Consider the following 288,358-nt stretch of genomic DNA (forward strand, 5'->3'; position numbering starts at 1 on the left):
GGTAAGATTGAATAAACTACTGTGTAATTAAAATGTACTATGGAAAACGAGAGCTAGAATAATTTCAAAATCCTGCACAATTCCACACATTTTTAAAGGCCTTGCATTTCTGTACCTCAAGTGGCAGCTTGCCTGATACTTTCATAAAATTTCAAGTGGTGATTTCCAGTGATCTACTCATTCACACCTTGCTATGTTATTTATACATAATGTATTTCTGGCCTCTGGCCCTAATTCAGAAGATATTTTATTCTTTTCAAGTACTATAGTTCTTAATCTGTACATGTTTTAGACTTTAATGGATCTCAAGTTGTGATGTCATTCATGCAGATATTGATATGCTTATGTGAAGAACCATAAGCACATGAAGTGACATTCTAGAAACCAGTGTTGCTGTGAGACACAGAATCAGACCTACTGATGTGGGAGGCAAATACTGATGTCAGTGGCAGACGCTCAGTTATACCAGTTTAAGGTGAGAGCTAATGACAGTCTGTCAATCAGTTCAAGAGCTGTAGCCCACGACTTCCTCTGCTTCCTTGCACTCTAACTAATGTCCAGTGTTAAACAGTTATTCCCAACTTTCACTGAATTTGGTGTAGCCAGTTTGCTGTCTAAAAAAATCCTGCTGCTACACAGTCCCAAACTGATTGCAAACTAGTTTCCTTCCAAAAGTCATACCACACTGTCCAGGATGTTGCCCTCTATCAAAATCATTTTTCTCCTTTAAAGCAAGGTAAATGAAAGCTGATGAAAGGCCATATATTCATGCTGGTAAAAATAACTGCTCTGTAAAAGTAATGAAATACTTCTGATGTGAACAGTGACTCCTGATTGCTGAAGATTTTCTTAACAACAGGGTGTGGGCACCATATTAGCGGAAGGAGTTTGCAGCTGCTCCTGCACTCATGACTGGATGCATTTGCTACTGAGTGCTAACAGGAAAGAGGAAGGAGAGGAAGAGTGGAATACAATTTTATTTTAGTTTTTAGTTCTTTGGAAATTCAATCTGCTTACTACTGCAATACTCAACAAGCAAGTCCCGGTGTGTGTGCAAGGCTCTAGTGGCACGTGAAGGACCTCTTCTCTTTTTCCTCAAGCAAACTGAGACTAATTCAACTGAGATTCATGTTGCTAAAGTAAGGAGGAGAGTCAGACATGAGGTTTTGTTTTCTTTTTTCAATTGAGCTTTTTCCAGGAAGTTTTCACTTACATGCAATGCAAGATGTCCCCTTGCATTTAACTTTAAGTGCTGTTGGCAGAAATATTCCAGTTTAATTAAGATGGTAAAAGAGACTGCTACTTTTAATGTAGGAGGAGGGCTACTTTCAAGGATAGCTACAGAAGAAATAGCTTGCTCCAGAAGAAATGAAATAGCTGGGGTAAAAGGACACAGTGCAAATGAGGATTAAATAGCAACACAAAGGAAGAATAAGGAACAGATCAGTGAGGAGGGAGATGAAGACCAATAAACCAGAGTGTGAGTAACAGGTTTAAAGAAAATGGCTTCTCATGCAAGAATCATTAAATACTAGGCTATCTCTCTGACAATACCGTGTAAGGAAGTAGTGATCACTGTGTGAAATTACAATTTGGAAACTGGAAGGTGAAAAGTTCTAATTTAAAATGTAGCCCACTTCATTAAAAAGCCTGAGAGCTCAAAAAGAAGCTATTTTTTAAAGATCAGATTGTAGATGAACAGGATGATGGAACTGTGTACGGAGAAAAGTTCAGAAGAAATAAGAAAAATAAAGTTAGAAGTTAACATCCAAAGCATTTGTTTACGAATTGGAAAACAGTTCTTCCGACTGAATACATCAAAACCCTTAGAGAAATTGGTGAGAAACTTCCAGTGCTAACATTAGATCTCTGCAATTTGCAGTGAATGACCATGTGTGCATAATAACAGCCATCTTGAATAAGAGAAAGAAGGTCAAACTGAAGAAGTAAAGAAGGAAAAAAATATTTAAAGGACAAAGGGGAAAAAAGAACCTCTGCAAATAAATGTAAGAAAGGACGCATGAAAAAGCAGCTTGTTGGAGGGGAAAGGGACTGGAGAGCATGATGGAAAAACCTGGCAAATCAGATATATAGCTGATAATGTGGCAATTCCTTGGTGTCCTTACCCTGCTCCAGGGATGTGGGGAGGTCAGAACCCCCCTCAGATTAGACAAGGATCAAAGACTTACAAAAGCTGCATAAAGCAAATTTTTCTTTCTAACATGGTTTGGGATGCCCCCAGCTAGTCCCAGGTATACAAATGGAGTTTAAGGAAGAGAAATGGAATAGAAAGACTGAGGAGGAGGAACATAAACAGGGGAAATGGAGCTATTTTCCCCCCATTATAATGCCAAAGTGATGAAATGTAATTAATATTGATCCTCTGTGATTCAGAAACTGCCTGTAGCAGCTTCTTTGAATCCATATGCCACTTGCACATCTGCTGTTGGTTTTCTGAGGGCACAGAAATGCACCGAGCACCACAAACCATGCAGAAGAGAAAAGGTACCACTGGTCATTGCTATGACGGCGGAGCTGAATAGAGGCAATGGTTTTGGTGAGTGCGTTTAAATAGGTGTCTATCACAGCAATGCTTTAAATTGTTAGGAACTGGGGAAGGAATTCATGAAGTTGCTAACACATACAGCCATGTTTGGGAGCACTCTGGTAGACAGAATATATCATAACTACTCCAAGTTCTGACAGTTCATCATGAAGTTCATCATCTGTGTCACCTGCATGCATCCTCCTAGAAAACCTCCTAGAAAACCTGCATCCTGGAAAGCTGGAGGCAAAAGCAGATCCTGCAGGCTGTCAGAGAGCTGTTGCTGATATATCTCTGCTCATCAATTTTCATGACAAAGTTGACACTCCTCTTTCCAGCCAAGGTAAGGCACTGCATGTCACCATCTCCCACCCCATCTGTCTATCAAATTGGCTTTTCTCCCTCTGTCTGTTTTGCTGGCATATGCAGGTTTTAATCCCTCCACCTGATTAGTTAGGAGAAAAAACAGCCTTAATCTGATAACAGCGGGATAATGTAGCACTGCAAAGATAGGATGATTTAATTCTTGAATAATTTTCATTTATTTACTTATTTATGTGCTCTTCAGCAGAATGCAATGGTTTTTGTTTCCAAGAAACTAAAAAGTTGTCCTAAAAGCACACTGGATTTAAGACCACTTTATGAAATCCTGATATTCACCAGTAAGAAAAGATTTCTCTGAGTGTATTGTGGTAACATGTTTTTATGCTGGTGTTTTTAATGGAGTTGGCCTATCCTTGGATTGTCTCTTCTTGGCTCAATTTGACCAGCATGGGAAATCTTGTACATTCAGAAAAACAAAACACAGGAAAGCGTTCCCTTATTAGAAAAAGTAGCTGCCTCCAAAGAAATTTCCTTGTAATTATTTCTACAATGACTTGGATGGAATAACTTGCAGATTTAAAGCCTAAATTGACAATATATCAAATATTTGTGTTAAACCAAAGTGATTTATGCAGGCCTCAACATGTTAGTTGTTGATCCTTGCCTCAGACAGAGCAGCTGTGAATTTGAAAACCCATTCCTTTAAGTTGTCTAAGTAAGCTTATTAGACATCTTGTGAAACAGGTGTTTAATAGACCGTCTGTTTGCACTGAGGTGTGAAACCCTGCTTGTTCACATCAGGAGGCACACACCTGGCACAGTCAGAATTAAGAAAGGCACATCTGGGTTACATGACAGAAGTGAGCCTCCAGCCTGCTTCCCAAGCACAAAGTCCAGCTGGGACCTTCTCTCCTGATATCCTTCCTGGTTGGTGACTCCAGGTGACCACCCACAGATGTCTGTCTCCTCTAATTGCAGAGGGTCCCGTGGGTTGGGGAGGCTGAAGGGGGCACAGGCATGGAGTGGCAGCTTATCCAGAGCATGACATGCTGGTGGCAGAACTCAAAGCACACAGTCAGCAGCTGGAGTAACTCAGGCGCAGATCAAGGCCACAGCCACTGACCTCAGTCAGACTGGAAACTGAAGCCTTTTTGAGTGTCTTTAGCTGCTTTTGTTGGCAATATTTAGGCCTTCTATTTTAAGTTGAACATATTACATATAATATAAAAAAATTATGTATTTCTGCTTATCTTTTTTGAGTTCAGTTTGGAGGCTTATGCCAAGGAAAAATTAAAATCAAGGTGGGAATCTTCACAAAGAGGTAAAGTTGTATTGTATGTAAAAACAGACAGACAGACACACAGAGACACAGAATTTTAAAACAACAGCATCTACAGACACCAGGAAGAGTAAAATTGACCTTTCCCCATAGTAGTGCATCAAAGCATCGTAGAATGGTTTGGGCTGGGACCTTCGAAGATCATGCAGTCCAACCCCCCCTGCCATGGGCAGGGACACCTTCCTCTAGGTAAGCTTGCTCAAAACCAAACCCAACCTGGCCTTGAACACCTTCAAGAATTTAAGCTGCATTATCTTGTAGGTGGATGTACACTTCACATGGGGGCTGAGGGCTGACTTCTGGTCAATCCAGCCCATGGCATCTGCAGGCTTGTGCCCTCTGTGCTAAGATGTTTTGGTTTTGAGACACAAGATCCAGCTGAAAATCACCCAGTCTATTATCATCTGGTTCCCATGCATCTGTGCCAGGCAGTCCATTCTGTGTGGTGAGAGCCTCCTGCCTAATGATTTGATAGCACTGAGCAAGCTTGACTCAAAGCAGTAAATATAATATATGAAAGTCTTTGCTGAAGTTGGATAAATAGATAAATAGATTGATTTTAGAAAAGTCCACCACTGCCTGACATAATTATTTTACCATTGGTATGTGCATCCTGTGAATGCTGGAAGGGGAATTAATCCAGTCTGTTTTCTGAGGAAGAAGAGTTTCCTAAGAAAACAATTAACATAATAATTATAATGAGAAATGAGCTCAGGACATTTTTTGTTTAACTCAGAAAAATCAAATGGGAAGTATGATTCAGGTCTGTTACTAATGGACACTTCTGGCAGAATAAAATATGGAAGAACATTTTTTATCACAGGCACTGGTATTTTAGCTACAGAGAATTATTATCAATATCTAAAAGACAAGAAGATCTTAAAAGTTGAATTTTCAAAAATAACTGAGGTAAAAGACTACATCTATCACAGATTGAAACTACAGGGCAGGAGAGGTGAAGAGCCATTGAATTTACACAGGAGGACTGCAAATGCAGTGGTCTTTTCTTTAAGCTTCTAATACTTGATTCCACTGTAACCTTTTGTTAACAATAATTTAAGTTGTTACCCACCCCCGTGCATAAATCAGATTATTTTATGTAGAATATACAAGCAGTACAGCCTATTATTAATATAGTCTCATACACTTCATCATATTTATAGTGTCAACAAATGATTTTGTTGAGGCTTCCTTGTTGAATATCTGCTCTGCACTGAAATCTTAATTTGAAAATTTTATACAACACAACTGACCTGTTTCTTACAGTTGTGCCTTGCTCCGCTGTGAAGGTTTCTCAGGCAGGTGCTGCAGTGGTTTCCCAGGTGGGTACTGTCCTGTGGCTGTGAGCTCTGCTGACACTTGTTCAGCTCTGGGTGAATCTATGTAATACCAAGAACTACTCACAGTGTCACCGGAGGGTTTTAAGAACCCTCTATGATTTCTGAACTAGGAGAGATAGAATCATAGAATAGTTAGGGTTGGAAAAGAACCTAAGATAAACTTGTTCCAAGTTAGAATCATAGAATAGTTAGGGTTGGAAAGGACCTTAAGATCATCTATGATTATCATTATTATTATTATCTATTATTATCATTATTATTTTTATCATCTATATATTTAAGCAGCTTTTAATGTCTCTTACACCTGGCAGAAGGGTCCTTCAGAAGTCTTCTGCCCTCCTGGTCTTTTCTCTCCAGATTTTTGTCTTTGCACTCTGGTTCCAATGCTTCCTGTGATGGTCATTCAGGCATGGGCAGACAGTGTTAATACATATGTCCACCGCTGCTGTTACAGATATTCTCCACCTCATTTCAGGCTCGCAACAGCAACACCTGTCAAGCATAACACCACCCCATGTTCAAAGCAACCCTCTTCCCCATTGCCTGCTAGATGTTCACAGGACATCTTCTCTTTGTCTGAGTAACATGGATGGGACTTCACCTTAGGCTTACACTGGGAAGGCTGGTCAGAGAGCGGCTCCTGGACCAGGTAAGTCATGCAGGCAACTGAAGTGTGGTTCCTGCAGAAGGGTCATGTGATGTGTCTGGCATTAGGCTTGTGCTGTCTGGGAGGCTGGATCCCTGTGATGGAAGGATGTCAAAAGGGGCTGCTGAGGCTGTCTGTTAGAAGACCCAAAACCCTGCCTGGTCCTGTGGCAGAGCAAAGGGACCTTTACATCTAAGAGTTTTGTTGTTTCCTGCTATCAGCTCCCTTATGGTGTGTCAACCATGGGATGATCCATAATTGCTTCTACACAGCCTACTGATGTGTTGGTAGGCAGCAGGAGGCAGTTACTACTGAATCATGAGCTTTTCTTGCTGCATCTGGGCAAGCTGGCAGTTTCAAAGTTTGGACAAGCTGCAGTAATGTCTTTCAGCAGGTCTCAGAATGTCTCTTTCCAAGCACTAATGTGCAAAGCTCAGACCTGCCCCAGATAGACTGAGAATGATGGCAAAACCACCTGCAACCTGAGTAGATTGTTCCAGCAGTTAATTATGCTTACTGTGAAAAATGTGGTCCTTATTTCTGTCCTGGTTTTATTTGACTTAGCTTTCAGCTAAATAATCTTCCTTTTCCTTCAAATTTGACTATTAGAAATCTTCTCCTAAACAGATACTTTGATGAAATCAACTCTGAGATTTCTCTTCAACAAACTAAGTAGTTTGGGGTTCTTCTGTTATTAGGTTCTCTGAATTTCAAATCATTCTTCTAAATCCTTTTGGAAGTCTTTTCACATTTTTCAGAGTTCTCCAAAGAAAGTAGCAGTTTATGCTGGGCAGTATTCCAGATATGGTCACAGAGTCTTCATCTCAGCTGTGATGCAGGAGGGATGTATTGTGCATTCTTGGTCTTCTAACCATGCGTTAAATTAAAGCCATTCTGGCTGTGAGTTTGCCGTTGCATAAACCACGGAGTAACAGAAATTGTATCATCACTGCTTTTTCAGACTTCAGTGCTCTACAGGCCTCCCCATATCTCTCTGAAAGGCCACATGCATGATTTATATTTTAATTTAAAAGCCTAAAGATTCAGCTCATCTCTCAGAAAAAAACCCCAAACATTTAAAAATCTACTTTTTATAATTTATTTCCAAGCCCAGATGTCTATATTAGCTAGAATGATAATTCTGGTTTGCATTCACTAAAGCAATTTCACCTTGTTTGGGGACTGGTTTCATTGGTCTCTGTCCATGTCACTCTATTTTAACACACAGCATATTCTGCAAGGTTGGTGCATTAATTGGGTTAAGAAACCAGAACAGGTATTTCTGGCCTGAGAGGTTTCACTCATCGAACCCCCAAGGGCATTTTACTCTGTTATTGTGGTTTTTTGTCAGTTTTTATTTCAATTGAATCAGAATTGTTATGCTGGGGATAAATTTGTCCCAGCTTGTTTTCTGGCTTATTTGAATGATTACAGAATTGTCACACTCTAGGAAATAATTCTACTATTCAAAGCATAAGGCTAATCAGAATTTTCTCCTTGGAAATAAAAGATTATGGGTAAATAGCATAGAGTAGAACAAGGCTATATTACCTCATGAAAGCAAACAACAATCACTAATCCCTTTAAGTGCTCAGTTTTGAAATGGAATTGCACAGTGCATGGTATAGAATTAGCAATCAAATATACAGAATACAAAGGGATCAGTCTGTACAACTAGAGAGATGGACAAAGTAATTAGACAAATAATTCTCTAATTTGCATGTTTCTGTAAGAAATGCTCTTTCTTCCTGTTATTCACATGCTGGATTGCTGTTTGCATAGCTCTGTGAGAGACAGAGTAATTATATTTGTTTTAGAGGTACTGTTATTATGTCAACACTAGTATTTCTGTTACCTGATTATCACTTTGAATCACCATAAGCATTTTCATCACTTGAAAAATGCCCAGGAAAGCACATCAGGCTGCACTTGGCCACATTAGATTGCATTCAAGAACATGAAGGAGACCTGGCTAGAGATCTTTGGTACCTCATAATTCATACAAAGTTTGCTGACCTTTCTCATAGACCTTTCCCCATAGATGTCCAGAAACAAAGCATCCAAGCCAGTCTGTTCTAATTAATCACTTGGGAACCAATGGGTTAATAAATAAAGCAAAGATGTGGGAGCGCAAAAGTAAGGTCTTGACAGCTCACATCTTCAATACATCAAGCTGAATTTTAACCCAGGAAAATTCTCTCTCTCCAAATACTTAAAGCAATGTCTTGTAAGTCTATTGAAATTTAAACTGTGAATTAAATTCCTCTACACGGAGTAACTTTAAGATCCTAATCAAACTCTAGATGACTTATGTTCTACCTGAATAAGTTGAAGAAAAAATGGTTTTGCCAGACACGTGTTCTCATCTCAAAAATGATATGGACAAAATAATCTTTCACACATGGGTTGCTGTATAAGGTGGGATTGCCAGGACATTAACACCATCCTCACTTTTTCACTCCTTCACTTGCTGGGTTTATGCATCCTAATTGCTCCCCAGCCCTAAAGTGCTACATATGCAGTTTCAGTAAAGTGTTCACAGCTACTCAGGTCTGTTATTCAGGGTATAGCTCTTAAGAGAGTTGTAAAATAGGTTCTAGGGAAGCCTTGCCTTCTGAAAATAGGCCATGACAATGAGGCTGTAACTGTGTTTGAAAAATTTTGCCAGAAATGTTTATAAGCCCTGGTGCAGCCCCGGGTGAGGACAGTTTTATCAGCACTTGACACACAACAGCCGTATCATTTAGGTGAAGGCAAAAGCGAGCAGAAACATTTCATCATGTTTCCAAGAAAGAAGCCTCCTTGTGAAATTTATTGCCCATGAAAGTAATGGATTGTAGAATTAACCTGTCACACACAGAAACAGATAATGTGGCCCCGCGGTCTCGGCTCAATGGCAGTGGTCAGACTGGAGGTTACTGGCAGCAGGATGAGGGTGAGGTATTCACAGTTGTGTGAGATTTCTGAGGTGGAAATCTTCCAGTTAATTTTTTTCCCACACAGTGCAAAACTGCATGAATTAATGTCTTCAGGGTCTTTTTTATAATCCCAGGGCTGGCACTCCTCCCTGAGCAGTGTTCGGGCCCTGAGGGTCGCAGAGCTGTGTGGGGAGCCTGTTTGACCATTTCTAATGGGAGGTCCTGGGCAAGTGCCACCAGAGGAGTGTTACCAATGCCAGGGCCTCGTTTATGGCACCTGAGTGTTTCCTGACGGCCTCTCCAGGGGTTTCTGAAGGCTGGCCGACTGGCATGCTGATAGAATAATAGAGTCACAGAACAGTTTGTGTGGAAAAGGACCTTAAGATCATATAGTTCTAACCCCTCTGCCATGAGCAGGGGTGCATCACATTAAACTATGTTGCCCGAGACTCCGTCCAGCCTGGTTTTGAACACTGCCAGGGATGGAGCATTTGCCTGTTCTTTGCGCAACCCATTCCAGTGCCTCACCATTCTCACAGTAAAGAACTTCTTCCTTATATCTGACCTGCACTTCCCCTGTTCAAGTCTGAATCCCTTATCCCTCATCCTATCACTGCAGTTCCCTCTCCGGCATCCCTGAGGGACACAGAGATGCATTGTAGACACTTTCTCTGGAAGTGCTGGAGAAATGGGGAGCATGAAAGTTCAGAGCAACCTTTTCCAAGAGGCCCGAACTAATCAGATGCACTGTGGGAGTTGGGAAACCCCGGCGAGCACGGGGAAATCTCCTTGTCTGTCCTGTTCCGAGACCTCTGGCAGGGAGGAGAGAGGGCCCTGCCTCCGGGTCCCCACGGCTTCCGCAGCCCCCAGGAGCACGGCGGCGGCGAGAAGCAGCCGGGGCGAGGCTCCCGCCGGCCGCGAGATGGCGCCCGCCGCCAGGCGAAGCAGCCGCCCGGGGGGCTCCCTTGGCTCTGGGCGGGAGTCGGGCAGGGGCGCGCATTGGCCGCCGCTATAAACATGGCCCGGGGGACTCGTGCTTGTTTTTAAACAAGTATTTACGATCTCGACAAGTGCTCGCAGGTTTCCAGGTAGACAGCGTCTGCCGCCGGCCCGTGTTCCCGCTCCTCCCTCAGCCCCTCGGGGCCAACTCCGGCCCCGCTGCGGGAAGGGCCTTCCCCGGGCGGCCCCACTGCGGCTGCTGCCGCGGCCCCTTTGCCCGGGAGGCCTACTGCACCGGGTGAAGGACCGGCACATCTGGGAGCTGCCGCCAGATGCGTTGAAGTAATTACGAGCTGACCGAGCAAACGGTTTGTGAATGATTGAAGTCCTGACCATCTAATTGCGTTTTCTAGTACAGTTACAATACAAAAGCTGGTAAATCACAGTAATATGGAAACATTTTTAACCTACTTTAAACGAATTTTAGGCGTGCCTGACGTTTTACGCTACATCAGTTTTTTAATAATTGGGGATTTTTCCCCTCTTCAGCCATACAGCCTTACTTCTGTCCATTGTTCACTTTACCAGGAGAGAAAGAAGAATTTCCTAGGAATGCAATAAGCTATTTGGTCTGCCAGTTTATGGGGATGTCCACTGGTAATATTTATCAACTTGCAGTGTTTTGGCTGCCTCGTCCAAAGGGGAATTCTAGCCAGGGAGTTTGAGAAGTGTGCTAGGTTTATTTTACTGTGTGTAATATTTTTGCACGAGCTGTGTGCTGCTCATTAGAGAAAACAGCAAAACCAGAATGAACCCTAAAGCAGTTGGAATGAATGCAATAGGAGAGGAAACAGCACCAGCTTGCCGTTGTGATCAAGGTCAAAAAGGAGAAATTGAAAGAAAATAACAGTGTAGGAATGTTCCAGAACATAGTAGTTTTAATTTTCTTAGCATTAAGCTAAGGCTTTGGGGAACTGATGCAGTCTTTCTCATAGAAGTGATTGAGTGTCAGAAATTTAAGATAAAACTGAGTTTGTGTGGGAGGGATATAGATGGAGGTTTAACTGAAGAGCGTTTCTTATAAATTAGGACAACTGAGCAGAACAGCAGCCAGGACCTGCTTCTGGTGGTTATGGTTCTGCTGAAATGCTGAGGTTTATTCTGTAAAGGCAAAGGAAAAACATTCTAATTAATTAGATTTATTTACAGCCACCGGGTTTGGGATCAAGATAATTGCCTTGAGACTGAAGTGCAGCTGCAGCACACATTCCAGATGTGAACTGTAACACTGCACTGCGGCTAGCCTTATTTTCTGATTTTAAACTCAGGATTAGTCAGGACTGGTAAGTGAACAAATTCATACTGTCCTCTGAATTAATCCAGCTCAGAGGTGCTGTCACATTCCCCAAATAATCCCTTGTGTTTTGGGGACAGAAGGGGAAATAGCATCCTGGCAGATGAAAGGCCATCCTGAGAAAATTCATCCACTTGGGTCTGGGAGGTAGGAAACTGCTACCCCCAGGGGCACGTACTCTCACCAAATCTTAATTTGCATTGCAGCTTGGAGCTCTACTTAGCAATGTTACCACCTCACTCCTCTCACGTGCATGGATCGTGCTGTGATCTTCAGGTCTGGGAGTCCACTAGGAATCCCTCCTGCCCCACTCCAGGTGTGTGCTACCTCCTGCCACACTTCCTCTGCAAAGAACATGTGCTTCCTGTTTGTCCTTTTATGTATTCTCCTGTAGTTCAGACCATTTTTATATTAGGCTACTGTGAGACATCACATGAGCAGCTTAGTTAAAACAGAAGAACTTGTAGAAAAGCTAAACTTTGCCACTTTCCTCAGGCGCCTAATGAGACCTAATGTTTGCAAGAGCATTGAACAAGCTTTCCCATGACTCTCTCAGCTGCTTTGCCAGCAGACCATGATGACAAATGAGTAACTGTTTTTCTCGGTAGTTTTTGAAGGAAATGGGATATGTTGTCCCATGCTTAGTGCTTGTTTTAAACCAAGACAATTGGTCAATATAAATTGATACGTGCAATTTTTTTCATTCCTTTCTTTCCTCAGCATAGCTGGACAGAAGTATAATAAGCATGTGCATCTCCAGCCTACTATGATTTTTTTTACCTATTGGAAATGGTTTTCCTTAAAACTCCAGCTGGCTTAATTCTTCTGAAGTATCTTTTTGCATCTGTTTTAGGTGTCTGATTGAGCCATGCTGAATAGGGCAGATTTTTAGAGGTCCAGGTATCTGATTCCTCAGGATTCCTCTCTTTGAGAAGACTTTGTTTGGAAGCAAAATTCAGTGCCTTTTGCATAGGAGGCAGCCTGAGCTTAATGTAGGCAGAGCACAAAACCTCCCACAGCTCATTAAGTTAGGGAGAAACACACAAGAAACTTCAGAATTAACTGAAATGTACTTTATTTCCTCCCAACTTATGCTATCAGATGTCAAACTTCCTTATAACAGGAAAGGCTTTGTTTTGGCATAGCTCACTGTACTGGGTCTCCCTTCTGTAAAAATTCCAGTGCTTCTTCAGCATTACTGAAGGTTTGGAGGAGCAGGGATTGCTACATTCAGTCATGGGCATTCCGCAATGAGTTCAGTAGTAGAGGGCCTGAGATGGTATAACGTCCTGGAGGGTAAAGTGACCCATTCTGAGCACTAATGGACAAATGGTCCTTCATGAAGAGGAAGAATAATTTCTGCAACAACTAGTCCAGGTCCCTGCATTACCTACCCTACTGTTTTATTTCTCCATTAGTAGAAATGTCAAAGAATTTTGAGATTTTTCCTTAGGTGGTTTTAAATACTAGCTTTCTGGCGGAAGCCCAGGCTGGGTAGTAAGGTATTACATAGTGCTAGGCGATGGACCAGATTTCATCCCAAGATAGACAAGGATGTTATGGAAAGGAATATCAGTGTTTATCCTGGAATAAACAAGCTTTTTAATTTGCTCCTTAATGTGTCAGAAACATCTGTTTTACCTTTCTGTGAGTCTGAACTCTCAAGGACATATCATAGGAAATGGTATAGGAAAAGTAGAAATAGTACAATAGTAGAAAGTTAAATATAGCCTTGTAGAAGAAGGCATGGAGTATTATTGTTCTGTTTGAGATATGGTAATTGTCTCGTTGTATTCATTTTTCAGCTATAAATACTTATATTGTGGTAACTTAAGAGATAGAAATTAATTCATGCTTTTCATGCAATGCTTTTGCATCTATAGGTATAGTGTTTTTAGGGCATGTTGGAAAAGTAGGGCATCTACAGAACATCAGAATTTGAGAGTTTACCCAGCAATGACATCAGAGAGTTTGGATGGTTCCTGTTTCCTCTGTGCCTCTCTCTCTCCTGTCTGTGCTGCAAATTGTGTGAATACTTGAGTTTCTCATCCAAAACAATAAACCAGAATTAACATCAGACTAAGAACCTCCACATCACTGTACAGAGAATTTAGCCCAGTAGCCTGTCTGTCACGGTGCCTCAGACAGCACAGGAGAGAGCAGACACACAGTGATGTGTCCTGTCCTACTTTCCTCAATCAGAGGTGGATTTTTTTTTTTTTTAATTTAGTTTAAATTTAAGTTTTTAGATTTTTTTTTCCAGTGGACCAGCCCTCCCTGTATTTCTCTAATGACTTTTTGACTTTACCTACACTTTTGGCCTGCACAGCAGCCTGTGACAATATAATTATGCACTGTGCAAAGAAATACCTGCTCTCCTAATTTGACACCTGATAATTTCAGTGAGTGCCCTGTAGTTTTTGTGTGGTGTGACACAGTGAATAATCATTACCTCGTCACCTCTTCAGCACCATTCATTGTTTGTAGCCTTTTTCATTTGTCATTTTCCAACCTGAAGACTCCTTATCTGTTTGGTGTTCTCTTATACAGAAACTGTTCACTGCTTTGGACAATCCTCACTGCCTTCAACTCTGCTTTTTGGCTTCCAGCCCCGTGAGGTGAAAGGACCTGACTACATGCAAAGGCTTATTAATCATGGACATGTTTTTGTCAAAATAAACCAGAATGAATTATAATCTTGTTTTGATTTTTTTCTGAACCGGTCTGATGAAATCACTTTTGGTCACAAGGTGGGAGAAGTGGTAGTGATGTCCTTTGTATATACATCTCAGTTGTTGGGGTATGTCATGAAAGGAATGAATGTGAGTTCAAATCCTTTCTGCCTACCTTTGGACGGGAGCTGAGCTGGTGCGTGAGCTGCAGGCCGATCTGGACAAAGTCTCTCTTGTTTTAGCTGCTCTGGTTTTGCTCAGAGCAATTTGAAAGTCACTGGAGTAGGAACTGAACCCCAATCATTTCACTTCCCAAGCATGTGCCTTTAATACTCGGGGAAATAGTTCCTTGTTTGTGTTCTTTTCTGCATGCCTTTGCTATGAACAGCAAGCTATCAAATGCCTTTACTAGCTCTCAGTTTATTTCCATGAATAAGCTTGGGCTGATGTCCTCCAGGCTGCAGGAGTTCAGAATCCTAGTGACTCAGGGCTCTTTTATCAAACAACTGCAGTTGCCAAGGGTGTAGTTGCTAATTACTGAGCTGGTGCTATGCACACCTAAGCAGTGCTAGAAGCAGCTGTTCAAGAACACCTGAACACCACATCTTTGTGGTAAAACAATCATAGCGCTAGCCTTGCTTTGACTACTCACAAACATTTCTTTGGAAGTTGAGACAGAGGCATTGCCAGAGCTCAGCCAAGCTGCCCACACACACTTACCAGCAAAGGTGCTGTCACTGATCAAAAACAGGGCAGATAGATATTTCTTAGACATCACTTAGGCAGCAGAGCCTGTCAGCTTGGAGCTGTGTCTTCAGCCTGAAAACTAAAGATGTAATTTCTGTTGGGTGCGGAGTCCAGCAGCTTCTGGTTCAAGCCACATGTGTTTATGTGATATATCTGGCTTCAGTGCTGAGCTCTCCCTATTCTTCTGCCTGCTGTTGGCCCCCTCCCTTCAGGCTTTTGGAAGCACAACCACAGAGGTCCTTTACAACAAAGAAGAAACACCTTTTAACCTATTGCCAAGAGCCAGTGTTGATGGCTTCCGTTAGTCTTAATTAAATGGGGATTGGTAGGCATCTCTGACTTTGGCCAGTGCCTCTTCCACATGGTTCTTCCTGCCCTGGAAGTATTCAGCAGCAATGCTCAGTGCTGCTTCCTATACTCCTCTAGGCCTGGAGGATTTCACATGATGCACATACTTGATGGCAGTTCACCTCATTAACAAGGAGCTGTTTCTGTAATGGCATGCCTGGATGATCTCAGGTGACCCTAGACAACATGGGATACACCAGATCTCCCAGTTATAGTTCTACTTGTTCTCACAATGGTCTTAAGAAACAAACAATGACAAATCAGTGTTCGCAGCATGAAAAATGGGAGAAAAAAATAACTTGTTGGCGGTTGCCTTTCTGCTTCAGGAAAGGTTTGCAGTTGCATTTAAAAGCAGAACCTTCTCTGGAAGCCCAGCCACCAACGCAGTGTCACAGGTTGTTTGGGGACACAGCATTTGACCTGTGTGTGACTCAGGGTTCATCTGCAGGGCAAGAGGAGCTAGCTGAGGTTTGCACATCACGCTGACATGTGCCTTCTGGACATAGCGATTCATATCTGTGCATCTGCTCTGTCATCCCTAACTTGGCAGGTGAATCTAAACAATGTTGCGAGGTGCATGTTACTCTTTTCCTCTCCTAAGAAAATCCTTGGGGAAATAGAAGATCTAGATGGTGTATAGGTGAGCAGTGTGAGCTTGTCTGAAGTCAGTGCTCCATTCAAACACATGACAGGCAGTATGTTGAGCTTATGACAATTGCTTCCAGTCCTTTCCCATTATTAATAAAAGCCCAATAAAAGGTCTGCTGATCCAGACTTTTAAAACGTATTGCTTCCCATCCAATCTATTTCGAAAAGTTGTTGAGAAAATGAAATGAGTGCTTCAGGGATAAGACTGATAGCTCAGGCATAGCTGTGGCAAAATCAGGTTGCCAGCTACCATGTACTATTGCTTCTGCCTTCAAAATTATTTCCTCTCGTTGCAGGTACATGCTGAGATTCATCCTGGTGAACTTGGGAGCTTGATGTAGATGTCTCACAGGAGTACAGCTGGTGCGGGTTCCCACTGTGACAAAAGGGGAAGAGCCATTTGCAGCGCAAGTCAGATAGTACATAGGCTGAATCACTGTTTGAACCTGCCTGGTTTTCCCCCTGTTGATTGTATTTTTAGCAAAGGAAGCCATGTTCCCAGTTTAGTTGCCCTGGTTAAATGGTCATGGTCCTGCTGTTGCAGTGAGCTCAGAACCGAAGCAAGCTCTGACGTATACACTGAAAGCATCCAGAGAAACAGAAACATTTAAACAGAAAGAAGAGGGAATAAAGCACTAACCATTTTAAGATGACAGATTGATTTGCCTACCTAGCATGCCAGTGTTGAGAGCTGTGTAACAGATATTGTAAGTGATGTAGTATTGCCCAATATGGAATAAAATTATTCTTGTGATAACAGCTTATCTCCCAGTTGATACCATGGCATGAAAATGAGCTATGAAAACCTGGCACTCAGATGAACCCCATAGCTGGAGCAAGGGAGGGAGGCAGAGAAGAAAGGAAGGAACGAAGCTGAAGGGAGCAAACAGACAAGTAGAGGAGAAAAAAAGCTTCTTACCTTTCAGCAGTGATGAACCTTTGATTCATGTTGTTCATATGATGAAACCATCCCCATAAGCACCCTACCTGAGATGTCTTTACTTTTTGTCTGAGCTCATGATAAACACTTAAGATTTTTTTTTCTCCCCAGAGAAACTGAAAAGAGAGCAAAATGATTTTTATTGATCCAGAAAGTCAAACTACAGATGACATTAAAAGGCATAGTAGAAAATGCTTAAAGTCTCTACTCAGTATCTTGTTCTGCATTTTATTTTATCTGGGCAGATATGATAGCTCTTTTCCAACATTTTTGTGAATTTTGCCATTCAGAAATAGGGCAGTTTGAAGAAATTTGGGAGATTACAATTGTCGTGGTTTAAATCCAGTCAGTAACTCATAACCATGCAGCCGCTCGCTCACTCCCCCCTCTTCCTCTGGCCTGCTCCCAGAGGGCTGGGGAGGAGAATCGAAAGAATGTAATTCCCATGGGTTGAGATAAGAACAGTCCAGTAACTAAGGTATAACACAAATCACTGCTGCTGCCACCAATAATAATAATGATAAGGGAAATAACAAGGGAAGAGAATACAACCCACCAACCAGTACACAGCCTGACCTGAGCAGTGATCTAGCCCTTCAGGGTAACCGCCCCCAGTTTATATACTGGGCATGATGTGCTGTTGTATGGAATACCCCTTTGGCTAGTTTGGGTCAGGTGTCCTGTCTCTGCTTCCTCCCAGCTTCCCCTCCTTCCTGGCAGAGCAGGAGACTCAGAAAGTACTTGATCAGAGTAAACATTACTGAGCAACAACTAAAAACATCAGTGTTATCAGCGCTGTTCCCAGGCTGAAAGTCAAAAACACAGCACTGCACCAGCTACTAAGAAGGAGAAAAATGACTGCTACTGCTGAACCCAGGACACTGATACATGGACAAAAACTTACCAGATGGAGAAAGACAGATACCATAGCCCTCTTTTCCCCTAATAATTCTGTTATTTTGTTTTTTACAGCAGGTATTTTCCCATAGTTCTCTATAGCTACCTGAAAGGCAGGTGGAGTGAGGAGGTGGCTGGTCTCTTCTCCCAAGTAACAAGTGGTAAGACAAGAAGTAATGGCCTCAAGCTGCACCAGCAAAGTTTTGGACGGGATATTAGGAAAAACTTTATTGAAAGCGTAGTCAGGCATTGGAACAGGCTGCCCAGGGAAGTGGTGGAATCACTATCCCTGGAAAGTGTTTAAAACCTGTGTAGATGAGGCCCTCAGTGACATGTTTTAGTGATGGACTTGGCAGTCCTGGGGTAGGTGTTGGACTTGGTGGTCTTGAAAGTCCTTTCCAACCTAGGCGATTCTATGATTCTCTAATCCTAAAAAATCTATGTATGGTAAGTAGTAGAAGAGAGAATTATCAGCTACTACAAATACATTACATAAGAAAATAGGTGATGCTTGTTTACCTGACAGCAGTGCATTCAAAACTAGAAATGAGAGAGAAGGCAGGAACATTACTCCCATGAAACTTTCAGTTTGTGCATTAAAGCAAGTGATGCTTAAGGTTGAAAAGATCTCACAATATCGATTTGACTGCCAATTTTAAATAAAATTTAGCTGTGGGAAGGGGAGAAGTGTTCTGCTTCACAGGATACTCTGGAAAGCCTCTTTCTCCATCCCTTCACCTGGGGAATTGTATTTAGTTTTGCAGGTGATTCATTTCTGCAGTGACTAAAAATCCTGATGTAAGTAAGTCAGTGAAAACAGGAACACAAGGAGTGTATTTATATTAAAGGAGAATACAGTAAGCCTGGGAAGCAATAGCATCTGCATCACATACAACCTGATAATAACATTACCGTTGGGATAGTTACAAGTACTCCTTTGCACCAGTAATTCAACTACTGCCTTGTAGCAGTGTAATTACCATGCTTTCTCTTTGAAGGCTGGCTGTGGTTTCAGTTCATTTACATTCTAAAGAAATCTAATTTTTTTTTAATAATAAAAAAATTCCTCCTCCAGGTCTTAGCAGGTCTGGAGATCTGTGCTAGGCCAGTGCTGGTGGAGAACTGTGGACAAATGTAAGCCAAACAGGTGACTTAAGTCCTCTGTCTAATACCCACAGAATCAGAGCAACCTGTCACAGGTGGCTGTGCAGGCATTCACCCAGCCAGTTATGGGCTTGTGGGAGGACAAAACATTCCCAACTGCTGGCCTGTAGTCAGCCTCCTCTCCAGGGGTGTTTGTTACAGTGCTGCTTTTCACTGGACACTTGGATGTTTGTGGTAGGGAACAGCATCCTGCCATCAGCTGGTAACAAACTGTGACGGCTGCTGCAGGTTGAAGACAAGAGCTCTGCCTTCCATTAGCAGGTTGCTGGACATCTGACATGAGTTATTGGCTTCTCCCCTCAAAAGTGCCAACAGTCCCTGTAATGGGAATGGAACTGTGGGTTCAGGTGATGTGCAGCCAAGCAAGCCTGGGCAGGAAATGCGTTTTCTGAATGCATTAGGGAAATACGTTGATCAGGTGCCTGTTCAGCAAAGGCTGTACATTCTGGAAGAGGGAGGGTCTGTGGAAAAAATGCAAATGTGAAATATGTGGAACGTGAATGTCAAGAGTGCAAAATGCCTGTACACATAACCTGCAAATGATTTACCTAACTGGAGCTGCACAGAAACTGGTGTCTAGTGTAATAAATTACACTTTTCATCCTTATCTTCCCACTGTGGATCTCTGTCACCCCTTCTGGACACGCCCATCTTTCCTCCCCCATTTCTGTAGGGACTGTAAGAGAGTAGATAGGCTGGAGAGAAACTTTTAGATAGCTCAAGTTAGGCGATATGAATTAGGGCTAAATCCCAGGGGTCAAATTAATGCTGTTACGGATAGCTTGAATTCTGATATTTCCCAAGGTTGCTGTAGCTCTTTCAAGAGGTTTCTTGGATGCGTATGAAGGGGTCTGTCAATTCCCAGGTTGCCTCAAAATAATTTACACACAAGTTGCACAGAAAGCGGAACTCTCTAGAGATCAGAGAAGTGCTAAAATGCTCAGTTTCTTCTAATGTAACTTTTCCAGGTGAAAAAATAAGGGATGTCCACTGAGACTTGACAGCCTTGATGACCCAGCAGTTTGAGCTGTTCTCATTGCAATCTCTCTTCTTTCGACAAAGATTTTTCACATTTGTGAAGGTGTCGCAAGCATGATGTGCAATGAGCTTGTAACATATGATTCTGAATGGTGTCTTTCATTGCCTGGAGACCTTTAAAACAGGCTGTGTCTGCTTAGCGCAGTAGTATTGAAGTGGAGGCAATTTTACCTCAGCAAAATAAGAAGGTAAAATCTAGGCAAGAATGCAGTTCCTGAGTCTGAATTATATTTAGCGCCAACTCCTTGCAGGCTCTATTTTCACTGTCAATAACAGATGTGCTGTTTGCAGTGTATGGCTGAACAAATCTATTTTCAAACGTCTCCTTGATTCCTTCACAATCTGTTGCATTCCATCGGTGGTACAATAAGCTGCTCAGTTGGGAGAAGAAATATGGAATATGGGAGCAAACTTGACTTTATTAATTTTGAGGGGGGAAAAAGGAGATTAAATAAGAAAGAGGTTTGGGTTCTTTTCATTTATTCATTAATAAGTCAAATTAGGAAATCTAGTTTTGCAACTTCAGGCTCCAGGAATGGTGATAGAAACAATAATAAATATTAGCTTTTATTAGTACTCTCTTTTGATTACTTACAACTGCTTGTTTGCATATACTGTTTAAATTGTACCCATGCCAGAAGTGCCTTTTTAAACAACCATGTGTGATCTTTCTCAAGATCTCAATGCATTGCAGCATTTAAAATTTTATACCACAAATACATGCATTAATTCTCACTCAGCATAGTTATAATAAATCAAATTTTTACTCTGAAAATAAACAAATTTTAAGTTGACAGTTAAATGACTCATTGAGATTGACAAGAAACATTACTATTTTGCAAGAATATTAACATTTAAGAGCCAGGATTAGTTCCAAGGAATAGCTGTGTCTTCTCTGACTGGGTTTGAATGATTGTCCTTTCAATGCTACCTTATGTCAGGGTGAAAATCTTTTGAAAGAGCTTTTAGAGAGTGATGAAAACTTCTGAAGCCTAACACTGAAAGCGGCATTTCCAGGGTCTTCCAGGTGAGCACTTCAATAATTTGGTCAAGACAAAAAAAAAAAGGAATTAGGGAAGAGGCTAAAGTTATGATACTTATCAAAAAAATAAAACATGAGGGTTTTCTTTTTATTAAACTTCTGAATTTTAAGCCTAAAAATTAATGTTTCACCATTGGCACTGGTCTGTGAGGCTGGAGCTTAGAAAGGGGTACAGTATTTCCACAAGAGTCCAAAATAAGTGGGTAGAAATCAGTTTCATTCCATTGCCTTCAGTTAATGCCAGGTGAGGGTGTAGCTAACTACTAATCCTATAAATACAAATACATGTTTGTTCACCTGAACTAATTCCTGAGAACAACATGGGTATGTCATTGATGGCAAACCCAGTGTGTCCAGTATTGGTCTCTGACACTGAGGTCAACTGGCAGGAAACAGGCCATGCCTATGCCATTAAACTCTTGTCTGCCAAAACTGGATCAACTCATGCAGTTTGCCTCTTGAGAGTGGCAGGCTAATGCCTGAATAATGGCCAAGAATTACGTGGAGGAGTATTTCTTGGTCCTGGCCATAGCGTGCTGAGAATTTAGTTTGTGAGTGTTGATCCTAGCCTCCCTTCAGCTACATGCTGAGAAAGAGACCATACGCTGCACGTTCTGCTGCACCTCCAGGAAAGAACAAGGCGGAAAAGGATAATCTTGGTTTGGTTACCCCTAAACATGCAGAGCTGCTCCTCAGGCATCCTTCTCACACTGTTACTGTAATGGTCAAAATGTGTGTGGTGGGTTGGCCCTGGCTAGCAGTCAACAGTCAAACTCCACCCAGCTGCTCAGCCAGCATCCTCAGCGGGACAGACCATGGGGAAATTAGGAATAACAGGAGTGAGTGAGCTCATAGGTAAGGATCAGGATGAAGACATTTGTTGTCTCCTCAGCTATTTCTCATAATTTTGTTCCCTCCTACTCTGCCTGTCTGGTATTTCCTCCCCTTTCTTAAACAATGTTATAACGGGGGAAGGGGGGGCAGCAGGTTGGCTGGGGGGCTCAGCTGTGCCTATGGTGGGTCTGTTCAGGGTGGCTGGAACTTCCTCTGTCTGGCACAGGACAGGGACAGGCCCTGGCCTCATCTCACATAGGCCACCCCTTCAGCATTCCTCTCTGCCAAAACCTTGCCACGGATACCCAGCACCATGTCCTGGAAGGGTAACAGCAGAAAAGCGTGGTCTGGAGTCTGCTGTCCAATCTCTGAACATACCTGATGAGGTTGTGCTTAACAGTCCATGAGACAAAACTAAGAAAATAAAGGATCATTAGTAGAATTAAATTTGCATTTTCTATTGAAATAACTTTTTCTTTCTGCCATGTTAACACTGTGCAAATGGTGGTACTCTGTTGGCAATGCTTTCCATGAATACAGTTAACTTTCTATGTTATTGCAGTTATGTTATATAGTGCCAATTTTTAGATCAGTGTAATGTTGTATTAATTCAGCAGACCTATAAAAGTCAAAGATAATTGTGGATATATGACACACTTAAACAAAGTTGTAATATCAGTTTAGAAGTAATTCAGGTTCACTTGACAAGAGCTATTTCCCTAAACCCATGTTGACGAGGGTTTATTACATTCCTCTCCTCTAAATCTTTTTAATGTTGAACCAATGAAAAATAGTATTTACTGATTCCAGAAGGAAGGTAAAAGAAAGAAGGTAAGTGAAAGAAAGAGGTAAGTGAAGGCTCACAGTATAGGAATGAGGGCAAGCTGGCACTGATGATTTAGTTTAGGGAAACATAGCAGTACTTCTTTAGCAACCCCTCTTCTGTTTTATTTGCTATCTGCAAAAGAGCTGAAGTCTCCAGATCACTTAAAGAAAGTGAGAGCATAGTGATGAAAGGTTTCCGTTCCAAGTCACAACAACGACAACAATGTCAAGCCATTATCTAAAATAGTTCATACAAGCAAAGAAAGGGTTAAAGAGAAAAAGCTGAGATTATCAAAACCCAAGATTTTCATTGCTATCCCCCAAAGGCTATGTTTGATAAATAAGACAAATGTGAAATTGGGAATTAATGAGCAAAATTTTATGTGCTGCATGCTGGGTCTAATAATGAAAGCATGGGCGGCTGGGCCTATCCATATTTGTGGGGCTGTAAATATCAATGACAGGAGAGCAGATGGACTGGAAGGAACAAGCTTTACTCTAGTGACTGCCACATGCCCACCGTTAGGGTTGTGGGACCCATGGTGACAACCCTGCGCCTTCAGAAGCACAGAGGTGTCACCTGCTCAGACAGCCAGAACCTGATTAGATCACATCCACTGTGTATTTCCTGAATATAACTTATTTTTCCAACTTCCTTTTCTTGATTCTTATCTTATCTGGTTGTTTATGCCTTCTCTTTAATGGAAGTCTGGTTCAGCTGACTAAGCTTGAATCCTTTGCAATGTTATTCTAAGCCTGTGGCCAAAAAGGCAGCTAAAAGAGAAACTTTAAACAACCTGATGCTTGTATACATCTGTGAGTGATAATGTTATACATGCATCTGTCATTCTTCAGCAGAGAGTTGTACCAGAAACAGAGCCTGCATTTGTTATCTCTTGCTTTTATGTGGCTTTCTCCAATTGTGTTCAAAAAAGCCAGATCAGGGTCTAGTAGTGTTACAATCGAACTGTAATTTGGGATGTGCATTCTCCAGAACCCCACTGCACCCAAGAAAGCTTGCGTTTCTTTCTTATTAGTTGGTGGAGACATTGCTGTTATCTTGTTGATCACATCTGTGGGGATCTGTCTACGTCCATCTTGCCATTTTATTCCCAAAAATTGAATCTCCTGTGCAGGTCCCTTGACCTTACTCCGTTTTATGGCAAAACCGGCTTTCAGCAGGATTTGGATTATTTTCCTCCCTTTCTCAAAGACTTCTTCTGCTGTATCGCCCCACACAATAATGTCATCAATGTATTGCAAGTGTTCTGGAGCTTGCCCCTGTTCCAGTGCAGTCTGGATCAGTCCATGGCAAATGGTAGGGCTGTGTTTCCACCCCTGGGGCAGTCGGTTCCAAGTGAACTGAACACCCCTCCAAGTAAAAGCAAACTGTGGCCTGCACTCTGCTGCCAAAGGAATGGAGAAAAATGCATTGGCAATATCAATCGTGGCATACCACTTGGCTGCCTTTGACTCTAGTTCATACTGAAGTTCTAGCATGTCCGGTACGGCAGCACTCAATGGTGGTGTGACTTCATTCAGGCTACGATAGTCTACTGTTAGTCTCCATTCTCCATTAGACTTTCGCACTGGCCATATGGGGCTATTGAAGGGTGAGCGGGTCCTGCTGATCACCCCCTGACTCTCCAGTCTATGGATCAGCTGATGGATGGGAATCAGGGAGTCTCGGTTGGTGCGATATTGCCGCCGGTGCACTGTTGTGGTCGCAATTGGCACTTGTTGTTCTTCAACTTTCAGCAACCCCACAGCAGAGGGATCTTCTGAGAGACCAGGCAAGGTGGACAGCTGCTCGATTTCCTCAGTCTCCAAAGCAGCAATACCAAAAGCCCACCGGTACCCTTTTGGGTCTTTGAAGTACCCTCTCTTGAGGTAGTCTATGCCGAGGATGCATGGAGCCTCTGGACCAGTCACAATAGGGTGCTTTTGCCACTCCCTCCCAGTCAGGCTGATTTCAGCCTCCAGCACAGTCAACTCTTGGGATCCTCCTGTTACTCCAGAAATATAGATGGGTTCCACCCCTTGACAGCTTGATGGCATCAGGGTACACTGTGCACCGGTATCTACTAGAGCCTTATACTTCTGTGGGACTGATGTGCCAGGCCATCTGATCCACACAGTCCAGTAAATCCGATTGTCCCCTACCTCCACCTGGCTGGAGGCAGGGCCCCTCTAATGGTCGTCACAGCATTGGACACTTAAGTCGTGTTGAAAGGGATTATTCTTCGTTATCACAGGAGCTGGAGTAAAATCAGCTCTTCCACTCCATCTGGGAAACTGCTCACCAGAGACTGAAGCCGTAGCTCTCATGGGACGATCAGTCTTGGCCCTTGCTCCCCTCTTCAGTTCACTCACCCGTTCCTCCAAAGCTGAAGTAGGTTTTCCATCCCACTTTGTCATGTCTTCTCCGTGATCCAGCAGGTAAAACCATAGGGTACCCCGTGGCGTATACCTTCTGTATCTCCTCTCTTGAACAATAGGACGTCTTTTGTTAATAGCTGAGACGTGTGTTGGTACACGTGAGGAGCTGGATAAGTCAGATACATCATCCCTCAATTTGTCGAGGTCCTGGGACAGTTTTTTCACAGCTGAGATGATGGAAGGAGTGAGATTGTCTTCGAACTCTCGGAGTTTATGAACCATTTCATCCACTGTTAGTGGTACTATGTCATTCCAGGTCACTGTTGCCAATGAATGGGCATATGATGACGGTGCATTCCGTGTAAGTTTTCGCCACATGGGTCGTGTACATTCAACTTCATCTGGATCTATAGGTGTATCCCCGTTATTCGGCTTGATGTGATAGATCATCTCTACGATGGCCGATTCCCTCAGAGACTGGATGCCTTTGTCTATAGTAGTCCACTTGGCCGAACGACTCGTAACATCGTCCTTGTACGGAAACCTTTCTTTCACAGCTGCCAAGAGCCGCCTCCAACGGCTGAGGGACTTTTTCTCTCTTGCAATTGCTTTGTCAATTCCCCCTTCTCTAGCAAGTGATCCCAGCTGCTTGGCTTCTGTACCTTCTAGTTCGTGACCATCGGCCCCATTGTCCCAGCATCGGAGTAACCAGGTGATGATGTGCTCCCCTGGTTGACGGGTAAAATCTTTTCACATATTCCGCAGCTCGGTTGAGGTCCGAGGTCGAGAAGTTACCTCTTCTTCTTCTTCTTCGTCATGTGATGATGACTCCTGATCAGATTCTGGACCGGGTGGTGAATTCATTGGTTCTTCATCTCACTTCACCCTTTTTGCCTCCTTTTTGCTTGTTCTCTTGCGTACAGGGGCAACTGATATTGGTACAAATTGGTCCTCTGGTTTGGCTGCAGTGATTATCACTGTGGTTTGAGTAGCGACTGTACTTGTTGCTGGGGGTGGTGTAGCTACCGTGCTTGGAGCTGGGGTAACCGCGCTGTCTGTTGCAGTTGAAGTTTGAGCAGCTGCTGTACTTGCCACAGGGGTAGCTGCGCAGTTCATTGCAGCCAAAGTTTGAGTAGCGACTGTCGCTTTGCCCTCAAATCCGCCGACATTCTTTTCCTTTTGAAGGTGCTGGATAGTGTTGAACAAGGCCCTGTAAGCATAGGCCAAGCCCCAGCACGTTGCCGTGATTTGTCTATCTCTGGTATGGCCAGGATGACCACACACCTCATTTAAGTGTTTTACTAATTCTTCTGGATTTTGCAGTTGTTCGGTAGTGAAATTCCAAAGTACTGGAGGGGCCCACTGACCTAGATACTTGCCCATACTATCCCACACACCCTGCCACTCATGGCTGTCCAGCCTCTGGGAAAATCTCTCGGTCCTCCTACATCGTCGTTTGACCCCAGACAAGACCCAAACCTGAATCTGCTTAATTCTTGAAATCAGTAGTGGGCAAAACACACTCTGTATGTGTGTTAGCATGGTGATTCCCATCACCATCAGCAAACAAGTCTCAACAGCATTAAAAGGCCATTCAAAAAATTCAAAACTCTCAAATGTAAATGGTCTGGGGGGACGACTAGGAGGGTAAAAGGATGTCTCCTTCACAGGTTGAGCACCTGAGGAGGAGAAAAAAGATGTGTAATTGCTAAGCACCTCCATCATATACCTCCCAAAGTATAAAGGTGGTGACCACACTGGGAACATAAGCCAGATCAGTTTCATGATCAATGATTCTATTGTATTACAAGTCATTACCATAAAGTACAATGGGATAAAAACCTTAGCCCAAGCCCCACACTTGAAAAACACTAATACAGCAAATACCGGATGGACATAAGATACGATATACTGAAACTGTGAGATCAAGAGGAAAAACCTTGAGAGCCAATAAATCAGCATTGTGACGAGTGACTATCAATCCAGTCAGATCTGTTCTTATCTCAACCCCTCGTGCCCCACGTTGGGCGCCAAAAAGAACTGTCGTGGTTTAAACCCAGTCAGGTAACTTGTTCACTCACTCCCAGTGAGTGGTGCCGAGCTGACAACAATCGAGGTCCGTGTCCGTCTCCCCCCCCCTCCCTGCACCGGGGCTCTCCCCTTCCCCGCTCCCGGAGGAACGGGGAGGAGGATCGAGAGAGTGCAACTCCTACGGGTTGAGACAAGAACAGTCCAGCAACAAATCACCACCGCTACTATCAGCTAAAACAATGATAAGGGAAAATAACAAGGGAAGAGAATACGATACCACCGGCCAAGAAAGCGAGTTCCACCCGGAAGCCCCTGTCCTTCCGGGTAACTCCCAGTTACCCCCCACCCCGGGCATGACGTGCTGTGGTATGGAATACCTCCCTGGCTAGCCCGGGTCAGGTGCCCCGTCTCTGCTTCCTCACAGCTTCCCCTCCTCCCTGGCAGAGCATGAGCCTCACAAAGTCCTTGGTCAGGGTAAACATCACTTAGCAACAACCGAAAACATCGGCTTCACCCACACTGTTCTCAAACTAGAAGTCAAAACACAGCACTGCACCAGTTAACACAAAGGAAAAAACATGACTGCTACTGCTGAACCCAGGACAAGTAGAAAAAAAGCAAAAAGCCTCCCAGCTTGTCTCTAAGTTTTTCTCCTCTTTCCCTCTCCCTTTCCCTTTCCCCTTCTCCAGTCTCTCCTCCATCTCCTGACATGGGCTCATATCATGTGTTGGCAAATGGAGAAAAAGTTGGTCCTTTATGTAGTTTTTCTGAAGTTAAAAGAAAAGGTAAAAGGGATAGTTATCAAATGAACAGTCTCTGTTGATGCTTTTAAGAGCTCAACTGGGTAATTGTTTTTGGGTTTCTTTCTTTTTTTTAAACCTTAGTTTAAAAGTTTTAGTGGTGCTATTCTGCCATAGGAAAAGGTCTTTATGAAATCTCTGCAGTTTAAACTTCAAACATCATCTATTTTTTATCTCTCTACAAGAGATACAAGAGAGAGGTGCATGCAGTACATTTGTACTCTGGACCAGTTAATACTGAGGAAATGAACACAGCTTATGTTTATTGAAAGCCCTCTGGCTTGTTACCTGGGAGGCTGAAATACTGTTTCATAAATCACAGAATAATAGAATGGTTTGGGTTGAAAAGGACCACCTAGTGATCTAGAAAACATCACCTAGTCCACTCCCCCTTGCTATGAGCAGGGACACCTTCCACTAGATCAGGTTGCCCATAGCCCCATCTGATCTGACTTTGAACACTTTCAGGTATGGGGGATCCACAACCTCTCTGGGCAGCCTGTTCCGGTGTCTCACCACACTTACTACAAAAATTAGTTTTGTTCAGCAGTTATGTAGGACTTTTTGGCCTCCAAAATACCACACTTGACCTTTCAGCTAACTATTGCAGAGTGCAGCTCTCTCAGGGCCAAATCATCTTTCCCCTTTTGTGTTCTGGAAGCTGGAGTATCTGGGAGGAAAAAAAACGTCATCTGCACAAAACTAGGTAAAAAAACATGGAAATATGAGAAAGTTTCTTTCTGAGTGGGATATTTCTGAGGGGCCCTGGTTCTGTGTAAGGTCAAAGTCAGGGAAAAGGTGCCACTGTAAACACTTCATGCTTCTCCTCCAATCAATCAGCAGGGCTTAAAATGATCTCATAGAAAGGCCTCTCCTTCTCCAGTCTGGTTGCATCTCTCTTTGCAGGACAGCAGACACCACCACTGTAACAACCACCCATTGGAATTAATAGGGATCATCACACAGCTCCTTCATGGGTATCATTATGATTCACTGTTATCATTACATGAACAAAGAACACAAATCTGACTCTCAATCCAGCCCTCTTGTACTGTCAGGCATTTTTCTTTCTCTTTGACTGTTCTCTAGTGTAAAACATTCAAACCACAATTGCCTGCCAACCTCTAAGGTGTCACAGTCTGGAGGCAAACAATGAAAGTGCTTCTGGGTGTATGGGCTTTGTACAGTAGCACACTTGGCTTTGGCTAGACTGTGTTTCACAGTCTGTTGCCATAGCAAGCCCAACACTGAAAGTGGCATAACTAGCTCAGAGCGGTAATGAGAGAAAGTAGGCTGAGAAGTAGGGTAGGTTGGGCATGGTGCCATGCTATATGCAGGGTCAAACTAATGCTGCCTGATGATCCACCTCTGTAGGAGCATCTAGCTGTACTCAAGTAACCTGTCTTCAGAACCTAGACTGCACAGGTGCTCATCTTAGGGGTCCTTTGTAACAATTCAAAGTAGTAGATAATTGAAGAACTATTTTACCAGGCCTCAGGACCACTCCCTGTGAGTGTCATTCTGGATCCCTCTAACCTGTTTCTTCTGGCTTGCCGTGAGCTTGAAGCTTGCCTAGTGCTGGAGAGTAATTTCATGTTAGGCTAGGAGGTTCTCATGAATGCTCTCCTCTTGCCTCATGCTGGCTAGGGAAGAAGACCTTTTAGAACCTCATTTACATTGACTTTGGTATACAGAACATACAATGAAAGTGAAGCATTTCACTTTATGTATTCCTTATTATGTCCTTAAAATCTTGATTTTATTCTTCATTTGCTATATTCCTTTTTTTTTCTCTCATCCACTTGCAGGTGTGTGTGTGGATGACTGCCATTCAAAGCAGGCTTTTTGCTCTTTAAAGGACATCAGAAATCCACATGGGTCAAATAACCCTGCATCTGCTCAGTGCAGGGCATGAAAACAGGGAGTATGGAATCTAACTCTAAATTCAGGTTCTTGGTAAAGCTTGTCCTTTAGGTTTAATTGGTGCCCTCGGGGAACATGGAGGCTAGAGTTACCTCTGAGGGCTAAAGTAGCCAGCCTTTGGACTTAACCTCGTTAACCATGTGTGAAACCGCTATTGTGATTTCAAAGTCTCACAAAATATTAAATATAGAGCATGCCAGAAGTGATTTTGCAGTTAATAAAAATGTTCATCCATTTAAATAATCAGGCTGTAGTCTCATTACAGCTGTATTGCATGAAACATTATTTGTAGAGAAGAGTTCTTAATCATCCACTTCAGTAAATTTTATAGGGAAACCAGCTTTAGTGAGTGAGTTAATTTCAAAGAATAACATGTTTGGTCTTGGATTATTCTTTTGCAGCTGAAAAGAAAATCAAAGTGTTTTGAAAATTATTCTGAAAGAACAGAAAATTATAAACAATGTAAAATGAATGACTTGTAACTGCCCCTTTGCAAAAGAAGAAAATGAACTCACAAAACAGATCCTGCCTCCAGTAAGAGAAACTGATGTGCAGACAACACTTCTTCCAACACAGGAATCAGGCACCAGCTCAGACTTTAGGGGACATAAACTCAGAGAGACTTTCAAACCTTCCAGATGGAAGATTTTACCCTTTTACCCAAAGATCCTTTTAGCCAGTAGACAGTGTTGACATTGCTAATGAGAGATGGCAAATACCTTTTTAACTCTCTCTGTGGTCTTGTGTGCTGTTGTAAACAATACACCTAATAATAGCGGAAATAGTCTTTGATGCTGTTACTGGCTGGGAGGGGGGATTTTGGATGACTTATGTATCATGTTAGTAACAGCTATTTTAATGTTAATATGCATGGTTTTGTAGACTTGAAAGGAAAGTGCAGGCCAGGGAGTGCCACCTAAATGAAATCACGTGTGTTGTTCTGGCCACAGGCTCATCCGGGGAGTTCATGAAATGGGTGTTTTGCTCATGCATGCTGCCTGTTGTTCTCCTGCCATGCTGCGCTATGAAAAGCCTGCTTCTGTGTTCCTCCCATTGGGTAGTGGGGGGCTGCTGTTGGGTCTGCCTGAAACCAGGGTACTCAACTGCATCTCCCTCACCTTCCCTCCCAGGAAGGTGCTCCAGCACCCAACTGTTGCTATGGCCCTATACTGAACATGTTCCAGTTGATAGATATTTTTTTGTACTGATTGATACAGACAGACCAGGCACAGTACTCCAGGTGAGGTCCAACAACGTCTAAGTAGAGATGGATAATCCCTTCCTGAAGTAATTTCCAACCTGAATTATCTCAGAATGCTATGAAATGGGTGCTGGCTAGTAAGTCCAAAAGTCATAAGGAAATAAGGGTGGTTGAGGGGGGATACTTATAGGAGGGGTGTTATAGGAGAGAAGTTCTTGAGGGAACAAGGGAGAAGTCACAATTAATGCTAGAAAACTCACCTCCAAAAGTTCAGTAAAATAGTCCAAGGTTTTGCTAGAAATCGTGGTAATCTTCTGCAAATGGAGCTGATGAACTGATGAACTTCAGAAGAAAATTCCTGAAACACAACCTGACGATTTTAGAGTATAAGATAGCACAGGAAATTGTGCTCATTGGAAATGCCTTTTCTATTATTACTGCTTTCAAATGCAATTGAGAGGAAGAAATAGATACAAGAATACTTGCAAGCCTCTTAGTTTCTGGGCATGCTTTGGCATACTTTAGCATTGCAGTCCATGGCAAAACCCCTTCCTCTTCTCCTGGCTGAGAAGGGAATAAGAAAAAGAAAAGGGGAGGCCAACAAGTGATACCATTCTGTTTCTCTGATCTGGAGACCAGGTTTGTCACCGCCTCATCAGACTGCATCCTAAGCTTCGGGATATTTTGTGTTTTCTTAAAGCTCTGGTTGCTAGAACTGAGAAGTGAGCCCTTATGATTTTAGAGAACACCTATTAAAAATTGAAGACATTGCAAGGTTTAGAGCCTAGAGGGTAAATACTGCCAACTGTCTGTTTCACACTTTTCTCTTTTCTTTTTTTCCCCTACTCCCAGGAGTAAGTTGGTCAAACTGGCCACCATAATGGCATTTCTACCTCCTGGGACACTAATGGTTCAGACAAACCTGTGGTGAAAATGGAAGATGTCATTTCTGGGTTTTAAGCTACCTTTTTACGTGCTGATGGTGAGAAGCTATGGACACAAGTTTCTGCTAGGGCAGATGGTGAAGGAGGTGGATTCTGGGCTGTTGGGGAGCAGTGGCGGTCCAGACCTTAGATGCACATCTCCTGTCTGGTCTTAAGGGGCTCTGTGCTGAAGAAAGAGGAGGAGGAGATTTTTTGCTTTCACCATAGCCATGGCATAGGACTGGAGTAATACCTACTGGATTTAGAGCTGTTTCCTACCACAGGTGGTCTTTCTTCTCTCATGACAGTGGCTACATGCAAAGGCACAGATACTGCATTTGAGAAACAGGGCTGTGCTGACAAACAATGGATGGGGTACCTGAGGTGTTCCACAGAGCTGCTGCCTTGGTGGGTATGTGACTGGATAAAATTATCCTCTTGTAAATCACCCCTGAGGGGAGAAGAAGAGAAATGTGATGTGCCTCACCTCTGAAGGGTCATTAGTGCAGCAAGCTCCTTGTACCGATTCCAGTGATGAACGTGTTTGACTTGAATTGTACAAAATCTGCTTTAAAAATTCATGTTTTCTTTTTCCTCCTGCCCCTGTTAGCTCTGTGTGCTGTTTGAAAAATGACTCACCCCTCTTGAGACCGCTTTAAATTCAAACAGCTGAATCACTGCTTTTGACCGATGTTTTGTTGAAAGATTCCCCTGGCATTTGCCAGCTCTTTTGGGCAAACACCTTTTTTGCCTTGCCTTGCTGATACATTTGTGTGTCCCATCAGAGAGTGCAAGATAAAGGTTTTGAGCCAGTTTTTGTCAGAACAGTGGAGGCAAACTTCAGTTCAATGTGAAAGTCAGGCCAGGAAGTGACAGCTCAGGTGTGCGGAGTGTGACCCGTCCTGGGTGAGCCTACACATGGTGCGGCTTCATGCTGTGCGTGCAGCAAAAGGTGTGTGATACAGTACAGCTGCGGGTACCAGAGGGGCTGGGTATTTTGGCTGTTTTCGGGTGTATTGTTGTTACTTGTAAATAGACGTTTAGGACAGTTTTGTATTCTAAACAATGACACCTGGAGACAAAAAGACTATCTGAGAGTTAGCGTAAAAAAGCTATGATCACACAAAGGAAAAAATACACTTTTCTTACTCACCAGAACAGTCAGGAGTGGACAGGGTTTATGTTGATCACAAATACTCACAGATTTTACCGTTTTGTCTGCAATAACACTAAGGCAACATTTGCTTCAGGAAAATATTCTAGATGCATGGCATGGAGGCTAAATTTTAGCCAAGCTATTTCTTTCATGATGTAGCTGTTATCTTTCTCATTTATGTCTTGAATAGGTGTTGATAAATGTTCCCATTTGCAGTAAAATTCAGAGGCAAAGAGGGTTTCATCTTAGTTTTCCGTGACCATATGCAATCAGGAACTATTAATATTGATCATCACAATCTAATTCAAAGCAGAGAGCAAAACTTGGGATGTTAAAGCCTTGGGCAAAATTGTCATAATTTACTGTTACGGGGAAAACCTGATGGTTAGCTGCTTAGATTAAAAATCCCTGAGAGTTTTCCACAGGAAAGTTTTATTAAAGGCATGCCATGAAAATATAGTTATACAGCACTCCTTGCTCACATATATAGTTACATATATATTTATGTATCTGTAAAAACTAATTCCCTTGCCTATGTTAAATGACATTTTAGATCATTTAAGGGGGGGGGGGGGGGAAATCTTTATAATACCATAGAGTTATTTGTATCAGTTGTATTGCTTTTTTTCTAACTTCTTGTATTTTATTCAGCTCAACCAAATGCTTTTTTTTCCCCGAAAATCCCCAAAGCTAGAACCAGAAGGATCAGTCAGCTTCCTCAGGATAGCTCATTCCTGTCATTGTGTCTGCGTGGAAACATTTTATCTGAGCATAACTGGTTTTGCACCATGGAAATATTTAGCTCAGCTTGAGGAAACCAGTTTGGTGTTCTCAAATACCAGGTTGGTGCTGTGAGCTGGGGTAAGGCTGCCCTTGGTGCTTGGGTATGCATTGTTGGCCTATGGGACAGGGACAGTGCAGGAGAGGGAGCACAGGTCCCCCGCCGCCACCACATCCATGCATGGCAGTGCTCAGGCTTGACTGTGGTGTGTGGTGACGAGTTTTGTCAGGGCAGTGCAAGCTGGAGCTGACACCGGCCTGGAATGCCTGAACCCCGTAACCAGGACTTGGGAGAAGGGAGCAGGGCAGCCCTTTTCTCGCTTCCTGAGATGGCACCGTGTGTCCTGCAGGGCTTTGCCCACTCCTGGGACACAGGCAGGACCCAAGCCTGTAAGGATCATTTTCACACTGCTGTGCACTTGGTGAGGTGGGTACAGTGAGCTGTACTGCAAGAATTGGAGACGTGACTCCCATGGTTCAGGCACGGGTGCTCAGTTTCATTCAACATCATCTTACTGAGGAGCACATGGCAGCCATGGCCCTGGGGACTGCAATGGGACTGTGGATGCTGCCAGAGATTAGCTGCCGTCATCCTCAGGTGGCACCAAGCTCTGTGCCACAGGTAACCATGCCCAGCTGTCATCCCCTGGGAGTGCATGCATCACCTACATGTGTATGTTCATCTCTATGAGGCATTTTAGGCAATTGTAGGTGGTACCAAAGTTACACTCTCAAACTCGTTACAGGCTGGCAGAGTTATAGTCTGCCCACATTTATAGAATAGGCTATTAAACCGATACAGTGGGTCACACTACATGCTGAGAAACACTAAAAACCCAGCCTCATGTACCCCCTTCATAGATACTGAATGTCCACAGTTTGCAGACTGCAACCTGGGCAAAGTTCTTCTCAGCAAACAGCTGTATATATTTAAGTGCAGGTATTTTTCATTGAATGATAGTTTTTGAGCGCAGGGCACCCTTGCCAGGCACGTTTTTTTGTCCCAGCCTTGTGTCTGCATTTGTTTCTCTACAAATTTTTCCATGGAAAATTGTCAGCTTGGAGATAGCAGTTTAGCTGGATCAGTTTTCATTTTTCTCTGAACGTGGCATGCTGCCAGCAGGTTAGAGTTGAGGGCCAAGCATCTGGAATCTGAAGTTCTATTCCCAGCTGTTCCATTAACTTGTTCTCCAACCTTAGGCAAGTGGGTTTGGGGTTATTTTTAATTGCATCAACAGAAACAGTGTGCCACCTCAGAGGGTTTAATTAATGTCTGTAAAATATTTCAAGATTGTTGGATGAAGACAGGAATGATTCCACACGGTACCCATGGTGTCTGATGGCCAGGCCCAGGGCATGCCAGCCCTCTGTTTGCAGAGCAGGCACTAGGACATTGGTATCAACCTGACGTATGAGCCGCTTAGTTCCCTTCACTCCCTACCTTAGGCACCTGCATCAACTGCCAGTTTCTTTTCTCAGCTGATCATGTTAAAGCTCTAATTGTATTGATTTTAGAGCAAATAGAATTGATTTTAGAGTAAATCACCTGGAGATTGTAGGGGAGATCCAGAGCCCATTAAAATCACTAGGGACCTTCCATACACTTTGGTGGATCTGGGGTGAGCAAGGGCAGTATTTACCAGATCAATGCTCCAACTATGTTAATATGTAAGACCATGTTGAAAAGATAAGGAAATGAAGATGGAGCTGATCCAATCCATTCATCAGCTTCTTTATGACTTAGCTATCCTGTCCCATTCTTGTTATAGGCGTGGGTGATATGGCTGACAGGTAGACACAAGCCAGATCATTCTTGGTTATCATGAAGTCCACATTCACACAACAGAATCTGGCTTCTTCCCTGTTTTGAACAATAAACTGAGATGAAAAGGATTGTGTTGCTAGTTATGTGAAATGTTTTAAGTGAACTTGAAAAGAAAAAAAGGCCTGGTGTACGACCATATCAAATAGGTTTTTAGCCTAATGAGCAGTGTCTAAAGCTTCCCTGTGTCACATTCTTGGATCTTACATCCAAGCAAAACACCCACTAATTCTAACAAGAACAGAATTCAACCCCATTTGTAAAAATAAAATATGCAGGCTTATAAGGCTGAAATTTCCTCAGTGGAGGAATTTCCTGTAGTAAAAAAAAATCCTCATTAAAAGAAAAAGAATCAGGGAGAAGTGCCACAGAGAATTTAAAGTACCTGTTTTTTTTAATCAAGAACTGCATCTGTAATATTTTGTGCATATAGGTAGCCCAAGACTGAGCCCAGCTGTACACTGTTAGAGTAACAGATCTGTCTGCATTAGCCTCTGTGAAGAAGCTTGTAAACAGAGGAGGAGAGTCACTGTGAAGTCTGAAAAAAGCCCCTCTGAAACATAAGGCAGCTGTGAACATGACTTACCTCTGCGGTACAGCCATTCCTCAGTGAAGCAAAAAGGGTCTCATAGCTCTAAGGAAAAAGAAAAAGGGGGCAGGAAACTTTTATTTCCTTAAAATCTTAACATGTGCCTGTTCAATGTTACTGCAGGAGCACCACAATGGTCAGAGCTATGAAAGTGCAGATACTTCATGGATGATCTACAGACTTTCTAATACAGCTATCAACATACAGACCAGTTTTCTCAGAGCTGCTGGTAACTGCAAAAGGTAGGTCTGAACTGGGTTATGTCTCTAAGATACTTTTTAGATTAGCTTCTCCTTATAACTCCAGAATCCAGAGTTAGTTGTGACCTTTGAAATGTCTTTATTCTTCTCATCATTGGTTTGACTCTCTATACTCCAAACTAAGATATCATTAAATAAGCTACATTTAATTTAGGTGCTCCTAACAATTAGCCCTGTAAGCTACTCCTGTCTCTAGATCTACTGAGAGCACCACGAGGGGTGCCTGGGTATGAGAGTGTCTCTTTGTGCTAGCTTTACTACTGCAGCACTGGAGATTGATGACTGTACCATGCTTGACCAAGGTCTGATTATTGTGCCATGCACATGGCTACCTATACAGATGCAGTTATGCTGTTTCAGTGCTGGAGCAGACCTGACTAGCAATGCTGCCTGTATCCTGCCCTGGTGCAGTTCATGCCAGGCTCAGATCTTTGGCAATGGAAAGAGGAGGGAAAAAGGGGGGAGATTTTAGCAGCACATTCCCAGTTTGCCGTCTAACACTGTTCTGCCTGAGAGTTTTATCCTCTCCTTTGGCTTCCTGTGTATCAGTAAGGCAGGAAATGGTGTATTCACAGTGATTCCCAACTGAGGAGACCAGTCCTGGGGGGTTACTCTTGTAGCAGCCATTGCTCAGAACAGTTTCTTCTGGTCTTGAGGGCTACATGCCTATGAAGGCAGCCATCTCCTTCCTCAAAGCTTGGCAAGGCGCAATGATCTGATCCTCTCCCAAGGCCCCACTGCTGAGGCCTTGTAGTGATCTCATCTGTCCTTGGGTTTGTCACTTGCTGGGAGAGGCTAAAACTAGCATCTTTTCGCAGCAGACTGTTAACAGAAAGGTTTTGGCCACAGACATTCCAGTTGGTCATCGGTAGTGGAGCAAAACTACTGGTGAGTCTCTGAAATCATCTGTCAGAGAGCAGTTTTGGGTTAAATAGGACCTAACCAAAGGCCAGCTCATCACCCAGTAGCGCTAACACCCCACAAACCTCTGCTGGCCCAGCAAGCGGGGTGATGGCCATTGCTGGTGACCAGCACAATAGGACTGCTTGCAGGGCAGAGCCTTGCAGCCCAGCTGGCAGTCCTGCAGCTTACCCCACGCAGCACATGCGTGCAGGCCCCCAAAAAGAAATTGCTTAAAAGTTTAAAATTAATAATTCAGCACTCCTTTGATTTATGAGTTTTAACTAGTGCAGAATGTGTGTCCTGCCACATCACTTCAACCTTGAAATGGTTCACAAAGAGATATGATTCAGACTCTGAATGTTTAAAACCAGAATCTAATCTTAGATACCTTATGTATGCTGTCATCTCAAAAACCCGATAAAGACAGACAATGATGGACAGCACAGATTGAAATTAAATTCAAGCTCTGTATTAAAAAACCTGTCCTACTAATTCACATGAATGATTAACCACAAAGACACTAAAGTCTGTGAGTCACAGCAGTGCTGAAGTGGTCTGTGTCATCACTGTCTTGGTTAACTTTAGAATAAAATAGTCCAAACCCACCACACAGGGAAAGTTCATCACCTCCTCTTTCCCCTCTTTTCTCTCAGAGATGCAGCTAAACTATTAACGTTTTCCAGCAAACAGAACATTTCTAATCTTCCTTTCACTGGAAAGAAAGAGAAAATCACAACCATAACCTAAATCAAAAGCTATAATAGCACTTGGGCAGTTACAGGCTCTTACTATAGAGAGATGGGTCAAAGCAACCAGCATTTGAAACTTCACATGCAAAGAGCAAAAACATAAGTCAACACAGCTCTCCACTGAATATTATTGTAAGAGGAGTAAGCGCACCAGGGTATGACCCTATTAAATACCGAACCTGTAGCTCCAGAATAGCACAAAACCCAGATGGATGATCTCATCTCGAGCAGTAATGTGCCAGAATACAAATAGAGGATTGCAAATGCTTCAAGTGCACAAGAAAAACAAAATAAGACTGTTAAAATAAAAGGTGGAACATTATATAATGACAGCTGAGCAGAATGAGGGATTCTAGACCTGCTGCTGCTGCAGAAACTGATGGTGATCATTCTGTTCCCTTAGCTGGACTTTAAGGCCTCATTATGGGTCTTCTGGATGTTATAATCTTATAGCAGTTTCACAAAGTAAAAGCAGCAATAAGGCTAAACACCCCATCAAGTGAACGAGATGTGGATATTTAGCCTTTTCTAAAGGCTAAATAATGGTAATGTCTGTATTGGTTTTTAGTTTGGGCCTAGCATAGTGCACGCACCAGTCTCTGGCAGAGGGTGCTGCAGACTTCAGGTGGAGCAGAGGTCAACTCTGAAGGGTCAGTTGCGTTATCAGGTATGAATAGTATTGTACGTAACCAGTGGGTGTTTATTAACAAAACAAACACAATTTAGTTTGGACAGATGGAAGTGTTTTATATTTCAGTAAGTCTTTCTGCTCTGGCATAAAAAAAATCCACTGCTGTCATTTCCCAATGAGCTGAGACTGAGAGGGCCTGTGTGCCCATGGGGGCTTCAAGTATGAAAAGTAAGAGCATGACTAATCCATGCACTGATTGTTTCCTTCCCTGGGCTTTCAGAGGAATGTAACGTTGTGGTCCAGCAAGTGCCACCGAAACACAACACAAGGTGAAAACCCACACGAAGAAGGGGCACATGAAAGAGGGCAAGGAAATGAGCCAGACCCACAATAATGAAATTCCAAATAACATCCTGGAGGCAGCTTTACAATTATGAGTATTGCCATGGACCCAGATGCAGCTGCAAGATACATGGATTTTGGTTTGGTTTATATCCCATGGATTGGTGTCCAGGCTCTGCAGCTAGCAAGTATGATCTCTTACTGAATAGGAGCGTAGCCACAGGAGAGGGAAGATTAGGCGTATCAAAGGAATACATTTTTCATTTCACTCCTTTCTTATTACAGTAGATTAAAAGGGGGGGAAAAAAGAGTTTTGTTCAACATTCAATTTTGAGGAGAATTAAATAAGCCAAAAACATTGTTCAGAATTAGAGCAGTGAATAAAGGATTTCAAAAACACAGTGTGTGGTTCATGGTGGGATTTTTATTTCCTTTTAAGATGAGCCATATACAGCTATTGTCCCCTCTCCCACTGAGGAAATAGTTTCTTTCTGAAGTGTTCAATCTGTTAAGACACATAGGTGCTTTAAAAGCTTAAAAAAAAGAAGGCAAGCACTCAAACTCTCTTCTGGTTCAAATGGCAATTATCTGAAAAGGAGCAAAGAAACAGGAATATGTGGATAAATGAAATAGCTTTTGATTGCCTGGCTATGAATGATAGTAAGATTTGTCCTCTTTGGGAATGACACGCAGTAGCTCACAGTATACACTGGCAAGACAAAAGTCAGCCCTGAATGACTGGTACAACAGCAGTGATCTTACGTAACATGGATGGTTATTACAAGCCTGCACAGGAGCAGTCGCTTTCTTCTCTAATGGGTGGAGAAATGCTCCTCATCACCAAGCCATAAGTGGGCGTGGGCAAAACTTAAACACTTCCTGATAACTATGGGTCTGGGAAGTCTCTTTTCCTTCATTTCTGCAGGGATTGTTAAACACTAAGACTTCCACAGTCGTTGTCAGGCTCCATCAAAACAAAGGCTAACAAAAGAGGAAGGCTGAAAGACCAGCTCTGGTTTACAATTCCATCATTCATCAAACAAAGGTTTCTCAAAATGAAGACAGAAACACAGACTAGGCAAGCACAGAGCCTGAGAAAACAATTACTGATCATTTTAGCATGTGTGCTGCTGTCATTGATTCTCTAGGGAATCCCATGCTCCAGGCAGATCTGGCAAAGCAGACCTCTAAGAAGACAGGAGCTTGTGTAACAGAGAACCTGGAAGCTTCAGGTGCTGAGCTTGGTGGTGTTGAGCTGGGAATGAGGGATGAAAGCAAGTCACAAGGATCACCGTGCTGAGATTTACAGTGCAACAACTCTAGTGAGTCAAAGTGCCACATTTCAGTCCTTCAGAGCGTGAAGCAGAATAGCAGAGGACTTGAGCCAGCCATTGGGAGAAGAATGGCAGCCAGCCATCCTCCTTTAAACTTCTGAAGCAGACAGTCTCACTCCTCTGACTGCGAGAGGAAGAACCCCAAGCAGCTTCCCCTATAAGCTTTTTCTGAGAGAAGACAATAGACTTGGAAGAGGCCCAGAGAGAAGGCAACCTCTGCTCAAGATACAGAATTCTTTAGCAAGGGAGTTCTCAGAGAACTGTTACACCACATGCTTAGGTACAAATGGGAAACCTGACTGGACCCTTAGTTTATCAGGCTAAATGGAGTGTTGCAGCCATGGGCAGTATGTGAAAGTGGGGTTTCCTGATCATATTCAGAGACTTTATTTAAGGCCATACAGGTACATGCTACGAGGGCATACTGTGGTTGAAAACGGTTGTGTTGCTAACAGGACTTGAGAACCTGGAACAGTAAAGGACTGGCCACAAAATCTCATCAGTTGGCAAATGCAGGACAGCTGAATTTCAAGCTCAGAACCATTTCAAATCTTATGCAGCTGGCTAAAAATCCCATGACAGTTTGTGTATTTGTGAATTTATGAATTCCAGTCTGAGTTTCTGAATTCTCTGTATGGTTCTGTTTATAGTCATGGCTCTGCTGGCCTTCAAAGGTTGCACAGCTTAGGCTGAGCAGGCTGAGACACATATGTCCAACACAGCAGCCTGCAGAAGAGGGAGGTTCAAGTATGGCTGTAACAGACCGATCAGAGAAACCATCTTGAGGAAGCACTATGCCTCACGCATGCAAGCTAGCCAAGATCCCCTCCATCCATAACTGCTTGCTTGTAATCTATAGCATGCAGAGTGGCAAAAAGATCTAGTAAGGTGTCAGAGGGAAACCTGGCACTAGAGAATAAAGAGTAAATTCCTGGCCAGAGGCAAAAAGCCCCAAAATTCTCTTCAGCTGCATGAGTTGCTCCATATTAGGGAAGTGGGGGCATCATCTGAGATCTCTATGTGCTTGTTTGCTGGTGAGGAGACAAGGAAACCCTTTGGAGAGGCTACAGTGAGCACTGGTATTCAGACTTCCTGCTGGTGGTTGACAGCCTGCACCCATCTCTGAACTGTGGCTGGGAGATGTCCAGTCAGGGGAGTTTTGTTCATAGGTGCTGCTATGGAGTACAGTGGCTCCCATTATGCAGAGGGAAGGTTCTTGTGCTCAAAGAAATGCCCCGTAGAGGGGTTGCAGTAGGGATGAAAAGGAGGGAGACCCCCAGTGTGCTTTTTTCTTGCAGATGAACCAGATGGCAGGAGCAGCAGAAACCAAAGGAGGAGCAGGAAGCCTTTAAGAATGAGATTGCTAAAACACAGGGAAAATGGAAGTGAAAAACTCGGCCTGGACAAAACCGAGCACCAGAATGGAAAAGCAAGCCCTGGAGGAGCTTAGCCAAAAGGGGAAAGAATAAAGAAAAGCAGCTCAGTTCTTCAATTCAAATTCCAATTCTGTGCTTTCAGGAGAGGAGTCTTAGAGAAACTGAAGAACTGGCATTGTCTCCTTTGTAGTTGCAGCTGCTCACAGTCACTGCCTCCATGTTCCCAAACCTAGGCAGTGCCAAAAGCCTGCCGATTTCCCAGGATGTAGAAAAAGAGCACCTCAGAGTGACCATCACAAACTCACACATGCCAGGAGACACACAGGTAAGAACGGTTCTGCTGCAGTATGCCACAGCCCACGGCAGCTCATTATTGGCCGCAGCTGCTCTGCATCAAGTCATTGATGGTGGTGGACATGTAATGTTCCCACTGAAAGCCCTACTTGCTCAAGCAGGGCTTTCTGAGCTCTCTGGAGAGGTGCTGCTGAGCCTGCGTATTAACGGGCTTTCAGGTCCCAAGACAGATTTATCAGGCAAGAAGCTCTCGCTGCAGGATGTTGCACTACACGCTCTTCTCAAGAGTACTCTCATTTTTCAGAGCAAATGCCCATAGAAAGGGCATGATGTCAAGCGTACCATCTGCAGGATGCGCTGTGCTCCTCTATTACCAACCGCAGACCGACAGACGCTGCTGCTCTATCACCCCTGGAGGAAGCATTACAAATCTCTTTCGGCACCCACCCCCCAGTTTCAGTAAAGATCCATGACACTTGATGGAAAAAAACAACATTGTATTTGATTTACAATTAACAGGATTTACAAATAATGACAGAGAAACAGATTAGCCATGAAATTAGGATGCCTTTGCTGATGAAGGAGTAGCTGGCAAAGCACCTTTATGCAGAAGTCATGTACCTCAGTCCTAAACAGCGTAAAATAACTTACAGCCCAGGCAGGTTCAGGAATGATTATACACAAATAACAAGGAGTTGAGTACAAAATAAACCAAGAAACCCATCCTAGCCAACTGGGTCGGGAACCAGCTCTGGTGAGGCTTTTGCTTGCTGGAAACTGAAGGAAAGGCCCACTGACAAATACTAGGCAATTGTCAAAAAGAGTGGGGGGAGATATATCAACAAACAGTAAAAGCCACTGTGTGACAACCTACCGGGCAGGGAGAGCAGGCAGCAGACACTGCGTCAGCTTGCTGAGAATCAGCAGAGTCCGGGCGCTTGGCAGGACAGTGAACGAAGGAGTACAGATGGCAGCGCTTCATTAAAATGCTACGTTACTGCCAAAGACTTGCGAGACAAAGAGGAATAAAGTTCTCTGATGTGCAATACAGCAATTTAAGAAGACGTACCTAACCTTTTGATTTGTACGGAGCTTACCTCTATTGTAAACACACACTTCCTGACAAGTTATTTCAGTTTTCTTTGCTATGGGTCATGGTGTGTATTCAATCAAATGCAGCATTCCAAGGCTCAAAACTGACTGAGTGGTTTCCAATAGACTGGTATATGATTTTTCCAATATCATACTAGTATTTTACATCACAAATACAATAAGAACAAGTGATGGTATTTCTAGGACAGTTCCAAGATTCAAATAAAAAAATCATCAGAACCATTCTAAAATAAGATATTATACATAATCGAATCATGTTAAACAGCACACTCTCGGCAAGCAGCTAATTACAAGCATTCTGCTGGTCATGTTTTTCACACAAAAGTCATTCAATAGCACATAAATATTTCTTTTCTGATCTGCTTCTTTTTACAAAACCATTCATCAGATTCACAGAATTAGTACAAGTAAGGCACATTAGCATATATCATAAAACTCACAATAATAACAAAGAGTTGTAAAGTTTTAAGGACTAATTCCTTCTTTGCAGTGATTTCTGAACTGCACGAGGCTTTATCAGTAGAACCCTCCTACACTGACATTACTCTTATTTCCGTCACAGCCAGCCGTGGTGGGTGCAATACTGTGCATCACCACGGACATAAATAATTAATTTAAAGAACTGTGTGTGACAGCAAATCCCATTTTCAGATCTTGCAGAGAAATCTGACACGTTCAGGATGTTCATTATGAGCACAGACTAAGTTTTAGAGCTATATGGAAGTCAATTTCCAGTTATCAAAATAAAAGGGGATATTGCATGGGTCTCTGAAAATGTTACTGTTTTCCTAGTACAAATATTGCTTAACCTAGAAAGGATGCTATAGTATTGAATTTACTTGCATAATGAATCCTAAATGCTGATGTCTCAGATTCTACTAAATTAAATGAACTATAGGGTTTCCTTCTTCCACCCCCCACCCTGCCCCCAACCAAAGGACTCTCCGTCCCACAGAAGATTCATTTACACACGACACAGCTTTTAATTAGAAGCATAATTTACAGTAAAAATTCTTTACATTACACCTCTGCTATCAAAAAAACATGAAATCTTTCATTTAAAGTTGTAATTATACATTAAAAAATAGAACACTATTTCCTTAACAGGAAGAATGAATTTGAACATCTTCAGATCAGATTTCTTTATTGCGGCTTTTGAGTCAAAGGTCCGTCACTTTATTCTCTAACGCAGCTGCTATTTGCTGTAAACGGAAGGCAAGCTGCATTTTTTGTGCAGCTGGATCCTCTTCAAGTGCATTTATAATCTGGAAGAAATAAACACAGAATGTTTAGAATCATTTAACTTAAAATACATGACAGTTCCTGGACCCAGTGTTTGATACTACATGGGTTGCAGAGTCTTTTGCACTGACTCTATACCAAAGATAAAGTCCATCAAGGAGGTCCCATGTTCTATTTTTACACAAAGGCAATAAAAATGATTGTCTCCATTACTTTATCTAAGTCATTGTAATGTTTCCCCTTATGCTGAGATCCAAGCAAATGAATGTATGTGAAATATTACATTCCAAGATGGAATATTATAGCTATTTATCTTTATAAATAATCTTTATTTTTTATATCCTTATAATCCTTTATATATATATTTTATATTTTTATAATCTTTTATTATTTATAAATATCTTTATAGCAATTTAAGAAACAGTGCCTTTGCTTACAGCGCACCCTACAAGGCTTAAGGGTCATTTACCAGCAGCAATTAAGCCCCATCCCCATGAGCTTTGGTTATGAGATGCTCCTGGGTGGTCCATGCACAGGCATGAGGTAGGGCAACATGAAATCTCTTGTGTCTGTCGGCAATACGAGGAAGAAAACAGCCTGGCCACAACATTAGGGAGCTGCCCTTTGGCTCTCACTGAGAAATGCCAAGGCTCTGGCCCAGCACCACGTAACTTGGGAAGCAAAGAGCTCATTAGAGGAGCTCCCCAGCATCCCACACGCTGCCCCTGCTCTACAGAATATATATAGGAAGGTATGACTTGAAGACACCAGGGATTTGAAAACAAGAGCTAGAAAAGGTCAACTGTTATGAGAAGGCTTTTTTTCAAATAGAGTTTTTTAGGGCTTCTCAAGATCAAATTTCAAAGGTTTCGAAAGGTTTTCATTTCCACCATCCTTTAGGAAAACCCTTCCACCAACTATTAGATTTCTCCAGTAGAAGAATGTGTTACATGACAAAACTTCCTTTTCTAGGACTGGCTTTATGAATAGAAGTCAGACACTCTAATCAAGCAGAAACCTTTAGCTTCTGTTTAAATACTATATCAACTTGCAAGTACAAGAACTGGAGAAATAGAGTTTGCCTGTCACTACCTGCGGTTCTTACTACTTCGTGCACATCACTGACAATGGAGATTAATGCAGTCACTATCAATCTAGCCAATAATTTCATTTTGAAAGGCTGGTATAGCAGTTGAGTTTCAAACAGCGAAGCAGATTTGTTTGGAAATAATTATTTTAATGGATCTGGTTTTAAAGTGTGAAAACATTTTTACAAGACAGAGTTAATAAATACTTATTACTGTATTTAAATTGGGCCTAATTTAATTTGATATTGTTCCCTTAATTTAAACAATTACATCTAGCTATAACTCCTCAAATCTAGAATAAATAATTCATGATTATCTCTGCTGGTGAATATATCCTTCAAATAAATGTGGACAATTAGAATGTACCCACTTAGTCACTGTCAAGCCCTGCAGAGATACAGAAGGTACAGCGCATGCTGGGAACCACTGCGTCAGTAATAAAGACAAGGGCAGCTGCAAAATGTTCCAATTTATGCAAATTAAAACATTTTCATGGAAAATAAATAAGCTCCATTAATTTTACTGAATGGTTCTTGACAGATTATCTCCATAACTCTGAATTAGCAGCCTTTTCATCAGATGCACCTTGTTGTTACACAGTGATGTATGCAGAAGCAAGAGCTGTAGCCACACACAGGGACTTGCTGTCTGCCACTGTTGAAGTTCCACAGGCTGGTGACTCCACCTGACCCTGCCACCAAATGTGAAGACACGAGGGGAAGCAGGGACACAGGGGTGTGGAAGAATCGGGGCTTTATGGTTCAATCGTCATCTGGGGTCCCTGTGGGTCCTGGTAAGAGGTCAGGCCATGGATCCATTTAGGAAGGTGTTGAAAGCCAGCTTGGTTGGTGCTGGGGATGAGGAAACCAATGCCACCAGGTTGGCCTGCATCCCTCTGGCTGCTTCCCCTACCAACCCTTGTTGCAAAACTTCTCAGAGTAATTTGATTTTCCCTGCTTACATCTGCTTAAATGCTGCAGCAGGCTGGCTGCTCCTGTACAAAGCAGATGCAGTGAAGCTGAGGATGAGACTCACTGACTTCAGTGCTAAACGTAAGTGAAAACATGAACTGTGCTGAGGTGCAGGACAAACCAAAGAGAGCTCACATGTGCTGTACTCCTTTTTTGTTCAGCATCTGTTCTTGCTTTGATTTAATTCTGAGAGTTTTTTGGAGGCATTCATTTCCATGGAAACCTTTGAATAAAAGTTTCTTTCTCTCTTTTTGTTTTCAGATTAAGTTTGGAGAGCCATAGCCACAGCCCAGCTATACTGGGAATTTCTTTGTCCCCCTTTCTACAGGGTGTGAAAAACAGAGAAACATTTTGGACTGAATCCTTTTGAATCAGGCTATATTCCAGTTACTCTACTTTGGTTTACCTGGGGCAGGAACTTCATTGGGCACAGCAAAATGGGGACAGGAGCACGCATGGAAGTTTCAAGTGCATCTTAACTAATAAGAAAGGCATGGCTCCATTGCTACAAGCAAAACAAGTTTAATGGACTGTTCCTAATAAAAAAAAACCCACTGGCTTGAAACCTGATACAGCTCTTACGACTCCTTTTTGCTCAGTGACATTCTTATGTCCTAATTCTTAGGAATTAGAACTGTAGATCTGAGGAGAAATGATTTTTAAATCTATTTCTCTTTCAGATCTCATTAAACTCTCACTACCAAAACCAAATAGCCCATAATGAGATTCTTTGTTTATAAAAGTGCACCCTTGACCAGTGTAATTACGAAGCAAGGTGTGTAACTGCAAAGTTAGAGCTTTCTGCTCAGCACTGCTTCTGCCCAATTATCCAGGGAATTCCAGAAGTTGCAGTTGTTCTTTTAGACGGATGTTATAACTTTTACCATTGATATTAAAAAGTGAAAACAAGAGCTACAACTTACCTCATCATAGTATTTGTTAGTATACTGGTAGAGTTGGTGTAGAGCTACCAGCGTATTTAAGGAATCGGTATGTGCCTGTTAAACACAAGGAGGAAGCAAACGTGTCAAAATGTGATCACAGACAGCTGAAAGTTATGCACATCCACAACTGTTGGAATCACTTTACAAGATTTCCAAATGCAAGCTCTGCATCCTGTAACTTTTGTTCAGTGACAGCTGGGGCAGAAAAAAGGGGTGAGAAAACTTTTGTTCGGTGATTTTTAGATCAAGACTTTTCCGCTGGTCTTTTTCCACTGGAGGTGGAAAATATTTTGAGCTCAAAATGGTAAACCACAAACTACAGCCTAAACATCTGTTGGCAACACGGGTATGTATAACTAAAGCATTTACTCAGTACAGTCTACATACTGTTGAGATGTTAAGCATTGTTTCTGTCACTGTCATGGCTGTTTGAAATCCTTTCTCCAGCTCTTTTTACCTCTTTGAAACTACTCACACCTCACTACAGCAAAGGTGTAACTTATCAAGATCTTGAGCACATGTAAGTTTGGAAAAAGCCATCTGAATCATGAAGATGGGAAAGGATGGGGGGTAGAGAGAGATAGAGAGAAAAAGGACTCAGGAAATAACCCTTCCATTACCTCTTCCTCTCTCTCCCCTGGACATTTAATCAGTGAATGTGTTCTACCTAACAGATGTTTTTCATTCACAAGTATAGGACTTCAGTCTTTAGCTATGCCTTTAGTCTTTTAAGTTAGCTAAGAAAATGAAGAATTGCAAAATATTGCTACTGGCATAAATGATTATCCAAGGCATAAGGCAGCAGAGAAACATCCATCTTCCCTTGCTCTGTACAAGTCACTTCTAGAACTGGCCAAGATTTGCAATGTTTGATCACTCCTTCCATATTCATTTTATCATAATTTATAACGTAAGTGGAAAGGATCAGCATATTCTGCTGATGTTCAAACATTCTATTGAATTTACTTTTAATCACCAAACGTTTTAATTTTACATACTTCTCAATTTGCGTAATAAATAAAGTGAACTGGAAAATTAAATGCCACTGCAGATGAGTTTTATAGTGAATGACTGAAAATAGAAATGCTCTCATGAGGATGTTGATCTGCAAAATTGTTGGGTCGTAAGTGCACTGAAAAAAAACAAACCACAAAAAATTCCCCAAACATCCTCCTTATGCTAGAACTCTTCAACTAAATTAAGCAAATAAGCAACCCAGCCAGTAATACTCTGTTTCTTCACTCAGACTAAACATCTTTTCAGACTGGTGTAGCCCTGTCTTGGTTCTCCAAGTTAAACTGGGTGCTTCAAACTAAGCTGAACTATTGCACAGACAGGCTCTTTCAAGACTGAAGCAGGGTTTGTAGTCTCTTTGCTCCACCAGTCTCCAACCAGAGTCCCCAGTTAGCAACCACCCCCCTCTGCTCTTCTCCATGAGGGGTAACCCCCAATAACCTGTAAGGCAAAAAGAGGGTCACTGAGCGAGCACATGGTGAGCTTCTCACATGCAGCATGAAGCAGAAGTATTGCCCTTGTGTAGGCAATAGGCTTTACTTAATGTATGGGCCTCCTCTTTCATTTCTGGAACCTATTTTTTGCAGTGGTAGCACTGTGAACTCAGTCATTACTTGTTATCAGTATGATAATGCTAAAAATCTTCTGATGAGGGGGAGAGAAAAAACAATTCAAAAGTGCTGTAAGTTTTCCACAATGGATGTGAAAAAATCCAAACATTTTGCTCAGGCACCTACATCACCCAGACAGATTAGTGACAATAACTACCCTTGGTTCCAGTCAGCAATCAACATTCCAAATGGCTGAAAGGCATTAACTTAACAGGACAATTTCAGAGCATGAAATAACTCGTGTGATGTTTGCACATACAAGAAACCCACTTGTTCAGTTAGGAAGAGAAGACAAAGAAAAATAGTGCTACACTTGGCTCCGGTTTCAGGACAAGAAAATGGAATTGGCTCTTACCCTAGAAATCTCTGCTAGATGGGTATTCATGTCTTGGTCACTCACTGGCACCATCTGACGAATACCTTTGTAATAACTGCAACAGATGAAAACAGACTTTCAATAGGTGAAATACATTGTGGTTTCTTATAATTCTGTCTTTCAATTTTGCAGTTATGTTATACATGCTTCCTACTAATGCTGGAGATGCTTTGTCACAACAAACCAGTGATTCCTGTAGCAAACCTGCCTTCCACAGTCATTACTACCTTCACAGCAGAGGCAAATCGTACCTGACTGTACAGGGCCATACCACAGGAAAGAAATCTATTTATAGCTGCAGCCATAGATTATTTTAGGTCTTCAGAGTTTGGAAGTTATCAGCTAGCAAGAGTTTTGTCCTGCAGCAGATCTTCCATGGAATTCAAAGAATTCCCAATTAGGAAATGAATAAAGTCAGAGATGGAACAGAACAAATGTGTTTGTGAAAATGTGTTCAGGATTTGATCTTTACTGAGTTACAGAAGTGCAGCTTTGGGTAGACAGATCGTATGGGTAACAACCACCACTGCACAAAACAATATCATATTTTCACCTGAAAAAATCTACCTGTCTGTAGAGACATGAACACACACTGGGTCATAACGGCCCTCCATTTCATCCGCACCAACACCACCACCAATGGAAAGCTTTGACACTCGGGTGTAAAACTCTAAACATTAGACAGTTGACTTTGACTACCTCAGTGGTTTCTTTTGCTCTTACACAGGCCTAAAGCCCTATAAACTTCAAATAAGCATCAAAATAGTCTATACTCACTCTTCCACCATCTTCTTATAGTTTGAGATTTCTTTTGCGTAAAGTAATTTATTACTTGGAGAATCCTGAAAAATTTATAACAGAGAGAAACTTGATTGATTTAAGAACATCTATAGGAAGCAAAAGAAAGCCAAGAACTTAAGATCAAGCCTTTATATTCACATGCACTTCAGCTTTACAGATAGTAACACTTAGATGGTTATTAACATTGGTGGGACCATGTGTTCTGAAAGGATGAAGTTTACACACATCATTACTATTGAATTTTACAAATATTAAATGCAAGATGATACTAAAGATGGACATGAAATAATCAGCTCGTAAACTTGCTTTTTATAAAAGCAGTTGCTATTTTCTCCTTTCTATAAATACCAATTGGCAGACTACTCGGTAACACTGACACGTTCACCAATCTGCTAAGTGGTGAAATGCTAACTTCATTATAAAACTAAAACGAAATGATCAAGGTTGTATCTCCTCAGAGAATGGGTATTGTCTATGAGGATGCCCTTTCTCTTGTCAGGCATGAATGCAGTCGGGATGTAGAATGCAAATCACTTACTCTGCTTAATTTGTGCTCTGTTCTTGTGCAAGCATCCATGAAAGTCTGTGCAATGACTGACAAGGAAGCATCAACTACTTCGTGAACGTGAACATCAAAGATGAAATGGGGATTTTTCAGTATGTTTACCCAGAATCTAAGAGGCAGGCTGCAAAGCAAGGAAAAGATAAATAATCCTTTTTATACAACAAATGCTTTACAAAAATCAAATCACATGAAATTAAGTACAGGTTTTGCTTTTTGATCTCCTCACAACAGTGAAGCTTAATGGTGTATTTCAACATTTATATGAGCTATCTGTTGTCTGGCTTCCATGTCTGAAAACCAAGTCATTACATCTCTCAAGAACCTCAAATTCCCCCAAATAGCAAGAGAAGATGTCTGCATGGTTAGAGAAACTACCTGAGCATGGTTTTATTAGATTTTGTGCTTTGACAGGTAAATCTAGTGCCATTTGCCTCTTGCTTTCCTCTTCTCTGAGGAAAGACATAAAGTGAAGCGTTCAATCTGCACTGACAACCTCATAGGTTTCAGTTTTGCATCTTCTAGGTTTACAGGGAATCCTCAGGATCATATAAATGTATTATCTCAATTAAAATGATTTTGAGAATTATAAATGAAATTTACTTGTTTTGTGGTAAGAGTGCCAGTACATAGCTGGGAATTACACTCTCATTTCTCTTCAGTACAAATATTACTCTGTTCACACTGTACCTGTTTGTTTTCCAGATGTGAATGGTATCTTCATCCTTGATGTCATGTTTTTCTGCTTGCTCATCAAGAAAGTCAAAGAAGTATTTCACAGCTGGTGGCACCACGTGGTTTGAGTTGAGCACGCTATGAAAAAAGTTATCTACAAACTGCTGAAGTGTCCCCTAGAAGCAAATTTACAAAAATCTATTAGATTTGTGCTACAATTGCACTCGGTGCCATCCTCCACTCTTATTTCTATTGACACTAACATCCACTTGCAGTCACTGATGGCCTCCATCCTGAGTGCTAAGGGTACTGGGTGACAAAAACCAAGCAACTTCTTAGTGTAGTGACCTTCTAGAGAGCCATTTTATGTTCTAGCCTGAAAGGCTGCAACTTCACCAACTGTTCCACAGTTTGCAAAGGTGTGCTTTGTGCTTGACAGAAGAAGCAGAAACTGGTTGCTAAGCGTACAATACATTTACACTTCAGGGTTGCTGTGCACATAAAATAATTGCTAGCTGGTTATTAATGGCTTTGCAGCTTCTCACATCCAGTTTCTCTGACTCTGGAACACCATTCAGTTTTTAGAAAGAAACTGAGAGGAAAAAGTACCATTGTGCATTTGTCTTTTTGTCAGCAAAAAGCAAAGACACATTGACAGTCCTTGAGGCGTAGGGGTAGCTGTGGTCCCAGCCATAACACCTGTGTACAAGTTAGTAAAGCTCCAGACTGGTAATAATCCAGAAACTGGCTATTTGGAATAGAAAAGTGTCAGCTGCAAAGGAATTATTAACAGAAGAGAGATGTAAGCATCTTGCTGGCTCTTTGTCCTGAGTCTCTGTCATCTGTACGCTAACCTTCCTTCACATCCACTTTCAACCTGGACAAACGGCCTTACCTGGAGCTAGACCACCCTGATTTTCATAAGGAGCCTGGCTTTAGGATCATTAAACACATTATTCTAAATTCTTTCTTTAAGGAGGAATGCTTTGCACAATCATTTTGCTTGTGACCCATTCTGCAGTATAAGCACTAAAAATACTCTGAAAAGACTATTTGAAAACATTTTTAGTTTTCTAGGTTATCCTGTAGCATTAGTCACACACAAGCACAGAGAAATATAAGACTGGAGCAGTTTATAAAGCATTTGGTTCAAAAGAAAACCCTACAAAATATTATCTAATCAATGGCACAGAGGAGAATATTCATCTTTGTCTTGCAAGAGAAAGCCTTATTTAATGATCACAGTTCTCAACTTTGATCAGGAGTTAAACTTTATCTCTTTCCCAGGAGTGTTCTTCAGAGCATATTAGTCACTTGAAGCCCTGAACACCAGATTGTGTGCACACAACATTCAAAATTGCAGGCAAAAGCGTGACTAACAGTTGCATCATTTTCTTCAGCTGTACCTCAAAATCTATAGAGATAAGGTATAAGATGGCATGTCTGAGTCCTACCTTCACAGAAAGAAGTCGGGTCAGGTAGATTTCTGTAATAGCTTTGGTCCTTTCTTTTTCTTTCACGCTGCCCCGCTTTGATTTACCTTCATCTATTTCATCTACTGGCCGCACTAGATGCCAGACCTTATTTTCATCTTCCAGGAGTGCATGCCCTAGAAAGAGTAATTGCAGTAATTACAAAAAACACCTCAAAGCCAAAGCAGCAACATGAAAATAATCATATCCATAAGTACATGTAAGATCTGTTCTCCCGATCCTTAACATACCTGTCCTCTTGCCAAGAGCATCTAGATTACTCTGTTCCTGTTCAACCCATACAACTCAAGTGCTAAATGTTCAATAATACATAAGCTGAAAAGCTTGCTTTTGTCAAGAGCAAAGGGAGAGGAAGGAACCACACAGTAAGGAAACCCCTGTTCAGTCATGTAGCACACTGTGTGTGCGTTTTGAGGTCCACACACTGAAGTATTGTGGAGTATTCACACAAGTGAATTCTTGGGGATATGATCAAGTTACAGAAAACGCAGACAGGTCTGACCCAACAGTCACCACAGAAAGAGGAATTGCAGCTACTCCAGGTACAAGGCAAGATATTGTTGTAGCAGCTCTGGTGAATCTGGCAGTGGCAATTTTAAAAGTTGATATCAACCTTTTTTTTTCTGCTAGGTATCACTGTTACAGTTTGACTGCTGAGGTCAGTGTATGGTACCTCAGTTCAAACCTGTCTTTAGCAGCATCTCTTGATTTTTTTAGCTGAAAGGAGGGAAAATGCAGCTTTTTGCTGAGTGGGTGTGAATGCCAGCAGACAGAGGTAATGACTGAAGGAAATTCCTAACCATTCTAATAAGATTTAAAAGAATGTGTCTGTCAGTATTCATAGCTTAAAGCAGAGAAAGAGACTCACGTCAAGTCTGTTAACAGAAGCAGAAACAGGAGTAAGCAGGTGGGTGCTAACAACAGCTCATCTGGTTACAGTTTTGACTTGCAAAAGATATCCCTTGAAAAAGATTTTGTGTCACAAACTTAGATTCAGTTCCCCTGGTTTTGCTTTGTTCTTCCTTTGGTTTCTGAATTTTTATATCTACTTGGCATAGTGCCTGAAGTTGACGGTGCTTTTCCAGTGGAAGTTACTGAATCAGTGAGTTTAAAATCATTGACATCTTAAAAATGTGAAAGTTATTTTTTCCCATAAAAATTGTGATTCGGCCCAACCCTATTCCATGAATTATTTTGCATTACGGCTAAGTTTCATGCTTTAATATACATACCTAATGTAATTGAATCCCAGTTACAACACAGATAGCAGTTTCCAGCTGCATAAATTTTGTCCTTTCAAATGTTTGGCCATAGTAGTTTATTAACTGACTTCCTCAGCAGCTACATTAAATTTACGAGCTTGCATATATATTCAATATTTTACATCACAGAGGAAAATAACATTTCTGTGTCATCGGGCTGAGCCAACACTTCTGCTTGAATCTACTTTATATATACTCATGAAAGACATTAGCCATGCAGCCTTCCGGGGCCTTTACTTCTTTTTAACAAGGTGGGAAAGAAGAAAATCCGACATTAAATCATATTGCCCCCTGAGAGGCCTTAATTTGACCTGGAAGTTCATGTGAACGAAGCAGGAAAGAAATCAAAGCTATCACTTTATTCTGAAGCAGATGCGATTTTGCAATCGATACCATTAACAACAATCATCTGCCAGTACAGTAAGAAGCACTGCTGGGCCTGAAGTCTGGAATTTCTTTTGCAATGCCTATTATTTACTTTTGTAAACTAACAGATCAAATCATGCAGTTAAAGCAGAAACTATTTTCCAGCCTTATGTCAGTCGCTTGGGATACTTCTGCTTCCTCATTTGATTCAAAGGAATTTACTCTGTCTTTGCCCTCCTCATGGTATATGGCCCAGTTTAACTTTGGAGAGAAGAGAAACAACCAAAGGGGTTTCTGGTGAGATTACTGGCCCTGATGTGCAGCTTAATTTGGCCCATGTTTGTTTAGCAACAACAGAATTGGCTACTAGTGAACTAGTAGCTATTTCACAGGAAAGTAGGGATTATGTGACTACAGTTTGACCAGATGAACTTCTGCAACACAAAGATCCCACTTCATTGCTAAAAATAGCAGGAAGAATGAGGAAGATAAATTCAGGCCATGGGATAACAAACCATGTCAGCAGTATGGCTGCTAGGAGGAAATAACATTTCTGTGAGATGATATTTTCCCCAATGGAAAACTAGAAGGTAAAGAAAATAAAAGATAGGGGAAAACATCTCATTTTATTGCAGTAGCCACATCATGTGTCAGGCTGTAAGTGGGGAGAAGAGTCTGCCAGCTGAGTCAAAGCTTCACCCCAAACTCTTTGTCTTAGTTGTTGGGCATTCTTTGGCCAGTCTAAAATAAAGCTCTGTGTGTGCATTAATGCCAAATATTGACTGTGCTGATAAGTTACAGTGGCATGAACCACGATATGAACATGACGGAGGCAAGCGAGATGGTGACAGGAAACACAGCCCCTTTCCCCTTGTGTAGCCTGCAGGAAAATAGCTTCCTTCTAGCCTCCTCCCCCTCTGTGAATATCCTGCTCCATGGAGGTGAAAGAAGGGCTGCCCTACCTGGATCTGCTGATCAGTATTTCTGATCTGCAACCCTCTCTCTATTTTTATTCAAAATTTAGGAAGGAAAAACAACCCCACCAACAGAGGAAAAGCCCAGAATAACAGAGTGTGTTGTCTTGGCTTATAGTTCAGTACAGAAATACTAGCCTGAAATCGTTGAAATCATTCTCCATCTTGTTACAAATTAGTAATTGCATTTATTATCTCCACAGATAAAAGATGCCGCATATGATTTATCACAACCTCCAGCTTCTTCCTGTTAGAAGCTTGGAATCAAAAGCAGCATGGAAGCAATGCCAGGTTTTAGAGCAACATCTCTGAACATGGTTTTACATTTTCACTCCATGCAAAGCCTAGTACTTTGGCAGACAGTCAATGGCTTTAGCTGACACTTCTCAATGCAAAAGGTGCAAGTTAATAAAAGACTGAATTAAAAGGAAAACCACTTCATCACGAGCCTCATTCATAGAGCTAGGACAGGATTTCTGTTTATTCCAACCCTGTAAATCCCTGTGTCATATAAATGTGTGTGTGTGGGAGGGGAACCCACAGATCCTCTCCTCTCCCTTTTATACACATAGCATCTCACAATCACTGTCATAGCAAGCTCTTGCTTTGCATTAGCTTTGTAACATTTCATAGCTTTCAAAAGAACAACTTGGCACCAGATAGCTCTGAGGATCCTTTGGTGCTAAAGAAAATGGGCACAAACCACTGTATTCCCAAATTTGTACACTACCATGGTGCACGAGAATGGAGAAAAACATGGTGGAAGTTGTCTTCACTCCATACTTTGGGATCTCAATTCTCTGCAGATTTTTCTCTCATGTACAAGAGCCTCATGTGACAGCATTGTCACCAGAAACCTGCTTTTCCTTTACCATTTAGTATGGTACATATGTAACTAAGGAGTTCATCATGGAGTAGAGATCATATATGTTCAAAGAGCTTCCTCGTACTGAATCATAGCTAAAGATACAATCATAGATAAGAAGGAAAGAAAAAGAAAATCCAACAAAAATAAAGAAAACTACATGGTCTGGTCCTCTACTGCCTGCCACAAGGGTTGAGAGGTGGGGAAGATGAAGACTGGGTTCCAGAATGAGAGACTGAACACCACTGTGTGCTAACAAAGCAAAGCAAGCTAAGCACACCACCGGGCTCCATTTATGGTCCATTTGTTCAGGGTGGAGGCAACTACCACCTCAGAGCTGTCTCAGCAATAAGTGCAAGCAAATTGAACAAGGACTAGGAATCAGCTCCTTGCATGGCTGCACTTCACTGCCCTCTATATTAAGTTGGATGGCTTTGTAAATTAACATGCTGGGTTGGCAAGTGCTCTGACAGAGTAGTTACCACTTGGCCAACTGTGGCAGGCACTTGCAGTAAGGGGTGAGAGGATAGCAGCCGCCCAGCTCTCTCAGTTTGTCTTCACAGGAGAGGTGCTCCAGCCCTCTGATCATCTTCATGGCCCTCCTCTGAATTCACTCAAGCAGGTCCACATCCCTCTTGTGCTGGGGGTCCCAGAGCTGGATGCAGTACTCCAGGTGGGGTCTCATATCAGAGTAGAGGGGGAGAATCACCTCCCTTGACCTGCTGGTCATGAAATGGAAGTCTGCATATTTTTGTTAAACAATGATATAGGTCAGAGCTATCAGCTGAGCCCCATCTTCCTGAAAAATGTGAATTTCTGGCATATTATGTTCAACCTTTGAATGCCCAACCCTTGAAACCTATTTAATCTAAGATCAGTAAATCTGTTGAAAAAAATTAAACTATTAGGTGAAGCAATGGCTTTTGGAATCAGTGCTAGACAGAAGAGCATATTAAATGAGTTAACAGAAGGAAGAATGATCTCAACAATTATTGTTCCATAAATCTAACTTCCACCTCTTGTAAAATAACAGATTATAAGGATAAAAATACCTTTGAGAAACTTAACATTTGAAAAGTAAAGGAAACACATGTGACAAAGACTATAAATTTACAAGTAAATATTTCCATAAAAATCTGAGTGCATTTTAGGCTGTAATGGATATTATGTCTCAAGAGGTTCTGAGATACAGGATATTTGTCTAGGCAAAACACTAACATGTGGAAGTAAAAGCTTTGAAAGATGGGTTTCAAGCTAAGAAGTTGTCTTCTGTACTGGGAAGTCCAGCATACTGTAGCAGACAGCAATACAAGAATTATGCGAGAGCTGCATTAGTGATGTGAAAGAGAGGGAACATAAGGCAGTTCCTGATACTAACTTACAGTGGACTGCAAACCTCAAAAAGAACAAAGGAATTGTGGAAAACACTGCATCTAAAGAGGTAACATATATAATGAATCAAGTCAACCAACAAACCCTGGAAAAACCAAGCTAGCATAGCTGATGAAATACCACTCATAGAGAAGGAGACATAAAATACGAACGTACAGAGATGAGCTTGAAAGGCAGCAAAGCTGTGAGAAATACAATGAAAAATGATATCATATTCCTTATGTCACAAAGAGGGGAGCTGGTCTCTACCGTGGTTGACCTAGAACACTTCATTCAATTCTTAGTCTAGTAAGAAGTGGAAGAAATTTGGAGAGGAAGGTAGGTACAGAAAGAAGAAAGGACAAAAGAGATAAAGCTTTAGAAAGATGAAATATACGGTTTGACTATAGATTGTAGAGGGATTAAGAAACAAAATATGCAAGGAAATATTTGCTATGAACATTTGCTAGTAAGTTGGGGAATGGACTCACAGCAATTATGATTAAGGCCCCATTATTTAAAGCTGTTATAATGAGGACAAAGAAAACAATTGCAAGTGTACAGTGGGTAGCACACAACAAATAAGCTCCATATAGTCAGTCTGGTGGGGAATATCTACCTCCACAGATGTGCTCGATAAATGAGATCAGGACAGCAGTGTCACTCTCTCTGTGTGGGTTTTGACTTCTAGTCATTTTGGGAGGTAGGGAAGCCACAAGATACTTACTTTCCCCTGGAACATCTTGCTGATTATCCTCTGGCTGTTGGGAAATTCCCATTTTTGACAAAATGAGCGTGGCACCATCTCGGACCTTTGAAAATACAAACACAGGGATGTTATTCCATGTGTGCACTACTGAACCTCTTTCTTGAAATCTAACTATGGTTTCTGTAATCTTTTGCAGGGAATCTAGACCTATGATTAATGCTGCCTTTCAGAGGCTACTTGGGCAACCAGGTCTACAACTCAGAACAAACTCACTCCCCCTTCTTTAATAAGAGATCCCATCAACACCTGTGAGATTACTGAAAATGCTAGAAGCATCTCCAAGACTTAAGTGGTTCCCAATCCAGTGTGGGTGCCCTTTGTACAAAGATGGAGTTTATCATAGACAATCAGACCTGTCTGTTTTCTGAGGGAAAGCTAACTTACTTCAATGTGTCCTTATCCAGGTATCTGTTGTTAGAAAGCAATATATAGCATACAAAGGGAAGATAAGTGGATTGCAAATGCTTGGTAGGGTGCACAGTATGAAACCTAAACCAGACAGTACAAAACCATCAATATCTGCTCTCCTGACTGGGCTGTTGAGCAAATCAGACGAACTCAAAATCTATTTAGCAGCAGAGCAAGGACAAAAGACAATTCCCAGGGGTAGGAAGTGGTAGAGAAGAGATGAATACAAGACCTAGCAAAAGGAGCTTTTGACTGGTCAAAGGGGAATTTGGATTTGGGACTGCCATGATGAGGAAACCAAAGTGCTGGCATTTAGGTGATGCATTTTTGGTAAGATGTTTAGGCAATATGTGTAGACCTAGCCTTTCATGCTCCCAAGCTTTTACTGCCTAGACCTAGAGCTAGGGCATTTTTGTTGTTTTTGATTCTTTACGCAGCACAGAAGCTGCTCCAAAAACAAATAGAGGGTTTTTTTTTATTACTAGAGAACAGTTAACAGATGTGAACAATCGCTCTGAAACACCTCCTTACATTATAATGCATTAGTGTGTTGATACGTTTCCATCTGCCATCTCTTTGGGATGTTAAATCCAAGTCTGAGAGGATCTGTGCAGTAGAACCTGGACGCCACTCTAAGGGGTAATTAAAATGAGAAAAAAAAACAGTTTTAACCATATGCAAAAATAACTACACCAAGAATGTTTCAGTTTAGTGACCCACTGATGCATTGTAGAAGATTAAAATAAGTAATTTGGCACATACCGTGAGGTGTGGTTTTTATTGCTTACTAGTTTGGTCTTTATTACAGAAGTTTGCATAAAGTAATCCTAACTATGCAAGAATTGCATCTTCTACTTTTAGATTAAGGGAGTAATAAGGATAGTGCTAAACTTTTAATTGGAGCATTTCTTATGAGATTATTAAACCTTTTAAGTTATGTAATTTTTTTTTTTTTTCTCAAGAAAAGAGCAATTTTGAAAGCCTTCAAGGAGGATGATGTTCAGAGGCTGGGTGGCTCATCAGCCCCTGAAAGTGTAGCTCCTGTAAGTTATAATACCTTTGAATAACCATCATAAAGGCAAGTCAAAATCACTACCAGTTTCTGAAATGGCATCATTACTTTTCCATCAGTTAATTGTTCATGCTGTCATTATCACATTAATTAGTACCTGAGATACTCTGTCAGACATGAATACATTTGTGCTAACAGTCATTAACAGGCTCTTTGCACGCTAATGACAGTATACCAAAACTTTAAGAGTCAGGAAAAAGAACTCTGTTAGAAAGCATGAATTTTTAATGCCTATTAAGATTGATTCAAAATATTGCATTTTAGCATCCAGCTGAACATGCATTCAACTTTTTTTTTCTTTAAACAAAAAAATGCTTTTATATACATTTCTGTGAAAAATACAAAATCTCACAACATGTTTCACCTGCTCAACATAGTATTACCTACCAAGAACTACACTCTCAGCTTTTGGCCACTGAGAACATGGCAGATTTCGATAGACTTGGTCTATTATCTTTTCCTTTACTTGTGATATAGTATCACAGTTCAGCACTTTCACAGGTATGGAATCAGTTCCTCCATCTTGTACATATACATTTACTGTCTGAAAAACAAAAAGATGATGATAATGGCATGATGATAATGGCAAATCAGCACTGGATTACCTCTGAATCTATTTTTCTGGGTGATTTAAATATAAACAATATTTAAAATTCATTGTGCAATGATTATAGCACAGCAGCACATATTTGCAATGGGAATATGGATCCTTTGCTGTTATGCAGCCAACCAGCTATCATAAATTCCAGCTAATTCCGCCCACTATGACAAAATAGAAAAGATACAGAATAGATTTACTCATATAATAATAATATGCTATTATTATTGTGCTATTGAAATTTTTTAAAGAGGGACACACAAAAACAAAACAGCTGGATCACTAATTACATGCATCTCATACAACCTGATAACCTGAAGCACAGAAAAGCACAAATAATACAGTGCCCAAATATAACAAGTTCCAAATAATCATTTGAGCTGCACTTTGCTGAACGCCTAAATATTGTATGTTTTTGTGTTCCTTTACACCGTCTTCATGGAGCAGCTTTACTTCTCAAGTCAAGCAGACTAGGTCTATACATACGGTGATTTAACATGGCTCAATCGATGATCAGTGATTTGTTTACCTCCCATAACTTTACCTCCTGTGACCAGCTGTTCATGAGATATATATAAATAACGCATATATGCACACATATAAATATATATAAGCACATATAAATGCCATTTATACCATCTTTGGTGTCTTGGATGACTTTATTTCCTGCTTACTGTTGCCACAATAATAGCTCTAGGAAATATACCTAAGTAGTTTATATTAGTTCTAAAATATTGCTGATAGTATTGACATAGCTTTTTTTAATGTTAAAAAGAATTTCTTGAAAGGCTGTAATTTGCTAAATCTAAAGGGATTTTTAAAAAAGTTGCTTTGCTTTAAAGGTGTCAGGTTTAATACAGACAAAAGCAAGTGAGAAAACAATGGCCAAGAAACCTTATAGAAGGGGGGGGAAAAAGCCCCAGAAAACCCAACCCAAATAGATGTTATGAAAAGCCTCTTTTTTTTCACTAGCTGAATCAGTACAACATCTCAGAGTTCTCATGGATCTTTTGCCAGTCAGGTAGCTTTGGAGGCTAGGCACATCTGAAGCATTGCAGCTCTCAGATACGCATGGTCCTGCCAACCATAACGCCTTAGTTTATCTTTCCAAACCTCAGAAATACACTTGCATGGCTGGTATTTTTAAACAGCGAAGAAAGGCTACACCATACGGCAATCAAATTAAACATGATTGCACTGTCCCTTGACAGACCTCTCAAACTAATCATGAGATTTCACCTTCCTTTTCCTATTAGCGTTATGGTAATTAGACATGATTTTGTTGCTGGTTCAGTATGCAGCATGTCAGTGTAACCAGTGATGCAAAACAGATTCATCTTTTAAATAAGAACAATTAGAGAGCAGACAACTGCTCTCTATACCATACTTTCCCACCGTGTCTCACTTTCAGGCAGAAGTGAACTAATTAATTCATGCTTTAACCTATCTTGGTGTACAAATACTCCCTAACTGTTCACAGGTACCACAACGTCATCATCATGCAAAAGAGCCCAATAATTTATAGCAATAGTAACCCCTTTCATAATCTTTCATCATACTTATAAATAGACGTATATCCCATCCTCTTCCATGCACGCGCACATATCAAATCTCTGTTTGACAGGAGATCTGGACCAAATGCTGCTACTTTACAATGTTATAATGTTTAATATTTAGCTACTATGCTTGTTGTGCCCACATCTGACTGCATACACAAATTTTCTGCTTTCACACTGCATTCATTTAGCTTAATTGCAGGCGTTGGCTTTTTTTTGTGAAAAGAGGCAACTGAGTAAAGAATTATTGCCATTAAGTCTTATAAGATGTACAATGCAAGTAAATTTTGTTCTCCATACACAAGAGAAAATATAACCAGCATTGCCAGTCAGTGTGGTTTCTGTGTGTGGCACTTTCAGCTCAGATAAGAAGATGGCAACTCAACTAATCCCCAAAATATCAATTGAACCTAAAATATTTCTTCTTGCCCAGCACACCCGTTTCCTTCAGGCAGTTGAGGTCACAGTCTAGTGATTATGTGAGTCTCTTCACATCAGCCCTCCCACCAGCATCCCTTCAGAATACACAAACTGGTGGGGATTTTCAGTCAGGACTTAACAGAGCTTTTTATTAAGTTTCTCTTTCCACACCGCAGATAGGTCACTGCATCTTTCTCAGTTGGAGACAACCACAAATGGCTCCTAACATGTCAATAAAAGTGAAATCAGAGAGGGAAAAAAACCTCCTGTGTTGCTCTTTGAAGGACAGTCTGTGCATCTTTGACATTCACTACACTTTGTCCTGAAGAAAGCCAGCAAGACTGTCAGAAAGAGTAAAACTAGCATTTAAGCTCCTCAAAGAGTGCGCTGCTCCAGTTTTTTAAAGACAGTGAATTCAACTGCTGGCATCTGGTTGGAAAAGTGGTGGAAGTTTGTGGCAGTGAACAGAATGAAGTCAAAGCAGAATCTGTAATAAGAGAACTGAACCATGGCACTGCTGATCAGATTCAGGGGATTCCACTTCATCGCACTTGAAGCATCTAATACAGGTCTCTAGAAGTGCCTGTAGAGGCAGCTTCCCCTCATCACTGTAGGGATTATTTCCTTAGGTGGAAATACGCCCCTTTCAATGCCAGCTGGGCTGCCCATGTTCAGGAGAGTTTGACTCACACAGGAACAAGTGCAGAAATAGGTTCATAAAGGGTTTTGGAGATTGCAGAGCCATCTCACAGGACTGTAAAGGAGCTCCTCCTGGTATACCACTAAAATGACTCTAAAATGATATGCTGACAAGCAGCAATCACAAGGGAGAAAGACAACCTGAAGTTCAAGAGTAACATTAGCGCAAGAATTCTGCAAAAATCAATTGCCAGTTAATTTAGATGGGAAAAGGGAGGGAGCCAAACACCCCAACCACTGTTCAGACAGACTGAAAATTATGGAAGGGATTTACAGAAATGCATTCCATAGTGGCAGGACTTGGATTTAATACTTGGAAGATGCTTTAAAATTCTATTTTCCTGTTTGGAGTCTTGCTTTGGCCAAACTGTCAACAGTCCCGCCCATGACCAGAATTCCTATGCAGATCACAGCAGTATAGAAAAGTATGTACAGACTTAACACTACAGGACTTAAAAGAAAAAACAGAGCTTCTAATATATTAATCATGCTCAGCTTACCAACAGCGTGTACTCTACATCATCTCCCAGTAAGCCTGTGTCATTCAGTGTATACTTGGCTTTCTTTAGTACAGCATCCACTGGGCCTTTTTCTACCTGGTGTTTGATAGCCTTGAACAATTTATAAAGAGGCTCTCCGGCATTATCCTGTTTAAAGAAAAGGAAGTGAAATAAAGCAAACCCAAAAGATAAACCCAGTGCAGCATGTTGAAGTAGTATTAATGAAAAACCCCACAGGCAACAGACTTCAGCTCTTACCTTGAGGTACTGGTATAAACAAATAGACATCCAGTTAGACAACATTCTCTCAACAACCGTTTCAGATCTGAAAAACAAAACCAACCCCGCGCACAGTGAGGGTCATTAATGACACAGTATTAACGAAAAACATTGCTTGCTTGAGATACAATATTTTTTCATGCTTAACTGCATGCACTCTCCTAATGCGCTGATTTCCCTATAGAGTCTTGAGAGCTTTAGGATAAGTGCTTTGTATTGCTCATAATTCCTGGCTACCTTCAGCTCATTACTGAAATACATTCTTTATGCAAAATCTTAAATTTGGTCTATGCTTTAAGAGCTAAAAAATTAACCCAGTTGTGCAGTTACTGGGAAATTACCTTCAGATTACAAAGGTACAACATAGGCAGAACAAGGTCTTTTGTAATTTACTTGGGATAACAACAGGGTTAAGCAAGCCCTCACTGAATGCACAGTGAAAGCGGGTTATGTGTGCTCATTACGGAGATGATGTGTGGTATAAATGCTAGATCATTTGGAACCAAATTAGACTAAAAAGTAAATGAAATGTTTGGTATTGTGTTGTAAGGAAGGTACATCTTTCAGTAGTTTTGATGCAGATTCTACACTACAGTATTTGAATATGGAAATCTGTTGCCAGCAGTCCTGGGTGTGCTTTCCATGGCTATTCCTGGTGAGCTTGTCTTCCTAACATGCTTGGGCCAGGCTATTTCTGACTTTTATGGATAGTTGACATTTTAATACAGTCACATTGCAAAAGAAATACATTAACAGAAAACCAGAGAGCTACAGAAAATATGACAATCATTCAAACCTTCTTAGCATTAGCTTTGGGTTTTTGGCCACAACATACTGCTCCATCAGTTCTAAGAACAGCGTCCTCATGATGTCAGTATAGTATTCTAGTTTTCCATGTAAAGCAACTGTCAGTAAAGATGCAAAATACACTTTAGCTCGAGCAGAGAACTCCCTTTGGTTTTCCAGCGTGTGAATAAACTGGAACAGAAAACAAATGTACAGTTAAGTACAGATGACAGGTTTCTGAAGAACCTCAGCACTTCTCTGCACTTGAAAAAGTTTTCAGAAGTTTGATAAAAAATACTTATAAGGTAATATTGCCTATAATTTGTTTTTAGATACACACACAGTGTAGTGGACTAACCCAGGGTACATGCTTTAACTGAAGCCTTATCTAAAAAGGATGCTTTAATTAAATGAAAAAAGGTGTTCTGTGACAATTTTTAGAAGACAAAATCAGCTCCCCTTTCCCACTAAGTCCCAGTCCTTTCACATCAAATTACAAAGACAGTAATATAAGTACACCTGGGAACACGCTCTCATCTGCCATAAACTGTAATGCTACCATTAACTAGTTCAGCATTGGAGCCTCATTTAAAAAATGATAAAAACTTAGAAGCCTAAATCTATATTTAGGTGTCTGACAATCAAGCTCAGTTTTTGAAAGTGAGCAATTAGAAATCTCTTCAGAGCTGCTGTGAGCACTCATCAATCTGGATGAATAAGCCACTTGAGGAGACTCTGCCTCTTGGGGACAGAGACCCAGCAGATGGCTGCCCATACGTGACTCCCGTGATGAACCATGGTGAAATCAGCATTCTCTGATCACATTTTTTAAAAAGGCTAAAACAAACTTATAACAGCAGTTCTTATGCCAGATTGGGTAATATCTGTTTTCCTACAGCCACTGCAATGTTGACTAATTCCATACTACATGACCTGGCAGAGAAATATGATTTTGTCTCTCTGCCCCACCAGGAAGCTCTGTCTGTGATGACACAAATCTGCAGTGGTTACGAAGCAAATCTCCTTCAGTACTCACATTAATGAGAAATGATTTGCTATTGAGGAGGTTGGAGAACTGATTCAAAGCCTGCTCCACAGTCTGCCGCCTGGCCTCGGGAATATCCAGCTTCCCCGTAATCATCACGTCTTTCTCTCCATCTTTGGAGGGCAAGAAGAAGACTCTGTCTGTGTAGGTTTTGTAGTCCAGTACTGGAATTCCAGCTTCATTGATATCATTTGTCTGATCCTCCATCTCTATCATTAAGTCTGGAATATGCAATACATTTTAAAGGTTCATTTAAAAAAAGCCTGAAGCTTTTTTAGGCAACACAATCTCTTTGGGTACCTTTTATCGCTATTCAACACCAAAACCTCTATTTCATCTCACATTTTCTCTTGCTGTTTTTGCCAACTATCCCGTTAACTATGACCATAGCTAATCCTGTGGTGACATGAGGATAAATGCCTTTCGCACAGACGGTTTCCTTGTTGCTTCCTTAATGGATATCTGGGTGAGTTCATATATACGAATATGGGGTTGTAGGGCAGAGCCAAAAAACCCCATCACAATACTGCAATATGGGTTTGCTTGGCTTTTTTTTTCAATGCACATTCTATCCCCTCTGAGTCTAGGTAATAATGACAGTTCTTTTAAAAGACACATTGCAATCAAGGAAAGAAAGTTTTAAAGTGTAAAGCATGCTAATTTAATTGGAAGGAAGGGGATGGCAGGAAGGAAGAAGGTTAAATGATTCATTGAAACTGATGGAAACCTTTCTGTGGGACTCAAAAGCTCCAAAGTCCTTAAAAGGGACAAGAATTAGGCAATCATCCATTGGAGCAGCTATTCTAGCTGAAGGCTTTCCAAATACGCAATATTGCTGATTGACTAAAATACCATGTTAATTAATACAGTGACCTATTGTCTCTGCAATTTTGTTGCTTTTATTCATTCATTTACCTCTTTGTTTTACAGCATTCAGCAAAGCTGAGGGAGAAAGCATCCTGTGGTTTCCAGCTTTGTGGTATTTGTACTTCCTCTCTGATGCTCCTTTCCTTGGCTATCTTTGGTCCCCTGAGTTTTACACTGCACTTCTTGCTGTTGATATTACAGTTTCACAGTATGGATCTAGAACTTGTTTTGAATTCAGTGTTTATGAACTGGAATGCCCCTTGGATGTGCTTTCTACTTCTTCAGTGTCTGTGTTTGGTGGAGCAGAGAGGAAACTTTCAACTCAACATGCAGCAGGAGTCTAGCTCTGTACTAGGAGTGTCAGCAAGAGAAAGTCACCTTCCACTTTCAGAAACATGTGTGAAGTTCCATGGAGAGGTGGTGAGAGGGAGGGCTGTTAACCTTGATCAGCCCTCTCACAGTTCAAAATGCAGTTTGAAATGAAGGCTGTTTGGGAATAGTTCTCGATTCAAACATTTGCTTCTGTTTTGGGTCCAGAACCTGGAAGGAGCTGGTTTTCCAGAGAAAGCAAACTGATACAAGAAAAGAACATCCTGTCCCAGAAATGCCAGAAAAACAAGTCTGGGAGAGGCTTCCAGCATGGCTGAAATCTTTGAGATACCCTGAGCTTCTAAATCAGTTTCAAACTCTAACCTGAAATTGTTGTTTAATTCAGTCCTGCTTTTTAGCCACTGCCAATATGAAATAATCTATTTCTCTTTAGAAATAAAATGTGTGGGTTTTTTTTTTAGTAGAGATTTTTTCAACATGACCTAACGGCAAGTGTAATTCAGATAATGAAGTGACATTTCCTGCTAATATTTAGGCCAATATTTGCAATGTTTGCACTCAGATGCCCAATTTAAGCATTGCAATGAGTAGTTCAGTGTGTAGAAATGCTGAGTCTTCATACCTCCTGCTGCCTTCCCTGGGATGATGCCTCTACATTTACACAGAACAATTAGTTAGCTCCTGAAATCAAGCTTAAGGTTTTCCCACGATAAACAGAGTGAAATGCTATTTGTTTCCTGCAAGCTTCCCAAATTAGCCCTTTGTATACTGATTGCTGCAAATAAATTTTGCACCTCTGGAAACAGTTTTTAATCATAGAATCATAGAATAGTTAAGGTTGGAAGGGACTTTAAAGATCATCTAGCTCCAACACCTGCCACTAGACCAGGTTGCATACAGCAATTGTACTAACTACTAAGTACATGGTTAGTTACCATAAAACATCCTTACCTCCATATCAATCACCACTCACATTAATGGCTCTCAGTATCACCTATATGAACTAGTTTCTATTTCCCAGTTGCTAACTCTGTGCTTCCTATAGACCATTTCCTTTAATAACTTTAGCTCCCTATTTTATTTACAGCTTTCATATATAATTGCAAAATATCTCCTGTATGTCAATGTCAGTAATCAAGACTACTAAGATCTGCTAATTATTTGTTCCTGGAGGACAGCTTTTGCAAGGTAGCACCATTGCTCCAATCTTCTGATTGCTCAAGAGGACCACAGGAGAGCAAATATCTGTCATACCTGTGAATTCCTTCTTGCACCGATCTCTCACGCTCTCCTCCAGGCCTTCAAGTTGTGATTTGATCTTTTCATACTCTCGTTCTGCTTGTTGGCTCTTGCGTCTTTATGGAATAGAGGTAAGATTTTTAAAGTTATAAACTGCAAAAGTAAGTAATTTGCAACAGCTCTGAGTGGGGGACATTTTCCTGGTTTTGATTTCTTTTTAAACACTGGCCGCAGAAAGAGAATGGAGGAGGACAACAGGAACAGCGGACCAAGTCTTCATTCTGTGCAAACCAACCTGGCACCATCAAGGGCCTGCTGCTTCAAAGCACTTGGGCCAGCAATTTAATATCCAATAAGCTGTAGCTACAAATGCTTTCAATCACATATTAAGTACAGAAACTTAATTTGTATGTACTGAGCAAAGACTGCTTGCAACATATCCTGCACTGGCTCTGAGCCACCCAGGTACTCCTGGGTCTGGAGCTGAAGTGAGAAGTTTGCATGAGGTCCACAAGAACATCAATGCTGTACAGCACATACTTCAGCATTGCTTCAGCTATATTGATATGCACCGTAAGAGTGAAATCCACACCCTCCTGAGAGACAGTATGAGGCCCTCCTTACTAACTTTAAAATTGGGATAGGTAGGTATTAAGTGAAATACAGACATTGTTCTGGCCCTTAGTGAAGCATGAACTTCACCATTAATCATGAAATTTGTTTGTCGGTAACACTTATCTCCACTGGATAGGCCTAAATGACCCCTTAGCCAAATCCAAATCCATCCAGCTCAGACCTACTGTGCTGACTGAAGCAGCATAAACAGTGATGGATATGTATAAAGAATAAGTTATCTCCTTCACAAGAGGCACTTTAGCTGCCATGTATGTGCACAACTCATCCTGAAATTGTGCGCTTGGCAAGCCTGGGACCAATTGTTGTGCTTATGTACAAAGGATGGACTGAGCTGACTGACACCAAGGAATTTGGTGTGCGTGAGAGGAATAAATTGGTGTTCCAGCTGTACATACATATTTCCAGCTGTAACTGACTTTCTTAACCTTGCAGCTCATAAGAAGAAGATAATTTCTGCAGACTGAGCTGAAAACAGTTAGGTAATACCTTGAAAACTTTAGGACAGCAAACCCACCTAATTAAAGGAACTTACCTGTAACAGATGATAGAAATGATGATGATTGCTATCATTGGAATAAGTACCAGTGGCAAAATAAGATTCAGTGGGATGTCACTCACACGTGTATCGTATTCCACCCTTCCGAGGATCCATTCCCGGAGTCCAAATTTCACCTAAGTAGGTAAGCACAGACATTTGTCTCAAGAAGTGTATAGAGGCAGTGGTTCACTTTTCAGTTGCAGTCTAATTTCTTAGGAATTCTCACAAATGAATTTCTAGCACAAACTGCCAAACAAAGGGAACATTTCTGAATATTTTATGCTGAATTTAGGTCACTAGCACTTTATTCCATGAACTGATTTTGTTTTGCCTAGCAGAGGAAGAAAAATCCCCAGTCTGTCTTGCTACAATTCCTATGTAATGAAGGTTGAAGGCATTTGGCAGCTTGGGACTGCTCTTTACATGTGATGTCTTCTAGACAGCAGGCAGAAGCTGGAGGAAGAAAGAACTGCAAGGAGTTTCTTCACAGTACTACAACTACTTTAAAGAACAAATTGCTTCAGTTAAAAAGCACTGTACTGTATCGGTGTCACTTACACATGGTATTAAATTCTATTGAAAAGGTAACTTACAATGAATTCAGGAAGGTTATTGATTGTATCTCTCTTCTGTCGTTTCTTTGGTTGAGGCTGTACTTCTGGTGGCTCACAATATAAGTCCGTTTCAGTTAGTGTCTTTATGTTGCAAGGCTCATCTCCCACAAAAGCCTGTGCCTCATCTATTGTCATGGCTTTGTTCAGGTTACTGCCCTAGACAGAAAATACAAGACTAAGTCATCATTGCAAAGTCTTCAAGACAGGAAGCCCTGAGTTGCAGCTTTGCATTTGGATCATTTTTAGCAGCAGAGGTGATTAGCACTGCAGCGTGCAGAAGAGTAGAGTGGTTGGGAATTATGCAATTCCTCTCTTTTCCTTCCTGGAATGAGAAAAGATGTTCTCTCCAGTTCTTGGGAGCTCTATGGCAGAAGGCATTTCCAAATGCCAGGCTCAGCAGGAGGGAGCATCTTTGGGAAACCCAAAGTATTGCTAAAAGATAGGAACTCTCTGTGAGAAGGGCAGAGGGAAGGAAAGAGGAACTGACGATGTTCAACATCTAACAGAGGTAAGAGACTCTACCAAGCATTCTGGGTATGGTACCAAACAGCTGTTAAGAATTCGAGAAAGGAAGGAAAAATTCTATAAACACTTCAAGGACAAAATGAGCCGCCACCATCTCTTGACAAGTTTACCTTTGCATTAATAAGTTTGTTGACTTGTTTCTTGATGCCATCTGTGAAGTTTTCAAAGGTTGGGTCTGCAACATAGGCAAAGGAGTGACTCTCATTTTTTACAACTAAATGATAATGATCCATTAGAATAGTAGTGGTAATGTTATAGTTTTCTGGATCTTCCAGTATTGGTGGGGAAGAAAAAACCACTGTGGTTTCATTGAGTCTTTTAACAAGCTTTCCTTCAAACTGTAAGAAACAAGAAGAACATGCACATTTTAGAGTCTGACTCATTCGTGTACATAACTATTGATAACCTTAGACTGTAGAAATAAAACAACTACATTCATATCCTCACCATACAGCAGAAATGACACAGTATGAGGTATTTTCTGTAAATAAAATGAAACAAATTTGTTGATGGATATGAATTATTGATTCATTGTGTTCTATGCCTGCAGAAAAAGCTTAGGCTACGGATCAGTTTCCATTGCCTCCAAATTCTGTGGCTCTGTACCATATTGGGTTGGTATCATTAAATTGCTCTAAGATTGAGGGTTAACATGACAGCTTTAATCCAGATCATCTTTTGTACTATGAAGTATCTCAGGTAGATTCTTTTCTACTGACATTGTAAAATACCTTGCTGAAATTCAATACAATTACTAAGTGAATTTCAGAATAAAATTTACCAATTGTCAACCAACTGCTCAAGGTAACAACAACTCAGTTAACCTGTTCTGCACCCCCATTCACAGAATCATAGAATCATAGAATAGTTAGGGTTGGAAAGGACATTAAGATCATCTAGTTCCAACCCCCCTGCCATGGGCAGGGACACCTCCCACTAAACCATGTCACCCAAATTACAGAAATGTTTTTATCCTAGAAACTCCTTCAAGTCATTCAGTAACATCAACCACAGCCAACAACACTAATAGGAACCCTCAACATTTCTTCTATCTTGACATTGCCATGTAAGTGGAAGCAAAACCAAAAAATAGAGAAGTTTCTAGTCTTAACCATGAACATGTGCCGTATGTAATGCTAACTTAAGCTAATGTGCTGAGATGATACTGAGCATACATAAGAAGGGGGGTAAGAAATGTTGATAAACATTGACAAGAATGCTAAATAGCCTTTAAGATTGTCTTAGGAGTTAAGGTTATCAAGATAATAACATCTTGTAGTTTATGGCCTAAGAAACAGACAGTTTTCTTCTTAAAATTCTTTAAGGGTAGGGTTCTGAAGGACTCAAATCCAGCTGGCTTTGGTATACTCTTGAAGCTGAATCATGCATGTAATGCAATACATGCATTATATGGATCATAAGACAGTCTTAAATTGATAAGCAAGCCTTAGAAAAAGTATTTTTATTTTCTTACTGGAAGATCACTTTTAAGTCCTCAATCATCGCATTAAACAGTGCTCTTCATTAAAAGAGTGGGAAACTGGTAATGTCAATTCTTAACATGAGATGCAAGAAGGGTTCTTTCTTTTTACGTTATTTTTCACAACTCTTTGTGAGCATCCTATAGGTGGAATATACATGAAGTAAGAGAGAGAAGAAGACATGGCTCTTTGAGGAGTGACAAAATAAAAGCCAATGACTGTGTAAAGCTGAGTACTCAGCATTATCTGGATTTGGGTCCTGTTTCAGGTAAATCTCTAAAGTTTGCAGGGGAGAAGAAAGAGAAAGACATGAAAATTTAACCACTTTCTAATTCTGAAATACATGCACTTCACCACTCAAATCTTAATTCTTTTATGCTTATTCATATTGAATTAAAATAATTTTAAAGCAGAAGACTGCAAGGTGCAAGTGAATGTAAGTCAAGATGGTGTGAGTGGGCTCTTCTCCCACAGAAACCTTGAACAGACCCAGAAATCTGTTTAGACCTTATTCCACTCTGAGTCCAGTGAGTGAACTTAAATGCATTTTTCAACAGACTATGTGTTATGTATCTAATGCAATGCCATTGTGAGGAAAGAAAGAAAATTACCCTTTTGAGATTCATTTTCCCTGCTTCTGGACGCTCTGCATACACCACCAATGAGAAACTCTGGATGAGCTCAAAACCGGTTCCAGTTACTGTAATATTTCTTCCTCCACTGAAAGGCAGAATTAAAAGAGAAATCAAGTCATTGGTAAATTACCACAACAGTATTTTATCCTGCACTGCTACTACTTCCACTGGAAGCACCTATATAATGCCTGTATGACAATTAGATATCCTAAAAAAGGGATTTCTGTTAAAACTATAGATGACTGCAGCATTTATAAGCAGTGATGTCAACTTCAAACTCATTTTAAAACAGCAGAATAAAAAAAGGTACAAATTGCTTTGCCAGTATTTGTGGCTTTTGATTGTTGCCTATCTTTGTGTGTTTTACTTCTCCAACGTTTTTGTTAAAATCACTCCATCTACCACACACACACAGACAAAGGTGAGAGTTTATTTTCCACAGGTCTACAGGCACCAGGTTTCTCTACTTCCTTTCATTTGCAACACATTGTTTAAAAAATAATGCATTTGCATTAGAAGAAGAATGCATGCAAGTGGCCAGTGGGAGTTAAAGTCATCAAAGTAACATGAATTAAGAGGGATAGCAATCCTCAAAGCAATCCATTAAAGTAAGCTTCAGTTTATATAGAGGGGAAAAAAAGAAAATATTTTAAACTCTGTGAAGTAAATCATTATTGATCTACCAAAAAGCCCTTCAGGCCTCAAACCCACCCAAACAAAAAAATTAAAGGCAAATATTAAAACCAAATCCTATTTGACATAAGTGACAACTCAACATTCAAGGAGGCAGGTACCAATTTCTTCAAGGGCAGGCACAGCCAATTTTACTTTTAATGCCCTGTTTGTATGGTCATGATATTCTTTTTATTGAAAGAAAGTGGAAACATCATGATCTCTCTTTTCTAACTCTGCCCCATTAAGAGACCAGAATACTAGGGAACAGCAGAGATCAGTGTGAATCCAGGTCATCAGTTCGTCCCTGTATCTGTCACAGAATGACTTTCATAACCAGAGGTATGCTGCAAAGACTTTTACACAAATGATTTGCCATATTGCTACAAATATGAGTGGCGCACATTTCTTTGGTTTCACAATTAGTACTGGGTGAGCTTTTTTCCAGAAGGAACAGTTACCAGATGGGGTGTTAGTGAGCACCACCATAGAAGAGAGCATACCTTTTAAAAGCATTATTGAACTCTGATCTAGATTTCCTAAAAAGATACTTTTTTTTTCCTCATGGGACAAAGAGATGACAAGCCATAATTTTCCTCTGTTCCCAGCATACTTATTAAAAGCTGAATAGAAGAACTGTTAGAAACCTTTTCATTAGAAACCTTTTATATATGTTATCCTATGGGATAAGGATTTGTAAGTAACACAAAGATCATGTTGTCTGACATCAAGCTGAAATGCTTTGAATCTCTTTCTTTGAGGTATCTTCATTTAAAAGAAGCTCATTACTTTTTCTGGTTTCAGGATTTACCTTTGAAGTGGGGATTAAAGTTCAAAGGTAAACAGAATGCTTTTAACATTAGCTGCGGTTAAGATCACAAACTCTACATATCTAAATGTGTGTATGGCTAGAATACAGGAGTTTTTATTTCAAACAGTTCTACATGTAATAGGTTTATTACATGTTACACATTTTAACCCAATTGTAAATGAAGTTACGACAAACATTTTGTTACCTGCTGAAGCTATTTATTGGCAGGAACTTGGTGACAGTGGGATTCTCACGGTATGAAAACTGCTGTGGTACAGTACTTATTGTGCCCCCATAGTTCATTGTGACTGGAACAATTTCAACCTTGCTATTAGGTCCTGTAATGCAAACGATTTCATCTCCAAATTCGGTGCTAGATTGGAAAACAAAAAGAAGAAACATCTTCAGTTACTAACGTTACCATTTGTAACATGATTTGTAATCTTTACTGTACAAAAGCAACAAAACCTGGGCTCTACTTTTGCTAGGCACTGAGTAGCTACAAGAGGAGACAACACTTTCCTCAGATCAGTGAGGGTCTTTAAAAAAAAGATGTAGGATATGAAAAGGAATAGTATACAAACACAAGAGCAATGCAATGTCAACACATTTCATGTGATTCCTTTTCTTTTTTGAGGGGGAAAGGGGAGAAAGAAAGGCAGCAATCAATAAAAGGAAAAGGAAATGAGAGGAACAAACCAAAGGGCACTAGAAGATTAAGATTTTATAAGGAACCACTGAGGAGTTGCTCAGCGAAAGCATGGTTGGGTTTGGAGCAGCCATTCAAGCGGAGAAAGCCGAAACTGGAAAAACCTTTGGATATCCAAGTTCTCCCACTTTGGTTGTTTATTTGGTGCTTCTCCCAGCTGGAGCCTCTGAGCGAGTTTCTGACGGTTATGTGCAGAACCCCATTGCATGGGATGAGTCACAAAGAGATAGACAATGGATTTGTTTAATTTCTAAAGGCCAGAAAAGGTTGGTGCTTTGTTAGAATACACCTCTGTTTTGTTATTTACTCAGGGTACATACACATTGCAAGGCTGGCTACCAACTGAAACTTGAACATCCTTCTTGGAACCAGTGGCCAGGTTTGTACCAGTGATGGTAAGTGTTGTTCCACCTGCTTGCGGTCCACTTTGAGGTCTTATTTGAGAAGGATGAGGTTCCTGCAAAGAGAGGATGGTCATACCAATGAAGAAAATGAAAATAAAATTTACACCAGTATTAACTGGTATAATAGCTAAATTACTACCTGAAAAATCATGAAACTAAAATAATAATGGACAATTCTTCTAAAATAAAACAAAATTGTCCATTGTTCAAGCTTAAGGAAGATGTAACAGATTATGGGAATGTATATTTTCCTCATACTGTATTCTACATATATGAATTCATATAAAGGGTTTTATATGAATTTCAACTCCCTATTTACAAAATGTAGAGTTAGCTGCCATTAGGCTTGTGAGAGCTTTGTGTTGGATTTCCTGTTTTCAAATTTATTTCAAGATTTTTCTTTCTTTTGGCTGAGTCTACCTTCACCTTTCCTCACCCTTTCTTAAATTCTGCATCAGCTACAGGGGAGACAGAGCAAGGTTTTCAAAACTTGTACTGAACAGAAAGAATATTAAGATTCCCTTTATCTTGTAAGGCTCTTAACTGCAGTACAATTGTTATCCTATTCTTAAGCAATGAGCTTGCAAAGAAAGACAATCTGAAAATGCAAAACTTTTCTTTATGCACTTAGAACCTTAGAGCAGATTTCTGAAGACCAATTGAAACAAGCAGACACGCTTCAAAATTGTTATGAAATTTGTTTGATATTTAAATTTCTCAAATAAGTTCCCTCCTTTTGTTCTCAATTCAGTCTTTGTTTCTGTGATAGTATTCCGGGAGCCATGACAAATAACATGAATTAACAGTGAGGGCTTTTCTTTTAATTGCTTCATCACTATCCCTGTTTCCAGTTGAGAAAAGCATCCTTATTCAGGGCAACACTGAAGCCACTGAATCAAGAGGCTGACTGAAACCACGTGAGATGGGTTACCAGTTGGCTCTATGGCCTGGCCATGCCAGCAGACATGCCACAGCCCTCGCGCCAGGGTGGTGGCTGCTGTGCATGCAGGCACAAGGTGGTCCCACGCAGGTGGCTGCCACATGTGACACACACACAGGTAGAATGCCAAGTCCAAGCACGTGGCAGGGGCACTGCTATGAAGGACCCTGCGTTTGCTGTAGTATACCAGCTCAGCAGCTTAAGGAGGCTGTGAATAGGTAATGCTTTTTCTGATGTATAACTGTGCTTCTTCATCCATATTCAAACATAAGCTTTCCTTAAATGAGTCAAATAAGCAATACCAATCTCATGTATATTTGTAAATGACATCTGCTCTCCTCATTGTGCATAATCTTGCTAAAACGGTTGACTGATAATAAAGTCCAGGCTTGTGGCTATTCGGTACGAAGCATATGCAAATAAAGGAAGAGCAAACAAGTTTAAAAGCTTCCCTTGCTGATGGTTTCCCTGATCACCATCAGACTGCACTGATCTCCTGCTCTTAGGAGGAAAAACTGTGTTCAGAAACAGAGAGCAAAAAGCCCACACCTTCCTAGTTATGCAGCAAACCCCCTTCCCCCATGTTGTTTTGCTCAGGCACAGACTGCCATCTCTGTGACAGCTTACAGCTACATAACTGAGGGCCCGGGAATGGCAAGGAGGAGTGGGACTGATGTGCAGTTCAGTTCAAAGCTTAGTGAGCCATTGACAGGTTTTTAACAAACAGCAGGAATCCGTAAAAATGCATCCAATTGACCTCATGGTTACTTTACAAATTTGTTTTATTGAAGCACAGATTTCATGGAAACACAGAGAACTCGTACTTACTGTGCCTATTTTAGACTTTCACATCTGAGCAACTTCCCTCCGAAGGAATGCATCATGGTTCAGCACACTTCACAAATCCGCAATGACAACTGTAATTTGCTCTCAAGTCATTGAGCTTTAGGAATATGCTTTAACACTAATTGGGTGTCAATTGCTTTTCTTCCCTGAGAGAAATCTGTTTGTAAACCCTTCAATCCTCAAGATGTACGTTGCTGGAGCATATGACTGCTCTCGTGTGCTAACCTTTGATTTCATTTTATTTAATACATCACTCAAGTTACAAGATTTTATGTAAGGAAGAGACTCAAAGTCATTTTAAAGCATTCTTTTTTTAAGCAAAAAAGGAGCATTGATTCAATATAAAAGAGTTGACTAAAACTTGCTCACTTATGTCTATGTAACCCTCTCTGTGCATGCTCTTCTTTGGATTTGATTGCTTGGTCATTTAAGCAAAATTAAAATAAGTCACACCAGGGTAAGTAACAAGTTTGAGGGGGGCAGTTTTAAAACTCACACTTGAAGTTTAAATTAACACAAGTCTAGATATGCCCTTCAGAGAAAAACTCCTTTGTGCTTTTTTGTAACACATTTTGTTGCTAAAAAATTTACAGTCACATTTCATATAAAATACACAGCCAATGAATAGTTTATAAAAATGAATCAAATACATTCATACCACATGGACAGAAAACCATACCTTTTAACAACTTCAAATTAAATCTTAATTCTTAAAAACTGTTCAGGACCTCTGTCTCACCCACAGTAGAACCCCACAGTAACGATTAGCTGTATAACATGCCTGGGATAGCTTTCAGATGAAAATATCCCCCAAGAACCATGAAAGAATCAGAATGGACAAATTCAGTATTGCTGAACCTCAGAAAAACTACTAAAATTTGTAGCCTTTCCTCTAAATACTCCCTCCACTTAAAGCATAGCCTCTAAGGACAGACGTGGGAAGGAAAGGAACAAGAAAAGGTTCTGAAGCACCACACACCACTGTTTCTTTATGTGAAATATTCACCCTGTTAGAGCTCTACTGGGTTATCCGATGGGTAACTCTGGCAGGGCAATAGCTGGCTCTCTTGCTAACAACCAGTAAATATCAGGTGAGCCATGAACTTGAAGCTGAACTGTCCAGCACCATATTCCGTGAGAGACCTTTCAGTGATAGCCTCCTTTTGCCTTCCTAGGAACAGGGATGTATAGGTAACCAAACAGAGAAGTTATCTCTGACTAACATAGCTGCAAGGGGAAACAGAAACAAGTACCTGTTCTGTTTTCCTCAGAAACTGCTTTTTTTCCTAGCAAGACTCCAACTTGGCTGGAGTTTAAAGCCCAGCTACACCTAGTGGGAGAACACATCACCCACCCCTCACCCCATCCACAGCACAGGCACATCTTCAGGCTGAATGGAGAACTGAGGCCAATAGCCATTGTGGGAGCTAAGACCAGTAGCAGCCAAGGAGGAGGTGGAATAGTTACGTTTAACCCTTGTTTTCTGTTAAATTGCTGTCCTCGCAGCAGTTCCTCGAACCAGCTTAATACAAAGTATTCATATTTAACCTATTTAAAGTAATTTTGCAAATACCAAGAGCTCTCCAGACACAAATAATGTGGACACCTCATAAAGATGATCTAATAAGGAGAAGCTCAACTATATGTGCAGAGGAATTCTTCAGCATAACTGCTAAGACAAAGCATAGTAACACTCTGTTACTGTAAACTTGTCAGGAAAATGATTTGATTAATTTTAACTTGCTACTTTCCATTTCACATTTTCCACCTTTCCCTTCCACTCAAGGACCTACCAGAAAAAATAAGTAGTTAAAATAAATTACCAAGAATTTGAACAATTTTAATAACCATTTTATTGCAAAACCAATGTGCTATGAGCAAGTTTTAATGTTCTCCTAAAATATTCATGTGGGGCTCAAGGAACAAAGTTACCTCAGCCCACCTGGTGGTCTTCTTAAGAGTACCAATAAAGAAAAAGGAATTGGGTCATCCAAATGCTGCAGCAGAAAGCATTTTGCAGAAACGCAATTAGGTAGATAGGATCAGCAGGAGGATGATATTCTGCTGACTGCCAAGATAATTTGGAAAAGTACCATCACTGGTGGTACGAGCTTTCAACAAGAACCATGTTACCCAAGTTAAAGGTAGCCCCTTCCCATGGCTGACATGGCCATGGGTGGGACAGAGAGGTTCAGACCCCTGGAAGCTGCCTGGTCTAGTCTCACCTTACACACATGCAGTCTAGCAAAGCCACACCTAACCCATGGCTGTTTTGCTTACCACAGCCCTGCATGACATTCCTTTTCCTTGCAGAGGAAAATGAAGGGCAAAGGGTAAATCCTTCACTGCAAACCTTGTTTGAGGGATAATAAAAATGTTGCTTTATCCAAGAGGCAAATCCCTTTAGTCTGAACTCAACCCTGAGCAATACTGAATCTTCAACCACTACAAACAGCACTGATAAACCTAGGACCTCGAGTGCAAGATCAGTGATGCCACCTTTTGTAAATGCCCTCAAGGATTTTTTTATCTCCTTATTTCTGCCTTTTTCTCATTTCAGTCTCTGAATCAGAAGTATGCCTGCTTTCCTAATAAATACCCTGCTTTCATTTTCAGCCCTCTGCACCTTGGGATTTTTGCTGGCTCAGTCAGAAGGTGCCTGGGGAAGTATAACATCACAGCACAGTGAACTACTATAACATCACATCACAGTGCTCATTGCAATTATGATGGTAAGCAGAACATTTGATTATGTGTCCTATATGGAATTTGAAGCAGTCTTGTAATAATTCTTCTGGAAAACATCAGCCCTTATGAGGACTTGGCAATAATTCATTTCTCATGGACACAGTAAAACTTAAACAATCCTGCAAATTCTAATTTAACCCTTGTTTTATAATTCCTTAAAGTGTAGAAAATCATAATTCATACATATTTCAGTCTTTTTCTTATTCTGCTTGAAAGGGAGGAATGTTCTTTCAGGCCTATACTTCTCCTTTTGTCACCAGGAAAATACTGTTCCTATCTTCCAGGTAGTTAAATATTTTCTGCAGTAACAAATTACCTTGTTATGTGGGGTTTTTGATAGTCTAGTTTAAAAAAGCCTGTTTCAATGTCTGTCAAATGTTCTTAAGCTTGTTTCTTGCCCAGTCTGGTAAGCCATCTCCTTGCAGAGGGACTTCCCACAGCTGGGATCCCCCAGTGTCTTACGATCTCTCTCATGATCATGCCCTAGGAAGCAGATTTGCTCTTCTGGCAAAACATGCACATCCATAGCTATAATGTTCAGAATAAAATAGAATCAGAATCATTCAGGTTGGAAAAGACCCTTAAGATCATCAAGTCCAACCATAAACCCAATACTGCCAACTTGGAAGACACAATGACCAGCTTGCCAACAGATGCAACTTGTTCTCTACTGCATGGTTTATCCTGAAGAAATAATTTGATCTGACTGGATTTCTTGCTTGTAGATCCATGTAGACTGTAGCTTCCCAGTCATGGGAAATACATTTTACATACCTCACATACAAACCTTCCTTAAATCCTACTTAGGTGTAATAATGTTGAGCTAGAGATCTCAAAGTCTACCTGCAACCTAACTTTCCCATGTAGCACCAGATTGCTGAGTTAGTACTCCTGAACTGACAAAGCAGCTTTCCCACTGCTTTGATAACCATGGCAGCTTTGCTGGAAGGATAGTAACACTATGAATAAGTTAACTCTTCTGCTTTTGTGACTGTGAGTGGTGCCCATCCTGTTGATATGGTTTACCCAAAAGCCGTGTTTATCTGCTGCCATTTGAGGCAGTGAGATAATGACAATTTCCAAGTCCTTGTACATTGCCTATATTACATAATGCTCAAACAGTGCTAGTTTGTTTAGCAGGAAATTTGTTTATTCTCTCTGTAATACCAATGAATTCCGTTACGTGGCATTCGCATTCCTGTGTGTCACTGCCTTATCTTTTCATCAGGGACCAACCTGAGCTTCACCAACCTGAGCTTCACCAACTGTATTTTTTGCTTTTGCCTCACAGCAATGTTATTGTCTTTTACCAGCACGTCCCCTGAGGTGCTCTGTGCTTCGTCAGCACAGAGGTACTGGGATAAAAAAAGAAAAGCACTGGCAAGCCAGCTTACACTGGCCCAAGTATATATATGACTTCACACTCAGGCCTTTTTCCAGTGTCCTGTTTTCTTCATCACAGCCGGAAGTCTCTTCTTTGCTTGTATCCTTTGCCTCCTACCTACAAATCTGTTCACAGGAAGGCTTGCATTGTAGTTTCAGTCTTTCTGCATGCTAGAGAGTAAATTATCTCCATGTCTGTTCCACATATAATCACATTTTGACACGAACTTACTTATTAGCAGTGTACATGACTGCTGCTCTTGCACAGCTACTACAGATCCTCTGAGCATTTACATTTCAGCTCTTACATTTTTCAGCCTGTTTATTAATCTAGAATGAACTTTTTAATCTTTAATTTTTTTATGACTTGTGGTCTGCCTTTCTGCACAGTTAGGAGGGCGATCTCGTATTTCTTCAGGTTTCTGATTACAGTTTTAGTAAAAGATACCTTTTACAGGCTGAAAAAGCTTTCAGAGAGCTCCGAGCATTTTAGATCTCTGTGGTCTGCCTGTGTCAAATCAAAGCACAGCTTCTACCTGGCTAACAGTGGGGTTACTCCTATTCTTTTTTCGTTTTTATCCAGCTTCTTTGCAATTTTCTCATTAAAGATATGCAAGTGCAACAGAGAACCATTTCCTCAACCTCTTTTTCACTCAGCTGAATTACACTTGGGATCTGATCTGCCAGGCTGGTGTACGTTCCTTTTGACTTGGTTTGTTTGCTTTGCAGCTTTCCTAGTTTACACTGTCATGTCCAGCCAGCTCACTTCTGGTTCCTTGCACGGTATTCAAGAACAAGAGGAGTGCACTCCTGTGGAGCATCAGCTTGGTTCTGCATGTTTTCTTTTTCCATTTCTCTACTTTTCTGCTTGTCTGTCGCTGAGCATATCCTCAACTTCTCATATTCTTGGGCATGACTCTCTAAATAGGGTTACTATCTGCTGTATATTCGTCTGAGGTAGGCAGTTTCTAGTCCAAGAACCACAGCACTGAGATTACACTTTATCTTTCACTAATGCAGAAAATCAAAGAGAGAAACAACCAGCCACCAAAGAGCCTACTGGCGGATCACAAGAGGGGCCAGAAATTCAGGAACAGTTGGAAGGAAACAGAGGAGGGGAGACTAACAGAGATGCAAAGAAACCTTGGCATGAAGTCTACACTTCAAAGGGGGGTGCTGGAGAAAACGTAACTGTGCCAGACCACAAGCAGAGACAACTGGGGAGGGAAAAGAGGATGGCGGCAGAGTATACCCCCGTGACGCCATGAGAGATGCCAGCTGCAGCACAAGGGGAAGCCAGCAACGGATGGATGTGTTCAAATGGACATGATGGGCAGCAAATGGCAAAGCCACCTAAGCTCCTTTCTGCCAGCTCCTGTCGGCAGTGACCTCCAGCTGGGGGTTTGCCTTTGATGCAAGAGCACATCTTCCAAGCAGGAATGGGCTCCTGTGCTTCCACAGAAGCAGAGCACAGGGATGCTGTCAAGGACATGATGTCAGTGCACATGCATGTGGGTAAGATTTTCACGAGTGTACAGAGTACATTATTGCTCTGTATTTATCTCATCCATCCTTTCCTCCACAAGTAACCTTTCACCTTCCTCACCCTGGTCCCAGCAGCAGTAAGTTCTGGCTCTTGAAGCAGGTCCGTAAAACCACTGTTTGTTACCAAAATTATCTGCCAAATTATTCTGCCAGCCCTTGCATATAATGCACACAAATATTCAAGGCATTAAAGGCACAGACCATGAAGTGCTGTAGGCACCAGCTACCTTCTTGGAGGTCAAAATGTCATTTCATGGACTATAAAGGTAACCACAGGAGATAAATTAATCTTCTGAAAGGGGCACACAAATCATTAGGAACTGCTCTTTCCCCCTTCACTTCCCCTGTTCTCCGACTCAAAGGAGCCTGCTTCTTGTTTCTGCAGACAAGCCACCCACTCACAGGATATTCAACCAGAAGATTTCCATTGTGTGCTCTTGGCAGCCTGGTGCTCACCGCAGTGGCTGACCTGACCCACCAGCTCATCTCGTCACAGCACACACAAAACAAGGCAGGCTTCAGCTCCTGGGTTATTTCTGCAACAGCAGAGAAGTGAGATGAGTCCTGCCTTTCCGAGGCTGCTTTGTTCAACTCTCACACCATGTGAGCTGATCAAACGCTTCCAGGCAGTGCAGGTGCCCAGGCACAGAATTTGCCTGGCAGTGCATGTTGCGCGCTGTGTGCTGTGGATGGGATGCTTATGCAAAGGGCTGATATTTTAAACAAGTAATTTTTTGGACTGCAGGCAGCATCTTTTGATCGTGAGGCAAACACCACATGATTTTCTGAAAAGACCACAGAGCCTTGCTGACAGGTCTGATGGAGAACTGGAAGCATGCGTGACTGGAAAGTCTGCATTATCATAGGGCCAGGGTTCACTGGCAGCTTTCAAGCAGAACCACGAGCACTGGATGGTGGGATGTGTATTTAAGTGCATAGCTCAGATGACAGAGAATTAAGTCTAATAATAACCACATGAGGAAGGGCCAGCTTTGCTAAAACTCTCCACTACCCAGGAGTTCTGGCTCCTGTGCAGGCTGGCACACAAACAAGATGTGCTTCAGGACTCGGGAATAAAATAAGATCCTCTGGAAGCAATTCCAGACTGCTGCAGATGTGTGGCTTATCAGCATCAATTGTAATGGCATCCAGCATGTAATATCCTCCCCCTCTCCTTGCAAAAACCCACCCAAGCCCCACAACTACAGTGTAGAATCCATGTGCTGAGGTAAAAACTTGGAGAGAAAAATCAAGGAGTGAGCTAAACTCCACAAAAGCCTTGTGGTACTACTCAACTGCACCGGTGAGAGCTCCCAGAGCAATTGCTTCAAACATCAAGAAGGAAAGCAGAGGATGGATGCAAGTAAGAGGAAACTGCCAAGCCAGGAGTAGATTAAGCAGAAGATTGCACCTTGTTAAATGGAACTGTGCTGTTCAGTTTCACATTCAAACTACCAGTATGGTGAATAGTGATACGGAGATCTAAAGATTTCTATATTCCATTTTGTGATTTTGTGCCCCCCCCTTTGTCTCAATAGTCATGTTCATGTTTGTTTTTAGATCAGACTCTACTTTATCCACCCTTCTTCTCTTTTGATTCATCTCGTTTAGGTAAATAGACTTCCTGATTTACTAAAAGCCATTCTTTATACGCCAGTCCCTAAATTACCTTCAGCACCTCAGAAATGTATTACACTTTTGCAAAGTTCTACCTTTAATTTCACCATCTTACATTTATTAGAGCTAGAAACAATATAGTCTTTTTAATCTGCATACCCTAAAACTCACAGAATTACTCTTGCAAACAGATGCTAGAGATCCCAGAACCAGCTGCAAGCCCTCAGTGGCTCAAGTCTGAGAATAAGGTATTCTGAGAAAGGAATCATGCTTTGTATGGGATCAGCAAATGTGGGCTATATATCTAGGAGGAGCTTAACTCCTTCCTTTGATACTGTTTTTCACTGTTACAGTAACAAGCAAATCAGATAAAGTTCACAACGAACAAAAAAGCAGGACTGGCCTTCAGCCATGTTACTGCTCCACCTGTTCAGAGACCAGCCAAGCTGTCAGTGCTCCAGATGTGCTGCATAGCTGGATATTAAAATTTAGCATCACTTCATTTCTGTTTCACTAAGCGGGAAAATGGTTACTGCCTGATACTGATTATAGCAAAAGAACAGAAACGGCAGTAGAGGAGGACTGGGTTACCAGAATTTAATTTCACTGGAATGGCTGGACTTGAACAACGCTCAGCTTGGATACGGAAACTGTGATGGTTAGGGAGAAATAGAGCTTTCCTCCACTGTTATGCATCTGTATAGATGAAGTGTTTACTGCACAGCACAGACTCTTCTGCACCTAGGCATTTTAGTTCAGAAATCATTTTAAATTGAAACCATGGCTTCCCTTTCAACCCATTTTTGACCCATTTAATGGAGGCTCAGAAATGCACTGTGCTGCCAGACAGGGCAGAAACAGGAGTCTGAGCCCTGTGTTGGGCCAGCTATCGACCTCATCAATACAGCTTTAAAAATGCATCTCACTGTTGAGACTGGTTATCAACTAGAGCCGAATGTAGCAGTATTTCTAGGGTCATAGAATAGTTTGGGTTGGAAGGGACCTTTAAAACTCATCCAGTTCCAGCCCCCTGCCATGGGCAGGGACACCTCCCACTAGACCAGGTTGCTCCAAGCCATGTCCAACCTGGCCTTGAACACTGCCAGGGATGGGGCAGCCACAGCTTCTCTGGGCAACCTGTGCCAGTGCCTCAGCACCCTCACCATAAAAAACATTCTTCCTTATATCTAATCTACTTGATAACTGACTTTGTGGTTTTAGTGGTAGACATTAGTCATAAGTATGACACTGAGAGTGTGGGGAGTATGATGACACCTTTGGTGTACACACGAGGCTGAGCAGCTGCATTGTCTCCTTATGCACTATTTGTGCACTTCTGCCCTGTGCTACCACACACTGCATTTAGAGTGGTCACTGCTAAAGCTGAAGCTATTGTGCTTCAGATGATCAGAACATACAGTGAAAACAGTGGTAACTGGTCCCTCCCCATACAAGGAGTAAGGCTCCTGTTCCTCCCAAAAACTTGCAGTTGACAAACAGGTTTAGTTCCCTGCAAGCTGAGGAGCTGGGCATGACTTAAGTGAAGGAACTGAACTGCTGGATGCTGTGCCACACAGGATGACCTCAAGTGAAGGAACTGAACTGCTGGATGCTGTGCCACACAGGATGACCTCAAGTGAAGGAACTGAACTGCTGGATGCTGTGCCACACAGGATGACCTCAAGTGAAGGAACTGAACTGCTGGATGCTGTGCCACACAGGATGACCTCAAGTGAAGGAACTGAGATACTGATCCCTGTGCCAGTGTGGAATGTGCAGAATGACCTGGAAGAAATGGCAAGTGATCACTGTGGTGACTCTGCTGTGCAGGACAGAGGCACCCATCTGCCAGGTGCTTGTCTAGAGAGGTCTGTAGTCTGCTGGGCCTCGAATTAGATATGTCATGGAAAGACTACCGAGGCTTGTCCACACATCCCGCTATTACCCCCTGCTGCTCTTTCATGTGGGCACCAATGACACTGAGGATAACCCGGGAACTCTCAAACAGGATTTCAGCTCTGGGGATGGTGGTCAAGGCTCTGGGGGCCAAGGTAGCTTTCTCCTTGATCCTTCAGTTAAGGTACGTGACAAGAAGAAGAGTAGGCAGATTCACCAAGTAAAAAACCGGCTGTGTTGCTGGTGTTGGCAACAGGGTTTTGGTTTCTAGAACCATGGGACCTTGTTTAAAGATCAACAGCTGATTGGGAGGACAGGATCACCTCACCCAACAGGGCACATGCATCTTTGCCAACAGATTGGCCAGCCTGGTAAGAAGAGCTTTAAACTGAGAAAGGTGGGGAAGAGGAGAGTTATAGACACCACACATGCATGGCAACACAAGGCTTGAGTGCGGATACCTCCAGCAAGTGCATACAGCCAAGGAAGTGCCTACAGGACCTGTACATGGGGTATCCTCTTGCACCCCTCCTGGGAAACTGACACACCTGAATACCTCTCTGAAGTGCATGTATACCAGTGCACGGAGTATGGGAAACAGGAAGAATTAGAGATCTATGTGCAGTCACTAGGCTTCGATTTCATTGCAATTACAGAGACGTGGCAGGACAGTTCACATGACTGGAATGATGTCATGAACGGTTACACACTTGTTAGGAAAGACAGGACAGGAAGGCAAGGTGATAGAGTTGACCTTCATGTAAGAACATCTGGAACATCTGGAGCTCTGGGCTGCTGGGATGATTAAGGTTGTGGAGCATCTCTCATCAGGAAAGGCTGAGGGAGAGGGTCTGCTCAGCCTACAGAAGGATCGGGGGATCTGATCAATAGATATAAGTATCTGAAGGGAGGGTGTCAAGAGGATGGTGCCAGACTCTTCTCAGTGATCCCAGGTGCTAGGGCAAGAGGCAACAGGCATAAAGTAAAACACAGGAAGTTCCACCTGAACATGAGGAAGAACTTCTTCACTGTGAGGGTGACCAAGCATTGGAATAGGTTGCCCAGAGAGGTTGTGGAATCTCCTTCCCTGGAGATACTCAAGAGCCATCTGGACGCAATCCTGAGCAATGTGCTCTGGGTGACCCTGCTTGAGCAGGGAGGTTGGATTAGATGATCCCTGATGGTCCCTTCCAACCTCAGCCATTTTGTGATTCTGTGATAATTACCAGCAGGAAGGTAGCCAGACAATGTGCCAAAGAAAGGTGGAAATACATAATAGAAAATTTATTTTAGGAAGGCTCTTGGAAAGAAAAGTATTTTCTTTTCTTTGTATACACAAAATGGAAGAGGTTTTTAACAAAGCACAGTTTTCACATGTTTGCTGAAAGAAGTAGCCAAAGAAATGCCTGAAAACAGAAGTGAAACAAGATTGTAGCTTTTAAGACAATGTCAACTGAAATGATTGTTGCTTTGATTATCTGTTCGCATGTCAAAGTGCTCTTGTCACACTTGTAGAGGTGCGTGTCAGTGCGCTGCCCTGAACTGACTTTAATCCTAATACAGTTCACAGTTGTCTTAATTTTCTTGTGAAACTAAAAGAAATGAAACTAGAAATGAATTTCACCAGTTTTAAAGCATGAGCTGTATTACTTGCCATTGCTTTGCATTTTGTAAATAGAGTCCCCATGGAAAGATTTTTGCAGTAAATTAAAATGCACTTTATTGGCAGTTAGCTTAGATATCTGATATTTCAGTAACCTCAATGCAGGCAGACATGGGCACACAGGGGGTCCTGGACTTGCAAGAAAACATCCACAGGGGTGATGCCTGTGCACAGTGGCTTCTCCTAGCAGCACACTGATGAGCAATCAAGAATCCTTCCCTTAAACAGCCAAAATGGTAGCTGCTTATCTCATCTCCCAGGTGGGCTGAGCAAGGAATGACACCAGAACAAATTCACAGGCAGGCTTTGAAGCCTACATGGGGGCTTCAGCTTACATTTCAACACACTCCATAACATCTCCATGTGGTTTTCATGCAAACGATGGGAGAATCTTTACACACAGGATAAGCATAGGAAAAGTGCTGTAAAATGTACCCAACACAATTGGTTCATGTCAAAATCTCATCTTGTGCAGGGTTTACCATGATAGTCTCTGTCTTAGAGACCACAAACACATAAACGTGGGAGATTATGTTGCTCTCCACTTATGACAAATGAGATTGACAAAGAAAGAGTTAACTGTAAGCTACATTTCCACAATGGAACAGAGGACATTTTCAAGCAAAAAGGGTGTTTTTTTCTTCTTTTTGTAATGATATCACCAAGGAAAGGAATTATTTGCTTGGAAATTATGGAAAAACCCCACTTGATTTGCAAAAAACAAGAATATCCTCCTGTCAGGTGAATGTCATTCTTGACTTACTCCACCGCTTACTGCCGACTCCTTTCCTTCTCACAAGATGTCAAGAATTAATGAGACAGAAGTAGAAATACGGGAGAAGATAAAAGCCTAACCCACCCTCTATATTTTCAAATTTTACAGTTTACAGGTGCAATTTTAAATATCAGTATGAGGACAGAGATTATTTAAACCTCTCAACTATCACAATCACAGGCTTTCAAAAATTTTGAAGATCTGATAGATACAGATAAAGCTTCATGCTGCTAAACCACAGGGCAGACCAGCTGTAACCTAGGGCCATGGTTAGGGTAAAGCAATTAAGACACAAGTGAAATTCTCCTTCATAGTGACACTGAAAACAAAGCGTATGTGTGATATGAACACACATCACGCTGTCTGTGGCTCTGCATGACATATTTTTGAATGAAATAAATTATTAAAAAATTGATGTACCTTCATTACTTATTCTTCAGCTGCTCTGCATCCCTTCTTGTAATTAAGAGCATTGGCTAGGCTAAACACTGTGATTAAAACAGTGCACCAACTGTGCTTCTAAAGAATACGTAATTTCTTGCAGTGCTGATTCTTTTTTATTCAACAGTGACACTTAACTGAACAAACTTATTACAGCTCCTTTTCCACCACATCTTTTTAACTTGAATTACAAACAATGACATCCTATTTGAGACCCTGGATGTATTGATCAGAATAGATTTTTGGCACACCCTTTTTGTATAAAGAAATGCTGAAGTTAAGTGTTTTTTAACGTTCTTGAATGACAGTGCTATTGATGAAACAAAGCTTGTAAGGCAAACACACGTGACTCTGTGCCTCTGTGGTTAACAGGTTAACTTCCAATTTCAGTCATGCACAGCATATAAAACAGGTCTCTGGAAAAAAATGCACTTACCTGGTATGTAAACAGCACTTCACTTGGTGATTTACCCAGTTTTCCGTTGATGTTAACTTCAATTTGACCTTGTTTTGGTTCATTCATTGGTCCAACTTGACATACAATCCTAGCGAGAAAGAATGCAAGTTTATCTGCTAGAAGTAACAGCTGCAATACCAATGCAATGTATGTGACCTACCACACACGCTGCCAGAAAAGCACTAACTTTGCCTTATCCTACTCAAGGTACTTGAATGCTGCCTCACATTCCCAGCAAAAACACCCAAGAATAGTTTACTCTTCTATCTAAAGGTAGGTAAAATTGAAACCTGAGCACTTTACACAACAGCTACTTTAGCAATCCATTAGTAGAGGTCCCTTCTACAGAAGATTCCAGTTCAGCCCACAAGTCAGAGAACTGCTCCAACACTACACAAGGGTTTTACTGGACCTTGTGATATTGAAAAACACGGAGAACTCCCTTGCTGTAAGAATCAGATTGCCAGCTATCTTGTAACTTCATGTGTTTTAACTGCTGATACTTTTGTTGCACACCCTGCTATCTTTCAACTACTGTATTTTCACACCTAAGATCAAATTCCCGTTATAATTACTGTTCTCTGGGAATAAAATCTCAGATAACCCACACAAAATCAGAGGTCAAGGACCATTGGCCAAGAAAACCCTGCCTTAACTAACATTGCTGCAGAATGATAGGTAGGAGGTTTACATTTTTATTTCAAACAGGTAATCCAGAGAATACAAGTATGAAAATGCAATACAGATTCGGCATACTTGAAAACCGTGACAAATGCTTAATGGAGAGCTGATAATACAGTTAGATAAGGCAGTATATACTGTTTGCTGCCTGCACAGGCAGTTTCATATAGGACACACCCGGAGGATCACTGCTCATTTCCGTTGCTTTTTCCCTGCAGGATTATTGCTGTTTTCCCTTAAGTAGTGCGCAACTACTTAAAAAAGAAAAACTCAAATAGAAAAAAACAAATCAAACCAAACACACCAAAACCCCTAAATTACTGGTTATGATGTACTTAAATTGGGACTTATAATAAACGGATTGTAACGCCCCTCTGCAGATCACTCCAGACTTTTCTGCCTGGGTACTGGCAAATGGACAAAATTCTTTAAATTCTTGCATGTCCTGGCATGTGTACGGCTGCCTGATTCTGTTCCTCATCATCCTTCTACTGTGTTCTTGGAAGTTGTATCTTCTTGTCAGGCAGAAACAGGAAATGGTGCCTTTGGAGGAATTTTTACCATATGTCAAGCTAGGGAAAGCAGCCGGAGGCCAGGGCCGGGAGGTGTGGGGGAGAAATGCCATAGCGTGGCTAGCAGGAATTTTAGTTGAGAAAAGTTCCCTCCCCTCCCCAGCACTGGCATTGCCTCCCTTCCCCCACATTACAAATGGAAAACTACAAAGAATGAGAACATGACTTCTTGAAGGCCAACGATTAAATCATCTCAGAGCCAGAAAAGCAGCCTTAAGTGCCTTAAATCTTGCTGCTTTCCTGCCCCTGGGAGCAACTGTCTCCTAAAAATGACTAGCTTTTTACTGCAGAAGGATCGGGGAGTAAGACTAGGCACTTATTAATTTTGTTTAAAATTCAATTAAATAAAAGAAGGTAATAATAAAACAAAAGAATGTAGGAAGATAAAGAAAGAAAATTGTACATATCTATTTGGAGATTTTGAGTAAGTTCTTTTTCAAGGCTTCCCTAATGGAGAACATCCTTCAAATCCTCCTAATTTGTTGATAAATGACATTATGCAAGTTGCATTTGTTCGCGCGCATTACCAATCTGGCAGAGCTCAGGAAACCAGTAATGTTGCTATGATACAAGGAACCAGTCATTTCACTTCTGGCTCCTTTCCATGTATTTAAAAATATCAAAAAGCTTTAGAAAAAGCCAAGAGGCTGGGGAAATTCTTGTAAGGCTATGCTGCAATTCAGTGCAGCTTTTGCAAACACTGAAAATAGGGAATGGGAAAAGATGACTGTATAAAAGTTGGGAATTTTGTAGATGGTGATGTACATGTAAACACACAAGTGACAGCAATGGATTTGGGAAGCAGTAAGAGATAAACAGCTATATACACATTCTTAAGTTCTAGGAGCCTGGGAAGCTTCCAAATGGCCAATCCATAAACTGATTAAAGCTAAACATTTTTCAAGAACTAAAAAACCACTTAGGTATCTTCAAAATCCCTTTTGAAACATGCCACAGAAGTAGCAAAAAAGTTACTGGAGTACACTTTAACTGGAGAGAAAGAAAGACAAGGTTTCAATTGAAGCTGTAAATATCAAAAGCCAATGAAAGATCACACTGCTTAAAATATGCTATTACTCTTAATATTACTACTGAACCTTTGTGCTAGGTTTTTTATTACCTAATGTCAAAAGGGTATTTCCCTCTTGAAATTAGATGCTCAAGATAATCTGCAGGAAACACCTAAAAGAATTTAGGCACTTTGTTTTAATTTTTGGCACTGTGTAAGAGGGTGACAGGTTACCTGCAAAGCATCTACCAATCTGCTTAGGCCATCCAACATCCATGGGCTTGTTGGCTCTGGGATGAAACTCAGCCATCTAAAGCTAAAGCTATACCTATACCTAAAGCCAGGCTTCTTCCCTGACCCCAGGAAAGAAGCTTTGTGGCTAGACTAAACCATAAACATTTAATCTTGCTTTGCCTACTTTCCCATAAATCTTGCATGCTTGGTTGCACTGTGGTTCAGATTCACCAAAGATTTTAATGACTAGATGTATACCTACAATGCCTTTCATTTAAAAACAAATAGATAGTCTTGAGATCTCTGCAATTATAGTTTATGAAAGCTTTTCAAATAAGGAAAAAACTTAATCAATCAGAAGCAGGATTGCAGTACACTATTGTAAATTTGTTGCTGTATTTGCATATATAACAATTTTAAATAAAGATTCGAATGTCACTATGAAATATTGCAGGTACATCACACTAGTTCTTTCTTCTATTGATAATCTTTTATAATCACAGGAAGATCATCTTCTTCTGAAAATGCACAGAGATTCATTTTTTATTCTAAAATCTTATGAAAAGTATCCAGCAATTACCTTGTGGAGACGGAGTAGAACTCCTCTTTGAAAACACATTCCTCGTCTGCCACTGTTATATTTTTTACATCTTCTGCTGTTATTCCCAAATTAGATCCCATTATGGTCAAAAGAATTCCACCACTTAGTGGTCCAGTTTTTGGTTCAATCTGTGTTTGCATGAGAAAATGTTAAAAAAAAAAAAAGCAAAATTAAATACTTCACTGATCTTGTTGCCTTTCCATATTATGTAAAGCTACTTTAAGTTACACACATTTCAAAAGATGTTTCTTGTAGGACCCATACAAAAACACGCTATTTAACTTGTTAATATTAATTTACCATCTATTAGCTTAGAACCAGTATCATCAGCTGCAGATTTTGTCTCCTGTGCCACACACACTGTTACATACAAAACTCTTGCTTGGTGTTTACTCTAAGTTTGCATCCTCCAGTAATGTACTGTGATTTTGAAAAGCAAATGGATCAGGCTCCTCTTGTAATGATCCCGTGGAGCTTTTCCAGCGTTTTTTTGCCATGATTTTCTCCCCTTAGGTTCACATCAGAACAGTGTACCTTCCTAACACACAGTGCTGCTGCACATAGTGTCTTCAAAGGTTCCTCTAGTACCCTGATCTCCCTTAGTGCATCAAATGGTAGGATGCTGAGTACACGGGCTGATGCTAATTAATTAACTTGCAATTAAAATGAGAGCTGAGAAAATTCTGCAGTTGCAGTGGACTTCTCAGTTTGAAATATGACCCAAACAGGCACTTGAATTCTGAGTATTTGTTGGGAGACTAACTTGTTTCCTATGTAATATTTGCAGCACCTCCAGCAAGACCTTTTCAGGTCTTTAGCTTTGAAGCGCTGTAAGTTTACTGTCAAGGATGGTATCAAGAATGATTCAGAGTCCCATAGGCAGTAACTGGAAGCCAAACAAATGCAGCTGCTGAAAGTCTGAACTTAAATGTCTGCTCCATCAAAACCTGAGCTTCTTAGATCTAAGCAAGTCTGAGCACAGGGACATGGCTGCTGCTGCCCAGCCCAGCTCCAGAATCACTTGTTCTGTTTTCCCACTGGTTCAGCTTCCTGAAACTTCTGCCTGCTGGCCATCCCTTTGTACTCAACAATGAATAAACTAGCTGGAAAATGACTCAATGGCTTCTGTAAGTTTCCAAATATTTTGTGCAAATCTGAGGCTAACAAAAGCTTTGCAAAAAACAATATTTTAGTATTTAATCCACAATCATGTACAAACAGTACCCCACGTGAGAACACTTGTATTTTTTCTTTATTTTCCTTTTCCTTCCCACTCAAATATCTATATCTGAGCACAGGTATCGCACAAGTATTCTTCTCCACACTTCCTGTTGAGATTTTAGGGTGTTTGCCTGCCTTGGCAGACTTGAACTGTTTGCCTACCATTTCTTCTTAGACACATCATCACGGTCAACCTCCTCCAGCATGCTGCTGGTCTGCCTGTAGCCAGGCTGCACCCCTAACTGCACAGCCTCAGGAGATTCAGCATCTCCATCAGTTTGAGCCACAGGTTTCAGAACTAAACAGTTCCTTTTGAGTGAAACATCCCTGTTATGATTCTCAGCCTCTGCCACACTCAACGTCTGTGATAGCCTGGGGTATGTTCTCATCAAAGAGTGTGTCTGAAGTTCAAAGTACTGATAGCGCTGTTGCAGCAATTTAGACTTGTTCAGTGGAAGTACATGTCATGCTTTACTTGACAATTATGCCAAGGAAAACAACCTTTGCTTGTTGCTGGTAAGGACAAGGATTTATTACTTCTTCCTTAGGCTACTGGTTCACAAATGCGGACAACAGCCTTCCCTCACCCTGAGTGAATGCTCCAACCACACAGTAAGTCAGGGGTGCTCTTTTGGTCTCTCTGACTCCTTACATTCAACTTCTGCAGCCTTAGGTTTGATTCTGGTGTGGACTGGAAAATATCACTGACACCTGGAAAACACTTTGTGAGCCAGAAACAACCTGCTCCCTTATTAAACACTATTTAAAAGTCTAGTTTGAAGCCTGTTAATGAGCCTGCTAAGTCCTTGTAGTTCCAGGAGCAGTAAACATCTCTTATACACTTATTTCAGGTAGAAAGAACTCCAGGAGATAAAAAAAAATAATCCATGCTGATTCTCAAGAATCAAGTGCCACGTTTAAACTCACACTGCTAGCCTGGCTTCTGGCACACTGAGGACAAAGCCTGAAAAGCAAGGAGTCTCAAAGACTCCATTCAGTCTCTTATTTTGAGTCTTCACAAATCTCTCTGACACATCACTACTGGCATTATTCCCTTGCAGCTATTGCAGAAGCTTACTTAACACCCTAAGAAAAAAGACTTGCCTTTCAGTATGAGCTTGCTTGGAAGCTTTCTTCTGAAAAATAATACAGTGGTAGGGAGAGAAAAAAGCAATCTTACGCGAGTGATTTCTGGATGAGGACACGTGTTGGTGGGAGGAACGCGACAGAGTTTTTCATACACGCACTTGCTGGGCTTGCCATCTTCTTCACACCAGACACACTTATAGTCGTGATGGGCCGCGAGGCATAAGCTGCAGTCGCTTCGTCCATAAGAGCAGTTGTACAGAGTCACTGAAATATGAGCAATAAATGCACTTAAGACGGTTTCCTCTGGTTTAAGGATGTTGAGTGTGTTATACGAAGGAAAACTAATCTTATGTACAAAGTTCAGTGGAGCCGTGTGAAGAATATGCAAACTCTGTACTTAACCCATGAATGATGCTGAGCAAAAACTGTATTTTTCCCTGTATGGAAAATCCTGAAATCTATCTATGTGCAGAGATATGAATAAACTATCAAGAAAACCCAAATACATTTCTGTCACTCAGCCACTGTCAAAACATTTAAGTACAAAGTCTTTTATTTGACTATCCTCAATGAAACTTTTCAAAGACTGGTTCAAACAAACAGGCCCTCCTGGTATACCAGGAGTCAGATGTGGAAGGGTATAAACTCTGCACGGGTGTCAATAGGGACAGACATCAGCTGGCATGGGACCTCTGCCAGTCACTTATTTAAAGGAAAAGAGCTGCCTTTGTGGGCTGTTTCCAGGATATTTGGGCCTTTCCAAAATCATCACTAAAGCCTTAACTGAATAGAAAGTTAACACTTAATGAAGTGTTATCCTTTGTTCAAGTTAATACCTCTTGATTTCTCCATTCTACTCTATATTCTTCCTTTTGCTTTCTCTTTTGTCTTGAATTGCCATCCTGTTGTATGCCTTATTCCTTCCGTAGTGGGGTTTAATTCTAGATTTTTTGAGTTAAGAAATCAGGCCTGACAGCCTGATGAATCATGCACCAACTGTCCCAGACACCAAGCTTGTTTTGGCCCCCATCAATCTCTAGCATGATGCACAGTCACTGAACAAAATTAATCTGCCTAAATAGATGCAAAGCTGAGACATAGCTGGGTGGCCCAGCACCATACGGAAAGCCTGGGCTTGCAAGAAAACATTTGGAGATGCACTTGAGAGCTAGCCCAGAAGAAAACAGACTGAAAAGATGCTGCCCATTTCTCTAGGGGAAGCATGCAAGTTGCACAGATTACCCAGTGTGTGAGTGCTGTGCACCCCAGGGAAGGCGAGCTGATTATTGTAAAGAGGAAGACTTCTTACTCCCTCCTTTTCTCCTCTTCCCTTCATCCCTGCTTCTCTCCACTGTTTACTCTCTTTTTTTTTCCTGGCCATACAGCCTCTCCCTCTCTGCCACCAAGGCTCTGGCACCTGTTGAGTCTTCCTGTAAATCAACTTAACTTACCAGAACATCAGAAAACTATCCAGGTTTCCTCCTGTGCTCTTTCAAGAGTTAAATGTGTTCACAGATGGGAGTGGGGAGTGCAAGACAGAGACTCAACATCTCCCCTTTCCAGTAGTGATGAGCTGGTTTATGTGCTCATTAAGTCTCAGTAAATGGTACCCTTACTGACACTGGGGTTTTTTCAAACAAGAGTCATCCTTAAACATGCAGGAAGCAAAGCAAAGTAAACAGATGTGGGCAAAACAGACTAGGATAGATTCCTTTGAGATTACATATGGTAAAGGCCATCAAAAATTACTATTTAAAGAAAGCTTTTATTCTCAGAGGAGCAGGACTCTAGGGGTGATACTGGCGAATCCACTCTCCAGTCACTAACATTTCAATGCACTTGGTATCTTCCTAGATAACAGCAGCAGCAGCAGCTTTTAAATTCTAAGAGGCTACCATGTCAGATTTCTACTGAAATGAAGAAGTAAAATGAGAATGCTGCTTTTCCATTATTTTTTAACAGTGCTTATTTCCCTGCTAGGCTTGAACAATATTACAGATGTGCCAAACCTGGCTACAGTCTCTCTGAGAGTTGCATGGGAGTACATAACCTCATAAGAACAGTTTTTCTCTAAATTTTGCATATTCTAAAGCCTCAGCATTCAGTTTCACAGCAAGTCTTTAATAGAATAACATGTTTTTATTCTTCCCCTTACACTGAATGACATGATGAAGCCTGGTTTTAACTCCTCTTACATTTAGTCAGCACATTTGCTTGATTTCAGATAGCTTTACCAGCACAAACTCAGATGACACATCACTAGAGGTATATGCAAAACAGAGGGACTTTGGCATTTGTAACAATAAATCAATGAGAAAGAGCATCCATTTGATTCAACTCCTATCTTGAGTTCTCAAGGAATCAATGAGCACAAAGCAGGAGGAGCATCATTTGTCTCATATACAGAGCACATCGATACGGAAGTCACTAAGCAACAAGCATAACTCAAGCAATATTTTCAACAGTTTGTGTGTTAACTCTTCACTTTGTATGTTGGATGTGAACATAGTGCTGAGGAAAAGCCCTCACATCTATGCTCCAAATTGCTTTTGAAGGAACCAGATTGCTTTCTTAATCCAGCACTCTGAAAGGTTGCTATTGTACAGGAACTTGAGCAGGTAACATTATTAAGCAAATCTTCCCCTTGCCTTCCTAAACCCTCCTTTCCTACCCACACTGCCCCATGACCTCCTGGTATGGCACGGGAACATGATTACTGAATTACTCCGTTATCTCCCATCAGCTGGACAGGAATTTTCATCCCACCCCTCAGTAAACAATGTCAGCACTGCAACATCTTGATGTCCCTCACATCCAGTTGCATAAATGTAACAGAGAAAGCCTTGATGCATTAAACACCCCCCCGTTCACTGATCAGCTTATTAAACGTACCAGCAGCAAGCCACTCATTAGATTCAGACTCTTATCCATCACCTTGAGATACCAGCTGTGAAATCATTGATAAAAAGGACAAAGGATGAAAGGGATATATTGGATTTCTTACTGTTCAGAACCCCTGATGGTGTGAGATGTAAAAATGCTATCGCAACTTAGCATTCAGTAAGTGTAAAAAGAAAGAGTTCTTTCACCAGCAGGTTCAAAGGTGCTTCTCAGCAGCAATCACATACCCAAAGCCAATTCTTTTCAAGATGTATAAAACCACGCTCTGGATTTCATATGGCAAGGAAATTTAAAAGCAGGAGATAATTTGGATTAAAAAAATCCCTTTTATACCAAAAAGAGATATTTGCTGACAATTTTTCAATTTCCCTCTTGCAAGGGCTCTATATTTCAATTTGAAAGATAACACTTCTTTAATAACTCAGCTACTTTTTTTTTTTTTTCAGTATTTTTCCCAGTCTTGGAAAAAAAGACATTTAGAACATTTGGTCAAAAATTCTGCAGTTCTAAACACCACAGCCTTTGAAATGGAAATCAAGACAGTGTGAGATTGTAATATGACTTCCCTGTAACATTCATGCCAGGTCCTCTTTTAAGTGCTTTCAACACTGCACATAGAGCCATAGGGAAAATCTTCTAAAAACGTATTTCTATGCTGCCAATAAGAAAGGGAATAAATTTAAATAGTGTACAGATGGAAAAATATGGTCTACAGGGGAAACTACTTGGGGACAGTATTAGTTTTCCTGATGTTTATTCGTCACACAAGTAACAAGCGTGTTGCCTCACAGTTTTTGCAATATTATGCCTTAAACTCCAGTTCAACGAAGCGTAAGGTAGGTCCCAGCTTCTAGGTACTGCTCCAATGGTTTTGATGGGATTTTCCTCAGCTTAGCTCAGGACTAGGCTCACAGACATAGTTACTTCACTATTGTATGTTGAAATAAATAAATAAATGTGTATTTACAAAGGAATTTATATTGGAGACTAAGTCTTTGTAGTATATAAAACACTTCATATACTTCTTTTTGCCATAGAAATGAATGAATAAAGTCTTGAGCTGAAAGAACACAATGTTTCCACGTATTGCTGGTTGCCAACAGACATAGAGATTGCAGAACCTGTCTGAGATGAGACACAGCTGAAAGTTGAGATTTCCGGTGATGCCCCTATGAGCAGCAGTGAGAAGGATCCCTTTCTGCTGTTGGAGAGTGAAAGTTCATTGGGGAAGGGAAATGGCCATTGAAAAAAATTAAAAAAATCAAACTACTTAAGTTCATTGGAACTGTGACGCTTTGCTTTTACGATTGCTCTTCAGAGCACAGCAAACTTGCAAATTGTAGAATCATAGAACAATTTGGGTTGGAAGGAATCTTCAAAGGTCATCAGGCCCAACCCCCTGCAACAAGCAGGGACATCTTCAACTAGATCAGGTTGCTCAGAGCCCCATCCAACTAGACCTTGAATGTTTCCAGGAATGGGGCATCTACAACCTCTCTGGACAACCTTTTTCTGTGTTTCATCATGGCAAGTTTCTTCCTTATATCTAGTCTAAACTTCCCCTCTTCTACTTTAAAACCATTACCCCTTGCCCTATTGCAAAAGGACCTGCTAAAAAGTTTGTCCCACATCATTCTTATAAGCCCCTTTTAAGTACTGACAAGGTTTCCTTAGGTTTCCCCAGAGCCTTCTCTTCTCCAGGCTGAACATCCCCAACTCTCTCAGCCTGTCATCATAGAATAGGTGCTCCAGCCCTATGATCATCTTCATGGCCCTCCTTTGGACCTCCTCCAACAGGTCCACATCTTACTTAGGACTCTGTTGCCGAACACAGAACTCCAGGTGAGTTCTCACAAGAGCAGAGGAGAGTGGCAGAATCACTTCCGTCAACCTGCTGGTCACACTTCTTTTTATGCAGCCCAGCACACACTGGCTTTCTGGGCTGCAAATGCACACTGTTGGCTCGTGTTGAGCTTCTAGTCAACCAATATACCCAAGTCCTTCTCCTCAGAGCTGTTCTCAATACACTCTCCTCCAAGTCTGTATTTGTGCTTGGGATTGCCCTAAGCCATGTCCAGAGCCTTGCGCTTGGCCTTGTTGAACATCATGAGGTTGTCACTGGCCCACCTCTCAAGCCTTTCAAGGCCCCTCTGGATGGCACCCCTTCCCTCCATCTTGGTGTCATCAGCAAACTTGTTGGCAACACTGACATTTAATTAAGGAGTTTAGTCTTAATAACTTCTGAACTGCCAGACTTGTTTCACCCAAACCAGTAAAACCTACAAATTTAACATTCACATCAAGAAGATATAGATTACTTACTGTAATTAACCTCCCTGTAATTTCATATTCATACCTACCCATCAGTTTGCTGTCAATCTTGACCTTATCTGTTCTTATGGATAAGTTAAGTTGTAGAGTCTCATTTGCACTGTAGGAGAACTGGAAAAAATGACAAAATAGAGAGACATATATTTTTATTTGGCAAGGTTAACTTCATGTGATTTCTATGATTCTCAATAATCAGAACTGTGAAGGTTTTAGAAACTATCCCAAACATTATGGTCTTTTTTTTTCATCTAGTCCAAATACATTTATAGAAAAATGATTTAATGAACCTAATCCTTCACAGTCAATTGTCAAGTTCCAAGGGACAGCAATATCTCAATATTCACTTTTCATGAAGTTCATTTACATTTGGTTATGAGTATCGAGGCTGCAAAGGTACTGTTCAGATTCAGTAAGTATAGCTGCTGGTCCTGCTGAGTTCTCCCTTCCCACACCATCTGGTCCCATTACTTCTGTGGACATGGCAGTCTCGTGACACATGGAGGGAAAATCTCTTGCATCTTTTACAGTGCAACCCCCTCGTTATTGCCAAAGCACAAGGTTCACATGCTCCAAGACATGAGCTTCTGCTCATGTTGAAAGACAACACCAACAACAAGTGGTGGAAAGGGAAAAGAGCAAAGAAAAATACAATGGCTTTATAAAGCAAATGCTTTGTGCTATGCTCAAATGCTGCATAAATGCTATTAGTTTCCAAAACTACTCTGTTAGTAAGCTTGTAAGACATAAAGGTTAAAATCAGCATAACATTTGTGAGTCCAACTTTGAGCTTGGTAAATAGACTATTTACTTAAAAATACTATTTCCTTTCTCTGTAGAATAAACCAGAGTGAAAAAAAACATAGGTGTTAAGCAGCCAAACAACATACTGATATCATTCCCATTTTTACAGATGAAAAATAGGAAAGATAGAGTTTGAGTGCTGGAGGGAGAAAGCTCTAAGATCTCAACTTTTATGCTCAAAGGTTTCAACAGGTTGCATAAAAAAGTGAAGAACAAATGAGTAATGGTCCTGAATTTCTCCAGAGACAGTTCAATGAATCTGTGGATTGCATAGGTAGAGAAATCAAGAAGAAAAATTGGAGTCTTTAAGGGGAGACCCCAGGAGCTCTGAGCCAAAGCTGCTGCCTTTGACTGCTACTGCCAAAGGGGAATCTCCATCACAGGTGACTTTCTTCTCCGAGAGAAACTAATATTACCTGTATATTTCTGAACACATGTGGACACTGGAACAGGACTATAAGAACAGAATATATTTGGTAGATAAATCGTATTTGTGCATTTACCTCTTTACTCATGAACGAAAATATTCCTTCCGCTGGTATGTCAACAGGAGCTTCAAATTCAAACTGGCTGTTTCCAACCATAAATTTTTTATCCTATGGAAGAGAAAAGTTCAGTTTAGGCTTCTTGTATCATCACCAAACATAATAAAATATCACCAGGCAATATCCTGTTCAGCACTGGAAGCAATAAGACCAAAGGGAGAAGTCTAACCAGTTAAAGTCATCTTCTAAAACAGAGCTAGTGAAACACTGAGCCAGTGGAATCTGCTACCTTGCTGCACTCCTCCAAGTTTCAGTAAAGGTGGCAGCACCAAGCAGTACAAACAAAGCAGGACATATCTAGCATTCTATTTTAGGGAAAAAGCCAAGGGACGTGAATATTGGATGGCTACACACATCAGATGTGTTATTAACAGAGCTGTGTGAGTTCTGCCCTTTACAGTTTTCCCTGTAGGGATCCTGGGAAGAGCAGGAATGCAAGAATTGCCTGGAAAACTGGAATGAAGGTCTCTCAGATCCTGCTGGCTTTGTTTCCCTTGCCTCACCATGACTCCATCTGTGATTTCACAGGGCAGCCTTTGATGGCAGCATCAGCTCAAGAGTATTCCTGCCTCATAGATACCTTCCTCCCCTTCTCTTCTCCCTAGGCCCTGAATCCATTCATTCCTGCCTTTAGGCAGCATTCAGACCTGTGCCACACTGAAAAAACTCTCAGCTCAGCTGTTCTGTGATTCAATTGACAAAGACAAATCCAAACAGGAAAATCTTTGGAGGTCTAATAAGGTTATCTTGATACTGGTACATCTGTCTCTTCTACTGTGCCAGTCTTTCAAGGACTCAGCCAGAGAATGCCTCTCAGAAGTTGTATTCAATATGACTGATCAGTACTAACCTTTCCTCTCTTCTTTTGGATGAGGCTATGCCCAAGAGAATGACAACAGTTTGGACTTACTTTCAGAGGAAGGAGGGGTAGAAGAACAATGAACAGCTTCTCCTCTTTTAGACTATCTCCATCCAGTGGAAGTCCTCACAAGGAGATTTATGCATTGTACCATAAATGTTCACAAGTTAAGTGGGGCATAAAAACCGTGTGAGCTAATTCGTCTACCCTCAGTTCTGCATTAGCAGTTTTAGAAGCCATCTACCTCTTCTACTCACTGAGTAAGCCCAAACCTTCACTGGTAATCTCTACCTAGAAATAGAGATGCTTATATGCACAATACATACTAGTGTACTTAGTCACCCAGGATAAGGCAGGTTGTGCATTGCTTTTTTAAGCAAAACACAAATTCAACCAAGATTATAAAGCTAGCAGTTCAGACTGACAACATAACATTCATTTTTGCTTTTTCTAAGCAAGGATTTAGGAAGGGAAAACAGGAGGCAAAAGGATATATACCAATGTCCTAATCAATAAAGGCCTTAAATGTGCTCATAGTTGCATGACTGCTTGCTCCAAGCACACCGTAATGCCCAGCATATCCTGTGGCAAAATCATTCTACATGAGAAGCCAAATGCTATTTTGCATTTGGGTTGCAGGCAAAATCCTACAAAATGTCTATCCATGGCTTCTCCTGAGCCACCCTGCCCTCAATGAGTGTTTACCAAGTAGGTTATGCCCTTACTCAAATAAACTTCCAGTAACCAAAGTTACTGTTTCAGATAGCATGACCCCACAGGCATGAGTGCGTGTACGATTACAACTATTTCATGCCTTACTTGTCTGTTTTCACATATACTTAGAGGTCTGTGTATACAGCTGTAGTCCCTGTGTGTGCCTATTCAAGTCCTGGCACTGAAGGCATTATTATCTTGGCTTTAAAAGTGTCCCTCTGTACCAGGATGTATGGAACCGCTCCCATGACAGAGATGACATTTCCACATGGCTCTCGCCTAAAAGAAAAATGTTGTGACATCCTGGGACACCTATTGATTCACAACTTCTTTCCAGCCTAGGTCCTATGCATTCATCTGACTACTTACAGAGACCTGAATTCCACTTAAGCCTTCCCAGTTCCATGTTAAATAACTGCATACTAGGTTTGGTCTGTAGACAAACTGTTAAACATTGCTACCCATGACAAAGCATTCAATCCACAGGATGTGTCTCTGCCTTTGTTAAAGGTAATTGATAACTCACAGGAAAAAAGAAAGGAGAGAAGCTTTTTCATTCCCTGTTCTCTACAAGTAGTTCAGAAAGATTAAAATTCTTATTCACAAAATGATAAAACAGACAAAGGAGATTTTGGGTTCCTGCTGCTGTTTCTCCTCCTTGGAGGAAAAACGTCCTCTAGAAGTCAAATTCAGCACATCTAGATTATGCATCTGCCCTGAATTTGTTCTCAAGAGAGAACGGGCTCTTCCACTTATATCAAAGGAGCAGGGAAAGATTTTCATCGTGTGCAGAAAAACAGCTCTTCACGATGTTAAACAGAAGAAATGCGGTGTGAGTAAAGTTTTTTGAATACTTTTCTATTTTTACCAAATAGATCTGTGGCCTAAGACAAGCGCTGTGTGCCTCATCTTGCACACAGCCAGACATCCTACCAGGGACAGGTCCTGGCATCTTGGAGAACAGACTAAATTCACCAAATTGCTTTTCTTTGTTTATGCATATCTTAAGGTCTTCAAGAAGCAACGTTTGTTTTTGATCACATCTATGTATAGATATGCATGATCTTGATATATGTATAGTGTAGTGATATACAGCGTGATCTTCACATGACTGTAGGGCTTAAGGGCTGCTTTTACCTTTCTCTCCAGACCTGCTTACCCTTTTCCATCCCTTGGCGGGTGTAGAAGGGGTGATAAAAGGACTTTGTAAGCTATAAAGTACTTCAGTTTGGCAAAGGGAAAAAAAACAAACCAACCCTCAAAAAACAAGAGCCTTCTTTCCCTTGATAGATGGCTGCTAGCTAAAGCAATCGATGCAGTCTCCAGCATATCTGTCATCAATTCACGTTTATACAAAGACAACACAGAGACAAACAATAGAAACTAAGAACAATACTTGAGCTATCACCTAAAGAGTGGGGTTTAAGCTTCGTTTTTATCAAAGTAACAATACCATTTTATGCACTTCTAAATTATAAAACAATTTTAAGTTGGGGTCAAACTCTTGACTTCTTAGAAGCTTTATAATTTACTTTCTGGAAGCAAATAGTGAGAAAGAGAAGCCTTTGCTGCAGTTGAGAAAATACGTGATCTTCTGGTTTGATGGTTACACACACACAAAAGAAAAAAAAGGCAAAAAACTGTTTTCTGCAAACTAAGAAACATTTAATTTCTAAGTGCATTTTTGTTTGAAAAGTGAAAACTGAATTAAACACACTGAGGGATTTCATTCTAGAACAAAAATAAAGGTGAATATTTCATTAGAAAAAAGATAAGAATCAGTCACAATTCCTAAATCCTCCTTTCATTAGATAAAAAGTAATTGTCAAGTGTTTCAGTTGGTCCAACTTTCATTCTTTAAACACCCCCTGTCTTATGTCTAGTAGCATAAAATATTTTGTCCAGCTCTGATTCTGTCTTGGTGATGACTCTACCACAGTAATTAATATTATATCAAACTTGAAAGTGTAGCTCTTTCCCTTCTTTAAAAACAATTACAAGCAGAATCTCCAAGGAACACAAACTCACAAACTAACGCTTTAGGGGTGTGGCTGCAGTTTAAGTGGAATCCAAATGACAGCTGTTTTTGAATTAATCCACTTACCTGATAATAAGCTAGATGTCTTCCCTCAAAATACACTGTTGTTCTGTACTCCATTGGTATTATTGGAGGGTTTGGGTTTAGAAACTGAGGGCATTCTTCTTCCTGGGGAGAGAAACATTTTACGTTATTCCAAACAAGTCTTATCACAACAAGCTCCAATGGCCTTCGGACAATGGAATGATTGTTCTGAAGAACTTCATGCTTAAAATACAGTGACAGATTTGATTACACCCTTTCAAATTAGACATGCTAAAAATGACTGCAGCACATGTCAAAGCTGTGGGTGATTATCTTTCCCAGCCTTGAAATCTTGCTCCTTCCATTGAAGTAAAATAGTAAAAGGAACAAAAATATCCTTTCAGGAGTTATTCAGTCTCACTGCCTCAATCACACCCTTAAATTCCCACCTCCGCACTGTCACTAAAAAAAACCCCTCCTTACACTTCTGGAGTTAACTTTAGAATCATTTTAAAAACTCTAATTCAACCAACTGATGTGAGAGGAAAAGAACAATAAATATTTCACTAGTAAAAACCTAATAAACTTATTTTTAAACATTACCATATTTTGTTTAATCACATCCTGCACTGAAGAGGACTCTTCACAGATATGTCTCTTCCAGTCCCACTGGCAATTCCATCTATTGCTTGCACAGGAATAGCATCTACAAATATAACATGATAGTCAGGACAAACTGACGAGCTTCTTCCCCCCATTGACAAAAAAAGTAAATGAAATTCCATCTATATTCATGGAGGGCAGATAAATCTGTTACAGCAGCCTTACTATATTAAGTTGAAAACTTCATAGTAATAATGGCTCAAGAACCCCAGGAAGCTATTTTCTCCCTTCAGTGTTTAAGCAACGATCAGAAAACTTTGAGATCAAGCCCGAGAGGTCTAGATATTATCTTGATTGATCTTCACACAAGAGGATGAACAAAGTAGGGTTTGGGTTGGCTGCACCTGCCCTTGGGCAGCAACATCTCAAGCAGGGCAGATGACAGGGGCAGGGTAGGCTTTGACTGTCCTGTTTGAACACATGACAACCCAAGGCACCAATCTGCCATTTGTGGGAACAAGTAGCTAAGCAGATGTCCACCTGTGGATACATTAGCAGCTATAGAAATGGCAACCCAATGAACTGGCCCTTTAATTACGCGTGTCATGAACATTCATATTCCATGATGTACATTACCTGATCACCTAGGGCCCTTCAACCATTTTTAAACTCCATTAAAATGTAAGAAAATGGATTTGGACACTAGCAAACTGAGAGTGCCAAAAGCTTAATTATGAAATGATTGAGTAACTCAGCAGCCAGTTACCTGAAACACCATGCTACAGGCCCGTTAAACCTAAACCTAGGTTAAGAAGCTGAAATACTTACGGCTGATTTTCAAAAAGATTCATTGCTTCTTCACAGTCATAAAAAGGGTAAGTATGTGACGCAAAAAATATCTTGTTCTTTCCAAAGGTTAACTGAAGTGGAACTGAAACATGATCTATCACAAAAGGAAAATATCGAAGTGGTTACTGAATTCTTGAACTGAATGATACAATGATGATATTTTTATTATTTTACAGGACATAATCAAATATTTAACTATAGCATTGACACTCTGGATCTCATGACCTGTTACACTTTAGATATATAAGCTCTGTTTTGTCTTTTTAAGCTCTACAGATTTTTCAGCACATAGTTGTCAGAAGAAAAGCAGAGATGGGATAAAGGGAAGAAGCAAAATTACAGAATAGCTTTGTTTTATGGAAGTGTTTCTCAGTGATGCTGTCATCATGCTAGAATTCTAGAGTCTAGAAGAGCAAGGAAAACTGAGTAGGGAGATAACTGAACACAGATGAAAACTGGCAGAAGAACAGTCATTTTAAATAAAACAGTTTCTTAAATATGAATATGTCTGCATGTAAAATTACCTCTTTTATTTGTGGATTAAAACTGTCGTCATATGAATTAAAGCAAGTGATATTTGTGGTTAATGCCCTATAGTGCCTGCAATACTAAGTTACCACTATGATCTTCAGTTTGCCATACACGATTTCTCCACAAATGTACCTCTTGTCCAGATTATTACTGAACCAGGAGTGGAAAATTTATCTTCAGAAACTGGTGCTTTCTTCAGTGAAGCTGTTTGAAATACCTTTTGCAGAAGTCATTAAACCCATGTGACGAACTATTTCACAAACTATTGAGCAATTTCAAACTCTGCTTTCCCTGAACAGGTTCTTGGAAGGCCATCAGCTGCTTGGCTGGAAGTCACCTTTGCCTGCACTGGATCCCCTGAATATTTCAGACTGGTAGGAATGCCAGGGTACTTCCTGGCAATGGGACTGTGAAAAAACATCCTTGCTCTCTAGCAATGCCTCATTCCTTTTGAAAGCAAACACTATTAAAGTAACCCAGACTTTTTCAAACTCGGCAGGGTTTCTCAACTGTAAGTGGATCGCTCAGGACTTTTTGTCACATGCTGCCAGGAGCCACTGTCTGTGTTTATAACTGTCTGCCTTCTGCTGAAGTGTCTGCCAAGCTTCTGAGTATCTTTATATTACTTTTGAACATCCTTTAAAAGGGACCCCTGTGCAACCAACCCAGATAGGCGTATTATTTCTGTTTGGCTCGGTTACTCTAATGCCATCCCTGATAGACTTCTAGTCTCACATTTGATGCTGGACGATGTGAAGATGTCATGTTTACCAACCTGGTTGCTTTATGTCCTGCTTTACAAAATATTTAGGGAACGTGAACTTGCCCTAAATAGCATAGTGCTGCTTGAACAGTTAGCATAATCTAGTGCTGTGACACACCCCAGCTAGTTTAAAACTCAGGAGGGAGATTTTAACATCATTACTCTTGCTGCAACTAAACCTGGATTTCAGACCTGTTTCAGACTTAAGAGAATTATAACTTATGATACATACAAAAGGGTACCCTTGTGATACATAGTAAGGGTATCTCTGGGAGCTGCAAGAGCACCTGTTTGTTGGTTTGCTTTTTTTTTTTTATCTTTTTGTTTGTTTTAAATAAACAGTGCTGTGTAACCAGTTTTATCCCATGTGTTTATGCATCAAGACGTAAGAACTCAAAGCATGATTAAAGCACTATCTAGGAAACAGCACAAGAATTGTGGTTGCCATAGACCTTAAGCATATAATCAGTGGTTCAGAACAATGATACAGCCTTTAATTACATAATCACATATTTTTCCACTGGTCTTACTAATGCAGAAGCTGGAGGGCACACATTAGAAGGGGCAGAAAGCTTTATGAGAGAAAGGACAACCTTGTGACTTGGACCAGAAAATAAGCCACTGACTGCAGTCTGCTGACTAGAGCAAAACTAAGGCATCAGACATGAAAAACTTCACATCTGAAGCACATATGCAGCTCTTCTGGCCCCACAACTCCAGAGTGATTAGGTTAAGATTAGAGTAGCTGGGGTTTGTTTATTTGGAACAGAGAACAGCATCTCTCTGTCTCTGCACCTAAGCCTCTGCCAAGCTCCTGCTTCAGGCTCCTGGTAGAAACACAGGGAATGCTACAGCTTGCAAATACAGTAATGGGAAAAGTTTCAGCAAACCTTTTGAAAAAAAAGGAAAAGTTTGAACAGAGAGTTCAGCAATTGACTATTTGGGGAAAGGGACGAGAAGAAGAAAAATACTTGTATGCAGCTCATATAAGAACATCGCATTAGAAGCAGCAGGAAACATTCTTTCCTCTTATTATACGTGGAGGGTAGCAATATTTCTTTACCTTGGTGTTTCGGTGTCGGAGGAATTATATCAGGTGGATCACAGATAATAATCCCTTCTTTTAACTGAGCATAATGCGTTGTTTCACCAAACGTACACAAGACCTGGTCACTCTCAGTCAAAGTTGGCAATGGACTTACAGTCAGTTCCACCTGGAAACAAAACGTAAAAAGGGTAAAATGTCTGCAGGAAATGAACCAAGGCCCAGTGAGATTTATGGCCAGAGGATTTCGACTGCTCTGTTCTTTTTGGCAAGCAGCAACATTTTAGCCAGTATCTCATAAGATGGTTCTCATCTTCAATTTTTATTTATTCCCATCTGCTAATCTTTTCTTCTTACACCTTTACTAATTGCTCCAAACTGGCTCTAGGCTGAATTAGAAAGGTAAAAAACCCTCTTGTCCTGTTAATGCATTAGATTGGAACAAAAGAGTCTGTACAGACACACCTAAAGCCTTTTACTGTTGTCCTCAGTATGCAGTTTAGCAACAGTAAACAGAGTGGTTAACACTTAAATGCTGACAAACTTAATTAAAATTGTATTAACTTAGGTGTTACTGGTGAATAATGAAATGAAGGGTGGATGGGCTGGAAAAACTGGAGTTTGAAAGGGCTGAACAGAAAAGAGGCTTCCTCAAGACTTCTTGCCTGCATGCAAGAAACCCATTGAGTTCTATCATGAAGAAAGATTTCTAAATGACTGTGAGACCTTAACCTCCTCAAGGAAACTGTTGATAATGAGTGCATGTGAGAAACTAAAAGCAAAAAAAAAAAAAAGGGAAACTTAGCAAGGAAAGAAGAAAAAAATTGAAATGAAATTTTGTATGTTGTCCTTGATATAATGCTTCAGGTATACTAATTATACACTACAACTTCTTCCATTTTGTACTGCAACTAGAAATGACAATCATCCCTTTCTCTCTGAAACTGGCCAACTTTATGAGTTGCAGTGAACTTTGGTGAGTAAAGGCATCACGAGGGGACAGTGGCATCAGTGCTGTTACAGGCAGCATGTAAAAGCTCATTTGAAGTTGGATTTGGTTTTGGGTTTTATGTATTTTGGCCTCAGATGCTGATATGAGACATGGGAGACTTGTCAACATAAACTGACAAGATCAGGACTAAGAGAAGGTATGGAATTTAAGTAGATTAGTTACACTCTACCAACACTTTTGTTCAACATATAAATGAGCCTTAACACAACGCTGTTTACACCAGTTAAGAATGGAATTAAAGTGACTTGAGCAAAAGTCTCTTGCTTTATGATTCAGAGGGATTAAAAGCCATTTTACTTATTTTACTTGCTGAGCAGTCCAGGAAGCCCTCAGTTTGCACTGGCATGCTTCATTTGCAGTTACAGCAAGCTATGACACCCTGGTCACACTCTGAACACCCAGTTTTGTTGCCACAGAGTCGTTTTGCATGCTGAATTTACCTTCTCCATGTACCCAGACTGACTTTTCTGTGTAGGCAAATCCACTGGCTCCACTGCTTACTTAAGTTTATGCTCAAGTAAGCTGAAAGGGCAGCGTGAAATCTCCTCTATCAATTACTTTTTATGGGTTATACAACATTGTGCAACACTTTCATAATATTCAGATTAAGTGTAAGTGCTTTATGATCCATACTAGTGCATCATTTTCGGTTTACAGAGAAGGTAAAAAAAAACATTTCTCAGAAGAAAACATGAACTGCAACCTGCAAAAACAGTGGGCAAGAAAGAGCACTGTGAGAAACAGCAGAGATTCAGATACCCTAAACAGTTCCTTATTCCTATTTTCCACTGTGCATGAAGAAATGCAGATATTCACCATCCTGTCAGTCACATCAATGCGCTTTAAGAACATGTAGGGAAAGCAATTTCTTGTCATACCTTAGTAGGGGCTCTGCGACTCATGTTTAGAGGGTTTGCACTAATGATAGTCATGCATGTGCCACTTGGGCTCCACAGCCAGTGGTTTTCCTTGTCGGCTGTTTCACAGTCTGCCTTCTTCGTGCACCTGACAAAACAGGAACAGAAACCAAAGCAAAGCAATATTGTAGCTGGACTCTGCTTTCTCTGAACCATGCAACAATTTCAGGACTAGAGCCTGAAATTACAATACGACTGGGAATTTGCTTTAATATTGACTATTCAGGTTGCTATTAGACAATTTTTAATAGAATAAGGGGTAGAATAAGTATTGATGATCTCAAATGTCAAAAGCAAGTGGGGAAACATGCTTATACTATTTTGGACACCACCCTGGATTAGACAAGCCAAATACATACAGAGGCAATAATATTCAGCACATAAGCCATCAGCAACAGAGCCATTGACTGATCATCTGAAACCAGGTTGATTAATCTTCATTGCAGCATACAACAAAGTCCTGAATGAGTGGGAACAGCCTGTTTTTCCTGCAGGTCAAGTGGCAGACACCTATGTGTTGCCAGTGCTAGGACACCCCACTCATGAGAGCAAACGCTGCTGCAGGTACACAGGCCTGAGGAGGGCTCCTGCGAAACAGTAGCATTATAGATGTTACTTTCATAGTCAGTTTTCCTTAGCTGCTGCCACTATTGGAGACGGCTGCCTGCCAGGGCACTGTTACCATTATGGGAAGACAAAAGCAATTGTGCAGCCCCACCAAAAATAGGGGGAGATTTTCTCAGCTCAATCACAGGCACTGCAGAATAAAGTGATGCTGCACTGCAGAAGCTGCATGTGTGGTTGAAAAAGCTTGTTGAAGTGTGTGTGGGGACAGCCTCATGCACATTCTTTCCATTCTGTGCAAAGTTTAGGAGAAAATGCTGAAGGATCTCTGGCTGTTGCAGCAGGAGTCTATTAACTCACCAGGGACTTCAACACAGGCCAGTTGATGCACAGTTCTGGTAATGCTACCCTTAAATATACCATTTTCAAAGAGTCTACATTCATGTAGCATATCCCTAAACACACTATTAAGTGCTGTGTGCGATCACAAGACAGACTGTGCTGCAGATGAGAAAAATAGAAATCCAACATTTTTTTCTCCCCATTGGAATTAAATACTAGCAAATGCAAAAATTCATGTTTGCCTGTTCTCAAGACCATTAATACTTCGAGATATTGAGGTCAGTGATCATATCAGAAATCTGAAGGGAAATCTAGGGAAAATTGCTTTTTGTATGATATATGACACGGCCTTCAACTCCCAGCAGCGCAGGAGGAGTTTGAGGTGCATATTCTAAATCCCCAGGTTTCATTCACAGCAACTGAAACCCAGGCTGAAGGTACAGTATATCACATAAACCTGCATGCATCACAGAAGTTTCTCGGCAGAGCTCCATATTATGCTACCCATCAGGCTGATAGGTAACTTAATGTGATAGTTCACATTTTCAGACAGGAAACTAGAAGCCTGAAATTCATCTGCATACTATAATTAAATAGCCCCTTTGTTCCAACAGAAAGTACTTAGAAACATGGATTTCCAACCACTTGTGCCAAGGGGTTAATTAACTCAGTAGCCAAAAAGAGCTGCAGGACTGCTTTTCCCTCTCACCACTCTGATCAGTGCAGAGTGCAAAAAAGAGACATTCCAGAGCTGCTCAGTGCTGTCCTAGTTTACATGTGTTTGAATATTAATTCAGTTACCCTCTGCAGATAGTCAGCCAAATGCCACTTTCTGCTCTTCTGCTTTAGATGAGGGTTCAAGGTAGCTACAGGTCTTGATAGATGGATGTTTATATGTAGAAAACTAGCATTTGAGCTATGTACTTTATTTCAGATATGAACAGATTTTTCTTTTATGTTCTTTTCTACACTTTCTTGCTCTACTTTAAAATATATGCTCTAGTTTTTGATTTTAAATAGGCAGCACTCTTGTAATTTCTGGGAGGACATTTGACCATACAGTTCAGAGAGTGATAACACATCAGTTAGACGATGTTCACTGATTTTCAGTACCAGCAGCAAAGTATGTATTTTCCCAAACTAAACAAATCTGCAGAAGTCAAGAATTTGTGTGCACAGAAGAGTGATACCAATGTCTGTGTGATAATATTATATCACTATCAGGAGCATAAGGCTGCGTACAAAGAGCTGGGATCACTACGCTGAGCAGTAGCCCACAGCATGTGTCAGAATTTGAGTTATTCCACTGCCTGTACCCAGGAAATCCCCAGCAGCACTCACCTGCCCTCTCTGACGCACCAGCCGCAGTATGGGTCCCTCGCTTGAGTGCACTTCTCACAGTCTGAATATTTGTGGCAGTCCTGCACAGGCAGCCGATGCACCTGGAGAACCCAAAGGAAGGCAAACTGTAACAGATCTGAAGAGGGCACAAGGAGACTGAATGTTTGTGGACAGGGTTGTACAGTGCCATGGCAGCAGAAGACTTGGCCCTGTATTATTATGATCAGAGCTCAGCCTGAGTTTAAGAAAATACATACAGAAACAGATTCTAGTTATTTTCCCCTTAAAAGAGTCCATATTTACACATTTAACCTGCTTCTTTCCAATATTATCTCATCTCTCTTCAAAGTAACACTGTTAAGAATCACAAGCAAGTCTTGCAAAAATTGAGCTTTTCAGTTCCTCCAGTTACTTCTGAAAATCCACATTACAGCAGTCACTGCAGGACAGACACTGCATCAAGAACGCTCTGAATTCAAGAAACAGCTACCGCAGGACAGATACTTTCAAAAGGCAGACTTGGCACTGGCTAGACCATTTTTTAACAGAGTATCTTCCCCTCTGTATCACTAGCATGGACATAAATTGTTTGGAAATGTGACCGTCAGTGGCACTTTTAGCCAGAGGGCATTTCAGGAAGTCTGCAAGCGTGAGAGCGCCAGGGTACTTTGGGTTACTGTACTGCTCGGTGCCTAACCCTCCACCATGCAATACATTCATGAGAGAAAATGGAAATAATTACGACAGGAAGCAGCGGGGAAAAGAGCATCAACAGTCCTCATGTCTCAGTCCCCCAGCAACTATATGGCTTCTGGTTTTGATTTCCTTTGGTGCTGAGAATAAACAAGTTTGTCCCTCTTTGATGCACAGAAAAAGGAGCCAGCACACAACCACCCCTTCTAGTTATACTGCTGAAATGATGCAAAAGGAGAATGGGACAGACATCTTCCTGTTGTTGAGTATGGTTTAAAGAGTGTGAAAAGTCTAGAAACAGTAACTCTGAAATGTAGCTTTTCTTTTTTCTACCTTATATCCTCTCATTTAAGACAACTGGCAATTATGAAACTACTTTGGAAGTCTGAGTTTAGCATTTTCTTTCACATTCTAAGAGTTCAATCTGACTCAGTTAAGGAAAAATGTCAATATTGGGAAGTTTTCTGGCATTTATTAATGCAGAGGTTTACTTTATCTGCATTCTCCCACAGATTCTTACCTAAGTGGAGCTGAGTTACTGGCACTCTGCTTCACTAACTGGTACCCACGAGTAATTTAACATCCAGTGAATGGCTTTTTTATGACAAAGTATTTATTTCATAATTCTGGCAGGCAGAAACAAGCCCCGGAGAGTGCCATCTCTGCAAGTTTTATGTAAACTTAATGGATTAAAAAAAAATAAAAGGAAAAGCAGCTCCGTTTACAGCCAGCTACAAACTGCACAGAATCTAATTTTAGAGATTTTCTAATTGGCACTCTTAATCAAAATGAGTGTTAAAAGCCAAAACAAGCCAACAAGCTAGTGATCGTGGTAAGTGACTGCCACAGGCTTCTGCTTTCCTCCCAGTATGGTAGGTACCGTAGGAATCTGGGATCCTCCCAGTGATGTTCACTTGTAATGAATCAGCATGAGCACGGCAGGGGTGGTACGCTCCTTTCCAAGTCCCCCAAGAAGCTGCCAGAGCTTTCTCCTGCTCTCTGCCCAAGCTCTGGGAACAGAGCAGGGAGGTGAAGGCTGAGTTTTGAAAGCATTTGCTCCAAGCCACCTACTGCTACTGACACAGAAGCAGAAGCTGGGAGGAGAAGTGAAACAGGAAAGCAAGAGCTTATTTCTCACTATGGCTCTTAACCTCCCTATCATTTTCCCCTGTATTTCTCTCAATTTGATTTCTTTTTAAAGGCTGTTTCAAGTTATCACCCACCACATCATCACTTTCACTTTGCTCAAGTGCTTACAGAGCCCAAGCAGTTCATTTCCAAATGCTGAGGCAGGCTGCATCTGCCAGGTAGCTTAGCAGTAAGCATGCCTATCAGCAATGCTAGCCTGCCCTTATTGTTTACCTTATTTTAAATACCTCTAAACCATTTTAACTCCAGTGGGGTTCTGATATCTCTATTCCCACAACTTCCAGCCATGCTTAACCCAGAAGAGCACATTTCAGCATTTACTCTTTTCCCCTTGCTTACGTCTCCCAGCTCTGAAGGCCTCCATTCCCCTCCTTGTCTATATGCTTCTAAAAGGGGGAGGGACTGCTCATTGTAACTAACTCCTGGAGATGACAGTAATGTAATGTCTTTACAGAGCTCCCAACTCCAGTTATTCATATTTAAGCTGAACAGGTTTTGTAGAAGAAAACTATTATTTGCATTATTGAGAAATTGCAGTGTTTGTGAGAGCTTCTGGGAAAAGCTTGAACTGAAATCCTTTCCTTGGCAGACATTTACCACTTTCTAAATTTAAACTTTTCAAGAGATGGAATTATTGTTTTGCAAATTTTCTCTGAAAAATTTGTGTGTGGCCTTCCTAAATTCTACCAGTTCAAGCAGTCTGTCACCAGAACACCTGTCCTCCTTCAAGGTTGCTACCATCTCTTGCGCTGCTCAGTGGCTCTGGCGGGGACCGCAGGACCTTTTAAGCAACACGCTAGCTTGTCAAGTGGGGTGCCAGGGTACCCAGGCTTTTGTGGACAACACTTATGTTTGGGATTATGTTCCAAATCTGAGCAAAAGCCCAAAGAGAAGCATCAACTACTCCAAAAAAAAACCCAACAAAAAACCCACAAAACCAAACAGTAATCTCTCCCCATAAACTGTCATGTTTTTAAATGCTTTATCAGTTGCTTATCTGGCATTTTTTCCAATGTGGCTTCTAGTCTGAAAATCTTCAGCTAGAATATAACATTCTTGCAGTAGGAATTCATATTAATGCTTTTATAAAACAGACAGAGAGCATTCTTATTGCACTGTTTTCCCAAAAAATCTCTCCTTTCACAGCCCCTCCTCATTTCCCCATGTTAGTGCTGTGGAGCATTTCCCACGTCCCATTCCATGTCACTGTCAATGCTGCAGATGGTTGCAGGCTGTTACCACTCCTGTCCCGGAGAGCTGTTGAACCACAAGTCTGAGGTTGGCAGCTCCAGCCACCACAGAGAAGTGTCGAAGAGGATTACATCTGGAGGTGAAGGAGAAATCCAGCATCCCTTTCATCTCCTACTTTCTTTTTTTTTCTTCCTTTCTTTACAAACCTCCATTGTCTCTCACCTGCCAGCACAGAGAAGGAGAACCTAGAAGAGACTGCCTGTGCCTCTTGTAGCGAAGTCTGACCTTTCCTTCTGCACTCACTAGCAGCAACTTGAACAAAAGCGTATCCAAAAATTGTAATTCTCTCTATTGCTTCTTTGTCTTTGACAGCAAAACCCACGAAAACTCCTGGCGGCTTTGCAGATGTAAATGCTGCCAGCATCCAAAATCCTGAAGTACTCCTGATAAGGACTGATGGCAGCTAGAGCATTCACCAGTGCCCCATGGACACCAGAGTGAACGCTGGGGCTGCTTGACCCTGTGTGACATGCTGGTGCCAAACATCTCAACTGCAAGCTTCTCACAGACAGCATAAGAGAGCTTCAGATGTGAACTCACTTTCCATTTCGAATTGCTAAATACCACAGTTCTCCAAGTCACAACAGCCAAGTCCATCAGCTTAGACTTGAGAAAGATCTTCATACACACAGAGCCAGGGGAGTCCCACCAAATGGGGTGACTTCCAGGAACAACTGAGAAATGTACAAATCTCAGGTAAAGATGCAGAGAAAGTGAAAATAGACCTGGTCCTTATTGCAAGCAGGACATACCTTGTCTGTGGTCATCACGTACAGATTTTCTTGGGTTTGGTCAAGGACCAGGTCATTCTTTATGGGTTTGTTCAGTTCAATAGTAAGAGAGCTATACTCAGTTGCAGTGGATGACAGGAACACCTATTTCATGGAAGAAAGAAAGTTAATTTTGCTTATTCCCCCCCTGCCCCCCCTTATCATTATATCCGGCTATTGTGGTAAAAGACAACAAAAGGTGCTTCTACAAATACATTAATAACAACAGGAGAGCTAAGAAGAACCTCCATCCTTTATGGCATGTGGGAGGAAACACAGTGATCAAAGGATGAAGAAAAGGTTGAGGTACTTAGTGCCTTCTTTGCCTCAGTCTTTAATGGTAAAAACAGCTGTCCCCTGGGTACCCAGTGCCCTGAGAAGGAAGACAGGGATGGGGAGGAGAATGAAGCACCCATAATCCAAGGGGAAATGGTCAGTGACCTGCTACACCATTTAGACACACAAAGGGCTATGGAGCTGGGTGGTATACACTTGGGGAGCTACTGGAAGTGCTCACCAAGCCACTTCCAATCATTCACCAGCTGTCCTGGCTAACTGGGGAGGTCCCCGTTGATGGGAGGTTAGTGAATGGGATGCCCATCTACAAGAAGGGTCAGGAGGATCTGAGGAACTACAGGCCTGTCAGTCTGACCTCAGTGCTGGGGAGTGTTATGGAGCTGATCAGCTTGAGTGTCACCATGTTGCACATACAGGACAACCAAACAAATGGGCCCTGTCAGCATGAGTTTATGAAAGGCAGGTCCCACATGACTAACTTGTTCTCCTATGACAAGGTGACCTGCCTAGTTGATGAGGGAAATGCTGTGGATGTTGTCTACCTAGACTTTAGTAAAGCCTTTGACACTGTTTCCGACAGCATTCTGGATAATCTACCTGCTCATGGCTTGGACAGGTGTACTCTTCATTGGGTAAAAATTCTGTCTGGATGGCCAGGCCTAAAGAGTGGTAGTGAATGGAGTTAAATCCATTCTGGCGTCTGGTCACAAGTGGTGTTCCCTGGGGCTCAGTAGTTGGGCCAGTTCTGTATCAATGCTCTGGATGAGGGGATCGAGTGCACCCTCACTAAGTTTTGCAGATGACATCAAGTTGGGCAGTAATGTTGATCTGCTGGAAGGTAGGAAGGCTCTGCAGAAGGATCTGGACAGGCTGGATCCATGGACCAAGGCCAATTGTATAAGGTTCAACAAGGCTCAGTGCTGAGTCCTGCACTTGGGGCACAACAACCCCATGCAATGCTACAGGCTTGGCGAAGAGTGGTTGGAAATCTGCTTGGTGGAAAAGGATCTGGGGATGTTGGTCAACAGCGGCTGAGCATAAGCCAGCTTGTGCCCAGGCAGCCAAGAAGGCCAACGGCATCCTGGCTTGTAACAGAGATAGTGTGGCCAGCAGGGCCAGGGCAGTGATCATGCCCCTGTACTCGGCACTGGTGAAGTCACACCTTGAACACTGTGTTCAGTTCTGGCCCCTCACTACAATAAAGGCATTGAGGTGCATGTTCAAAGAGCAGCAATGAAGCTGCTGAAATTTTTTCACAAGGAGGGATGTCAAGCTTTGGAACAGGCTGCCAGGGAAGTGGTGAAGTCACCATCCCTGGAGGTATTTAAAATACATGTAGATGTGGCACCTATGTTTTGATGGGACTTGGCAGTGCCAGGATTATAGTTGGACTTGGTGATCTTAAAGGTTTTTTCCAACCTAAATGGTTCTATGATTAATGAAAATCCTGTGTTTACTCAAGTTCAAAAATTCACATTAGGGAAATCATTTTCATTTGAAGTAAATGGCATCAAAAGCAAAAAGCAAAGCATCAAGCTCATGAAAAGAAAATGCTTGCTGCTGGCAAGAGCTGTTATTTTTAATTTTTTTTGTAAATACTGATTTATTTTAGTGCTGTAAAATTAAAATTCTCAACTCAGAGGTTTTGCACTTGAAGCTGTTCAAATTTGTTGTCTTCTCTTATGGTAACCAACAGTTTCAGCTTCAAGTTTCAAACTGCATAATGGCACATGGCCATAACTCCTCTTCAAACAAAGTAAGGTTTTTGCTGTTGCATTCTGGACATTTTGACATCCAAACATGTGAACCTTTGAGCCTCACACCATGCAGTCAGAATTTAGCAGGGCTCCAGCTTGGGCTTTGTACTGCCATATCTATTCACTGAATGGCCAGAATGATTACAAAATGAAAACTGTTCTTAAACTAGTATGGGCTTGAATAGAGATAAGGCTAGAGCAGCTGTTAGATTACCTAAGGCTGTTTATTTAGGGCTCTCAGTAGGTACGTAATCCTTCGGGAAAAGTGCCATTCAGGCAATGCTAATTCAATCTGTGTATCGGATAGCTGAGGTACATCAGAAATAATGTGGTTTTTCACTGAAATTAAAAATACCTCTAAGCTCTAAGAGAATTTGCTCCTTGTATGTGATCTTATAAATGCCATTTACTTTCAGAGTAAAGTATGCTATCTCTACAGTTCATGATCTTTTAAACACCTTCCAGGCTTTTAAGTCCAGTTTGTTACCTTAAGGATTTTACCATCCGACGTTCCCAGGAATGCCACAGTATGCCCATTCTCCACAGCCACAGTGACGGCTGTGAGATTCATCCCTTCTTTTTGCAGTACCGGCTTCTCTACAACACCATTCTTACTTCCCAAAAGGTATGGCAAGTGTTCGGAGCCACAGGGGAAATTTTTGCTTGCATTCTAATAAGGAATAGCAATAGAGAGAGATGTTAAACATTCAGATCACTAATTCCTAGCTAAGAATGGAGTGCAAGCCTATTACCAGTCAGTATAATACCCCTCAGACATAGAAGAGTGGAAAGAGAGAAATGGATTGTCTGGCCGTTTTCCCCCAGCCAACAGGCAGCACTCAGAAAGCAGCCTGCTAATTGCAAACTTCAATGCTTTCACTTTCCAGAAGACAAGGGGGAAAGAATTTTTTTGTTTCTATTTCATTACAGCAGCACAGTTTAAAAAGTAACCAGTCTGTTTAATTAAAATGAACTTGTCCTACAAATTGGGTTGACTAGTTTTGTGTTGAAGATGGTTTTTTAGTGCTGTTTTGTTTCTTAATTTGCTGCTCTCCATAGAAATGCAACCCACTGGCAACTGTCTCGTGAGCTTCAACACATTCCCCCTTTACTATACTTTAAGGCTGAGCTGCAGGGAGTGCCACCAGAAGGAAGTTCATTCACACCTTGACTTTCCTGCTATATTTGGTAACACGACTGTCTTTCTGATCTGAAATCTGCACCTCCTTTTTGCTGGAAGCCACCGCCATTCCACTTGTCACACTCAGGACTCCTGTGTTTGATGCTTAGCTCAGATGCAGAGTACTGAAGTAACACTGGTGTTTGGAAGCAAAAAGTGTTCTTTAGGCTTTTTATCAGTGCTAGTGACCTACTGTGTGGGTGATGGTTGTGGTTTCATGAGAAGAAGGATTATGGGTCAATATCAACATAAGGTATTCCCAGAACACCATCTTCAGCTGTTTTCAGCTGCTTACGCAAGTGTGTACCTTGCTCAGATTGGGGAATTAAGACATCCCCCTAAAGCTGGCTGAGTTATTTTTAAGATGATTCAGTTCCTCAACCTGGTTTAGGGTTAGCTGCAGTAACAATGGCATGAACAAACAGTGCTTGAGTGTAGGGTGGTGTGGACAAAACCATCATAAAGTCAACAGAGATGCTGAAGGCTGCCTCCCAGAGACAGTAAACTGAAAATAGCTGTAAACTGAAAAACCGTATCTGGAGGGTTATAACAGTGCTCTCCAAAAACCTTACAGCCAAGGTAGTGACAAGCATAAAAAGATGGCCATCATGCTATGGAACTATTTTGAGAGAGAGCAAAATATTAACAGTACTTGAATATAAGAAACATGTATTTCCATATATTTCCGTATATTTCCGTATACCTGAAAATTCAAATTCAAGTGAGAAACAAGACTGAACTCCAGGTATCACCTACGAGATTCTTAATACCATTTAAAACATTTAAAATATATTGGCTGAAACCAGAATTGTCTGTAGTGATCATCTGGAAGCTGATCATGGGCATAACAAATCACTGCATTTGATTCAGTAATTTCCATACCAGAAGGAACTTTTTAACAGAAATGCATTTATGAAACCAACATTCATCTTTCAGAAGACATAAAATGTTTTTTAAAAGACTCAAAATTATTACTATCTTGCCACTTCTTGCTTGACCTGTTCTGCCACCCCCCAACCACATTCCACTACTACAGTGAATTCAGCTATTGATTTTTCAGTCATGTGATTTCACTGTAGTTTAGCTCAAAGCCAACCCAAAACATGCAGTTTTATAGTTTCCTGTAATTCTAACACAGATTATAACACTGATACTGATATTACCAGTCCATGTGATGCACACGGGTTTTCTGCTGAAAAAAGTTTGTAAAATGAGCTGGTGTTCTTTTTAGTGTAGCAGTCGTTTCGGTTTTTTTCCATCTTTTCATTGATATGCCGCAAGGAAAAGACACACATGGCAGATTTCAGAGAGCCGCTATCTTTGTTTACTTTGCTGAAGAGTGCAAGAAGAACTTTGTCATCTGAGAAAGCACCTGTAGTTTGTCTCTGCTGAGCCATGCTCTCAGCCAGCTCTTCTCCTGGAGTAGTGACGTAAGCAGAATGACAGTGATCATAGGCACCATCATCATCCTTGCAACCCAAGTCCATTTCAAAGTAGGAATAATAATGGGCATCATCTTTGCACAGGCGTGCAATCAGTGTGCGGTTATTGACGGGCTGTTTCTCTTGCTGGTTAAAAATAAAATAAACATAATTTTTATCCTCAAAGACTGCCACAAATTGTTGTGTGCTTGATGAGTGATAAGCTGACTTAACAGCTGCTGAGTCTGTATACATTTCGAAAATGTCTTTCCCATCCCTGTCGTAGAGCTGCCGAGTGCTGATAATTATTCCATTATCATTTGGTCCATTCCCTTTCCCAACAAACAGCACTCGGTCGTTATTCAAGGAAGTGATCAATCCCACAGTTGATACATTCTCATCGTTGCTTGCTACAAAGGATTTTTCTCCGCTACTGTCTACATAATACTTCTCTTTGCTAATGTCTTCTAGATCTCTGATGGCACAGATTCCCTTGAAAAGGCTTCCACACACCACAATTGTTTTATCCGCCTTGTTCAGTAACAGTAATTTGTTATAATTGTCAGTCAGTACTGCCTCTTTACACTGATTTTCATCAATGGGAGGTGTGCACTTTTTGTTGTCCTTTCTTGGACCTGTTTCTACAAACCTTATTACTTCCAGGTTTTCTGTAAGCTGATACAGAGCATTTACCACTCCCAAGTAGATTATCCCGGTGTCATTGTCCACTGTTAGATGATTTAGCTCTGTAGCACTCTGAAAAAATTTAAGTTCCTCATTTCTGGATAAGCTGATGCAAAAACAGCTCCAAATGCTCAGTGTCCAGATCCATAAAGCCATTTCTATTAATACCTAAAAAGGGAAAGAAGAATGTGAAACGTATAAAAAAAAAAACCATAAAATTCAGCAACATGAATTTTCTTTTTCTTTCACAATTTCAGACACAAATATGCTTATGCCTGTGTGGACAACATGAAGATTATGGAAAGCCTAAAACCCTGTTAATTGCCTAGCAATTTAATGTGTTGGGGAAGGATTAAACAATGTCATATGTCTAAATGACTGTCATATAACCAATTAGATAATCAATCCTGTGCTAAAGCACAATGAGAACAACAGACAATTTGAAGCAACACAGAGTGCCAAGAAGTGGTGGTGCTTCTTCAGGCAGCTTCATACTGTGTGAATCAGTTATTGTCAAGATCTTAAAAACAAGTTGGGGGATCTCAGTGTTTCATGTGGCTCTCCCTTAACAGAGGGGGAAACTTTGCATAAAAATGTTTGAGAGATTTGGTGTTGCAGGACTTTCCCCAGAAAGGAAAAAAAACTTTAACTGACTACAAGTAAGTCTGCAACTGGCTGCTGATGCTCTTTGAGAAAGTATTACACAAATCCTTCACCAATGTAAAGCTGGAAGATGGTAGAGCCCCCAGTATTTGCCTTTGGCCTCTGGTATGCTTTACCACCTCACATTCCAATTCACTTAGAGTACTGACTCTTCCTAGTTTCAAATCTGCCTTAAGAACATCACTTAGAGCTTTATGGGATTAAGATTCTGTTACTGGGCTTGTTCTTTGCTTTTACTTCCCAAGCAGATCACCTGGCTGTTTGAAATGAGACAAAACCTTCTGTAACTTGTAATAAGAGTTCTAATTTTGACCTGAAAAGTTAAATGAGGCAAGCCCCAACTGGCTTCCTAAGCACAGAACATTTTGTCAGTGTTTTCTGCAAGTGTTTAGTTCTGAGAACAGAAACAGAAGGTGGCATGTTTGAACACACCGATTTCAGGGGGAAAAGGACAAATACTCTTTGGAGGAAGTACTGAAAACCAAATATGATCCACAGTATTTTCATTTTCAAAGTTAACCATGTGACTCCAGAGTCTGATGAGGAAAGCACCTGTAAACTTAAAGGAAATCTCAAGATAAATCTTAAAATATCTGGAATTGTGAATAGAAAGGATAAAGAACCCCCAAAAATGAGCCAACTGGAAAAAACAAGAGAAACATTTAACAAAGTAAGCTAACAGCAAAAGCCTTGTAGGAGGAGGAGAAGAGCACAGAATGCCAAAACAAGAGACAAAAAGGAACCATACTCCTGTGTCAGCTACAACCTCTGTTTTGGCAGCAGTAACAGACTCTGGTGGGATGTGAAAAAGAATTGCCTGAATCATCATTTATGCTGGATAACTAAGGTTAAATGTCAACAACCAGGCTGCAGAACCTTGAGCAGGGAGAGAAGGATACTTGTGAGCACAAGCCATCTGCCGGCTCCCTAAACGACCCCAGCATTGCCAGCAATGCAGAAAGACAACTCCTGCCCTCCAGTATTGACCGCATTTTGCTCTTCTACAGAGAAAGTGTGTGTGCAACAGTGAGAACTCTTTTTCTAAAAGCAGACTGATTCTAACTTCTAAAACCCCCTAAACTTAGTAAATGTAAGTCAATATAGTAACGAAGACAAAATAAAAGGCTAACTTCAATCTTGTTTTGCTAAAGCTCTTACCATGTACGAAATTAAGCAGGTAACTTTAAAATGAGGTTAGAGAAGAGAGAGTACATTACGGACAGCACAAGCCTGACTTTTTAATGATAGTTGACCTCATATGACAGTGACCAAGAAAAGGCTAAGAATTATAACCCATTCTTCAGACACACAGACTTCAGCTCATGCTTTGCAATGTAGTGAAGTGTTGGACCTCTCTACAACAACCTTGGACCTGCTCTAAGGAATCCAGACGAATTCTGATATTTTCTGTCAGAAACTCCCCTTTTCTCCCTGCTCCCAAAGATCTCAATTTTCCCAACAAGCTTTGATCCCAGTTTACATCTCTGTGGCTAAATTGTATATCATAATGCATGTCATCTAGTTTCAAGTAATTTCCCTTACAGTTATCTGCAATCAAATAAACAGCTTGACATACTACTGCAGTGTTGTTTCATAACAGTTTTACCACTCTACTATCTTACTGGGTCCTGTTTTTCCCACAAGGCAATTATTGTCAGATTATTATAATCTCTATTCTCAGTAAAGAAAAAAAAAAGGCCATAAATAGCTTTACTTATAAAATATGCCTTGAATGAATGAAAAGTAATTTATTATACCTCAATTTCTGTATTCAGTTCACCTCCATGTCTATTTACATCAGTGGATTAGAAATATATTTTGTCCATTTGAGGTACACCCAGGACGCAGAGGCTGCACTTACAATACACCTGCCTTTGTCCCACAGGCAGAACGAAGAGTTGCTGGCTTATGCCAGAGCCAGAACGTACGAAAAAGTACATTTTGCACCTCTAAAGCAGACTCTTAAAGGAGTAATTAATCCCTCTGTACAAAAATAGGTAATGCTTCCTCCCTACTATTTTCTGCTTCGTTTACTTAGCAAATTTATGACTTAAATTATTCAGAACTACAGACATTCACCATTAATTCTGTCTTTCCTTCTTCCTTTTTTCCTCTTTTTTTGTTGGCATTAACTCCCTGCCACCACAGTATCCTGCCAAACACCATCAGGTTATCTCAGACCTCCATGCAAGGTTAAAAATTCTTCATTCTCCATATAACATATTAGCTTCATCACCCACCCCGCTTCCAAAGCAAACAGTAAACAAAATTTAAATATGCTATGGAAAAGATCCAGAACCAAATTCCCATGCACTTCTCAGACACTAGGCTTAAGGAAAGCAAAAGCAAACAAAATGGAATGAGGTGCACTACAACCACTGGTCATTCTCGCCTTATCTTAACTGGAAAGTAGCAGCTAGAGGAATCCTGCAATGATCAGCTGATGTGGTAGGAACAACAGGACTGCTATTAACACACATGCGCTACTAAGTTAGGTGCTATAGAAATGTATCAAGGAACAGTTTCCTGCTGGGAAAAACTTCTGTTTTAAATGGGCAAGTCCTGAAAACAAAAGTGAAAATGAGAAAGAAGCCCAGGCTGGAGCATGAAATCCGAGATGTTCAACACATGGATTTCCAATGACTTTATCACACACTTTAAAAAACACATGGGTCTGTGTGGCTTACTCAGTCATGCCCTGGTCCTGAGAACTGACATACACCCTCTGGCCTCAGTTTAAGTTTAGTTTTAAGCCCTTTCTCAGACTCAGGATAAAAGAAGACACAATTTGTTTTCTGTCTCTCAAACTCTTGTCTTCATCTTGCCTCTTGCTTCCCCGATATAATTAGAATTACATCAAGATTACCTGAATTGCAAAGTCATTTTCTTTTTTGATTCCTGTCTTTTTCATCATCGCCTTCTTGATCCCTTCCATCTTAAAACATACTCCTCTTCTGATTTCTTCTGATTCATATCTCTTTTCTCAAGTAACAAGTGATAGGACAAGAGGAAATGGCCTCAAGATGCACAAGCAGAGCTTTAGACTGGCTATTAGGAAACATTTCTTCACCAAAAGGGTTTTCAAGCATTGGAACAGGCTGCCCAGGGAAGTGGTGGAGTCACCATCCCTGAAGGTATCTAAAAGATGTGTAGATGTGCACTTAGGGACATGGTTCAGTGGTGGACGTGGTAGCCTTAGGTTAACAGTTGGACTTAATCATCTTAAAGGTCTTTTCCAATCTAAAGGATTCTGTACTTCTATGATATACCTTACACACAACTGGATGTGATTTTGAAGAGTATCCTAGAAGGAGGGCAGTAATAATAAACACAGTCCTAAAGCAAAAAAACTTATACAGACGTGTGTGTTGGAATATCTGGGATTTAAAACAAGTGTTATTCCCAAAATGATGGACAAGAAAGTCTTCAGTGAAGGAATAATCTTACCAGTTTAGCTCCAATGGTGTTTTTGCAGAGCTGTTCTTCACAAACCATATATATACATACTGAGTTAAACTGTTACCTCATCTCATCCAGACAAAGTTTTGTTACATGAAATTCTGGATCTAGAGACAACACTTCTGCCAAGAGAGGCAGATACTGATACACTTTAACAGTAAGTGATGCAGAGAACTGTGGTTCTCCCTGCAAACTTTCCCTTCATCAGGGAGATGCCAAAAGATACAAAAGACCTTTAAACTGGGAAAAAAATGGTAAGATGACTGAAACCCTTCAACTTAAAAAAGATAAAAATCCAAAGAATGCACCAAAATGGCACAGATATTTGTGGAAAGAGGAATGAAAGAATTTTCTAAATCATTTTGAGTAATTTTGCTGTTACTGATAGGTTTTTGCTCTTACTGATAGCTTCTGATAGGTTTCCCACAAGTCAGAAATAATTCAGCTTTCATTTTTAAGCTCAAAGGAATTCAGAACAGAAACCTTTCGGATTTCCAATCTTCTACTTCTGTGAGAACTGTAGGTAAACATGAGCCCTTTCCTCCCCAGCTACAGCTTTTATTACTATTTCCTAAAACCAATGAACAATTTAGCTTGCTGGTTCAAGAAAGAGATCACTTGGAAAAACACTGCAGGATTCAAACTAGTTTCCTAAGAGCATGGCTACATGGTGGAAAGGCTTTGGAGAGAGAACAACTCTCTGCAGACCGCCATATGTCCAAAATTGGTGTAGTAGAACCACCAAGAACAGCGAACACTGTGATGGGTGTCCATCCCTTTAGTTGTGATGGTTTGCTGTTAGCAGGTGGGATCTGTGGGCCAGTGAGCTGTGGGAGGTCACTTTGTGGAGACTAAAAAACCAATACCCATTCCTCTGGAAGCTGTGATAGCCTGCACTGCTCAATCAGAAAGTAAGTGATTTTCCTTCCCTTTTGCTGCTGCTAGAAACCCAATTTGCTAAGATATAGTGCATCTTTGTATGGGACAAACCATTCCATCTGGTCAAACTGTTGGAAAAGTGGCAAAAAAATGGGTAAATACTGATTCTACTCCACATGTGGAGTAGACAAAAGACAAAAATTTTGCTTGCTTTCACAAGGCATATTCTCAATTTTCTTATTTTTTAATTAATTGTCAATAATATAAAGTTTCTTTTTTTAATATGTGTAATATTTATATTGATATGGATCTTCTTTTACAAGAACTAGTTGCAAATTAAGGAAATAATGACTGCTATTCTCTCAGTCCCTGTGCATTCTGCAAGTGTTTTCTCTGCAGTCCTGAGTAAAACAAATAGAAGACACACAAAACCACAAATTCAGGTTACTGAAAGCCAGGGTTTCCTATACCATGGTTTCATCCAGCAAGAGCCAGCTACGGTGGATTGATTCTGGCTGGATGTCAGGTGCCCCCCAAAGCTGCCCTATCACTGTCTTCTTCAACTAGACAGGGGGAGAAAAACACAAAGAAAAGCTCATGGGTTGAGATAAGGACAGGGAGAGATCACTCACCCTTTACTGTCATGGGCAGAACAGGCTCAACATGGGAAATTAGTTTAATTTATTACCAACCAAATCAGAGTAGGGTAATGAGAAATAAAACCTGAATCTTAAAACACCTTTCCTTCATCCCTCCTTTCTTTCTGAGCTCAACTTTACTCCCTATTTTCTGTACTTTGTCCCTTCCCCCAACAGCTACACAAATGCAATACACCTATACCATGGTTTCATTTGCTAAGAATAAGCTGCTCCAAAGAGGAGTAAATCTATCTCTCCCACCTGCAACATCAGCAGAGGCCAGTGGTGGCTGGGAGACAAGAGCATGCACCGGACTGTTCCCCTGGGAAAAAGGCATGGGCAACAAGATTCTTACATCACTCTGGAGACTCTCATCTTTCAGAAGATCTGAGGTATCAGCAGCAAAAAGAGCTCAGATAACTCACTCCCTGAGTGAGCCCATTAACTCAAGTAGACACTGAGGCTTCCCACCACCAGGCTAGCTGGGAGCCCAAGGGCAAAGGGGCACATTTAAAAGGATGAGGCAGTGTTGCAAGAGCAAGGCCACCCAAAGAGACTTTTAAGGACTTTTCTTGACCTTTACTTACAAGGTCATCCCCATCAAGCTTCCCACAAAGGCAGATGCTGGGTTTTGAGAATCCAAGTCACCAATCATTTACCAAAGATCACCAAACTTTGCTCGTCCCGCAGTTACCAAGTGGGTAAAGAAGGGATTAAACAGGGGATCTCATCCAGCCATAATATCTCTGGCAACTACATTGAAACAGTACTGCCACAAAAAAATGGGCCAGCAACCCAAACAGAAAAGTTTTCCTGTCCCACCATGGAAAAGGTTTCTGCAGGCATGGCAACTGAATTAACAGCAGAGGAGCTAAGCTGCTTTTCCTGGCACAACCTGTATCTACCAGCATCTCCACACCAAGGACTCTCATGAACTTGGTGCAAAATGGCCAGGGTTGACTCAAAAGTTTAAGTGAGGCAAATAGCTAGCAAATTCAGAGCTTGCATTAATAATTGTGTCATTAGCTTCAAGCTAAATTAATAACACTATTGGTAGGCTGAATCAAAACCTTTCATCTGTGCACATCTGAACTCCAATGTATTTAATATTCTGATCCAGATCCAAATTAAGAAGAACAGGGAGCAACATGAGTCTTAATTTTTCAACTAGGCATCACTCAAAAGAGCATTAACAACAGGTAATGAGACTCAGAAAATGCATACTTACATATTTTGTGATCGCATTCAAGAATTTCCTATAAAGTGCTGTCTGTGCAACATCAGCAGGTAAACAAAAAGGTACTTTGCAGATTTATACACACTTAGAAGCAGAGCCATGCTACACAAGCTGAACTGTAATGAATTCCCTGGTTTACTGCAGCCAGACCTGGCAGCATTTTGATTTTGAAAATCTTTTACACCGTGGGTTCTGCCTTAGTCCAAGGGTGAGGTTTTGCTGCTCTCAGGAATCAAGACAAAAATTCTCTGAAGTGAAAGTACCTGCAAGAATTCGCACTGCCAAGTAGCTCAAAAATGTCAACAAAAATAGCTGCTGTGGAAAGATCTCATTCCACAGCACTAGCTACCAGCAATTACAGAGTATAAACCACTCTGAGCCATAGCTGCTTAATGCCAGAAAGGTCTCTTCAAATCCTAATTTTTACCATTGTATTTTTTGTTATGAAGACAAGCATTGATATTATCATCTCAAACAAGAGGTTTGCATCAGCCCCACTGATGCAGGGAGGAGCACACACAGAGAAGAGAAATGCCACAGAAGCAGACCTGCATTCCTGCCTTCCTGGACCACACCTCCTGTTCAGTTTGGGCTTCTACATTCATCCCTTCATCTTTTCTGCATTCCCTCAGTAGAAATGAAGCACCCATTTTAATGAGGCCTTGTTTTCTCAGTGTTACAAAGATGTAGTTGATCTGCAAGAAAAAGCAGCTGAGTAACGTGTTTAACAGCAAGCAGCTGACTCTGCAGGAATCTGAACCCACAGAATCTCCTCTTTGACCCACTTTGTGGTTTTGTTAAACCATACAGTTTCCTAACTAACAAAAATCTGGGGTTTTATTTTTTTTCCAAGCTCATTGAGCACTAAGCCCAGTGATGCCCTATGGACCAACTTCCAGCTGCATCAGTCTGCTGTTGGCACAGGACCACAGGCCCCTCCAGACACTCCCAAAGTCTTTTACAGACACTTTTATGCTACCTCACCCTGCAAATGACCAAATCTAAAAATCAAAATCTAAACACCTGCTGTAAGGTCTTAGCTGCCCAAGCTTTGAGGGGGGATGGCTCCCTGCAGCAACCACCATGCAAGGCAGCTACAGCAGATAGTGGGGGTGCCCCATGCAAGCCCTGAGTTATTCTGCCCCTTTTCAACTCAGGAAAACTGGTTTGTTTTCTTTTAGCTGGGGGACCTGCAGAAAATGAGAATGATTCTGGAGCATGAGGAGGAAAACCCAGGAAGTTAGGACAGCTTTAATTCGCTGGCTTTCCCTGCACTAATAAGTGTATTGCAGCACAAGGAAAAAAATGCATTTATACTGATAGTAAAAGGACTCTGTGTCACCAGCTCCATGCAACAACAACGAATTGCTTGTTTTCAGTGCTAAGGTCATCTTCAAGGACTGGTTTTGGACTTCCCCTGGAAGAAACAAGAAAGGAGGCGGAATTTTTTTCCACTGTGGGGGAATCTGAGCATAACCATGTGGAAACAAATGCAAACTATTCTCCTCTTTCCTTGCCAGAACCAGTTCTCCCCGTAATTAACCATTAATCACAAACACAAAAAATAATCAAATCAAAAGGACATTTCGAGCATGTGTGAAGCTTTACTTTCCCTACCAATTGCACAAGTGGGACTTGAGAGGTCACAGGCAGGCGATCCATCCCACCCTCAGAACAGAAGCACCAAACCACACTCCGGATATCCAACACAGCCGCAGCCTTCTGCAGCAGCCCCAGCCCACTCCAGCGGCAGCTCCAACCTTCACGTACCCCTTGTTGAGCTGAGCGCCGTGAGAGGAGGGCTGGAAACAGCCGGGGATTTCCTCGCTGTGATACAGCTGTACAGGACAGCACACAGACCTTGAAAGCTAAGCAGCACTTAGGCGTGAGGCAGAGCCAGAATTTTTTTCCTCCTGTTACATTATAATATTATAGGGCTTAATAGAAGAATCATGTATAAGCTGCAACGATAACACTGTATGAAATCTATGCCATAAACCAGTGGGATAAATTGATTTTGAGACATAAATCAATGAAATGCAAATATGGCAAGTATTCAGAAAGCTCCGACAAAAACATCCTTTCCCTCTAAGTCTACCTCTCACTTGGTAGTGTTTGCTCTGTGATTCCCTACCTCATCATCACTCTTTCTTATTCTTCCATTTCTCCTGATTTTGTTTCCCCATTTGGGCTTAATGGATTCCTGTGTTCTTCATTTTAATGTAGATATCTGGCTGTGCAGTGATCTATCCAGAACTTCTGAGAAGTGAGACAGAAGCTCTGTGAAAATCGGAAGATGTCAATCACACTAAATGGAATACTATGATATGTTTTGCGCTTAGGCAGCTGATAATGCAAGCCACAAAGAGAGAAAGGCAGAAGAGGATGGTGAAAATTCTTGAAATGGAAAACTTATTGAATGCTGGGAGCCAAGAAACACATAGCTGAGGAATGGAGAATTTTCCTGGCTTCTGCTGCTGGAGGCAAATTGCAGGGGTTTGTCTGGTTCATCTTTCTTGAAATTCTTTAAACGTTATTTTGGACCATTTGAACGTCCATGGTGGCGGTGCTCATTTTGAGTGCTCCGAGATTCAAGTGTGTGTGGATTGTTTTTATCTCTGCCCTTCAAATTAACATTCATGAGTTTTAAAAAGCCCTTTTATTTTTTCTCCCTTACACATCTTTTCACATCTTCTTACAGCTCCTCTTCCCCCCACCTTTTTCTTTTCTTTTTTTCTCAGGCACAGCCTCCAAGTTTCTTCTCCTGAGGCTGCTGCTACTACCGCTTGAATACTCTCATGGAGAGTCTCTGATGACAAAGCAGAATATAGAATGGAAAAGGGGAAAAAAAAAAGAGAGCAAGAACCTCAGGTGATTTTTCAGACCTCTGTGGGGAACTCAGACATACTCGCTGCCTCATTGACTTCCTACCTCTCTTCAAACCTTATCTAGAAACACCTTTTGTTACTTGACTGCTTTTCCCTCTCCTTTTGTTTCCTCCTGCTTTTTCAGAGAAAAGAAAAATACAGCAAGACATACCTAACTTCATGGCATCTGCTGATTTGAAATACTCAGTGTTCACTCCAGCCTGGGGAGGAGGAGAGAAGGTATGTGCAGAAGAGATGGTACTGGGTGAACTGGTGTCCTGCCACAGAAAGCCAAGAAGAGAAAGCAGTACATGGTACAGGTGAAGCAGCCCAGTAGAAACAACCAACTGGAGTGGCTGTTTCTGCTCATAGACAGATAACTCCTGCAGCTGAGAAGGGAGTGGGAAGAAGATGGGGAGACACACGACAACAGGGCAGATAGAGCCTGGAGAAGCAGAAGAGAAGTGGAGCAAGAAAGGGCATGTGGTGAATATTTGGAGTGGTTTTTAAGGTAATGGGGAGATGAGTGAAACAGAATCCGCAAGAAAGAGGCCTTGCAAGAAACTGAACCTGCTAAAATAAATACCATAGGTAGTGTAAAGGGTTAAGCACCAGAGATGCAAATAAATATAGAACAGACTGTGTGTTACCAAGTCACATTTGATTGCACTTATTCATTTACCCATTATGGCTTTTGGCTGCCGCAGGCGAGAAGAGACAAAGCAGAATTGCAGCATTTTGACTTGTGTTTACCTTTTCCTGTTTGGTTGGGGTTTTTGTTTTTCATTCTTTCAAATAAATACATGAGGCTCATCTAAATGAATGGAGTGTCCCTGGCTCTAACAGAGCAGCACCGGCTATCACTGATCCAATCTGCCCAGACAGACACTGCTCGCACTCCTGTATTTCTATTAATTGTATTCCACAATAAATTTATATAATCAGTTAACCAGTAATTTGCACAAACCTGACAGCAGCACCTACCTGTGCCTGTCTATTTAAGGGTCTGTCAGCAAAAGCATTATAAAATCCCCTTTTTATGTATGCATAACACAGTCATAAAATGTGTTTTCCTAGCTTCAAAACTGCCCAACTCTATTTAATCTCCAGGAGCACTTTATTTCCAAAAAAAGAGCATGTGCGATGAAAATATTTTACTGGCTATTTCACACCAGTCCCTCCAAAACAGAGTTCCTTCCTTTACAGTTACAAGTCCTCAGCCATGCTGAACAAAATGCTATCACCTCCATAGACCAGCTCTAATGTACATGAGACAGATGTGAGTAAAACCAGGCAAGGCATAGATGGGCTCAGGACCTACTCCAACTGAACCTGTCAACCAGAGCAGGAGCTCTTCACGGCCTGTGTTGAGAGCTCTGACAGGATTTAGGTGATGCATAAACTTGCAGACACTTAGAATGGTTTGGGCTGGAAGGTACCTTAAAGATCACCCAGTTCCAACTCCCCTGCCATGGGCCGGGACACCTTCTGCTACACCAGGTTGCTCAAAGCCCCATCCAGCCTGGCCTTGAACACTGCCGGGGATGGGGCAGCCATGGCTTCTCTGGGAAACCTGTTCCAGTGCCTCACCACCCTCACAGGGAAGAACTTCTTTTTTATGTCCAATCTAAGCCTAACCTCTTTCAGTTTAAAAGCTTTGCTCCTTGTCCTGTCACTACAAGCCCTGCTGAAAAGTGTCTCTCCATCTTCTTGTAAGTCCCCTCTAAGTACTGGATAGGGCTCCCCTATGCTGGGTGCAATTTTTACTTGGAAATGCTGCTGTCCAGTAAGTGCACACACATACATCATCTCTTCCTCTTTGCCCTGAAGAAAACTACAGGCCTAAGTCCCAGAATTTGTCCCTATAATTACTGGTCCAAGATTTACAATTTTCTCCTGTCTCCTCAAAGGCTTTCAAGAACCACAAGTTGTGCTCCTAAAGATCAGAGTATGCAATTTGAGATGCATGGAAGGAAATAGCTACAAACAAGCAGACCTGCCCTTCCACTCCTATCAGTAACAACCCACATTTTGAGCTATTTATTTATCTGGATGCTGATTTTGCAATCAAACTATTCTCAAATAGCATTTTAACCTAAAGCAAGACTCAGAAATATATCTTTAAAGAAAAAAAAAAGACATACACACACGCACAACTGTTTGCACTGTAAATAGAGCATCTGGCTTCAGTCTCCTAACACAAAGAGTTGACTTTTCCTAAGAGCTGGTAACTAAACCCTCTCTGTCCTTGACTGATGAGCTGGGTTAACCTGGCTCAAATAAAGGAGTGGCATTTGTCATGCTTCCGGCAGCACAGTGTGTCTTTAACCTATTGCTTAAATAAGTGCTGTCAAAGCATCCCTATGAAAAAGCACACCACAAAAGAGGCAAACCCATGAGTAAAGTCATGCAAACTCTTTACTTCTTACCAGAGAGGCTGCAGGACAAGTTGGGCACAATGTTCGCTTCATACCCAGTCCTGCTCATAGCAACCCCATTTCCAGGCCCCGTTTCATTTTGATGTTTGAATAAACACGAAAGTATGCCCTGTGCAACAGTCAATGTCAACAAATGGAAAAGACGTCTCCACCAACTCTACTGGCTTCCCACAGACCTGACAAAATTCCAGGTCTGGTCCTAGTGACAAGACAGATCACCTGCTCCCCAGTGTTGCAGCCTCTGCTGCTGCAGAGCACGGTAGAATTCTGGCTGTAACAAGATGAGTTTCTTCTGTGTGTTTGTAGTAGGGCAGAGAGGCCACTGCAAGGCTGCTTGGCAGCTGTTGGGAACATTTTTCTCACTTGTAAGAGCATTTGGACACATGAGTTAGTAGAGCCAATAAGGGCCAGCTATATTATACGAGGTGAATAGAGAGCAGTGTAAATCCTCCTCCTTGCATGACCAGTTTCATCCCACAATCCTAATTATTCAGGCAGCCTCCAAAGGCTTCTGCTGGGCAGCCTTCTTCACGAATCTTCTGAGCTCTTAAGCTAAATGTTTTGTTTTTTTTTTTTATGGTACCCACTGATGTGGTTAAAAGGTCTAATCCAAGTACATTTTACAATGCTTGCTTTGTATGCGGAGTACTTGGGTATATATATTTCAAATTAGAATTTACAGAGACTACTCAATGTATTTAGAAATTCTATCCACTAGATAAACTCTAAATTCAAACCTGAACACTTTCTACAGGGGAATATATATCTAGGAAAGTCTTCGAACACAATCACCATGCATAAGCACTTTTAACTGTTTGAAAGCAAATAAGCTGCAAATTTATAGGGGTACCTTAAGACATAAAGTTTATAGTGCTGATGTGTACGGATAATAGGAAATATGCCACAAAGCATGATGTCATTGAAAACAGAATCTGCATTCCCCTGCAAACAACTGAAGGACACTCAGAAGTACAGTACTTTATATATGAATATTCTAAAGAATTCATTTGGACATCCTTACTTCCAAGTAACCAGAATGCACAGCTCAGTTGTTTCAGGAGCACTTCTACATGTGGTACATAAAGGAAAGAACAAACTACTACTGCAACAGCCAAAGATTGCAAGTTTTTGTTCAGGCTGCATATTTCATGAGAGAAGTCCTTCTATAGACTCAAGTAAAAAGGAACATTTTTATGGGCTAGTTTACACTGTAAAATATTCTCCCTAATCCTTGTAAAAATATATTTCATGCTAATTTTTCTGCCTGAAAGCATTTTTGCAGACAACTTTGAACATTTCTATCACACTTTATTAGCTTTGAGTGGAACTAATTTCACTAATTTTCATCAGGTTTATTAGGATCTGTCCAGATACCAGATTTGTAAAGTTGATCCGGTTTTATAGAAAGCCCTCAAACTGGTACATTTTCATTTCCCAAGCAGACATCTATCTTCATCTACATCTTGTAAAGTATTAAGTACCTCCTTGGCTCTTAATTAACTAGAGGCAATGACCTACGCATCAGGTAGTAGTAGCACCAAATTAGTGGAAATGTATAATGCTTGCAGTCTTACCAGACACATCACAGTAGAGAGATATTTGCCCATTCTTGCTTCATACACTGGATGTGATATACCAGCAATCTGTAGCCATGACAGAATACTAGCACAAGACTCACAATTCCTACCCCTTGGCCTCATCTTTCCAATGTGAATTTCTAAAGACATTCAGATGGTAATATATCGTGCATTTATGACTGCCATCAGAATGTTGTATCTCCAAGCTTTAAATATGCCTACCATCGAACTACAGTAGGATAACCATGGAGGTTTGTTAAACATGCAAGGCTAGAACCTGCTGGGCACAGGAAGGCTTTGAAGCATTGGAAACTCCTCTGTGGAAGAGTTTGCCCTTCCAAAACAAAGCTGGAAATCAGTCCCAGAGACCAGAAATCCCATTTCAACATCTGCAAATCGCATTATGACTGAGTCCTCAACAAGAGACAGATTTCCAATAGCTTTTTGCTGCAGGTGTACAGAGTCTGTGGAGTCACATCAGAGGAAGCTTCACTCTGAGACATAAATGACTTCTATTACACTATGATGTTTTGCAAGTGCAAAAATTTGTTAATACAATCTACCATCAAATAACTATACACCATCTCCCACAGAAAACAGCAGGAGCTGCAAATGTGTATCTGAGCATAGACTTCTCTCACTAGCTTTCTATAGGACTTGAATGGTGATATAACAGAAAGCCAGTAGGACACTCAAACTTGTTATTTTCCATTTGTTTGATGGGAGAAAAGCAAGCATGAGTTTTAACTGACAGATATCCAAAAATTACTAAAATACTGAAATAGGAAGATGTCTGAGATGGTGAAGATCATTCTTCAAGTATCTCTGAAATCTGTGACTGCTTGTTCTGAGAATTCAAGTAACAATCTTGAACTCTCGACTAGTTCTGTATCAGCATCTGTAAAAAGCTGGAGTCCATTCAGGCTGACTACACTGCAATTTGATATAGGTAACATGACTGGCAAGTGAACTCCTAATATTGATTCAAAGAAAGGTGGCACAGAAAAGGGTTGGTGCCAAAAGATCAAACCGTGCTGGACAAGGGTCTCGCGCGAGAAGGCTACTTCACCATGAAGCTGAGCAAGCTAAAGATGCTTCAGTCTCCAGGCTGCAACACTGGAGTACGGTCTTTTTATTCCTTTGCAAAGGATGTGTGGCACACGGGTGAAAAACATTACAAAAATGAGAACTTATCTCATGGCAAGATTAAAAAAGAAAAGCAGAATAAGCACCCAGACAGCGCCAGTAGATTGCTAAAATTAGCTATGGTATTAAACTTTCCATAAAGTGTTGGGTAAACATCTTCAGGCAGAAAATTCATAGGCATTTCAGACAGAAATGTGTTTCTCCACATACTTTTCAAACCGGAGTGTCTGTGAATGACAGTCACTGCTCTTTGGTTTGTCCCTGCCCACAGCAACTAAGGGAAGGTCTGAAGTCCACCGCCTCCAGCTCTGCTACCTCATGGGGAGGAAAATGGAGCCAGGACTCTGCTGCTGGCTCTGGCCTCCATCACTGCCACCATGTTAGCTTCACAGTAACATTGTGGGCAGGATTCCCATGCAGGCAAAACAAGGCATTTTAACAATGCACTGTTGGTTTCAGGCCTAACCATACACAGTCATTAAGAAGTGGTAAGCAAGAGCACTTACTGCTTCCATGCATTTAGAAAGAACCACGGTTGTGCAGCAGAGAAACCGTCATGCAGATTAGTCCACATTGCCCAGTATATGCCCAGTCAGCCTATTCTCCCTGCAAACTTGAAGCGTGAAAGCACCCTCTGTCACCAAAATGCCAGGAAATTCTCCTACAATCTCACCCACTGATTTTAGTGAAAGTATTAAACTGCCTTTAGTGAAAAAAGACAAAACATTTTTAGTCCCAGCACTCATCGATTTGCACTGCTTTTCCTGTTGTGTGATATCTAGCAGGTTGCAAAAGTACACAGTTAAATGAGAACGCTTGTTTAGGTTTCAGCTTTGTCTATACTTATTTCCCTCATTTGTTTTTTAAATGAGGTTATGAAATAAGACACTTAAATACTTTTAAGTCAATACTTAAAATTTAGATTTGTTTAGTCTGAGTATAAATATTTATTTAGACATAGTTAGGCTTATGTCAAATAAGAGCGTTCAGCTAAAGCGATATAATCGTTCAGTAACGTTAAACCAACTTGGGAATTCAGACAAGCCTTTGAAAAGTAAAAGCATTAACAGGGCATAGAGATTTGCAGAAAAGAATGGAACAAGAATATGGTAAGATGAAGTAATTTACTTTTCATCTCTCTTGAAAAACTGGCCAGCCTCTGGACTCTGGGAGGCCTCATCCCCCTAGTACAGCCACCCAGAAGACAAAGCTATAGGGAAACTGCCTGCAATGTGGAATGGGGATAAGAATGGCTTGTGTTGGGTGTATTTGTTATTGCATTGAAGTAATTGATCCCTGATGCTAAAGAGAGTAACCCTGATGGGATTCAAATACTCCAGACATTAATGAAGTCTCTCTTACTTTCTGGCAGTGGATTTAAACTGTCTTTGCACCCACTGCACCATGCAAGCAAGAGAGGCAGTGGTTTAACATTAAAGACCTGCAAGTGTTCAAACTGAGGAGGTTATAATTCAAAGAGCAAAGCAAGGTAACCTTGCTCATGTCACCAGTATGTAAAGCCTGCTCACTGCCACAGGAAGAGCCAGGGGAGGGGATGGGTTCCTGCCTCCATACACAAAAGACAACACCACAAGACATCTACACCGCTGATAGCAGAGGTCACTGCTTGATCTGAGTACATCTGGAAAAAATGCACCAGCTCCATTAGGTGATTAAACAAACATCTCCCCCCTCAAAAATAGCTCTGCTCAGCAGGACCACTGTTTGCTTATTTGAAAAAGTTCCTCAACTTGTAATGTCTTTCTCATATCCTCCCAGCCTAGGAAGTCTAAGAACCGCTGACAAAGCAGTCTGCCGTACTTTGTGTTAAACAGCCGATTTCACTGTACCAGGAACATGAAACACCAGAGTCACAAGCCAAGAGCCACATCCCCAGTCCTTCCCACACAGCAAGCACAGTTAACAGAGCTTGAGGAAGTGCACCGAGTATTGTAATGATGACACACATATAATATTTTATTAAGGTTTGTATTAGCCTTTAAGCAGCAGTGTGACAGGGAAATAAAAAAAAAATCCACTAGGAAGAGCCAACCTTTGTCTAGAAGAATCAGTGGTCCTTAACCCCTCCAGCAGTGCATCAGTACAGGATGGCCATAAACCTGTGGTAGATGCTTATGGAGAAACTTCTTCATTTCTAGCACAAACCAGGCCTCTCTCTTTCATGTGTTCTGGAGTACTGCGACAATACTCATATACAACTCCCACAGTTGTCTAGGTAGCCTGACAGGGATCAGCACTTTTATTAACAACACTTTGTTTAAACTTAGTGGAACTTCTATTTGATTTATGGAGTGCTTTGCAAGCTTCAGAGTGATTTGCAGAAAATCACTATGATCTGCTCATAGGGCTTGCTTCACCCAGCCCTGAATGAGTCGGGTGACACAGTACCTATTGTCCTACCATCCGCAACCCTGCCCACCATCTTTTGACATATGACCTTGTCCAATTAAATAAACAGAGCAATTTAGATAAGGCAGAAGGTAATTATTAGAGCTGGATGGTGGCCAGCTCCCTGAAGCAGAAGTACCATTCTTTGAAAAAAGCTTGATGCTGTTTAGCAAAGTTTAATGACTGGAAGCTTTCAAGAGCTTTGCGCTGTACTGCATCCAGCGATGAAGCATCCAAGTGTATGGTGCTCACTTCAAACCACAGTGGGTGACAGTGGTGAGGTCTTGGGCAAGACTGTTTCTTTCAAAAAGGTGTTTGGAAATAAATGCCTTTCTAAGACACTCCTTTTTAGACCTAATCACCTACATCTTAACTGGACCCTATTTATCCTAGAATAGGTAAACATGGAATCAGGACTGTGTTGCTACTTTCACATCATCTTTTTTCCTTTCACCCTGGGGAATTGACAAATCCCATTTCTTATGGAAGGATTTGTTTTTCACTGTCCCTGGCTTATTTGCCAGGGGCTTTTTTTTGTTTTTTTTTGTTTTTTTTTTGTTTGTTTGTTTGTTTGTTTTGTTGTTGTTGTTTTTTTTTTTTTTTTTCCAATGGAAGACAGAGAAAGAAGAAAGAGGATGGCAAATAATACAATCATAGTGAGAGGAAATGTAGAAATAAGACATTTCCTTTTTGTGCATTTAAACTCAATTTTTTTTCCGTATAAACATGAGATTTACCACATGGTCATTTCCCGCTAAGGTTCTCAAGTGAGCCTGTGCCAGTACTCCCCCATCCCACCCACCCAAAGGACTTCATTACGAAAAATCCCTGACCTCTTCCAGAGGGAACAGGATGCAGCAAGAATGAATGAAATATTTGTAAGGGCCTCATCCTCTCTGAGCATCCTTTCAAATCTCAGCCACCAGTTGGTCCTACACTGAGCTTTTTGTTCCTGGCATGTCTGAAGGAGGTCATAGTATCATAGGTCTGAGTATTAGTTTAGCCTACTCTAGTAAGTCATTCAAGTGTTTTTAGCCCACCTAATTGCATTGAAACTTTTATATTCAACCTGCTGGAGTGACAAATCCTTTCTAATTTTCTTTATTTGGACAGGACACCAGCTTTAGAGAATTGTGGAATGCTTTGGGTTGGAAGGAACCTTCAAAGATCACCTAATGTAGTCCAGCCCCCTGCCATAAGCAGGGGTATCATTCACTAGATGAAGTTGCTCACACCCTCATCCAATCTGACTTAGCACGCTTCCAGGGACAGGGCATCCACTTTTCTAAGCAACCTGTTCCAGCGTCTCACCACTCTAAAAGAATTTCTTCATTTGTCCAGTCTAAACATAACCTCTTTAACCAGTGCCCCTTGTCCTGTCACTACAGGCCCTAACAAAAGTCTTTCTACATCTTTTTTATAATCCCCCTTTACATATTGAAAAGCCACACTAAGGTCTCCCCAGGGCCTCTTCCAGGCTCAACAACCCCAACTCTCAGCCTTTCTTCTTAGGAGAGGTGTTCCAGTCCTCTGACCATTTTTGTGGCCTTCCTCTGGACCTGCTCTAACAGGTCCATATACTTCTATACCGGGAACCCCAGAGCTGGCCACAGGACTCCAGGTGGGCTGCATTTTGAATGATGCTTCCTTGTTTCCGATAGCCTCCCGAAACCACTCTTCATTCCCATTCCTGGCAAACTGAAAAACCACTCACTGACCCTATGCCTCCAGCCTCCCACATGCCTCCAAAGGTTGAACCCTTCCCCTTCTCACAACCTTCCTCCTTATACACTGAACACAAATATATAAGATTTTTAATTTTTCTACTCATGCTGAGGACAGAGGAGGGAAGCAAGACAAAGGAAAGATGGAAGCTGCTGCAAGCACACCATGCCTGTCCTGCAGCCCTGGCTTCTGCCAGGTTCTGGCCTTTGCTCTGGCCCTGGGCTACACAGCTTCAGACAACCACTGTTTTTATATTGTGGAAGACCCAGAGGCCTAAGTGGGATTCGAACACAGAAAACAGCCCAGTACAAGGTGTGCAGTCTAACCCAGCTTGCTCATGACTGACAAGCAACCACCACATCCCTCACCCCTGCTGAAACGCTCCTTGGTACTAGCTTTCCCCAAACACATGTTCAGTTTACACGTTACCTAATGACACCCCAGTATGCACAAACAGCTGCCACAAGAAGGTGGACAAAAAGAAGTCCAGTTCTGACTCTTCAAATCATTTTGGTAAACTTCTTTTCTCCCCCTTCAGGTATGGTTTGAACTAATTACAGAGAAGGTTACTGTTCAAATAAGCAGCTCTTTCCCGTCCATTGTCACACCTCAAGGAGAATGGTATTTAGGCAATGTAGGTACTATTAAGATTTGAGATTCCGTCCAATTAAACACCGATACAAGAGGAAAATTATCCTTTTAACAGATTACTAACAGCACACTGGTTTCTGTTGTCCACATGGGATCTTGAAAATTGACTGGCTGCATGGAGCTCAACATTTTATACTACTTCAGTGGAGAAACGGAGCAGAATTAGGAAACAATTATTGATAAGTATGCAACTGTGGCACCATAAAAGCCCCATAGGTATGACCAATCTGAGGAGAAAGAAATGTAAAAAAACAGCTTTCACATTTTTCCTTTTTTTTTCCTTGCTTGCACAGTTGGAAATTCATTCCCTACTGTTTCATATTTCCTATACTGATTAAAAGTGTTACCTACTGCATTATTCTCTTCAAGGCATGGATTTGCTAGGTGAATGCATCGTTAGGAACAACAGGGCTGAGGTAGGGAAACGGGGCTGAACTGAAGAATTCTTTCACTAAATGAGCTGCAAAATGTATTTTTCCAATAGCTTTCATACACGACAGAAATTGCTTTTCCACATCAAAGTCAAGACACATTCAAATAATGAGTTAGGCAAGAACCTCAAGGATAAGACATTTACATTTTTAGGAACAAATGGACTTATAACAACACAGGGCATTAATCCTGGTCAGCACCAAAACCAGGTCTTCTGGGAAAGCTTCTGAAGATATTTTTGCTCTCTTTTCTCTGCAGAGCCCTCAAGAACCAGCAGAATCAAGTACTGCATGCCTCAAGAGAGCTATACATCTCAGCACAGGAAAGGAATCAGAAGTCCCTTTGAGCTAAATGTCTCACTTTCTCATCTAGGAGAAACTTTTCTATAAAATGACAGTAGTCTTACCACTATTCTAATAATTGTACTTCAGAGGTGAAAGAAACAAGTTGGTTCTCTACTAGGTTTTTTCTGCCTGGTAGAAGTAAGCAGTAAATAACCATTCCATTAGCTTGCTTAGAAAAGTAAACAATCTAATTTTAGTCTGAATGGCAGAGGAAGATAAATACATTGGATTTGATTAATGCTGATGCTAGAAGTTGTAGTAGGAAGTCAGCAGTTCTTAAAACTTTGTTCATGTTCAGATTCCATGAGCTCCAAATCATTTTATCCTGTTTCATTATGCATTCTGTCAGAGAGGTCACCTACATAACCTCCATACTTTTCTCCTAGAGTTACAGTTACAAAATAGGGCTTGGGTAAAACATTTCTTGACTTATGGCATCCCTGCCAACTGCATTTGGAGTTCAGGGGCTGCTTAGAACCACATCACCACCAGTAAGTACTTTTTGTTTAGCATTGTTTTAAAATGTCTTATCTCAATGAAAACTTGGAAATGAAATTCTTGCAAAATGCACAAATTGTTTTTTTTTCAGTCCTATTTTAAAAATTTGAACTTTAAACACCAAAACCATAATAATCCATGAACTTTGTTTCTCTTCAGTTAGTCTTAAAGAGTGCTGGACTCTTTGGCCAGCATTTACAGGAATGTTTTAACACCTCTTGATCTGCTGAAGTTCTGTTCTCTATGAATAGGTTAAAATATGTGGCATCACTTATAATTTTACTGCTTTTTTCAAAAAGGCATGTGTGAGTTTATTTAATTAATTTGCCTTGGAGGGAAATTGGACAATTTATTCCATGTTAACAGTTAGTTGAAATAAACCATTCTTAGCCCTATAATGACAAAAAATGGAAGTAGCTTTCCTAAGGTTTGCCATACCAGAGTGCAGTTCTGATAACTTTTGGCTATGTATACTATTAGTTTCCTACTTTTTCCCACAAAATCCCCCAAATTCTGGATTCTACAGAAGTTGAACTACCTTTACCCTGTCGGCACTCAGCAGCCCTGCTCTTTTTCTCGTGCTCAAACTTGTCTGACAACCTCAGATTAAACATTATTATACTTAACTCCAGTAGAAACTGAATCCAGATTTCAAGCACTTAAACACAGCAATGGGGATCTCTGCACTTAGATGCAGATATCTATATTCAGGAAGAAATGCACACCCTTGGCTGGAGGAAGTGGAGGATGTGAACACATGGATAACTGCAGTGTTCATACAGTAGCTCTGTTGAGAAATCTCAATTCAGGCTGTTGAGTGCACCTACACCCATCTCTAATGCTTTGCTACCAGATGTCTTTGCCTGAAGCAGGGCTCCCTGATCCAGTGCTTACAAGAAATGCTTCTATATTTATTGGAACAGACTGAGGGAAACCTGACTTTTAGGGCATGGAGTTGCCTGTGTGATCTGGGCTCCTGGCACAGGACCAGCTCGGGCATTTTACCCACTGATGAATGCAATGATGAATTCCCATTTTCAGAGTGGCAATCTGAGCTCCTTTCAGTTTAACTTGAGTACTGACCTCTATGCATCCACAAATTGGACTGTGAAAACCCCTAGAAAGGAAGGCTTCAAATACATTTTTCTCCCAAGAATTCCTTGCCACCTATTTTTAACATTCCTGCTTTGCGTCCTGCTTGTTCACATATTTTGCTCCCATGGAAGTGGAGGCACCTTATTCAAGGCTGCTGATCATGCTTGAACTAGTCACTGCTTTGAGCATTATGAGCCCGTGTCCTTCTGGTGGTGTAGCCTTATGCCCGGTTGGCCGGAAAACCCACAAACATCCCCCCTTTACCCCCGCCATGTACCAGGATATGTGATACTTCAATGATGTAAAACAAGACTTCAATGTCATATTTCCCCTGTCAGAACACAGCCTGGAGTCCCTAATTCTTGTCTGAGAAGGCAAACACTTTTATCCAGTTTCCATTATTTCCTGCTGCTGCAGAGAACCCATTCTCTCCCAACCACTGCCGTGAAATATTCATCTATAAAATAGCTCTTGCTTGAATGTTTTCTTTTTCTCCTGAAAAAAAGATTTGGGAACAGCAGGGATACTCTTAAAATCTGCATCATAATCTTTATGACATGTTTTATCATCAAGCATCTTTAAGCTTTTACCATGGCTCCCATAGTAGTCTTGAGTGAAAATGGGGAGAGCTAAGATGCAAGAGACTAGTGTTAGAATTCTGTGGAACAAAAAAAAAAGAGGGTTTACAGTATGCTAAGGGAAATCTCAGCAGTAAGCTATGAAAATGCTGGATGCTAGTGCTATACATCAACAAACAATATCCAGAGCCCCACAATTTACATAGGAAACGCTTTTAACAGGTACGGTTTCCCCAGCTCTCAGCCACCAACTCAGCCTCCCCTTGTAGCTCCCAAATAAGTCTGCAAGTCCACAGATCATCAGAGCTCTCTCGGGGATAACGGCAGCAAAGCCTGGCGCCTGCACTGTGCATTTTTTGGAGTGTTGCCATGGTGATCTCCAGCACGCTCATCCCCTGAGAGCTCAGCTCAAAACTCAGAGGGAACCAAAGCAGGACAAAGAAATGACACCCAAGAAAAAGCAACAGGGAAATTGTATGTAATAAGCATACATACACACTTTCATACAGAAGCTCTCAGAAAATAGTTATTTATAGAACTGATCTGTCTGCAGTAAAGAAGCGCAGTCTTCATAGTCCCAACTCTACACCAGGATGGTCTATGGAATAAACCCAAGAATTTCTAACCCTGACTCAGCTCGTGGATCACTATTTGGCAGCGGGTAAATCCTCAGCCTCTGTACTGTGAAAATCCAGATTTGTGCAGTAAGGACAGAGAATAAGGGATAAATAAGCAGATAAAAAGAGATGCCTTTAATAATATAACGCTGTAGAGCAGGAACAGATCACTAGATAGCTAGAATCTGATATTCACTTTTTAGAACATTACATTTCATTATTCCATGAAAACAGTTAATACAACAATTCTTAACTATTTGAGCAATTTAAATTTTCACCAAATACTTTACATCATCTGTTGGTCCTTATGGCAGTTATACTCTTACTGCATTCTCAACAAAAGGGAATTGCATTTGTGTGAACATGAAAACAACACTCTATCGAGCAGTGTACAATCTTGATGTATAGTTGATAAACCTGTTGTATGGTGCTTTCACTCCCGCCCTACAAAAGTGCTGTGTTATCATGGCCGTACAGAGATAAACCAGCAAGAAGAGACACCAAAATTGAAAATCTGGGGCATGTCAGATATGCCACAGTCCAGAAATAATACTAAATGAGAGTCAATCAATGTTTTGCCATTAGGTAGCATGTTTCAGTCAGAGCTTATTATCAAACAATGCCAGGCCCTTTTGTGCCTAAAAGCTCTGAGCTCACTTAGCTCCACACAGCTTGATGCTCAGCTACTTGTGCATGGTAGTTTCTTTTCCCAAAATAAATTATATTCTCTATGTTCCTACCTTAGCTTCTTATTACTGTTACAACAGACTTTGTTAGTCCTCTCCACATCATCATCTATTAGACCCTCACATAAAAACTTCATCGTGTTATGGAAAGCTGCCGCCTCCCAGATGAGCAGAGCTTTTCAGTCAGATCTGCTTTAACTTCCATCAAAGCTTTCAGGTTTGGTACAGCAAAAATCACTTCAGATTCTTGTTCTTTCCCTGCCCACAAAATTTGATGTGGTGTTGCTTATGACCACGGGCAACACTTTACTTGCTGCCTTTGGACTAGTGCCTGACGCTCATCACCGTGGAAGGTCACCTGCTGACAGGAAGCTTACAGAGCTTTGGTTTCTTCAGCATATTCATGTTTGCACAGTCCTGTTGACTATGGACATAGGGTCACGTGGAGTATATTGCTTGAGTATCCATTTGCATGATGCCCAAGAGTTTACTCAGCACATGTGCCTCTCCTCACTTGGGTCCTTCAGTTAATCTTTCTTTGCTACCCACTCATTGAGTGAATTCTTTGTGCTTCCCCAGGCTGTCACCTCTCTAGTTTTCAAACTAGCACAGAATGAACAACTTCTGGCTGGAGGAAGGGCTGAGGGAGAGATGCAACTACAGTCTTTGGTATTTATCTTTCCATCTTTAGCTCCTTCTCTCTCAAAAGATGCTGACACCTGCCTTGAGCAGCCTCCCTGTATTTTAATCTTTCTTGATCCCCTCTAACAGTGACTGATTTATTTCCAGCATATACTGGTATTTCTACTCAATTGCAGGGAAAGAATTTGAACTTTAACGAGATCCCTACAAAATCACTGATTGTGGTAGGCAATAATATTATGGTTCCTATGAGTTCATACCTTGATCCCTTCAGGGAAGAGGTTTTATTTACCACAAATAAAGATGAAGCCTGACAGACAGCCTTCAAATCAAAGCACAAACCATAAAATGTCTGATTCACGGAACCAGCATTTAACAGCTTAACTTAGTCTTTATTTAGATATTATTTTGCATATTTCACCCATAATGAAAGCAAACTTGTGAATAAAATAATTTTGCAATCTAACTTACCAAGATCACTCACCCACTGTCAGACAAGAATTCTCATAAAATTTGCACTTATGAGATCAATTTGTACTGATTTCTGTCTCTCAGATGCTTATGCCTTTTTCAAGGCCAGTGAATGGAAAATTGAGACCGTAGTACAATTCCAACCACACCAGAAAACGTAGCTGTATGCTGTAATGTGCAGCTGCTTAGGGAATTTACTTAAAAGGCTCTATTTTCCTTACTGTAACAGCATGTACTCTCCCACCCACTACTTGTATGACAATATTTTACAAGGATACCACAAATCTTTAAAGCATGGGGAAGAATTAACTACACAGGGGATGTCAGATATTTACCTTGCCCGAGAATGTTAGATGTATTAGATGAATGCTGAAGACAATAAATATAGTTCAACTTCAGTAAAGGAGTTGGCAGAACAAGACAAGGAGCATCACTGCAGAAATCCTTGCCTCAAAAACATCATAAAACATCAAATGTGCCTCCTCCCCCCTTGCCCCTTCCCTTTCCTCTCCCCAGTTATTCAGCAATTGGAGTTACAGGGAAGGCTTTTGCAGCTGCTTAACAGACATGTGAAGGAGATCACAGCAAGCCTAATACCCCACTTGGGACACTTCCTTTTTCCTCTACCGTCCCACAGGGTCAGAGTTTCAGTTTTATCAAGTGAATCTGACAACAAGCAGCTTGCCCCTCCCTCTACAGGTTGTCCTGCTACTAATTTAAAAGAAAGATTTTGGGTAAATGCTACACTTTGCCTAACAGCTGGGCAAAAAAGTTGATACCTAGTGCATCACTAGAGAGAATCTATGCTGTGTCTAAGTGCAGTAGTCCCTTGCTCTGAAAAGGAAAGTCCCTGCTTTGGGCATGCAAGGGGTGGTGAGAAGACTCTCATGGAGCTGTTACGGCAGGAACTACCCATTTTTCAGCTCCTGGCCAGGTTAGTTTTCAGCTCTTGCTTAGGCTTCAGATTTGGCTGCACGCATACTTACGCCACCCATGAAAGTGGCAGAATCAAGCAGCTAGGGGAGATGGGGGAACCAACCCACCTTGTTCAACAATAGCATGGACTGGTACCCAATAACATAACTGTATAAACTTGTCCTGACACAACTTAGGTAAAACACCTTCAGTAGGTTTCCTACAACTGAAAAAAAGAAATTCTGCCTCTCGCCTTGCTAAAGACAACAGACAGATAGGCTTGCTGTGAGAGGATGTTATCTCTGCTCATTCTTCCTTCGTGAGAATAAACACCAGCTTTCCTATAGGATAACTATTTTCAGGGTACCACATTTGCTTACACTAATGTTAGCTTATTTAATTTTGCTCAAGTTTTGTAAAATAGATGTATTTGGAACATCTTCCTTTCTTTATTTCTTTTTATTTCCATTCCCCATCTACATTATTTACTTGTTCTTTTCCTCCTGGTCCTATATATACTTCAAAGACATATTTTTGAAAACCAGTTTCTCTCAGCATAGCATGCCCCCCAGCTGTAAATGCTTTGCTCACATAAACCTCCCTTAGGAGAGATAACTTCTTTGCATAGAGCTCCTTTAGGCAACATCTGTAATCATGAACAGGTAGAACATTCCCATGTGGCGCAACTCAATAAGGAAGCATACGCATCCGGCAAAGCAAACCCAGGGCAGCACCACAAATATTTATACAACAGATAAAATCCATATCCTGCAGCTTGGACCACTATAAAAAATGCTATCCAATATATCTTTCAAGTCAATCAACCAAAGAATTCACATATGGATGGACGGCTTGATATAAGTTCACCCAAGGGTATGAAAAACCTGGGAATGCAATGGATCAGCTTATGCCTGGGTTACTGACCACACAGACCTTCCTTTCCTAGCACCACCCTGGCCTTTTAACAGGATCTCCTTGGCTTTGTGACCAAGCAGACCTCTCTACAGTCACTCCATTTCTGGATACCTCTGATGAACGCTGGCAGTCAATGCCACTACAGAGCTGAGACCAAAGTAGACAATTTCTCCCGTACAGAAGGATATAGCTCATGCTTTCTAAAGATGCTGACTGTAAGAAGTGCTAAAGGACTTCAGGAAGCTGCTCCACCACCCCTGACATCAGCTGTACTACATGTTTCTGCTCACTACATTGGAAAAGGTATTGTGACCTTTTTTTCGCCCTCTGAGTACCCTGAAGAGCCAAATGGCCTGTAGCCTAACCTGAAGACTTTTGGATGTGGAACTGATTCAGAGGATGCCAAAGTCAAAACTGTGTCCCAGCTTTCTGTTCTTAGTGAGGGTCCTCTGGCATCCCCTGTGGTGTCCTCGGGACTTCTCTGACATGCAGCAAGAGGTTCTCAGCAGAAAACACCTCAAGAAAGGAAGGTAAGAAGAGGACGTCAAAGTGCAAATCCTCATAACATTGCCTGTAACAGGTACTATGATTTGTGAAGTCATCATTCCCACATGAGGGAAACAAATACTGTATTTTTTAAAAATAGAGTTAGTCACAGCTCTCTTTATATATGAAAAATAGCTAGCCAGAGCTCTCAGAGCAATGCCCACCTTATGCTTCCTCCGTGCAACCAGCACAATCACTCTTTCTCCAGGTTCAAAACAACAACAACAAGAACAAAAGCACAAGCTCTAAACCCCATGCTTTTTGAAAACATAGATCTAGCTTTGAAGCAAACTGTGGCAGGTCCCTTTGGTTGTCTGGAAACTTCCAGACACATTGTAAAGAAAACCCTAGCTGTGTATAAACACAAGAGCTGTGATGTTTCACAAACTCAGAAATTTCCAGGAACTGTAATTTAATACAATGCATTTAACTAGTCACAAATTAAACTGATGCAATTGTAAGGAAAACCTGCAAGGGTAAACAAGACTGTATTTTGTGTATCCCTGAAAGACTTCTGTTTGTGAAGTCATTGGCTTACTGACTGACAGTGAGAAATTTCCTACCTAAAACTAGATGTGTTTACGTCTTGACATTACTACATGACATTGTGCTTGATCAGATTGAGTGCTGCAGTACCAGGACACTAGACTATTGTTTAGCTGTCCAAAAGAACAGCTACTTTTAAATAGAATGTCTTTTGCATGTACTGCATTAACTCAATCAAATAAGGTTGAGGCTTGCCTTGAATTTAGCCCTAAAAAAGTATTAAGCAGACAAGTATTTAATTCTTACGTTTATCCTTGTTAAATCCTTTAATTAAATGTAAGATTAATTGACCTAAAGATTATTATAGAGATATTTCTCAACTAATACACTTAAATGCATTAAAGCAGGGAGAAAAACAAAACAAGGACACAAGCTGGGCTTATAAACAGGTTCATGCAAACAGCATTAAAAAAGTAATACCCTGAGAGGATAGGGCAGTTTTCCATATTTGCTAGAACAAAAGTAACAGCAAAGGTTAAGAACAGTGGAGGTGGCATATTCCATACAAATCGGCACACTAATACAAACCATTTCCATTTAGCAAAGCAACATACCAGCTCACCAAAGACAACTGCTTAAACAACATCACTGCTACCCTGAAGCAAGAGGATGCAGGGCAGGAACGGAGCAGAGGTCCTCAAACTGCTAGCTATAGAGAGACCCATGACACCACTTCAGCTAGGCTGTAGGCTCAGAGTGTATGTCAAAAATTAATTAGACCTGAAATGAATGGGGGCCTCCTAAAATTGTACGTTTATTAGTAATTGCACAGTTGCTGCTGGCATAGTTGCCAACAGCACATAGCAGAAAGATCATGAGCAAGAAAAGAGGCAGAACAGTACCCTTATCTGTGCCTGTTCACACTGGTACTGTGTGAAGCGGGGCAAGGAGGCCGATTTCCCTGACTCCAGCATTGGCAGTCCCATGAAAAGCCTCACTTTGGCCAGGAATCAAAGGTTTATGGAGACAAAGCTAACAAAGCATCTGAGAATGACACTAAAAATCATATTAAAACCCTGAAATCAATGCTAGAGTTGATGCTCACAACTGATTTACAACAGTTCCCTCTAAGTCTGTAATGCACTTCTTTTTCTAAGCACGGACAATTGTCAATTTTTATTGCCAGACACAACAAGAAACTCAGTGCCAATATTCTAACTTCTGTGAGAATACAGACTAATACCCCAAATGGGCACCACAACCTGCTTATTCTGTAAAATCCTGTGGGCTGACATACTGAGCTGAGAGTGTTACGGGGGTCCATCTGCCTCTCAGTCCCACCATGGATTAGGAGAAGGAAGAAACCTGTTACAGTGTGAGCACCAACCAAGCAGTTGTATTCACCAGCCTTTACAGGAGGAAAAGGAGGGCAGGTTAGATTGATAGCTTCAAAAGGAATTTCTCAGCGCATCTCCTCCCTGCTCTTCCCCCCGATTGAGATAACCCCAAAACTTCAAATCTGGCTCTAATAGAACAAAGAACTGATGTGAAACCCTATTTTACTGCACCCAGCTTTTCTACTCTGTTTCACTAGGCTTAGGTAAACTGCTTTTTTGCCTCTCTTCATCTCCCCAGGATGCAGCAGACCTTGCCAAAAATAACTACATTTTAATTTTCCTTCACAATTCCCTTGCAGAAGTCTGCACTGTTTTAATGCTGGAACATCACATATCCTTTTAATCCCTGCCTACACATTTTAACATTTCAAACACATGATTATTTATAAGTGAAAAGCCACTAGGGCTTTGGTGAGGTAAAGTGGTTTAGAGGGGACTGTAACTGGGGAGGGGGGAGAAGGGAGGGTGAGTCATCATTTTCTGGTTTGAATCCTTCACTCTGTTTTGGGCTTTGTGATTAGCAGTAGCAGTTATTCACTCTGAGCAGGGCCAAGACAGCAAACAAGTCCTCTGAATTTGAAAGCCAAACAATTCCAGCTCCTAATTCAGCCCTGCATGCCTGCTCCAGGCTGTTCAATCACTGAGAGCCCTTTCTGTAGCCTAGGCTTTTCCCTCCTTTACGTGCCAATCCATCGATGGCCTTTGGCTGGGGTTTTGTCTGTTCCCACCTGCTCCTGCAAGGAGAACAGACTGGGACGGAGTGACGCCATCCTTAGGTTCTGTACTGTATTCAGGGCTGGGCATTGCCACAGCAAACGGAGCAAACAGGTTACAAAAACTGTTTGCACAGACAAAGCAGGGCACTTTAACACCACCACTGCTCCAACTAAAACACCACTTGGAAACAAGTTGCACTGCATACTGAAGGAAAGACAGCACTTGTACAAAATCCCCTCTCCTTTCAGTTGTTGCTCAACAGGGCAGCAAAAAATTTGTCTTCCAGCCCAATTATACCACTCTGCTGACGCTTTAACAAAAGGAGAAAGAGCCATGACAGAAATAACAAGAAATAACCTGCATCTCTAATGGGAGCAACGGGAGGAGGCAGAAAAATTAACTGCCATCATACACAATGTTTCTTCCCACTTTGTGCACTTCCCTCTCTATGCACCCCTTCTACACACACCTTCCTGCAAAAAAATCTCTAAAGCCTGACCCTCCCAAACCCATCCATATCTCATACCTCTTGCAGCTCCTCTGAGAAACAACCCTTTGCCTTAAGCTCTGAGAGCTGGGCAGTGCAGGACCCCGAATCCAGCCTGGGAATCAACTACATTCAAGTTCCAGCTCTAGACCTTGTAGGGATGCCTAAGTCTGGGAAAAGCCTCAAGTGTGGATGCCTTGGGTTCAGCATTTCTGTACCAAAATACTTGCACTCAGTTTCAAAGTGTAAATACTCTTGAGCTCCAAGTATAATTTAGGACAACTAAGAATATGCAGAACCTCTGAGAATTAGACTAGTTATTTCAGTGAATTAACTAGGTAGCATTTGAGAAAATGCTGATGTTAGGCAGTATTTCAGCTTCCTGAGCTATAAATGGATATAATTTTTACTTACCTGACAGGTGTGCCATGAGAATTAGCTAATATTTAAAATGCTTTGCCAAGTATTAATTAAAGAAGGATCGTTTTGCATTTAAAATAGCTAGTATTTTGAAGTTGGATCCATTCCTCTCCTAAAATGGTAAAGAATCTACTGTTTGTTTTCCTATGTATTCCCCAGGAGACTATTTCAGAGAAACATAAGAAAGACAGGCTGACATGCAGATCTGTTTTTCAATGGATACCTCTAAATTTTCTTGCAAGAATCTTCTCTCCTGCGGGTCTTGTAGCCAGACCTGTAGACTTAGGTCAACTGTTACTGAATGTAAGGAGAAAGGACACCCCCTCAATAAACCACCTTTCTATAACTAACCTACTACTCTTTTTTATAAGGCAGGTCTCAAAGTGAAGTGTGAGAAGTTTATAACACATTGCAGATATTCAAGTACTGCACCTACTGGTAAAGCATAGCCTCATTTCTCCATAGAGGGAAAGTGCCAACATATGGGCAAAACTCTATTACAGATTCATCTGTAGCCGGCGATATGAAATATGCCCAAAGCTAAGCAATGCTTTTGTTAGATAGGTCACATATGTTGGCTGCTGCCAAAGAAAGATGTAGAGCCAAGGCTGGCCTATGGACCCAGCTTTCTCCCAGCCATTCCATGCTCAGTACTAAGGGCAGGACTTTGACCATGAGCGTGCTTGTCTCAAAGATCTAGCAGCAAAGGCATGACATCTGGCCTTTATATGGCCCAGTGAATATAAACCCAGATTAGAGGGAAATAAAAGATTGTATTTGATAGCATATGGGAAAACAGCAGTGTAAGACTCCAAATAAGCTGCTCTTGCACACTCTTGAGAGATCATTATGGAGGGGTTTCCTGTGGTTGCCACTCCTGGTAGTTACAGCCTGACCTGGTGTCCCAGGCTACTCGTTCTGGTAATCTAGAGTTATCATCTTTCCTGGAGCTGCAGTATTTTCCTTGCTGTCAGCCAGACAACACAGGGAAGATGGAGCCAAAGGGAAAGAAAAAAAAGATGGGGCACAGGTACTGGAAGAGATGCCAGAAGGCGCAGGCATGAAGACAGATGCACCCCCTGTGCAGTCCTGCTGAAAGCCCTTTAGGGTCTCATGATGATGACAGCACAAATTCCATAAGAACTTTTTGCAAAGCCCACGTCTTGTTCTCACCAAGACATGCAGCAGATACCGAACAAATGTTACCTGATGCTTTGGTGACTTAAGTCCTATGGATCTAAAGATGAGTCTCAGAGGTAACTCTAGGGTGTCCAACTCAATTGACTGTCATGTATAGAAAATATTAAAGATTCTTATGCAAATCTTTCACAATAGTCTCTATGATGGGAGACCTTTTCCCTGTTTCCCTTGCCTCATTTATTGCACAGCATAGGCATTACTTAATGAACTAGCAACTCTTCAATATTTATTTTTCTCTCACTCAGTGTGACTCTATGCCTTATTTACCGTGCTATCATAGAATCATATCCAAACGCTGCTGAGAATTATTTATAGCATTTACTATACAGGAGCCAAGTTCTTGTAAATAACAATTTTATGATACTGGGCTGGATCATGAAACTAAGGTGGACATTTCTGGGATGATTTCTGTTTTTCAGCAAATACTTTATAATCCTAGAAGTCTAATCAGCATCTTCATAGACTAATGTCAGATAGCTGCAAGAGCCAGATCAAAAAGAAGGTTTCCGTTTAAAAGCTCAGTCTAAACATGCACAAAATTATCAGAAAAGTAACGTCTACTGCAGTTCATATTTATTTTAACATCAGGGACAAAGTGCTAGTATCCATCTCTCCACAGGGAAGTATTCATTCTCCTGCCAATTTCACGACCACCTAATAGTCACACTGTCAACAGTCCACTGCTCCCTGAAATACAGCTCTACCTCAAGTCTTTTATCTGTTTTCACATACGTACATATATGAAATGGCATTTTAATTGGAGAGATATCTTTTACAATTCAACCCATACTCAAACAGCACTTTCCTGCTAAACAAGCACTAAAAAACCTACAAAAAAATCCCAAATACTCTGCTGATTTTACAAAATAAAAAAAGGGAACTAAAGACAACAGTGCTTCTTCCCAAGATTCCCAGGAGAAACAACTGAAGATCAGGTTGGTGAAAATAACGTGAAAGTAACTCAACAAAAACTTTCATGTGTACAAACTCATCACACCCATGTGTAACTGTTCAAGAAGTGCCACTGGCCTGAACAAGATCAAATGAGATGCACTTTTAGGACCATGAAGCAACCTAAGTGAAAGGTGCCAGTAAATGCCTTCAAACTTTGTTTTGTTCAATACACACCAGAAGCCTTTAAGGATTTCATTTTGTATCTTACAGGCCTATATAGGTTTCAAACCGGGCCAAACATGGAGAGTCAATGCACAGCCTTGTCTCTAAACCTTTAGCTTAGGTTCAGTGTTGTCAGATCTGAGGATCTCCATTTCAAGCAACCCTGTATCACTAGGCAACTCTATATAACCAGACAGCATTTCACAATGTTCCTGCAGTATCACACTGTTTCACTACTATTGGTCAGTTAGTAATTTTAGAAGACAAGTTTATAAAAGTCCAAAGGCTAAAATTAAAACTGCCCCAGCTTGTTAGAAATTTAAGACAGAATCACTGCCCTATTTGACATCGAAGTCATGAATTCTGTACTTTATCCAGCATTTGGAAAGGCTTAGTTGGCGGCTTCCAAACTCATCAGGCATGCTCTGGAAAATGGCAGGTGAGATCGTGGGAAAAATGTGATATGAAAAAATCCTGGAATGAATCCGTGGCAGCTTGAAGTTGATGATTAATGCTAGCCTGCGCACCAGAGCTGCTCAAAGCCTCCTGGGGTATGACTTGTAGAGATACAGCTTTGCTTCACACACAAATATGTACCTACATATAAATATGTTCGTGCAGACAGCTAGGGAGTTCACATTATTACGAAACACAGGCCGGGAAAGCTGTTACTTTAAGAAAAATAACGGTGTATTCACCAGCAAAGTAATAGTTTCAAAAGGGTCTAGAAAATGAACCAAAGCTCTTATTGTTAGAGAACTATTGACTCCAGTTTTGAAAAAGTGACCTCAAGTGAGCAATGATGCACTTAGCCTGGAACTTGCAGCCACTGTATTTCACTCTAAATTGAATTGCCAATCCACAGTGCAATCTTCTTCTACGATAAACTCACATCTTTGGGGTGAATATACAGAAAAATACTATAAACTGGCTGCATTATTTGAAGTTAGACTAAATTCCTCTAGAAATGGAAAATGTGTCCACATTACAGAATTTAAGGATCCCCATGAGTATTTATATGGGGGTAGCGGTGGGTTTTTTTTCTTTTAAGGGCACTTAGTGGCAACTTCATGTTGACATTTTTCCTGCAAGCAGTTCATAAGCATGCAAATAGCTAACAGCATGTGGCCCTGTTAAAAGCATTTAAGTATATATAACCTACAGACCTATACTGAAAACCACATAATAGACATTTTTTACCTCACACACATATGCACCATGATCAGACTCAGCATTCTTGCCATACTAAAAGTGGTCTTTTTGGTAAATTAGGCTGCCAATTTAGCATCATTTATAATATCACCAATGTCAATGGTTTGCAAACATAAATAATAGACACATGCTGCAAAATACTTACATTCACTTTTCCGCTAAGTCTTCCTCACTACACTCAAGTTATTCTCCAGGACAGTGTTTAATCTTCTTACTAAATAAAAGAAGGCAGCAATTAAAAAGATATTCATATGCATTAAGCTATGCTCAATCACCTTAATTTTATGAACTTTAAAATATTGATTGAAGATCATCTGTAGTGTCCCATAAACTTGTAATTTGTTTATATATAGTCCATTTTATTACATTTTAAACACAACTTTAGCACACCATAACTTTCAATCCTGAGGCTAAATTGGGCAATGTTCTGTATTTCAATAGCTGCTTGGATAATAAATCAGATGGACAGTTGCTCACAGATGTACAACTAATTAGTGAAGAACTAAAAGCTCAACTGATATATTACGAGAGATAATGGCTGGCATTACAGATGGGGTATTGTATGATTTGGCTCTTTTCTAGCTAGAGCTTGATCGCACTAATATCAATGGCAGTACTCAGCACCTCCCACAATCAAACATTTAAGAATAGAAGGGAAACAGTGTCTGTCCCTCTAGGGAAGGATAAAATACCATCTGCTACTCCTTAACATCACTGTATATGCCAAAAAGTGATAAAAAAGGGTTCATGTAGATTGTAAAGATGTGAAGATGACAACTGTCCTTGAAAAATATCCCAGTCAGTAGATGTAGTGCGTGCTGAATGCTGCTGTTTCTTACATACAGTCATTTCCCAGTTACTTTTTAGCAACACATGTGATGCCCACTCAAAGAGTTTGCAGTGAATACTGTACACGCACTAAGATATCACCACACGGCAGGTCCCAGGGGAGGGAAACCCAAACACCTGGCAAAACCACCTTTTCTCCAAAGCCATCTCATCTCAGCTGAGACTTGCATAACATTGGCTCCCTAGGGAAGTAAGACACAAACATCAGCAGGGCTTTTCTTTTCCCTTTGGGTTCACTGAGGTAGCCCAGCACTAAACCAAGTTTATTTTATTAATGACCAATGGGATTTAATATTAACTGCCAATGGGATTCCCCATATCCAGTTGCTGGGGTAACACATTCTTTAAGACTATGTACATTCATCCCTTCCCAGGGAAAAGCTGTTTGAGGGACCCTGCACCCTCACCAGGTGGATGAAACAGGAGGATGAAACAGGATACTCAGCAAAATCATGAGATGAGGGACATGGGAGAAGAGCTGGGGTGAGATATTTATACCCTAGCTGCTTGATAAGGCCTAACTGAAGAGTGCAGGCTTGGGCTGGGATTGAGGGAAGTCATAGGAGGAGTGGGTAAGTAAAGCAGACAAGCCAAGAGATGGACAGAAAAACCGTCAGACTTCAGGGCCAAGGGAAAGGGCAGATTTCTTTGTATGTCTTACTGAGAAAGGAAAGAACAGATCTGGCACAACTTAAGCATGTAAAGGAAAAGGAAACACAGAAGTAAAAGGAAGTGCAAAGGGATGTGAAAGATTATGATATTGTCAACAAGAGCCAAGAAGGAAGCAGGTTGAGGTAGTCAGCAAGGAAACAAGATTTCATCCCACTGAGGAGTTCCCTTTATACATCCATGTTCCCTCTCTTTTTTTAGGATATTTTTGCAAACATTGCTGAACAGTGACTTAGGCACGTCTTCCACAGTTGGTTCACATCTCAACTTTGCAGCTGCAACAACTGAAGTGCATGGAAATTAGTATGTGGCTGAGCCTAGAAAAAGAATAGAATGATGTCAGCCCTGACTGTTATGCTCCCAGTAATAAAGGTATGTGCCCTGCTAATAACATTAGAAATTTATTTATTGGGAAAACTGGTTCAACCATAACCCAGGAACCGTCAGAGAATCATCAGACTGCTTATGTGTCAGTTCTCACATGGGTACACCAGGCATTTTAGTCTGTAGTTGGTAATCAGCTGTGCCAGAGAATGATGCTACCAAACTGTACTCAATTTTCTGTGTGATAAAATAGGAAGCTTTTTTCATAAGATGCGTGGGATGTGAGCCAGAAATCACACTCACTGTCTCCCTGTTTATTCAGACCGAGTCATCAGATTTTCCAGGTTTCTCTACTTAAATGGCACACTGCTTTGGCTAGGTTTAGATGGACACAGGTGGTACCATCTGCCATGAGGCTTCCTGGTTTTGTTTGGCTTTGTTTTTTCCTTTTAGCTTCTGCTTGTAGCTCTTTTTCAGTATTTTGCATAGAGCACCATAAGGAACTGGTCTTTCATGGTATGGGTTTGGCCAGCTGGCCAGTCAAAATGGACTGCTTGAACTAAAGGAATACACATAACTATCACAGGTCTTCTGATAACTGGAGGCTCTTGCAGACTGACCTGATATCAAAAGTACTTAGATGTCATAGGGAGGTTCTTCTTTAAAGCTGACAGAAATCATGAGCGCAAACAGAGCAGGTGGGTAGGGGGATGCTCACACAAGCTAAATTCAGTATAAGAAGGTGATTTTCCTGTTTCTTCTCTCTCCACTGGGTTGACAGAGAGAGTCCTGCCACAGATCACTTTCTGGAGGAGGAATCAGTCTTCCCTCAGCTGCTTTTCAGGGGAAGCTTCTTCCCTCCATAACCCACAGATGACAGAAGGAAGATTACTGCCATTAGACTACATTTAGCTCTTATCCTGCCCCACAACAATCTGAATGCACTTAACTGCTCCCACCTTTCATATGACACAATTTCTGCCTTTCAAATCAAAATACTCCCTTAGGACAAAAAGATAAAGACCACCAAGGTCATGTCAAGCAGTTAAGAGCATCAGGAGAGGTCAATAACCCAGTAGAGGCAGGACAACCATAAACAACCTCCCCATCCTGCAAGTGGCCTCTCCCTCATCAGGCAGCTGCACCTCTGTACTTTAGATCAGTGTCTCAAATACCATCATTTCAAAGAGATTATAAACTCTGGCTGATCAGTTGAGTCCAAATGCAAAATGTTGCAAGTGGATGACGTGTGGCTCCAATGCTGTGGATGCTGGGGTGACTGTGGTTTCTGAAAGCTGCAAGGAACAAAGTGTGGCACGTGTCCTGAGGAGCTGAAAGCTGTCAGTGCCATAAGTAAGAGCATACTGAGTGCTTCCCCATCCCCCTCATCCCTTCCTTTTGCTTCTAGAGCTAAAAACAGATCATAAACCACATTTTGAGGGAGGCTTTTGTTTGTTTGTTAGAAAGGGCAGGCGCTAGGTCAGGGATAGAAAGTTGTGCTATCCAGTTCCCAGACACAGGCCTTAATTCCCCTGAGCCTTCAGCTATATGTAACACATGGAGCAGATACTTACATTTGCCCATGGAACTTCTATCTGGCCGTTGAGCTAACAAGCACGGTGCACTTAGTAGGACAGAGCACATAGGATAACACTACATACTGCTTTTTGAGCTTACTTCTGAAAATGGATCTTCACGTTTCAGTGCTGGTAAGGCTACATTACAACACTGAGATCATGTCCATATGGAAACAGGATATAGAATTCACTATTGAAAACTTTAGGGTGATATCAAATGTCAGGTTAAGACTTGAAACACTGCAGTGTATTTACATTTCTAATTAACTCTGTATCACACTACTACACTTCTGTATCTGGCCAATGCTTTATCTTCCCACACCTCCAGCTCTGCAGCTTATGTTACTCTTAGTCATCCCCATTCTGCCCTCTCCACCTCCTTGACCTCAGAGACAACCGCTCTACTTCTAGCACATTATCTCCAAAGTTCTATTACTCCACCAGACTTCCTTTCTGTGTCCTCCACTTGTCTACCTCAGGCTTAGTATCCTCATTATCTTGAAGCTGCTGAACATGGCTCTACCTTCACTACACTTAAATCTGAGACAGCTTAAACTATTTTTTTCTTTTGGTTTCCAGTCAACCCCCATCCTTTAGACCACAGTTTTATGCACTATGAAAAGACTTTGACCAACCCTGTGCAAAACCTAACAGAATATTAAAGTAACAACGGAACTGTTTAACATTGCCAGATATACCTTAAAAGAACTGCTTTCACTCAGCCCTTTCATTTTGCTCTTTGTTTTGGGGGCAAAAATAAAAAATAAAAAGAAAAAAAAAAGAAAAAGGAAACCCCACACATGCTGGAGTTTTGTGTTCTTAAAAGTCTCAAACTAAAATCTGAGTTTTACAGATATGCTGTAAGAACTAAGACCATCACAACCCAAAACTGAAACCCAATAATTTGTGCTCCATTACCCTTTATGGACATCCTTCACTTTGGTCTAAGGAGACTAAATACCTTATGTCTTTATAGACTTTTCCAGAGAGATTTCTTAACTACAGAATTAAATGTGCTAACATGAAGTACTTCTGCACTTTCAATAGTATTTCAGCACGAAGATCAAACCTCAAGAATGCTACCTTGTGAACTGCCAACAGGTTGAGATCCAGTGTCTTGCATATTAGGACAAGAATCAGTGGAGGAGTGGTGAGTGGCACTTTTTCCAGCCTTTTCAGATCATAATTTATCAAACCTTACAATTTATATGGGACAAAACGGTTCCCTGCCTTGTCACTCACACAAGACAACAGGGTTTGTCTCAGACCATCAAAGTGACAAAACCCACCAAATGTAGTGTTTTGGTTGCAAATTAACACCATTGTTCTAAACTCATACCATAAATGCCATCCTACACAGTAATTTTAAGTATTCTAGTTACCTGTGAATGCTAAAACAGCAAATAGGAGAGGCAGACTTTTAGCACAGTAATAGTTGTACTTTTCTCTCATGAAAACGAGATTTTACAAATCAAATATCAAAAAGAACTCCAGGCTCTTTTAAGCACACCTGCAATGGCCCTGGCTAGTCTATGCAACTAAGCTGAACACCATACGCAAACAAGAGAGGATCAGAATTTTTCAGCATGTTAGGTGAACCAATACACATTAGAGGTATCTCCATATATTTATTTTTTATCTCCAACTTGAGTTTCAGGGAGCTGAGGTGACAAATTCAAAACCATACACAGTACAGTCTGTGCCCATGACTTTTCAGATGCCATTTGGCAAATTGTGTCAAAATGAATCCTGTGAGAAGTAACTTATATCACAGTACAGGAGGTTTACACATGCTGGTGTAGGTGTTTCATCAAACCTGGTACTTTCTCTGTATGCAGTATAGCCAAAGGAATAAGATAAGCTCTTCCAGAAGGCAGTGGAAACCGGGTTTTGTTCGCTTCTTGTTGGCTAGAGAGGCATCCCAGTTGCTAGGAGTCCAATTTGATAAAGTGAATATCCTCATTATGTAATGGAATAACATCTTAATTTTGTGCCCACTGGCTAAAAAGATTCAGAAATTAGTGAAAACCTCATCAATATCTTTGATATACTCTGCATAAAGACACAGTAATGAACTGCTTTTTAGTAGCTTAGCGGAGTCTTTTCAATCCTTAAGATGACCACATGCAGACTTTCAACAGCCATCTTATTAGCCTTTTCATCAAGCACTTTGCTTTCTCCACATCTGTCAGGAGACCAGAGTGGACTTCTCGGAGAGGTGCCAAGGCAGATCTTTCATTTCTAATTCACACAGCTTCCTGAGCAAGAAAGGCTGCCTGCAAGCAGGAACCCAATCTCTGACTATTAAGTAAACACTTGCCAATTATATTGTAGCTGAAGGTTAATCATCAAGTAGTTTACAAAACATGTGCTGCTTTGGAGACCAAAGGTGAAATCCTACAGTCACTGCAGTAAGAGTTTCCACAGGCCAGCACTGGTGCCTTGGACATGCACATGTGCATTAATGCATTAACACAGGAAACAGCTACAGGAGCAACCAACACACTCTTATGCAAAGCCACTTACAGGTCCACTTTGATGAGCCTGTGTATTTAACTAGCATTGCTCAGTTACAATACATTTATACGTATCTATCTGTGAAGAGCACACCATGATCAGGGTCCCAAACAGACAAGCATTTATTGTCCAAGGGGCAGAGTGTAAAATAAATTCAAATGCTCTTTGTGCTTCTTGTTTTCCCATTACTCTCTCGGCTGGCTTTAGGCAGCACTCCTTCAATGTGTGAGGACACTGAATGTTTCTCCGAAGCCTCCTCCCTTGCTCTGACAGCAAACGGGGCTGAGGCTAGCTGCTGTGACACATGCTCCATGCAAGGTGCCTAGTGTGCAAGCTGGCGGTCTCCCAGCAATGCAAGATGCACCCCGTGTCATGAGCATCACTTAGTGCAGATGACAGGAGAGAGACCACCGCTACACAGCAAAGTTTACTCTTAGTTTTCCAGGATTTCAACACATTACTGGCACAGTATTTTAAATTATCTAAAAATCAAAATTACCCAAAACTCGCAAAGCCAGTTTGCCCTTCACCCTCCTATTCCTTCCAAGTCCTAAAATGATATTGCTGTTTCCCTCTGCATAGAGAGGTATATTGCAAAATGAAGCAGACTGCAATTTATGTTTGTGCTGAATGTAAAAGCCAGTATAAACCAGATCGGTTAGACTAGTTTGCATTCACCAGCCATTTTAAAAGTACTGAAGTAGCTCTGTTGTTCCAAAATACCAGTGTTTCACTGACCAGAATTATTAGCAATCTCATGTTAGTCTGGCGATGTGCAGACCTACAGGTAGCTCTGTGCCTGCCATAAAATATTCTACTGCTGCCTCTTTGGCTTAAAACAACCCCAGCAACAACCACCCCACTCCAGCCTCCTTCACAAAACACAGCTGTTAACTACTAACTGAAGAACACAAAAAATCACCAAAATTGTCCTACGACCATCATTGCTCAATCAAGGCAAATTGTGTGACATCCAAGGACACTGCTTTAGAGCCTCCCACCTCAAAAAAGAAAATCATTCTCTGCTATATTACATTCCCCCTTTCATCTTCATGTTGTTGAAGGCATTCCACAGGCAGTTTTATTTCTGACAGCACTAATTTTTGATCGATCTGCTCTGGCCTGGATTTGAAATGGGATACTACATGAAATTGGATCCTGGGAGCCTCAAACATGCCCAGACTTGCACAGGAGGTTAAACAAAAAGAAAAAGAAGGTGCGTTTTTTTAAACACAGGGTGCTAGTAAAACTGATTTTAAAGTGCCTTCCATTTCTCTCAACTGGAATTAATATATTACCTCTATAAAATCTTTTATATCAAGCTCCTGAAATTCTTTATTTATACAATGCCATTTATGCACACCTCGCCTTAGAAATATGCATTTTAATAGTCAACCAAAGTGATCCAAACCACCAAGGTAATTAAGACTGCTTTAAAATTGGCTTCACTACCTTTCCCCATACCGCTGCCAAAGTAGGGCCCTGTTCTGCATCACGTAGTCGGTGGGAGTTCTTGCTCAAGAAATTGAAGGTTTATTCCCTAAATTACAAAATGTAGCCTGTGTTATTGGAAAAGGAGCAGGCATGACAGTGGGAGTGTGAAAAAGGAGAGGAAAAAATGCTATGTGCAGGAAGGTAAAAAGAAAAAATCATTACATGGGGAATGAGGCATGGGTGAGAGATAATAAGTGACATAAGTTGATAGCATCAGTTGATTCCATGATGTGGAACACAAGAGGAAAAGTATAAAAGGATGGAGAGCTTATTCTGAACACTGTAGGGCTTTAAATGCATTTGCAAGACCCTGAACAGAGAAGAAAGTGCAGGAGGAGCAGTGAGAGATAGCAATTGTAGTGGAGAGCTGAGAGCTTTAGTTTTAATCTTCATTTAAAAAGTAAAAATCACCCAAGGTTCACTTTCCAGTCCTTCTACACTCGTCACTCAGACACCAATTCCTCTGGAGCAGAGTATGAGATGCTGTGAGGAGTCCTGGCACAGTGAGCCAGGCAAGCCTTGCCAGAGGCTATATGGATGGATTGGTGGAGTTTTCTGGTGTCTTTTCTGATTGTGACTGATTTTTCCCAGGATAGCACATTGCACTGCAAATTTTATTTCTTTTGTTTGCCTCTAAAAGTGCAAAAGGGAACCACTGCAAAGACTGGTTTGAAGCTCAAGTGAAATTTCATCTTCCCCACTGAGAAACGTGTAAAAATCAGAACCTTCTCATCAATAGAGTGGTGGCCTGGCTGTGCCTCTTGCTGGCTTGATCAGAAAGCACCACAGTAATCCAAATTTAAATACCAGGGGTGCCTTATTTGCCCATCAAAACTGAGGAACAAGACAACCCTGCCTTATTATCAGCAATATAAGCACACTGCTCCCTTCAAATCAGGCAGAAGGGCTCTTCTTGTTTTCAGTGCCTGTCAAAGAAAAAGCCCAGTCCTCCCAACCCCCCTTGTTTCCTCTGTGAGCTGTCTTCCTAATCTAGAATCCTTCAGAGCTGGGAACCAGACCCCCTGCGTTGATTCCCATCATCTGCACTGATTTACGCTAGCAGGCCAGGCCAAGCTGGCCGCCTTCACACCCAAGGAGCCCGTATGCTCTGATACTGTGCTCTTTAGTGAAAAAAAAATAAACACAACAAAACCAAACCCCTAAAAGCACAAGAGCCCAGCAGAGCTTGGCCTGCCAGGTTAAAAGTTGCTTCCTGCCCTGAGAGCTTAACCTACCTGCTGCTGCTGAGCACAGATACTTGCTCTGCGTAGCAGCTCTTCTGGTGGAAGAACCCTCCTTCTGCAGGTAATTCAGAGGTATTTCTGGGCTGCGGGAAGGGTGCAGGCTTACTGTTCCTGCTTCATTAGGAAACATACTTCTGCTGGGTAGTTTTGTTGTGCTGCTATTTTTTAAAGAAACCATTCCAAGCTGCGATAGCAGCAGGGCTTGGGGCTGATACTGCCCTATCTTGCAGAGCAAGTCACAGCAGGTTCTGTAATCATGAGCTCTGCAAACACTGATTTTTTACCCCCCCTCCACTGGACCTTAACTTGCCCAGGGCTCCCAAGCAGAGGACACCCATGTTTGCAGCCACTGGCATCGACCGGGAAGAGCTCAACAAAACCCAGATAGATGATCCAATGGTCCAGCCACCTTCAGCCTTTTCCTGGCTAACAACCTGCTCCTTTCCTTGACGTTTACATGGGGCACGAGGTACGGGAAGAAGTGCTTATTGCTCAGTTCAAGCACTCTTTTTTCCCCCCAGCGAAGGCAACCACGTTTGGATCCACATGAAGGGAAAGGCAATATTTATAAAGGAAGTTCCCACACTTCCTCTTCAAACAAATCATTCCTGGCTGGTTTTGCAATTACAGCTCTACTGGGGAGGGGGGAATTATAAAAACAAGCATTGAGCATATTATTTCCTGTTAAAGTTTGCCTCTGAAAAGGCAGTTTCCAGAGAGTAAAGAGTTAAGCACTTGGGACAAACCGTCAAGTTTTCAGTAACTAATTTACTCTTCCTGTAGGCCTGGAGGAAATCCACAGCCACCACAAATATTCCTTGCTTGTTTCAATACTACTCTTTGTGAAATGGATTTTAATGGCCAAGCAAAGCGATCCAAACCGCAGCTGTAATTAAAGCTGCTGAAACTGGCTCCACGCAAGGCTGGAAGCACCCCATGCCCCGTCTGGGGGTGGCTGCGGCGGCACAGGCCAGGCAGGGCAGTGGTGACACTGGGAGGCCTCAGCCTCATCCTCATCCTCACCCTCATCCTTGATGCGGCATGCTGTGCTGCTGCTGATGGGACAGAACCTCCTCCCTGGGAGGGCTGCAGGGGTTTTGAAGGATGGAGATGTGCAGCAGGAGATAGAGAGAGCCACCAGATCCCTGCTGCCAGCGCTGGCAGCTGTCAGTGATCTGTGCAAGCCAGTACAGGACCTCCGCAGAAGGGATGCAGCTCTGGTCTGGAAGAGCGTTTGCCCTCACTCTATTTCCATCTCACGCCCCACTCCCTGGGTTATAAAGCTCCGCCACCGCAAGGCCACTTGTTTGTACTGTTGCAGTGTTAAAAAGCCTCTCTCATCCATGGGAAAACTGTATTTGACAAGCAGTATTTCCCTCCACACACAGTGGTTAGAGTCTGCAACACTAGCATAGGAAGTAGATTTTTCTGGCAATTCATGGTAAATCAGCATCCTATTTGAACAGACATACCTTAATTTCTTCTGTGGTGAGTCAAACCACAAGTCTGCCTGAAAGCCTGGTAGTCACCTGGTACTGAAACCTCCATTACATCCATACCCAGCAAAGGAAGAATACAGTTTTCCCAAAACTCCTATCCAAAGTGCGGGAGGATGGAAAATAAGATCAGCGTACCTTGCTGAAAACAGTTCTTGAGATAAAAGATGTGACTGCTTTGGCACTAACTTCTCCCTCCTCCTTCCCTCCTCTCCTCAGCCACACCAAGGTGTGAAAGGCTTAGGAAACTCCCTGTCCCTTGCTCTGCTTTTTTTCCCCCATGCTTAATTTTAGATTAGAACACAATTGGATTTGGTCTTGATTAACCTTTAACCCAAAGAAAATCCCACACCTTTGAGTTACTAATTTCATTTTATAACAACTGCAGAAAACCATCTCCATATTTTTGAAATTAAATCGTTGCCAAATTCTGTTTTCACGCGCCAGCTGCCCAGAATAAGGCTAAAGAACTTCCCAAAACAATTATATTTGAATCATTAATTAAAACCACTTGGAATATTGTGATTAAAATCAATTAGTTTATGCAAAGAGATCTACAAACCCAAAACATAGTTACAGCAACAGAAGTTCATCCACTGATGAATAATTAATGCAGCTCTTCATTTGTTTCACCTTGTATGCCAAGTAGCACAAAAGAAAAGTCCTTAATATAAGTGGATTGCAGAGGTAACAGAGATCATTAAACATTTATAATCACTAAACTGTTTAAGTGGAAAGTTTGCAGGGCAATAAAGAATCCTGCAATATTAAGTTCAGAATAAACTAAACCCCCCAATTTTGTTCATCTGGATGTGACAACAGAGGAAAGAAAAGCAAAGCTGCCTCTCAGCCCTGTTTGCTGCAGGTACGACAAGATCTTGCAGCAAGATCTGTCATCAGCTGTAAGAAGTGATGTGCTCCTCAGAAACTTCTGTCTTCATACCCAAGAGTAAGATTCATGAAAGCAGTGGCCTGACTGCCCTCCCATTTCTGGAAGCATAACACCATGGCTTGGCCAATTACCTTCATGTGCTTACCATGAAGGCATGTGCTTTTATATCCCTTTTGCTTCCGAGCCACCAAAAGCAGCATTTTTCTACCCTGACATGCTACAGGTCTCCTGGAAGAGCACCTTTCTCCTTTAAAGAACAGTGGCCTTCGGTAAACAATGTGCAGATTTCCTGGGGATTACCAGAACTAAACACCTCCTGCTAAACAGCACTCCAGTGACATAAGGTGATGTCAGTGGAAGAATAGCGTAAATCACTCATTGCTCCACAACTGCATGTGTTAATTTATAACATTCCTTAAGTCAATTATTTGGGTTACAGTGGGTGGGAATCAGTGGGGCAAAACACAAGGAATCAGTCACTGTCATGTCCATGGTCTTCTGCTACTCTGTTTTCATCCTATTTAATCACTTTTCTCCAGATAAACCTTTGCACCATTTCAAAGAAAAAGTTGCATTTATACATATTTGTTTTTATTTTCAAAAGGACTCAGAGTATCTGTCTACAGAAATGTCAGAGTTTAAAAAAGTACCCCTGGTGGGTGAACATCCATTGCCTTTTAGATATTGAATCACAGTAGAGAAGTTAAGAAATGAGATAGGTGTTTTATCAAAGAGCTTCCTGCATGCTCTGTTACCAGCTCCTCTGCATGAGGCATTCAGGGATATTTACGCACTGTGAAAACACTGACTTTGCAACACATTTCTGCTCCAGATGGGAGGCTCACCTGCCTCCCTCAATACACAACGTACCTTCCCCGTTCCCTCTCTACATTACTCTTGCTGCCCTTGTTTTTGGTGCTTTTGCCCACAGCCTTCTCCGATCCTGTCTGCTGACAACAGAGTGCAGCCAGTAACATTAGACTTGAACTTTCTACCTTCTGATATTAGCAGACTCAAAAAACTAGACAAAACAAGCTGTCCCATTTCTAGACATTGTCTGTGCACTGATTCAGAACTGAAAACCTTTCTGTTCAGGAATAATAAATGATGGGGCTTCCTCCCCGAGAAACGATGCAGCTTTCTCCAAAGAAAGTTTGGTAAACTGTGTCATGCCTTGCCTTGCCTGGGGCTGTCTCATACCTGGATAAAATACAGCCATGAAACTCATCTTCAGTTTTGAGGGCAACTGCGGCTCTGCACAGAGTCCCAGCAGAAAAGTACCATTTGCCATGTACTGCAATATGGCTGGCTAATCAACCCTGCCTCTTGGCTAATACTAAAGCAGTTACGTGACTTACAGAAGTGACTGGTCACTACTAACCTGGGAGTATCTGCCCATGATGTAGGGCACAGCGTGGACAGCCTTAGAGAAACAGGGTCCCAGTTCACATTTGGTGTGAGCAGCCATACCTATCCTGCCCCAATATACCCTGAGCTTCCAGACCCATCCTGCTGTATAACAGCAGCACGGCAGGGTGGCTGGCTCCCGAAACCAGCACTCACCAGCAGTTGAGAACACAGCTTATCTTTCGCACCATTTAAAGATGGGAAATCCCATTTATACAGGCCCAGCTTCCAGGTGAGCTTCATTTGTTTTGTTGAGAATGTGAAATACATGCAGTCTTGCCAGACATGCCATTTGCAGAGCTGAGATAAAATCTTGATCTCTTGGAAAATAAGAGGTAAAATCCTGACATACACAGAGTTTCAGTCCCTGGATCTTCACACTCATTTTTCTCCTTACATAAAAGGAACATTATTATCTCACAGGAATTCGCTTTGCAGGGTGGAAAGTGCCGCTTAGGTACTGGAAAGGAATGATCTTCCATCCAGGAAATGACTTGCCCTTATTACAGCACCTCTGCTTCCTAGGTCAAAACAGACTTTTTCCAATTCTATGTCTTCCAGCATGCACTGCCACCAACCTGTTAGCACATACTCTTGCTATCTTTCAAACAGATGGAAGTTTTGGGATGAATTACACGCAGTTTCACAGTCAGCCCAATCCCAGTCACAGTATTACCACAACAGACAAAAGAGCCCACAGATTCTGCTTTCTTATGACTGTAAAGATTTGTTCTACCCTTGCACTGATAGAGGACTTAACGGGCAGCACTGTGGCTTGAATATTCCCCAAACAAGATGGACCTTTTAAAAACAAGCACTAGTTCACTCTAATTTAAAGGAAAAAAAAGAGGGTTTGACTGAGAAATGCCCCCTACTCTGCTGCGTTTGGGCCTCAGTGGCTGCAGAGCTGCATGTCGGAAGTGTGAACTGAAAGTGATGCCAGAAAGCAATGCCGTCATCTTAATTGGCATGAAACCTATTACTTTTGTAGCCTATGCCAAAAAAGTGCTTGACATATTATGGTCTGGAACATGCATATGTAGCCTATGGCCGTAAACTGGCCAATTCTGATTGCTGGGTGTAGGCAGTAACCAAGTAACTAAAACCAAGTAGTTTTGACTCTAATTATGAAGTGCTATAGTGCCATGAGATCCTGGGTAAATGTGACGGTTTTTCCCTCTCTGTAAAGAAGTTGCATGCTCAGACACTGCTCTCCATACAGCACCCCATGGCAAAGCTGGCTCTAATTGGCCTATGTGCCGATGTCACCTCTGAACTCAGCGAACAAAAGACAGCATTAATCCACATCTTCAAGAATTCAACAGTCATTTAAGCAGAAGGTCAGGTACCTAATGGGCTGTCACGTTCAGGCTGTCTATCCGCCCATCTTCCTCCATCCCCAAGTTCCCAGGCCTTGACTGGCAGTCTTCGGCAGCTGGGTACTTTGTTTTCCTGCCAAAGCGCTATGAAGGGCTGAGCACAGGCAACTGCTTTGCAAATGTAAACTGGGATGACATATTCTGACCTCACTGAAGGAGAAAGGAAAAAAAAACAGCCATGAAAAGGTACACAGGAAGGCCTGAGAAATAAATTAAGGATACTATTTGCCCTGCATCACTAGCACACTTTAGTAGAACACAACTACACTTTCAGGTGTCTGCATTGTGCTTTTTGATCCAAACCTCGCTATGATTACACAGCAGGGATAACTGTGTGTAAATGCTGCATGGGACAGATAAGGGGAGAGTGCAGACCTGTGTGCTTCTCCCACACAGTGCCACATGTTATGGAGTGAGTTTGAAAACTACAGCCTGGAATGCAGAAACATTGCTACAGCTCCCAGAAATTTCCAGGAGGTACAGAAAGAGGAGGGAGCCCTTTCCAGATTCACTGAGACATGGCCTGCTGTGCATACTTGCTTTTGAACAGTCTCGTAAAACCGAAACATTTTTTTCCAAGCAGATCACAGGTCACGTAAGCTTCCCAAGGGATATATTGGTTACAGATGTTTTCATGTAATAAAATATTCCACTCAGCTGCAGTATTTCTAACTGATAATGCTAGAACTAAATTACCCTTGTCTAATGGCTACGTCCCCAATGTACTCCTTACCATGGTAAACACTGGCTCATTTGTTACCATTTAGCCAACATAATATTTAATTTCTATTATAAGAGCATGCCACAAAGACAACGTATTTCAAGTTTGCAAGAACTGCAACGTAAGTTTAGATTTTAAAATATATATACTTAAAATTCTTTTTTCTTTTGCATTTGCAGAAGAAATTATACCCCTAAGTTTCAGCATTACCATAACCATTTGCACTTAAAAGTTATCTCATTTTTAAAACATGAGTAATTTTAATAGTTTTCCAAGATTTCGCACTTGAACTTGAAATTATTAAAAAATAAATAAATCATGCCTTGATTGTCTGAATGGGACGGGGCTAATAATGAAACATTTAATTTGATTTCCTCCTGGCAGAGTTGTCAGGAAAGGAAAAGTCTTTGTGATGGTATCTCTGAAATGACTGAGTAGTTCAAAGGAAAAAAAAAGGAAAAGGGGGAGGAGGAGATGACTGCCTGTTTCCAAAATATGCTTTCAGGAGAGCACTAACAAGGATAGCTATGAAAAAGAGGAGGGGGAAAGGAAAAGGGAAACCTAACTAATCTTCTACAGTAACAGGGCGCCTCCCTCAAACCAGGGGATATTGTGCTGTTGTACTGTACTTTGTCTCTATGAAAACTACCACCTCAACATTTTCATTTAAAAAATTAGAACCGTAGGCTTGAGACAACCATTCTTCTTTGCTCTCTGTATTGGCCTATCAAGATCCTCCCACTTGGATGTCAAATACCGCCGTTAAGAGCAGTGGAACAAAGTGACTCCTGACGTGCTATCACTGTTTCTATATTACCACTTCAAGGATAATGCCAACCCACTCTAATTATGTTTTAGAAAGACTGGAAACATAGCAGGGGCTGTGCATTCTCTGACGAGGAAGATGTAAGCTACTTCAGCACAACTGGCATTGCATCAAAAGTAGAACCTTGTCAAAATATGGAAGTTATTAAAACTTGGAAGTAGGATGTTTAGATTTAAAAAAAAAAAAAGCATTCTTCTCCAAACTCGACAATACCATGATGCAGGTATTCACTGCTTTAATTCTAATGTTCAATGTTTAGTAAATAGTGCATCATTTCTGAACTAACTGCAGTCACCAACCTTGATAAACAAATTTTGCAGCTATCAAATTAAAACACATGCTTGTGCTTGGTAAAGTAAAGTCATGTCACTTGGCATTACTGCAATGGGTCAGAAGTATGCTTTAATGACTCACTCATTATGGGGGTAAAAAATTGGGAGAATTTTCCCTCAACTCTCCATCCCAGCTGAAAGGGTAATTTAATCTCCAGCAAATCCCTTAGGGAAAAATGTCATTCAGATCGATGGAAAAGCTTTCTAAACACAACAGGGCTGAATTTGACCTAAATGGCTATACAGTGTTTGGAAGTGCTGGACTTTGCTTGGTTCCAAGCAATGTGCCAGGAAAGCTGTACTCACCGGACAGTGCTACCACAGTCCTGTTAGTCTGTCTATCACTCTACTTTTCATCATCATATTTGATTAGCTGTATATTTACTCTGGGTCTGATGCAGTAATTAAGATTGCCAGAATGTACGGGAGGCAATAATGGTTCTCTGATGGCTTGGGCATTCAGGAGGGAGGTCATGCAGCACACGAAACACAAAGCAACAGCCCTGCTCTCATGGCTCAAGACAACATCCAGGACAGGAACAAAGCACTGCATTGTGACCAGTCACTCCCTTTGTGAGAAAAGTACAATTCAGGTTTTCTAAGCAGATGCTCTCACACAGAAAGCAGAAGCCCATTCTGCTCATATTTGAAATTCTATAGCTGCTTTTGCAGTTCTTGGGGTGGTACAAATAAGCAGCAGTAAGAGCAGAGGCTGTCGTACAACAGGGACTTGAAAACACACAAGTCTTGCAAACTCAAATGCTCCTTTCCTCTTCTCTTAAACTGCCTCTAGCATGGTAACCACCAGCAATGTGCAGACGTAACTCCTTTGCGATCCGGCATACTGGGAAAAGGACTAGTTTTCTGGGTTCAAAATCACTTGGACTCAGCAGCAGACCTGGTCAGCCAGCACCACCCTGAGCAGCTGTGTTCCCGCCAGTCAGCAGGACACTGCCCATTGAGCAGTGGCTACCACAGAGCCTTCCACAAACTTCTCCTTTTCCCTGGTTACTTTTGCTGGCTGCCACAAAAAACCTCAGCCAGTGACACTACTTCCTGGGCAGCAAATTGCTATTTATTTTATTGTATGTGTAATGCGGGTAGCAGCTAAAAGCACAAACACAACAACCCTTAAGCTCATCTACAGGTGGGATATAAGCAAAGCAAAATCCGTGAGAGATTCTGCAACTCCTGACCCAAATGAACATACAGCTTGCAGGGTGAAAAGCTACTATTTTGGATTCTTTTGGGATATGTTTTGTGATATCTCTGTCTTGCCCTTATTACTTAAGAATAGCACCCAAAAAGCACAGCTAACTAAGATGCCCAACAGTGTCATTTATCTGCTGCTCATCTGCCTCTTTTCCTGGCCCCCTTATCTACGCAGTTAATATCATATCCAAAACTGAAAACTGGCTTCCCTGAATGTTTTACTTTTCAAATAAATGCCTAATTAACTCACCCTTTATTTTAAACCATCGTAGGTAGCAAAATACTCCAATTAAAAATGGAATGCCTACTAATTTAAGCCCAAAGGTTCTGCTAAGGCAAGTTTCATGAATCCTAAAAATAGAAGTGCATTTATAATTTCTTCCTTACTTTAATTAGATTTTTTTTTTTTGGCTCAAGTTTAAATATCCCTCTGCTGTATCTTCAACTGCATTGCAGTAGTAGAAACCACACACACAACACAAGAACCGTAAGATGAAAGATGACTTGCCTTTTTAATTCTTCCACTCAGGGAGGAGTGTAAAGTGGAGGCATGCATCCCACAAAATAGAAGTGTTGCAAGTAAATAGGAGAGAATTCAGAAAACTGGGACTCCCAGAACCAAATGAAACTTCTGATTGATTTGCATATAGAGAGATCTTAGTCTTTCTCTGATCTATAGTCTTAAGTGACGTGGAAGAAAATAGCATTGTGGCAATCAAGGTGAAGGGGATGTAACTAATGGCATAGCAGCCAGACTAAGGGCAAGTCGGTTTGGAGCGAGCTAAAAAATATGCTCTATGGGGCTCTTTGACTGACATTACTTATAGCAATCACAGAATGGAAGGTCATGCTTCTTCAAATACAGGTTAAACTTGCAAGATGGTGAACTAATCTGGAAAACAGCTACTTGAGGAATGACTTCAGGGCCACAGTTAACTAAAACTCTGGCAGGGATGCAGTGGATAAAATGATTAATGAGATCTTTCAAGACAAAGCAGAAAACATCATTGTGGCCCTTCAGAGAAGCGTTATTAGGAACAGATGAAGTTGAGCTTATCCATGGTAGTGGGGCAGTAAGCAAAACAATGAACCTGCTGACTGCTTTGCCTGTGCTGGAGCTGAGCTTCCTCCTATTACAGCTGGCAGCAGTGGTGATGGGAGCAGATGTGGGAACCAGCTCCTCCCAGCCCCAGCCATACTCACTCTCTTCCTTCCCCTCTTCCACAGGCGGCATAGCAAGCCCAGATGTACAAGTTAAACTCATTCTACCCTCAGTCCTGGAGTGGCAAAATTTCAGTTTCTCTTACATTTCTGAGATATTCAGGACTGTTTCTAACACTTCACACATCATTGCTGGAATGATTTCAAGCATACATGGCCATGACTGGCATCCATCCTGCACAAAAGATGTTGACAAACTGAAATGGACTCAGGATGGAGCTGCAAGAAGGATTCAGAGTAAGGAAAAGATTCCTTAAAGCAAGAGCCAGAAGTAAGTCCGTCTATTTATTTTCACAAAGAGAAAGTTCAGAATTGCTTGATCGCAGTCCATAAATACGTACATTAGTGAAAGACATTTAATAAATGGCATAACAAGATACAGAGCTGAAAAATGGAACTCTGAGGCAAAATTCAGGCTAAAAATAAGGGAGAAGTGTTAGAAATGAATGCAATTAAGTCACTGAAACCTTTTACATTTACACACAGTAAATTTGCTGTCACCTAAAGTCTTTAAAAAAATTGAGACTGGATGTCTTTTTAAAATGATATGATGTAGCTCAAGCAGAACTTGCAGGCTAAGTGAAGTGGTGAATTTGTACAAGTGAATAATAACACAGCTGAGTGACCCAGATGATCATAACATTATAAAACCCATGAGCACATGTTTATTTCTTGAGTGGGCCTACAAAATCCATTTTTTCCTGTATCTGCTTTAAATGAATACAACAGTTTTGCTGAACCCAATCTGAACTTCCAACTTGAGCCTTCTGCTACATAAGTGATAAATGTCCAGTTTCCTTCTCTACAGACACAGTGAAGAAGCAGTCCAAATACCTGGGACTGAGTGCAAGTGAACACAGTCAATCTGAAGACAAGAAGACATCTGTAAGCTTTCAAGCAGCTCCCCTAATCCAGGAGCCTGAAAGCACTGCTGTGCTTTCCAGGGGCATTTCCAAGCAACCTTTGATCGTTCCAGCATGTGGGATTAGAGGGAGGGCAGGAGCTTACATGGTATTGCTTGTTGACCATCGCCAACTGAGTTATGCTAAGTAGGGCAGTATGAGAGGTATCGGTATTTAAACATTTGTTGGCCACAGAACAGGTAAATATTTTCACTAGGAGTATGACATAGAAGAACTAGGCAAACCAAGATAGTTGGGGTATGTCCAGGTTTGAGCTAGTTAAATCTTATACCTTTGAAATCCACTGCAAAATTACTGCACATTTTAGTTTAATAAAGATATTAACATGTCAGGAGTGATATTGTGCAATGGCAGCATTTCCTAGCAGTCAGTAAGCTTTAGGAATGATGTCTTTATGAGGACAAGAGACAGACTCAAAACCGGCACATTCTCCCCCTCTGGGTCAGCTTCTCTGCTGAATTGTTTGCAAATCCATAATGCTTTCTTCTCCCTACCACCATAAGAGGCATTTACTATTTTTATGATCTCAGGATGGAAAAATATTAACCAGAAACAGCAGCAACAATTTCTTTTTCTTCTCAAATCTGTGTGGCATTAAGTATAATTACATAAATAACTGGAATGGCAGAAACAGACAATCACTGGCTTTGTATGGGTATTGGAAGGGATTATATTGTTTTTATCATGTCTCTCAAATAATGGGTATCTTCCAAGCCTACTGTCAAGTGGACTGCTTGCTGCTTTAATGCTGATATGAAAATAATCTTGTAAAAATATTGAGAGAGGGTCTTTCCACATATTTTCTGTCAGGAACGATGACTTGAATAAACCGTTTAACCTGCTACTGACCTACAACCTAGTTACATAAATGTTTTAAAAACTACTTATCCATCTTGAGTAGATAAAAGTAATCTAGTGAAGTCACGAATAACATAGGAAGCCCTTAATGATGGCTGCATTCTCTGCTGCCTCTATTAGCATATGATTTTTCTGCTGACAAAGCAGACAAAAGTGAACTGCAAGAACACAGGGAAAAGGACAGCTCTTCTTTGTAATGGACTGAAATGAGGCAGATACACATAAAGGAAGAGTGAACACCTGCAAAGACCTCTTACAAGGGGAATCCTACCTATTTTTTCTCCAGTTTTTCCATTATAAACATTGCTATAACTTCTTTTTAAAAACAATAGTAAAGATTACAGAGGCCATATGGAAGCTGAACATGGAGGATGTGTCTACCGATATCTGAGAGAATGTTATCCCAAAGTCAATAAAACCAAGCGCATAAACCAATTCCTCCAGATTGCTGAACAAACACTCAAAACTGAAGACAAATTATACCCAATTCAGCATGGATGTGCTAGACATACAAAACGTTACAGACATCCCATTGCAATGTGGGCAAAGAGGACAGCACGTTTATCAAGAGTAATGAAGACTGTCCCAGAAAAGCAGACTGTGGCTTCATCTACCAAAAGTCTCCGACCTTTAACATCCTGGGTATGTTGGCAGTGTGAGCGGTGTGTAATGAGAAGAGCCTCCCAGGCATCTTGACTCTCCTCCCCTGCAATCAGGGCGGCGATGCCAGATGCAAGTTTGGAAGTCTTCAGCATTTCATCTGACAGCATAAATGTTATGTTTTTTCATGAACTGAACCAGTCATCTGCTCTGCTGCATGCTTTCACCACCTGCTTATATTGGGCACAGAGGACGGGACGCTTGTGTTTCAGTGACCGGAGCTGGCATGCATGCAAGGCTTTAGCTGCTATAGGATTATCCAAACCTTTGGGGGATTTTTTGCCTAACAGATCACACTTTCAGCATTCCTTTTGTTCATTTTAAGGAAACAGCACTTTTTCTATAGACTAGAACGACAGGCATGTGGTCCACAGCAGCATGCTGGCAATGGTTAGGATGCTGTTAACATTGTCCATGCAATTCCGAACGGCTGCAAGTCCCCCCAGGAGATCACAGAAGCTTAGAATAGTTAGGGTTGGAAAGGACCTTAAGATCACCTAGTTCCAAAAGCTGCAGCATTGAAGACTGTACCCAGCACCATTTTTCCATACATGCGATCGTTTGCTCTTATACTTCCTTTGGGAGGGCTGTATTTTTAAAAAACACCCTCATTAATAAATCTGTAATCTCACCAGCCACATATATTTCTGCCTTCTGAAGTGTTAAAAGAAGAAACAAACCAGCTCTTGATGCTTCTGTCAGTAAAGAGCACACTAAGGATCAAAGGAATAAAAATGCTAATTATGGTGCACTCTGTAACACCTCTCTCCTGAGCCAAGTGCTCTGATTAAGTTAACCATCGTGCTAATTATAATAGCATTTAGCACAGCTGGGGCCAAGGAAAAGCCACCTTCTACTAGAGCATGGTTGCCAGCCTCAGAACGAGACCAAGCATATTTGTACCGTAATAGAAACTTGCCTACAATCCACAAAATGGCCACTACTAATTTTAAACACCCCAAACCATACTCAGTTTCTTTTCCTATTCCAGAAAAACATTTGTGGACTTTAAAAAAAAATTGCTGAAGTAGTTGCTGGGTTTGGTATTTTTTGTCTTGAAAAAAATGCTGGTGTCAAAAGCTTATTGCCCAGAAATTAACTTACTGGCTCCTAAGGGAACATACAGCAAGATAACACATCTTCGCAATTTAAAGGGAAGCCCGCTCTTCTGCCTTTTCCCAGTCAATAGTGCACGTCTGTGAAGTATGCTGGTGATGAGAGAGGAAGGCCACTGCACTCTGTACTTTCATTTAGAACAGAATGAAGTAGCATGCAATTACTGGCAAAACCACCTGCCACTTTTCAGCAGCACATTTGGATAGAGAATAGGAGGGTGATAGTACTGGTGAAAAAATGACAGCTGAGTCTAAGTGAAAGGTAACACTCCCCACGGATTCCATGGAGGGAATTAAAATATAATAAATCAATAAATCCCTGCAGTTCAGAAAATGGTGTCTTCAGTGGATGCTTACAACCCTTGTTGCACACAGCATAATTGGAAAAAAGACATTTTTAAACAGTTATGTGGGTATAACATCTTCCATTCAGCACTTCCCTCCTTGAACTCATCAGTGTTTACTGGCAGTACCTTCCAGTGCACCTGCTTGTAGGATAAGCACTACTTACCACAAAGTAGCTAAAACATAAGAAAATTACCTTTGCTTCACTATCACTCCTCAAAATGGCTGTTTTGTACTTATTCAGCCTCCCTGAGATTCTGAGTAGCAGCAGATGAACAGACTGTTTTTCAACATCAGTTCAATAATTAATTCTGAATTAAACAAGTCACCTAAACACAACGATGCAACTAATGCTCCTGAGTGGATACTTTCCAAATTCCAGGTATGTTCAAAATATTCCTGTTTCACTGCACAGATTCAGCAATCACTGACACCCTTGTTATGGGGCACCCTCCCATTCCCTTCTAATGGATTGCATCAGCTCACTTAATTATACAAGCACACATATATTAATAAATACAGCACTGTTTTATGTAAATTGATAATCTTCATCTAAATTCCTCACTGCTTTGATAGAGCAGTAAAGGTTTAAGTGGCTTTAATCCACTGTCTGAGAAAAGAGGCTGATCACTACTCTGGTTTGGAAGGGAGAGAGGAGAGGTTCTTCAGAGGGAAAACCCAATATATTGGCTAAGCTGTTAGAGAAGGTCAAAATCTGGAAAGGGTGAAGTCTATGTCGTTATCAAGAAAACAAGTATCATGACACCATGTAGTGTTAAATCTCTTGGAGAGGAGTCAGTGCTATTTCAGAGGTCTGTGAATGGGGCTTAGAGTTGTTCATGAGGGATTTCAGTTTGTCACACATATAAATATAGCAACACAGGGAAAATCAGGGCATTTGAATCTTCTACTTTTTGACTCATGTCCTTGCATGTGTGACTACGTAATCAAGTATAATCCCATCTGCCTCACACCTTCCTGAGAGTCACAGATCCTTCTAGATGTGGCTGCTTCACCCCAGAACTTTGCTTTGCACCCCTTTGTATGGGTGGGGGACATGGGAATGTGAGGAAAAACAGGGAGAGAAAAAGTGATGTCTCATCTCCCAGTCCTTCCCTCCTCAGCTGCTAATTGGCAATGGCCAAGCCCTATGGAAAGAATCACAGTGTGTGATTACACAGGGGTAAGCAGAGACTACATTGCCTGGTGAAGAATATGCACAAGACTGGTTACTTGGCTCTTAGGGTACTACTTGTTGCTGCATACAGCTAAGATGACAATACTACTTTACATTGAATATATCTTCCACAGTTCAGGTAAGCTCAATCATTAATTCTTATTTACTGTTTGCACTTCACACCAAATTAACTTCACCTCTATGCATGCATACTTCCAGGATGGGTAGAGAAAAATTATGCAGTAGATACTCATGTACCACGGTGATGTGCATAACAGGGAAAAAATGATGAGATAATAGAGGAAGCAGAAGACTAAATTTCATACTATAAGATTAAGACAGATAGTTTCCTGGGAGGATTTTATATGGGTGTTTGCATTGCCTACACTCAAAATGTTCAGGAATTACAGGTCACACCCTGCTTTTACCTCTCCTATAACCCATTCCAAAGGGCTAAGAGCCTGCCAACAGAAAAAGCAAAGCAAACTAAACAGATCTGCCTCGTTTCTTTTTCCTGAGCTTTATTAAAACAGTGCTTTTTTGACTGAGGAAGAAACGTTGCTGTAAAAATCAACACTTACATACTATCTAATTATCTCTATCTCAGAGTAATCAGAGGAGCTATTAAAGCATGGTCACCAAAATATTTGGATTTGGCTGAGTTTTAGAATATTAGTTACACAAACTTTAACCCTTGAAATAATATCAGTCTGATGATATGTGCTTCACTTGGGAGTCAAACACTTAAGAGTAAAAAGCTGGTGTCTGACAAATTGAAAGTAATTTCACATTGAAGTAAATTAAATGAATTTCCCAGATGCTGCTTAAGAAGAGTCTCAAGGAGGTGAAATGAAAGTCACTGCTGATGCATTCAGACAGTTACCATAAAGGAAACATTTTAAAAGGAAACTGAAAAATAGGAGAAATCAAAGGTTTATAATCCTACTGACAAGCTTCACCAGAGTATCTTGTGGCTCTGTGTTAATTTCAGGAGCAGTGGTCCACATTTTTGTATGGGAAATGTTATGAAAACACTAAAGTGAAATCAGTCTTGCTCAAAGGGTAGTTTTGTTGGGTAGTCAGAAGGACCTGATCCTCACTTACAGGTGAGGTGAAAGAAGATGAAAACCAAGATTTGCAGGCCTATCTGTAATGCTAGTTAGTTTTCAGTACTTTGCTGCAGCAGATCTCGAAGTACACCGAGGATTTGGAATTCCCAACCTATTCCTTTAAAGCAGATTTTCCAGTTCGCAGAAATACATATAACTGACTTGGGCAAATGTCAAGACCTAGCAGCATCCTTGCATGAAAACCCTCAGGAATACCTTTCATTCCATTTTTACCTAATTACTGCCACTCCACTTGAATAACATCTTCTACCATACTCCAGATTGAGCAAAGAGTCCACAAGTTTAGGATGATGGGGAGGAAAGGAAGTTTACGACGATCTATTACTAGATCCAGATGAAGCCTATGTTGCTCTCCTTTCTCAGTTGAAGAAGTAAAACCAGGCACTGGGTGCACAAGCATGGCACTGCCCACAAACCAGCCACTAATGTTCTTTTTCTCAGGGTCATTATTTATTTTCTATATTCTCTGTGCTTCTATCCCTCTGCAGTTTCCTTACCTAGCACTTTATCTAGATTCCTGGAGGTATTTGGGCTACTATTCCTTCTAAATAGATGAGTTCAAAACAAATGGAAGAAAGAAAGCTCTCTCCATATTTGACTGCAGTCTTCAGTATCATTCACAGATCAGGGTTCTATGCTACAGATTCACAAGACCTGTTCAGATCAGAACAGTAAAGATGGCTATGCTCACTTGTTTCCTTAATGTAGCCATTACACTTTCCTTACACACGTGTCATTCCTCCCCTCCCCCCCCCCCCCCCCTTTTTTTTGGCATGTTCCACTAAATTACCATCCAATAAACTAGAAAAATTACTTTATTAAAAGAAGTGATTATGTCAAGTTTATCCTCTTATTAGGATTACAGATTTTCTGAAGTTTATTTGGAAATCTGCTTTAAAGCCCAACAGATGTCAACTTTTCATGCCAGACTAATGAAAGCATCTATTTAATTTTTATTTGGTGACCAAGGCAAAAAAAACCCAACCAACCAACCTACACCCCCCCCCCCCCAAAAAAAAACAAAACTAAACCAACCCAAAAAACCCAACCCTCCCCCAACAAAACTCAAGCCTCCCCCCCCAGAAAAAAACAACCAAAAAAAAAACAAACCCAACCCAGGAAACAAACAAACTGCCCCAAAGTCTATAATGAAATACCACGGAAGAAGTAACAAACACTTATAAAATCCTACACCCCTTTGATTGTTGTATAAACAATATTCTGGCTAAAGAGTGCTGGAACACTGACTTCAGATTCTTGGGACATACCAATTCTACTCAACACGTGAAAGACCGTTAACTTTCTAGATTTGGTAGCTACCAATAGAGCATAATAAAACAGACTCTAAACTTCAGATATGTGTTTCAAAATGTTTTGGTTGGCAGGTTGACAAACTGCTCTACAGTTACCTTTCCTATGTTTCACATTTTTTCTTTGGGTACCCCCAGTGGTGTAACAGCTAAACCACGATGCTGGAATATTACACTAGCCTCTCCCTTTAACTGAAGAAAAATAATTCTGACCAGCTCCCCCATATTCTAAATATATAAGGCAGTGAGAGAAAGCTCTTCCAAATGAAGCTTTCACCAACACCTACAACTCCCCAAGTATCAGCAATCCTGGCCGCTTTTACAGTCTCCTCCTGTGAGACCCAACTCAAGGCCAATACTCATTTGTTTCACATTGCTCAAGCATAAACAGGAATTACTAGGGTTTGTAACTAACCATATCATGCAGAAGTGGGTCACTTCAGTGTTCCACAAAGCAATGGAGGGAGGCAGCCAAAAACCTCCATTCTGCTGCCTTGCTTTCTCTTTCTAAGATTTCAGGAACATGCCATACAGAAAGGAACCAAAATGTATCCAAATGGAAACTAAATGCTTTGGTCCACTTTGTAACAAAGAAAAACTAACCAAGTAACAGTAGTACAACCACCTCTCCCCCTTTCTCTGAGATATTCTGTTGATGTGTTTTGTCAGCGAAAGAAATTGCCTTGTGTCCAAATATTTCATTCCAGTACAGAAGTTCAGTGCCACATACACAATTTTCTGTAACACAACCCGAGCTAAAAAAGAAGCTTTTTGAACAGCAGGAACACAGAAGAACATGCAGAAAAGAAGTAAGACAGAAGACAACACAACCCCTAAAGTATATCACAATACTATGAATCCTTTTGTCATCCACAAACTATGCAACACTGATTATAAGGGTAATTCATTTTTAGTCATAATTTGAAATACCAGTACTCAACAAATTTCAGCCATATATCAAAATACCAATTTTTGACATTTTAAAGCTTTTAAAAAGAAAAGGAGACCCCACACTTACCCATTCAGAATAATGATGTTATTGCACAGTCTCCTCCTCACTTTCATAATTTATAAGGGAGGAAAAAAATCCCAAAGGAGAATGGCACTGAGCAAAACCGAAACCGACAAGTATGCTTGCTTTTAATAGTGACTTTTTCTGTCTTGGGAATGGATGAATTTCCTTTCATATTCCCCTCTGAAAGCTGCTAGGAGCACACCACCCTATTGGATGACAAGGTGACCTTTCCCTGGTGAAAGGAAACAAGAAAGTTTTGGTCTCTGGTACCAAGACACATAAATGCATTTCCTTGCTTTTGCTAGGCTATCCAAAGTTCATACACACAGAGGAAGGACATTACTCTCAGATATCTGAAAAAAGAAGGAAAGCAAGAGCAAAAATTGAAGACTTCAGTGAAACCTTTAGTCTGGACAAACAAGGGACTCATTTTTACCTCCCAAAAGGTTAAGGTCACCAGACTAGGGCTCACAATTTCTTACTATGAGACAAAAGAATACACCACAAAGCCAGTAGCGCACGTTTCACAATTGGCAGCTGGCTTGAAAATGCTTGAGTTCAATTGATGATGAAGAATGAATTACTCTTATGTTTGAACAAAAAAAAACCCAACCTGATCTCACCAGTCCAGAAGCACAACCACATTCCAGGCGCGATGTGTGACAGCACACAGAAAGCGAGTTTCAATTTATTCTGCGCATTTGAGCACACACAAAAGCCTATATGGTTCTCATTAAAATAAAAGATATCTCCAGAATTCTGAAAGAGCACAGAGTGATTTAGGTTCTTACTCTCATGCAGAATAAATAACTTGCCCTCCCATTTGTTGTGCTTCCTCCTCTATCTACGATTTAAGCCCCCTATACTATTTTCATATCTATAAACAACCACCAGTACATTAAAGATCTCCCCTTATTCCTTCCACTCTCTTTTTATGAATAGAAATTTCTTTGACAAAGAACAACAAAGCATTCTCTCTGAAAGAAAGAGCACTGCAGATACACACTACTTTTAGCAAGGACACTCAGATGCAATGCTCAAAGTTCACTTAGATTAGCTTAACAATGTTCTCAAAAAGGAGCTATAAACCTTTCATGAAGGGCAGCTTTAGTGGTGGAAGAGGTTTAACAAGCTTATTCATTAGTGACCAGTGTCTTTGGGGTGCTCATTTGGTGGGCCTTCAAAGAGCAGGTGTTTTTCTGCTGCAGCTTTTCTCCCTGCTTTACACAGTGTCTGGCACCTTCTCCTTGCGTGCCAGGCCAGCCAGTGAGCGGGGCTCATCGACCAAACCATGCCGAAAGGACAATTACACACTACAGGACAGAAGGAACAGAATACTCAACAGAAAGAATTTGCAGGATTACCTTTTTCTGCATCCACAAACTTGCTCTTACATATATCCGTGTGAAAAAGTGACTGCAGTGTAAGTACACACAAGGCAAATGTGGTGTAAGCAGTTTCATCTGACCTCCTGTAGGTCCAATTCAGGCAAACAGTGAAGAACAAATAGATCAAAGGACAAGTAAGGAGAAAAGATATCTATTTAATATCAATTAAGATGCTGAGGAATTAGAAGAGGGCTACAATTAAGAAAGTCTAATGTGACCACTTTATTTTGGTGCTTAGACTCCTACCTATGAAGGGTTTTCCTAGCTGGAACATCACCATGCCTCACAACGGGTGCTGCCTGTGTTTGAGAGAGAATATCAAACACATTTTGAAATATTGTGCAAATGAGTCAGAAGGGGCTGAGAGGCAGCAGGAATCTAAGAATACAATGAATTAAACATAACTAAAGTGCACACAACAGAAAACAAGAAACAGTCCATTTGCATCAGCTGTAGGTGTTTATGGGAGAAAATGATGTCAGTGTTCATCATGTTACAGGAAGCATTCTGGATTGATTTGTAATTAAAAGGGAAGCTTAATGCATAGAGCTACTTTAAAATTAGGTAGTTACAGTGTAGGCAAACTATTGTTTTACTTTAATTAAAAGGTAGTGATTTTATTACTTTGCACGTAATACAAACCTTGAAAAACCCTATGAAATGAAAATTTTGCTTCCTCATTCTACTTCCCTCCAGCAAGTTTAATTCAAATGCTATCACTAGGTTTTTGCTGACAGATGATTTAAAGGCAGGACAGAAAGCTCTGAAAAAAAAGCATTTGGCAAGTAGGATAATTAGCCCTAGTTAAGTCAGGAGCTACCAAGGATTGCAGTCCTAAATATTAAAAAGAACATTAACTTAGTAACAAATTTCAACTGGAAGTATTTTAGTGTTTGCAGCCTGCAACAAAACAATTAAGAACAAAACATGCTATAACAATATCAGCTCTCACTGGAACTGTTTTAGTGGGTACCGTTTATTTGCTTTTCTAGCAGAAGGGTAAATACCTTAAATCTTCAATAGCACTTATGTGATTTATAAGATTCTGAAGAAACATGTAAATGGAAGTGAAAGGAAATGCCTCGCTAGAATTTGTCTCACCACTTAAAACATCCATTTTTCATTAGGAGAGCAACAGCAGTGCCAGTGGCCACATCACCTCTCATTAACTCCAGAAAATTATTTTGCAAAGAACGCCCTTGCAACTGACAAAGACGCATTAGGTCTCTCCTCAGTGTGAGCTGTGTGTTCCAGAGCAAATCTGTAAGACACAGTCCAGCACAGCCAAAGGCACACCTTGCAGCAAAACAAAAAAAAACAAAGCAAACCAAACCCAGAAAAGAGAGCATTAACCAGCAAACAAACTGCCTTGGAAGACATTAGAGAAATACTAAGAAACCCTTCTGACCCCAGCAACACAGCCATTCCATTCTGAAGGCTGAGCTTCTGTCATCTTTACAGCCTTCGCCTCCATGTGGGTTACTATAAAAGGCAAATTGCATTCTGAAAGGTAATCTTTTCTTGTCTTTTTTTCTCTTTTTTTTTTTTTTTTTTTAATGAAAGACACTGCATTGCTTTCTCTTTCCCCAGCAAATAGCTCTGAGCTGGAATGCAGAATAAATGTCTCAAAGACTCCTCTTGCTGGAGGGCTTAGCAGAAACCCAGCAGTCTCAATACAAACCAGATGTGTCACAACAAGTTCTGGGTGGAGAAATGTGCTTGCTCTGGGTATGAGAGCGCTCAGGAGGGGCTGCCTCTTACAATACACAGTAACAATTAAGGAAGGCAGGAGTAGGCTCAACAAAAAGTTCTCAACAAGAAAGACTTTCTTTAAAGCACCACCATCATTCATTCCTCAACACTTTAACAGGGCCCCAATGAGATAAGCACAGCATTTTGTTTTAAATACATATACTTTCAGAACAGCACAGAGCCAACAGCCTCAGAGACCTAGAACCTTTTCCACAGGGGCAAGAGGGATAAAGTGTGTGATGATTTTGCCAAAGTATCCTCAAGGTGACTATGATCTTCAAGCTGTTGTGGCCTCCCCAAAACCAGAACATAGAAACCCAATTTAACCCTGTGCAGATAGATACATCTCACTAGCTACACATAATTCAGAATTATTCTCTTATGATGTAGATGTGCAAAGCACTTCAAGAATGTATGCCTGTCCCAAGTGATCCCAGAATCTCATCTAGATGTAACTAGGAGTAGGCAAGTACTTCAGGAAATTAGTCATTAGTTTGCAAATTCAGACTCAGTCTCTCAGCTACAAACCTCCTTTTGGTTTAGTTCACTGTTTTTTTTTCTGCCTTTTGTGGTGGAAGAGAACAAGGGATGATGCTGTACAGCAGCAGAAATTTGTGAGTCTCTGCACAGATCATCGCACAACTATTCATTTTATTGGGTGACGTAGAAGGAAGAACATGTTTGGGAAAAAAGCTATTTCTAAACTGAAACAGAAGAAAGCTAAAAAAAGAAGCAGAAATGCAGGAACACTCAAAACTGAAAAGGCTGGAAATCTAGGGTGTAGACAGATGTTAGGAAAGAGGGAGGAATGGAGCAGGGAGACAGACACAAATCTCTTTCCTCCCCTCACCCACTAGTTTTGAATTTCAAAATAGCATTCAAATGAGCTCCCTTCCAGACAGTGTAATAAGCACAAGGACCCACCTGTAGCAGGCAATCCCTCTTTCAAAAAGCTCTGCACACATTTCAGGTCCAAAACATGGAGAGCAGGCAATTAGCAAATGAGAAGCTGTGCCTGAATTTAAGCATATTCAAAATCCCATTGTCATATGATGAAAATACACAACTGCAGTAGTGCCAATCAGGATGCTAAGTGAAAACCACTGCTCTGCTGAACTCAACTTTCTTGTCTTGGATGTGTCTATCAGCTCAGCATTACTGCATCTTCCTATTTCATTTTTGCATAAAGGGGTAGCCTGCAAAATGCTAGGGAGACGCTGAACATTTCTAGGAGAGACCTGCAGTTTCCCACAAGGTCCTGAGCCCATCTATGAGGTTCCTATGTGCTGTCATAATGGCAGCCATAGCATAAGCTTGAGCAATGCTCCAGTGCTGGTTGGGATCCCTGGCTGACTCAGCATGCAACAGGTCATAAAATGTAGGAGAGTCCACGTGGTGACAGTTAGAGTTTAAAAAGAGGCAGGTGTAGCTGTGCTGGGTAATTGCTAGGGAAGAGGCAAAGTGGAGGAGAGCCTGCCTGCCAGGAGGAGAAATTCAAGTGCGTGTAACATTCCTTACCTGTTACTTCACCAAGGAGCTAAGACCAGCCAGACATGATCCAGGCTGGAGGGCCAGGGGAGCAGCTGTGTGGATAGAGTGGATGGAGGAGAAATTACAGGTCTGGGAACCTGAAGAGCTTGTGTTGAGGCACTGACATTAGAGCTGCCACTCCCCAGGCTTTAGGTTTGGGTAATCTGTCAAGCAGCAGCTGACGTGCCCCACCACTGCCAGACATGGAAGGGTACATATACCTTGATTCCAAGTTAGGCTTTAAGCTAACTTCATCCTTTTTTGTGTCAAGCAAGCTACTTATTTGGAAGGATGATCTGAAGGGAAAACAGAGACAGACACTGAAGTGTCTGGCACTGTCAAGTGCATGGGGGTATTTCATGCATTTCTTAAGCAGCAGGCTTGCTCCCTGGCATGCGGGCTGGGCAGCCCACAGCGCTCACTCAGCAAAGATTGCTTTTTGGTCCTTATGGCTTCAATTTACTTGAAAAAGCTGATCCCAATGCACACTGAAGGATGAGTGAACAAAAGTGCCCTTAGAACACACAGGCCATACACACAGGAGAAGCACACTAAGTGCTTTTGGAGAGGTTGTGGTGCTAGAACCTGTAAAAGGTCCCCACTGAGCAGGTCAGGCACCGTGGCTGAGACACCCATACTGCCTCCTCATGCTCGGGGCACAATGGTGGAGTGAGACAAGGATCCTGGGTACTCCCACAAGAATCAGGAGGAGAAAAGCGCTTTTCAGGTCACCAATACAGCCCAAAGAGCAGGGAGTGGGGTGCATGGAAGCACCAGGGAAGTCACCTCTCTGCCCCTGCTCTCCCACATAGTACATGTTTTGAGCAGCTCAGAAATCACTTATGGATGACTTGGCCATTCAGATAAATATATCATAGGTGCCCTGTTGGCAGCACAAGAAGATTGCCTGCTGTTATTCCTGTCTGAGGGCAGATGACAATGAAATCAGGAGACATACTTCTGAGGTCAGCTCTGGGAAACGTATTCCTATAGGATAAGTTCAGCCAGGCAAGAGACGGTCTTAGCTGCTGGCTATTTGGGAGGATAACAAACTTCCACACTAACTTACAAGTGCACATATTCAAGATCTCTCATCAACAAGGCCTGAAGTAAAACGAAAGCTCAAACAACATGAATAATAAATGAAAATGACTTGTACTCCTACACTCAGCAGGGCCTGGGGTTTTGACTGAAACTCTTTTTCCTTCCAGTAGTGTGGTTCTCTTCCTCCTGCTCTGTATCCCAGTACAGATTATATGGTTTTGCTTATGCCAGAGTAGAAAACCTGTCCTGACAGATTGTGCTGCTGTACAAAGGAGGAGGTGGGACCATTCTTCAGAGTTTGGAAAGATGAGTGCCAAAGGACTGCACGAAAGAAATACTGCAGAAAGCCCAAGGAAATACTAGCGATTACATAGCAATTAACACTATAGCAATTATAGCATCCTGGTGCTGGAAACCTGAAACACATGTACACATGAACGGACAGACGCACAGACACACGCCCCAAAAAGGCCATTCTAACACCTGCATCTTTTGTGACTTGAACACTTCCAGCTGGGAAGTCTGAAAGACCAACAAAAAGAAGAAACACACAAGTGGCACAGATGTCAAGAATGCTTATCTGAATATCCTGGAGTGTCACAGTTTTCCAGCTGATTTCAGCTATTCTGGTAACACAGAGTTTGATGGCAACATTTTGGATGTAGCTTTAAGCCTAAATAGCTTGAACTGGGTGAACTAGCAGAGCAGAAGTAACCACCAGTAGAAGTTCAGGACAGTAAATCTGTGCTAAAAGCAACAGCTACAAACCATGTGCACTGTTTCGGGTTTGGGTGGTTTTTTTTTGCTAAGGGAATTTATTTGTTTATGTGACTATGATGTTCTGAACAAGAGTAAAACATGCATGAAAAACAAGATTATGAGCAAAAGAAAAGTGAAATAGGAAGTTGAAGAACAGGTAAAACCGGATCTGGACGGTTTCACTTCATTACAAAGGAATTCAGCCCTTGGCTAAAGGATAAATGTAGGCGCAGAACAGTTCTTTACTAAAGAAAAAAAGAATACCCAAACCTGTCCTACTTAAAGAATTAACTTGTTGACTTTTTGCTCAGCCATAGGGGTACTTGACATTTCCTCGGTCTGACAAATGAATTTGTTCAGGGTGTTTGGAAAACTAGCAGGTTCGTATCTTTTCCTCTCTGCTCAGATGAAATTATCGTTATTGCAGACATTCAGACAAAATCAAAAGTCCCTGTATTAGTTTAAAATTCTCCTAATACAGTTTGGGTAAGAGCAGCAGAGGGGAGGAGGCTGGGGGAAAGGTTTGCTCTATAATGCTATGTAAGGCTACATAAAACCATTTAAAAATAATAAGCTGTCACGACAGAAGGATCAATTCCCTCCTGCTAGCACCATGGTTCAAAGAGCTCCGAAATTCTGTGCTGTAAGAAACCCAAAATGCAGTGCTGGCACTGGTGTGCCACTCAGACATGAGCAACACGTTAGCAAATTCAGCCTACCTAAACACATCTTGAGGCGGCTATTCCGGAGCTCTAAGAGCAATGGCGGCAGATAAAGCATTGCATGTGCTTGGTTCCTGCGGCTTCAGGCTTCCTGTGCTGCCGTGGCTGCCCCTTGCTCCACTCCAGCGTCTGTTGCTCTCATTCCTCAGGGCAAGCCTGCTCACAAGAGTGTAAGCGCTCAGTGGCATGAATAATCCCTGCACAAACTCACTGCCCCAGCCTGCCACACAGACACGTCAGCCCTGACAAGCCCAGATGCTCTTTCCAAGTCAACTTCATCCTTGGGCACCTCCAAAACTACATCAGAGTAATATTATGCAGCTAGTTGAAGTCATGATTGTCCTTCTCCATCCTGGCTGACAACTACACCACATTTCTAAGCTTCGCCTGGAAGACCTTTTGTTAACCCAAGCCTTTTCTAAACAGGAAACGATGAGCTTTCCCAGCATGAGTTTCCATCCTCAAAATGAACCAAAACAATCGAGTTTCTGACCAAGTAAAATTTGAACCTTTATCGCCCAACCTGAAAAGGGTGGCAGATTTATTTTTTAGCACCTGTAATGACTGCAGCAAACTGTTTCAAACCCAAAACACTGCAAGAATCCTTGGATAAAGAAAATGTTATTTTCATCTTGCATTTCATGGAAGTGATAAGTAATATTGCTCAAGCTCTTAATGGCTCAAGTGGGAGGGTTTTCAAAAGAAGCTGTTTTTGTGGTTATTACTTGCCATGGTATTTTTAGGGAGAGAAAACCTCAAAATGAAAACAAGGAACCTCCAAAAGAAGCTGCATCAAACACGAGTCTGGAAAATTGTCAGAAAAAAACTTATCAAACACAAATAACTTCCAAAATAGAAGCATCTGCAAAACCACTGCAGTCAAGTTATACAAGTCCAAATTGTGCATCTCTACTCAAATACCAGTGCCAGCCACTGGTAGGCAAAAGTTTGAAGAGGGCATTTTAAAGCACCTCTGTTTTTCTCATCCTTGTCTCCTACTCTCTAACCAAAGTGAACAAACCATGAAATTATCTAGCTCCAAATCAACCCATCCATGCAATTGCCTCACATTCCTCTGCAGTTTTATTGCCAAGCAGGAGTGAAAATTAAAAGCTTTACATAGAAAGTTTGAAAGTTACCAAAAGCCTCTTTTACAGACTGAGACAAAAGAGTATTGTTCACATGCACAGACTCCATCACCGATCGAAGTCCCTCAGTGTGGTTGAAAGGGAATAAATCAAATCCACAAGGTTACTCTGTGACCAGAAACTGTTAACCTTAATTAGATATACAACAATCAGTATCTGCTTCTCCTGAAATAAAGCTCCTTTTCTGCCTATTGTGTGCAATACAAACAAAACTCATTACAATAGACCATCAGCAAATACAATTTACAAATGAAGAAAGAAGAAAAAAACACAACAAAACACAACAACAAAAACCCAAGAAAACTTTCCATGGTGAAAGAGAGACCTAGGGACCTGAAAAGCATGTGACAGAGCATCCTTCAGCCTTTTCCTTTTCCAAATGCAGTGCTAAGTCAGATGTAACCAGATAGTTGAATGAGAAGATAGTGTGTTACCAAGAATGTGACCAAGGCTGATCTTCCTCAGCAATTTGGCGTCCTCCAGTGAGGAAGACAGGACTAACTTTCCTACCACAGAGGCAAGAGGCTGTAGGCACAGCAGTGCATGGAGATGCATCTTCAGAGGCAAGGTCACAAGTTGATTCAAGAAGCAGAACAAGGAAACGCAGGGTGCAGCCAGAGGTTTTGTGATTTCATGGGTGGCTGAGATTTCCCACTGGATTGCAGCCTCTCCTTGCATTAGGAGGAGACATGGATCCCCCACCCACGTACTGCATAGCTGCTCTGATTAGAAAGTAGCTCTTTACTCCATGATCTTTATTCTCCATGGTGCTCTGGCACTAAATCTGCTTAACTGTGGTTTTATAGAAACAGAATATACTGCTCCCAGTAGAGAGAAAGAAAAAACCCAACAAACCTCAGAAAAGCCACACAAGAATGTACCCAATGTCATTTTAAGAAACAAGACATGTAAGATCTAACACATATAAGAGAATAATTTATCAGGAGACATCCTTGGTTTGCTCTATCTTTTTAAAACAAAACCAAAATGAACTTTTTTGTCCTTAAGCCAAACTAGCCCCCTGTGAGACACAGACACTGCCCTGCATAGTGTCTTCCTCTTAAAAATTGCCTGGGAAACAAGTCTGCAATAGCTACATAAGCACTCAACTAAAATACAGATCAGTTTGCATTCTGAAGTCAGTGAATGATTAATTTGAAATCTAATCATAAACACATTGACCATTTAAACATTTTAATGGAGCTGACAAGTAGAACATACCCTTTCAGCTAAAGGACTTCAATGCAGCACCTTTCTGCTGAGAAAGTCTTAGTTTTCAAACAGAAAAACTAATACCTACAAAGAATAGAAGACTGGGAGCAAAGTAAAACCATTTAAGATGAATGGCTGCAACGTTTCATGCATCTTAAAGTCAAGAAAACTCACTGCTTATTTAAAAAAAGATTGTTCAATTGACCGAAATGAATACTTTATTTTAAATACCATGGCATATTTTGTTTCTCAATCTATAGGCAAAATATATCCTAAGTTCTCTGCTACTATGTAATTATGATTAGATAGTCTGTGTGTTTTCTTCTACCAGAGGTTCCCATCCACCACACCCTTTGAGAAACTGGTGCCAGAACTGGTTATGGGAGCGTAGAGGAGCAAGGATCCTGTTGCTAAAGGATAGGAAAAATGCCAATCGGGTATTTGCCTACTGGCTTTGTGCCTGAGAGATGACAAAATTGCTATTGGAGTTGCATTTCTTGTGTGCTCACCCAGCAGAGGGGTGAAAGCCACAGTATGGTACGAGCTCACCAAGCAGGATGAAGAAAACATAACTGTTTGGGCACTTTTCCCATGGCGAGTGTAGAAATGGGGAGGAATTCCTGTCAGCTACAAACTAAGGAGGAAAACTGAGAGAGGGCTGTGAAAGCCACCTTCACACAGGATGCTCCAGCACAGACAGGTTTCAAAGCCATCCAGTAAGTGAAAGCAGCATTTAAAACATGACCTATGGTACCGTATGTGGTTACCACATACCTATGTATCACGTTGGCTGAGAAGATGCCTAGCAGTCTGAATTAAAAATTTGGCCAGGCAGAGTGTGTTTTATGCCTGTGTGAATTGCCCTCCTTTCCTTCCTGCCCCATGAGGTCCTTCATAGACCTCCTAGAATGGTTAGAGTTGGAAGGGCCCTTAAGATCATCTAGCTCCAGCTCCCCTGCCATGCATGGGAACACTTTCCACTAGACCAGGTTTCTCTAAGCCCCATCCAACCCAGCCTTGAACACTGCCAGGGATAGAGCATTCACAGCTTCCTTGGGCACTTACTTCCCTCTTTCATCCCAGAAACCAGGGAACCTTGATCTCAGCCCTATCCAAGGCTGGCTAGGGTCCTGGATGCCTCACTGCATCTGATCATTTAATGACCTATAGCATCATTTAAGCAGTACAGTTCAGGAGAGCAGCATCGCCTTATATGAAAAAAAGCACATTTTTGAGGGTAAGGCATTTTACAACATTCAGTATTGAGCATTAAAAGTCCTTGACTTGGAGTATACCTATTTCAACATTAGTGATTAATAATGTTGTGTTGACTGAGAAACTGTGGTCACACTCCAGCACAGACGGCTGCCAAATGAAACAGGGGATTGATTAACGTGACACAAGGCTTCTTCTGGGTGACTTGAGGGCACAGGGGGCCCAAGTGTTTCACCCAGCATTTCAAGAGGCACCAACAAGCAGTGCTGGTACTGCTCTTTTGACCCAGTAGCTCCACATTCTTGCTTTTGAATCAACCTGCATATGTAGGAGTTGTTCTTCTTTCCTGCTAAAGGAAAATAAGAGAGCAACCCTGTCTGGAACATTGCCTCTCGAAAGGAATGAGGACTGTGCAGCTGGTTTATAACAACATGTTATCTGGCAGGTTATGTGATTTGAAAGAAGAGAGAATAAAGACAGAAAATAGGCAGAAGAGGGGCGATGGAGGATCTAGAACAAGGGCTACTTGAACAGAGCATCGATGAGGAGCATACGAGCATCAACAAGAAAATAAATCAGTATATATAGGAATGAAAAGATAGATGGAAAGATACTCCAAGTCTGAAAGGACAAACTTAATTTGCTTAATTAAATTAATGGCTACACTTCCCACTCCCCTTCCTTCCCAGTCAGACCTGCTATGCTATATCTACTTCAGATGCAAATAGAAGAAAATGATCTGTTTAGACCATTGTTTACTTACTAGTTTATTTTCAGCTTCCACCAATATGAGGGATCTAGCTAAGAAATTTCAGCGGAAGGGAACAGGATGGGAGACACGCGGGCTTGGCATTCTTGAAAATTTGCTCCAGCCTTCTGGCAGCTTCCCCCCCACCGTATATTTTAGTGGAAATGGCCTTTCTAAAGAGCTAGTTGGTGCTTACAGATCTAGCTTGTAGACATCACTCCAAGTAAGTGAGGCTCATTTCTCTTGCAGGCAAAAGATTCCCTATTTTTCCTTGCCATACTGAAAGCCAGCAGAAAAGTGGCAGACAAAATGCTTTTGCTTGTTTTCCACCTCTAAACTCTCACGGACAGACTGCTTCACAAATGATGTGTCTGGAGTTAGCAAATATAAGCTTGTGGCTGCACCATAAATTGGCAATGGTACCGCTAACCTGGATAAAGCAATGCACAACTCTTCGGTGTAGTTTACTCTGATTTAATGTCCCAAAGTGATATAGTGAGGATTATAGGTATGAAATTATTTAAGTGAAAGCTTTACTCTTGACTAACTTATATCCCCAGATAGGTAAATTTTTTCCTCATTGTTCATAAAATTAAAAATTCATAATTTAATCAAGAAAACATTTTCTGAAAAAGGTTGCTCTCATAGGCAAGAATATTGTAACAGATAAAGTTACCATAGTTTGATATTACCTCCTCATAAAAAAATGTAAATATTTTTGGACTCTCATCTAGTACAAAAGTCTCCTCTAATCCCATAGAGGTGAATCTGTAAGATCAATAAGGTTTTTGCTGCTTACTTTAATGAATGCCCATAAATAATGAAGGTGGCTTATCTGTATATGCTCCAGAGGGACTGTCATCCATCAAGCCAATAATATCTGGTCAAGCAACTTTCAGATGTTAAATTAGATTCTTTTTTGAGAGGATTCATCAGCTTTTGCATCTCCTCTCCTGTAAAAAACACAGCATCTGCCCTGCTGATCAACATAGGAGTTGACAGGAAAATATCCTCACAACCGTTCAGAATTCTTGTTAGTACAGCAGCAGAGAGGGGAATTAGTTTTGCATAGGCAAAAAGTAGCCAGAAATCCCCTGGTAGCGCAGAGATGAGAGGCAGCAGTGAAAAAAAAAGATTGATACTGGGAGCTTATAGCTAGTGAGTTTCAGTGACAAACCCCCTTCTTCCCCCAAAGCATTAGTAAGAGACTAAAATAGAATGAGTAATGCATTGAGGTGCTGCATAAAATCATAATATTTTTTAAAAGCAAAACGGTGTCCTCTCTCAAGGGGTACTCTAATAAAGATATTGTACATTTCATTTAATATATATGCAAAATGCAGGTACTGTTGACTATCCTAAAATTAGTTCACTAACCTTGAACAAAATGTTATTTTTTTCCCTTTTCTTTCCCAAATCTTTACTTTTCCAAATGCCAATGAAGAAAAATAAAACTCTTACAAACAACAAACCCAAACCAAAACTACAAATACCCTCCCCAATTTGATTTCTCAGTCTTGTAAGCTGTCTAAGGAAGAAGCAATTATGGCTTGCTTTGCCAATTATCCACTTAAGAGCCAGAAGTTTAATTTCAGAGTAATCTTCATTTAAATCAAAATGAACCTGTGCACAGGGCTGCATATTCTCGAAGAGACTGACAGGTATTTTGGTGTATTTCTTTAGAAATAATACAAATTAATTTAAACCCATGATTTTTTTTATTGTGTTTATGAAGTCAAATGGCAGTACTTATGTTTTAACAATATACAATAAAGAGAACATTGTTTTCCAATGACTAGTCTAAATTAGCAACAGTGCTCAACACTAACTGCATAAATATTTTATTCCAAAACACTTACACAGACTGTGGTTTACAGCTCAAGGAAGTTGCACATTTATAGCTGACCTGTGATGATCAAACTGCAGTACATTAATTCTGATATATATCTAACACTACTCCTACTTGCAAAAATACAACAGCATTTCAGAACAACAACAACAAAATGATGTTCTATCTTAGTCATACACCTGTGCTCATGAGGCTGGCTTTGAAGTCCACCATTACACATCTCTCTTTCAAGTACTGTTAGAGATAATCTATTCTTACTTTTCATACCAGCAATTGAGGTAGTTTTCTATCAGTCTTTGGAAGACAAACTGTAACTTACAATTAGGACACCTGAAAGCAGGCTTAGGTCACTGAATTGCAGCATGTTTTTTTAGAGTATTCTGTCTGCCCAGCAAATCAAAAAACAATTATTAAAAAGTGCTAACTTTCACTGTATGCATTCAGTTTGAATTGGACATGCATTCAGGTTACTGTTCAAATTCCAAATGCACTTGGAACAAGCATTCTGCTTTCCTGGTTTCCCTCAACATCTTGCAAATTCCCAACTCTGGGATCATGGGAACATTAAGCACTTTCTCTTCCTTTCAAAACTCTCCTCCTGCTCTACTGGTAGAGTACGTGTGGTTTTCAAAGAGGTGCTAAATGATCCCCAACGTCCCCAAACCAGAAACAATTAAAATAATACTAATTCAGGGTGGTTTCTTTCCAAGAGGGTAGCTTTTGGGCTACCCAAGAGGGTACTCGGGGCTCAGTCTTACAAATGCTTACGAAAGTCCCAGCTCCTCTCCCTCTCACACAGTGCAACAGCCTCATTACCAAAGTGCCAAAAGATGCCCATCCTATATGGGAGTATATTTTCAAAGGTGCCCTTTCTGTTTTGAGCATTTCTGAGTATTCCTTTGGATTCTTACTGAATAGATGTAGTAATTCCATGTAAAAAACACTTGCACATATTTAAGAACTGCTCATAATGCTTTTACACAAGATTTTTTTTCTCATCCAAAACCATATTTTAAATCATGTTGTTTAATCTCCAATATGGAAGGGCAACAAGGCAGAAGGAACTCTACTTCATGGTGTAAGGTTTAACCTCAGCATGCACTTACTAACATACGGAAGCAGATAATTTATCAGAACACTTGCCTCCATTCCAAGGCTGCCTTTCATTTACAGGTTATTCTGGAAAAATCCCCACTGTAAGTCTTAAAAGCAAGCTACAAGGTTCTTCTGGCATCAGCTTGCTCAGCTAAAGAGGTAACATTCCCTTTCAATTAATTCCCTAATTTGCCCAGACAGTTAGCAGACATATACATTTTCATATCACTTGAGATGCCTTGCAAGTGATTCCTGTGTATTTATACTAGGTAAGCCCTTGTGAGCCAGTGGCCTGAAGCTGTTTTTAACCACTTGTTGCCCTTTCATCTAGTTTAAAACATCTTTAAAAACAAAAACCAAACACCCAAAATACCCAGCCTCCCACTTTAATAGATGCAGTTCTGAAGCTAGCAAGAGCTATGATGAATTACTATCAATCTAGGCAGACCTCTTCATATAAAAAAACAGTGTAAGGTTCCATTTACATTCATACAAATGTGGTTATTGAACTGCAAACAGAAGCGGCTGAGGCACAAGTTGAGAGGGCAGAAAACCCCTTACCCCCGGAGTGGGAGATAGTCAGGCCAGGATCAGACAGAGAGGAAAATAAAAACAGCGAGAAGAGGATGGAGGGAGCAGGGCTGGGATGCAGAGACGAACCAGGGTAGTGAGATCCTGCAGGATGACACTGTAATGAAGACCCAAAGCAGCCCAGGGAAGGCAAAAGACCCATCCCAGCTCCAGATCCTTGGTACCTGATGGTGCCCATGCAGGATGCTCCTCCATCCCTAGTAACAGCTGGGCTCCTCTCTGCATCTCTCCTTCCATGTCCCCTGACAGCAGAGAGGAGCCACGGGCAGTTGGGATTGACCCTGATCCATTTCTTGGTCTGGGAGGTGGCTGGTATGGAGATCCCATCAGACCTGCTTGCCACTGCCCATGCAGTGCCCCCTTCCTGACCAGCCAGCTGCCTCCTCTCTGCGTAAGTTATTTTTGTACTCTTGTGCAGCTGACCCAAAATATATTAATTTGGTGTTGAAGTAGGTTTCATCTCCCCCACAACAGCTGTCCCACCATGGGTCTGAGTCCTCTTAGCTCCATTACTGCAGACAGACTGTTGACTCCGACATTATTTCATACCTAGCAAGTTTAAAACAAACCCAGCTGTCCCTGAAGAGCTAGGTGATTTATGTGCATTAACAATCTTGGAAATAAATACATTTTAAAAGCAGGCAGGATCCCATAGATGCCTAAAAGTCCTCCTGCCTCTCAGCTGTGCTCCAATTTTGGAGCTATGGAGCAAGTGTTCAGAGTTGCAGTCACCCACACACTCTCCCTGACAGACAAAACTGTACTAAAAATCTACACCCAGAAGCATAACCAGTATGTTATGCCAGTTGTATTTATCATCTGCCATTGTGAATACCAAGCCTAAACTAATCATGCAGAAGGGCACTTATTCTGTAGCTTCAAAAGTCAGGAGAGGCTCCAATTTTTAAAGAAACTGTTTTGATCATCATAACTTCCCTCTCCAACTAAGGCATCCAGAATGCACTGTAAAACCATCATCATGTTTAGTCCAGATCCCTTTGTACTTAACTTATAATAAACATAAACCACCTACAGAAAAGTCCCTGGTCTGTGCCCTAACTTTTCCGGCTGCTCCAGGTGCTCAGAGGGAAGCAGCAGGTTCAAGGAAGTAGGAAAGCAGAGCATGCCATTCTGAGTAGGGACATAACCTGCTCTAGGTGGCCCTGCCTTGGCAGGAGGGTTGGAATAGATGATATCCAGAAGCCCCTTCCAACCCTAATGATTCTGTATTGCACCACCTTATCAACCCCCATCTTCTAGGGATGGCTGCATGCTGTAGTGCAATTTAGATTTTACTACCGGCAAACTACTGCACCCCAACCTGAAAACACTTTATTTAGTTTCTACAGCACATTTACTTTATTAAGTCAATTAAAATAAACCAGTTCTGTCAAGAACCTCAAGGTGCCCTTAAGCACCCTAAACCCATGGTTTTGGTTTGGTATTCCAGTTTTGGGAATGCCATCGTTAAGCTACTGACTGCTAACAGATGCAACATTAAAAAAAAGTATATCCCTTGCTAGTGCAGTAAAGGAGCAGTAGAAACACATCATCTTAATGCAAAGCTTAAAACACCAAATATATTGGGGCTAGCTACTGGGATTCTAAGATTTATTGTGGTTTTAAGAACCTTCTCCTGAGTAACCACCTTCTTGGTCTGGAAAAGAAAAAGTGCTTTCACAACACAGATAACCTCTCTCATTCACTTTTAACAAGACATACAATGTGAAGCGCTGAGCACCACCAAAAACTAAAACAAACCCAAGAAGAATAGCATCCACTTATCTTCAGAGGCCTAAAGGTTTTCTGGGGCTTCACACTAACTCAAGTAGAATTTTTTTTCCCTCCTGCCTTTTGTTTGCTTCCCTGACTTTCATTTTCCCTTTTCTCCTCACACACCACCTCATCCTTTTATAACCATGTGCAAGGTTGGCAAACTATCTGCTCCTGCCTCTGCTCTCCAGTGGATGAAGCAAACTAAATAGCTGCGTCTGGGTAAAGATGAAAAGTAGCCCCAGCTTGTTCCACAACCATCCCCATTTTCTTTTCCTGGCCATAAAACCCATCCACCAGCTCACGTTAATGTGGCTTTCCTTCTATAGTGTGCAGTTGCTTCAGGGGTTGGGTACAGCTCCCCATGGGACTTTCTGCAGCAATGTTTTCCACAAGCCTTCTTACCATTCTTTTTATTTCCCTCCTCCCTCCCCCACATAAGCTTTCTTACCTTTTGCTTTGTAAGTAAATTCATAAACACATCAAAAATAAACAGACACTACAGACACAAGAGTTGGTATACCAGTAACTATGTAAGAGAATATTACCCTCAGATGATTACTTTGATAAAACCAAATTGGTCTGCCCATTACAATAATACGTGTTTTGAATTACAAATTAAAAGACATAGTAAATGATTGATTTCTTGATATACAGAGAAGATATGAAGGAGGTGGTCTGCAGCTGTATAAAGAATTACTTTCCATGTAATTCTATATATTCTCCCTTGCTCTCATTTTCCAAACCCAAGCTAACAAAACAACAAGAACAGCTGAACTGAATTAGTGAGTGTCCAAAAATATCCAGCCCATCTTTCTTAAACACACACAAGAATGTTTCTAGTTTGCCAAAAAGAAGCAATATTTTTAATACTGCTGCCCTCAAAGAAGCTGCCTTTTGGCTGTCTGAATTACAAACTACTGTCTCAGGCAGATAAAACAAAGAATATGTGAAAATACAACTGCGTATAGAACAAGCAACACAGTAATCAGTCGGCAGCCATCTCCATGCTGTCCCATATCATGTTTTACTAAATTTTATTCAAACTAATGGCCTGTAAAGTCAACAGGATTTTGCCAGAGTAATATCTCAGCACTTAGCGTGGGTTTGTTGGGGTTTTTGCTTAGTTTTGTTTTGGTTGGTTGGTTGTTTTGTTTTACCTAAAACTCTTAGTTGCCGGCCTGGAGCCACATGTAAGATATTTTTACTTTTCAGGACCAAGCCAAATCTTTCCACATGATTAGTGGCAGAAGAGACAGCAATGAAAAATTCTTATCAATAACAAGAGTGGCAGGGAAAGAGGTTGGGAGGAGCTATTCAGATGACAGCTTGGAAGTAATACACTATTTATGTGCTTTTCCTAGGAACCATTCCAAGTTTCACTGAAGCATAGTTTTTTTTCCATTTGGTGGTAAATTTCATGCTGAGGAATGCAAGGAAAGCAAAAAACTCTGGAAGCACTAGTCATGTTGGAATCCAGATGCTAACACCAGAAGAAAGAATCTCGTGCAGTGTCAGGGTCCAATGAAGACATATTTCAAATACCAGGTCTTGCCACTACCTTACAACAAAAACGTAGACAAGTCCCAAAAACCTGCAGGAATCCTTGCCATTGCAAACTATTCTGGGAGCCAGCACAGTGCATGTTTAGGCCATACACTGAGTATTTACAGAGCAAAAGTCTTTTCCATCAACTTCAAAGGGAGTCAGGCATCGCATATGGGTGGTTCAAACTGGAAGAAGTCCATGCATAAGGAAGGGAGAACTTTTTTGGTTGGCTGTGATCATGGAACTTCCTTCTTGCAGGAGGAGATTAAAATAGAACCACAAAGACAAGTAACTACAGCGTGTTGCATTTGGAGATACCTTCTCATGGATAATACACAAATGCAAATGAATTATGCAAGAGACTTTGTTGTTCCTAAACTGTGATCATTTCTGTTTTTAAATACCTGGGCAGTGTTTGGAAACTATGGGCAAAAAGTAACTTGGTAGAGCGACAAACAGATTTGGAGTTTGAGGTGAGGTAGGGCAGGGCAGGGCGTTGAAATAAAGCCAAGTGGTATCTTTCTACTATATAAATGTAGATAGGTTTTGAGAGGTTAGAAAACAACTATGTTGGTGTGGGCTGAACTAAGGGAGCATTTGTGTCTTTTTCTTTTTAAAAAACAAACAAAAACCCTCCAACTATTGCATCTTCTTGTTCTGTTTTGTTTTGTTGCCCACCCAAACACTGTTAAAGAGCACATGGAAGCCATACAAGTCGTGTTGGTAAGGAGGCAGGAAAGGTGAAACAATGGTCCCAACACTCAGAAGCCTCCCTTCTAACTAATTATCCAGCTTTGAAGGACTCCTCCTCCTGATGGCAGGGCTGTTTGCCCAGCTTCAGGCAGGAAGATCAGAGGCCACTAGTACTGGGAGAGAAGGAGTTCAGATATGCTGCCCTGTGCCTCCAGAGAAACAAGCTGGCTGGCTGGGAGCACCACTATAGGAAAAGCTGCAGTGTCTGATAAAAAGGCTGTGAGCAACTTAGGTTGCTCTGAAATACAGGCATATAGCTCCCTTGCTGCCCTGCTTAAGTGCAAATTACGGTTTTGCAAGTGAATTGGTGACTTTTCCACTCACTCCAGCCAGCTGCTAAATGAGACTCTCAAGGGGAAAACTGTACAGATGCCCACCCTGTCAGATATGTGGGCCCCACAGGCAGAGCCAAGGGGACTGTCACCACACAGAGTTCTGCCTTCTGGGATGCTGCAGTGGAGGATGCATTTGGGCAGAGGTGCCAAAGCTTCTCACCTTTTCCAGCACCCAGCAAGAGTCTGAGAGAAGGAAGGAATGCGGGTGATCCAGAAAACAATTTCCTGTCAGAAATTAAATGCAATAGGTCAAAGCTTATTTCTGCTACTCTGTCCCCTGCATGAAAAATATCAGCCTGTAATCATGAGTCAGAGCCCACTAAAGAACAAACAGGCCTATCACTTTGGAAAAGTACATTTCAGCACTAAATGAATATTAGCTTCATGTATTTACATATATATATCACTAGCTGATCAATAATTAATTAAAACCAAACACATGTAATGCAGCTCTAGAAAGCTTCCATATGAAACAAAATTGTAAAGGCTAAGAATATTTAGTTAAGAAAGAAAATGAGTAAAATTAAATCATAAACAATATAGACCCAAGCATACCAATTCACCTTGTGAAAATCTGCAAACTAATAAAAGAAAATACATTTTGAAAAGAAAACAGAGCACACAAGTGAGTGACACTGTCATCAAAGCCAGTAAATTAACAACACAGACAAAGACAGGACATTTTGTGGCTAGAAAATCCCATACAGCGATAACAGGGATTAAACCAAAAGCGCCAACCTGGTTAGAGGATTGAAACTCAGATATCACTGGGGCTTTGGGCAAGCTCTTTCTTCACAGGGTAGCTGGCATAGTACCATACTACTACTGCCCCCAACACTCAACACCCTGACCCAGCGCAGCTGGGGTGGGAAGCACACAAAATCCCCATGTTATTTCTCCACAAGGTCATTTCTTTGCTCTGTCAAACTAAGTATCTCCTTTTACTGTAATTCTCCTTGAGCACTGTGGTTGGTAAGAGTTATCCAAGTCGGCTCACATCACCATAGGTGGCGGCAGAGCTGGCACCCAAGGGACGAGGCTGGCTCAGCCGTTCTGCCCTGCTAGATCTGCCTGCCCATACAGATGTCCCCCAGCAGCTCAGCTGCTCATGGAACAGACATGGGGCTTTAGCCTAATGCATCCCCTAATGTATGCTGCAGAATATCATGTACTTTCATAGGAACAAAAAGGATGTGGTGCTTTGTGAGACAAAGCATAGGTGGGCAATTGTACTGATACAGAAAGAAAACTCCTTTGTAATTTATTACAGGTACAGAAATTGTTACTGTCCTATACTTTTTTCATCCTTGCCTTATGTGCAAAGCTTGAGACCATCTCTAGGACAAACAACTTTTCAGAAGGCCACCCACAGCACTAAATACAATTCATGGAGGGCAGAAGTCAGAATCATTTTGACCTTGAATAGCGTATCCCATTTTCTGCTTTATCACGAGTATGAAAATGTGAACTATAACATAGTCTCAAAAAGTCAATTTGGACCAAGTTCCCCAAGCATAGCAGGGAAAAGGCTAATGTTAGAAAAAAATAATCTGCTTACTAAATGTATTTGGTAAAGCTTTCCCAGCACTACTGTGCAATGCTTCTAAGAACAGCCTGTTTTTGAAGTACTTCCCCACATTCAGCTTCTGAATATTCAAACTTTAAATCAGCCTTTTTGTAGCCAACCTTGCTCCCAGGGAAAAAGTAAAAACAAAAAATTGGGGTGGGGGGAAGATTGAGGATCTCACAGATCAACTTTGCCATGTGAACTGGAGGCAAAAGCAAAACCAGGTTTGGGCCATTCTTGTTTGTATTTTTCAACAGAAACACAGTAGAAGAGAGACAAGGTCCTTGCTTAGCTCTGCTACTCATTGCTGAAACCGAAATGCTGGAGCCTATCTAAAATTCTGTAGCAACAGTGTGGAAATAGCTCTTGCAGTGAGGCAACTAACCTCTCATTATCAGCCAAGAAAACCAGGCACTTGGAGAATACAGTTAATCTTCTTCAAGGTGGAGAGCTCAAGGGCTGTGGTGGATAACAGTCCAGAAGTGTCCATTTTCCCTCTGCTGATCACAAAGGAAGCCTAAATTTTTCAGTTTCTGCTTCATTTGTATCTTCACCAAGAAGTGCTTCATTCCATTCATGAAGAAAAACAAGCAAAGTTCTTAGCACTCCAAAACTGGAACATTCTTCTTAAAGAATTTAACACATTAGGCTGGCAAGATTGAGGAGACTCAATGTGAAAGAACACAGCCAGGCAGCAATGATGACAAAAGGGTAGCTTGACAACTTACTGACAGAGAATGGCTTTCACATCAGGAGGAAAAGAATAAACACCATTTTTTGAGTGCCAGATATGAAATATGCAGTAATATAAATAACTATACAGATAGCTGACTCTAAAGCAGACCCTAACAGATAACTGCAGGGTAAGAAATAAGTTTTAAAACATACAGTAGTTTTTAAGCAATTTGCAAGCTTCTATTTCTGCTTTCTGTATTCCATACATAGAATGTGATCAGTTTTCTCCCAAACAAGCCTAAAGTCAAATTGCAGCATGCCCACCACCAGAGAGAAGTAAGATAGCAAACAATGAGCAGGGACATCGAAAGAAGCAGGTGGGATAAACTCTCCATATAAAAAAAAAAGTAAAATACTTTTTTGATAGATATTCTGGCAGAAAAGGATGGGGATGAAGATCCCTGGCACACTGAAATAGCCAATAGGAGTTACGTTCTACAAAGCCTGTGGGTCTGCAGTAACAGACTGAATACTGAGACCATACCTGAGCTGCTCTCAGGATACCTGTCTGCAAGCAGGCTTGTTAAAGCTCAGCTGAAGGCTGGCAGCAGGGGAGCCAGAGCAGCACAGCTGCAAAGCTTCTCTGACACACATAACATAGGAATATAGCTATTCCCACCCTGTGTTTCAGGCTACACATTCTTCTCCAGCAGTTAGTGGGATCTCAACAGGTCTCCCAACTTTCTGAAGCATCTGGCAGCATCCAGCTCCTCAGATCAATTAGTGCCTCCCTTGTAAATCTTGTAATTTAAATTCTTTATGAACCAACAAACTCCTTCCAGTCACAATCGTCCCCATCCCATGCTATGGCAAAACTTCATATAAATACACGTAGCCAGAGGCTGGTAAGGAGAAGAGAATTTCACACACCACTAAGACTAACACAAATGCTTTGAAAATGCTCTAAAATGGCAGGAGAATATTTAGTGACAGAGGGTGACAGAGGAATTGGTTACAGCTGGACAGGAGAGTTAAGAAAAGCAAACTGCCTTTCTGCATGATACATAATCAATCAGTCTGACACATCAGAGAACGACATAACAGAAATGCAGGAACACTAAGAAAGTAAGAATAGGATGGATAAGAATTTAATAGAGCACTTCAGAGCAGTAACATTTCTGCTGGGTAGGGCTTGAGTGAGTGTAACTTTATGGAAAAGAGACTGGGTGCCACAAAACTATTTTTCTGTTTTGGAAAAGAAAAAAGTATTGCTCTGTCTTCCATTTAAAGATGCTGTATGTCCCTATCATGTGATACGCAATAATAAACCAGGGCTTATGAGAAGACACAACTGGCTCTGTCAAGCCAAATTACATCATTAGGAAAGTAAGAAGAGGTGGGGCTCCAAGCCTTTTCACAGGGACATGGCTTTCTGGACTCTGAATGCAAAATCTTATCCTCAGTCTCCCAGTTCTTCCATCTGCCTCATGATCTTTAGATGACAGCCACTACCAGCTCTATAACTTCTACAGCTGCTGGTCTGTACAGGGCACTAAGTTATTCCTTGTCAATACACTGTACCATGAAAAAAATCCCTAAAAAAATTAGTGTCTAAACAAGACTCCAACTGAATTTCCACAAGGTCCCACCTTTCTTTGCATCACTGTAAAAATTACTATCTTTTCAAGGTGTTACTAAAGGATACATTGTCCATTTGAAGAAGAGCAAAACACATTGGTAGGCCATGACTGAGGCTAAAATTAAGCTAAATCTGGAAGAGAATTAATATAAACCATTTTGTATCAATGCTCAAGGGACTGAAATCGCAAAGAAGGGATTTTTTCCTTTTATAGTTTGCAGCTACTTTTTGGCAGTTATGAACAAAACGCCATCCTTAAACAGAGTGCTTGGAGAGCATCTTTAACCAGACTCTTTCATTCCTGTTCAGGAACCTGAATAATAGCAACCATGATAAAAGCAACTTCAAGTCACAATAAATACATTGTTCCCATTTAATTAATGTTTTCCCAATACAATTGGTGTGTAAGAGGTCAGAAGAAAATTGTATAGTGGAGAGAACTTGCTGTCAGCACAGTAAAAATACTAAAAATGTTTTCCATGACTGCTCCACAATGATAAAAAATGTGTCTATAAATGCTCTGACAACAAAAGGAGGGCTAAGGAGAACTTCCATCCTTTCTTGGATCTGGGGGAAAACATAGTGACAAGAGATGAGGGAAAGGTGAGGTACTTAATGCCTTTGTTAATAGTCGTTAATAGTAGACCAGTTGTCCTCAGGGTTACTAGAACCCTGAGCAAGAAGACAGGGATGGGGAGCAGAATGAAGCCCCAGTAATCCAAAGGCAAACATGTGTTTTCATTCAAGATTACCAAAACTCCAATGAATGTTGCTTTCCTTTATCAGCACTAAAAATATTCTAACAAACACCCTCATGTCAACAGTTACATATTTTCAAAACAGAAATCTCCCTTTGGGCTTTGTTTGTTATCAGCAAAAGTAGTTTTGCAATATTTTCCCTTCCAGCTTACCTCCCCCAAACAGAAACCACAACTACTGCCCATTCCTTTAATTTTTGGAAACGTTTTATTTTGTCCAAACAAACATGGAAATCAATTTTCATTCAAACATGCGATGAACTCGAGAGTTAGACTTATAAAGCGATTTCTTTGCTGGGTGTTTTTCAGCAAAGAAAAGCAGTGTTTCAGTGTTTTTTGTGTATTTAAATTGGATGGTAGTGGTAGTTTGGTTTGGTTTTCAAAGGATGCTTCTCAACCTCCCACTAAATAAAAACAAAGATCAAGAACTGGAGTGCAGCTCAGTGTGAGCACGTGTAAAACAGAACTGAGACCATGCAGGGCAGCGTTGACCTTGGATCCTAAAGGAATTTTATTCAAAGTTCGATGATCTTTAGAGGTGACTCCCTAAACCTCGTGATTTTCTGTGTTATCTCTAGACAACTGATATACAGCAAAATGAAGAGAAACAATAAATGAGTCTCATGCCAACTTTTGCAATGCGTCCTAGATAAATGTTCCTATTTCTTTTTTAAGCTGACAAAACCTAGTGAATTGGGGAAGGGAGAGAGAGTACAGGGAAGGAATCACTTCCCTCAGAGAAGTGCATTTTACTGAAGTCCTTTCTCAGGACAGAAAACCCATTCACACATAAATCTATTAAATATGGAAGCTGATGAAAGACAATGAGAGCACTGGAAAAAAATAAAGCCGTCTGTGAATGCTGCCAGCAAGTCCTTATGTGTGCTGGTGTCTTCTCCCGAAGGGGTAGCCACTACAGAGCAAAGTCACACACCGTAGGCTGTCCATCATCAATATACATGAACATCTGTGTTGCATCTACCCAGGGCCAAAACCAAACCTGTGACCGGTGGAGGAAGGTTCTTTCCTGCAGCGTTGTTCTCCACAGCCCTTTCTCTTTACAAAACCATACTAATCGCTATGAAGTAAGGTACTGCCAGCCAGCAAGACACAACATTAACAACCCATATGTTAATCTCCTATTTATAAAGGGGGAAGCTGAAGCCAAGATTTTACAGTATGATTAATGATTTCTGGGCGCACAGTTCAAGTTACTCTGAAGAAATGCTGAGTTCAGCTTCTGGAGGAAATAATAATAATAATAATAAAAAAATATATAAGGCTCCTTTAACAACTCTTAAGCTAAACCAGCTTTGGGTTGAAGTACCCAAATTACTGGTTGTTTTGGGATGGTTGCCATGAGGCCCTTGAGAGAACTACCTTGGGAAATGAATTAAGCTGCAATACATCACATTTAAAACCTGGCATCTTTGCTTCAGGATGCTCTTTGGTCTTTGCTCAGCCAGAGCCTTTGTGGGTGGTGTAAATGTGCATTTAGAAATGGGGGAGGGAGGGGGAGAAACGTCCTTCCCAAGGCCCTGGGAATACAAGCGAGTTTCCATGAAGTGAGCCCATGGGTGTCTGCAACAGCCCTGGTGCATGCTCTTCACCTACGGAACACATGAGGTATCCTGCTGTAAGCACACACACAGTGGGTACCATCTCCATCCCTGCTGTAGCTCACTCCACAGCTCATAGCCTGTGCTCACACCCTTTGTGCCCATGCAGCCACTGGCTTGTGTTCTAGCTCATCCTTCTTCAGGGGTGAGAGGTTGGCCACCAGCCCCACTGCCCCACCACCCTCCCTGCCCCATGGCAGGGCTGCTGGAGGGTCACCTCACCCAAGAGGGGAGCTCATCCCATTGGAGGACAGCAGTGGGTTCACCTGGAGGGGGGTGGCCTCAACCTGTCTGTGCTTCTGTGACAGAAGGTAGACATGGGCAGTTTAGGGCAGCTAATTTGCCATTGGTGACTGTGTGGAACAGGGTCCAAAGCCACCCGACAGTGTTTGCTTTTGGCTAGGCCACTGTGTGTTCCTTACATACCAGTGATCGTTTAAAGATCAAACAAACATTGCTCACTCTGCACAGCAACAGCTACAGCTTAGACTTCACATGGGTGTTCTCTCTCTGCTCTTCATCTCTGCTTCACAAACCCAAGACCATGTGTTGGCCTTCTGCTTATCTTCAGAACAGCTGCTCCTCTCTGAGCCATTAAGCCGTGTGGATGGCCACCAGATGCATTATCCAAGCCATCAGCCATTCTGGTTGAATACATTCAACACAGCAGCTGCTCTCCAGCAAGAGTCCAGTGGCACCCAAGTGGTCACTGGGCTGCCCTCCACTACCTTTGCTTCCCCAATGGACTGAGGCCCCAAGAGAGCTGATAAGCATCTTGTCTGTGCCTGTGGAAGGGGCAGAGATAAAGACCACGTCCTTTTTCACAGAAAGCCAACAGATAAATTGGCAGCAAGGGCAGAGCAACAATCTGGTTATAGGTCTCTGTTCAAAGGCTGCTGATTCCTGCTGAAAGGGGATTTAAGGGAGCATATGACAGCTAGAAATAGTTGTCTCAGTTCACTGAACTTCAAGTCTCCCCCTCTCCTGACATCTAACATGCCTCAGATTGAGCTGGGGGGATGGAGAGGGGGCATATGAGATTACTTTTCTGGTTAACCACTCCTGGGGATACTCCTGCACCAAAAAGGCACTGACAGCAAGAAGCACACAGGTCACTTCCTCTGTCCTGGCATTGCCAAGTACCAGGAGGCACCAGGGTAAGATACTTCATTTGTCTTAATAGTTAACCAGTTTCAGGCCTTTGATGTGTTTATGGGTCAACCTAAAACACCTTAAACATCAGTTTGTGTACTGGGAGCACTGGACTCATTCAGCACAACCTAGTTTTGGAAGCAAGATGAAGCTCAGCCTTCTCCCAAGATACACACATCCCAACCAAGAAAAAGGAATTCTTCATGTACTTTTGCTAACTAAAGATGCAAATCAATGGCACTAGCAGGCTGTTTTCCTTCCTCAGTTTTATGAAGTGTTTCAATCAGAAAGCCTCTCATGTGCCTACTGAATTCATTCTTCGACAATATTGTGTTAAACTTGCAATTAGAAAACATTTTAAAGGTATAGCACTAGCTGTTTCCATGTGCTGGTCAACAACCTTCGTCACAGCCACGATACCCATGTTGCAACTATCCACCAAAGAGAAACCTAAATTCTATGGACTTACTGCTGCAGCACTGAAGTGCGTAAGCTGTGAAAGCATTCAGAAAGTTAATAGATTTGTTTATGGACTAGACAAGGCTTAATTAAACCAGGCAGCTCCAAAGAACAGTAAATCCTTTCTCCCCACGTCTTCCCCTCCCCATTTCTTTTTTTTCTTAGAGTATCTTTCTCCTAGTGGTTTCCCTCTTCCTAATAATCCCATCACAAATGACAGATATGTTATCAGTCATCACTGGGATTTGACACGTTCTTAATACCTGTCATGACAGCTCTGAAGCCTGCATGCTACTCCATTGTATTCCCAGGCATTTGCAGGAGGTAATGGACACATCAAATGATTCTGCTTTATTGGACTGCTGAAGGCTTGCAATATAAAAGTAGATGCTTAAAAAAACCTAACCTGTGATTATTCAAAATTGCATACAGAATAATAAAATATAAAACAGTACAAATCGCTTTTTCACTCTCTATGCCTACGATCATCTTGGCCACATTGTACAATTTATTATTATGTATATATTGATAAGAATGTTTTAATATTTAGGAAAAGATATCAGCATTGGTAATAGTAAAGATTACATTAATTATCTAAAGTCTTCACTAAAAGGTTCAAAGTATTACACTGATACTGGTAACATGGCAGTATATTGCTGTACTCACACAGAGTCTCTCCTGGTTCCTTGGGTCTCTGTTTTAATAGAGAACCTGATGCACAGGTGAGGTACAAGGCAAGACTAGAAGCAGAGTTAACATCAGAGGTGAACACCTGAACTGATATGAGGACAATGGGAATGTGAAGTGTCTTTCCCTGTAATTGTCAATACTATAAAACCAAAGACTAAATGAGAATGCAGTAGAAAGCAAGTTTGAAAAGAGGCTCCTCGACTCTTTTCAAACACAAGGAAAAGACACTGTCTTATCATTTAGCAATAAGGACAAGGAACACCAACTAGCAGGCTTTGTACGAGTTCATTCTTTACACCTGCACATTTCTGTGGGCCTCTTAATAAACATAGCTGTGTTTTCCTTTGTTCAAGCACTCAAAAGAGCTGTGACAGATACAGCCCTTCACAGAACAAATTCAATACTGAACTCTCTAAACAGATGTGTTTTCTTTTCCTCAAATTCTAGTATTACTTCAGATTAATCTGGTCATCTGCATGTAACACTTTTCAGGTGCAAAAATAAAACATTTCTTACTGTAACATTTCTTTGGAGCCTTAAATTTGCAGAAGACTTCCTTTCAGTTCAGCCTAGCTGCTGCAAAGCATCATATAGCCACAGTCTCTGCCAACAGCATGAGCTGCATGACAGCAGTGTGCCTTGCTGTTAGTAAATGTAGCTTGTTGTTCTCAATGCATTTACAGTTTTGTACAACAGCAGGAAAAGCACCCCCAACCAAAACAAAAAACCCACACAGATTAGAGACAATGCAGCCCTGTGCACAGGAGTAACTTAAGGCCCTTTCAGCAAGGCAGTAAAGCTAAGGCAGAGTTGTGAGTTGGAGTCAAAAGGAAGTGTCCTATTGACATAATGAGCTTTGTAGCAGGTCTGGAGTGAAGAAGACAGGAAAAACACGTTCAGCCACCTAAGTGACCACATGTCCTCTGGACAAAATTGTTAACCAGCACTAAGGATATCAAGGGATTGTTTTCAGCTACAAGAAATGGATGAGCAAACTGTTTTTTTCCAGTGCAATTTTATTAGGGAGAAACATAAGGGTAAGTCCTGTGCCTGTAAAATATTCAGAAACAAAGTGATGGCATCTGGGGGAGGGGGGGGGGGGGGAAGGCAAGAGATGTTCTCAGGATGCAGCTTCACAGTGCAGCAAATCCTGTTCCTGGGGTCTAAACCATGTCAATAACAGCACTTGGCCGAGTACAAAATCACCTTGCCAGCTGAAGCACTTTCAGAAAAGCTGAAAGGCTAAGTTTGTATCACACCAGACCAGATACTGCCTGTTCTTGAGCAGCCAACATAAAATAATACCACAGACAAAGTTGGTATCATATTTTCTGAATATGGTCAAACATCTGGGCCTGTTCCAGATCAAAACTGTATCACCTACTGAGCCTGGGTTGCAGAGGCAAGATCATGGCAGCTCGGCCCCATTCAGAAGTCTTCTCAGCAAATATTCCCTTCTGGCTTTGCTCCAAGGAGCATTACTGCTTCTCCTGCCGTCTACACTCCCAGTTATTCCTTTCATATACCCTCTCAGCTGTAAGCAAATCAACCTGCCAATCCCCTGGGACACATGGCTTAGCTTATACTTAAGACTTACCATTCTGGTTTGTGCTTTGGACATTGATTTTCATTGTCTCAGCTATCACTCAACAAAAGGGCATTTAATTGCTGTCTCATTTAGTCTGGGGGAGAAGGGGAGAACAACTTTTACCAGCCCTCTGATTGATGGCAGCCATTAGCACCTTCTAGCACAATATGGACTTATTAGAAGCACGATTTACATGTGAAGTTCATTGCCACACAAGTGAATCAGATTTGCAGCTATGCTTACTTGAACAACTTTAGAGACAAAAATCTTCACATGAAATGAATTTGCAGAACTGCTTACACTGGCCACCCATTTCAAGGGAAGACTTTGAAGATTAATGAAGTTTGAAAAAAAGCTCCTAGACAGAAAATGAAGTTTAGTAAAGATCTCATAGGCTTTGTTTCTCTTTTTAAGTGCTACCATGTAGGTACTTTAACAGTTGTAAGGAAAAAACACAGCAAACAAAACCCCCCATTAATTTATACTATTTATAGACCTCTAACACCTTTTTATCCACTACTTAGTACATAATTGCATACTACCAAAGGCAATGCTGAAGAACCCCATGAACTATCTTACTCTCTTGTATGAGTACTTCTATTTGCTTTGTGGGGGAATGAACAAAATTAATATCCACATTAATATCCTCCATGTTCTGTACAGCAATGAGCCACATACTCTGGTGTTCAAGCCAAACTGCTGACACTGGACTTTTAGTACTCGTTTTATTAAGAAGCACAAAGATGTTAATCTTCCTTTCAAAGAAACAAAGCTCAACAAACAACTGGATCGGTGAAGGCTGCTTGAAATATTACCTTTAATGAGTCCAGTTCTATGAAACTTGAAGTAATTTCACCAAAAGTTTGTAGTAGTTTGATGCAACTTAGCAAAGATTTAATCATTGCAAAATCTGAGACCAAGCACCTTCTAAACATCAGATGTCTATGATTTCTATGACTTTTCAGTCAGACACAGAAACAAGCTGAGGCTCTTGCTATTATCAGAAACAATTTTTTGTGTTTTTTTTTAAGATTTACCATGGGAGAGGCAGGTCGGGAAAGGCTGACTTTCAGCAAGGTGCTGACGTACAGCCAAACACACATGCACTCCTGCCATCTCAGTTGCTAACCCTGGCCAGGCAGAGGCTTTCTGAAACCATGTTAGCTATACCCACAGTAAAGCACTTCTGGCTACTTTCAGAACATATCCTCTGTTATTCACATAATTGGTTTAAAATTCCACAGCAAAATTACTCTGCTATTACTTGCTTTCACCCTTAGGTTCACATCTCCCACAGAACCCACCTTTGTTCCCTAGTGATACTCATCTTCCCTGATGTGTATTTCTAAATAAGCTTAAATAGTGGCTATTTCCATGCTTTTTCCTACATTTTGAAAAAAATCATTATTTTAGGTACATAGATCAATGTGTGACTGCGGAATGTACTGCTTGGGTTTTTAGAACAGCTGTCTTCACTTTCATTCATTCTGCAGCTCACATGCACATAAAAATGCATTTTGATCCTTCACTTTCACATTAGGTTTTAAGGGGAAGTAAGACTTCATGCACAGAAGCATCCAGAAAGAAGAACAAACTGAAACCTCAACAAAACTCCTCCCAAACTGGCATGCAGACACATACTAGCTAAACGGTAGAATACATTTGGTTTTTTATCTTGGCTCTTTGTAAATTTTCTTTTCCTCTCTCACTGTTTCACTTCTCTTTGGTGTTGGACTGGAGACGTGCTTCTCTTGCTGGAAAGACTAACTTGCTATCTTCTGAAAAGTCCAGTCTATGGTCAATTATTATTGTAACAGAGATCAAGGTGACACAGGCAATCCCAGCAAAATCCCTTGCCTTCCTCTCCAGGCTCATACTAGGCTGGAACCAGCGCACCCGACAGCAGTGCTTCCAGGAGCATCGCCAGCACCAAATAAGCAGCCAAAACAGCTTTAAACCACTTTGCAGCTAAAAACCAGACCAAGAGCCATGTCTGCGCTCTAGTCATGCTTGACCTGTCTGTCAATCTTCTCTTCAGGTCTCTTTGGCCATTGAGGATAAAGAAAATTCTTAGTTGGAGAAAGGTTTTACAAGCTGGTTTCTGAGAAACCTGTCAAGTCAACACATGATAACCAACGTGAACAGGTCCTGGAAAAGAAGTTGATAGAATCTTTCTGACCATCCTGAGATGCAGTCAAACCTGCGCACCTTCGAGATTCAGGTCAATCACATATCTGCTCTGCGTACCCCTGTAAGTGTAAAATTAGGGCAAGCACTGGCACAGCAGTAGGCTGGAGCATCTTGCTGGCAGAGGCACAAACCTGCTCTTCTACCCAGCACACCATCTATAAATAGGTTTATGAATAGAGAACCTCTGCCAAGCTGTTCATTCTTTCTTTTTTTTTTTAGTTTGCTAATTTTTAATGCCTCTTGCAAGATTGGCTCCTAGAAGTTTTATCTCCATTAGCTGTAATAAACATTTATTATATGCTCCAGCAATGTCTGAAAGTCTTGATGAATAGTAACAAATTTCTCTAGAAAAATGGAATATAATTTCCCATTTAGAAAACTCTACAGCATTTAAAAAAGGGAAAAAGGGAGCTTACCTGAAAAAAAATCTCCAGAAGTCTGCACTCACACCACAGTTTGGGAGAGAGAAACCCACTTCTGCTGGGACTTCAAGAGGAGACGATGTGGTGTCAGTGTTTAGTGTTGTTCAGCTGTGCTCCAGCGGGTACCAGGCGAGCCCCAGAACTGAGTCCTGGGCTGCCCCCCTCGCTCTTCTCACCTGCAACAACAGAACAGACTCTCAGCTCCCCTAGACAGGAGTGATGCAACATTTCACATTCAAGACCCAGTGATGGATGTTTACACTGTCTGATTGCTGGAGATTCAAACCAGCATTATAAAAGGGGAAACTCAGTACTGCTGCCATTATCAATAAGGGTAGTTCTCTGTTTTTCTCTGCAGTGGTGCCCTCTCAACTTAAGATGTCCTGGGAACATGCAAAGCACTAGAAAGCTATTTACAGAGCATCCTAACTTTGCCTTGGAAGAGCCACTTTTCTAGAAGACCCATGGCAAACTCACTCAAGCCCAGTCTTTGCGAGAACACTTTGTGTAATAATTTGACTTTGAGCTGCCAATAATTGGGTAGCCAAATCAAACACTGCTAATTTCAATTAGGGGCATTAACCAAGGACTTAAATTACCTTTCACCTACTGTTATTCTCTTGCATCTCCTTTTTTCCCCCCTTTCCCTCCCAACCCTTACATAGTTCACCATCCATTTTCAAAGATGGATGCCTAAATGAAGCCCTTTATTAAGGCTCAATTTTCAAAAGCAATGTCACCTTGCAGTTTCCCTTCACTTCAGAAATTAAATTATAGGGGCATATTCTCAACAAGCCTACATCTATACTTATTTCAACTTTCTGGGGGATAATTGAGTATGGAAAGTAAGGTTTAGCCTGATGAAATTTTTATTTCCATCTAAAAATAAAAGGAAATGCATAGTAAAGAACTTCTTCAGTTTCTCCATATACCCACTCTCATTAGAGAGTAATAGAGACAGTATTTAAAAGATCGAGAGAATAATGTGCAATAATTCCAGTCCTAAAACATTATAAAGACAAGATACTGAAGTAAAAAATAAACAGACTTTTTCCATCATTAAGAAGAAATGCCATGTAGGATTGGAAAGTTCTCCTAAAGTCCAACAGAGCCTTATTTCTGTTGCTCTTCAAAGTCTAACACTGCTAACCATCTCTGCCCTCTTCTCTTCTCCAAGAACCACAGATACCTTCTCTCCTAATCCTAACCAGCACACTGGCCATTGGACTCTACCACTGTTACAGTGGCAAGGGAACACCGAGGCAAGAAAGGGGTAATCCCCTTAGAAAACTACTCACAGGGGTCTACCAAGCAAGGAGATACAAATTTTTTCTTCCTTAATTTTTTCAAGAATCACAGGTGCTGCTTTATTCTAATCAGATAAATACCATCACCAGTTTTAAACCTGAGCCTTAGCCTCAGAGTCTGAAGAGGCTGTTTTTAGACATGGAAGGTTTTTTCTTCAACACACCCATATTTTGCTGCAAAGCCCACTGTATTAAATGGGAATAGTCAAGATGCAAAGTCAAATTTAAACATCCTGAGAATAGCTGTACCTGATGTGCAGCTGGCAGGCAGGTCTGCTGTAGGGATGAGTCTCTGCACACGAAGTCATTAATGTGGGATTCCTAATAATGGTGTAGTAACCAAAGCATAGAAGAGAAATCAGTTCACGACTTAGCCCCCAGCAGCACAGAGTTTTGTTTGCTTCTCTGGAGGGAGGACAGCCGGTACTGCTTAAATCAAAGCCCAGATCCACAATCATCCTGGCTTAATTAGATCATGAAGAGTACAAAACGGCACTGGACACAAAAAATGATCATTTTTCAAGCAAATTTAGTGGAATGAGTACCATTACATTTACAATCCACTCTCCTCAATCCACCCTTTTTTCCTTGCTAATGATACAGAGTTGGCTGCAGATGCAACAAAACCTGTCAGCAACAGCAGCGTGTCCTAAAGCAAGTCTTGCCTATTATTCCAGCTGGCTAGATGGAGGTCACCAACACTGCTAACACCTCTGATGTTCTATAATCAGTGGTTAGCATCTATAAAGCAGAAAATACCACTAGCTTTGAGCACACTCAAAAAGAAAGAAACTCTTTTCAATTACATTTAAGCTTGCTCTGATAGCCAAAACACGAAACACGAGGCAACCTAGCGAGCCAAATATTAGTGAGATTGGTTTCTGGCAGCCAATGCCATATTCTGTTTGTATATAAACAATTATAGTTTATCCGCCTCTTTAAAATAACTGCAATATGAATCATCATAAGGACAGCAAAAGAGAAAACAGCCAAATACTTGTAGCTGAAGTAAAATACCGTTAAATTCTCAAAGCAACTATGACTATCAGACACACACTGCTAACACCAAATACCTATTTGAGAAATCTAGTATTTTGTGGAAAAGACTCTTGGAATAGAAGCTGACCTTTACCTATCCCTTTGCTGCTGGTAAAGAATGACAAAGCTTTTCCTGTACATCACATATTCATCCTGTGCCTGCTTTCATCTTTGGGATGGGAACAGAAACTGCTGCCTTTTAAACTATTATTCCATTGATTTTTAGCCAGCTGTTATGTTCCACTGCTACAGTGAGGACAGAGGGCTAAGGAAGAGATTTTCAAACAATGCTTTGTAAACAGTCCACAAGTCCCATTTGATTTATAAACTGCCAATGACTGGATCAGTTCAGCAGCTGGAAGCCCTGGATTTGATAGCAATGCCCTCACTCAGTGGTTCAAAGCAATCATTCTCAATTAATACAGGGCCTTCAAGAACACAGGGATCTCCAACTCTAACTTAAGACCTCCTAAATACCAGTATTTCAGCCAAAGCTCTTTCTCCTGAAAGTCCTTCTCATCCTCCAGCTCCTAATTCAAACCATCAGTCAGCTCTCGCCTTTCACAGGAGCTGGTTGCTGTACGGTGTAATGTTTGCACCAAATATAATCGCCAAAGGCACTCCAATTTCCGCTAATAATTGTCATTAGGAGAAGAAAAAAAGAAAAAAAATTTGTATTTTTGCCAGAAAAGGACCATTTCCTGATGTTTAGTGTAGGCAGGATAATGGTCATGGGCAGCATCTTGGCTCAGCAGGCAAAACTAGTAGGTGGTAAATGAGAGTGCTGCAGAGGGGACAGATCTTTTTCCAGGGGGGAGAGGGAGCAGTGTCTGCTAAAGAAGGCACCCTGACGGCAGGAGATTTATGCATCCATTCTTGTGTCAGTCTAGGAGGAGGGAATCATGCAGGGCCAGCTGCAGGGGTGTGCACTGCTGTCGGGAAAAATCAGAAGTCTAGTGATGAACTATAAAGAAGGGAGAAATGACAGACTGAATGAAAACCCCATGATAAACCCATTTAGGCTCTTTTCTCCCTAGGACGAAAGATGAAGTTTAATCTCTTTGGCATATATGCTGGTCGAGACGCAAACAAATATGCCTTGATACACACAGATGCACGCCCCTAGAATGTGCAATGACAATATCCACCAAAAGGTTCCATAACTGCAACAGTATGGAGCAAGAGTCCTTTTTCTGCACGTTTAGCTAAGTTCTGGGGAAAGATCAGAGCACGCTAAGATGCTTTTGATCAGAAGAAATCTCATTTGCTACCGAATGCCTTCTTTGTGTAAATACTGTCAAAAGAAAGCTTTTCCATTTGAATAACTCAAGGGATTGGAGGAGGAAAAGAGAGAAGAGATGGTGGGACGGCAAGACAGTGAAAAGCAAGCAAATTAAGGCTCTGGTATTTCACTCTGACTTGACCGAAGGAGAACTTTCCAATTTCATGTGGCATTCCTTTTCCTAAGAGAATTTCTGGCCGAGTTGGTCACCTCTGCACAATTTCTTGTCTTCTTTAAGGTAGGGAAGTTTATTTCTTTTTCACTAATACACTCATAGCAATTAAATATTCCAAATATTTCTTCATTGTTCTTGGTTAATAAAAACAGCATCCAACTCTCTGGTCATACTGGTATTGAAAAACAGGGAAAGAGTGGGCAAGCAAAGCAGTGGTCTTTAATAGGCTCTTCCAAAGCCCCAGGCTACAATTCCACTCCTAAGCCTATGAGTGGAAGTATGTGATAATTTTTACTTCTGCCTGTCCCGACCACTATTAAAGCCCCAGGGCTGGTGAAACTTTCAGGAGTGGCTAACAACCTGCAGGAGGCCGGATGGCACAAAATGGAGAAGGGATGAAAGGATGTACTCCCACACCTTATTGCAAGTTGCATATAAAGACCCATGGCATTAACCGCATTTTTCTACCAGGACAGAAGAAATACATTTTGCCCAGCATGCCAACATTGTAAATTATGCCACTGTATGTCCTTCAGTGTAAACTCTTTCAGATACAGTTTTATGAGAAAGTTTAGTTCACTTATGAGTGTAAGAATTAGAAAAAAAACATCCAGAATTTATTTTTTTGGCAACTTTTCTATAATATTCTTCTCCATGGTGTAAACTATCAAATGTAAAAGAGATTGATGCTATCGGGTGTCACATTAAGACACTACTGACCACATTCGCAATTACCTGGTGTGTTATACAAGCACTTACACCTGTACAGTGTGGGTCTAGCAGCTTAAAAAGACACAAATGCTCAAAAGTGTTTTAAGAAAAAGCAACCCAAAGCCCCAAACTATGATACTCTGGGGACCTGAGCCATTGATTAACACCATGAAGGTGTTAATGGGATACTGAAATGAAGAATGTGGCCGTCTGATGAATTAAAGCAAATAAAAGTTACCTACATGCACGGTAGCTCAAAAAACAAAGCTTTGAAGGGCACTGTTTAATCGAAGTTATGTGAAAAAGCAACAGAAATAAAACTGGAAAATTCCTAAACTACAAAACCATAGCACTGTCAAATTGCAAACAATACTTCTTACAGCTACACAGTTGCATTTCACTTTCTTTTTTTCCCCTCCAGGTAAGTAAGGACAGGCAAATGTATAATATTAATATAAATTCAGGAAATACTTTCATAGGAAGATATCAAATATATTATGGTGGGAGGGAAAAGGAACATGGTAATTTATCTGACTTAAAAACAGCACAGTGTCAAGTTAATTTAAAATTCAACTTCAGTTTAAAGCATTACAAGGAAAAAAGAACCCTATGTATCATAGGCAGTAAACTGAAATCCTAGCAAGGTTTTTGTCTGCCAGTTAGTTGTGTATCAGCTATAAAGCCAGACTGCAGGTGCTTCTTTCAGGAGATTGGGCTGCAAGGTTCTTGCAAACCACATTCAAAGAAGTTTGCCATTTACTATTCCCAAAGGTGTTTTATTTAAACTTGTTCACAGTTTGTTACTTAACAGAAAGCTGGCATTACAATAACCCAGAGGTATCTTCTGCAAGGTACAGTATGTAATGCAAAAACACAGAGGATCCTACTCTGTAGAAGTCACCAAGAAGGTCTATGCAGCACTCTCCAAACATATTTTACACAAAAAAAAAAAACACAAGCAAAAGCAGTTTGTTGCAAGAACAGCTTTTAGGATGGCATGAATAAGTAAAAAAAAAAGAAACCAGAAACTTAGGTTTTTTCTTCCTTTCTAGAAAACACACCTACACAAAACCACTTCATTAAAACTCCATACAAAGCATTGAACATGATGGTTTGTGGAAAGAAGCAGGATACTCTTCCTAATTTTCTAGGCTGAGGAATAAATAAATCTGATGCAAACAATACTTAATATGCCCCAAGACTACAAACTGAACGAAAATCTGCTCTGATTTGGCACATATTATACAAAAACGTGACCCAGGGATAGCAGCTGGGCTTCCAGCTGCCCCTTTCCAGTTCCAGGAGGCTCCCAAAAGCTGCACTGGCCAGTGGGATCAGAAAGGCAAGCTCTGTTCCTTGGCCATCGGCTGCTAACAGCCCAGCTGGCCAGTGGACAGCAACCGGATTGGAAGGGCACTGAAAACCTGCATGGACACCAAAAATAAATGCATACCCCTGACCTCTTCTCCTCCAAAAGGAAAGCAAAGAAAAGTTGCTATTTACAACAGCACATAGGCCTTGAACCTCCTTCTACACACACCTTGTGAAACCTCGAATCTTTGCTGAGGGAGCAGACGAATACCTTGGAAAGCTTTGGTTTTAGCAAACTGCAATCTAAGGTGTGTGCAAATTGGTACTCCGGAAAGGGTAATATTGAGGACATGAAATTTATCTCCATTGACACATCCACAGCTGGGAACCAGTCTGAAAAGCTTCCTCGTGCTGATCCAATTCACTTGTATTTTGAAATGGAGGGATGTGGAAAACATTATTAGAGGTAATAGAAAAGTGTTTTCTTATTTCAGTAATGGCTTTTATCCTATCTTTGAAAACTACATAATTATGTGTAAAGTTGTATGTAAATACCCATTATATATAATTACATTTACATTTTTCATAAAACAATAATTTCTAAAAATGCTGGGGATTAAAAAAAGCCAAGGAGGAAGGAATTTGATAAAGAATGGGATGGAAAAGAGTCTCCTTCCCCTTATTTTAAACATAGCTGGGCTCCTTTCTGCTCCCACAGCAGAGCATGAGCCTGTAGTTATGCCCCCTCCCACCACCACCATCCCATTTCCCACTTAAACCCTCACCATTTAAATGGTTTATTTATCTTTTTGCCTCACTATGCATTTCTGGACCTACAGCTCTGAGGTGGATTTATAAAACTTTTGCTGGCATTTACTATGGAAACTACCACCACTGCGCTGATATTTATACACATGGTGTTACAAAAACACACCATTTGCTTTGATGTACCGCTCTTTCCTTGCTCCTCACTCCAGCAGAAAACACAAAGGACATTTAGCAATGATAAGGAATCCTACTGACATCATCAGTATGCAGTGGCATAGTCAAAAGGCTGAAGTCTGAATTACTCAGCGTCCTTTGCAGAATGGCCAAAACAAGCCTCAGTGTTGCTTAAGTTTCTGTGGAAACTAGGAAATGTTGCTTAAAAAAGGGAAAAAAAAAAAAATCATCAAAATAGCCTAAATTTAAAAACAGGCTGCATCTGTTACTAGGAAAACCAGGCTGCAGCATGGGGGTGTTGTGCACAAGAGGATACAGTACTTGCTTTCTTTCCAAGCTATCTCTTATTCACCATGTGACTCTCTATTCTAACACTCTATTCTAAAACCTTTTTGGTTGCCAGATGTTGCACAACACAACTAAGGAGGTCTTGCAGCTGGAAATGCCAGCTGCTCCTAGGTATGATCTGCCATGGGACTAAAGCAGCCTGAGACTGGGGGGGCTCCTCACATGATGGAGGGAGCCTTCTGTGCAGGAACTAAGGCTTCAGTTTCCTGCCAGTTTGACGGAGGTTGGGAATTTGAGGTTTACTGGACTCCATAGCATTGTTTGGTACCACCTGATCACAAGATGGGCCCAAACATCTTGCAAAGGTGAGCAGAGATTATCAGATGCAGATGCAAAGCACGACGTTTTCATAGTAAAGCTTGTCATACCAAAAGGTAACATGATGAAATGCTGCATCAAACACCAACCTATCATAAAGGAAAAGTGGTGCAGCAGAAGAGCACAAGCAGACTAAGACTTTGCATTTAATTTTCAATCCTTTCATCTTTAAAAACTAAACAGATTGTTTTAAAATACTTTCAAATACTTCAAACCTTTCATTTGGTTTGCACACATGTGATAAAGGAGCTTCAAATGTTCCAATATTATGCTAAAAAGTCTTATAAGTTGTCTCCAAATTGGAAGTACTTCAGAAAAAAAGATATATATCAAAAAACCCCAATATATAATCAAGTTCTTTGAAGTCACTTTATGCTCTACTAAGACATTTATACTAATTGGGGAGTTTCTCATTTCATCTTTTCAGGCACAGATCATTTCTAAATGACTGGGATTCAGGATACACTTTTTTAATATTGGTGGCATAGTTAATGAGATCAGATTTTAATAAGATTGTAGGCATTTATGCTAGAGAAAGGCTTTGACTTAGGGGTATATTTTTACCAGAAAAAAAAAGGAAGATAGGTTGCTGTATATCACAGAGTGAGCCTGTTCAGATCATTATAATTAACACTGGTGATCCTGTTTTATATACCATTACACGGTATATGACAAAAAAGAGTCATAAATATCTATCAGTCCTCAATACTAACATGAACAGCCTGCAGGTCCATTTTTAACCTATTCTCAGCATATACATAAATTTCTCAGTAAACAGGTGCGTTATGGAATATAAACACAAGTAACTTGTGATTAACTTAATCAGATATAATTTGGCCAGCAAAAAGCTTAGCTACCTCCTAATTTGTTACTTGACTGCTAACAGAGAAACAGTAATTCGGCATCTGCATCAGGACCGATATCCTAGTTTTAGGATTAACACTTTTTTAATCCATATCATGCCTGTAGGAATATATAACAATGAAAAATGGGATTGCACATGGATAGGTCCAATACCTACACAAATGAAGCAGTAGATTTTTCATAGTAAAGAAGTATATGTAGAGCTACTGTAGGTTGCAGATAGATTGCAATGTATCCAGATGTTAAGACAATACACAGATAAGGAAATGCTGAGCCACATCATCTTCTAGTAGTATAGTGCCTTCAGCCTTGTGTCGAATCTCCTACAGAAATACAACCAATTAGTAATCAATTTTGAGCCCTACCAGAAACACTCCTTCAACATTTGCAAGTGCCTTGATCATTTACAGCAGCTCTTTTTAAGCAGCTAACATGAAAAAATTAAACAGATGAGAACGCTTTACTCTTGTGCCATTCCTGAGTTTACTGCAGCTCCTGTTTCTGTGCACTTCTCTCCTTCATTTGGGCCCTGTCCAGGCCACTCTCTGGGAAGAATCGCTGACCCACATTCGGAGCGTAGCTTTGTGGTGGGCTTCTGGGGTTTAGTGCAGCCAGCCTGAGATGACCTGCACCGTGTCACTCTCTCCAGGCCAATGACACCTAGGTCACTGTTTTATGTACTGTTTGCTCAGAAGGACAACAATGTGAAGAAAAGCCTGGCCCTACAAGGAGTTAATACATCTGCATTGCTCACAAGGAGTCATGTGCCTCCTGCATGAAAATCCTGGAAGGGTTTCCCTGACTGCTCAGCTGTGAATTGAGACCATGTCTGGGAGCTGTCATTTGCTGCAGTTCGAAGTCCTCTTTCCACAATTTAAATAATGGTAGAAAATATCTTTAGTTCCTTTCTAGGAAAAACTGTCTTCAGAAACTACAGAAGGTATTTTATCACTTCACCTACTCAGCCTGGAACACAAAGCCCAAGAGAGCTCAGAGAGGGAGATGCACACACAATCTGCCAACCCTACAGTCATTGACGATGCTGTATATCTCCAAAGCATCTGATGTTGTCTGTATTGATTTTACCTGCTACCCTGACTGAAGGAACCCATATTCTATAAGTATAACCCAACCGTTCCTGCAGAAAGAGCTGAAATATAAATGTAGATTGATTTCTGTGTGTTTCCAGCAGTCTTCCAAGTATTTCCCATAGATTTAGATGGCTGAGGAATTAGCTGACTCTCTGTCTCCATCTTAACTTTCTTATAAATAATACACCAAGGATAAAAGCATATTTTGCTTCCACCAGAAAACCTTGTGTGCCCAGAGCTTGTATCAGTGCTAGTTACTGTTAAATTCCCCAAAGTATACTGCAAGTCAGCCTGAAGAGAAGGTGTCTTGCTATATCCAGGCATTAATCACTTTATAAATATTGTGTGCCTAAGAAAAAAAACCTGTTGCTTAAGACACAGGATTAGTGCCAGGATACAAAAGCACGTAATTACCCCAATTCAAACGTTCTCTCACCCGATCTAGTTCTGAAATGCGTTAGCTTCAGTTAGAGAGTAAATACTATTGTAATGAATACTAATAAATAGCCTCCAAATAAATAAGAATGAGATGTTTTTGTCTTTGCCAGGGGACTTACATGCAGAGTGGCCATTCTCTGATACAGAATCCATCACTGTCACTTAATATGTGACTCTCTTGTAATGCTGTGTTAGGAGACAGAAAACCAAATAATCTCTTTTGCTTTGATGAAAGCATGAGGAAGTTTATTCAGATAAAAGCAGGGAGTAATCTGTTTAAACAGCTTGGGTCCAAAGTTCAAAAATTAAACAAAATCAATAGCAAATAGAGGCTTGCTGCTGGAGAATCTGCCTTGAGCATGACATAAAAAAGATGAAATGCTACTACAAAGGTATTTCATACCAGCATATCCTATACTTGAGGTTGGTGTAGACCTTCAGCTGTTTTAATTTCCATATGTTTATTCATGTATAAACCTATACAACGCCCAATGTTTGCTAATAACGTGGTAGTTAAAGGAGCTTTTAACTAACCTAGAGGTAACAAAGAACATCACAGTAAACTGATATTTATTAGAAGAACAAAGAAAGAAAACACACAGTGAAAGCCCTCAATCTGTTCCCACTGTTTAGGCTCCAAGTTTTGGTGACACAGTTCCGGCACATCCCTATTCAGGTCAGGTTTTTATCTGAGCTGGTAATGTGTGCAGAGGGAGCACAAAAATGCCTGCATCTTGCTGTCACAAAATGATTTTTAAGGAACTGGCCATCCACACCTTTGGGAAAACATGTTCAACAAGTTCTCTCTGCCTTTTTAAGGAAAAAACAAAAACATGCAATTTACGTTTGCAACATAGGACAGATAATACATTCCCACTCCACACATGGAAGATTTAGCATAAATACTTACACAGAAGAGACTGCAAATGTTGACAAAATAGGTTAACACTAAACCTGGATTTGGATTGCTATAACACATCTTTTCTATGCCTCAATAGTCAAAGATGTGAAAAGAGCTACAAAGAGAGTAAACATGCGATCTTTAGCTGACAAATGTATTCAGTAATGAAAGCAGAGCCTAAAATAATCATTGCAGGCTTCTGAGAGAAGATATTAAATGAACATAGACATTTTCACCATGGATAACCTGCAAAAACCTCCCCATTAACTTGCCTGAGCTTTTCCAAAACTAAAACAGAAAACCAACCCGAAGCACCTTTCAATTTCCAAAAATATCCTTCCATAAGAGTCAAAGACCAGCAACAGTTCATGCAACCTGAGCAAAGGCAGGCAAGTGTTTAGACACATAACATCCAAATTTATAGAGTGCCTGTGAACAGCGAGTTCATTAAATTCTTTAAAAATGCAAACCTGTGACGCTAACAACAAGAAGCACAAATCACCAACTTTATAACTGACTTCTGCCTAAAATCTGAGTGAAAATAGCTTTGCAGATTTTCACTGCTCTTCTCAGCAGTCAGAAACGAAGCTCCTCATGGAATTGGACTCATGGAAAGGCCAAAATTTTCCAGGAAGAAGGAGGAGGATGGCAACATATTAAGGTGGCCAAAATAAATAGTTTCAGACTCTTGTTCATCAAGTAGAACACTGTGAATGGTATTTATATCCTTCTGTTGCAAAAAAAAAAAAACAACCCAAAAATCACATTCCTTGAAGAGTGCTCTGTCTTCCTGAAGACTCAGAGAGGAACATACTGAGCTGCAGCCCTGTGAGCAGAGTGACTTGGGGTCTTGTGATTCACTTTGTCACAGAGGTCAGAACATTTGAATAAACCCTGACACCCACCTGGCCAAGGGTTAAAGCCACCTTTAACAAGGAATGAGTCTTCGTGGCTCTTGGGATGGCTTCAGGCCCATAAAGAAACAATTGCATCATGCCCTAATTATTCCATGTGATGCAGTGCACAAACTGGGATCCCTCTGCAAGCATTTCAGAATATTTTGCAATGTGGAAAATTAAGGTGTTTGCATTATCTTTCCCAGACTTAACAGCAATTTTTTTTCTGCAGAGCTCATTTAAAGTAGAACCACTATAAAGAGAAGGGAACAAGGGGCATGCCACAACTATACAGAGGATAGGACAGGGAGAACAACTTTCAGATATAACATTGGACTGCCATATATAGCTCTCAAAAATGGTAGCACTATATTCCTGCTACACTGTTTCCCCCTGGAAATTCATCTAAGTTCATTTCACTGAAAGAAAAACTTGTTATTTCCCCTCAGTAACACCACAGTTACTCGTTTGCTTGTGAAAATGAGCAATCTCTGCAGCAGATGATCTATAAAGGTTCCCAACTCTCATGGGAGGAATAGTATTTTATTGTTCAATTTGATTTCTCCATAATATCTACCTCAATCTTCAGTAGTGATGTATAAAGAGTTGTGATCAAGCAGTTTAATATTAGGGAAAACAAGCTTGTATTTTAGAGGGGAAAACATACATATAAGGACACAAACATACAATATAGGATTGTAAGAAAAAGCTGTAATTTCTTATATTCATGTGTATCTTTCTATGTATTTTTGTTATCTTTCTATGTATTTTCATGTATTTTTGCTGTGTGCGTACATTTGCGTTATAGGTATGGTGGGAGCAGCAACAGTAACTCTACAGGATTGGATCTCTCTCACTGTATCATATACAGTGAGAATTCCTGGAATTCAATCAGTTACAGGAACAGGCAAACACTTAAGACACTGGCTGGTAGTTGCTCATCTTTCAGGCAAGGCATATATTGCTGGCTAACTTCATGCTAAAATAAAATCATAAAGGTCCATATATTAATTCAGTATAAACTGAGGCTGGCAAGCACTTTATCATGAGTGCCACGCTAGATCATAAAACACAACAGGTGCTGTTTATGTTTCCACACTGGGCTGTAAAGCAAAGCAGCTCTGGAGCAGAGATGTCCTCCCAGCAGCCCTGGCTATGGGCTGCCATGTCCAACACAGGGGCAAAGCTGCTGCCAGGGAGGAGGAAATGCTGCAGCTTACCCAGCTGCATCTGCTGGAGTCCGGGAATTGAAGCTTTACATAGGAGACTGGAATCAGAACTTCAGCAAAATGCAAAGGCAAAAAGCACTGAAGCGTGTTTGCAGCCTCGACTGCTAGCCTGCATCTGCAGCAACATAATCCCTTCTCCCCATTCCCAGGCCACTATCTGGAGCACTTTTCTGTTCTTTGGCATTCACTGCAAGGTTTTCATTCCAATTCTGTACACAAAGACTTTCCCAGGATTTATTTGCTCTCTTAACTCCCTAAAAATATAAAGCATGTCTACTTTGCACTTTTCAAACCACCTTGCCCTCATTTAAAGCCCAATTCCAGAGCAAGCTCTGGGCAAGTGAACTGTGCTTGTGCCTTAGAGATGCCTTGCCCGGACAAGAATGTTTATTTACAGATTGCAATGCAGTCCTGTTGCACAGAGGTAAACAAATGAACAACCCTCTTCCTCCTGCAAAGACAGCTGAAGACCTAGATTTAGTTTCTTGTCATGCAAGCCCATCAGAAGTTAAACTATCCATCTCCATCACCATAATTCAACAGCAGCCTTCTTTTTACACAACAGGATGAAAATTAAGGCGCTAGTAAACAACATTTTGGGGGTGTATTTGAACATAGGAACTGGCAGAGCACAGCATATCTATTCAACCAGTGCACTGAACTAAGTATGCCTGTAGTCAGAAGCACTTTGACTCATCTCAACCCCTACCTTGGTTAAATTTCTCTTTTGGCTTCTCTGTCATGACTATGAACCAGGTAGCAAACGCATTTGCTTCCCCAGGGAGGGCACAGAGCACAGCTGCTCTTTGATGACATGCAAGAGGAAACTTGGGCCTTTTCCTTTTTTCCCTACTTTCAGGTCAGACCCACAGGTCATCCTGTGTACACAGGACTTTAAGTGCAGGTCAGCAGCTTGTCTGTTGCATGTAATTAAATTTGTTTTACAAGCTTGTCCAGGCAGTAAGTAATTAAATACCACTTCTCAGGCTGATACTTTCATTGTCCTGAGTTCCTGACAATAGGATTTTTTTTCCTCAGTCTGGTTTGCTCCCAAACAAATGTGAAATTTCAAGAGAGCTACCACTGATAATGCCACAAGAACTACAAATCAACAAGACAAGTTCAACTACCAATAGCTGTAATGACAATAATAATTAGGTATTCCTAACACAAGGCCCAAAAGTGTACCCAGATTTTCATCAGCTTGCTGGCAATGGTAATGCTAAACCAAAAGGAGAGCATTCTGCCTTTGTTTTTATGATAGCCAAAATAAATCCACAGGCAGATCTGAACCAGAGTTATAAACCCAAGTATCTTTTTTTTTCCAAGTCAGAAATATATTAAAATTACCATAAGAATATCTGTAGATAATTTCCTAATTTGTAAAACTCATTAACCAAATAAAAGAATTATGCTGCCTTTATCTCAAGTATAATTTTAAATTATTCCTACTGTTTCACAATGTACTAAGAAGCATCTTGAATTCACAAGAAGTTACACACTCCCTGAATAAGCCAATACCACACAGTCTTTTCAGATCTGGGACAAACCTATTTCCAAGATCTGAAACACAGCAGACAAACTAGCAGTTTGTGCCTGCCTCCACTGTAACAGCACCTCCACAGCAGCCCCTGTGCAGTGTTCAGTTAAAGGACATAGCTATTTTCTCAAAACTTTAAAATGCAGTCTATTTTATTCTGCAGCACTCTATATATTTCCACAAACAGCAGAGACCCCACATTAGATTTTGGAGAAAAGAGCACACATACCAGAGTGTTTGCCTTTGTACATACAGACAGAGGTATAGACATGGCTTCCTACTGATAGACAAGATCAGGACCATACTCTAAGCAAGTAGGTTCTCTTACTTGTACAACTGCTTGAAACTTCTTTCAAGCTGTGGTAATTGCTCCCAATCTCCCTAAGCCAAAGGGAGAGGAGAAAGGAAAAAATCTGGCTGTTATCCCTTGGTAACTGGATGGGGACATAAATAGACATCACCTTTAGAGTCATCCCTTCAAAAGCCTTTGGAAGAGCGTTTCCTACCTTCTGGCTTAGAAACCAGTTAGAAACAGGCTTAGGGTACAATAAAAGTAATTCCTCACACACACTTACCCCAGAACAACTAGGCCAGAAGCTTTGCAGGAGACAGAGTTTAAGGGGTGCCTCAGGATCTACTGATGAGACAGATACTAACATAATTACCTTGCTCCTCCTCAAAATATAAAGCTATATTCCCACATGTCCTGAAAAAGGCCACAGAATTAAAAATTTTACATGGGCAACAAAATCCAGCGAGATTCCTATTAACAACCCTTTAGACATGAGACTAAAGTGCCTAGTAGTTGACCTGCAAAAGAGATGCAAAAGGATGTGACCAAGAACAAACAAGCAAAAAAAAAAAAACCACCCATACAACTAGGTCCATCAACAGCCAACAAACAAAACAGTCCCAAAGCAACCTCTGATCCCTTAATTTCCTAAATCTTCACTTCTCACAGGCTAGGGGTCATATGGCAAGTGGTGTGTAGAGGGATCATTCACGCAACTCCGGATTCCCATGCTTGTCCTCATAGTTGACCTATGTAGATACTTCACTATGTAGATCTTTGATACAACGGTTCTCATCTTTGTTTGGTTTTAATTCTAATATCTCTCATAATTTCCCTAAACAATGTAATTTATTTAAAGCACCAGATACTCTTGCATGACAATTTCCAGCATCACTCCAAAATGGCTTCATTATTTGTTCTGATTTGTGTTCAAGTCACAGATCGAGTTTTTGAAAGGAAAATGGATGCTCCAATACAGAACAAGCACATGTTTGGTTTGGGGGAATTTTTTTAATTGATCTATTTAAATTAAAAAAAAAAAAAATCATTGAGTATATTCTTCATAAGTACAGTATTCCCATATGTATCTACATGTATCTACAGTATCCTCAATGTCGCGTAAATATTTTGTATTTCCCTTGTGACATAAGAGGATAATATATAATTTAACTCAAACTTGACATGATGGAGGGAGATGTGTTTCTCTTTGCCACCTATTATTGGATGTTTGGCCAGATATAACATATGGAGATGAGCACTTGCTCTTAGCCTCAGCATTTCCACCATCCTGACCCAGAGATAATATTCATAGAAGGGAACTGATAAAATGCAATTTCTTTAAGACTACACAGGGAAGGGTATGTGTGTGCATGAATCTTAAATAATCTATGAAAACCCCTCCACAAAGTCCTTGGAAAGCACCACTGCCAACATCTCCCTAACACCAGCCACCTATTTAACAGAGGCAGTTTACTCAGTGTGGATTACTCAAAGTACCTTGTGTTTCTACAGTGGAGCTTAGCAATTCTAATGGGTGGCAGGCTGAGAACCCAAAAATTACATTCACATAATCCCTCAGAAAGAAGTGATAGCTCTGCATGGACACTGGTAAGCTGCAACAAGTGATTCCAATAATAAGTGTATGTTTACTATGTAATTACTGTCTTTCTAAATCCCAAAGGAGCAATCTGAATGCATACCGTGTTATGAGACCCTAAAAATTCCTACTTATATTTCAAATATGTGTATCTGAGCTAACCAGCTTATAATGCAGTACCCCAAATCATTACAGACTGCTTACTATAAAAAAAAAGTGATCTGTTTATTTTTATTATGACAATTATTATAATCTTTTTCATGGATCATGCTACCATTTGTGCAGGCTATGATCTGAATAAGAAACAACATCAGCTGATCCACTGATGTATCAACATTCATCTGCAATTCCACACACATACACTGTGAGTTTCAGGTGTTGTATAAGGCACCTTTGAAGCTGGAGCCCTGAAGATGGCTCAAGCTTACAATAAGCCTAAGTGATTTATTGATGATTGTCAATTATTCACTATGATAAATACAAACACCACCAGCAAGTTCTTCTACTTGGTAATGCCAAACCACAAACATGGCTTCTGTGGTTTCAATATCTACACAATACTTTTCCTTTGAAGACCATCCAAAATAGCTCAAGTTCTCAGGTAAAGTATTTGGACATCTGAGAACCTCCCCATCCTTCTGCCCATTTTCTGTATTTATAGTGATAGTGAGGTTTCTAACCACTCTCAGAACAGCTATAGCACCTCTTCCTTCCCCACTCACTGGAGAGAAAAATTTATGGAACGTATTTAAATAATGCAGTTGAAATTTTTATGAGCAAAATCCCCTTCTTCATCTTGAATTACTTATTTGTAATGAGTTACTTGTTCAACACTGGCCAAAATAAAGTTTATCCACTTACAAAGAGCTAATCAAGTCCGAACTCTTAGAATTCTCTCTCAATAATGTTAATCTCTCATTGTTAATTCAACATGTTAAAAGAAAGGAAGCTGATTTTAATTCATTTAACAGAACCCCAAAGACTAGATTGTTCTGTTATGAACAAATGCTTCAAAGATTTTCTGCCAGTGCTGTTTCCTCTCCAGCTGGGAATAAAGTTTTCCCCCCTATTAATACAAGTCAATCATTCTCTGCCTGAAATTCATCTTTGAAGCTTCCAGTGATCTCAATGTTCTTTTTATGAACACAGATTTCTTTTTAGTGCATAAGAATTCCTTTTTATTATATGATATTTTAATTTGTATTTGTTGATTAAATTTAGAAAACTTGAACTGTAAGTTTCATATGATGCATACTAAAAGTACTGGGAATAATTGATGATACCTATACACAAATGATGTTCAAAGGATGTTGTCCTGGTAATTCAAGAAGATAACCATATTCTGCAGTTGCAAAATACCTGTTGCTTTGGGCACTTGGGTAATGTACACTGTGAGATGATGTGTGACATTTTCATTGGAGTCCTGTGAAAAGTGATAGCTGCAAGGAAAAGGTGTCTGACACCAGTAACACAGAGAAGAACAGTGCAACTATTCCACAAAACAGTCATTTAACCTTACAAATTAGAGCAGCAAAGTACTTAATTCCCATAAAGCAAAGTACTGCAGGCCCAGCAACAGTTTTGTCTCTGGAATTCAATTCTAGCATGAGAAATTGAAAGACTGACAGTATTTTAGGTTTGTACTACACCAAAGGTGGTAACAGAGATAACCTTTTGCCATAAAACAACCAGTTAAATTAACAGTGTAACGAGGCAGTAGGCTTCTCGCTATGTCTAACCTCATCACCCTGAATCTTTAAATGCTCTTTCCAAATTCTCATCTGGAAAAAGAAAGTTTGCCATATTTTAATCTGATATTACTCTTCAAGCATAAATAATATACGGAGATGAGCTAAAATGTCTCATTGATTAAAATTCTACACTGTGAGCTTGTCACATTTCAATGTGCAAATTGCTTCTGTCTGGCCTGCATTCAGAAGTCAGTCATCTAAAAATATATATACACACTTGCTTGATTTTAAGTTTGGTATCACAGCTGAACCACAGATCAGAATCAGAAGACATTTTTCTCTACAATGAATTTGTAAGTAACAATGAATCTGGTCAACTGATTACCTAATGAGAAAACAGTATTACATGATGTGGCTGCCTTTGCACAGCTGTGAAGAACTCAGCTAAGCACTGGGCTGAAATTAACCTTTAGTTTTCTACCATGTTTTTCAGCACTTTACCTAAAGCTATAGTCCTCAGAGAGCCCAAGAAATCAAGAAAAATAGTAGGCCACGGATACCAAATGTGCATAGTAATAGGTTTTCACATGCTTACAAACAATTCTTAAATACCAAGTACAGCTACACAGTTTCTTGGAAAGCAAACACAAGAATCATCCCTAATAAGAACAAGGATTAACTATCTGACCTTATGTATTTGTGGTTAGTACTGCAGAGAGACTATACACAAAATGCAAAGGTGGTCAGAGAATCATGATGCGTGCTACTGTGTCACATGCTCAAAATGCTTGCTTATGGGACTCTGAAGTCCGATGCTCAAAGACTGAAATGTTCCTCTTAAAAGCAATGGTCAGACTTGCAGTTCACTTCAGTGAAAAGTGATGTCAGAGAATCCATACATTTGGCCTTTCAGAATAACTTGTTAAAAACATCTCAGAGGAAGAAATGGTTTTAAAGTGACTTCTGCTATTTGAGAGCAACATGGTCAAAATAGCTCTTCTTGCAGGGGTTTGCTTTTAGGTGGCAGCTCAGATAACCAGGTTATTTTCTAGATTCAGGCGGCCTCCAACAAATTCAATGTTCGGTATAAACCCAAATGCTGTAGGGTAGCCAAAAACTCAATAGAAAAAAATACGGTCCTGCCTTGAAGAACAGATGTCTCACAGGAAGGCACACTAATTCAAACATGTTAATGGAAATAACAGTGTTAATGGCCATCAGCAAGAGAAAGGGGGGGGGGGGGGAATGTATATAAGCCACTGTTGTGCTTTCTGCCAAGAGCTGAAGAAAAAATACGCAGAAACATTCATCCCTCTCCAGAGGTGAACATAAAGCAAAATTTGGTCAGGCCTCCATGTTTGCCTCCTAGAAAAAAACCACAATCACACAGCAATGGCAAAGAACCCTGGAATGCAATTCTTTTAAGAGTGAAGAATTTATTAAAACAAGACTTATTTCTGGAGTGTTATTTTCTGCAGCTCAACCTCCTTCAAAAGTCCATGCTTTCACTTTTTTTATTTTTACTTCATGCTGCCAACTGACAGTTTTAAAGAAAACTATAGCACCTGCAGAGACCACTTTCTCAAATGAGGATTTTAAGCAGTACTTATTTGACTTGTCATAAAATTTGTTATTTTCTTATTACATGCTTATATAGTGGAGGAGAAGCCACTCAAACCAGATGAATACGTTGCATTAGATCTGTTTAGAAAAAACAATTAACATACATAAGACCTGTAGCCCAAACACACATACAAATAGAAATCCCACCAACAAACAAAGAGAAAAAGGGCAGATAAATGTCTGCGGGCAATTTCAGATTATACATGACACATTCTGGCATGTGAATCATACTGATACGCACAATAGTTTCATGTCTGTCTATTTAGCTGTATGCAATGGGCAATGGTGCAGAAAGCAAGAACCACTTCAGATATGCAAATTGCATGGAAATGAAGTACTTTTTAATTGCCCAGCATTTTCTGAGGGTGAAGGCCATGCACCCTGACAGAGAGCTACGACAAAGGCAGGACTGATCTGTAGCAGCGCATGACTGCTGTATTTGACCCCGGTTATTAAGAAAATGATATAGTAGCTATACTGACATTTTCAATGAATGAATAACCTAGATTTTCCATACTAACAGAAAACACTAAGAAGCTACCAGAAAACCAAAACAATACAATGGTAGGTAACCTCACAGTAAACTGACAAACCATACAACTATAAAGTGGTTTCGGTAGGCAACTGTCATCTCCGTAGCTTTGGCTGCATTGTCAGCCATCATGGCATGAACCAAAGATACCTAACATGTGTTAGAGTAATTTGCAGGAGAAGAGGGCATGCCTCTGTCCGAGCTCATAGGAATGACTTGAATCCATCTCATGCTTCATAAGAAATGGCAAGTCTTGAAAAAGATATTCATCTGAATTTTATTTTTAAATTCCTCTTTTACATGTTGCACAATTTCTGCTAAGGTGTTACGAAACAAAGTGCTGTTCAATCTATACGCTTACACTTCTTCAAAATACCAAATGATATCTAGCCTGCAAAATGATTGTGGTTTATTACCATGGACCAGATCCTGAAGAAGGCAAAACCCTCATGACTGACAGCAGTACATGCAGAGCTCCAGTGAAACTATTCCTTTAACAGCAACACATTCATCTAGTTTTCTTGAAGGTTCAAAACCTGTCAGCCTTGAATTTATTTTATGGACCTGACAGAAAAGTGTTCCCCTCCCCTCCACTTCTGTGAATAAGCAGAAAAATACCTTCAATAATACCCTTCTCCTGGAGGTTGCCATCTCTGGAAAAGGATGGCCAGCATATTTCAGCCTAAATTAGCATACCAGACTACGAACAGCAATGAGGAGGAAGTCAACTTTCATTTCCTTCAACTATCCCTGCTAAAAAAACATTGACAGTTGGAGCAGTAACTTCTTAAATCAATTCAGCGTGAAATTCCAGAGCATTTCCGCTGGTGCTCTCTGAAACTAGACGGCTTTAATCACCAGTTAGCTGAGTTGCTGTAAGTAGATGGGCAAGGTGGCGTGCTCTGTATTCCCCTTGTTATCTCTTTATCCAGCAGTGTCTGCAGGAGACAAAGTATTCATTAGCTCCTGCCACAGTTAGTCAACAAATGTTTCCTGCTGCTTGTAAGGGCCTGGCTAGCTCTTTTATCTTCACTGGAGAAGAAGGATGATTAACAAAACACCATGTAAACATGCACAGTTCAAGCCTGTTTGTCATCGCCAGGCAGACTAGAAGTCCAGTCTGTTGAGCAGCACAAGGCTAATACTGCCGCAGAGTCTTTCCCATGAAATACCTGGAAAGGTTTCAGGCATTCAGACCTGATCCAATAACATGGAACCTTATTGGAGTCTGGAGCACAGTCTCCTTGAAATACTTCTCAGCACAGGAGGGTCTTCCCAAGAAACAAAGTATCACATTCCCAAAGTGATACACTTTCACTTTTGCTTCTCCCACAGGTACAGCAGCATATTTTCCCTGAAATAATTTTTTCCAAGTTTTGTTGACTCTAATTAAACAGACCAAATGAGGTAAAATGTTTTGTTTAAAATAGCCATTTTAAACAAATACCCATTTTACTGAGAGACATGGCCATTTACAATAGTCACCGACCTGTGGAAGCTGTTGCTGTGAGATACAGAATTACAAGATGAAGAATAATATTTGCCATAGTCCTGGCTTTAATACTGGAGGGTGAGGGATCACCTGTGCAGACAGTGGCTACACTTCACATGACTAGGAAACAGGAATAGCTTCTCCAACATCGGTTCATTTTTACAGGTTACAATACAAATGGCTTTATGAGCACCAGCATGAATGAAATTTGTTTTCTAAAACAATTTGTCTTCTTGTGCTTGACTGGCTCTTTTAACAGAACTTCATGAAAGTAAAGAGTATCCCCCAAAGAAACATCAGAGAACGCACAGTGAAAACCAGATGAGAGGCAGAAAGAGATTAGCATAGTCTTTCTACAGGATAAGCTTCACTGAGCACACATCTTGGTGAAGAGCCAAGAAGGAACAATTTGGGCATGGCTCTGAGACAGCCAACCCACAGGATCCACACCACCAGTCAGAGTGACCTTCTGCCCACACACAGCCTTCTCTTTTCTTAACCTGCACTGCAGTCCCAACTCTTCCCTGCAGCTGGACCTCAGGAATAAACTTATTTGGCTCACCGAGCTAGCAAAAACCTCATTTTCTTTGTTTTGGCAAGTTTGTGGCCATGTGAGACAGCTGAGCTGGCTCACTGTGCAGATGGGTGAGTTCCAGAGGTGATACAGGGAAGAACCTGGGCAGGACCACCTCTTTGGGCAGTAGAAGGTGGCTGAGATGATGCCAAAACTAACATGGAGATAACCCAGCTTTCCTGACCAAGAAAACAAAAAGTCTAATAAAACACGTATATGAGTACCCAAGGCAAAGCTATAATGCTATTTTTAATCCAAAACCCCGAATCAGGAAAACCTCAGTGGCTCAGCTGGGGCTGGCCATTCTCTTTTCTTTTCTCTCCCATCTTTGTCTTCCTGGTGTGGACAAACAGGGGCTGAAGGACAAAGGGCTTCTAGCAACACAAAATGGCCTCTCCAGCTCTCCCTCCCTCTCTCAGCACTGACAAACAGGCAACCCCATGGACAGGGGCTCTCCAGACATCTCCCAGCAATGTTTACCTTCCAGACAGGCCTGCATTAGAGGCCAGTAAACCCCCGACAAATGTGAAGCCAGTTTTCTAATGGCTTCTGCTGAATAATCTGTCTAGGGACAATACACTGCAAGAACCTTGCTCTCGGAGTGGCTAACAGGGCTGGCCCTACAACAGCCCAGACGTGGTGAACAGCTGTAGGATCCAGTTCACTTACAGCTTATGGTCTTGTTCCCAGCTTACACTGGAACAAAATCAAGTCATTTGTCAGCAAACTGTAAACCACCTTTGTGGTCACGTGTTTTCACCAACAGCCACACTGTGCCTGTGCTCTCCTACATGATGTCGCTCAGGGATTGTAACTTATGCAGGGCCAAATAAGCAACAGATTTTCCTCCTCTTCCCTCCTCTCATCTCAGCTTCACAGGAGCTAGTGAGGGAGCACTGACTCAAACAGGAAACCACAGGGAAAGGGCTGTAGCTTCACTTCCAGTGGGCAGTCACAGTGTGTGATTTTGGGTAATGCCATCCTTCTGCCAAAATCCTTCTCCCCTGTGTTCTGGTTTCCATGCTAGAGGCATCACATCAACTCACCTCACTGAGGGACCATGAGACTAAACTTAGGCACTGGCTTTTAAAATAGCCCCCCTCCGCCACCTTCTCAAAAGGCTTCCTAAAATCAAAATAGGCCTAAGGAATCATTCTGCATTTTACTCTAGAGCATTGCTTCCTTCCGCAAGTCTGAATTTGATTCAAAAATAATTTCTTTAATTATTTTTCCCAAATTGTTACAGGGATAGAAGCCTCCTGTCACCCAGACTTTTAAAATTAGCAGAACTGCAGATAAATTAAACAGGTAAAAGTTTTAAAAGTAATTTAAAAGAAAAGCAGGTATTGACACATTAAAACTTAATAGCTCTTTGTAAGACATTGCATTTCACAATCAAACCTCCTTAGAATTTTCATTAAAAAAAATGAAATCGCTGATCCAACAAACCATAACAGCCACAAATTGGGTCTGGAAATAAATACTTATGCATAAAAACCTTCTTATTAATATTTTGATGAGGCTGAGGTATGTATTTGAATGAAGAAAAGGCACTTCACAATTTAAAGATACCAAAACCAACCAACAACACAACAAAAAGAACCATTGACTTTCACAGGAGAACTCTCAAGTGGCTTAGAAAGTTATCTCAAAGGTGGTTACGAATGGCAGAGGTGACTTATCAAAACAGAGAACCTGGCATTTTTTGGCAATGGTGGGGAGAAGAGTCCAGAAGAAAAAGTAACACCACACCCTGTAGGGAAAAACACACAGAAGAAAGAAGCAACCCTACAGTTTTTTTATACTCTTGAAATTGAAACCTTGACTGCAGCAAACCTGTTAATAGGATGCCTGGAGACAAGAAGGCAAGAAATATTTTCTCACTGTTGTCAGGACTAGCCTTTATAGACACTAATTACGAGAAGTCAAGCTTGACTACCCAGAAACACCAGTGGGGTTTCTCCTCTCGGGATCCCTCCAGCCCAGCATAGCCCCTTTGCCAGAGACCTACACTGCATCCTCCTGTCCTAGTGAGATTCCCATAAAACATTGTGCCACAGGGAATACGCGGCAATTCATTTCCTTTTCTTCCTCTACAAGAAGCCCAGGGCCATTATGCACTTCACCCTTCCCAGCTGAATTAGCAGGTTCTGGATCAGAAGCGGGGGTTGTAGATAGCACCCTAGCAAATCAGCAGCCACAGCCCAGAGGGAGGAGATGACCCTAGCGTCCTTCACAGCCTCCCCCAGAAAGTGCAATATTATGAGGCACTGGGCAGCCCAATAAGGGGGCTGTGGGAGTAAAAAAGGAGACAAACAGGGTCTTCATGGTCTTGCAAAAGCAAAGGCCCCAGTTACACAATGAGAGGAAGGAGAGGCATCGAGAATCAATATGTAAGCATGTGATAGATGGAGACTCAGAGCAGCTGGCAGCTTGGGACTTCTGCATCAGGCCAGAGACTCCTTCTCTGCCCTCAGATCTGAATGGACAGGTCTGATTCTGTGCCATAATAACCCAGGATGGAGAATAAACTCCATGAAGTGTGGCTTCAAGGCCCACCAGGCCTTAATTGAGCATGAGCACCATGTGGAAGGGCTGCGTGACAGTGCCTGGAGATTCCCCTCTGCACCCATCTACTGACCAAAAAGTAGATGACACCTACTTCATTTTTACTTGTGGGGTGCTAGATTTGGGATGATGTAGAAAGAAAACTGTAGCTTGCCTGTCTCTCCAACTACCACTTCTGTTGTTCATCCATGTGGGCACCTATGATATTGTCATGGGAGACATGGAATACATGAAGAATCGCTACAGAGCTCTATAGGCAAAGGTGGGAGACCAGGTGATGCTCTCCTTGATCCTAAAGGAAAAGCCCAGTTAGGAGTGGACAATTCCTGCAAGTAATGTCTGCCTCTGTCTGCATGACTCTGACAGCACCTTGACTTTTATAACCATGAGACTCTTTTGAGCAATGAAGGCTACCAGAGAGATCCACCTAACAAAATGGAGCAATAAAGAACCGTTGCCCTTTAGATGAAAGAGTTGTTCAAATGTGTGGAGCTTGTTTATGGGTTGAATGCTAGGCTGGGTGAATGCTTGTGGGTTGGCATTAGAAAAGAGACCAATAAGAGTGGCATTGTGATGGTAGGTTATTGTAGACCACACAGTGAAGAAGTAGATGAGGTCTTCTATAAACAGCTCAAGGAAGTCTCCAAACCACAGACCCTAGTTCTCATGGGAGACTTGAACCTCTCTGGAGCTCAAGGGCAAGGCAGCAGAAAGCAGATTTGTAAAGGGTGGCAGGAACAACCTGTTGACACAAATGCTAGATGGGCCACAAGGGATGACACTTTCCTAGTAGCAATGGATCTCAAGTATGTTGTAGGAAGTCTTAGTGGTACGAATTAGCATCCAGTACTATATATCTAAAAATATATAAAATATATGCACATGCAGTTAAAACCGTAACACTACAGTTCACATACACATTATATGTTTCTTGCCTCCAAATGATCTATATGTGGTCAAAAATGTGGTTTAAATCATGGGTACAAACACACATAAGAGCAAAAGATTCTTAAATCGAGTGTAAAATCCAAACACTTTTCTTTTAAAAAAGCTGCCACCTTATCTTTCAGTTATACCTTCCAAGGCCAACAAATCAGACCATGTCACACTGCAAAGAACTCAACACATCTATTTAGTCTTCAACCGTGTAGCTTCAGCTTGGAATACAATAAGCAAAACTATCCCCTCCTCAAGCCCTCAAAAAGTCATTAGTGCAAGACTTGCTTCAAAATGAGAGAAGGTCACAAACAGCACACTACGTCTTCTGTACCATATCAAGCCCTTATTGCTAGAAAACACAGCTGCCAAGCATTACCTGAAGTAATTTTGCTGTGGAGCTCAAGTAGTTTAAATTAGCCAAGTCCTCAAAAAGACTTTCACACCCTCTAATAATGACACTGAGTATCAGAGGGTTCTCAGGGTTGGTAATCTACATAATTTCCCACTCATAGTCAAGAAACTCAGACCTTATTTGAAGCAGCTCTTATTATTATTGGCATTTCTTTAAAAGAACACCTTTTTGCCAACAGGCATAAGAAAACCCTAGCTCAGGTTTTCATATGTTAAGCCAAATAACACATGTTCATTGGACAGCAACTGCCTCTATTTTGAGGTATCTTCACAAACCAGAGTGGCTTGCCTCTGGAGAAAAAGGCAAGAAACAGATCCAAAACACTCAAGCATGTGCTGCCTCAGCAGTTACCTGGTGGTAAGGAGTGCAGACCCTGCAATGGGAGCCTTGTAAAACAGCTGGTTGGGCAATGCACCCAGAGCAGCTGTGCCATACTGCTAGAAACCATCCACTACACTCAGGCTCTGTTACTGCCTGCTTTTAACCAGTTCCTAAGAAAAGCCAGTATGTTGCCAAAAGATTTAATTTCACTAGAGAGGTGTTCAGTTTGAATGAGAAACTTTGATGGTGCCACAAGAAATAGGAGATTGCACAGTCAGACAGACAATGCTGGGGCAGACAAGCGTGTTTTCTCAATGGAAATTTCAAATATTGGAATTCCATGGAGATTATTAAATACACATCAGACTGAACTATACTACTGCCATTACCTAAAACTCCATCCAAAAGCATGCCCCTGGGTAACGGTAGTTCTCATTTTAATAGGTTTTTGTAGAGGCCAAACCTATGTTGACGACAGCTTCAAAGACTATGCGCAACTTTGGCAGAAAATGTGTGTCCAGAGAAAATACCAAAATTAAGCCTTCTGAATTATTTCTCCAAAATGAAGGGATTTAGTCACCTGACCATAATGAAGAAGATAAAGCAGATTCAGGAATGCATTCAGCAATGGTCAGAAGAATGTACCAAAACCGAATTAATTATGGATTTACCTGGGAGAGAAAGAAAAGGCATGAGCAGCTCATTTTCCCATTAACTTAATTAGGAGAAGAGCATATTTCAGTGTTGCTTCTTTTTTCTCCTGTTGGGACACTGTCAGTCAAAGTCAGTCCTTGGTAAACATCACCACAAATCAAGGAAAAACCAAGCCTGTAGTTTCACTTGCCCAATGAGTTTTTGTTGTTGAGTTTGAAGGCAGGCTCCAAGGAAAGTGAAGACTTAAATAAAGATTTTCCAAACCAGACAGACACCTTTGAAAACAAGCAAGGCAAATTTCTGCTAAGGACCACAGCAAAACTCAGCTCCTTCTCCACAAAAGGGAGCAATGCAGCCTTGTGCAATGGAAGCACATTTTATCAGTCCTCTTTGGAGGAGGTCACACTCATCTCTGATACCACTGCAATGAAAGAACCAGCAGCAGAGCTTCTGGGCATTATTAGTTCATGGAAGACATCCTCTGAAGACAGCACTGACTAGAGGCATTTCTAGTCCTTCCCCTTCTCCTACAGTGATCAGTTCCTGCACACTCCACACCCTCTTTCTAAAGGTGACCACTCCTTCCACAGAAGTGCTTTTTTTGCAGCACATCACTAAGCCAGTTTAGAGCACAGGCATACAGACAGCACAGCAGACATGGATAAGGCTGAAGATTCACACCAAAGTGCTGGCAGCACTCTCTGCTTACAGCATTGCTGATGTGTTCTGGCCTCGTGGTTCACCATCAGCAGTGCTGCCATGCTGCTCAGCATGGGAACAACCCAACTCAGGAAAAGCCTGCCAAAAACAATAGGGGAAAAAATAGGCAGGATCAATTCTGTGAACAGCTATTAAAAGAGTACAAAGAAAGGGTGTGTATCTGTATGGTTTTGTCTCACACACATATACATACAGACACAGGCCAAAAATTTTGTTCCACAAAAGCACAGTTTGTGGTGGTGGTGAACTTCAGTGGGGACAGAGAAGAAGCCACAGAAACTGAAAGTTCTCCCTCTGGTTTTGCTGATGAAGGGTACAGAATAAAGCCTAATTCCTCTTTCTACAGTATCACCACTTAAGTGGCCTTCTGCTCACACAGCTTCATGAAGCATCTCTCCTCTAAATCCATATTCATATGTTCCTGTACCAGGCTGAAAAAGCACCCTAGTCTAACCAGGCTACGAGAAGACCAACAGATCCTTTTCCACTATTACCCTGACCAAATTCTCTGTATACAACTACACTTTTTGAACCTTAGGGTTCCCAAGGAAACACTGTCTGGGTGTTACATGGATTAATTTCCCACAACACTGAGTTTTACTGTCAGGCTCAAAGACATGCTTGCTGTGCTCTACCCACCAAGGTTTAGAGTGAGGTGAGCTCAGCGATCATCTGTAAAATATTCTGTTCTGTTAACACTCAGAGAGCAAACTGTGGCACCCAGCCATGACAAATCCTCTCGGATCTCACAACCACACAACCGAGCTAAGCATGCACAGAGCAACACAACTTCAGGTTTGAAGCACACGCTTCCTTAACTATGTCATTACCTAACTTCTGCAAGCACAGCCCAAGAGAAATGACTTACCACAAGGCAAGTCACAGGCACTAGTCACAGCTTGTGAAGAGACACTATCTCCCAGCCCAGTGTTTGTCCAGATTCCTGTGGGGGTTACCAACCTTCAAAGCTGCCAGCAGAGCCGTTTTGATGATTCTCCCTTGCCCATTTCTATCAAAACCAGCCAGGTGTGTGAAGACCTACTATTTAAACTGTTTATCCCTGCTAATTCTGACCTTGGGAACAGCTGATAGAATTGTGGTTGGAGGAGGAGCTGTGATCTGCCCAACAGCTCCTGATGTCAACATCTGCAGCTCAGAGGATGAGAGAAGAGTCAAAACAAAAGTATGGCCAAATGGAAGCCGCTTGAACAATCAGACAAGGAGTGCTGGTAGCACATGTTGTAGTCTATCTTTAAGCCATAATAGAAGGGAATGACTGCAAAAGCAATGAACTGAAGTGCAGGAAAGCTCTGAACTGCCTGGGCTTTCAGATGGAGCAACTGAGGCACAACGCTTTCCCTAGGGCTGCATGAGGAGGCTGTGGAAGAACTTAACCTTACACCAGCTTCCTCAGGTAGACCAAAAACAGATGGGTGGTTGTGGAACCTACCCTTTCTAATGGTGGGTTGGTGGGGGAAAAACTGGGTGGAGAAAAATTACAAGTTATTAATTAGAAAAAGGAGTACATCCTGAGTAGTCCTGAATAAGAGTAGTCCTGTCTTAAATACCCTCCCCCTCAAAATCACACAAATCCACCAAAACTGCTTCTGGGTCAGTTCCATTCTCTCTCCAAATACTTAAAGCAATGCACCTAGCCCCCTATAAAGGGGAAAAATCCTGGTGACACTAAACATGAGAGTAGTGGAGTGGTGAGGAAGTGGTTAAAAAAAAAATGAGCATATGCACTGGGAGAGAAAGTATTCACTGCTCCAAGACTGGAGAAGGTCATAAGGGACAGCGGCATGTAACCAAAGAAATGATAAATGGATTTGGCATCTGTGTTAACTTCTTCTCTGTAAAATCCCACAAAGACTTTTGCTGGCTTTTCTTACCATGTGTGCACAAATCCAAAACACACACACTGCGTTGATTCAATCCACCACAGCGCTTCTTAAGTGTCTGCTTTTGCTCAGGCCTGAGGCCTCATTGCTTCCTCTTTTTTTCTTTTTTTTTTTTTCTTTGCCGGCAAAGGTAAAAACTTCTCCCTTTCTCCCAAGCAAAACTGAAATTTCTGAAAAATAATTCTGTTTACCTAGAAATGCTTCCCAGCCCTTCCTCTTTGTGACCAGAAAGCAGTAGGTGTTGTGAAAAGGTTCTGGGAAGAGAGCACTGTGAATGTTTAGGCTGGCTTCTCGCATCATGTTGCGACAGTCAGTCTGCACAGCATACTGAGTAAGTGCAGGGCTCTTCCACTTCCCTACACAGGGATTCCAGTTTTAAATGGATGTCTGTAACTATAAATGTATATTGGGTTTGAAAAACAATCTTACACTGGGCAAACGGAAAACCTAAATCATCAATCTTGGCAAATGAGGGGTTCTGCTAAAAATAATTGTCATATTTCTGGTTTTGCAGAAAACAGTATTTTCAGATAAGTTGGATACTAACGCATCTCGGTGGCCTCTTCCTGAATCTGAAGACGGACAGCTCAAGTTCAGCTCCTTACAGTGAAGAACAAAAGAATGAAATTAAAAGCACAGGCAATTTAACCTCTCTATGATGAGTTTACCAATGACACTAATGAAAAAGGCAAGAATCATGCCAAGTATAGACTTCTGCTCTTCAAAAGAGCCATAAGGAACTGCTGAGAAATGGAAGAGGAGGTGGCTGGCGAGGCAGGAGGAAAAAGCTGAAGAGGGTACCAGAGTAGCAGACTTCCCCTTCTGAAGACTCAGGGGAAGTACGAGACAGATGGGGAACTTAAACTCTTACGAGAGTATAACAACAGAAGAAATAATAACTTTCCCCTCAGAGCACTTGGAAGAGGAATGAACAGTAAAACTAGGCATCTACTAGCAAGACAAAATGCACAATGGATGGACAGCATTTAGTCCTCAAATACGGGCACAGCAGTACTTCCCCAGGACATATGCCTCCCAGGACAGCCGATGGTGTGCCTCCCAGGTTCTCCATCAGGGTGAAAATTGCTGGCTTTGCTCCTTGTTGTTTGTTTTTTTATCTTCACTCTATAGTTTTGTCAAACTTGGAAGGTACCAGACACTGGAAACTTTCAAAATGGAGCTCAGAAGCTTGAGAACAAGGAGGGGAAAGGTTCGGTCCCCGCAGCACAACCATTAGGCAAAATTATATTTTGGGCAATTCTAAAATAAAATTATTAGCTCCAAAATAATTAAGAAAAAAATGAAACTTCATAGCTTGACAGTTGCAGCACAACAGTTTGACTGCTAATGCCATAGGAAAATAACCCGGCTTTCTGAGAGCATTTGTTCTATGGGTCACTCCAAGAGAAAGTGATTCTTTTTTTCGAAGTAAAATTTGGTAACAAAGTATTAAGAAAAAAAAAAAGACAAACGCCTAATTTTCCTATTAGAAGAGAGGAAGAGCCGGTATGTTTTAGTGAAGATAAACATCCAGACTCTATCCTTGCTGTTTGAGACTTGATCTTTTTTTAATAGGCTTTTCTGAGATTGGCTGGTGCCACATTTGGCAGCAGAAGAGGAAGATGCTGCTAAGAATCAGCTAATGAATTCTGAAGTTCCTAGGAGTGATAACATCAAATACGTGTATCTGTATATAATTGTGGATTACATATGCACAAAAAGGATAAGAATTGCAATACAGCTGTTAGAAAAAAAAAAAGAATGAAAAAAGAAAACCATGGCAACATTTCCTCTTCATTTTAAGGCTGATTTTTTCAGAAAAATGTTTAACAATGCAGCTAAAACAAAAAGCCCTGCTAATAAGCTGAGCTGTCACACCTTCTGGGAGAGCACCAAATGGGCATTTTAAACTAGAAGACTTTGTAGACACAGATTGTGTTCTCCACATCAACTGCAACTTTTCCTTTTGTAATGTATACTGTAGTTTGAAAATGCCAGCAGTGGAAGGGTTACACAAGTTTCTGCTGTGAAAAGCAAATTGGAAGGTGCTTCTGCATTTCTCTCTAAATTAAGATGAAGCCAAGAGATCAAATATATTCTAATTAATGGAAAGTTTAAAAAGCCTTCTTTTCAGTAAGATTGTGGTACACTGGCTTTCTTCTGTGATCAGCTTTATATTCTTGATTGAATATCTCAGCTTGTTTTTTTCTAATGATCAAAACCATACTCACAAAGGTCCCACATCTTCACACACTAATCTTCAAGATGCTAGTCTTTAGTGGCAATATCAAAGTTGTTAGCATGAGCAGTTTCTATGCATCACACCACTAGTGGCTTTTTGAAGATGGCTGAATGAATCTTACTCATTCACCACATTCCCCTTGGAGGTTATACATGCCTCTGTTTAGAGGTATGCTACAATATGCTGTGCGTTTTCTTGTAATGCCTACTCCAAGTAGCTATTCATACAGAGAGACCACCTTGAATTGCAGTGTCTGCCCAGGCCCTCCCTCACCCCCTCACTCATGCAAGAAGCCCTGGTCTTGTACCTCTGTGCACCAAGAGCCGAGCAGTGGTCCCTGCCTGCCTGTGTCCCTTGTTCTTTACATGGTCTCTCCTTTTTGCAGAAGGTTGTCACAGTTTGGTTTAAATCCATGCTTCATGGCTCCTGCTGGAAAGCGTAGGGTCCAAATGAAGAGTGTAATGCAACTAGTAGTGTCAGCAGCTGCTTCCTACCACGTGCTTGCCAGCAGATATAGGTGAGGAAGCCAAGAATGTGTGTCTATAGAGGCACATATGTCACCACTCTCTCCTTTGTATTATCCTCCCTGGCCAGCTAGGTCAGAAGTCGATGGCAGGGGTGCCAGCAGGGCTTGAATGGCGTACAGCGGGATCAGGGGCTTGGAGCCAAGGGATCTGCAACAGGCAGCAGTCCCTGGCTCCCATGGGGTTTCAAAATATCCTGCCTAGAGACAAGGCACGATGCCTCCAACAGCATGTTGTCTCTTCAAGGGACAGGATTTCTCAACTCTTAAGTTTATGGGCACAATCTCTCATTTGAGAAAACAAAACGCATCATAGCCCTCTGAAGAGACTGCCACCCTACACTGCTAATTTATGAATTACTAATTCATAGATGTAGAGCTTTGGGGGGGGTCTCTGTTGGGAAAGTGGCACAGACTTTCTTTCTGGCAAGCAGAAGCAGCACGGCAGGGGGTGGCGGGGTTGTGAGATTCACCCCCTGCCTCTTCTCCAGCACTTGCGTATGGTTTTTAAATCTCTTCTCTACAATGACCATTCAGAAGCACCAGTTGGCTGCCGCTCTGTTCACCTTAGGACTACTGCAGCACTTCATGAACTTAAATCCTCCCCCAACCTATTCACCTTCATCAAATGAACATCAAAGCCTCCCCTGAAGTGCTGGGGAGGGAAAGTTAACATTTACTGTATATTAAACGTGAACTGGATACACCTCAGGTCACCTTTGCTTTCACATACAAGTCAGAAGGTTGAATCATACTGGGACAGGACTGACCTACTCAGGTTTTGCTCAAGTTATTGAGGTTGCTTAGTTATATCCTTTTAAGCCAGACTCTTAAGAGTCTAGCACACAAGGCTGCAGGGGAGCCTCAATGTTTCTGAAAATCTCATTAGGCATCCAGCTGTAATCCAAACCCACAGCCTTAACATACAAATATTTGACCTTTCATTACTAGATGCACATTCTGCAGAGGAGATGCTGTTGTGAGAGGTCTGCCTTGTCTACTGTGGACATACACAAATAGCTACATAAGAAGTGCTGAAAAAATCCGGCAGAGCAAAGGACTGTGGTCTCTAGGACAACACACAATAAAGATATGTTAGAGATGGTTTCTTTCAGCTTCTGGTACCTCAGACTACACAGTAATTCTGGGTTCAGAAGAAAATGGACACTTCCCAAAGCTTAAATCCCTTTATTCAGTATTAACTGGATGCCTGTGTACACAACTAAGGCACCTTCTGCACAGTCAGTCCGTCTGCCAGCAGCTGCCTAAGCCTTGAGGATGGAGGGAAAGAAGGGAGAAAGAAGCAGTTTGGATTTTCACCTTGTCTGCCACACTTCTCCCTAATATATTGGAAACTTGACTTGTAAGGAATGAGTTTTGTCGCAAGTACATTTTCAAGGCAGAGTACAGCAAATGCTAACACCCAACTCTGCAGCAGCAGCGCCTGCTAGGGCAGATGTAGGGATCATAAAACCAAGGGAGGGGAAAAAAATAAATACAAATCTTGATTCCTTACATTCTTAATTCCTTACACGGCAATTTAAGAGAGCGCATCAGGATACTAAACCACACACTTATATTTTTCATGCTAAAGGCAAATAAATCACATTAGAGACTGACTCCTTAAACACTTAGAACAGATTATAAGGACAACTAGCTCTTCACTGGCACAATCCCCCCAACTATTAACAATCAGTTTATTTAAAACTTGCATGTTTGATTTGAACCTTCTGCATAGCAAGCTCTAGCTTACCAAGTTGCAACCCAAAGTGACTCTTGCTATCAGACTATAAACCCCAGAAAATAGGGCTAAGGGTTCTTAATGAACCTGCTGACAGACTCCTAATTATAGTGGTGCTATCAAGCATGATAAAGGCTGGTTGGTTTTATTATAGTCTCATCCAAAGACTTGTTGGATGCTGGATTAGCTCATCTTTTCACTCCTGTTGAACTGCCATATGCTTCTTTTTCTTCTTTACTTAGTATTTGGCAGGACTTATTTGTCAGCATTTAGAAAAAGAAAACATGTCTGCAGAGACTTTATTTCTAGTTCTTTCTAAGCAAAGTTTCTTGTTTTACCTGATAAAGCCTCAGAAAATGCATTTTCATGTCTAAAGCAAAGCTGAGCAAGAAAAGGCTACCATTAAAACATGAACTATGGACACTCTCAGACTGTCCTCACGATACTGCAGCATAACATTTCAGTTTACTTCAAAGAAACAGATACCTCAGTAAAAAGCTGCCTCTTTCTCCTTCCCCTTTCACATCAGTTCTGCCAAATTTCATACCCACTTCAAATATCTGCAAGTAAATCACAGCAAAATATAGCATTTTACTAACAGATTTGATTATTTATTCATCATTACCATCTACCAGCAGTGTTGCAAAGATCCAAGTTGCACAAAACAAGCCACAGGAATAAAAATAATATTGATGCAAGGGCTTTTAAAAAAGCCTCTTGTTTGGCAGCTATAAAACCACTGAATTTCACAAGCTTAGCTAATGCACCGTAGCAGAAAGGATTTAATTGCTTCTTCTAATCCCAGAAATCAGAGAGCTGGGAATAACTAAGCAGCACCTGTATGAGGACAAGCCTGGAAACTAGCTAGCGGCACCTTTGCTAGACAAATAGGAGAACACCAAACAGTTACTTCTTGACTTCATAGGTTTTGGAGAAAAATTGAAAAAATGGAAGAGCTTCACAGTGGTAGCCAGAGGAGAAGCAGATTATTTCAGCTGCTCTAAAAAACATGCTCAGGAAAGGGGTAGATGCAGCACCACCAGCCTCAATTATGAAGCAGAATTAGGCAAGATATGAGCATTTTGCTGCTCTGTGTGATTTGAATCAGGAGAGGGAATTTTTTACAGGGGCATGCAGTGATAGGAAAAGGGAGAACGCTTTTAAACTGGAACAGGATAGATTTAGGCTAGAGAGTAAGAAGAAATTCTTTACTATGAGGGTGGAGAGACAATGGAACAGGCTGTCCAGAGAAGCTGTGGCTGCCCCATCCCCAGCAGCGTTCAAGGCCAGGTTGGATGGGGCTTGGAGCAACCTGGTCTAGTGCAAGGTGTCTCTTCCCATGGCAGGGGGGGATGGAACTAATTGATCGTTAAGGTCCCTTCCAGTCCACCTCCCCTGCTTCAGCTTCCTCTTCAATGACAGCACTTCTGCCATGGCAAGCAAGCTATTCTTCCACAGGCATCTCTTGTGAATAACATATTCTCCCAACAAACGACATGGACTCAGCTCCAGATGGAAAGAAATACAGTTTATTTCAGAGGAGAAAAGGAAGGGGCCTTGAAAGACCCCCAGAATGACCTAGAGGCAAGATAATGAGAACTAATAGAGCACTTCTGAAAAAAGAAAGGTCACCTGTCAGAACTGCTATTCAGCTCTGCTAAGTGGTTTTATTGATGGATCATTAAAGGGTTCCTATCCACCTTCAGCCTGAGAATGGTTTCACAAAGCAGATAATAGGAAAAGAGAAAACATCTTGCACTATTTCCTTTGAACTACATGTGTTTGACAGTCTTTTGAGTTATATTCTGTTTTACTTTTTTCCATAATTTCCTCTGTCTGTGTGGGCTTCTCAGGCCAACCAGGGAAGCAGGAGAAACACTGCCTGTTAAAAAATTGTGAGTATAAAAATACAAAATTGCCTTAGGTTCAAATTGTCTTAACCTGATATCATTATGCACTGAGAATGTGGATAATGAAGGTATGACTTTTAATTACATTTTCAAACGTTACTTTTAAATGTAAGTGCAGTCTTCCTGCAGCCATGCCTCATCTCCAACTGTAAGCTCATGTGTCTGGATGCCTGAACTCCACTGTAATCCAGTTTGCCTGGAAATAAGTAATATAATTGATTTCATGATTCTCTGAGCCCTTTGGTGTAGGCTTTCAGCTGCCCTACTATTTGCAGCTGTAGATACACAGCAGATAAAGACTAATGCTGCTCGTATGCCAGCTCAGAGATGCTGAGTCTGCCGATTTTAGGAGCTCTGCAAGACAAGCCATGAGATGCTCCTGCAATTTCCATGTAAATAGTCTAATACAAAACTGAAAGGATAAGGCAATTTTGATGGTTAGGCTGTAGCTACTGTAACTGGTAGACTGGTAGCACAGCAAAAGCAGAGATAGATTTCCTTGTTTGGCTAAAGGGGCTTCGGTGTTTTCCCTTCTCTTCCTCCTCCAGCCACTGGCAGTGAAGAGGGGAAGACAGGGCCTGGGTCTCCGTAAGGATGGATCAAAATCTCACCAGCACCTGGAATACACAGGCAGGAGTAGCACCCAACTTCAACAGTGTCTTAATGGAAAAGCAAAGAATAACTAAAAAGCCACATATTACTGGGGAAAAACCTCCAGTGAACAAGACTAAAAGTATTTTGATTTCGATTGCCTACAGTGTTCCATGCTAATAATGTGATTTCTACCATTATACTGAGGAAAAAAATAAAAGTCATTGACAATCTTTAATTTTTGGCTTGCATTTTGTAGCATAAGACACAGTTAGAAGGCATGCATTAAGCTAATAGATACCATGAACAATGTATAGGTGTATACACATCTATTATCTGTAGACCCTCTATATTACACATACCTATTACACAGACCTTAAAGCTCTTTAAAGCACACAAATATTGCCCTTGTGGTCACTGTTGCATTCTGCACCATTTAAGTCTTTCAGCCCCCTCCTCTGTATGGCCCAGGCTCACTCAAGAGCCACAGAGAAGCTGGGCACCACATGTTCTCAAGTCCCCCCCCACACACCCCCATGCTCCCAGAGCTGGGTAGAACCGGCTTCCTCACTGAAATGACCAGACTTGCACAGCCCACAGGCATCACCTCTTCAGGGATGCTATGAATTCAAGACCTGATAGCTGGTGTTAACTGAAATGTTTTGAGGACTTGCACTTCAGCCTATTTTGGCCAATATTCATAGAAAGAGCACAAGCATCTCTGACAGCGGCTCCCCGCTATTGCCAAATCCTGCCTCTGAGCTATTAAAAGAAAAGGTCACCTAAATTTAACAGGACTAACAAGATATTTTCTCAGTCATCTTTCTTCGAAACAGCTGAGCTGCTCTGCCTAAATGCTGGTTTTTCTTTTTAAACAACAATAACAGAATATTCTGCAAGAGGCAGGCACCGAGTTAAAGAAATCTCAGTGCAAGCTGTTAAAATTTGGCAAACGTGAGAGCGGCTGAAAATAGAGTCTTATAATGGGAAGTGTCAAACAACCTTGATAATAGGCAGCATTACCAGTCTGCTCTGTAATTCTAAATTATGTTTTATTACAGTGTTAAATATGCCTGAGCTCCGTTTACCAGTTCCACCATTGCCAGCCTGAGAGCAGCTGCTGGCCGATGGCAAATTAACAAGTTGTAGTTTTCCTGGTGTAGACAAGAGGGTAGTTGTTTCTGGCTTTCAGCAGCTGGAGCAGGTTCATCTCAGTGGTTTTCATAGAGCTGAGCATGTTGGCGTAATGCCATTAACACACTTCTCAGGTGGATCCCTGAAGTAATAAGGTGGTTTGAGCATACAAGAAGTAAGCTCAGGTTAGATTTTTTCCAGAAGCCAGTGCAGAGGCAGTCAGCAGGTGATCCTGAAGAAAGTACTGCAAAAAACACACATTCCAGAATTTTTGCTATTTTGGAAAATAAATTAAAACTCAAGTTGACACTGAGGAAGCCCAGGTCCTCTACTGTACCATAGGGTAAGGCTTATGTGGCTAAGACCAGAAAGTGCTCCAGGGACATTTTTTCTGCTACAGGGTAAAAAGTAGTTTGCCTTTGTATTACTTTCAGAAGAAGCAATACCCATTACTTTGAACATCATCAATCCTTTTCCTGGGAGAGATGAGCCATATGATCTCCCAGCCTAAAAGACTGGCACTTTGTAAGAATCAAGGCATTTCAGCCAGCCTTCAAGGAGCTCTTAAGAGAAATCATGCACTTTTTAGGGTGCCAGACTTGCATGGCATCAACCAACCTTTTACCACCCAGGATCAGTCAGTCTGTAAGAAAGGCTGCCAGCTCTAGAACAGTTTCAAATTAGAACTACAGCTCACATTGCTTCTATAGAATAAAAAAAGGAGGAGATGGACATAACACCCTGCCCAGGCTGCACGCTCTGAGGAAGACAGATTTTGGCCATCCAAACAACTCTGGAAGCAAACCGCCCCCTTAGGTGTGCCAGAGAGCAGCTGCCCAGCGCCAGTGGTACAGACGATAACGCTTCATGTAACGATGGATCAGGAGAGCATGAAAGATAAGTAGCTGCCTGTCAGCACTGGGCTGGGCACCCACTGGCACCTCTCCCAGCTGAGTCGCAGCAGGGAGCTGAGGCAGCTGCTGGCACAGCATCATGGTGACACAGACATGGACATACCCGCTCCTTATCCCCCAGTTACTTCCTCTGCCACCCTCATATTTTATTCTCCCCTCCACAAGCCAGCCCCTTGAGGACCAAGGCCAAGGCATGGTGATGGTTTGGGGCATTGACACACAAGCTCCTGAAGGAACCAGGGCTGAGCCATGTCATCCAACCTCCCATTTCTATGTCTCCAAAGTGGGACTAGCACTGCTCTCTGGCACAGTTACAAAGATACATTTTTGAATGCTCAAAGCATCCATATATAACAGTAAATGACCCAAAGAAAGGTTCTCCAAGCAGCGTCTAAAAGCAAAACACTCAAGTCAACAGCACTGCTCAGCCTTTCACCCTGGAGATCTCAGGAGGTGCATCACAAAGCACCAAAGGTAGCAGGGGCAGAACTCACCACAAACACAGGCAGGCACTGCCCCAGAGGCAGCAAGCACGTGTTTTGGCATGCTGGCATACAGTGCCAGAGGCCAGTTTCCTAACTACTGGTAGTATCCGCTCTTTTTTGGCCTGGTACATGCACCAGCTGAAATGCAAAGTGGGCACTGGATGTTTCTCAGAGAGATTAAATAATCTTTTGATCTAGAGAACAGAGGGCAGCAGCTTCAGAGGCTGCATGCTCATCCTTTTCTGATGATCAAGTCCCTTTGAGGTATCCCAGAGAGAACATGCTCGAAACACCTCAAGTCTCAGGCTGTTTGGCTGATCTGGATTCCTGAAGTCTTGCCTATATTCAGGGAGAATACGATTCTTTTCATTCATCATCTCTTACAACCTCTCAGCTTTGATCAACATTTCCCCCATCCCTGAAGCAAAACTTCACTTCTCTCATCCTTTCTGTATGTCTTCCAAAAAGCAGGATGCTCAGCTAACCAGTTCATACCACACCTATGCCAAAGGGCCAGCTAAACATCTCCCTGGCTTCAGAAACACTTCTTGCAGGACCCCCATTGCCTATGAACAAAGTGTTCAGGCCATCCAGAACAGGTGAGATTTAAATTTCGAGCCCACCAGGGCCAAGCAGAGAAGCTGCTGAACTCTCAAATAATCTGATATGGAAGAGTGAGAAGAAAGGGAGAAACAAATTGCTTTTTCGTAGGAGGTAATGGGGACAAAGAAACAGATATAGCTTAGGCTAAAAACGAAGTCTCTATTTCCAGAAGGAAAAGAACCAGTAGAAAATAACTTGATTTTTACAAGTTGCACATCCATGATAGTAGGACTGAGACTCACGGGACTACTTCTCATGGACAGAGATGCAGCAGGCTGGATAGCTTTTCTAAATTCCAGTTAACACTCTTCCATTTATAATGGCCAATGGTTATCACTTATTGTTTCTGCAATTCTCACCTCTACCCTTCAGAAAACAATCTTAGTAGAAAAATAACCTTATGAGGCAGGGCAGCAAAAATTGCAGTCCTTCTAAAGGCTGTAACAGGTACCAAGTGCTCTGACTGAAGTAGTTATCAAGAAGTCTTCTCAGGCAGCAAACTTGGCTTAAAAAAAATTCCCACCTATGCTAACATATGCTTCCACCTCAGCTGTGCTAATCTTTGTACTCCACATTGCCACCTGGCACCTGAGAAAACACAGATTACAAAAAAAAAAAGTTCTTTTTTCACATTTTTTAATGTAAAGTAACATATCAACCTATTTCAGTTGTCTCTGGCCATGCAAGCACTCAAACAAACAGAAGCAGAAGGCATCCTCCTTAGGAGACCAGGAGAAAGGTACTCGGGAAAGCTTAAGATACAGTTCTATCTCAAGACCATAAAATGATGTGAAGATTGAAACATGACTGGAACCTGGCCCACCTGTGTCCCAGTTCTGTCTGTCTTCCTATAGCACTGGTACGTACATGGCAGTCATTTAGAAAACATCTTGCAGTGGTTCAATATGCAAATATTCCTGGCAACTATGTCAGCCAAAGCTAAAAATAGAATATAACTATTAGCCACATGAGCACTGTCCAGAAACCTGGACAACTCATTGCAGGAAGTTTCTCTGAGAAGAAAGGGCAAGGGTAATAATACTCAACAGCTCCTGAAGCTATGGCTGCTGAGACGGCATTTCTTTCTTACATAACTTTCTCTCCTATAATAGGATATGTAAAAAGACATATGTATATGTATAACTCGACCTCTCAATACTGATAAGGATTTTTCTTTGCAAACTACTGTTTACTCCAAAGGAGCATGCTCATTAGTGGAGAAGCTCCTCATTCATGCAGGAAAGTGTAAGAGAAAATGATTGCTCTGCATATAAGGGGAAGAAATAACTACTCTGTCCCAGTTCTTTTACTAAAGTACACTGCAAATTGAGAGAGCTCTTACAAAGATGTCCATCATGGATTTCTTAAAAATATGCCTGTTGATATAAAGTGCTTTCTGCTTGAAAGATGGGAAGATTTGGGGGTCAAAGTGGGAGAAAGGAGGACACAATGCAGTCCTCTGTTTTAGGGAAGGGCACAGAGACGGAACACAGGTGTGAAGTGCTGCAGCAAAACCTTGGTGGAGTGTATGAGGAAACCCAGGCAGTTTTGCTGCTGAGAAGAGAAATAATCAGAGGAAGCACACACAGCAGCTCCTTCGTCTCCTCTGTATCGGGGAGAGCATGACCACCTCCCAAGCTCCCTCCATCCCTGCCCAAACCACAGAATCCCTTCCCAGCCTGCAATCTCCCTGCCCACTGCCCTGGCAAGGGCTCTTCTTTTCTTTCCATTCCTCCGCCCCTGCTCCAAGTTGCCAAGCATGCAAACAAAACAGAAAAGAGCTGAACATGGCTGCAGCAGGGAGTAGGGGTCAGGGAGATCCCGTGCGGCGTTAACAGACCACAAGTGTTTCACACAAGAGCCACCTTTCTGATACTTTTGGAAAAATCAGTAACATTTATATACATTTATTATATGTGTATAAAAAATATACATATATATGGATACCTGGTTTCCTCAGCTAACTTCCTACTCCGTTTCTCTCCTCTCCAGCATACACATCCTTAAATGAAATAAACAGCCACTAACAGTACAAGAACATTAAGACTCAACTAGAATAGGAAGCAGAACAGCAAAGTTAATATGCAAGAGCAAAATATCACAAAGACAACTGAAATAGCTTTCTTAATGGCTAAGTGAAATCTGTTTCAAGATAAAAGACATCCTCCAAGACTAAGTGATGCTAAGAGCTGGAAGAAAGAGCTTCAAAGAGCTCACTTCATAAATATCCCTCAATATGGTAGGATATTACCCTCAAATTAAGTTAAATCAAACTACATCTGTGAGATTAGACTATGGTTGAAATGCAGGTACCAATAGCAATAGCAGCAGAACATGCCACCCTGACTGTGACTAGGTCACTGCTATCTGCTCATTAGTCACCTTTGAGGAAAATGGAGAAGCAAATGTTCCCAAAAGCTGCCATTAGCACAGCACAGGCTGTTGGGCACATCTGGCTCAGCCGCACTGACTTCAGCAGTGGCTTTCTACTCACCAGCCTTCTGCTGTGAAACCTGAGGCTTTGGGTACATTGAGATGGAGACTGTCACCCCCTCATGCTACCACTGCAGTATTTTGCCTGAGCTTTGAAAGTCAGCGGGTACCATTTTCTGAGCCAGTTACAGAAGATGCTATATAGCGTTTGTTAAAGTTAAAATGCTGAAGATCTGTCAGACCAAAGAATTTGCTCCTATGAGGATTAGAATCGTGGGCCAATGAGCCACCAGGGTTAAAGACTGGCTAAGTGCCACACTTTAAGAACATATTAGAGGACAGAGCATGACGCATTTTCGTAGTATTTAGGAGCTGCAAGTGAGGTCACTGTGGCAACTGCAAGCCATTTAAGTCAACATTTATCTCAAGCAACGGAACTAAGGTACAGAATCCTCAGTAAAACAGTCAATTCAGCTTTACAAAAATCAGACCTATAATCCTACCCAGAAAATGTCCCCAGCCTGATAAGTTTGGTTAATAAAGGCACAAGGTGTCTTTCAGCAAACTAAGCATGTATTAGCTTCTTATAACTAAACAGTTCTATTGAAAAATAGATGCCACACAAGTCTAAGGATCAGCTGAAATAGTTAGGTCATCATGCCCAACCACTGGCATTCAATCCTGGGTACACCAGCTCCCCTAGTCTTTATGGGAATCAAGAACTAAAGCACATCTTCCAGGAATGTGAAAGTCCGATTTAAGAAAGTCAGTGCTGGTATAAATCCACTGTTCCAGTAATTTTCACATGACCTACACAAAAGGGCAAGTCAAGTTCAAAAGTCTGATGATGTGGATGACACAGTACAATAGACTCAACTGAACAGCAGCATTATTACTGTAACCAAACAAGATCACCCAAAAAGCAGATCCAAAATTTAGGTCACAGTGTTAGAATGCAATTTGGAAGACAGTAATGTGAAAGAACATAAGGGTCATGTTGGTTTGCCCACTAGCACAATTGCTCCAGGGAAGTGGAGAGAGCAAATGTGATACTCCAACACACATAGCAAAGTACCATGCTTAAATTGAGACATAATCACGTCATTTAGCATTGGACTTCCTAAAACATATCTGCTTGCATCTAATGTCATTAAATTGGTAAGAGCTCACATGAAAGTGATAGGCTGCATTACTTAAAGACAGATACTATAGACAATCCATTTAATTTATTTGAGAGAAGGTAAAGAGAGGATGATAATGAGGTGACAATCATTGTCTGTGTCAGCTTGTAGGTGATAAGATTTTTTCCTAGAGCTAATTTGATCAGAGAACACCAATCCACTAAGCTGTTCTTAGGAGCTTGGCAGATTTTATTAGATTGATAAGAAGTTGCTCAGGTCCCTTATGCTTTGAGCTACTCTGAAAGCCATTAAACCAGGGGATCTCTGTGTAAATCATCTCTGTTTTGCCTAAATTGGAACAGAATTTACAAGTTCAGTCTTATATCTTCCAAAAAAGAAACTAAACCACCAGCTCACCTGCTCTCTCCCACCCACCAGGGATGTTTCTCTTCACATACAGAAAGGCCTTTGGGCCAGGAGAAGGAAGGAAAGAGAAAGGACAGACTGATAGGTTGTACAGTATACAGTATATAGCTCTGGCTGAAGGTACTCCCCAAGTCCAGGCACCCCCATACCTTGCACATGAAAGCCTTGCAGAAAGATCAGAGGCTACTCCAGAATCAGTTTTCTTCACAGAAAAACAACACAAACCAAGATCCTGGTCTCACTTGCATCTGAACTGAGGAAAAGATCCAAAGTGCCTTGTTCAACTCAAAATTTACCACTACAGACTATGTGATTTTTCCTGTTTTTTTTTTTTCTCCAGACAGCCTCTCATGCTTTAGTCAGGGATCAGCTGCTTCTGGAGACCTTCAAACCAGTGACTGCAAGAGCTGATTTCCATTGAGATCTAACCCCAGCCTTTTCCAGAGCCAACCCTGCTTTGGACAGACAGTTTTTGCTGCTCTGACCCTCCTTCCCCTCCCAACATTTACTCGCATTCAAGATACACCAGGAAAAATGAAAACATGACTCTAGTTCAGGAATAACTGAGGAGTGTTCAGAAAACATTCAACAGATGTAGCAGAGACCAAGTAATATGCTGCAGCTAACTTCTCTAAAGTTGTATCTTTAGCTTTTGAGTTTGGTGGTTACTGGAATACAGCGCAGAATTTTTAATTATACTGCTAATATGAAGTGGTAATGAGCATTAGCTGATGACTCAGAATAATAATTACTAGGTGGTGCTATCATGAAGGTACAATTTTAGAAGCCAAGCAGGTGTTACTTTCCTGAATGATTCAAAAATCACAAGCAGCCAATCCTCCAGCTAATTGCACACGGAAGCTATGTGCATCTGAAATGCCTTTTTCAAAGGTCCAAAAGGGGCAGAGAAGGAAGTTTTGCCTTAATGCTGCTAAGCTGATTTGTTGTCAGTGTTCAGAAATAATTCCCCAAATACAAGATTCGGCTTTTTCATGATGTGTCAAGCATCTGTCTATTAAAAAGGTTAGATTACATTTTCTTGGAGAAAGAAACACTTCATCAGGCTTGCTTCCACCTAAATCTCTCATAGCCCCTATTTCTGAGTGTCAGTCATTTTGTATCAGTGGCAGCAGCAGCAGCAATAAATGACTACTTGCAATTACAGCATAAAGGTTTTTACAGTAGGGCTGTAATAAATAAATATAAAGATAAATAAAATACATGAAAACAAGAATACATTTTAAAACAGGCTCTGTTTTTAGTAGGTTAGTATGTATTTGAAAGCAGTAAACAACCCTGGAAAACTGTGCCAAACATTCTTGTAGCATTGAGTTTTGGTAAGTTGTTGGCAAACAGCTGGCATAAAAAGCTTCTCTTTCCTTCCAGATTGTTCTCTAGGTCACCCCACTGCACAGCAAATTGAATCACAAGAAGATTTCAATGTCTCAATTCCTAATGAAAAGCCAGCTAACTGGGGATATTATCTATCACATTTGTACTACACGGTATTTCATCATGAGATTGTTTGTGACAGCAATTCAAAAGCACTGAATTTCCCAACTCCTTTCTCCCTTGGGTACTTCAGTAGCTCTTTTTCAATCACTCTTGAAATAACTGTAAGATAGAGTTACATGGGCTTTGCTATGGGAACAATAGATTAAGCACTGGGATTTTTATTTTAAAACCCTAACTTTTCTTTTGCATATCATATCTTAAAACCTCCTCCACACTGCTGCTATTTAAACAATTCAATTAAAATCTGAGTGATAGCACATTCTTAATTTCTTTCTTGATTAACTGGTGTACAAAATGAGGCTGAGTGGGAAATCATTCCCCCACAACACAGATTTTTTCCACTTTCTTAAAGGGGTTTGCAGGGAGTTAGTGGTAGAGGCAAGAAACAACAAAACCGTGGGCGTGCTGGGCCACCAGTTGTGCCGTGTGCTGGCAGAGGAATCTTGCCCTCTCCTGCAGGCATGCCCATGGTGACTAATGCCTTCACACTCTGCAGCCTGGGATCACCCTTACCCCATGGTTATATCAGTTTTAAAGCATCTGGTGGTAATTTAGAAATCCAACCCTGAAAATGAGACAAGCACATGCTTTTCAGGCTTACTTGTCAGGTTGGGCTTAAATCACGACATCAGCAAAACAGCGATGCACTCAAAGGTAAAAAGCTAAGTACTGACCTTCACACTTTTGAAATCTGAGCTGGTGAGTTTACCTGTTCACTACCTTGTCTAGAACACAAAAAAAAAAGATGAATTATCCCACTCTTTCATCTGGCAGCAGAGCAACACAGAAGAGATGTCTGCATTGGCAGATAGATGAACTTCATTACTTCGGAACCAGTTCCTTGCACAAAGAAGCTATACAAATTTAAGGCCCTTAATAAAGCAGATCTTTAGTGATATAGCTATACTATCACTGCAACCAATCTCCACAATCTGATGCATGATTAAGTTGTCACATCAGGCAAGCTGCCCTCATGGATGACATACACCCAACTAGCCTGCCCCAAGCAAAAGGCAAATGTCTCCTAGACTGGCTCCAGCTCTCTCACATGCACACTGGCCTGGAGCAAATTGATGGGCTCCTCAGCCACTGAATCTCTGTCTCAGCACTCAGCTCAGGAACCCCCAGCACAGACCTGTGGAGCTATTTATTATTGCATCTAGTCTAAAGATAGCAACTTTTTATGAAATTAATCGCATTTTATTCTCTTGGGCACCAGCGGAACTTACTGAAGAGCACTCTATGTAGGGTGTAATTCAAGAAATGTAATTACATTAATTAAAGATATTTAAAGTTAATCTGTAACAATGTTTGTCCTTTATTCCAGCAGGATTTGTTTCCATTCCCCTGAGCCCTTGAGCCCCTCATCAGACAACACCACCTCCGTTAGAGGGCTGGAACAAAAGAAGGTGACAATACTAAACCTGGACGCTTAGCCTGGAGCCCCTCTTCACACCTGTGATCATCCACAGCCACCCCTCACCACTCACTGCTGAATGAGCTCAAGACACATTTGAAAGCCAGTCCAACATACCCACTGTCAGTATGGTAAGCCACTCTGAATTAAGGCCCGTGATACCCACCTACTTCAATGCACAGGTCTTTTTGCTGTTTAGAAACCTGAGATCAATCATAACAAGACAGACCAAACATCATCTAGCTCAGCACCCTTCCCTGAGATCAGACTTTATCTTACTTCTTGCAGAGCAGCCCAAACTAGTCAGGAGGTTATTTCTGTTCTCAAGCAGACCGAGCCCTCCTGGGAGAGATTCAGCTCCCTTACTTTAGGTGCTTATCTCAGGCTTGCATGAATCACGTCAGCCTCTCCTTCCCTCCTTCCTCTGATGACAGAGGGCCTTAAATAACCGTACAGGCCTACAAGCTGGGTGTCTTCCTGAAAACAGCCAGGAAAAATGAACCACATTTTAACAGTGGCCTGCAGCAGCCATTGGCGATCAATCATTCTGCACTCCAAACAACACCCCAGATTCCTAAGAAAATGGGTTTCAGGACTTCCTAAATTAGAAGTTGCATCAAGGCTTAAAAGTTACCAAAGGCCTTATTTTCTGTGTATGTGCTTAATCTCTTCTTCATATCACTGGCATCCAAAAGCTTCCAGCAGCCATTCCATGATTTAGCTTTGCCTTGAACAGATGAGGTAGAAGAAGGAGCTGGATTTACTTCTCATTTAAGCCTGCTGTCTGATAATTGTACTGTTCCTAGTCTGTACTTGTAAATTACATCATATTTTCTCTCTCTTGCTTTATCCTCCCCTCAAATGAAGAGTCTCTCTTATTAAGAAAGCTGCCACAATCTTTTTCACCCCAAGGTCTCCTACGTTTCTCTGTTCCTTTTCTATTTCTGTTTTGTTTTGAGGTTAGGGGACCAGAACTCTCCACAGTACCTCAGATGCAAATATTTATGTATCTGTAGCATCACAGAGATAATTCTGATTTTGTTCTCTACTCCTCTCGCAGTATTTCTTATTGTTCTGTTTACTTTACTGAGCACCACTGCACACTGAACTGGCATTTACACCTCCAGCAGGGTGGTTTTTTTTTCTTTTTACCCCCAAGAAGCAAGAAGAGGATTATTTCTTTTCCCCCTCCATGCATTATTTTGCATTCATTGGCACTGAATGTCATCTGCCTGTATTTCCAGCTCTGTGCTGAAAGAGCTTCTAAAAGTTGTTTCAGGCAGCTTTGGGTGAGATTATTGTAAATAATTTTGGTATCCTCTACGAGTTCTGTCATCTACTTAAAATCAAATCATTTGACTGAATCAGAACAGCTCTGACAACAGCACAGATCTTTGAAAGACTTCATCCCAGTAATAGGTGCTATAGAACAAGGATGCTAATCAGGTATTCCAATTCTTCACTTCCTGTGTTTAACCATTTGACAATTTGTGAGACGACATTTTTTTTTTCATTCCCTGATAACTGTGGTTCTAACAGATTTCTGTGAAGTACAGCTTGTACTTGTATTTTCAAAGAGTTTTTGACAAGGTATCAGCTAGATCTGCTGTATCCATGTAGTAGCTTCCTTCAGAAACTTCCACAGATTCATAAGAAATAACTTCCTTTTATAGAGGACATGCTGCCTCATCTCTCATGCATTATATTTCTGTTATCTACTACTTCTATTCCTATTCTGATTTCTACAAAACTATCTAATACAGGAGCCAGATTTACTGCTAATCTCCCCACAAGACCCCAGAAGCCCTCACTAGATTGGTATATTATTGTTTTTTTTAAGCAGACGGCAAACCAGAAGCAATTTCTTATTTTCATTCCTTTAGAGCTCTTGCATGAGCAGCATCCAGCTCCTGTGCCTTGTTACCAGAGCATTTTACATCTTTTCTTTTGTGAACAGCCTTTTAGAACTGACATTTCAAACAGAGCCAGGTGACTATCAGACAGGCATGTCTGGTCCAGCAAAGGTAAGTCCCTGCGATTCAGCTGCCTTGAAGATACCAGCAGTGGTTTTAGCAAATCTAATGATCTGTAGCCTTAGAGAAGCAAAGGCATGAGAAAAGAGGGAGTACAAGGTAAAAGGATAAGGGATGAGTCATACTATTTAAAATAACTGACATCTAAGCTTCTCTTCATTGTGGCACCTAATAACATGCGAGTCCTCAGCCTACTCAAATTGAAGGATACGTGTGTAGGCAGGAACTCTGTTATAAACCTACCTACTGCATAAAGCTGCCACCCTTACTCTCATAGGATGGGACACCCTTGTCCCATCATCTTGGTCAAGCTAGATGATGCATCGTTTCCCATACAGCAGGGACATCCAATACTGGGGGTCTCGCACCGCTTAACAAGGCCAGGGGGACACAGGACGCACACACAAACACTCCCATTAACTTCAGTAAACATGGATCTGTCCTGCATTTAGGGTGGTGACAGCTGTAGCTTAGACCCATTGGAAAATGATGAAGGAAGTAATCAGAGAGGGTTTTGAGTGCATTACCACTATTTGCCTTGGTGAATGGTGCCATGGTTTGCTGTAGTTGTGCCAACCCTGAGTACTTCCAAAGCAATGACTCATACCACTCCCTTCCCATGAAAGAAAAGACAAACGAAGCCAAATATACATGGAGCATCCCCTTCCCCTCCCATACAGCTTGATTATTATCTTGTGATTTTTGAGCAGCTATTTTATGTCTATCTACTGATTTTATATCTTTCACTACTCTTTCTGAAATGTAGGAATTTAATTAAAAGCTGGAATTATTCCTAATATGACTCTGAGGAGCTGTGCTTAAAGAAAAAATATCCAATGAAATACTGCAAGTTTCGTGGAAGAAGTTAGGCTTTAGACCATACTTAAGTGATGTGGTAACATTGAAAGTATAGCATGTGCAGATGGAGGTAGATAATTACATAGGTTCACAGCTTTCTATCACGTCACTTCATAAATGCACTTGCCCAGGCATTGCTCAGCATCATGTCAGTGCAAAGAGGCCAGGATTTCCAAGGTTGGATTGGCTTTACAATCTATCTCAGAAAATGTATAATTCAGGAAAGCTTAAGTACTTAGAATTTTATGGTTTTTTTCAACAAAAAGTCCAGCCAGAGTATAGCTTTGCAATTCCTTGCAACAATTTAAATGCTATCAACATTAAAACTTAAGTAGTGCAGTTATAACCCCATAATTCAAGTAACATCCAAAAAGCTAAGGAAATTGTTATTACTCTCAGAGGATTGTTAATTCTTCCACCTTGAAGAAAAAAAACAAACAGGTTTAAGAAGCTAAATTGGCAGCACATAACACAAGTAAATAGATTTTTAAAGAAGCTGTGGGAATTCTCCAAATCATTTTTTGCCAAGGACCCATCTGGGTCTGGCTCCCACCACTGCGCTATGAGAGCTTCATTAGAAAAGTGTTATAATGATATCCCAGAACCAGCTATAGAACAGAGATTTCCTTTTCTCCCCTGAACACAGCCTGCAACTTTCCACACAGGGAGATAAGCAGGGAAGAGTCCCTCTCCCTAAAGAAGCCTACCTACAATTTTCTTCTTGAGCTTCGTACAGATGTAGGAGACAAAACAGATTCCCCAAGAATGAACAAGCAAATGAACAAGCTGTCAGTCAGACCTGGCAATCTCGGTACAAACAGAGGAAGATTACTACACAATACATTGTTTGACATGCTGACAGAAATCACTCTCATCAAGTATCAATACACAATGACTAGCTGGCTACTTCGGGTGCTTTGCTTCCCCAGACTTCTTTCTCTTTTCTTGTTACTGTAAAGGCTGAACTACATTTTTCTCATGTTGCCAGCACAGGGTGTTTGGGGGGTTTTGGTATGATTCATAATCAGCTGCTTTGAAATCTTATTTTTTTCCCCTCATGACTTAAGTGAATGTGTCATTGTCAGTTGGGAGCAAGCAACAAAAAGCACGAACAGGAGCATGTTCAGCACAGTCAGCAAGGCCAAATATTTTCGGATCTCCATTTTCCAGCACTACTAGAGCAATTTCAAAGTTTCTCCCCTAGACCTCACAGCAGAAATGCTGCAAACTCCTACTCTTCACTGAGAACCCGGAAGTGCCTGTGCCAATTCAGCCCTTCATTTTAATTAAATCTAAAAATCAGGAGTTATTTAACATTATTTTATACTGCTTAGAGCCAGTAATTGGACTCCATGTGCCTCTTCTCTCTGCAGCCAGGGGCATAATTTTGGCAGGTTCACATAGCTTTTGCTCACAAGCACCAAGTATTGCACATCTTTCGAGCCAAATGGGACACAGCTAACAGATGCTTGGAGAGGATGTTATGGGTGGTTTTTATAAGGGCTAGGCTCCCTTTGGCTGTTAGACAGGATTCCTCACTGAGGTGAGCCAGAAAAAACTAATACCTAAGTAGAAGCTCCTTAGCAAGGCAATAATAACACAGCTAATGCCCATGTCTTTTCCAGGGCTATGATAAATCCAGCTCCAGTGCAGGGAAAAATGAGATTACTGAAGAGGAACCTGGACCTGGGTACTGCAGGTCTCATTCAGAGTACAAGCACCTTCAGCTCTGACCCCTCCTCAGCTCCACCACAGCACATTTCCACTGATGCTGTGACTCTCACTGTGCAAGAAGACTTGTATTTGCAGATATGGCCCAGCCTTGATCCCTTTGTTCTGGACCAGGATTAGAGCGGTTTAGCTATAGCAGTATGAACAAGGGGGACAAGGGACACTTGCGCTGTCACCATGCAGCCTCACCCCATGGTAAAACAGCCCCAGCCTCCCACCAGCCTGTCTGGGCTCCATGGGTATGGCAAGTGGGGCTGTTCCTGCAGCTCTGCCACCAGGAAGTTGGAGTAAAAGTCCCCTCGGCTCCCGGGGAGGTTCCTTGGGCTCTGTTTTACCATCTTTTAGCAAGTGGGCAGCAACCTTCAGGGCGGGCAGGGAGGCGCAGCGAACACCTGGGGAAGGATGGTGCTGCACCCTGCCAATCCTCCAGCGGCAAAGCTGGTTTGGGAGCTGCCTCCTTACCCCCTGCCACCACCCCTATGCCTCCCTGCCCGCACAGGAGGGCTACCACATCTTTCAGCTGTGCCAGTTCAGCTGCTTGCCTAACCACAGGCAAGCCGGGTGCACGTTCACATGTGGAGTTTTACAATGAAATCTCCAAAAGAGCACAGTGTTCTTTAAAAAACCCAAACAAATCGCCCCCAAATCAAAACATCTCACAGGTCTGGCACAAAGCACAGCCACACCAGAAGCTGAATCAGCTCTGGGAGGAAGCAGCACCCGCCAGCTGCAGGGAAGGAGCAAGACAGGCACAAGGAACTGAGGGCAGGATGGAAACCACTGAACTCCACCCTGCCCCGAAAAGAAAGTGGAACAGCACTCGGTCTGGCAACTACTTTTGAAGACTACAAGCATATTCAAGTCTCTGGGAGGTAACCCCACCAGCTTGATCCATGCTTCAACATAATGCATGTGCTCTACCAGCAGGAAGTCTTCATTACAGCGTGCGTTCAGTCTCAGTACCTGAGCCACCCAGGCACCAGGATATGCAGGCTGCCAAGCAGTCCAGGCCCTAGCCGCACTGATGGTCTCGGGTTCACAAAGCAAATAAGGCATGATTCTATTTACCTTTCATTTTTAAGCACTTTACATTGCTCTGCCTTCTCAAGTTAATCCCGGAAACAAGGAGAATATTATTCTTTCAAGAAAATGCTGACACTCCCTCAATCATTTGGCTCTAGAAGCTGGGGATTTAAGCTGCAGATAAACTATTTTCAGGACTACTGATAAAAATACACGCATTGGCAATAACCTACAAGACAAACGCATATCTCTCCCTCTAAAAGCTCCCCCTTACATTTGTCAAGCAAGACCTCTTGCAAACACTGCCGCATGTCCCCCTATATCTCCACACCTTGCTCACACCAGCTTCTTCCAGCTCCCCAGTGGCAGACAGTCAAGGTACTTTTTAATCCCACCTCTCTGCTGCTCAAACGCTATGGTGTCCTGGGCTGCTTTAGGCAGTGTTGCCAACAGGTTGAGAGAGGTGAGGCCACACCTGGAGCACTGTGCCCAGTTCTGGGTTCCCCAGTACAAGAGAGACATGGTCATACTGGAGAGACTTCAACAAAGGGCAGCAAGTACAGTTAAGGGACTGGAGCATCTTATGGAAAGGCTGAGAGAGCTAGGACTGTTCAGCCTGGAGAAGATGCAGGGAGAATCTTGTCAATGTATATAAATACTTAAAGTGAGAGTGCAAAAAGGCTTGAGCCAGATGCTCTTCAGAGGTGCTCAGTGACAGAAGCAGAGGTGATAGACATAAACCAAAACACAGGAGGTTCCCTCTGATCATCAGGAGACACTTTCTCACCGACCCAACACTGGCACAGGTTGCCCAGAAAAGGTGCAGCCTCCTCTCTTGGAGATACTCAAAACCCTTCTAGACACCTAGGAGGCCCTCCTTGAGCAGGAAGGTTGGACCAGATGACTTCCAGAGATCCCTTCCAAACCACAGCCACTCTGTGATTCTCAGGAAATAAAACCCACACCAATCTGCCCTAACATTATCATCAGTGGTGGTTAGTATGAGCCAATACCAAGACTAGGTTTCCCATGTACAATAAGACCTTATCTTCAAGGTGGAAAACAGTGTACCTTGCTAGTTGTGTAAGAGTTTGCAAGTTCAGCAGGACTAGGGCAGTGGCCCTCAAAGCGTAGTCAGATACCAGGTGCCATGGAAAGTGACACTCACTTGACAGCAAAACAATAACCTGTTTGCCATTGCCATGACACCAGTCAACTGGTTAACCATGCAGCAGCATGGCAGAGAAGTGAGACATGTTAATAGCTAATAACATGCATTGGTTCAAAGCCTGGAAGCTAATGGGATAGGAAGTTAGGCAGGGAAAGAAGAGCCTGCACCTTCTGCAGCACAGTTGCATATGCCCAGGGTTACAAATTAGCCAGCACAACACACACTGTACTTCTACTTCATTTTTTTTCCTGAAACTTAAGTGTTTTTTGAACCTCTGATGAGCTATTTTGCCTAGAAGAGTTTTAAAGGCCGTAAGCGTGTTGCCTCAAATTTCCTTATTATCGGAAAAGCGAATAGTAGGGATATCCTAACTCAGCATTCATCCCTATGTATCCATTCTTATTAAAGAAAAAAATGTAATATCTGAAGATCCCCTTCTACCATCTCTGCAGAAAAGCACCACTGTTTTGCTAGCTTGACAAAAGCCTGTGTACAGCCTGAATTGGCAAAAGAGTTAAATTGCTGTATGCACACTCAGAGGTAGGGAGGTGTGGAAGATCAAACGTATGGAAATATGTATTATAGACTACAGAATCATCCCACAACCACCCTCCTGGGGCCAAGGGCATCAGCACCAAGCACTGAACTTGGTCCACCAGAATGAGGAGCTGTGCTGAAAAAGGAAGATGTGTTAGGCTCATCACCCACCCCCCTTGTTGCTGCTACCCATTTTTCTCCACCATCTTCTCATTTGCAGCTTGCCTGTGCCTAAAGGCAGAGCAATCATCTGCCCTGAGCAGAAAAGAAAGCTGTGAAAGCTGTAAACTTCCTAAACATCCCTCCTGCCAACACCTGTCATTTGCTTCTACATTTCCTATTCGCTCTCTTTTCATTTAAGGTATTATATGACTCAGATGAGGCCTCAACAGCTTCAAAAGAATTCCTATGTCTGACTGCCTTAGCTTTATTAAAAGTAACCGAGCCATTGATCATCATCAGAAGATGTAGTCTCAGGAGAAACGATATCATTTGTAAACAAATGTTCCTGTGAACACAAACACTCCACCAGCGGTGTATAACAGGGAAACAAGTATGTGGTCGGGGAGGCAAGAAGCCCCTGCAGCACACTGGCAGATCATCGTAGGGATAACAAAGATTCACACCTTCATGAGCAGCCTGGCTAGCAAGAACTTGGTCTTCCAAAAGCAGGGAAAGGGGGAGAAGTCATTTTCTTTTGCTGTTGTCAAGTCTCTAAAGGCAATTTCATGCTGCTGTCTTAGGAGGAAAGCAAGCAAGACTGCTCATCCCTGATGCAACCAATTCCCTGTGCTCAGAGGGGTTTTTTTTTTAGCTGACAGTTTCCATACACACTCTCACATGCTGCATTTCATGGCTGACCCAAGTGTGAAGGCTGGAGAAGGGAATGCCTGACTGCATGGCAATACCTGTGAAAAATCAGACTATTTTCCTTCCCTGACCTCCAGCTAGCTACAAACAGGATCAGTCTGTCTGGGATATGAAACTTGCTTCTACAGAAACAAATTAATGAAGATTGGCACCACGGATTACAGCACACACAGAGTGAAAGATGCTGTATGAGTCTGTCGAAGCATCTGCCAAGCACAATCACTCATTTTTCAAGAATAGCAGACCATATAGCCATAAAAATAGGTAGGGAGGCTTTTTAAAACAAATGCCTTCATATGAAAGATCAATGTTTCACACTGGAAAATTTAATTGACAACTCCTGGCAAACATTTAACTTGAATATGGTGCAGGTTCAACAGCTGCTGCTGCTGGAACGAAGCGGCTAGTGTGCAATTCTGGGGTTTCGGAAATAAAAGGATATCGAAATCTGCACCAGATGCCTTGCATTCCACAACCAAGCATAAGCTGAGCATGTTCAGTTTAACACCACAGAAGTCATATGGAAGCCACCAAGAATCTAAGGAGGTTTGTCAAACAGAAAGCAGGCATCTAACCAAGAATAGCCCCAGCAGAGCCAGCACAGCCAAGGTCCTTCTGATCTGCAGTGAGAATCCTCAGTACCTAGAAATAACAACTTGGTAATACAGTGTCCCTGACTCAGCTGGGCCAAGTGCCTGCTGTTCCATGAAAAATGCTTGGGAAAATTCTTTTTTAAAGAAATCATCGTGCATGGAGAGGGAAAATAAGAAGCAACCTCACATTATCCCCACCGCTGAGCAAGTACATCATGTGATCTAAAACATGTCATCTAGACACCAAAAAACCCAGCTGAGCTGATGCCTTGAGGTGGAATCCAGCTTGCTTATGTTCAGACTGTGCGCAGCAGCAGCTTACTTGCTTTGGGGACTAAGGGTGTTCACCAGTGTGAAAAGGTGCTGAAGAAATGGCTGCGCTGACATGTGGTTCTTCAAAAGAAATGCTGAAGCAGTCAGCAAATTCAGGGCTCATCCAAACTCAAACAGCTTCTCTAGGCAGCCTAGAGTTTCCTTTGAAGTATGTATCTACCAGCACATATGGTCCTGGAGCATATCCACACACATTCACCAGAAGGGAATGAGAGTGGGTGGAATACATAAGACTACCCCTAAGAAAGGGAGGAGGAAGAAGAGAGAATAAAAACCCTGACATAAACAAACAGCTGCTATTTCTAGCCCTTCTGGCTGATGCCACTCTGCAAGATGCCTTGTTCAACTTCAGAGACAAATCAAGAAATAAAAGCGCAAGAGCACGCACTTTTACAGCCCAATTATGACCACTTACAAACACACTGTAAATCTATTCACTGCTTAACACACCAGATACGTCCAGCAAATGCATTTGCTCAGTGTGCACCCAATGTAGCTCGATATTCTCCATGTAGCTTCAGCGTGCACATTCAAGCAATAAAAAAATTAAAATAACCAAGTCTGGATTAGACTCACTGCACAATAGCAAGAAAAAGAGAGTAATTATTGACAGTGGTTTGGTTAAGCTTAGAAAAGCTTAACGGAAACGGATTCTTCCGTAATTGCCATCTCTAACCCTTTATCCAAGCTCAGTGGGTACATTACCTAAGTCAGCAGGAAGTTTAGCCACTCCACATGAAATTAATAACATTTATGGGCTGACCCATTGCCCACAGTCTTCTCAAAGCTTTTTAGAACAAGAGCTATGAAGATATTTCTGTCCTTCTATCAGGAAATGGTCCATACCACACTTAGCTGCTTAAAACAAAACATAACAACCCTCTGGCTCCTTTAGCAGGCTGCAGTCCCTAAAGACCAAGCCTCCCTCTTACACGTTCTCAGGAATAAATTAACCTTATGTACTAATTACAGGAATAAATCCAAGCTTCTCAAGAGCAGTGCATTGCAGGTGCTGACTCTCCAGTACCTCATGGGCCAGCAGCTCCCACTTATCAGGGTATCCCTCTTCCAGCCAATCCAAGGAGCGCTCTGCACCCCAAATTGGGAGCTTCCCTGCGGGCCTTATTGCAGTTACCTGCTGTGCTCGCAGACACGAGTCAGCCCTTATGTTTCTCCATCCTGTCCGTCCACCCATCCACAGAACAGAGCTCGCTGACGTTGAAAGGATGTGTTTCAAATTCAGGTGCCTATAAAATTGCTGTGGAGTGAACCTGCACACCAAGCAAGAGCTTTCAGCCTTTGTATTCAGGTATACAGAGAACAAGACAAACTAGTTTAACTAACGCTGACCCAGTTTCACACCGGAAAGGGCCAAAACAGACATAAGAAATTCAAATACATTCCTTAGGAGATGCTGTTCATCCGTTTTGAAATGGCAAGCATGAAGTATTTGAATCTCTGTGACCAAATGGAGCAAAACCAGGTCAGCACCCTGACTTCACAAAATTGTGTTGAAAACTGTTAACAGGAATACAGCACACATGCTTCGTAAGATAGTGCTCTCCTCAGTGTCACAGACCACTAAAAGAACAAGAAAAATCAAGAAGAGGATAAACAAGGCCTGCTGGGAATTCATTACTGCCTTTGAAATTTTAGTGGAACAGTTGGAGTAAGAATCTGACTGCAGCTGAACTGAAAAATCACTATGTGTAGCTAGATTACTCATCTACTGTTAAACCAAATTAAAGTGTTCTTCCCACAGGCAAGGCTGAAGATCTCAGAAAAGCCATAATTTATAACTCAGGAAAAGTTTAGAAGAAAGTTCTACAAAACCAAAATTACTTTTTTACTTAATAGTCAGGAAAACAGAGAACAGACGAAACTTCATTTTGCTTCATACGACAGTAAACACTACACGACATTTAGGATGTGATTGAGCCAAGAAGCCGATGAGCTGAGTTAAAGAAGAGTTCACCTTATCCATGTACCAGTTACAACCAACCTTCCTCACTCTGCAAATCAGCCTTTCATGCTGTTACAGTAGCAGAAGCATTAGAGATGCAGACTTTCAGCAACCCAGACCCTTATCGCTGCCAACATTAGGATGTGCAATCAATGTGAGTCTGAATAGATGATTCTCCTTAACATTTTTTTGTAATTAAATAGTGAACTCATCTACAGGAAGCACAAAGCGCAAGTGCGCAAGGCACAGGCCTTTTAGCAAAGCACCGCAGTGAGTACTTTTGTCCAATTTATTTTCCAGGAGAGTTCACACCTTGGACAGAAGCCCATTTCTAACAATTTATTTTTCATGTCTGGACAAGGTAATATAACTTCTACGCAATTTAATCTCTTTGCTAATAGACTTAGTAGTTATAGCTGAAATACACAGGCTTAACAATAAGGCTAAAATACCCAGAATACTTAAATCGGAGAAATGTGTTTGCTGGCTTTAGTTCAGGACAAGTAGAGGCAATCGGCTAAAGCACAGCAGATGGGGGAACTACAGCAAGACCTGCCAAGAGGTTACATTGGACCCTGCGCAACTGCCTACAGAACAACCGTTCCAAGCAGGGCACGAAAACCAGCTACAAAGAAATCTTTAATTGCCAGCAAAGCTCCTCCAAAGGACCAGGGCACCCCGAGAGCTCAGCCTTGCCTCCTTGGGTCAGCGCTACCCTAGAATTACAGGGCTGAAACCTCCCAAGGATCATTTTGCTCATCACGTTTCCCTCACAGTTGCTTCGTTCTGCTTTCAAGCTGCAGTTCAGTGAACAGGCTGCAATTTACCTCTTCACCCTCACCCTCAAATTTGTTTGGATAAACAGGCTCTCCTTTGTTCCAGGCTGCTACTACATTTATACATTGTATTGTAAATCAGCCGGTACAAAGCAAGGCAGGCTCTTGAATGAAGACACTAGCATTTTTGTTCACAGCAAAATCAAACAAGAAAGAGGCAGAGAACTCCATTAATAATCCCAGCCTGGAAACAATTGCTTTTTAAAAGGTGAGAGGTTTTAAAAAGTTTACTAAACAAACCTAGCCAGTTACAAAGTCTAAAGAGTCAGCTCACAAACAAGTTCAAGGCTGCGTAAATTGCCAAAGCAGTGTTATTTCTGAAGAGAACTTTAAACGGTTTAAAAGCTTGCTTTCTTGCAGTTTCAAGAGCCCAAGAATTATTGGCAAGTGATTTAGCTGTTATTGAGTACGCAAATAGAGAGGAATTATTCACAGAGGAAGGGAATGAACTATTCACCGTGTCTATTAAAGACAACAGACCTAACTAGCATCCAGGAGTTGCAGGATAAACACCGCGGAGAAACTTCACAGTAATAACAGTTGAGCAGAGGAACAGAGAGCTACAAAGTCTTCCTCATGAGAGGGCTGGAGAAGAGGTTCAATGAGCATTTGTAACAAACAGTGTAACCATGACTGATTCTGCCTTACAACAGAGGACGGATGCTGTACACGGTCTCTTCACATCTCTCCCCAAACCTCTTGCCCATTATTTTAAATGTTCTTTTAAACAAACTCTTGCTGAGTTTCCTGAGGCTTCTCCCATAGTTCAGCACAGCACAGCAGAAAAGAGATCAAAAGCGATTACTGTTTGATAGGTGTGCAGGTTTTCTGGAAAGCTCTCATTGCAGTCCCACAACTGAGCGTGCATTCACAGTAAGAAAAAAATAGCAATGAAAAAGTCTGCACTGGCTGATCCAAAGGCCAGGAATAAATTGTACCTGATGTTGTCTGCAGTCCAGAAGTAGGACCCTTTGATGGGATGCTATGGAGGAGCTTCAGTTGGATATATGTGGGTTGTCATTCACTGCTGCAGACAGCCCTGTGTCCTTCATAAACACCGTGATTAAAATGCCTAAAAACATTTATCCCATGTCTAAAACCTAAGTTTGAGAGGCAAAAATATTTCTATTCATTTCATTAATTTTAGTGGTGGGTGCGGGAGCAGAAACTACGGATTCAGGTTTGAAAGCTTTCTGCCCTGATTACAAGAGGTATGTTAAAATAAGAAGCCTTCTACAGACTCCTTTTGGTACATCGACAGTACAAAGAAACTCTATACTTCAGTAGCTTCAGGCCAAAAAGAAAAACATTCAGAAGAAACACGGAGTGCTCCCATTTGGTGTTTCAGAAGCCAGGGCATCATCGTCCACATTGCAATTCTAACATGATCTGATGGTCCACGTTTACCCTCAGCAGCAAAAGCAGGAAATAGAAGATGGGTTAGAAGTTCCCATTCACTCTAGTTGCTTCAGAGGCCAGAAAGCGTTTCCTGAGCACACTGAAGAGAAACTCAACCTCTGCTTTGCCACCAGCCCCAGCAGCACCACAGTTGGCTGCAGTCATTTCTTCCCTCAGGCACTCCCCAAGCTAAGAGCCATGGCTGAGGTGACTGCCCAAGCTGCTGTGCCCTCAGCCACAAAACCCACAACATCCAATACAGCCATGAGCATGGCAACTTCCCGCGAGACCCTTGGAGCAGCCAGCTCCCACCACAAAGAGGTCCTGAGCCAGGGAGGAGACAGCGGTGCCATGGCTGAGGGAGCACTGGGGACACCACGGCCAAATCCTCTCCCAGTCAATCACCACACTTGTCCCTGCCAGGGAGCACAGAAGACTGGCACAATGCCTTCCACAATCAATCCAGGTTCAATCCCAGGCTCCGACCAGCTCATATTGCTCCCTGTGCTCTGCCCTGCGCTTCCAGCCAAGCCTCTTGTAAAGTGATCCACCACTTCTATCCATCTTCAAACACATCATTAACAAATTAATCAGCACTGGAGTGCTTCCCCTGCCACCAACCGTCACTTGGAGCACAACCCTCCCTCTCCCAGCTGCCCTTCCTCTCCAAGCAATGTCTCATATGGGGACTCTTTGGTTTCACCCTTTTTACTAGAACATGACACAAAACATGAAGAGAGCACCTCACAGGACAAGTGATGCTCTCACCTGAAGCTGGACCCATTTCTGCCCTGAGCTAACACAGGCTGTGGAGAAATGATGTTTAAGGGAGTGAAAAGAAGCCAACGACCCACAAGCATGCGAGGGTCAGGAAACCCTGTAATTTATACCATGAAGAGAGATTACAGTCCATCTGTCCCAGCCAGAGTACAGAGGAATTCAGAGTGACTTGTGCTCCCCCTCTTCAGCTCCCCTGGCCCCCTGCTTAGCCAGATAACTAAAGACAATAGATATAAGCATGTTCCTAACTTGTTGACATAATCTGCTACTTTGCCACATGCTGAAGCCCTTGTGGGGGCCTGGGCACTGCACTTGGGAAACCATACACTATTCAAAATCACCTCCTGAAATCTGGCGTGACACTGGCTTTTCCTACAGTGTAGCCCCAACCTGTGCTGACGGGCTCCGAGTGCTCCACCACCAAGATTTATTTTCCTGCTTGGAGATAATGCTGCTGAAACATCTGTAAAAACAAATCCATACAATTTAGTATTAAGCCCCTGCACTAAGTATTAAAGCAACACTGCCAGATTAAAGGGACTGTAATATATTTTTTAATACCCCATTTTAAACTCTCCCTCTGATTATTACCCATGGAAGAGTTTTAATATCTATTCTTTGACTTAGGTGTGTGACTCCCACCTGTATTAAATCTTTGCCCCAGGTATACAACACTTACCAAGGCCCACCTGGCACTTCACTAAACTTTGCTCTGAAGGCAGTAGTGGTGGATGGGTGAACCCGCATGTCACCTGCACATCACCTACACAACCGAGGGCTTGGACAGCACCTGCCATGGCTCTTCCAGGCACGTGGCAAAAGAAAACCAGGAGGCAGAGGTTCCACAGGGAGGAACATGCTGCATCTCAGCAGCAGCATCACACCAACCTCCCGCCACGGGAGCAGCCCTCAGACACAGCCACCAGCTGCTCTTCTGGCAGCCACCCGGACACCACTCCTCGCTGCCAGCACGGGATGGGAATAGGTATTGAGATTTTGAAATGACAGGCAACTCACCCTGCCACTTCCCATCTCAGTAATCTCTTATTCTGACAAGCAGGGGCAAATCTGACCAAAGGGCTCATAATAGGAAGACCATACCCAATCCTGAACAAAAGAAAAACATGCTTAAAAGCTCTCAACTAGTATTGCTGTGGTGCACACAGACAATAAGGAGCTGCAAGAAGCTTTTCTGTCTTATGCGTCTTTGACTATAAGGTGACTAAAAATCAGAGCAAAATCATTTAGCAAAAAACTCTCTAAAGCAAAACAAATAAGTATCCTGAAACAATATCCCCCAAAAGACACAAATAACCTAGTGCTTTTTTTGTTCTTAAATGAACGCAGGCAAGAAGAAAGCATGTCTGCCCCTGAAAGTGCTGCAAGTGGGAACTCCTAGAGCACAGCACAATAGGGATGTGGCACCCGCAATGCCACCATCTCAGCTCTGTTCCCAGCAAGTTCCTTCAGCTACTCTAGGTCCTGGTTTCCACATCTGCAGAGTGGGGATAATAACAGGTCTTTACATCACAGGGGTGTTACAAAGATCAATTAGTTAATGTCTGAAAAGCGCTCTGAAGATATAGCAGGTGGTGACTATTGTTATGCAAATAACACGATTTAAGAAAATCACAAGTGCTGGATTAATACTAATCCCTTTGATATTTGAAAGACACCATTTTTTCATATTTTAAAGCAGTGAGCATTTATGCTATATCTTTCCACGGCTGCTGCAATACCAATTTTTAACCTTTTTGTATGGCTCAATATATAAAACTCCTCAGCAGATATCTTCACAAAATCCAACCTTGTCTCAGAGCTAGAAGTAGCGGAAGAAATTATGCTTGCTGATGAGCTGGGTAACTAGATCCTGTGCAGGAATATTTCTCAGAGGATAGAATGTCATAGGCCTAACTTACTGTAACAAACATTGCAGAGTCTTTCAGTTTTAGGGCTTTTTTTGGAAGCAGACTAATTTCATGCATAGAGGCATGTGTAACACAATATAACTGTTACCTAATTATGCCATTTTATGCCATGGAAAGAGTGGAGAAAAAGGGAAGGATGCGATTCATTCACTTTTCCAAGACTGCATATCTGAATTGTTAAAAAAATAAAATCTAAGGCCTAATGACCTCCTTTGGTGGTCTCGCAGGAGATGAGGCCATTGCAGTGACTGCTCCAACTTCCAGCAAGTGGCCACCCAACCACTTCTGCTTTAGGTGAGTGCAGGCAGTGGGGCGGACAGCCACAAGCCAGCCCAGGAACGCAGCCTGGCTGAAAGCTTGTAACTCACAATGAGAGACAAACACAAGTCAACAGGAGAGCTGATGTAGGATCAGCATAAAGAACATGAGGGAATCAGCAACGTCTGAAACTGAGGAGAGAGCACAGCCAAGACCAACGTCCCTCTAATCTCCTGCCTTGCCTTTGCCAGACCTCTCTGTGAAAGCAAAACATCCTGCCCAGTGCCTAAAACCTCCCTGTGCTTCTAGGACTTCCACTACCACATTCCCTTTCCGCAAGGAAACCTGTTTCTTGTCTCCCGCACCATAAAATTTAGTGCAAACCAGCTGGTGCTTTCGGTCTAGGAATCTGTACAATATTGTGTGGTTAAAAACAGCTTAATATTAACCCTCTCTGGAATGCATGCCTGAAATTGATATTAATGAAACAAGATCAGACATTAACATTCTGTACAGCCGGTTCCTCAAGCTGTGCTGTAGCGTCAAATCAAATCTTTTCCCAAGTCAATATACAAAATACAAATAGAGGATGGCAGGTACTATTGACATGGGAAGAAGCAGCAGGAGTATTTTAAAACTTTAGATGCTCTTAAGTTTGCAACTCCTTTCCTACCCTATCTCCCACAGCAGCCTTATTAATAGCTATTCAATACAGTAATAGGATTCAAGCTATACACTTTGTTGTTGAGGCTTTTATAATCTCCTGGTCAATATTAAAAGCATTTGGATGCTCTTTAGGAGGGAGGAATGATTTTTGCACTCCAGGAATTGCGAAGCATTTGCAACATTCCCTATGAATGCTGGCAAAGGATTCCTTCGCATGCCTCTGCTTGTGATTGATGTGATTGATACTTTAACTGGACCCAGTTGTACAGATTCAAAGATTTAATTTTCTTGCATAAACATGCACTCAGCATAATTTTTGTGTGCTCTCCTTAGCTGAAGTTGTACAATTTATGTACAATATAGATTCACACCACTGCCTGAGGGTCATTCTTCAGTGAAAGTCTCCAAGCACAAAGGTCTTTGGACACATGATTTCTACTCCTGGATCTGCCAGGCCTGGGAATAAATCTGCAGTTCTGCTTCTGGGCAAATAAGTACAGCCCCATCTTTCGCTTTGCTCTCCTGTAACATGTTAGCTACCTCCTCTCCTGAAAAAGATCTAATGACAGACTACTCCACTGAAGAACAACTCCGAAGTGGGAAGATGAAGCAGCATCATGCTTCTTCCATCTTCACAGGGAATCAAATCCTCCTTTATTTCTATCAAAAGGAGAAAGTGAATTTCTCTCTAGAGTACTTCCCACCTGCAGATGGCTTGAGGTTTGACGCATTCCATCTCCACACCTTCAGTTAATTCACCTTTCTCAATGTTTTGAGTTTGTGCAACTGCTCACTTGAGGAAAGCAATGTGATTTGCTTGTAATCAGCTATTCAGTTTGAGTTACCTGGGTCCATCTTATTTGAATAGGCCATAGATATTTATAGCTTAAATTAGAAACAGGGAAAACATTGCAGCATTCTCAAAACTTTCACATGTGCAACCTCATCACACCAAAGAAATAAAACCCAACTTCGATGTCACCTTTTTAATCTCTTGCTTCAAACAGCCAAATAATATGAAGCGGCTGCAAGGATTGCTCCCATTAGCCAACCCTGCCAGCACTCAGCAATCTGCTGCCAGGTTTCTCCAGACGAAAGGATGAAAACTAAACATACTGTTCCCACTACACTTAACATATGCAGTCTGAAGAAAAAAAGAACCATCTTTAGAGCTATTGTAACCGTGACAGAGAAGTAGATAAGATGTTGCCTTCTGTCTGACCACACAGCAAGAGGAAAGCAGTTTGAACAGCCCCTCAGAGGACAAATAAAAAAAAAAAATAAAAATATGAATTCCTACCTGGCTTGCTGATATTTGCATAAAGTAAACCAGGAAAGTACAGTCTGTCCCACTGACTGCCCCTGCCTTTCCTTCCTCAGGGCAGAGAATGGAAATGGGTACGTAATGAAGAGAGGGTTACTCCAGTGATTTCTAGTTCAGCCACAAAGCTTCTGGACTGCTGACCTTCTGGCTTTGGTATGATCTGAATCACATTTCCAATTGTATTTACCTGGACAGCTTTAGCCTCATTAAGGATGCACAGGTAAAAAGCAGATGCTGAATCAAACCTCATAAAACAGTGTCTGCTTCATGGGGGCTATGCAGAAGGCAACCTCAGCTCCTACCCTCTCTTTGGCTTGTAAAGAGGATATTCATAATTTCATTCAGAAAAAGGACAAAAAGTATGTCCACAGAGGTGAGGTTTATTTGAACTAAAGAGCAAAAACAGTTATTGTGCAGTTTATGGTGCGTGATCTTATGCTTTACTGAAGCACAACTATTTAAAAAGAAATTTTTCCAGGAACACATCATTCTTATCTTGTTTCTTATATATTTATATATTTAATGCTAAGATCTTTAGTCATATATATATATATATATATATAAATGGCTAAAAAAAAATTACTCAAATATTCCCTCTCCTTTTAGGTAAACACAAGAGCTTAGCATTAAATCTGTATTAAAAGAAAATAAGTCAGCTCATGCATTCTAGAGACTACAAGTACAGCCAAACTAGGCCTGTGCAGCCGAGTTTTCTGCTCTGCATTTGGCACAAGTAAAACTGAAATATTCCAGAAGATAGATATGTTACACTCTTTCAGGTGGTTTAGTTAACTTTTATGGTACTTAAGGAATTTCTATGAAAAAAAAAACAAAACCAACCCTACCTTCAGCAAATTTCTACGTCTTCACTTGGGAAATATAAGGGAAATTTTTGACATTGCAGGGCATACTTTCCTTTAAAAGCACATCACTTTTAACTATAAAATATATTATATATATTATATGTAATATGTATAATTCTATTTTTTTTATATACATAATGTAGAAGGGATGGGTTGCTTTTTTTTAGAATGGAGATGCTACACCTGAAAAGGAATAGAGAGCACTCCATGCATATAGCTGCTTTTCTGAAGTGGTTAGAAATGTGCGAAGGAGAACCACTATGGGTTGTTACAATACTGCCCTTTGACACATGCCAATGGAGTAGACTTGCCAGTGAAAGGTCTTCTTTTGGGATGGGACAGGGCTCCAGCTTTCTATTTGTGCTGCCACGGGCATGAGCTTTACACTTAAGTTGTAATTGTGCTCATGGTCTCATTAGATTGTAGCTCAACCGCTGATCTGAATTCCTGCAAGTGCATACACTTGAGATCTGCCCTCTCCCATCTGGAGGAGATCACATAATGGTTATTCCTCTTTACAGCCATGCCATGCCCTTGTAGCTGAGCCTCAGGGTCAATAACCTAAGATTTAGCTAATTTAACACATTTTCCTACTTTTTTAATCACATTTAACAAGTTTTCCTATTGACCAATTGGCAAAAGAGGATAAAAATACCTAGGCTGGAGCCAAACAGATTAACCATTAACCATTTCTTTGTCAACTTTTTAAAGTCACATTTTTTAATAGTTGCCTACACTTGTCTCCATGAATAAATATACCTTGATGGCATCTGCATATTCTATTACAGGTGATAGCGACCTGGTCCCACCTTGGGTTGACTGTGACTGCTGTTAACCCACCATCCCAGCATCCAGACCCACAGTTTCCAAGTCAAGCCTATAAATGTCATGGTAGCACCTGGAAACCCTTCTAAGCTTCCTCCAAACCTACCAGAGGTAAGAATCCTCATATTTAGTTAAAGTCTGCTTCAAAGTTATTTTTCATATGTGAAGAAAATTATCCCTACTTCTTTTACCCAATCCTTGATATTTCAATTTTCTTTCTCTGCTGCAAGCAATAAAACACCTTTATGTTCAATACACGAATAGTGGAGATTTTTTTAAAGCCTCACATTTTACAAGGTTTTCCTAAAGCTTCTTAAAAATATGAATGATCTGTGCAACAGCTCCATACATTAAAAAGCAATTTGGGCATACCAATCTTATTCTCTCCCTTCATTCATTGCTTAAAGATTTACCAACCATCCTGGGATGTCTTGCATCCTGCAGAGGGAAGGTACATAACTAATTTCCTAACTGCTCAGTTTACTTTGCATACCTTGTGGGCAAAAGTTGGCAAGAAAGAACTGGAAGCTGTTTGCTTTGAAATTATCACCCCATTTACAAGATTCAAGAGCAAAGTCTTCTAAAATGAGGTAAGAGGGAAAAGGAAGTGACTATGTGCATGGTTAACACTACAGAGCATGCTAGCAGTGTACCGGAGGTCATTAGTTGAGGAAGAAAAACAACAGGTACTCAAAAAGCTCTCCACAAAGTGTATATGGACACAATATTTAGAGCACCTACAGAGAACAAAGGCACTAGCCAGTTCTACGCAAAATGTCTGTATTCAGTTTAAAGACCCCTCGTATTATCCCCAGTGGAAGTGAAGCTACACAGGGGCATTGCTGCTATTGAAAGTACAAGCTCAACACTCTTAATGTTTTTGCAAAAGCCTCCCTGACTAATAGGGCCACCCAGGAGGGGATGGGTAGGAAATGAACAGAGCTTCAGACACAGGCGGGCCTTGATAACAGAAAGAATTTGGCAACAAAATTAGTTTAAACTGGTCTTGAATCCTTTTCTTAGTTGGCCTTCAATGCAACATTGTAAAACAACACATATTTGCACACGGTGCTGTGAAACACATCAGGGATGCACTGAAACTTTTAAATACTTCTTTTCAAAGCCATCTAACAACTACATACAATATATCGCAATACCAAATCAGGTCTCTTGTCCAGTTCACAGCACAGCTCCACAAAACAGTCATGGTAGCACAACCAAGCAGCTACCGGCCAGTGATGGCAGGAACTACTTGCAACAGAGCTACCACCAAAGATTTCTTATCATTGAATGATGGTCTGTGCACACCGCTAACCCACTTGGAACAGAAACACTACATCCTGTGCCAAGTCATCTCATGCGTACAGAGAGCCTGATGTGAAAGTGCTTTGTGGAAGGCTTTGCTCAAGCCAAGAAATCTGGGGATGCAGGTCTGCTTTTGCATAGAGGCTTTTGGGGAGAGGACATAGGACAGCTAATAGAATTAGCAGGTCCCCATCCTTCCTCATCAAGAAGGAATGCTGCAGCATCCACTTGCCCAGCTTATATATTACAAAAATACCACTACATTGTACTTTTCATGTACAGATTCCCCAAAATGCCCCCCAAAGCGGCAATGCCAAAATAAATAAATAAAAAAAACCCATAGTGAAATGAAATAACTTGCTAAAGGCAGAAGCAAAACTAGAATACTTCAAGTTCCTGGTGAAGAAACCTACAGGACCCCCCTGCATACAATGGATCACATAGATGGCACTCTGGACACCAAATCTACACATAAGGCAAACAAGCTTCTGGTATTCCAGTAGATATGCCTGTTTTGTGTGACCAGCGTCACTGAACTACTAGCAAGGTGCAGGAGCATCTCAGTTTGGAACAGAGACACTGTAGCAAACAACCCAGCCATACCAAGCTACTGTACATGAAAGGTGTGAAGAAAATAGAAAAATCTATGAGAGGGAGGGGAAGGAAGCAAGTACATAGCCATTCCTGGCCACGAATTTACCACATTCTTCTTCTCCCAAGAAGCCAAATAATAACATACAGGTACTCCTCAGTGCTGCCTCATTCAAAAGCTCCTAACTTTCAAGGCTGCTAAGCCCTCTTCTGATATCAGAGTTCCCGTTCAAGTAGAATTCAAGTGGATTAATTATGCCACAGACAACAGAAAACATGGTCTGCCTCTTCAAATTATCAGGAGGAGAAAATACTATGAAGAGTTCAGTCTCAAGGATGCTGTTTACATTTACTTACTTATTACACAGGCCTCGGGATCAAAATGAAAAGATAATAACTAATTGCTACAACTGGGAAAAGTAAATTGGAAAGTCCTTACAAGTACACCTGTACACAATAATTTGAACAGCAGCAGTATAAGCAACACAGATTGCAAAAGTGCAATTAGAGAAGTGGAAAGTGTTACTCTGAGCAATTGAGATACTGTGTTTTGATAACCAAGTTACCTTGGAGATGATTCACATGCACAAGTTGATTAATGTCATTTTGCACTACAGATCCAGGAGGTATAAAAATATGCGTAAAAATCACTTAAATAAGACGATCACTATTAAATAAGATGATTACATAGTATATACATTTCTATGCCACTAAATTTGAGCCTGTACTATTTCAACCTAAGCCCAAAGCACATAAACCCCACACAGCCATCTCCTGTCTCAATGCACTAAGCCAACTGCACTGCAGTGCTCTACAGGAGGACCTCCTCCTCCAGCAAGCAGCATACTACTTTGGAGGAAGAAAGGGATGTTAAAAAAACCCTCAGTCCAAATGAGTTCTTAGCCCACCTGTGCAGCACGACCACCACTAATGAAAGGGACTTCTTGGGGCTTGGGCTTCTGTGCAAATAGCTTCCAGAATGAAGTGCCTTTTGATGAGTACTTGTTCCTGCTGGGAGAGACACAGAAAAGATGATTCAGAGAAGACATAAGACAAAGGTCTGGGCAACGTGTACCATCAAAGAGAAATAACTTTCTCAGTGGGTTTGTGGGTTTATGGGTATCCTAAGCAAGGAATCATTTTGGAGCTTGTATCTGAAGACATCTTAGAAAATTTCTCATTTTCATCTATATAAATGCAAGAGGTGGAAGAGTAAGTAAGGTGAAATCTATTGATTTTGCACTGAATACAGCAACTGAAGACTTAGAGATGTGTCATAACAGTCAAACAACATCAAATCAGCAGAATTTTAAAAACAGAATATCAAAATATGTAGGCCAAATATATTAGAAATCAGTTAATGGAAAGACCTCAAAAAAAGGTGTCATTACTGAGTAATATCACCATGCAACTGCAGTGCTCCTTTTGTAGTTCGCAATGACTAGAATTATGCTGTATGCTATCGAAGTGTTTTATTAGCTACCTGGAAATAAGCATGTCCTTGATGGTACCATTAACGGATTACATGGTTTAGCAGCATGATAAATAAAAATAGAAAGAAAATCACACAAATTTAGCAGAATTACTTGTCACACTGGGCTCATTCCAACCACTCATAAGATATCTAAATATAGGTATAAGCATCCAGCAACAAGGAATGCAGGTTAGGTTTGCAAATTGGAGGACCATGACCTTAAGAAGCAAGGAAACCAAAAGACATGTGGAGGTCATCATAGCCTCGCATGTCATTCAAGCATCACATTCAAAGCTTCTGCTGTCATTAAAAGGGCTAACACGGTCCATGGAGGCAAAGATAAAAGAGTGACTGGAAATACTGAATGGGGTAGGATGGGGTATGTGATAGTAGTGACACTGAAACACTGCAACCAGTTCCATGGCTGACGCTCAAAAAAACATGTTGAAAATCAGAGAACATGCAGAGGAGATAATAGCAATTAGCATCTAGAGGAGAAAAAAGCATTAGGTATAATCAGATTTAAAGATTCAGTCCTTCTGATAAGCCACAGAGACAACTGACAGCTTACTTCATCATCTTTAAGGAAAAAAAGATCATCAGCAATAAAAACCACTTTAATACAGCCACAAGACGACTTAAAAGAGACCAACAGATGTAAATCAAAAGCATAGAAGGCTTCTGTTAGAAACAAGATATAAAAATAAAAAGGAAGAAATTAACAGGAACAACATTCTTAAAGACAGATTCTCTTTTTCTCAGTTTTTTCAGGGTAAGAGATGGTTTAGCCCAAAGATTTCTTCAACCCATGAGCAATAGCCTAGCGAGATGGTCAAACAGCTGCAGGACTTGATGGCAAACAAAACAAAAAGCAAACCAACCAAACCAAACCAATCCAAAAGGGTATTGCCCTGAATTTTTCCTAATGCTGCTGAACACTGTATTAAATGCACAATGGACTGTGAAATGCTTGCAGATCTTCACCCACAAAGAGGCCACCTATTAATAAACATAAACATCATCTCTCTGGAATTTTACCAATGTACTAATAAGTACAAACCCATTTAGTACTATGGGATTGCCAATGCAAGTGAAGTCTTTTGGGTTTTCATCTCAACAGCTTGGGTGAGCAGAAGGAGACAACACCTGGAGCACATGGCAGATACATATTCACAGTTACGAAGCCAGCTTTCTGGTTGTAGAGTTATTGACTCTTGAAAAGTGTCTTCAAAGTACTCACAAAGACATATTCTGCCTGAGTAAAAGCCTTTCAGACAAACGCACCTCCATTTAGCATGTTTGGAAGGAAAAAGAAATATCCCAAAAGTCACTCATTTCAGTTGCTTCTTTAGGCTTGTAGCTAACAGCTGTAAGGATGATGTGTATCCATCACAATCCTACCAGAGTTTACATGGGGTATTAGTCAGTCCATGAGGAAAAAGGGTCAAATTGCTGCTGATGTGAATCAAAACTGCACAAAAAAACCCCAAAACTTTTTAAAGCTTCTTAACTACTTAATAATCCCACAAGACTGGAAATAGAAGAGGTTAAACTATTGCCTTCATTGCCTTACAATTCAACAGGCCCAACATTAAGTTTCTACCAATTTGTCTCATACTGATTAAATGAACATAGCATGCGAGTCCAACACATGCTGCGGCAACATATTAAGGAAGGGCAAATTAAGGGTCTTCTAATGTGTTTAAGAAGGAAGCTGCACATTTTGGACTTCCAATTGCAATGAGCATAACCAGATCCACTAAAGTGAAAGGACTAAGTATTACAAGCTGAAGGAAACCATAGCCTACTACAAGTACCATGTATCTTCAGGAGAGAAACTTCTATTTGCTGTATATGTCTAGGCTATGTCCAAGCAAAAGATTATTAAATTGTCCTTCTCCTTCAGGACAAGAGATCTCACCTTGTATTTTGTTTGCACCCTTTTTACCGAATCAATGTGCTTTATTTTTCCTGCCCATGGGTGAATACATTTAACTAGTCACTATTTTCCCACTGAGCAAACACCAGTTAAAGAACTGGTCCTTCATAAATTTTAAATAGTGATGCAACTCATAATGCAAGAACTAGATCTTCTCTATTTACAGCTCTTGCATACATCCATCAGAACAGATATGATGTCTTCTTGAATTATCTAGAAGACAGACAAAATCATAAGGAAAAAGAAGTGGAGTTCAATTCTGAAATTTCTATGTATATAAACCACAGCCAATTAGTATAGATAGGTTAAACTTCAAATGTGAAAAGTCTTGATTTCTGGATCACTTCTCAAAGAGACTGAGCTACCACTCTAATGATCCCTCTAGACATAGCAAGATTAGTGTCAGGTTTATGAGAGCTTCCTTCAATCCACATCATCACATAGAC

At 41.3% G+C, this 288,358-nt stretch overlaps 1 protein-coding gene and 1 long non-coding RNA gene across 5 annotated transcripts; one reads left to right on the forward strand and one right to left on the reverse strand.

Annotated features, from left to right (window-relative positions):
- The first annotated feature begins 36,142 nt into the window (after positions 1–36,142).
- On the forward strand, positions 36,143–42,054 carry LOC133276601 (uncharacterized). The gene is made up of 3 exons (XR_009745927.1): positions 36,143–36,198; positions 36,288–36,393; positions 41,682–42,054. It is a non-coding gene; the product is annotated as an uncharacterized LOC133276601 (long non-coding RNA).
- Positions 42,055–42,533: 479 nt separating this feature from the next.
- On the reverse strand, positions 42,534–157,151 carry PLXNB2 (plexin B2). Of its 4 annotated transcripts, none has more exons than XM_061467542.1 (36): positions 157,083–157,151; positions 121,533–122,642; positions 119,677–119,859; positions 117,118–117,240; positions 113,273–113,373; positions 110,987–111,113; positions 109,115–109,265; positions 106,737–106,851; positions 105,909–106,011; positions 105,348–105,449; positions 101,629–101,721; positions 100,354–100,435; positions 95,184–95,356; positions 92,762–92,910; positions 89,665–89,773; positions 75,291–75,427; positions 74,467–74,634; positions 72,755–72,863; positions 70,773–71,000; positions 70,117–70,293; positions 69,518–69,657; positions 68,365–68,465; positions 65,905–66,134; positions 64,879–65,060; positions 64,062–64,128; positions 63,804–63,950; positions 60,418–60,574; positions 59,490–59,590; positions 58,509–58,593; positions 52,905–53,059; positions 51,466–51,626; positions 50,752–50,899; positions 50,190–50,254; positions 49,392–49,467; positions 47,391–47,465; positions 42,534–44,431 (listed from the first exon to the last, which is right to left on the reverse strand). In XM_061467542.1, exons 2-36 carry the CDS (start codon positions 122,628–122,630, stop codon positions 44,327–44,329), a joined length of 5,523 nt encoding a protein of 1,840 aa, XP_061323526.1. In that variant the 5' UTR covers positions 122,631–122,642; positions 157,083–157,151; the 3' UTR covers positions 42,534–44,326. The 4 variants fall into 4 exon arrangements, with proteins under 4 accessions (XP_061323526.1, XP_061323528.1, XP_061323525.1 ...); XM_061467544.1 differs by lacking the exon at positions 157,083–157,151 and adding an exon at positions 153,029–153,047; XM_061467541.1 differs by lacking the exon at positions 157,083–157,151 and adding an exon at positions 129,899–130,015.
- Between the last annotated feature and the right edge of the window lie 131,207 nt (positions 157,152–288,358).

Source organism: Pezoporus flaviventris, unplaced genomic scaffold (genome assembly GCF_033815535.1).
Source record: "Pezoporus flaviventris isolate CSIRO_AGI_PZ_B2104156 unplaced genomic scaffold, CSIRO_AGI_Pfla_v1 ptg000045l, whole genome shotgun sequence".
NCBI classification, from domain to species: Eukaryota; Metazoa; Chordata; class Aves; order Psittaciformes; family Psittacidae; genus Pezoporus; species Pezoporus flaviventris.

What these genes read in the sequence shown, in the direction of transcription:
- PLXNB2 (XM_061467541.1), bottom strand. Translation starts at nt 130,000, where the DNA reads ATGGGTGCTTCATTTCTACTGAGGGAATGCAGAAAAGATGAAGGGATG. An exon ending in ATGTGATTAAACAAAATATG is followed by an intron (nt 105,450 to 105,908) that starts GTAATGTTTAAA and finishes TTCTCTCCCCAG; the next exon opens with GAAGAAGAATGCCCTCAGTT. An exon ending in TTCTACTCCGTCTCCACAAG is followed by an intron (nt 89,774 to 92,761) that starts GTAATTGCTGGA and finishes CTTTCTCGCTAG; the next exon opens with GATTGTATGTCAAGTTGGAC.